Source organism: Bufo gargarizans, chromosome 9, assembly GCF_014858855.1.
Source record: "Bufo gargarizans isolate SCDJY-AF-19 chromosome 9, ASM1485885v1, whole genome shotgun sequence".
NCBI lineage: Eukaryota > Metazoa > Chordata > Amphibia > Anura > Bufonidae > Bufo > Bufo gargarizans.
In genome coordinates this window covers 192538939-192799436 of record NC_058088.1, presented here as the reverse complement: position 1 = coordinate 192799436, position 260498 = coordinate 192538939, and the positions used below count along the sequence as shown (strand labels likewise).

Genomic DNA, 260498 nt, shown 5'->3' with positions numbered 1-260498 from the left:
TCTGTCACATTTGATGTCTCATGTTGTACAACATGTGTTGCACTGACAAGCAATTGTGGTCATGTCCATGGACGATTTGTGGTTATGCCTTCCCATTAATGCTACGATGGTATGTGATCAAATGATATGCCTATAATACTATGTACAAGAATATAACTACTATAATACTGCTCCTATGTACAAGAATATAACTACTATAATACTGCTCCTATGTACAAGAATAAACTACTATAATACTGCCTCCTATGTACAAGAATATAACTACTATAATACTGCTCCTATGTACAAGAATATAACTACTATAATACTGCTCCTATGTACAAGAATATAACTACTATAATACTGCTCCTATGTACAAGAATATAACTACTATAATACTGCTCCTATGTACAAGATATAACTACTATAATACTGCTCCTATGTACAAGAATATAACTACTATAATACTGCTCCTATGTACAAGAATATAACTACTATATACTGCTCCTATGTACAAGAATATAACTACTATAATACTGCTCCTATGTACAAGAATATAACTACTATAATACTGCTCCTATGTACAAGAATATAACTATAATACTGCTCCTATGTACAAGAATATAACTACTATAATACTGCTCCTATGTACAAGAATATAACTACTATAATACTGCTCCTATGTACAAGAATATAACTACTATAATACTGCTCCTATGTACAAGAATATAACTACTATAATACTGCTCCTATGTACAAGAATATAACTACTATAATACTGCTCCTATGTACAAGAATATAACTACTATAATACTGCTCCTATGTACAAGAATATAACTACTATAATACTGCCTTATGTACAAGAATATAACTACTATAATACTGCTCCTATGTACAAGAATAAACTACTATAATACTGCTCCTATGTACAAGAATATAACTACTATAATACTGCTCCTATGTACAAGAATATAACTACTATAATACTGCTCCTATGTACAAGAATATAACTACTATAATACTGCTCCTATGTACAAGAATATAACTACTATAATACTGCTCCTATGTACAAGAATATAACTACTATAATACTGCTCCTATGTACAAGAATATAACTACTATAATACTGCTCCTATGTACAAGAATATAACTACTATAATACTGCTCCTATGTACAAGAATATAACTACTATAATACTGCTCCTATGTACAAGAATATAACTACTATAATACTGCTCCTATGTACAAGAATATAACTACTATAATACTGCTCCTATGTACAAGAATATAACTACTATAATACTGCTCCTATGTACAAGAATATAACTATAATACTGCTCCTATGTACAAGAATATACTATAATACTGCTCCTATGTACAAGAATATAACTACTATAATACTGCTCCTATGTACAAGAATATAACTACTATAATACTGCTCCTATGTACAAGAATATAACTACTATAATACTGCTCCTATGTACAAGAATATAACTACTATAATACTGCTCCTATGTACAAGAATATAACTACTATAATACTGCCTCCCTATGTACAAGAATATAACTACTATAATACTGCCTCCTATGTACAAGAATATAACTACTATAATACTGCCTCCTTGTACAAGAATATAACTACTATAATACTGCTCCTATGTACACGGAATATACTACTATAATACTGCTCTATGTACAAGAATATAAACTACTATATACTGCCTCCTATGTACAAGAATATACTACTATAATACTGCTCCTATTGTACAAGAATATAACTACTATAATACTGGCCTCCTATGTACAAGAATATAACTACTATAATACTGCCTCCTATGTACAAGAATATAACTACTATAATACTGCTCCTATGTACAAGAATATAACTACTATAATACTGCATCCTATGTCAAGAATATAACTACTATAATACTGCTCACTATGTACAAGAATATAACGACTATAATACTGCTCCTATGTACAAGAATATAACTACTATAATACTGCCTCCTATGTACAAGAATATAACTACTATAATACTGCTCCTATGTACAAGAATATAACTACTATAATACTGCCTCCTATGTACAGGAATATAACTACTATAATACTGCTCCTTATGTACAAGAATATAACTACTATAATACTGCCTCCTATGTACAAGAATATAACTACTATAATACTGCTTCCTATGTACAAGAATATAACTACTATATACTGCTTCTATGTACAAGAATATAACTACTATAATACTTGCTCCTATGTACAAGAATATAATACTATATACTGCTCCTATGTACCAAGAATATAACTACTATAATACTGCCTCCTATGTACAAGAATATAACTACTATAATACTGCCTCTATGTACAAGAATATAACTACTATAATACTGCCTCCTATGTACAAGAATATAACTACTATAATACTGCCTCCTATGTACAAGGAATATAACTACTATAATACTGCCTCCTATGTACAAGAATATAACTACTATAATACTGCCTCCTATGTACAAGAATATAACTACTATAATACTGCTCCTATGTACAAGAATATAACTACTATAATACTGCCTCTATGTACAAGAATATAACTACTATAATACTGCCTCCTATGTACAAGAATATAACTACTATAATACTGCTCCTATGTACAAGAATATAACTACTATAATACTGCTCCTATGTACAAGAATATAACTACTATAATACTGCTCCTATGTACAAGAATATAACTACTATAATACTGCTCCTATGTACAAGAATATAACTACTATAATACTGCTCCTATGTACAAGAATATAACTACTATAATACTGCCTCCTATGTACAAGAATATAACTACTATAATACTGCTCCTATGTACAAGATATAACTACTATAATACTGCCTCCTATGTACAAGAATATAACTACTATAATACTGCTCCTATGTACAAGAATATAACTACTATAATACCGCTCCTATGTACAAGAAAATAACTACTATAATACTGCTCCTATGTACAAGAATATAACTAATATAACTACTATAATACTGACTCCTATGTACAAGAATATAACTACTATAATACTGCTCCTATGTACAAGAATATAACTACTATAATACTGCCTCCTATGTACAAGAATATAACTACTATAATACTGCTCCTATGTACAAGAATATAACTACTATAATACTGCTCCTATGTACAAGAATATAACTACTATAATACTGCTCCTATGTACAAGAATATAACTACTATAATACTGCTCCCTATGTACAAGAATATAACTACTATAATACTGCTCCTATGTACAAGAATATAACTACTATAATACTGCTCCTATGTACAAGAATATAACTACTATAATACTGCTCCTATGTACAAGAATATAACTACTATAATACTGCTCCTATGTACAAGAATATAACTACTATAATACTGCTCCTATGTACAAGAATATAACTACTATAATACTGCTCCTATGTACAAGAATATAACTACTATAATACTGCTCCTATGTACAAGAATATAACTACTATAATACTGCTCCTATGTACAAGAATATAACTACTATAATACTGCTCCTATGTACAAGAATATAACTACTATAATACTGCTCCTATGTACAAGAATATAACTACTATAATACTGCTCTCCTATGTACAAGAATATAACTACTATAATACTGCTTCCTATGTACAAGAATATAACTACTATAATACTGCTCCTATGTACAAGAATATAACTACTATAATACTGCTCCTATGTACAAGAATATAACTACTATAATACTGCTCCTATGTACAAGAATATAACTACTAATACTGCTCCTATGTACAAGAATATAACTACTATAATACTGCTCCTATGTACAAGAATATAACTACTATAATACTGCTCCTATGTACAAGAATATAACTACTATAATACTGCTCCTATGTACAAGAATATAACTACTATAATACTGCTCCTATGTACAAGAATATAACTACTATAATACTGCTCCTATGTACAAGAATATAACTACTATAATACTGCTCCTATGTACAAGAATATAACTACTATAATACTGCCTCCTATGTACAAGAATATAACTACTATAATACTGCTCCTATGTACAAGAATAAACTACTATAATACTGCTCCTATGTACAAGAATATAACTACTATAATACTGCTCCTATGTACAAGAATATAACTACTATAATACTGCTCCTATGTACAAGAATATAACTACTATAATACTGCTCCTATGTACAAGAATATAACTACTATGATACTGCTCCTATGTACAAGAATAACTACTATAATACTGCTCCTATGTACAAAATATAAATACTATAATACTGCCTCCTATGTACAAGAATATAACTACTATAATACTGCCTCCTATGTACAAGAATATAACTACTATAATACTGCTCATATGTACAAGAATATAACTACTATAATACGCTCCTATGTACAAGAATATAACTACTATAATACTGCTCCTATTTACCAGAATATAACTACTATAATACTGCTCCTATGTACAAGAATATAACTACTATAATACTGCTCCTATGTACAAAGAAATATAACTACTATAATACTGCCTCCTACTGTACAAGAATATAACATACTATAATACTGCCTCCTATGTACAAGAAATATAACTACTATAATACTGCCTCCTATGTCAGAATATAACTACTATAATACTGCTCCTATGTACAGAATATAACTACTATAATACTGCTCCTATGTAGCAAGATATAACTACGATAATACTGCCCCCTATAGTACAAGAATATAACTCTATATACTGCCTCCTATGTGCAAGAATATAACTACTATAATACTGCTCCTATGTACAAGATATAACTACTATAATACTGCTCCTATGTACAGAATATAACTACTATAATACTGCCTCCTATGTACAAGAATATAACTCCTCTATAATATGCTCCTATGTACAAGAATATAACTACTATAATACTGCCCCCTATATACAAGAATATAACTACTATAATACTGCCTCCTATGTACAAGAATATAACTACTATAATACTGCTCCTATGTACAGGGATATAACTACTATAATACTGCTCCTATGTACAAGAATATAACTACTATAATACTGCCTCCTATGTACAAGAATATAACTACTATAATACTGCTCCTATGTACAAGAATATAACTACTATAATACTGCTCCTATGTACAAGAATATAACTACTATAATACTGCCTCCTATGTACAAGAATATAACTACTATAATACTGCCTCCTATGTACAAGAATATAACTACTATAATACTGCCTCCTATGTACAGGAATATAACTACTATAATACTGCTCCTATGTACAAGAATATAACTGCTATAATACTGCCCCTATGTACAAGAATATAACTACTATAATACTGCTCCTATATACAAGAATATAAATACTATAATACTGCTCCTATATACAAGAATATAACTACTATAATACTACTCCTATGTACAAGAATATAACTATTATAATACTGCCTCCTATGTACAAGAATATAACTACTATAATACTGCCTCCTATGTACAAGAATATAACTACTATAATACTGCCTCCTATGTACAAGAATATAACTACTATAATACTGCCTCCTATGTACAAGAATATAACTACTATAATACTGCCCCCTATATACAAGAATATAACTACTATAATACTGCCTCCTATGTACAAGAATATAACTACTATAATACTGCTCCTATGTACAGGGATATAACTACTATAATACTGCTCCTATGTACAAGAATATAACTACTATAATACTGCCTCCTATGTACAAGAATATAACTACTATAATACTGCTCCTATGTACAAGAATATAACTACTATAATACTGCTCCTATGTACAAGAATATAACTACTATAATACTGCCTCCTATGTACAAGAATATAACTACTATAATACTGCCTCCTATGTACAAGAATATAGCTACTATAATACTGCCTCCTATGTACAGGAATATAACTACTATAATACTGCTCCTATGTACAAGAATATAACTGCTATAATACTGCCCCTATGTACAAGAATATAACTACTATAATACTGCTCCTATGTACAAGGATATAACTACTATAATACTGCCTCCTATGTACAAGAATATAACTACTATAATACTGCCTCCTATGTACAAGAATATAACTACTATAATACTGCTCCTATGTACAAGAATATAACTACTATAATACTGCTCCTATGTACAAGAATATAACTACTATAATACTTCCTCCTATGTACAAGAATATAACTACTATAATACTGCTCCTATATACAAGAATATAACTACTATAATACTGCTCCTATATACAAGAATATAACTACTATAATACTGCCTCCTATGTACAAGAATATATCTACTATAATACTGCCTCCTATGTACAAGAATATAACTACTATAATACTGCTCCTATGTACAAGAATATAACTACTATAATACTGCTATGTACAAAATATAACTACTATAATACTGCTCCTATGTACAAGAATATAACTACTATAATACTGCCTCCTATGTACAAGAATATAACTACTATAATACTGCTCCTATGTACAAGAATATAACTACTATAATACTGCCTCCTATGTACAAGAATATAACTACTATAATACTGCCTCCTATGTACAAGAATATAACTACTATAATACTGCCTCCTATGTACAAGAATATAACTACTATAATACTGCTCCTATGTACAAGAATATAACTACTATAATACTGCTCCTATGTACAAGAATATAACTACTATAATACTGCTCCTATGTACAAGAATATAACTACTATAATACTGCTATGTACAAAAATATAACTACTATAATACTGCTCCTATGTACAAGAATATAACTACTATAATACTGCCTCCTATGTACAAGAATATAACTACTATAATACTGCTCCTATGTACAAGAATATAACTACTATAATACTGCCTCCTATGTACAAGAATATAACTACTATAATACTGCCTCCTATGTACAAGAATATAACTACTATAATACTGCCTCCTATGTACAAGAATATAACTACTATAATACTGCTCCTATGTACAAGAATATAACTACTATAATACTGCTCCTATGTACAAGAATATAACTACTATAATACTGCTCCTATGTACAAGAATATAACTACTATAATACTTCCTCCTATGTACAAGAATATAACTACTATAATACTGCTCCTATATACAAGAATATAACTACTATAATACTGCTCCTATATACAAGAATATAACTACTATAATACTGCCTCCTATGTACAAGAATATATCTACTATAATACTGCCTCCTATGTACAAGAATATAACTACTATAATACTGCTCCTATGTACAAGAATATAACTACTATAATACTGCTATGTACAAAAATATAACTACTATAATACTGCTCCTATGTACAAGAATATAACTACTATAATACTGCCTCCTATGTACAAGAATATAACTACTATAATACTGCTCCTATGTACAAGAATATAACTACTATAATACTGCCTCCTATGTACAAGAATATAACTACTATAATACTGCCTCCTATGTACAAGAATATAACTACTATAATACTGCCTCCTATGTACAAGAATATAACTACTATAATACTGCTCCTATGTACAAGAATATAACTACTATAATACTGCCTTATATGTACAAGAATATAACTACTATAATACTGCTCCTATGTACAAGAATATAACTACTATAATACTGCTCCTATGTACAAGAACATAACTACTATAATACTGCCTCCTATGTACAAGAATATAACTACTATAATACTGCTCCTAAGTACAGGAATATAACTACTATACTATTGGTGCGGTGCTGCGTTATAGGCTGTGATCATCTGTACTGCATTTGGGATAGCGGGATTATAATACTGTATATAAGTGACTTGCAGGTTGATCTGTTACAATTTCTTCATGATACAGTTTTCTTGCTGTTGTGATTCTAGTGTGAGGTGCAGATACAATGTGAACCAGGACCTGTGCTGCGCACTGGTGATCAGGGGTGACCGTAGTGATGGCGGAAGTAGCTAACTTCTCCTCCAGTGACTGAGCCCCATTGTGGGTGCTGTGTTCTGCTCCTCATTGAATGGTTTCCTCCATGATACCGCCTGTGTCTCGTCGCTGCTGACACCCACTCAAATCTCTGCCGCCTTCACACCTCCGATGAGTGAAAAAGAGACGGCGGCTGACAAAGCGGGCAGGCGGACGCCGGGGGGGCAGGATGAATCAGACAGGGCGGACGAGGAAGCATCAGCTATAACAAAAAAATCAAAAAAGACTAAAAGGCAAAAATAATGAAATGAATGTGAACAGGTGGAGTTGCCCTTTAATAAATAGATACATTGTTACAGGTTGGAACTTGACAACCTCAAATTGCAGTGGGCGGGGCTGTGACTACCAACCTTATTCATGTGATTTAATAAGCAACGGAATGTAAAAAATGTAAAAGTAACAAGAAATCAAAAAATAATTGTCTTATTTTCTTTTTAAACAATCCGAAAAGCAGAAAAAAGAGAGAAGTCGCCACTTCCCTTCAAAATATGACATTTAGAAAATAAATGTGCACTTTTTTTTGTTTTGCACGGGAACTCTCGCAAACTCGCTGCAGTGACTGGGTGCACGGGTTCCACATTCTATATATATTCATGTGCGGTTGTATCTGACGTGAAGTTGCGTAACCTTTCCCCTTGTTGCGAGACTCGCCCTGAATTTCCTTTTTTTCGCTCTGTTCTTCATAATGACCGCACAAGTCCTAGGGTCCATTCAAACGTCTGCACAGGTGCGAACCCATTCATTTTTAATGGGGCAGGCATGTGCTGTCCGCATCCGCACCTCTGTTCTGCAAAAAAAAAAAAGAACATGTCCTATTCTTATCTGCAATTGCGGACAAGTAAAAGCATTTTCTATGATAGTGCCGACGATGTGCGGTCCGCACATTGCCGGTGTCCGTGTTTTGCGGATCCAAGTGACTGGACCCTATATATGGACCCTATATGTATATACATATATATACATAGCTCTGTGAGCGAGGTTCACAGGTTGTCGCTGTGTAGATGAAAATCGCAAAAACCACAAATTCTTCCTGCCAACCCCCCCCCCCCCTCCCCACAGACCAAGGTGGAAAACAGATACTGTCACACCCCTCACCCTGTGCCATCTTCTCATAGAAATACATCCAAATGTTCCATATAGAAGTATCATACTGAAAACACTCTGCACACCACAATAGTAGCATCACATACCCTCCTGTATATAGTAGTATAACATATCCTCCTCTATATAGTAGTATCACATATCCTCCTCTATATAGTAATATCACATATCCTCCTCTATATAGTAGTATCACATATCCTCCTCTATATAGTAATATCACATATCCTCCTCTATATAGTAGTATCACATATCCTCCTCTATATAGTAGTATCACATATCCTCTCCATATAGTAATATCACATATCCTCCTCTATATAGTAGTATCACATAACCTCCTCTATATAGTAGTATCACATATCCTCCTCTATATAGTAGTATCACATACCCTCCTCTATATAGTAGTATCACATACCCTCCTCTATATAGTAGTATCACATACCCTCCTCTATATAGTAGTATCATATGTCCTCCTCTATATAGTAGTATCACATATCCTCCTCTATATAGTAACATCACATATCGTCCTCTATATAGTAGTATCACATATCCTCCTCTATATAGTAATATCACATATCCTCCTCTATATAGTAGTATCACATATCCTCCTCTATATAGTAACATCACATATCGTCCTCTATATAGTAGTATCACATATCCTCCTCTATATAGTAATATCACATATCCTCCTCTATATAGTAGTATCACATATCCTCCTCTATATAGTAACATCACATATCCTCCTCTATATAGTAGTATCATATGTCCTCCTCTATATAGTAGTATCACATATCCTCCTCTATATAGTAGTATCACATATCCTCCTCTATATAGTAATATCACATATCCTCCTCTATATAGTAGTATCACATACCCTCCTCTATATAGTAACATCACATATCCTCCTCTATATAGTAGTATCACATACCCTCCTCTATATAGTAACATCACATATCCTCCTCTATATAGTAGTATCATATGTCCTCCTCTATATAGTAACATCACATATCCTCCTCTATATAGTAGTATCACATATCCTCCTCTATATAGTAACATCACATATCCTCCTCTATAAAGTAGTATCACATACCCTCCTCTATATAGTAACATCACATATCCTCCTCTATATAGTAGTATCACATATCCTCCTCTATATAGTAACATCACATATCCTCCTCTATATAGTAGTATCACATACCCTCCTCTATATAGTAACATCACATATCCTCCTCTATATAGTAGTATCATATGTCCTCCTCTATATAGTAACATCACATATCCTCCTCTATAAAGTAGTATCACATACCCTCCTCTATATAGTAGTATCACACATAACCTCTTGTATATATCAGTATCACACATATCCTCCTCTATATAGTAGTATCACATATCCTCCTGTATATAGTAATATCACATATCCTCCTCTATATAGTAATATCACATATCCTCCTGTATATAGTAGTATCACACATAACCTCTTGTATATATCACTATCACACAGATCCTGGTAGAACCTTCCTTGATTGCATCTTGTTCTCGTGTCGCTGACGCTGCAGATGTTGAGCTTTTCTAACCACTTCACTAGATATGACAACCCCTGATGAGCAGCAGAAATGGTGGGCTGCAGCGAGAAGGGGCATCCTGTGTTACCAAGGGGGCAGAGGCCGATTAGCATCTAGATCATCAACGTGTGTCTGAAGATTTCTTTCTCAAAGACGTTTAAAGAGCATCCTCCCAATTTCAAAGTGACAGGTTGCGTTTATTATAAATACAAATAATACAAAAGTATTGTTGTCAATAAATACAGCGCCCCCTACCTCTTACATCCAGGGTAATACAGCGCCCCCTACCTCTTACATCCAGGGTAATACAGCGCCCCGTACCTCTTACATCCAGGGTAATACAGCGCCCCCTACCTCTTACATCCAGGGTAATACAGCGCCCCGTACCTCTTACATCCAGGGTAATACAGCGCCTCGTACCTCTTACATCCAGAGTAATACAGAGCCCCATACCTCTTACATCCAGGGTAATACAGCGCCTTATACCTCTTACATCCAGGGTAATACAGCGCCCCTACCTCTTACATCCAGGGTAATACAGCGCCCCATACCTCTTACATCCAGGGTAATACAGCGCACATGCCTCTTACATCCAGAGTAATACAGAGCCCCATACCTCTTACATCCAGGGTAATACAGCGCCCCATACCTCTTACATCCAGGGTAATACAGCGCCCCCTACCTCTTACATCCAGGGTAATACAGCGCCCCCTACCTCTTACATCCAGTGTAATACAGCGCCCCGTACCTCTTACATCCAGGGTAATACAGCGCCCCCTACCTCTTACATCCAGGGTAATACAGCGCCCCCTACCTCTTACATCCAGTGTAATACAGCGCCCCTTACCTCTTACATCCAGGGTAATACAGCGCCCCCTACCTCTTACATCCAGGGTAATACAGCGCCCCCTACCTCTTACATCCAGGGTAATACAGCCCCCCCTACCTCTTACATCCAGGGTAATACAGCGCCCCCCCCTACCTCTTACATCCAGGGTAATACAGCGCCCCCTACCTCTTACATCCAGGGTAATACAGCGCCCCCTACCTCTTACATCCAGGGTAATACAGCGCCCCGTACCTCTTACATCCAGGGTAATACAGCGCCCCTACCTCTTACATCCAGGGTAATACAGCGCCCCTACCTCTTACATCCAGTGTAATACAGCGCCCCCTACCTCTTACATCCAGGGTAATACAGCGCCCCCCTACCTCTTACATCCAGGGTAATACAGCGCCCCCTACCTCTTACATCCAGGGTAATACAGCGCCCCTACCTCTTACATCCAGTGTAATACAGCGCCCCTACCTCTTACATCCAGTGTAATACAGCGCCCCCTACCTCTTACATCCAGGGTAATACAGCGCCCCGGACCTCTTACATCCAGGGTAATACAGCGCCCCTACCTCTTACATCCAGGGTAATACAGCGCCCCCTACCTCTTACATCCAGGGTAATACAGCGCCCCCTACCTCTTACATCCAGGGTAATACAGCGCCCCTACCTCTTACATCCAGTGTAATACAGCGCCCCCTACCTCTTACATCCAGTGTAATACAGCGCCCCCTACCTCTTACATCCAGGGTAATACAGCGCCCCCCCCTACCTCTTACATCCAGGGTAATACAGCGCCCCCTACCTCTTACATCCAGGGTAATACAGCGCCCCCTACCTCTTACATACAGAGTAATACAGCGCCTTATACCTCTTACATCCAGGGTAATACAGCGCCCCGGACCTCTTACATCCAGGGTAATACAGCGCCCCCTACCTCTTACATCCAGGGTAATACAGCGCCCCGTACCTCTTACATCCAGGGTAATACAGCGCCCCTACCTCTTACATCCAGTGTAATACAGCACCCCATACCTCGTACATCCAGGGTAATACAGCGCCCCCTACCTCTTACATCCAGGGTAATACAGCGCCCCCTACCTCTTACATCCAGGGTAATACAGCGCCCCCTACCTCTTACATCCAGGGTAATACAGCGCCTCATACCTCTTACATCCAGTGTAATACAGCACCCCATACCTCGTACATCCAGGGTAATACAGCGCCCCCTACCTCTTACATCCAGGGTAATACAGCGCCCCCTACCTCTTACATCCAGGGTAATACAGCGCCCCCTACCTCTTACATCCAGGGTAATACAGCGCCCCCTACCTCTTACATCCAGGGTAATACAGCACCCCATACCTCTTACATCCAGTGTAATACAGCACCCCATACCTCGTACATCCAGGGTAATACAGCGCCCCCTACCTCTTACATCCAGGGTAATACAGCGCCCCCTACCTCTTACATCCAGGGTAATACAGCGCCCCCTACCTCTTACATCCAGCGATGTCTCCTCTGCTGCAGACGTTCTCTGTCCTCATCTTCTCCATTCATACCAGACCACCATGACAACTGCATTCAAGCGTCTCTTGTCTCTGCAGGGTTTGCCAGACAGAAATCTTTGGTTCCTCACTTTCTTATCATCCTCCTATTGCTGCTGCTGCTACCCAATGCCCCCAAATACTATACTATACTGCCATACAGAAAGCCCCACCATAGTAATAGTGCTACCAGACTACCCTCAATAGTTAGTACCCAATAGTGATAATCCTCCCCAAAGTGTGCCCCCATTAGTATCAATGCCCTCTATATTGTACAGAGGTGGTCATGATGTCATAGCATGCTCCTGCTCCAGTCTACTGTCTCCGAGGCTTCAGGCTTGCGCCCCATGAGGCTGGACGGTGGGTACAACCAGTATGTATTTATAAATCTTCCTAATCCACCGGCCACTCCGCATGGTTTCCATAGGATCCGGTGATACTCCTTATTGTTGCATTGATGTCCTGGAAGCAAATTATTTTTTATTTTTCTTAACATAAAAATACATTTTGCCAACAGGTTTGAAGGCACCAGTGTTAAGCGCTGTGCCCCGGAGCCGTTACTCAGTTCCTGCTTACATAACCACATTGCACACCGCCTACACTCGCCGTGCTGTTTGTTGTATAGGAGAAAAGAGGCTTCATACAACATACTGTAGTCCTTATGTTGGCTCATGTACAGCCCAGCAGCCAACATGGCACACCTTTTCACTTTGGCTGTTACCAGAAGCCACTAGTGGTGGTTGTATAATCTGTATGTAGTGAGCTCCCTCTAGTGGTGACTGTATAATCAGATGATTTTCCTATTTCATGACGTAAAGTCATGATTTTATTAAAGACACGGAGGCGAGTATTGCTATTCTCCTTCTTTACTCTGACCAATAGCAGCAAAGAAAAACTTGAACATGTGACCAAACCCCTCCCATAGTCCTAGTATAATAGGTCACTCCTCCATCAGAACCTCCTCTTTCTTTGTAACCAGAGTCCAAACAGTCCCAACAAAACTGGAAACCGAACATCCGACCTCCTGGGAAGGAACCGCCAGTCATCCGGAAACGAATCAGGAACCAAACCGGAACGACAGCTTGATAAGTAATTCTCGTCTCTTCCACCACAACGATCGGCTGGAACCAAAACTGCCGACCCTCCAAACCATCATGCAGAACCACGACGACTGCCCAACACGTCAGTCTCAACCTAAAAATGGAAAAAAAAACAGAGAGTGATAGGAGACGAATTGATACATAGTATCCAAACTAAATGGTTGCGCAAAACCTACTCAGGAAAAACTCACAGAGCTAAAACCTAATGCTCAAAACAAAGCAATCCATAATAAAACGTAACATAAATACTTACATAGGGAGGGAAAATAGGGAGGGCAATACTCGCCTCCGTGTCTTTAATAAAATCATGACTTTACGTCATGAAATAGGAAAATCATCTGATTTTATTACAAGACCCGGAGGCTCCTATTGCAAGTTCAAAGTCTCAGACACGTTATCAATGATGGAAGAAAACACATGAGGACTTGGCCTAAAATAAAACTCCCTAAACGTGGAGACACTGGACCAATCTGCCAACTTCAAAATGTCCTCAAGTCTGGCCCCAGACACCGCCAGCGAAGTAGCAGATGCCCCTCTGGCGGAATGTGCCGAAAACAGAGAGACGTCCACGCCAGCCAACTCCATGATCCACTTCATCCACCTTGCCAACGTGGGAGTTGTCACCGGAGCAAAAGGCCGAACCGTAGAAAGGAAGAGCTGCGGAAGCTGTCTGGATCTATAAGGTGAAGTGCGAGCTTCATATTCCTTAAGGCACGCCACCGGACAAAGCGAAGGCGAAGCAGGAAAAGCCGGATAGGAGACCGAGCGTATGTGGGTCTTAGTCCTCCTAGAAATGTCAAACGTGACCCCCTCCGGGGTATACGAGCGGGCATCATGGTTTAGAGCCCTGACATCGGACACCCGCTTGCAGGAAATCAGGCAGAGAAGCGTGACCAGCTTCGCAGACAACTGCCGAATGGAGAGTTCAGAATTCTGAGGCCAAGCAGACAAAAAGGAAAGAACACAAGACACGTCCCACGTGGTGGTGAACCTTGGTCTTGGTGGCCGAGACATACGCGAGCCGCGCATCAGCCGGCAGACCAACGGGTGTTGACCCGCAGGAGTACCGTCAAAGCCTTGATGCGATGCCGAGATGGCGGATCTGAACAGGCCGATGGTGCGATACGCCTTGCCCTGGTCGAAGAGGGAAGACAGGAAGTGTAAAATCTCCGTCACAGGTGCCGAAATGGGATCCAAGTCCCTAGCCAAGCACCAGTCAGCCCAAGACCCCCAGGCTGATCTATAAGATCTTCTGGTTCCTGGGGCCCATGCGTTCTCCAGAAGGACTTTAGTAGTACCTGAAACTCCCGGGACCTCCCAGGGTCCCCTGAAATCCGACACGCCAGCAGGCGCAGAGTCCCGTCCAGGAGCAGAGGATGCGGTTGGTGGTGAGGGCCGCGGAGGAGAGTCAGCGACGTCGGGAGAAGGCGAGGGATCTCTGTCATCATCTCCAGCAGGTGGGGAAAACCACGACTGGGAGCTCCAGAACGGGACCAGCAGGGTCAGGTCCGCGACACTCCGGCGTACCTGAATCAAGGTCCGTGGAATCCGTTGGAACGGCGGGAACGCGTAGAGGATCCCCCTGGACCAATCCTGGAGAAACGCATCCACGGCCTCGGCTTCCGGATCCGGGGGCCAGCTGTAAAAACGTGGTAGTTGCGTGTTCAGGATCTAACTGCCAGTCGCTGGAATCCGATAGATGACGAGAACTCCAGTCCGCGTGGATGTTCAGAACCCCCGGAAGGTATTCCGCCAAAACCACCAATTCCTCAGATAGGCAATAATCCCAGAAGTCCTTTGCCAAACGTGACAAAATGGTGGACCGAGTTCCACCCATGCCGTTGATGTAACGTACAGCTGACACGTTGTCCATACGCAATTGAATGCAGGATCTGGCCGTGTCCCTCGTGAAGCTCTTGATAGCGAAAGAGCCCGCCAACAGTTCCAACGCATTGATGTGGAACCCAGTCTCTATGTCTGACCAGCCGCCCGTCGTGATGCCCTCGCAGTGAGCCCCCCAGCCTGACAGGCTGGCGTCCGAGTCCACCACGAAATCGGGGCGCTGACCAAAAATCGCCTTGCCGTTCCAGGCGTGCAAGTTGAGGATCCACCAGGACAGCTCCTCCCTGGTTTCCTCGTCCAAGGGAATCCAATCCGCATAGGAAGCTCCCGTCCGCAAATGAGATATTTTCAGGCGTTGGAGGGCCCGGTAATGAAGCGGGGCTGGGAACACCGCCTGGATAGAGGAGGCAAGTAGGCCTATTATCCTCGCCAGTTGACGTAGCTGGATTCGGGGAGACGACCTGGCTCTGAGCAATTCCTTCCGAATTGACCGAATCTTGGCCGATGGTAAGCTGAGGGTCCCCACTGTGGAATCCACCATGAACCCGAAGAACTCCATCCTTCGGGACGGAGAGAGACAGGACTTCTCCCGGTTGAGCAGGAACCCCAGATCTGAGAGCAGGTCCATGGTCCAGCGAAGGTGATCTAGTAACACCGACCGGTCCTGAGCCATGATCAGGATATCGTCCAGATAAACGATGAGGCGAACTCCCCGACCGCGAAGCCAGGCCATAGCTGGGCGCATCAGTTTGGTGAAACACCATGGAGCTGACGAGAGGCCGAATGGGAGGCACGTAAAACGCCAAACGCTGTCCTGCCAAGAGAAACAGAGGAGATCTCTGGACGCGTCCTCTACCGGGACCGTAAGATAAGCGTCTTTTAGGTCCAATTTGACCATCCAATCGCCCATCTGCAGTAAATCTCGCAGTAAGTGGATCCCCTCCATTTTGAAATGGCGGTAAACGACAAACGCGTTGAGAGCGCGTAAATTGATGACGGGTCTCATTTGACCCCCCTTCTTTGCAACCAGAAAGATGTTGCTGATTACCCCGTAAGGGGGTCCCGGGGCTGGCTCTATGGCCCCCTTGCGGACCAGGTCCGACAACTCTGAGTCCACCAGAACGCGGTTCTCTGCTGACAACACCACCGGGTGTGGGAGAGAAAAGGACAGAGGGAAAGACGTGAGTTCTATGTGAAAACCCCTGACCGTGGAAAGGACCCATTGGTCTGAGGTGATGCGGGACCAGGCATGAGAAAAGAGACGTCGTCTGCCCCCTACACAAGCATTTGAAGAATTGAAATGGGGCAGCGTTCTTACCATAGGGGCGTCTGGAACCGGGTTGTCCTCTATACCCTCTGGATCTCCAAGGATTTCCTCTGGATGGGAAGAAAGGAGCTGGATCCCGCCTGTGCTCCTGGAAAGCCGGTCTCTGTGAGAAGGAGCCTCGACCCGAACCACGGGACTGGTACTGGGCTCGGCCGGACAGACGGCCCCTGAAACTGCCGGCCCTGGTAGAGACCCTACCCTGGAAAACCCTCTTCATTGAGCTCTGGGCTTTATCGAGGGCGGTGAAAGCGCCGACATAGCGGCCTAGGTCCTTGATGAAGGACTCTCCAAATAGTAGGCCTTGAGCCTCCTTTCCTGTCTGTCAGTGCCAGATTCGAGAGTTTCGGTTCAATTTTGAACAGAATGGCCTTACGCCGTTCCATGGATAGGGACGTATTCACGTTACCCCCAATGCAAATGGCGCGCTGCACCCACTCGCGCAATTCTACTGGGTCTACCTGACCGCCCTCAGCCTTAGCTGACTCTGCCAGATCAAAAATCTTGGCTAGAGGGCCAAATATGTCCAGGAGTTTGTCCTGGCAGGAGCGTAGGGCTGACTCCAGGCCCTTACGCGGGTTCCAACCCGCTTTAGAAAGGAATTGGATCATTTTCGGATCCACAGACGGGGTATCGCAGACCTTGTTGGGGATAATCGGTCTGGGGCATTCCGCCCTGAGCTTATTGCGGGCCTCTCTGGATAGAGGGCATCGCACCCGCGCCTTCAAATATTTGGACACATGGTCCAAAGGTAGCCATTCCGCGGATCGCGGGTGATGGAGCGAGTCAGGGTTAAATAACAGGTCCCCAGAGGGGTCCACCAAATCTGCAGGTAGTGCGTCTGCAGACGATCTGTGAGTACTACACCCGGGTAGGGGGTTAGATTCCATGACCCCGGAGGGATCCTGCTCTGCCTCATCAAAGGCGTCATCTATAGCCTCCTCCTCAGAACCGACCTCAGAGTCGGTAGCCCAATCCTGTTGTGCTGTAGCCCATTTCCATTCTCGCGTGCGTTCTGCCTGACGCGGACAGGCTCTCTTGCGCGAACCAAGCGCGCCAACATTGGTGGCAACATCATCACCAGTCAAGGTTGTTCTGGAGGCATGCGGCCCAGGCCCGGCCAGTTTAGAAACCGTAGCGGGTTGCGGCATATTAGCCGGATGGGTAGCTAGGGCCTGTGCAATGGACTGGGATATGACAGATGTCATGGATCCCATAGCTGCTGCAATAGCATTAGAGACAGACATCTGAAAAGCCTGTGATTGCTCTGTCTGCAGTCTGTCCTGATCCGTGTGCACTGAAGGGGTTAAGTCAGCCAGAGGGAATTCCTCCTCTGCTGAGCCCTGATCACTATTGTGGGACCTAGGCATCTTCTGGCCTTAGTATTGCCCCAACTTCTTAATAAGTGAATATAAATATATGAGGGATGCCCCTAGGGAGAGATGGTGACTGGCAGGAGGATTTGCCCCAAGCCAAGATGGAAAAAGGACACAGCGCTGAAGATACAACCTGTGAGGGAGCAGGAAACGCTGGGAATGAGGTCCTGAGCGCACGTAGCCGGAAGCGCCCGAAATCTCGCGAGATCTCGGGCGCCGCGCTCAGAAGCAGAGAGCCGGAGGCGGGAAATCCCCCGACAGGAGAAAGATCAAAGGAGAAGCCGCGCCAAGCGCAGCTATGGAAATCCCCCGCTCTAGAGACTAGAAACAGGCGGGGGAAGAAGCAGTAAGTACACGGTACAGGAGTACAGGGGAGCCAGGAAATATATATAAACCCTAAGGAGGGGCAGAATAAATCCCCCAGAGCTTATGGGCAACCTGTAGAGGAAAAAATCAACCACAATAAAGCCAGCAGGCTCCCCTAAACGCTGGTTAAAAACCCACAAACAGCCTATATCAATATAAGTATATATAAATATACCCAAACACAGTATAGTCACACAGTATAGTCACAGTAATGCCTTGAATGTACTTATCTCTGCGGTCAGCAGCAAAGAAAGAGGAGGTTCTGATGGAGGAGTGACCTATTATACTAGGACTATGGGAGGGGTTTGGTCACATGTTCAAGTTTTTCTTTGCTGCTATTGGTCAGAGTAAAGAAGGAGAATAGCAATAGGAGCCTCCGGGTCTTGTAATAAAATCTGTATGTAGTGAGCTCCCTCTAGTGGTGACTGTACAATCTGTATGTAGTGAGCTTCCCCCTAGTGGTGGCTGTATAATCTGTATGTAGTGAGCTCCCTCTAGTGGTGACTGTATAATCTGTATGTAGTGAGCTCCCTCTAGTGGTGACTGTATAATCTGTATGTAGTGAGCTCCCTCTAGTGGTGGCTGTATAATCTGTATGTAGTGAGCTCTCTCTAGTGGTGGCTGTATAATCTGTATGTAGTGAGCTCTCTCTAGTGGTGGCTGTATAATCTGTATGTGAGGAGCTCCCCCTAGAGGTGGCTGTACAATCTGTATGTAGTGAGCTCCCTCTAGTGGTGGCTGTACAATCTGTATGTAGTGAGCTCCCTCTAGTGGTGGCTGTACAATCTGTATGTAGTGAGCTCCCTCTAGTGGTGGCTGTACAATCTGTATGTAGTGAGCTCCCTCTAGTGGTGGCTGTACAATCTGTATGTAGTGAGCTCCCTCTAGTGGTGGCTGTACAATCTGTATGTAGTGAGCTCCCTCTAGTGGTGGCTGTATAAATCAGTATGTGGCGAGCTCCCCTAGTGGTGGCTGTACAATCTGTATATAGTGAGCTCCCCCTAGTGGTGGCTGTACAATCTGTATGTAGTGAGCTCCCTCTAGTGGTGGCTGTATAATCTGTATGTAGTGAGCTCCCCCTAGTGGTGGCTGTATAATCTGTATGTAGTGAGCTCCCTCTAGTGGTGGCTCACATGCCTTCCACAGCTTGTGCTGCATCAACCAGAGAGGGAAGAAACCTATTAGATACGATTTATCCCAATTTTTTTTTTAAAGCCAAATAGAATTAGAAAGACATGGCCGATTCCCTCCATAAACCACGCTACACTCAATTCATTCTGGCTAGAACAGGGATCTGCAACCTCCAGCTGTTGTGAAACTACAACTCTCATCATGCACACTTGCTCAGCTCTTTAACCTCTTGCGGACACAGGGTGTACAGGTATGCCCTGTGTATTTCAGAATAGAGAGTGCCTGCTGAAATCACTGTGACATAGCAGCGATCGCAGAAAACCACAGGTCAATTCTGACCTGTGGTTTGCTGTGTTTCCGGTGACCCGATAACACGGAATAGGATGGTGATCGGTGGTGTGATAATACACCACCCATCACCATCCTTAGATCCTGAGAGGTGGTGGTGTTTTTTTTAAATTTAGGTTTAAAAAAAAGAATCTGCTCTCTAAAATAACATGACCTAACCCCTCAAATCAACAGTCCAAAAGAGTTTTGCCAAATTCAATTTTTATCCATTTTCTGTTAAAGCAAGGGTTAACATTCAAACAAAACTGTTTATGACCCTGATTCTGTAGTTTACAGAAACACCCCATATGTGGTTGTAAACTGCTGTACAGGCACACGGCAGGGCGCAGAAGGAAAGGAACGCCATATGGTTTTTGGAAGGCAGATTGTGCTGGACTGGTTTTTGACGCCATGTCCCATTTGAAGCCCCCCCTGATGCACCCCTAGAGTAGAAACTCCATAAAAGGGACCCCATCTAAGAAACTACACCCCTCAAGGTATTCAAAACGGATTTTACAAACTTTGTTAACCCTTTAGGTGTTCCACAAGAGTTATTGGCAAATCGAGATGACATTCAGAATACATTTTTTTGGAAACCTGGCCTCACAAAAATGTAATAGAGCAACCAAAAATCATATGTACCCTAAACAGTCCCAACAAAACTGCCACCTTAGCCTGTAGTTTCTAAAAGTTTTCTACTCTAGTTTCTACTCTAGGGGGTGCATCAGGGGGGCTTCAAATGGGAAATTATGTAGATCAGGCATCCTCAAACTGCAGCCCTCCAGCTGTTGCAAGACTACTACTACTCCCAGCATGCCTGAACAGCCTACAGCAAGGCATTGTGGGAGTTGTAGTTTTACAACAGCTGGAGGGCCGCAGTTTGAGGATGCCTGATGTAAACAAGCCAGTCCAGCAAAACCTGCCTTCCAGAAACCATATGGCGTTCCTTTCCTTCTGTGCCCGTACAGCAATTTACTATTACACATGGGGGGGGGGGGGGTTTCTATAAACTACAAGATCAGGGCCATATTGAGTTTACTTTGGCTGTTAACCTTTGCTACTGGGGCAAAAATATATATATATATATATATATATATATATATATATATATATATATATATATATATATATATATATATATATATATATAGTAGAAAATTTGCAAAAAAAAAATCTAATTCAGAATTTATCTCCATTTGCCAATAATTCTTGTGGAACACCTAAAGGGTTAACAAAGCTTGTAAAATCAGTTTTGAATACCTTGAGGGGTGTAGTTTCCAAAATAGGGTAATTCTTTGGGGGTGGTTTCCATTATGTAAGCCTCACAAAGTGGATTTTGGAAAATTTTTAAAGATTTGCTTCTAAGCCTTGTAACGTCCCAAAAAATAAAATGACATTCACAAAATGATCCAAACATGAAGTAGACACATGGGGAACGTAAAGTAATAACCATTTTATTCACACAAAGTGACACTGGTCAGATTTGAAAAAAAAATGTCCTGGTCCTTAAGGGGTTAAGGAGCACGCTGGAGGTCGCCAGCCTCTAGTCTGGGAGGCTCCACTGAAGGAGATGGGGCTGGGATGCAATACCACAGCCAACCTGAGCACGAGGGGGGGGCACTGTGCACATCCTTTACACCCAGAAGGCGGTAGCCCCAATCTAGTAATAGAACCGCACACCTGACACACGGTAAGTTTACTGTAAAGTTTTAATAATGCATCATCCAATCAGATCTTACATACAATATCTTCATCAGGAAGCGGTATAATGGAGCATGCTCGGTGGCTGCCCCACAGGGCACCAGGGACTTCACCATCTGAGCTCTGCCACCCCACCTGCCCAGGCAGCACGTGTCTAATCTATGCTTATGAAATGCAGCCTGCAGAAGGATAAAAACCCAAATATTCTATACAAATCCTGGAGCAGAGCGTTTCAGTTAACCCACATAAGATCTGTGCTTGCTTTAATTGAATAGACCCATCTAGAAGCTGAAAACTTGTACATACACCACACATCTCCTGTCACAGGTTCAGCGACTAGAGGAATGTTTGCATTCCCTGACAGCAAGCATGTTGAAAATAAAAGCAAGTTAGAACGTCGCAGAACAATTCATTTTACAGTCACAAATAAACCTCAACTCTAGTAAATAGGCAGTATACTCCAGTTACATCCAGAGCTGCATTCACATTCCTGGACACTTGAAGTCATGGTTTTTAGACTACTGCTTTTTGGGATATTAAATGCCACAGCAGGAGTGGAAAATGTTCACGACCTCAAGAACAGGAAGTCAGCTTTGGATGTGACTGGAGCAGAATACATTCCACTTTTGCAGAAGCAAAAAAATAAAAAAATTTGCACAATTCCCTACATCTAGGTAGAATAAGTTAGGGCCATTATCTTGTATATATGGATTTATATCAGGGTTTTAACTCTAGTCACACCCAAGGCTGCATTCTGCCAGAGCTACACATCAATGCAGTTGTACCCCTTTTGTCACCTTATAGCCATAACCATAATAATGCTTTTGTCACTGTAGATAACAAGCAAAAGAAGAGACTTCATGCAGCTCTGGATGTGACTGGAGCAAATAAAAGATCAATAGAGCAAGGTATAAATAAACTGATACACACCATAGTGGGGCTCATGCACAATTTGACTCCTGATACAAGGTTATTAAAAACTTCACACAAGGCTAAAAGAAAAAAAAAAAAGTTACTGTATCTACTCCTGTCACCAAAGCAGCACAAGAACAATCTGGATTCCTTTAAAGGGACTACAGGACAATTAGTGCAATTCAAAGTAAAGTGGCTTTGGCTTAGTCTCTAGGAGACAAGTTATCTTAAAAACTAAACCCTAAAGGGTCTGAACAAGCAAGACAAGAATCCACTAAAAATCGGCTAAACCAAAAAGATTAAGGCAGAACCCTTCCAAAAAGCTGAGCTGCAATACCCAATACAACCAGGGGTGGCACTGTAGAGAAAGCAGCCATGTTTTTCGATTCCTGGCCAACCCCTTTGGATTAACCCTCTCCAATCCCACTTGTAGTCAGGTCCATTGAGTTACTTTAGCCAGATGTAAAGAGTCTTCAGGGTTTAAGATTAGGCCTCATTTTATTATGAATTCAAAAGAGGCAAAAAATAAAAAATAAAAATAAGTCTTAAAACCGAGTCCGTTAAATAAAAACAGTCTTCCCAAGGGAGCGAGATGAGTGGAGGCCCTTGAACCCGTACCACGGTTGGAAAGGCCGACAGTCCCAGTCTATTCCCGACAGATCTGGTTTCCGAGTGGCATCCCATGGGGCATGGGCTGTGAGAACATATCGTTCTTGTGACTGAATGCGGGATTGGAGTAGAGCGATGCTGTGGATCCCATATAACCCTGGGGCGTCATATCCTGGGGCAGAGCGAAGGCTCCCATGTGAGGGTGGACCATGTGCTGCACGTCATACACTTCTCCATTGTGGCCCTTGCCCGGGATCTGCCTCTTGTCTTTTTGTCGGCGGTTGCAGAACCAAACCCGAACGACCTGCAGAAGAGGAGCGAGATGTGAAGAACTGCACCAAAATACAGAAGCTCGCAGGCAGCAGACTGACACCAAATATGAGGATTCCTTACAGAATCAGCAATTGGCCAAGGATGCAGCTACTTGCCCAGTTTCTGTAGGACTTACTAGTAACATATCCTATTATACTCCACAGCTGCACTCACTATTCTGCTGGTGCAGTCACTGTGTACATACATTACTTATCCTGTACTGATCCTGAGTTACATCCTGTATTATACTCCACAGCTGCACTCACTATTCTGCTGGTGCAGTCACTGTGTACATACATTACTTATCCTGTACTGATCCTGAGTTACATCCTGTATTATACTCCACAGCTGCACTCACTATTCTGCTGGTGCAGTCACTGTGTACATACAATACTGATCCTGTACTGATCCTGAGTTACATCCTGTATTATACTCCACAGCTGCACTCACTATTCTGCTGGTGCAGTCACTGTGTACATACATTACTGATCCTGTACTGATCCTGAGTTACATCCTGTATTATACTCCACAGCTGCACTCACTATTCTGCTGGTGCAGTCACTGTGTACATACATTACTGATCCTGTACTGATCCTGAGTTACATCCTGTATTATACTCCAGAGCTGCACTCCCTATTCTGCTGGTGCAGTCACTGTGCACATACATTACTTATCCTGTACTGATCCTGAGTTACATCCTGTATTATACTCCAGAGCTGCACTCACTATTCTGCTGGTGCAGTCACTGTGCACATTCATCATTCAAGCACTGGAGTCTGCAGAATAGGTGAGCGCAGGCTCTGAAGTCTCCCAGCATGGCGCTTGCTCTGGTACTCTGCATGCGGTGACCCTCTTGCTGACTGTTTCCAGTCTTGTGACTGCAGCTCTGGAGTATAACACAGGCTGTAGTGCGGTACACACATTAGGCTGGGAATCGGCCCCTTACGTCTTTCTCCATGTGCAGCTCTCGTGCTATCTGCGCCATCTCCTGAGCGCCAGGCTTGGGGTTCTTCATGAAGTAGGTCTCCAGGCTGTCCTTCACCATGTTCTCAATATTTGTTCTCCGCTTCCTCTTTCTGGACTGGGCCAAGACCTGCTCCCGATTGATCATCTGGAATTCAAAGTCAAGACTTTTAAAAAGGACTGAAAAACCTAAAACAAAGCGTTACGAGAGCACCTAGCGCTGCACAAGATCTGAAAACAAATCAAAAGCTCGGCAATTTTAATATACTTTGTTTCCATTCACTGACTGCAAGCTGATATTGCATTGAGACATTCTTGCTTTCTTCCAGAAGTATTTCAGAAAGCATGCTACACCCAAGTCCATTACAGCACCACTGCTGCAGTCATGTTTTTTCTAAATTCTGGACAACCCCTTTAAGTGCTTCAAAAGAGAAACTTAAAGGGACAGTACGCCATAATAAAAAAAATCCAGAAACAGGTTAACACCGCTTGCAGTACCACCCATCACACCTAGGTGGAGTCATGTTCACTCACTAGAATTGAACAGAAAGCTGATGTCTCCTTTAAGACCACCTCAGGTGCGACCCGTGCCACCCACTACTTACCTCCTGAAGGTTGTCATTGTTCTCGGCCTCGTCCAGCCACCGTTGCAGCAGGGGCTTCAGCTGGCACATGTTCTTGAAGCTCAGCTGGAGGGACTCAAACCTACAGATGGTCGTCTGACTGAACATCTTCCCTGCAAGACAGAAGGCGACATTAGGGTCCAGGAAACCAGAGACAAAGCATGCACCGACTGCCTGGTCCATGCTGGGAGTTGTAGTTCCATACCAGCTGGGCAACTCACCGTACAAGACGCCCAGGGCGTAGCCGACGTCCGCCTGCGTGAAGCCCATGGACACTCGCTTCTGCTTCATGTCTCGGGCAAACTGCTCCATCTCCATCTCGCTGGGCATCTCCTGCAAGAGGTCATCACTTGGTCACATCATGCACACAGCCGTATCAATAGAGCTTCATCAATGCACAAGGAAACATTCCAAGCTTCAATATCTTTGTTTGCCGTCAGTGAATGGGCACAATCTGGTTTACATTCAGAGACTGCAAACCTGTACAGGCTTAAAGGGGTATTCCAGTTGTTACAAGTTATCCCCTAGTCACAGGATATGGGATAACTCCTCACCGATGGGACCCCAACTGATCACAAAACAATGACCCACCCCCAAATAAACAGAGCGGCCGGTCGAGCATACACACCGCAGTGCCATTCATCTCTATGGGAGTTCTGGAGACAGCACCCTCATAGAAAAGAATGGCGAAGCTGTGTGCATGCTCGACCAGCCGCCCCGTTTATTTTTTTGGGGGGGTCCCAAGGGATATGGGGTCCCTGTTCTCGTCGTGACCAGTTGGGATAGTTCCATATTCTGTGAATAGGGGATAATTAGTAACACTCGGAATACCCCTTTAAGACATCTCCTGGCTGAGGGAGTGTCACACTTTAGCTAAAGCGATACATTGTATCAAACTAACAAAGCTCGTGCCTCTCAGCCTGGATACAATTGTAACAAAGGCAGACTGGGTCAGTTCAAGCTTTCATTGTCTGGACTGACAAAGAATCCCTTCCATTCACCGACAGCATGCACAGATCTTGAAAATAGGAGATAAACAGAGTATAATAGTAAGCTGCAGAACATTTCATTCTATAAGCTTTAGTTAGGTTAACACACCCTTAGATGTTAGGGTCCTTTAAGAACAATTGGGGGGGGTTTAAAGTGACCCGACACCAAGTCACATGAATAGCAATTGCTTCTCATCACCCCTACGGTTCTGAGCAGGAGACCCCCGACCACAGGAGCAGAGAAGCTACCAAAATTAAAAGGACCCCAAAGTACATGAAGGAAAGCCCTGTTTAAGAAACTTAACACCACGGCCCATACATAGACTACATGATGGGGGATTGTTTTCTTGAAGGGTCTGCCTATTTTGAAGGAAATAGCGCCATTCACATCTATAGGCCATGCCTGGTATTGCAGAATATAAGAACTGTCCAAAAACATCCTAAATCTTACTGTGCATGTCCCTTTAAGAGCCAGCATGTGGCCCCTAATTCTAATCAGCCCCAACCTTCTATGCACTAATCAGAGCACTTTAGGAGGTTTATAGCTTAGCAAAAGACAAGGGTTCTGCAACTACAACAAATTGAGGGTACTTGCTGGGGTTTGTAGTGCCATGGGTTTATTAGATAAAAGGCATCACTCACCAGCACGTCCTCCCCATCACTGGACAGCATTTCATCCCGAGGCCCGGGGCTGGACACCGTCAGGTTCACCGCTGCTTCACCCTCCTTGGCCACCTCCTGGGTGGAGGCGCTGCTGCACCGGCTACTCTCCATGTTGGAAGCCGCAGGTTCTCCTGGGGTGTTGGGGCTCTGGCTGGCCGCAGCCGGGTACACACTGGAGCCAGGGACGCTGACGCTCTTCTGGGGGTTGTTGGTGGGGTTAGGATTCCCTGCCCAAAAGGAGTTACTCCAGTAATGGGGGTAGTACTGCGCAGCGGGCAGAAGGCTGGGGCATTTGTTCTCAGCATTCTCCTCCTCTTCCTCCTTCACTTTAACCTTCTCCACATTACAGGGGGTCTCCTCCCTTAGGTGATGTGGGTGTCCATGAAGAGCCAGGTGACTGGGGGTCTCCAGCTGAGGGGGGTTCCATGCCATGACTTGAGCTGGATGATGATCCCCCAGATCTCCATTGTCAGACTTGGCTGCAGAAAAAAAGAAAGCTTGAGAATGGTGAGGGTAACCCCCAAACCCTTCCTGCATCAGGCCAAAGGTGGGGTAAGCCTGCTGGCTGTACATGACCAAGAGTGGAGTCCTGGGGATGGAGCAAGGAAGTCCTTCAGAGGAGCAAGCAGAAGGTTCTCCAAAAAAATCTAATCTTCTAGACCCCAAACTTCAATAGATCACCCCCAAAAGATGTCCTCCAGCACCAGATCTCAGGTGCCTCATGTCCAGCCAAACCTGCAAAGTGAAGACTCCAACTCCAAGGCTAAGCCATTAAAGGGCCTATTTACACCCCCTGCCCCTCCCCCTTCATCATCATGTTAATTGATCTTATCAGCCATTGGCTCCTTTGCTCACCCCCCACCCCCACTCCCCTTGCACCTTTCTTGGTTTTAATTATCATTTTTTAACCCTTTTTGGATTTAATTCATTTGCAACTCCCCCAGTAAAAATGTTTGCAAAAGCATCCAACTGCTTAAGAATTGTATTAGCCCAATTTAACCCCTTAATGGGAGGCCTGATGGCAGCTAATGAGCCCCGTGTGCATGCATAATCACCATACCAAACGCCCAGCAGGCCTCCCCTTGTGGACACTGATTGGGCCCCTTCCTGGCTTTTGCTTACATCAGTGGAATCCATTTCCCCAACTATTAGATGCAATAAAACCATCAGTTCCAGGGTCTTTTATTGAGGGTCCCTGCCTATGAATGACCCGCAGTGGCTTCGGGACTGGACTCCTTCTATCGGGGTGTATTCACAGGTTGCACTTTTGGAGAAAAAACCCCCAGAAACCGCAATATTGTATTTTACTGGTGCAATATGACCGCATGCTGTTGCTCTAAAGCAGGGATGCCCAACCTACAGCCCTCCAGCTGTTGCAAAACTACAACTCCCAGCATGCTTGGACAGCTATTAGGGCATGCTGAGAGTTGTAGTTTTGCAACAGCTGTAGGGCCTCAGGGTGAGCATCCCTGCTCTAGAGGAACTACAAGACGCAGCATTCCCGCAGCAGCAGTATTGCACCTGTTGGCTGTGCTGCTTGGGAGCAAACAGCGCCACCTTGTGGCCAGGGCTGTGTGGTGATATTACACAGCATTTGCATTAGCCATAGGTTCAATCTGTTTCATGCCTCTATGCATTTTCCAAACAAGCATGCACATAGGCGATTTCATGCACCCCCCATGTCAGGGGCAACTCTTTTAGGAACAGCGCCACTCTAGTCTGAGGCTGTGACTGGTATTGCAGCTCAGCCCCATTGGAGTGAGTGCAGCACACAATCCTAGCGGCTGTTTCCAAATTTCCATATAGCCCTCTATAAGAGGAGATATTGCAGAACTGACCAAAGAGAACAGCGCCACCTAAAGGAAGAATTTTCATGAGCATTAAAATGCTTGCTGCAATACTGCAATGATCTCTAACCTGCAATAACGAAAGAGCAGTGCAGTTAACAGCAGCGTACATAATACCGTGCCGCAATAAGGCGCCCACATAGCAGTAAGCGCGTTATAGTACCGCACAGTGCCCAAAACATCAGATATAGTACTGCCATGGGGCAGAGCCATACAGTGCCCATGTAACACCATGTGGCAGGGATGAATGGTGGGACGTGGTGAAGGTAGATCAGTGATGGCTAACCTCCGCCACTCCAGCTGTGGTGAGACTACGACTCCCAGCATGCTCCGTTCATCTTGGGAGCTGTAGTTTTACCAGCCGGAGGTTAGCCATCACAGCTCTAGTAGATGATGTCGGCATCCATAGTTCAGGACTGGGTGTGAATGGTAAAGCGTGTGCTGGTGTCAGGAAGCTGCTGCAAAGGGCCTCTAATTGTATCCTGTTTATACACCTAGGAGCCCGAACAAAAGTCATCATCCTACATGGAAATAGTACATTAATACAGGGGTCAACCCTTCCTAAAAAACCGCCATATAGTGATGTCTGTGGGACAAATGTTGCCATCACCATATACACAAGGCAAGAGGTGTCTCCTGGCCCCTCACCACATACTCATTACTTTAGAGTTACGGGTGTGTAGTTTCACATAAGGCCCTACGGGAGGCGCTAGAGATATTATTTAGGCTGTATTTTCCCTGTGATACTCAGTCAATAATGGACCCTTCCTGGGCGCATTACCATATGAGACACACGTTCCACAAGTGATACTCCTAAAGCTGGACATTACCATAAGAAAGGGCCTTCACCTGGTGCCTGAGGGGCAGCCCTGATCTTCTCAATGGCCTGTACATATCATCTATCTATCCTTCTATCTATCTATCTATCTATCTATCTATCTATCTATCTATCTATCACTGTATATAGCTTGTAGTGTCTTCTATGGGAAGGAACAGGGGGGTGAGACCTCAGACACTTGGTGGGGTGGATTCAGACCCCATTACTGTACTCTTTGTTTAGTACATTTGAGCATGGATTTGCACTTTACATTTTTGTCCCCCAGATTACCCTAAAGAGCGTATATTCACACGTTATACCTAATTGCCCCTATTACTGATTGCACTTCGCAGCAAGCTGGAAAGTGAGGCTGCTCAGGATCAGTTTTCATCTGTTGTGCAATGACATCTAGTGGTCAATATGGGGTTTATATCACGTGTAGTGTTTTCTATGGGATTCCACTACTAGGACCCCCTGACTGAGGCCTCATGCACACGACCGTTGTGTGCATCCGCGGCCGCTGTTCCGTTTTCCGTTTTCCGTTTTTTTCCAAGGACCCATTGACTTTAAATGGGTCAGTGGAAAAATCGGAAAATGCACCGTTTGGCATCCGTGATCCGTGTTTCCAGTCCTTGAAAAAAATAGGACCTGTCCTATTTTTTTCACGGACAACGGTTCACGGACCCATTCAAGTCAATGGGTCCGTGAAAAATCACGGCTGCACACAAGATTGTCATCCGCGTCCGTGTCCGTTTTTTCCTATAATTTCAAAGTCAAACTTGACTTAGATTATTTTTTCATTTTTCATGTCCGTGGATCCTCCAAAAATCAAAGAAAGGAAAAACGGACACGGATCACGGAATAACGGAACCCCGTTTTGCGGACCGTGAAAAAATACTGTCGTGTGCATGAGGCCTGACTCTGGCATTACAAGGGATGCTCTTTGCAGAATCACTCCACTCTGGCTAATAAAGGGTGCTCCTGGGACCCCCCCCCCCCCCTCACATGAAGAGGGGTAGACCCTTTGAAAGGAAATACTGATCTGAAAACGTAGAACTTGGTTGCACTTGGATCAGTGAAGGACTTGGGTAAATAGGTCAATATCAAGCTAAGCATTATCGCTCAATGTCAAGCAGCAGCTGCGAAAGCCTCTCAAAAGGTGAGAAAGAAGTTGTGCTATTAACTCTGATTTACTTTTGAGGCTCCATCTTGACTAGGGGGGGCAGGTATACACTTTGAGGTACCTGTCCCAAACATTCTCCCCTCCCCCGAAACATTCCCTATATGTGTATTGCATATAATTCACACCTTCTGTCCGGACGGGTGGGTCCTAGGGTTACAATAGGGTGCCTATCTTCCTGTGTTTTCTTTTCATCGAGGGTCGGGGTGTGTTTGTTTTTGTATTTTTGGCTGCCATTGTTATATGTGACCACTGTATACACGCACCCCCCTCAGACACCAGGTGGGGTAGATGTAGACCCCATTACGGTACTGGTCTGGTAGGTTGGGGCTCAACATTGGAAGCCTCAACTATTGGGTGAATAGGGGTCCACTGACTCCTGTTCTACCAAGCCAGGTTGCCGGGAGGGGTGCCATCCATCGGCAGACTCTACAGGGGGCGCACACGTGTTACGGCAGGAGCTCTCGTTTTAGTCTGCAGCTGCCTCACCTGATGGGTCAGGGGACACCATAAATGTCTAAAATGTGATGACCCCTTAATTAGAAGAGGGGAACACCATGTAGACAGCACTTCTCTATACATAATAGTCCATTCTAGAGGGGAAAAAAGCCGTCTGGTTTGAGAGCTGCATTTATACAAGCAGGCAAATAACGCGAGTTTGTGAGCGTCCGCGTGTTTGTATTAAGTGCGTGACTTCAGATTCAGGGACTTTAGGAGGAGACGCCAGTAAGTTACATTCTTCTCACTGCACTGTATTGTATTGTATTTTTTCTCTTTTCTTGCTTATCCCCATTTAGTATGTGTCCATCACTGACAGCGCCGTCCAGCGCACGTCTTGTCTGATGTCTGCAGTCCTGGAACAGCCGTTTTCATATCTTTGTTCAAAATGTGAGCAAATTGCCCGTCTGGAATCGCACATCGAGTACCTAACCGGGCGAGTTCCTACACTGAGAAGCGATGACAATGTGGAAAAGAGTTTGCAGGCGCTCTATGGGGGTAGATGTGGGGGAGGGTGGTAGCGAGGAGGCTGAGGTAGGTAGCTGGGTAACAGAAAGCGGGGTAGAGGGAAGAGTGCCGGGAGGCTAGCCCTGATCTGTCACAAGGTTGTCAGATGAGGGGGATGTCAGTCCAGGGACGGCACTGCCGCAGCCGGACACGTCCTCTGCCAGTCAGGGGAATGTCGGCTCCAGTAAGCAGGGGCCCAGGAGAGCCGGGCAGACGGGTGCTGGTAGTGGGAGACTCCATTATTAGGGGGACAGATAGGGCGATCAGTCAATAAGACCGGGATCGTCCAACGCGGATCGGGGCGACAGATTACTGGGGGGGGCTGGAGAAGACCCAGCGGTCATGGTCCATATCGGAACCAATGACAAAGTTAGAGGAAGGTGGAGGGGCCTTAAAAATGATTTTAGAGATTTAGGTCACAAGCTCAGGGCAAGGACCTCAGAGGTAGTGTATTCCGAAATACTGCAGGTACCACGGGCCACACTCGATGTGCCATGGGGGAGGGGAGAAACGTGACACAATAGGGGGCAATGATGTGATCATGATGTGACACGAAGGGGGTGATGTAAACTAAAAAAGAGGGAGAGAAATGTGACATTATGACATTGAGGGATTGATAAGAAAAGGGGGTGTTGTAAAGAGGGGGGTGTGGACATGAAATTGGGGAATTTCACCATTTTTCATTATATCGCAATCGCAATATTTACCTCCCAATTGCATTTGCACATTTCCCCCAAATTGTGCAGCCCTAGTATATATGAGGGCACTGTATATATTTGGGCACTATATGGGGGCTGGGGCACTGTATATATGGGGGCACTGTATATATTGAGCACTATATGGGGGCTGGGGGCACTGTATATATTGAGCACTATATGGGGGCTGGGGGCACTGTATATATGGGGGCACAGGATGTATAATATATGGGGGGCAAAGAATATAATATATGGTGACACAGATCTGATAAATATAATTTTGCTTCAGGCTCGGCTGGGGACTGCACTGCAGACTGAGGAGCAGCAGAGGAGAGAGGCGCGTGTGGGTCCGCGGCTGCATCGTGGTGCATGGTGACTCACTGTCCAGCCCCTGCTTACTGTAAGGTTATACACATGGGTAGGAAACTAAATGGTAAAACACTGACATGGAAAAGGACCTAGGAATTTTAGTGAACAGCAAACTAAGCTGTAGAAACCAGTGTCAGGCAGCTGCTGCCAAGGCCAATAGGATAATGGGTTGCATCAGAAGGGGCATAGATGGCGGTGATGAGAACATAGTCCTGCCACTTTACACATCACTGGTGAGACCACACATGGAGGACTGTGTACATTTCTGGGCTCCTGTGAACAAGGCAGACATAGCAGAGCGGGAGAGGGTCCAGAGGAGGGCAACTAAAGTAATAACTGGAATGGGGCAACTACAGTACCCTGAAAGATTATCAGCATTAGGGTTATTCACTTTAGAAAAAAAAGACGACTGAGAGGAGATCTAATAACTATGTATAAATATATCAGGGGTCAGTACAGAGATCACTCCCATCATCTGTTTATCCCCAGGACTGTGACGAGGGGACATCCTCTGCGTCTGGAGGAAAGAAGGTTTGTACACAAACATAGAAGAGGATTCTTTACTGTAAGAGCAGTGAGACTGTGGACTCTATACTGTAAGAGCAGTGAGACTATGGACTCTTTACTGTAAGAGCAGTGAGACTATGGACTCTTTACTGTAAGAGCAGTGAGACTATGGACTCTTTACTGTAAGAGCAGTGAGACTATGGACTCTTTACTGTAAGAGCAGTGAGACTATGGACTCTTTACTGTAAGAGCAGTGAGACTATGGACTCTTTACTGTAAGAGCGGTGAGACTATGGACTCTATACTGTAAGAGCAGTGAGACTATGGACTCTTTACTGTAAGAGCAGTGAGACTATGGACTCTTTACTGTAAGAGCAGTGAGACTATGGACTCTTTACTGTAAGAGCAGTGAGACTATGGACTCTATACTGTAAGAGCAGTGAGACTATGGACTCTTTACTGTAAGAGCAGTGAGACTATGGACTCTTTACTGTAAGAGCAGTGAGACTATGGACTCTTTACTGTAAGAGCAGTGAGACTATGGACTCTATACTGTAAGAGCAGTGAGACTATGGACTCTATACTGTAAGAGCAGTGAGACTATGGACTCTTTACTGTAAGAGCAGTGAGACTACGGACTCTTTACTGTAAGAGCAGTGAGACTATGGACTCTATACTGTAAGAGCAGTGAGACTATGGACTCTTTACTGTAAGAGCAGTGAGACTATGGACTCTATACTGTAAGAGCAGTGAGACTATGGACTCTTTACTGTAAGAGCAGTGAGACTATGGACTCTTTACTGTAAGAGCAGTGAGACTATGGACTCTATACTGTAAGAGCAGTGAGACTATGGACTCTATACTGTAAGAGCAGTGAGACTATGGACTCTTTACTGTAAGAGCAGTGAGACTATGGACTCTGTACTGTAAGAGCAGTGAGACTATGGACTCTGTACTGTAAGAGCAGTGAGACTATGGACTCTTTACTGTAAGAGCAGTGAGACTATGGACTCTATACTGTAAGAGCAGTGAGACTATGGACTCTATACTGTAAGAGCAGTGAGACTATGGACTCTATACTGTAAGAGCAGTGAGACTATGGACTCTATACTGTAAGAGCAGTGAGACTATGGACTCTATACTGTAAGAGCAGTGAGACTATGGACTCTTTACTGTAAGAGCAGGTGAGACTATGGACTCTATACTGTAAGAGCAGTGAGACTATGGACTCTTTACTGTAAGAGCAGTGAGACTATGGACTCTATACTGTAAGAGCAGTGAGACTATGGACTCTATACTGTAAGAGCAGTGAGACTATGGACTCTGTACTGTAAGAGCAGTGAGACTGTGGACTCTATACTGTAAGAGCAGTGAGACTATGGACTCTTTACTGTAAGAGCAGTGAGTCTATGGACTCTATACTGTAAGAGCAGTGAGACTATGGACTCTTTACTGTAAGAGCAGTGAGACTATGGACTCTATACTGTAAGAGCAGTGAGACTGTGGACTCTATACTGTAAGAGCAGTGAGACTATGGACTCTATACTGTAAGAGCAGTGAGACTATGGACTCTTTACTGTAAGAGCAGTGAGACTATGGACTCTATACTGTAAGAGCAGTGAGACTATGGACTCTATACTGTAAGAGCAGTGAGACTATGGGACTCTATACTGTAAGAGCAGTGAGACTATGGACTCTATACTGTAAGAGCAGTGAGACTATGGGACTCTATACTGTAAGAGCAGTGAGACTATGGACTCTTTACTGTAAGAGCGGTGAGACTATGGACTCTATACTGTAAGAGCAGTGAGACTATGGACTCTTTACTGTAAGAGCAGTGAGACTATGGACTCTTTACTGTAAGAGCAGTGAGACTATGGACTCTATACTGTAAGAGCAGTGAGACTATGGACTCTTTACTGTAAGAGCAGTGAGACTATGGACTCTATACTGTAAGAGCAGTGAGACTATGGACTCTATACTGTAAGAGCAGTGAGACTATGGACTCTTTACTGTAAGAGCGGTGAGACTATGGACTCTTTACTGTAAGAGCAGTGAGACTATGGGACTCTATACTGTAAGAGCAGTGAGACTATGGACTCTATACTGTAAGAGCAGTGAGACTGTGGACTCTTTACTGTAAGAGCAGAGAGACTATGGACTCTTTACTGTAAGAGCAGTGAGACTGTGGACTCTGTACTGTAAGAGCAGTGAGACTATGGACTCTTTACTGTAAGAGCAGTGAGACTATGGACTCTATACTGTAAGAGCAGTGAGACTGTGGACTCTTTACTGTAAGAGCAGAGAGACTATGGACTCTTTACTGTAAGAGCAGTGAGACTATGGACTCTACTGTAAGAGCAGTGAGACTGTGGACTCTTTACTGTAAGAGCAGTGAGACTATGGACTCTTTACTGTAAGAGCAGTGAGACTATGGACTCTATACTGTAAGAGCAGTGAGACTATGGACTCTATACTGTAAGAGCAGTGAGACTATGGACTCTTTACTGTAAGAGCGGTGAGACTGTGGACTCTTTACTGTAAGAGCAGTGAGACTATGGACTCTATACTGTAAGAGCAGTGAGACTGTGGACTCTTTACTGTAAGAGCAGTGAGACTATGGACTCTATACAGTAAGAGCAGTGAGACTATGGACTCTACTGTAAGAGCAGTGAGACTATGGACTCTACTGTAAGAGCAGTGAGACTATGGACTCTATACTGTAAGAGCAGTGAGACTATGGATTTCTCTGCCTGAGGAGGTGGTGATGGTGAGTACAATAAAGGAATTCAGGAGGGGCCTGGATGTATTTCTGGAGCGTAATAATATTACAGGCTATAGCTACTAGAGAGGGGTCGCTGATCCAGGGAGTTATTCTGATGCCTGATTGGAGTCGGGAAGGAATTTTTTATTTCCGTAAAGTGAGGAAAATTTGCTTCTACCTCACAGTTGTTTTTTTTTGCCTTCCTCTGGATCAACTTGCAGGATGACGGGCCGAACTGGATGGACAGGGGGCTTTTTTTTCGGCCTTATAAACTATGTTACTATGTATATATTTAAAGGGGTCATCACTAGGGATGAGCGAATCGACTTCGGATGAAACATCTGAAGTCGATTTGCATAAAACTTCATTTCAATACTGTACGGAACAAGCGCTCCATACAGTATTAGAATGTATTGGCTCTGATGAGCCGAAGTTATTACTTCACATAGTAACTTTAAAAATTGATTTATACTGTAAAAAAACATTTCCCGAGTTCGTATAGTTTAGTATTGAAACTAAGTTTTATGTGAATCGGCTTCGAATGTTTCATCCGAAGTCGATTCGCTCATCCCTAGTCATCACGTTTCAGTACCCTTAGAGACCATAGCTGCAGCTATCATTTTTTTTGTGTTAAACTTTACTTAAAATTACCCCCCCAGTGTGTATCTTCATCTTCACATATCATGCTTCATATTTTCCCCATTAATCTTTGCAGCAGGCTGGAAAGTAAGACGGGTCAGGCTCAGGTTTCACCTGCTGTGCTGACATCTAGTGGCCAATTTGTAAACTGCAATGAATTAATATTTATTTGCGCAGGACCCAATGTAAAACACCTAACTCAAAAAAAAAAAAATATATATATATTTTTTTTTCCCCACAAGCAACCCATTCCCCCCCCCCCCAAAAAAAAACAAGAAGCTCGCAGGATATCATTTTTTTTCTCCAATTTTATTTAAATCAGTGTTTAGAACAAAAAATATATTTGTGTCTGAGGAGGAAAAAAACACTGGCAAGTTCTTAATTTAGGGGTGTGTGAAATATTACAAAACCATGCTGCCCCTTCCCAAAGTTTCCCCTTCCCCGAACCCTCCCCCACCCGCCCGATCCCCAACACACACAAAATGCAACGTATATATTTTTATTTCTGTGTTCAGTTTATGGCATGAAAATTGGAAAATTTGTGAGAGAGTGAACGGATCACATCCGAACCGAGACAAATGCATAGACTGTAGCGCTGTTCACTAGGCAAGTGTGCACAGCTGGCGATGCGTTTTAGTGTCCCAGTACAGGAAAGAGGCTGAATATAGGAGCCTTCCATGAAACGTTATGCTAATTTCCCAACAAATTGCATCACTTTGACCGGGGTGCTGCGGGGGTGTGAAGGGCACATATGAAACGTGGTGCACAGGAGTAAACCCCAGCAACCTATGGGCTGCGCTCTGGTGTCAGGTTGGTCCCTGTAAGTCGTCTGTGCACAATATTTCATGAATGCCCCCCACAAATCCAATACCTTAGAATAAATAAAAGTGTCACCCCCAGGTTAGAACAGCCTTTATCCCTCGGATTCCAGGTGACGCAATCGGTGATGTCATGGCCGGGTAGAAGGAACAATTTAGTGCAAATAGTAATAAAGTGACTCAGGGACATAAATGATCATCTCTTGGAGACAGATCGGGGAAGAAAAGGCAGTTTTACATATAAAAAGAAATACAAAAGTAACTACTATTGACTTCTGGTCAAATAATTTAACGTATGATCTACAGATAAGAATGGAAACATAATACACAGAGATATCGTATAAGAAAGATGGGGCATGGTATGTAAACTTGGAGAGATGAACTTGAAAACGTATTAATGCCAGGCAGCTGGAGGTAAAGCTGGGAATAAGGCTCATTCAGACGGCCGTATGCTGTCCGCAAAAATACTGAAAGCTATCCCGATCCGCCAAAAAACGGATAGCATTCAGTATTTTTGCGGACCCATAGACTTCAATAGGGCCATATCCTGATTTTCACGGACAAGTATAGGACATGTTTCATTTGTTTTGCGGAACCGTGGAATAGAAAAGGGCCCCATAGAAGTGAATGGGTCAGCACCTAATCCGCAAAAAAACAGATCCGCATTTTTTGCGGATAGCATACGCCCGTCTGAATGAGCCCTAAGCCAAGTCTTGACTGTGAAGTGGAGAGCTTATTAATGCCAGGCAGCTGGAGGCAAAGCTGAGTATGTTATGGTTAAGGGTACTTTCACACTAACGTTACTCTTTTCCGGTATTGAAATCCGGTAAAGGGTCTCAATACCGCAAAAAAAACGCAACAGTTTTGTCCTAATACATTCTGAATGGAAAGCAATCCGTTCAGTATGCATCAGGATGTCCCTTGTACGGTAGTTGACTGGATAAGATACTGCAGCTTGCTGCGGTATTTTTTCTAGCCCAAATCCTGGAATAATACCGCACTTGCCGGATCCGGCATTAATTTCCATAGAGATGTCTTAATGCCGAGTGTCTGCTCAATAGAAGAAGACCAAGATCTAAAACCAAGATGGAGGCATCTCAATGGAGCAAGACCAAATGTTCAAAAAGAGCACCAGTTGGGTACCATATAGGGCAGTGTTTCCCAACCAGTGTGCCTCCAGCTGTTGCAAAACTACAACTCCCAGCATGCCTGGACAGCCTTTGGCTGTCTAGGCATGCTGGGAGTTGTAGTTTTGTAACAGCTGGAGGCACACTGGTTGGGAAACACTGATATAGGGTAACCTCAATATAACCAAGTGTTCCGGAAATTGCCGCATTGCTGGATCTGGGTTTCTAGTCTGCGCATGCGCCAGCATATAGGAGGAACTATCTTCTCTTCTGATCTTTGAAAAAATGTTAATACTGGATCCGTTATTCCGGATGATACGGATCCGTCTAACGGATCCAGAAAAACAAAAGCTATCCGTCTGTATACGGCTTGCCGGAACGCCAGTGTGAAAGTATCCTTAGCCAAACCTTGAAAGATGAACTTGAGAATGTATTGGAAAGATGGGGATTGTACCTTGGCTGGTGAGGTGGAGAGTTTCCTAATGCCAGACAGCTGGAGGTAAAGCTGGGTATAATAGGGTTAAGCCAAGCCTTGACTGGTAAAGTCAAAAACATACTAATGCCAGGAAGCTAGAGGTAAAGCTGTGGAATGTAGGGTTAAGCCAAGCCTTGACTGGTAAAGTGGAGGACGTGTTAATGGCAGGAAGATCAGTAAACTGGAGAACTTAATAATGCCAGGCAGATGGAGGTAAATCTGGATATTGTAGGGTTAAATCAAGCCTTGACTGGTGGAGTGGAGAGCTTATTAATGCCAGGCTGCTAGAGGTAAAGCTGGGTATAATATGGCTGATGTGGAGAACCCATAAATGCCAGGCAGCAGAAGGTAAAGCTGGTTATGACCAAGCCTTGATCGGCAGTGTTTACTAATGCCAGGCAGCAGACGGTAAAGTTAGGTGTTGTACAAGTAAGCCTGACTGGTGAAGTGGTAAGATATTACTTTTTGGAGGAGATTGACTACTGATGGCAGGCAGAAGGTAAAGGTAGTCGTCTAAGTGAGAGACGTAAATATATAAGAAAAGCGCAGATGTGAGGTGGAGCAACAAGCTCTTCACACAAGTCACAGAAATAAGAAAACAACGTCCCGGAGCTGAAAAGTCAACCATCATTTTTCAATATGGTAGCTCCATATTGTCCTCAGTATGTCCACACTTCTCCTCCTCTTCCCGTATTAGGTCTCCATAGACAGGACCCCTAAACATAATATGGTAGGAGGAGATATTGTGGACAATCTGGAGGTACCATATTGAAAAATGACGGGTGACTTTTCAGCCCTGGGTCAGTGTTTTTTTTTCTGACAACTATAATTATGACCACAAATTAGTAGAAGATGAAACTTTATCAGATCAACAGGTTTTTCTTATCCTCAAAGTTACAACACTGAATGGAGAAACAAAAATATGAACACAAGTGACACCAGCAACAAATTCTCTGTGCCCCCCCCCCCCTCCCCAACCCTGCCCCATACATAAAAAATAATACCTAAAATTATATTCTGAAGCTATAAAGGTTTTACATGTCATGACCATGGAGGGGACAACTTCAGCCCGAGTGGTTGGCCATGGGCATTCCATGAGGCACGGTGTGCGGGAATACCTCGCTCTTATGGAAGGCAGGCACATAAAGTGCAGGGTTAGAACCCAGGGAGTTTGGGGCAAAGCCCTGTGAGGTCACCACCTGCTGCAGGGAGAAGGGCCCCACGTTAGGAGGTGAAAGGGACTGAACGACTTCATAGGTTTCACCTCCATTTTCCCTCAGGTAGGGGTGCACCTGCCGTTTTCCTTTCTGTCGACGATTGCAGAACCAAACTCTGACCACCTGTTGGGAAATAGACAAAAACTGTGAAAAAAATGGGCAAAAAAATCTATCCGTCCATTCATCCAATCTTCAGAACCACTTACGTCTTTGTCCATGTTCAGTTCTCTGGCGATCTGGGTGATCTCCTGTGGTCCCGGCTTTGAGCAATGCAAAAAATAGTTCTCTAGACTCCGTTTCACATTATTCTCGATGCTGGTTCTGTGTTTTCTCTTCTGGGCTTGTGGCAGGACCTGCCCCCGACTAATGATCTTTTGGGTAAAAAAAAAACCAGACAATAAATTTTTTGTACATATCAATTACTCAGGTTTCCTGACTCCATCCTTGGACCCCTAACCCGTGAACAAAGGACCACTTTTTGATGTTGGTGCTAAAGTCCTCATAGTTTAATGACCTAGCCACCAATTCTTTGCAGGTGAGAACTATATGACCCTCATGATGGCTTCCATCGCCCTAAGTTGTGGTGCCCACTTATAAGGGTGCTCTGAATAGGTTCACGTCATCCATTGGGGGGCAAATAGGGTCTGGAGACCAACATGAACCTACTAGGTAAGTTTTAGCCACCACAAGAGTCAGTGGTAACCCTACTGGATCTCAACTTTCCCAAAGTCTACTAACCTCTTGCAGATTCTCATTATTCTCCACCTCATGCAGCCAGCTCCGCAGTAATGGCTTCAGCTTGCACATGTTCTTGAAGCTCAACTGTAAGGACTCAAAGCGACAGATGGTCGTCTGACTGAAGGTTTTGCCTGAAAGACGAAAGAGAAGATTTCAAATTCTCAAGATCTTAAACAATGATCTCCAGCCAGGTCTCCCAAGACATAGCTCGACATGGGACCTTACCAAAAAGGATTCCTAGAGCATAGCCAACATCTGCTTGTGTGTACCCCAGGGTGATTCTCTTGTGTTTCAGATCTTTAGCAAACTGTTCCATCTCGGAAGATGTTGGAGCTTCCTGCAAGAGGTAATGCAAGCAATATTGGGTATAACTCATTTCTCAATTGATTGATTACCAGCCTGGCAGAAAAGGGCAACTCAGTTATTTGTAGGTCTACAGATCTAGATGTTCATCACTAATGTAGACATCGTGAGCGCATGTAGGCTGAGAGAAGGTGAAAACGTTTTTGGAAGTCATTAGTTCTGGAGTTGTAGAGCTCCACATAAAACATATGGTCCCACACACATTAGAGTCCTTCAGTCTAATATTTAAAGCTAAACATGGAGTGTGCTCCATGATGAGGAACTGTCTGGAACAGGGCTCTGATGTGTGTGCCTCCAGCTGTTGCTAAATTAAAACTTCCAGCATTCCCAGAAAGCCAGGGAGAGACACAGGTGGAGACCAGGTCTAGATCAGGGATGGCCAACCTGAGGCTCTACAGCTGTTGCAAAACTACAACTCCCAGCATGCTCAGACTGCCTACAGCTATCAGCCTACAGCAGGGCATGGTGGGAGTTGTAGTTTTACAACAGCTGGAGAGCCACAGGTTGGCCATCCCTGGTCTAGATTATCAAGCTCTGGCACCCAACAAGTTCTGGAGCTCGAGAACTTAATTTAACAGTATAGCTAGGTTATAAATACGGCAGTATATAGCAAGTTCAGGAGCTCGGCCAAGGTGGAACACAATCATTGTTACAAGATCAAGAGTTAGGTTGAAGGTGGAGTTACCCTAATAGAACAATAGACGGGCGTAGTACAAGATGGAGTCTGTTCAATAGAAGACGACCAAGATCTAAAACCAAGATGGAGATATCTCAATGCAACAAGACCAAAAGTTCAAAAAGAGCACCAGTTAGGTACTATATAGGGTAACCTCAATATAACAATACCAAGGTTTTCAGTACTATATAGGGTGACTGATATAACAACACCAAAAGTTCAGTGTTGTACAGGGTGACAAGAATATAAAAAGACCAAGAGTTCAGAGCTATATGGGCCTCCTTAATATAACAAGACCAAAACTTTATTGCTATATAAGGGATCAGTACAACAAAACCCACAAATTCATCAACTACAACAGTCTCCTTGACATTTCAACAACCAAGAGTCCAACATCATACAGGGTCAATTTGGTTTAATCTTTAAAAATACTTACAAATGCCCTCAAATATCATTAAAAAAACCTCTAGGTTGATTAACGAAGGAATCTTATTACAACCTACAGGAACCTCATGATCAGGTGCAAACCAAACATAATATTCTATATCTTCTTGGGTAGCCACTGGAGTCAGATAATGGGAATAGTGGTAGAGTTGGCATGAGATGGCCACAGTAGACTTACCTCTTCGTTGTCGCTGCAGATACCCTCACTACCCCCACTGGACATGCTCCTCGGGGTGCTGTTGTTGTGGCCACTGGACACTGAGCTGGTGGCACTGCTACATCTGCTGTTCTCCATACTGGAGAGACCACTCTCTAAGGCTGCATTAGGGCTTTGGTTAGAAGGGAATTGATGAACAGGGTCGGTGCCTTGCGCCTTGCCATTGTCTTCAGGCTTGATGGGAGCTGTTGTACTGCCACCATTTGGGGTAGAAGGCCAGAAGGTTTCAGCACCCCATGGCTGGTTATAGAAAGATGCAGTGGGGGCATTGGGGGTTGGGGGGCTACACTTGGCTGTTGGAGAAGGTGCTTTGATTTCTGATGTCTCCTCTCTTTCTCTCTTGGGGTTCCTCTTGTTGTCTACTTGGTTGGACATCTGCTCTCTTGGTTGCAACTGCCCGCCATGGATGCCTAGGGTCTGGCTGGCAGGGTCCAATTGTGGCAGGTTGTTCCAGGGCATGACCTGAGCTGAGCAATCTCCCACAGCTTGCACGCTGAGTTCACCATAGTCTGATTTCATGGCAGAGAAAGGGAAGAAAGGCTGGTGATGGTGGTGGCTGATGCCAGGGTATCCGGTCATGTTGTATTGGCAGTTGGCGTCTTGCATCAGTCCAGAGCTGTGGGTGAAGGGTTGGAAGGTCTGTTGGTTGTACATGGTGAGAGGAACTTAAAATGTCCAACACTGTACTCAGGCCTGTGGAGTTACTTAACAAGTTGAGTTGACCTTGGAGATCCTCTCATCATCTTCTTCTAATCCTTGGATTTGCAATTAACCGAGTAGTCGGTCAATGTTGTCTTACCTAAAGCCCCATGCAAAAAGTTCTCTTTGGTCCCTAGGGAGGACAAGGTGGAGGAGATGATCACCTGCAAATCAGTGAAAGTTCCATAAAGCTCTTGGTTGTAGAAGCAAAAGCAGTCTGATCTTAAAAATGTCTTCTTCCTGCAGGTCCCCAGTGGACCTCTACTCTGAGAAAGGAGACCTCCTTGCTGGAAGGTGTTTGTCTTACAGTTGTCTTAGCATTAATCTAATTCAATAAGATAGGAGCCAGAGACCCCTCCTCCCCCCGGGTATGGTAATTGACCTCCTAGGCGATTGGCCCTCTTACAAACAAATGACTCCCCTTCCAGAGACCATGAATAGGGGTAAAGAAAGAGTAAACAGATTGGAAATGGGGGATTGTGGTCCAGTAATGTGATCTTCTTGGGGTTAAACCTCCCTGTGTTCTGGGACCCCAAACCTTTGGTCAACAGGTTACCTCGGTAAACATCTACTGTAAAATGTCTCACTGGTCCACGAATGTACACACACAGGCAAATGAATATTCAGTCAGTCATTCAGGACTACAACCCCAAACTTCAGCGACAAATCACCAATGAGAGTCATTTCCTAAACATTAGATGTAATAAAGCCATTTACTGCCAGCAGGTAGAGAGCTGTGACCTGTGCCCGGAGAGGCTTCACATGTGTGTGCTAATGATAGATACACAGATAGATACATAGATAGATGGAGGAGAGATAGATAGATACAAGATAGATGAGAGATAGATAGATAGATAGATAGATAGATAGATGAGAGATAGATAGATACAAGATATATAGATAGATAGATAGATACAAGATATATAGGATACAAGATATATAGGAGATAGATACACAGATAGATAGATATTAGGTAGACAGAAAGATGAGAGATAGATACAAGATATATAGGAGATAGATACATAGATAGATAGATAGATACAAGATATATAGGAGATAGATAGATACGAGATAGATAGATAGATAGATAGATAGATACAAGATATATAGGAGATAGATAGATACAAGAAAGATAAAAGATAGATGAGAGAGAGAGAGATACAAGATAGATAGATGAGAGATAGATAAGAGATAGATACAAGATAGATACAAGATAGATACAAGATAGATACATAAGAGATATATAGATAGATACAAGATAGATAGATGAGAGATAGATAACAGATAGATAGATAGATACAAGATAGATATATAGATACAAGATAGATGAGAGATATATGAGATAGATACAGATATGAATAGATAGATGATACAAATGAGCAAGATGATAGAGAAATAGATATTTTATACGTAGATATGATGTTTTGTTTATATCACAATGTGTTTTGTAAATTGTTACAATATGAAAGCTGGTGGAGCTGTATAGACATGGAAGGTAGGTAGGTAGGTAGATATTCTATGATCCATGCAGCATTCAGACGTATCGCTGGGGGGTATTTAGACATGGGATGGGGCAGTGATCAGACCCTCAGGTGAAGGAGAACCCGGCCGCTTCCTGCGTTATTGGATCCAACATGAAAAACCTTCCCCTATGAGTAAAGGGGGTCATGTACGGACCCCACCAAGTGCTGGACCCAGACCTGGGAATCTTGTTATGGGCTGATAGAAGCCCCCGGGCCCATGTTTACTCTTCTCTGGGGTCAGACAGGCCGGGCTGAGATAAGAGGGGGGGCTATAACTGGCTTTATAAAGTTTGGCGTAGTTGTTGACGATGATGACTTTCTGCTCTGCCAGCCATGAGGGGGTTAAATAGATTAATTAAAGGTTGTCTTTGTTGATTGTGATCCAGTAACCTTATTAGGACCTGAAGCCTCCTAATCACATTACCTCAGGTCAGATCTCCCCAGTCCGGTCTAATCCCGTCTCCTGCAGCCGCTTGTGAAAATAATACCGCACTCTAGAGGGGTGTGAAGACTTTTCCAGTGTTACAGTAAGAGGTCGAGTAGAGCTCATAGGGTCACAGTGCCCACTGGGCGGCCATTTTTTTGGAAATATCTGCTATGTTGGGTGTTGTTAACTCCCCCAAGGGATGAACACCAATTAATTAGTCACGGTTTTTCAACCTTAAAAAAATATTGATCCGCCACCGGATAGCTGGATGTTATGTTGGAGCAGCCATAGGGGTGTGTTTATTTTTGCATCTGGGTATGGTACATGTTATGGTCTCACATGAGCCACCATCTGAGGACTTGCCGATTGTCTTGAGAAGGATGGCGCCCTGTGGACAGCCCCTGCTCCGCTCACCACAGGGGGGCACAAAACCTCCAGGACTTTGATTCATTGTTAGCAGGCACAGGTCCATCCCCCGTCCCGCTGACCCCCTCCCCAGGACCCAAAACAGCTTTAAACTAGATTCTCCGCATTCCAGGAGCTCCGTCCATTCAGGGCTGAAGGCAAGACCCTAAACCTGTGACTTTGAACCTGCTGGGCCATTGACGCTTCATCCATGTACTGTATCCCCAATTCTGGAGCTCCCCAAAAAATCCTCCACTTTGTATTGTGAGGTGGGGTATGCCTGCACCCCACTGTTTGTTCTATCTGGGGATGGGCAATTTTTGACTTTTCCCACCAGTCTTTAGGAGAAGCACCAGCTCAAGGGCCTGACCAGTCTAGACTCCCCCAGACAGAACATTACCCATCCCGCCCGACGGCCACTTATCTATATACTCAATTGAATTATTTGGATTTGACTAAATTTTCTTCAAATGAAAAAAGTTTTTGGGCATTTTTTACAATCTACCTTTACAATTTGCATTTTTAAAACTATACTGTTAAAATGTGCACATTTTGACAAATTTATTTAAAAAATGTGCACATTTTGACAAATGTATTTAAAAAATGTGCACATTTTGACAAATGTATTTAAAAAATGTGCACATTTTGACAAATTTATTTAAAAAATGTGCACATTTTGACAAATTTATTTAAAAAATGTGCACATTTTGACAAATTTATTTAAAAAATGTGCACATTTTGACAAATTTATTTAAAAAATGTGCACATTTTGACAAATTTATTTAAAAAATGTGCACATTTTGACAAATTTATTTAAAAAATGTGCACATTTTGACAAATTTATTTAAAAAATGTGCACATTTTGACACATTTGCTTTTAAAATGTGTAAATTTTGACACATTTGCTTTTAAAATGTGTAAATTTTGACACATTTGCTTTTAAAACTGCAAATTTTGACAAATTTCCTTTTAAAAAGTGTAAATTTTGACAAATTTACTCTTAAAATGTGCAAATTTTCGTTTAAAATTAGCAAAATTTTACTAACTTACTTTTAAAATGTGCAATTTTTTTTACTAATTTACTTTTAAAATTTGCAATTTTTTTTTTTACACATTTACTTTCAAAATGTGCAAATTTGCTAATTTACCTCAACAGGGGTTTTCTGAGACTTTACTACTGATGACTTATGCTCAAGATAGGTGATCAGTATGTGATCTGTGGGGGTCGGACACCTGGGACCCCCGCCGATCAGCTCTGCGGCTTTTCCTAGACCAGTGACGTTCATCAGTCGTGTGGTCTACGAGCAGCTCAGCTCCGAGCGCGATATGAAGCACGGCGCCGACGGGAGCACCAATGCCTTCTCAAACAGCTGATCGGCGGGGATCCCAGAGGATAGGTCATCAGTTATAAAATCTTGGAATACCTTTTTAAAATTGCATTTATAAAAAAAAAAATTGGGCAACTTATTAAAAAATAAAAATGAATTTTTTTTAAAAACAAAAACGATGCACAACGCAGTGTAGTTTGCCCCCAGGACGCCCTCTCTCGGGTTGGTGCCGGTTTCACCACATTTGTACATCGGGACGATCTGTTGTGGGTAGTTGGGTTCCCACCCAAAACACATAATTGAAAGGGCACAATAGACGGGGGGGTGACTGCATTCAGTCATTTCCCCAGCACAGGCCCCAGTGTTTTGGGTCCAGTTTTCCTCGCCCCACCCTCGGACCCCTGTGGGTCTCGTGTACAGACTTACTGGGGATTACCACATTACTGCCAAAAACAGTGAAAGTAGGTGTTCACTTATTATAATGAAGAAGGGCCATTTCCATAAAAACTTATCAGTGTCTGGGAAAGATGGGTGATGGCCAATATGGCCTCCGACACGTCCACCTAAGGGCACTGCTCATTCATGGAGCAGAGAACAGGTCATTCGGGGGCTTTACTTGATTCCTGTGTCATGCTCCGCCCCTTTAGTGCATTCATTTTGCCTGGATTGTCCCTATAAGGAATTAAAGGGATTCTCCAGGACAATATAATATGCATTCTTCAATAAGCTTTATTTACACTGACAGAGGATCCCTTTAAAGGTACATGTCTATTTGGGGTGTCTGGGCCTAACAGCATGCACTTGTTTAGTCGGTGTGTCCCTCTAAGGCAGGGGTGCACAACGTTTCCCGGTTGGGGGCCACATTGCCAGACTGAACCAATGACGAGGGCCGAAATTAAAATTTAAAGGTGTATTAACTGAAATATTGTACTTATGGCAGATTGAACACACATTATATACCATTAATGTCTAGTTTCACTTCCAGGACTCCCATCTAATGGGAGAATTACATGAAAAATGCATGTGAGCAGCCACAAGACATAGGCATAAATGTGTGTTACCAGATGGTTGGGGGCCGCACAGAATGGTATCAAGGGCCGCATGTGGCCCCCGGGCCGCAGGTTGTGCACCCCTGCTCTAAGGGAATCTGCAGGACTGTATGCGTTCTACAATAAACTTTATTTATACAGTCAGAGGATGCCTTTAAGTTATAGGTTCATTTAGAGTGTCCCGTGTCATGCCCCACCCCTTTAGGCTCTGCTCTAGACCTAAAACAGTGTATCCGTTTTGCTTGGAGTATCCCTTTAAGGAATTAAAGGGATTCTCCAGAGCCGTATGCGCTTTTCAATACACTTTACTTAGGACGAGGATCCCTTTAAGGTATATAGGGACAGTGTGGCAAATATAAGATCTATTTATCTGATCCCAGAGTCGGATTCCTCCACAGTCCTCCCAAGGAATGCTTTAAAGGTCTCATCAAAAAGATCGGGGTATGAAGATCAAGGCGAGTGCGTTGGGAGTTTGGGGAGGGGAAAGAGATTTCAGCATGTGAAAGAAGACTCACCGGGGACTTAAAAAAAAAAAAAGACCCCCAGGGCGCGAGAGGAGAGGGGGGTCCAGGTGGAAACACATGCAGATGCCACTGATCACAGGTGTAATTGGTTTCCTCTTCCTAGAATTTGGGGACAAAAACAAAAAGAAACAAAGTTTCAAAATAAAAACACAAAAAAACTTTAATTAACTTTAACAGAACGGGACTGAATGGAGTCTCCATAGGATGCTCAGTGCTGGGGACTTGAAGAGGGGGATGGTGAGGGTTGTAGTCTGCTATCCATACACAGAGACAATTAGGGTGGTCATGTCCGTCCCGACCCTTTTACATCCATGCATTGCTCCCCCCTCCCAATACTCTGGCATTATGGATTATCAGATATTCTGGATTATCGGACGGCCATTCACTGATAAGCACAGAGAACTTCAGAGGCCCAAAATCCGCAGCTCCATGGCGGCTGTGGGTCATGTGACTTCAATGCGCTCCTATAGCGGAAGCGTGGTCAGCACTCTTGTAGTTGTCAGAGGCAATCGGAAATCAGAAGCATTTCCCCATCCCAGATTATCAGACGCCGGATTAGAGGAAACCATCAACTCCGATGGACAATCCCTCAAATTGTTTGGGAAGTAAAATTTATTTAATGTCCGGTGACACTCTATCCTCTCTGGCATGGACTGAATAAAAATCTGTTCATGAACAGAATGCCAGAAGGACAGTTAGTGACTGACACAGACAGTGCAGATTATGCTTCTATGTGCAAATCGAGGGCTGGAGAAATCTGGGGAACCATCCTACTCTTTGGCCTGATTCACAGTACCAGGCTCGGTCTGGGAGACACAACGTGTGCGTCGGCCACATCCCCGGACCGACCGCGGCTCCCCGAACTGACGGCATGATAGTGATTTATGATGCAGAGAGTTCCTATCCGATCGTGGGGCTATTGTACTGTACTCACAGGTTTGAGCTGAGACCCTAAATTGAAGGTGGGATACCCAAAACTAGTGTAACACCCATCGGAGGGTTGGAGGCGGACGTCAGGGGTTGTCACCCGTCGGACCCAGCTTTTCCCAAGAAATGAGACCAATGCACCGAAATAAATAAAACGTCTAATTATATTGGTAAGGAAACAGGAGCGGAACAGCATCTGCAAGAGGAAGGACACGGACGCACACGGAATAATTCTCTGATATTTTACAATTTGTGCAAAGAAAAAAAAAAGAAATAATAATAACAATAATAATAGTCACCGTTCTCAGCTGTGATTGGTGGAATCTACAAGTAGTGCAATACGGATAAGAAACAGCGCCCCCTGCTGAGCAACCTTATATTCAGATACAAAACCTCGTCACCAGCGCTAGATTTGGTCAACGCCCACGCGTATGGCGGAGAACACATGGGACTGATCCGGGATCGGGGTGACAGGCTACAGAGGTCTATGGTCTTAAAGGGGGCCTCCAATTTTAATATCTTTCATCACCCCCAATCTACATGTGGCAGCACAAACTTGGTCACCTCTGGTACAACAGATGCAATCTGTATGATGACACCAGATGTGATCACCAGGGACGGGGCTAAAAATGAGCTGCCGCCACTAGCGGGTGCAGGATTGGCTTTAATCCTATATATATGCTTGTAGGGTTGCACGATGGTCATATAGATTGGAAATGATCCAAAAGGTGACAATGAGGACCCAGTGCCCCCCTATTAGGGCATATAGCGGTAGACAGGGTGTTCTCCAACTGGGATTGCCCTCCATTAGTCTAAGCCAGGCATGCTCAACCTGCGGCCCTCCAGCTGTTGCAAAACTACAACTCCCATCATTCCCAGACAGCCTACAGCATGGCATGGTGGGAGTTGTAGTTTTACAACAGCTGGAGGGGCCGTAGGTTGAGCATCCCTGGTCTAAGCAAAGAGTACGCAGACCCTGTGCATCCACATAGGAATGGGATGCATAGGACTGCTATGATGGGACAGTAATCTAGCGCTCGCTATCTACTGCAGTGTCCGATAGGTGGCCATGCACCTTAGATAGGTACGTCAGGCTCAGCCAAGCATGCATGTGAGAGGAGGATAGGCCTCTGCTAGAAATATCTGGCCGCAGCTCATCTCCCATGAAAATGAAAAAGTTGGGCATCCCCCGGACACTGGGAGAGTCACGGCACCCCCATACACATTAGAGAACCGGCCCATCTAAGCAAAAATGGCCACTTTCGTCTAATGTTTATGGCCAGAGCCTCTGTAGCCTGACACACTGAACCGTAAAGGGGCAGCGAAACTGCTTCTACTCGAATGTCCCCTAGTACATGCCCCACACAGATGTGCGCACGCGTATGTGGGGTCAGGCGTTTCCACATTGCTATATTCTGACATAACTGCACAGGTCGTATCCAAGGGACCTGCCAGTCAGAAGAGAGCGGAGCTACCCCTTTAAAGCAGATTACACTATTAAGGCCTAGAATTATCTTATCATCCTGCTACCAAATATATCAAGAATATATCATTTTTTTTCTTCTTCCCGTAAAGGCCTATTTTCTGGACAAAATAGACAGCGACGTAAACCATGAAGGGAGTATGGCTTTAAAGGCCAGGCGAGTAACGGATACAAGGTATATATCTATAGGGTTACATAACATTATGCTTATAAAAGTGCAAATGTCAATTAGAGAAGTAACAATCATCTTCTTGAGCTCCGGACAAGAGAACTGGTATGAATGAGAAGCTGCCGAGCTGCAGACTGGCTCTGTGCACCTACAGGAACAACCAGTTCTAGTCCGAAGTGGCCTCGCTGCCGTGACCATCCCACGTTCCTCAGGGAAGATTGAAATAAAAGCTGAAAAATAGACAGTGGTCGGAGTATCCGGACGATGTGTCGTCGCTGGCTTAACAGTCTTGCTTTCGTCCCCGTGAGTGGAGAAGGAAGGCGGAAAATTGTCTTTTTGCAAAAAAAAAAAAAAAAAAAGAACGGTTGATCACACTCAGTAAAATCTCTGGGTTTGGTTCACGTCTTGAGAGCAATTTTTTCCGGAACTGGGTTTGGTTTGGATACGAGTCTGCAGGAGGAGGTGTCTAATGCGGGCCGTTGGTCGCGTGGTGCAGGGAGGAGTCGTCAAAGAGCGGGTTTTTTACCTCCATTTCGCCTGTCTGAAAAAGAAAGCCAAGTCAGGGGCCATCAGGTATCACCTAGGACAGGCATGCTCAACCTGCGGCACTCCAGCTGTTGCAAAACTACAACTCCCAGCATGCCTGAACAGCCTACAGCAGGGCATTGTAGGAGTTGTAGTTTTACAACAGCTGGAGGGCCGCAGGTTAAGCATGACAGAAAACGGGCCAAAACAAGTAAGCGGGGATACCGAAGTAAGCGAGGCCTGCAATACCATAGTGCAGCATAGAATAAGAACCAAATACCGCAGGACAGCACAAAATACCACTGCCCCAGCCACAGTATTCAACTGTATCACTGTCATGAGGACGGTAGTACAGTTGAGTTCAGGAGGGCACCTGGGACCGTTGAGCATCAGATTATTATATACCTGGCCTGCGGCCTTTAAGAGGGCTTGAGTAGCCCCCTGGGCATCGGTCAATCCGCCCCTGACTGTATGAGGGCATGTGGATGTGACAGACGGGGGAGCTCTCACTCTGTGAATAAGACAGGATCTGGATGCCTCTGGGACCTCTATTGCTAGGCCACTGGCACCGTCCGCTTGTGGCACTTCTATTCTCTGTTGGTCTGAGTCTGGGCCCTTCTGCATCCTTTGCACCAACTATGCCCCCACCTGTAACTACGGGCTTCTCATGGCATGGCGCTCAGTTCTTACTGCTCCCTCCGCAGCTCTGCCTCCTGTAGTGGGGCCTATGAGGTTAGAGGTTCTGCACCCCATATAGGATTTCCCCCTGGCAGCACCCTCCTTAAAGGGTCGGGGTGCCAATCCCTGTTGCACTTCTATGGCTACCCCACGATTCTGCTGGAGACGGTGCAGACAAACAGAGCATATGTTAAACAGAGGGGTAAGAACAGGAACTGGTAGCTAATCCCGAGGACAAAAACAGCAAAGAGCCTCTGACAGGCTTCATCTGAGCCCCGGCCGTCATAGCCGCACATTGAAAGCTTTCACTGGGAGCCCCCCGTGGAGCCCTTGTGTCTGTAACACTTTACCTTGTAACAAGGCTCATCAATGGCGGCATTGTTTCCTGAAAGGATCTATCATACTGGGGCAGCTTGCAAACAAGCAGCGGTGATGGCAAAGCTTTTATCCCGTAATGTTATATGATGAAGGTTGTTTAATATCGCACGCTACGCCCACTGGCAAATGGTATAATTATACAGCGACTGTAGGACTACGCCACCGAACTAATAGGCAGCGCAGGGGATTCTACAACATATAGGAGCGGTGATAATGGACGGGTAATGGAGTGTGAGCCATTCATAACGTCCTTCACGTCTACTACACAGGGCTTTCCGCTGGGACGGATGTAAAGGATACAACCTACAGAAGAAGCTTGCTGCATTTTAAAATGTTTTACTTCTACCCATTTAGTATGTATGTAGATAGACCCTTCATGATAAAAAGACTCCAGGGGCTGCCACCTGATCTCTTGGAGGAAGGGATTACATATACGTGTCCTGGCAGAGTATGACCCCCTACGTGAAGTCATGTGCTTCCATCACACCCAGTCCCGGAGGACCGCTGCTGTCAAACAGGATTACAACCCCTATTAACAAGCCTTCCCTGCCGGGGTCCCTGTACTACATAGCTGAATCCTATACATACAGCCGGCGTCTCGCTGGACACAAGCCCTTGCATAGTGCTTAAAAGGGGTCATCTGGGATTGATGGCCTTTCCTAACAGCCGACCAGATCGTGGGGGTCCGACTTTCTGCACCTTAACTGATTGAAGAAGCCGCTGTGCTCACTTAAAGGGGTTGTGTCGCTTCAGCAAGTGGCATTTATCATGTAGAGAAAGTGGATACAAACCGCTTACTAATGTATTGTGATTATCCATATTGCTTCCTTTGCTGGCTGGATTCATTTTTCCATCACATTATACACTGCTCGTTTTCATGGTTACGACCACCCTGCAATCCATCAGTGGTGGTCGTGCTTGCACACTATAGGAAAAAGCATCGGCCTCTCTGGTGGCCGGGACCGTGGGAGCTCACATAGGCTGGTGCTTTATCCTATAGTGTGCAAGCACGACCACCCCTGATGGATTGCAGGGTGGTCATAACCATGGAAACAAGCAGTGTATAATGTGACGGACAAATGAATCCAGCCAGCAAAGGAGGCAATATGGACAATTACTATATATTAGTAAGTGCCTTGTATTAACTTCCTCTACATAATAAATGCTATTTGCTGAAGTGACACAACCCATTTAAGCTTCAGTGACAGCTGCAGCCTCCTTAGCACATTTTCGTCCAATGGATAGCGGCTGTGCTTGGTATTGCGCTGCGCCTAGGTCATGTGACTGAAGTACGGCGACGTCACATGCCTAGGCACCCAGGGAGTGTAGCGGTCTCTTCAAACAGCTGATCGGTGTTGGGGCCGGTGTTCCGTGATATTTCCCTACCCATGACATTTTCCTACCCTTGTCACTTCCTGTTGTGACGCGGCCGCACCGGACATGACGTTCCCAGCTTTGGAAGGAGGTGTGCCGCGCCGCACAGGCGCACAACGACGGGGTAGGGAAATTTCACAGCAGAGTTGGGGAGAAGGGGCCACCGAATACGCTTGCGCCTTACCTCTCAGCTGGACACCAGCCGACACTGCGCATGCGCCGGGAGCCTCAGCAGCTGTTAGAGGGTAGGGAAAAATTACGGGCCAGTGCGCAAGCGCGGCTAACCACTCCCGTTGGGATACACCGTGCGCGCGCACCAGCGGACAGGAAGATCTCCTATACCGAACATCCATCCGATCACCGCGCCTGCGCAGTGTGGGAGTAGTGAGATCTGAAGGCCATTTGTTCTGTTAAATCTCCCTACCACTTACTGCGCACGCGCGGTGTCTGATCATCTGGAGCCGCCTGAGGTAAGGCGCAAGCGTATTAGGTGGCCCCTTCTCCCAAACCCTGGTGTGAAATTTCCCTACCCCATCGTTGTGCGCCTGCGCGGCACGGCACACCTCCTTTCAAAGCTGGGAACGTCATATCCAGTGCGGCCGTGTCACAACAGGAAATTACGACGGTAGGGCAATTTCACGGGTAGGGAGATAACACAGACATGTAGTTCATGTCAAAGCTGCCGCAGAACAGACGATCAGCTGGGGTGCAGGGTGTTGGACCCCCCACCGATCAGTCAGTAATGGCCTATCTTTAGGATAAGCCATCACTGATAAAGAAGTGGACAACCCCTTTGAATATGGGTGAAGATAAGTCAATGGCAAAGTAGGATCATGTGCATCACTAGACTTGCCATTCAGAATTGTGCTAAGCAATGTACGACCAGCAAATGTACTTACTGGGGCTAATCCTGGGCACTCGTATACTGTGAAGTCTCCATCCTCGTTCTCCTCGTCTGATGTGACGGCAGAATCCGGGTGTTTCAGCTCATCTTTATTTCTTTAAAAAAAATATATAATAATAATAATTTATGGGTCACATGACTACAGGCCACACCCACAGTGTCCACATTATTACAGTAGAACTCACTTCTCCATCGAGATCATCTGCTGCTTTTGGTGTTGGTAGTGATACATTTGGGCATTTTGTGCCAATTTTTTATCACCGGGCTGAAAGCAAGAACAAAAATGAATTAGAAAAAGAAAAGCAAATGGCAACCAGTCGTCCGTCTGTCCAGAGCAGTCCCATACCCAGCTTTCCTGAATGGCAGATCTGCCTTGATAAATGGCGACATAGAAGATGCCAGATGTGACGACATGTTTGGAAGCTGCAATAGCAGCCATAATGTCACCCAGCTTTCCCAGAAACAGATATAACATGACAGAAGAGGGCGAGTTTTATGTTCTGTGACATACCGACGACTTCTCATATGGCGGGGGAGGAGACTGCTTGTATGCGGGGTAGTCTGTCCGTTCTGCCAACTTTATATCCTTTCGCATCCTAGAGAGGAATAAGTACAAAGAATTAGCACTGGAGTACAGGTTCCTGTGCGCAACATCAGCCCGACACCCTGTAACTCAGAACAGGGCTCATAGATGCCCAACCAGTTTTTGGCGGCCAGGTCAGGCGGACAGAAGGACCTTTCACATGGGCCGACGGAAGGAAATGCAAGCGTTGTCCTTGCCTTACGATAATCAGTACATGATGTGCAGGAATGACCAGGTAAGGACTATAGAAAGGTGGTCACATAGTAAATGCCCTTTTACACCAGCTGCACCTGATCAATGCCCCATGTATAGATGACCAGCGATCACCTGACCCATGAGCAAACGCATCTCTATGAGGGTATTGCTCGTTCGTCGGGTGATCTGCGGCACCTGGAGACGGGCACATTACAGGAACATTGGGCCGTGTAAACCCAGCTTTACCTTTAGCTTCGAAAAAATTATTTCACTGAATAATCAAGAACGGTCGCACTGACTGCTAAATCTAAGGTCTGCTGCTCCCCCTGCCCGCCCCAGCAACGTATAGATTACCTGCACCAGCATGCGCCAGCGACAATCAAAGCCACGAGACCGGCAACCGCACAGGCCACCACCACACCTGTAAGGATACGGAGAGTAAAAGGTTAATACCCACACCAGCAATAGTCCTGTAATTGCCAGTAACCAACTATAATTCCTGCTGCTCCCTCTGGGCAGATATGACATTCTAGACTCCGGGGAAGCTGGACGTGACGGCAGCCATATTGGATGCCGGATCACTCGTCACGTGTGGTGTAAATTGAGCCGTCATTAGATAATGTTGTCGGGTGGCTTCTATTGTAGAACTAAAGGTGAGGACAAGGGGAGAGGGAGTGAGGCCCCGCAGTGACCGGGCGATGGGCTCTCCTCTGGGGCTATTGTTCTCCGCTCAGGCGGCCATCCTGGCTCTTCCCAGACTTAATTGCTCTATTGTCCCTCTCATCCTCTCCTGGGGTCTCTGCCTTTGACTGGAAACTTGAACAAAACAGGCAAGGTTATGCAGAGGGGACACAATGGCTGTTTGAAGATGGATTAACAAGGCCTTTATAATGAGCCATGAAAAGCGCACTGAACACTTCCCGGGTCCTTCATCCAGCAAGTTCAACGCGTGTTGTGGGGAATGGGGGGGGGGGGGGGGTCTCTGAACGGAAACTTACCGCGACCAGTGGAAATTCCTTCATTTGTAAATTAAGTATATATATATTTATATTTCTCAGGAGTTTGGCAAAGCTGGATGACAACCTATCTGGGAGTGGCAATGGCAGCCATATTGTTTGCCACCCAGCTTTCCTGAAAACTCAGTTAAGATGAGACCCGTACCTAGCAGCACGGCATCATTGGGAGGTCGTGCCGTTGTTCTAGGCGCCCCCGGTATGTGACTTCGTCCTGATGGTCCCTTTTCCACCGGTAGATTGGGAGGCGGTGGAGCCTGGGATGGTGTGCTGTTCACTGAGGAGATTAAAGAGAAAAGATGTAAAGAGATTTGGAGACATGGCTGCTCACCTTCTTCTTATAATTATCCCCTAAATGTGCCTGATCGATGGGACCCCCTGCAATCACAAAAACAGTGGTCCGGGAAGTCCCTATGAGAATTGAGTCGTGATGCGCACGATGACCACCGCTAACGCCACCTCTGGTAGTCCCATAGAAGGGAATGGAGTGGCGGTGGTTAGGCATTCTAGTAGGGATCTCCATTTTCGTGATGACTGGGGGTTCCAGCAGTCGAACCCCCATCGATCAGACCGTGTTCCCTATCCTGTGGACAGCCAGTAAGTGTGGTTAGTGGGAACACCTCTTAAAGGTTAAGTCCACATAGGTCAGATATGCAGCAGAATATTTCCCCACTGAATCCTGTGAATTTTGGGGCAGAGTTTCTTAAAAACTGGGACTGACTGCAGCATAAGAGACCTAGAAACAGTCTTAAGCAGCTGCAGCAAAAACAATAAAAAGGGATATTCCAAGTCTGTAAACGACTTCTCCCCCTTCATTTAACCTTTTTCTGAAAAGTTATTTTTCATTATGAAAATGGATTAGATGGAGGCGGCCGAGCAAAAAAACAGAAGACTTAGTCCCAGTGTGGGGTAAATGCACTGCCTGGCTTCCCCGAGTGAGTCACTCTAAACTGCATTCATGATGGGACCAGGAACTGAGGAGTGCTCCTCCAATCTCTGCCTCTTGACTTTATAACTAATTGTCCTGATGTTCCTCATCCTTCTTCTGCAAAATTAATTAATCTGGCGCCCACAGGTAACGGGTGCCCTGAGACTCAATAGGGCTACAGGGTTGTTCAGCCAATCACCATCTCTTGGGCACACTAGGCCTGGATAATAGTGAACCAGTCAACGTTATAGGGGTTGTGCAAGCTTAAAATGCATCCCCTATCCACAGGCTAGAAGAAAACTAGCTGTTCGTGGGGGTCCAAGCACTGGAGCCCCCACCAATGCCAAGAACGTGGGGTCCCATCACCCCATCAGACTGGGGTATTAGCACTGTTGCCCCATCCATCTCTATAATACAGCGTTCTGAAGCTGTCCCATAGAGATGAATGGTGTCACTAACCCTAAAGGCCATCAGTATTGGGGTCCATTCACACGTCCGCAAAATGGGTCCTCATCCGTTCCGCAATTTTGAGGAACAGGTGCGGACCCGTTCATTTTCAATGGGGCCGGAATTTTTTCTATGACCACACGTCACTGACCTTGTGCAAAGTCTGCATGTGGCGGGTTCTGCTTCACCATCATGGAGGCCAGGTAGTCGATGACGGCTTCTTCTGGGCCGCTCACCTTCACTGAAACACAAAGGAAAAAGAAAGAAAAAAGTGAATATATAATAATCTAAAAAGAAAAACGTAACGATCCAGCAGTAAACAAGATTAACACGTCTATAGGATCCCGTCATAAACTGGTAAATCCGTGCGCTGGATGACGCGGTTCCTCGTAGCTTTCGCCTCTGTGACCGGTCTTCTTCAATGTAGGCATTGATGAGGTCACTGAGGCAGGAGGGAGGACGTGCCTCATGCCTCCGTTATACCAACAGCTACTACTGCTAATGTCTTTCTCAAAGGGGCCTTGACATCGGGCAGGTTAGTTACATTTTAGACAGGTGATAGCAGAGGAATGCCCCCCGATAATGAAAAATAGCATGACTACCCTACGACGTCCGTCACGCCTCGTTGACCCGCAGGCGCAGCCACCATTCCTGAGCTTTCAGATTAGGCGTCAGGCTGCTCAAGAGCCGTCAGATGAAAGGGTTAAAAGTCACCGTGTGTCCCTGTCAATGGTGAATGGCCTCATTGTAGAAGAAAACGAAGGGACCATCTCCAGCAGAGACAACCACAAAAGGCCTGGGCAGGTGGTGCCTGCATGTCAGGATGTATTGGTCTAGATCATAGAAGACAAGGATAAAAGATGGCGAAGGGCCTGCCCCGTCCGCACCCCACAACCCCCCCAATGATTAAAGCATGCAACCCATTACTGGCAGGGATGATAACAGAATCAGAAACGGGGGTCCTACAATGAGCCGGTCATGGAAAGGAGGTTCTTCAGCCGCACACCCAACCTGCTGCAAAACTACAATTCCCATTATGCTCTGGCAGTTGCAACGATGGGAAGTGGCAGCCATCTTGCCCTCTCTAAAGTGCACTGGAAACAACACTGGAGCACAGACATGTCGATGAGTTACCAGCACCTCCGCTGCTGAGCTCGGGCCTGCTCACTGGAGCTCCCCTTTAAGTGACAACTGCTGCTATGGACATGATATAAGCATAGAGTAGTTGTCGCTTCCCTGCCCCCGCCATGTGAGAACCCTGCTGCCAAGCATCTTTGCAGGATGCTGTCCGGGATCAGAGCAGGTGGAGAGCACAAGTTATAGAGACTCTGAGCAGAGGAAGTGGAAGGTAATAAAACTGAGAGGAGCAGTGAATGGAGTTCGCTGGCAGTAAAGCATCTGTGATTAGGAAGAGCTCAGCAAGCAGCCATAAAACATTATATAGCTTGTTCTGACCACCCCGTCACAAGATGCTGGCACATAGCTCTGAGCGTGCGGGGGCACCTATGGCGACGGGGGCTGGGCCGGTAATGTAAGCGAGGCATGAGGCGTCTCCTGTCTCAGTGAATTCAGAAAGGAATTCGCTATTGGCTGGTGTGTTCAAGACCTGAGTACAGTACCCTGTGCCTCGATGTCCTCAGTAAAGTGGTGCACCCCATGTAAAAGCGTAGACTAAATACAGACCCCTTCTCCCAAGTATCACCCTGCACCCCCCAATGCTCCCCCAACTAAAGACCCCATAGCAGGCATCGTCCTGATACCCCAATTATACGTCTGTCCCTGCAAAGACCCCTGTGCAAGTATTGCCCCAAGTATAGCCCTGACCCCACAGTGAAAGATCACCTGACAATTATAGCCCCCCTGCCCCATGCCGTGCCCTGCTTCCCCAAGCCGTGCCCTCCACGCCCCACGTAGTGCCCCCCTGCCCCAAGCCGTACTCCCCTCGCCCACGTAGTGCCCTCCTGCCCCAAGTAGTGCCCCTCGCCCCACGTAGTGCCCCAACCCCACGTAGTGCCCCACACCCTCCCCACGTAGTGCCCCCCTGCCCTAAGCCGTACTCCCCTCGCCCACGTAGTGCCCTCCTGCCCCAAGTAGTGCCCCTCGCCCCACGTAGTGCCCCACACCCTCCCCACGTAGTGCCCCCCTGCCCTAAGCCGTACTCCCCTCGCCCACGTAGTGCCCTCCTGCCCCAAGTAGTGCCCCCCACCCCACGTAGTGCCCCCCACCCCACGTAGTGCCCCCCCGCCCCAAGCCATGCTCCCCTCACCCCACATAGTGCCCCCCTGCCCCAAGCCATGCTCCCCTCACCCCACATAGTGCCCCCTGCCCCACGTTGTGCCCCCCTGCCCCAAGCCATGCTCCCCTCGCCCCCACATAGTGCCCCCCCCACCCCACCCCACATAGTGCCCCCCCGCCCGGCAGTGTCGGCTCGGCTGACATGGCTGCCGCCTCTCGCTGATTGCACTCAGATGTTAATGCGCTCGCTGAAGACTCGGGAACACAATATTGGTGCCATGAAGCAATTAGTTTTGTATATTTGGGACGATGGGTATATCTGGCTGGAGAAGCTGCGGGGGTCCGGCCTTCGTTAACACATCACACCTCCATCCCCAAAACTGAGCAAACAAGCCTCTTTCCTCCGGCTCAATAGGTGGACATGGAGCCTGTACAGATGGTAATGAGGCCAGGGACAGGTTCTCTGAAACAGGGCAGATGGCTGGAGGAACAGGCTGCCCCCCATAGACGGGGGCAGGGAGGGGGCGTCAGGGCTGTGTTTTGTAAACATGTCAAACCAAAAGGGTCCGGCCCGGCAGTGGTTAAATGTCAGCTCTGTGCTTTTCACTGGGACACAATAGCGAAAGAGCCCAGGAGGCGGCGGAGGCCTCGTAATCAGGGTCCAGAATGGTACGAGTGCTGCCTCTAGTGGCCAAATTATGTAGAGAAACATCCCTCACCGCTCTATAGTGATACATCTATTACCGCTCTATAGTGATACATCTATTACCGCTACATAGTGATACATCTATTACCGCTACATAGTGATACATCTATTACCGCTCTATAGTGATACATCTATTACCGCTACATAGTGATACATCTATTACCGCTCTATAGTGAAACATCTATTACCGCTCTATAGTGATACATCTATTACCGCCACATAGTGATACATCTATTACCGCTACATAGTGATACATCTATTACCGCTACATAGTGATACATCTATTACCGCCACATAGTGAAACATCTATTACCGCTACATAGTGAAACATCTATTACCGCTCTATAGTGAAACATCTATTACCGCTCTATAGTGATACATCTATTACCGCTCTATAGTGATACATCTATTACCGCTCTATAGTGAAACATCTATTACCGCTCTATAGTGATACATCTATTACCGCCACATAGTGATACATCTATTACCGCTACATAGTGAAACATCTATTACCGCTCTATAGTGAAACATCTATTACCGCTCTATAGTGATACATCTATTACCGCTCTATAGTGATACATCTATTACCGCTACATAGTGATACATCTATTACCGCTCTATAGTGAAACATCTATTACCGCTCCATAGTGATACATCTATTACCGCCACATAGTGATACATCTATTACCGCTACATAGTGAAACATCTATTACCGCTCTATAGTGAAACATCTATTACCGCTCTATAGTGATACATCTATTACCGCTCTATAGTGATACATCTATTACCGCTACATAGTGATACATCTATTACCGCTACATAGTGATACATCTATTACCGCTCTATAGTGATACATCTATTACCGCTCTATAGTGATACATCTATTACCGCTCTATAGTGATACATCTATTACCGCTACATAGTGATACATCTATTACCGCTACATAGTGAAACATCTATTACCGCTACATAGTGAAACATCTATTACCGCTCTATAGTGATACATCTATTACCGCTCTATAGTGAAACATCTATTACCGCTCTATAGTGAAACATCTATTACCGCTCTATAGTGAAACATCTATTACCGCCACATAGTGATACATCTATTACCGCCACATAGTGATACATCTATTACCGCCACATAGTGATACATCTATTACCGCCACATAGTGATACATCTATTACCGCCACATAGTGATACATCTATTACCGCTCTATAGTGATACATCTATTACCGCCACATAGTGATACATCTATTACCGCCACATAGTGAAACATCTATTACCGCTCTATAGTGATACATCTATTACCGCTCTATAGTGATACATCTATTACCGCTCTATAGCGATACATCTATTACCGCTCTATAGCGATACATCTATTACCGCTCTATAGCGATACATCTATTACCGCTCTATAGCGATACATCTATTACCGCTCTATAGCGATACATCTATTACCGCTCTATAGCGATACATCTATTACCGCTCTATAGCGATACATCTATTACCGCTCTATAGCGATACATCTATTACCGCTCTATAGCGATACATCTATTACCGCTCTATAGCGATACATCTCTTACCGCTCTATAGCGATACATCTCTTACCGCTCTATAGTGATACATCTCTTACCGCTCTATAGTGATACATCTATTGCTGTTACATAGATGAGTAAATGCTCCACTCTGGACTCCAGGAAAGCTGAATGGAAAGCATGGCCTCTATTTCAGCGCGGCACTCAGCTTTCCTGGAGTCCTGAGCGCGGTGGACCAAGCACTGTATCATCTTACGGTATGCGCGGTAGCTTTTTACATCTATTACAGCCACAGGACACTACAGGACCCGCCATCCACTCCTCAGAAATGCTAATGCTATTCACCCAGCTTTCCCAGGAGCAGATATAACAGGGGCGTCCACACAGGGGACGATCAGTGGGACGTTTCCATGAGTGGCCTCCTACAGAGCCCGGCCCCTCGCCCAGAGGTCTTCTCCAGATAACGGAGGAGGACACAATGGACGCGGCCTCAGGTGAGGTGTTTGTCTGATCAAAGGATAAGCATTTGTCACCTCTGTCCAGACGCCTAATACACAATCCGTATTTACCGACCCCGCGCAGACGGCCCCGACCTACGGGGGGGGGGCCATGCACACCAGGTACACTGTATGGGCGAGGACCCCAAAAATGCATTTAAAATTTACAGTTTTTAACAACTTTTGGCAAAAATATTTTCCTTTAATTAAAAAAAAAAAAAAAGGTGTCAAAACCTGATGTAAAGATGACGGTAAGAACGGGAGGGTGCGGTGCGGTGCCCCCCTCTGTGCTTCAGGTCTCCCCCACCGACCTCTCATAAAATATGCCCAAAATTATACAGATATGTATAAAAATAGAATAAACGTTACATACGCTTTCTGCAAAAATCGTGGAAAAAAAAAAAAAATGAACAGTTATGTCCGACAAACAAAATAGTGATGTCATTAAGGGGTTAATATGCACCACAGGGACCAAAATTAAGTGCCAACTGCATTAAATTAAAGGGGTTGTCCAGCTGATGCATCAACATCAGATCGGTGGGAGTCCGGTGCCCGTCACCCGCACTGGTGACCTTACATCGTTTCTGGGACCTGAGCTGCAGTACCTACCGCGGCCACTACAACACATGGCGCCGTCTGCCTCCAGCGCTGCCCAGTACAGCTGATCGGCAGGGGGATCCCAGGTGTCGGACCCCCACCGATCTGATGACCCATCCAGAGGATATCTGCAGCCCAGAGAACCCCTTTAACTATCAGGACGTTTTTGTTTCTCAATTTTATGCAACTATTAGGGGGTCTTAAAGGGATCTCCCAGTTTATACTCTTTGCAGCTGAGGTTTTGTCACAGTGTCACAGTTTGAGCAGCAGTCTTCCTAACCTGTCGGCAGCCCCAAATCTGAGGGGGGTAAGGAACCATTGTCCGAGGGTCTGGTGTCTGGACAGGAAATAGTGTAGCAAATATTAGATTGCCGGCAAATGGAAAAAGGAGAAAAAAAAAAAAAGAAAGGAGGGGGGGGTAGGGGAGAGAGGCAACGTTTCCATTCACTGACAGCAAGCAGCGATCCTAAAAAGGGAAAAAGACGAGGAACTAAAAGCTGCACAGTGGTTTATCACAGCATGATTTAGTGGGGCTACCAATGAGGCGCCCCCTAGTGGTCAACAGAGGAAACTACAATCAATAGAAAGACATGCAAGGGGCAGAGGATCAGATCAGATGGGCAGCAATCACCAATGTAGACGACGTCCGCCGGGTTATTGTTCTCTGGTATCGGCTCTTTCGCGCAGGATCCTGTAGGACGCGGGGAGCGCAGCGCGTCTTTTAATTGGAGATTTACAGAAAACACAGATGTATGAGAACCACAAATCATGTGGGGGGGGGGGGTTTGTATATATGGAGCCTATGGAGGTCAAAGCAGGCAAGTGACAGCACAACACGTGTGAATGCAAACAGTGCGCGCAGCCGGGGGGCCACCACAAAACCCCCGCATCCAGGGGTAGGACCCCCCACACTGGAAAGTAAAGACATATCCTCGTCACTGGCTAGGCTCACGTTCACACTGGCGTTCTTGCTTCCACCGTCCTGCTCTGGTGGATGGCTCATACGGTGGGCTTTCGTCATGTGACAACAGCGCAGATATCGGGGGTCCCTACTAGCACTCAAGGAGCAGACAGACTACATAAGGCAGAAACCAAAAGCGCAAAGCATAACAGCAGCCTATAAAACAAATGCCCCCCGTACGCCGCAGCATGTCCGCACGCACTCACCTCCGTGGTGCCGATGCTCCGGGCCCCTGTGGTGCAGGTGGTAGCCGCTGCCCAGGGACCACAGGGCGCACAGCCACTCTGTAAACACGAGGTAATTGGCTTTCATATTGCCTGGAGGAGCAGCTCCGGTGACAGAAGACAGCGACGAGCGCTCGATGTGAGCTCAGACTGTGCGGGGAGAAGCAGGGAAGCCTCCTCTCATCCCACGCACACTGCAACTGGGCGGCAGCCAATCCCAGCGCGCAGCATCTCCGTGGGCAGCCATTAATATATCAATAGGCTAGGTGTTCCCGGTGCAGAACCAGGCAACTGCATGAGTAGCAACTCCCCAGTGCACACCCCTCAATGGAACAGCTGTCTGCAAAACCCGTCTACAGCGCAGACAAACACGTACCGTTGTAGCATCGTACACATTATCGCAGCAGGTAAAGCCGCCCTGTGAGGACTGACAGAAAGCGGGCGAGCGCGGGGAGCCATTTCCAGTTCACGTCCCCCCTGACCGTGCACCAGTCCATACCACAGGTCTATCTTATCCCCGGCTTATTTCCTACATTGCAATAATGCAAAATTAAAATCAACAAAAAAAATTTACGTAACGTCCACGACCGCCGTGTTTACCGCTTTGAATCCTGGAGCCGTTCCATTGTACCCAGGTGCGCCCTGACAAATCGAGGCCCCGTCGTCACGTTCCTGGAATCGACTCATCCCCTGCCCTCGACGGCGCACGCACAGAATGTAGGCTCCGAAGGATTAGTCACTGCACAGATTGCGGATCGCAATGCCCACGGCGGGCACCGTGAGACACCGCCGCCCGCAGGCTCTGTCATAACAGAACGAGGCGGCATCTCTCCAGATGCACATGAGACTCGCTCGACGCGTCACCGGCAGAAGGGGAATCCAAGATCGGAGATAAGACCCTGGAGGGAAGAACGTTCACGTCTGCGCGAGACAGACGTGAACGTTTAGCCCCACGGGAGCGCTTTACTGCCGAGGACGTCACAGGCACGAGAGAGGCAAACGGTGCAAACCACTAGGACCAGAGCACAGCACTTTACTGCACTGCCAGAAAACGAGGCAGCAAAAGGATGGCCCCCGGGTCTAATATGAGCTCCCTGTTACAGCTCCCTCTAGTGGAAGGCTGTATGTGTATATACCCTGTACCAGCAGACCTCGTGCCCTGATGACGTCTGCTTGCAAATAGAAATCTAAAGCAAATTCTGATAAGGAAATTGTCATTTAGGCAATTACCCAAATACTGTGTACAGCACAGGGAGTGGGGCGCCATGATGTATTGTGGGAGATGTCGTTTTCAGCTTAATCCCAGTGGACAGAGGGGATTCCGTGCCGCGGCCCCTGCACGGCGGCGCCCGGCTCCATACAAGTGGACGGGGCTGCACAGTCGATGACCGGGAGCGCTGCTGTGGAGGGAGAACGTAGAGAAGGATGCAGCACAACACCAGGATTTCACCCTTTTCAGTCTCAGGACTGGTGGGGACCCAGAGGTGGAACACCTACCAATCATCCAAGGGGTTTTCCAGTCTCCTGATACTGATGACCTACCCGATCAGCGTCAGACCGGATAGGTCATCAATATTAGTAACCAGTAAAGCCCCATTAAAGGAGATGTCGAGGATCGGAAAAATATGGCTGCTCCTTCCAAAAACAGCAACTCCTCTGCACGCAGGCTATGTGTGGTACTGCAGCTCAGCCCCCTCCACTTGAAAGGAGCTGAGCAGTAATACCAGATGTGATGCTGCCAAAGCAGCCATGTTTTTCTGATCCTGGACAACCCCTTTAATAAAATAAGAGTACCCCTTTAAGCTAGCAAGGGTGCCTGAAAAAAAGGCACCCATTTGCACCGGTATGCAGCACAATATGGAACCTCACCTGATCTATCTGAAAGCGCACTGTTGTCCATGGGGATCACAGCTTTGCAGCTTTGAATGTGACTGGAGTATAAACCACGATGCAAATCAGCAGAAGTAAAGCAAGCGCCGCTCGCCACAATCTATCACTATTTCTAGTGATTTACGCCAGGGATGCTCAACTCCCTTCAGCTGTTGTAAAACTACAACTCCCATCATGCTCAGCTGTAGGCTGATAGCTGTAGGCTTTCCAGGCATGCTGGGAGTTGTAGTTTTGCAACAGCTGGAGTGCCGCAGGTTGTGCATCCCTGATTTACGCCATAGTGTGGATAATTGTCAGCACAGAGGGCCTGTTAGGAGCGAGACATCGTCGTCAACGAGATCTGTCTACACTATTGGATGGAAGCAATTAACGCTGGCACGGACCCCCGGGCGCGGGAGAGAACGAGCACAATAAAGGAGCTCTGCATGAATCTTTAATGCGCCGCAGCCGCGTCCCCCGAGCCGGGTACCACTACAATCACATTAACCATAATGTATCGCATAGAGTCTTCCACATCTAGAAAATTATAGCCGGGGGCAGTTCCATCCATTAAAGCGGGTTTAGGTAATTTACGGCCCACCATCTGTTGTGGGGCACGCACGGGGTACGCTGGGACTTCTACTTCTCCGTTCGCTTGGAAAAACAACAGCTTTTGCTAGTGAAGAGTTACAGGAATGGCAATTGAGTGTGTATGGCGGTACATTTTCCGCTCGCTGCGAGCGCACCTGCCCTGCAATCAGACGTCTAAATAATTAATATGATCTGCCAATTCTGAATACATGGCGCACTGGCACAAGGAGTCGTACCAAGCCGCAGGGAGCCGTATCTGCCACAAGGTGGCACTGCAGGAGCCCGAGTGGGAACCGCATTATAACATCGTTTTTCGATGGAGGAGGTATATACTTCTGGCAGGGGGCAGTCAGACTCTCCCCGGACCGAGCCGCCTGATAACAGGGAGCGACGGCAGGTGTAATGTTCCTTTAATATCATAGGGAAGGTTTAATCTAGGATTCAGGGCGGCAGGGACACTTTCACATAATCCGTCCTTGTCTATTTTAGTACATGCGTGTGTCACCAAAACGGTCAGGTCCTTGAAAGCATTGGCTGCGAAAGCCGTCTGGCCTTGTCTAAGGGAGTCCTTTTAATTCTTGTGTCATCCAAGGACGGTCAGAACCCATGCATTATGTAACTAAGCCGGTGCAGTCAGAGAGGTAATGTGAGGTACCTGGCGTCCGCTGTATACGGGCGGGGGGGGGGGGGGGGGGGGGGGAACCCTCTAAGGAACGGTGCACTGAATACACAAGGCCGTAATGAACAAAATATGGACATGGCACAATCTGCTCCCTACACCAAGGCCGGAGAGGACTGCGAGCGCTCGTCTGGACGGCCGCCCACGACCAGTGACTCATCCTCCGCGAGATGTAGACACATGATCTGTCCGCAAAGGGAGAGAACAGGACGAGACCTGAACCGATAGATCAACAGAATCATCAGCGCTGGACAGAGGAAACTAATGTGGGGCCCGAGCCCGACTTTTGGATTCATAGAAGAAACTGCTTAAATAGCAATTCCAACTCTGCACTTCAAATGGCCGCCTGGTCCTGCCAAAATCCTCTAATGTGTATGGGCACCTTACAGGGTCAGTGAAAACATTTGATATGTCATAGAAATTTATCAGGTCTGAGCGCTGAGACCTCCACGATCCCTAGAAGACGAGAGAAGCGCTCGCTTAGCGCTCTCTCTCCTCGCTGCAGAGGACGGGATCGGAGCGAGCCCATAGACTTCTACATAGCCCGTCTCCTGCAGCAAGGAGAGAGCGCGCGCTATAAGAACACTTCTCTCGTCTCGGCGTCCACCAATCAAAACTTTTGATATGTCTCTATGACGTATCAAAAGCTTTTTGAAAACTTGGTGACCCTTTAAAAAGTTTCAAGGAGATAGGATTGGGGACGGGCTCCAAACTCTCGGGTGGGGGCCTCGTGGCAAAGACCAATAGACCCCTCCATTATGCTGCCAGGTTTTGACACCCAGGACAGAAGGGTCTGGTGTTTGCTTCCCCCTCCCCCACCTACTTATTTGCCAACTATACGGGAGGGTACTGTAGAGGTAGCTGCCCAAAAGGGATGGGGTAAACAAGGGCAGCGTCCCCTTTTTCCAAGGGCCCCTGCTGGCAGCTTCGATGGTATACCCGCCACCACGCCATAGGAATCGTAAGGCCAGTGAGCAGCACCCACCGGTCGGACGGGCATCATCAGGACACGACAGGCTGATAAATGTTCCTTTCCTAGGTCGGCAGGTGTGAATGATGCCAATAACAGAACAACAATGCCTATTGAACAGCCGGCAGGTAGGAAGGTTTATCATATTCATTATGGATGACAGCAGAAGAAAATAAACCACGATGCTGGCAGAGAATGCCACGTGTGTACAGATGCAGCAGAGCTAAGTGCTGCAATGTCCAGCGGCTCCAGCACTATACTGTACATACGGCCAGAGAGCCATAGGTCATACTCAAAGTGTCTGCTCCATTGGCACACAACCCTCATCATCTATGCCACCATTTGCACACGTTTACCTGGTTTTGCCTTCTCGCATTTTCCTTCACTGTCTTCCTTGTATCCGTGAATACAGGGGCCACACTCCGTAGAGCCCGGAGGACAAACCTCCCTCTTGTGCAGGGGACAGTCTAAACTGTTACGGCAATGAGAAGCTGAAATACAAAAACAGAAGGTGCAGTCAGGTTAAAGGGGAACCCAGAAGACAATCTGCAAGCTAAGCCAATATCGCTGGTCTCAGGAAGCTAGAGGTACCGCTGACAGACAACAAGGGGTTACTCCAAGCCCCTATAAAGGGAGATGGGCCGTATTAAGACACCAGGTCTCCGGATTCTGCATCGTTCTGGGCAATCTAGCACAAATCAGTTCCTGACGCCATTTTCCCACCCACGCCTGCGGCAATATTTTGCTGTATGCAGACACACAGCCGCTCAATAACATTAGCCCCTGATACGCAGCGAACGTCTGTCTTGTGTCTCGGTGATGGCTCTCTATCAGAGGCGGCCTAAGGAGCAAGCGCCGCCACTGGGTGGGTTCAGTGGTCTGTTAACCCTTCCCTGGAAGTCCACTTCTGACAATCTAGAGATGCTGAATCCAGTAATATACAGCTGACACTCTGGGTACAGGACAATGACACGCTGACACTCGGGGTACAGGACAATGACACGCTGACACTCGGGGTACATCAATGGCCTCTCATTGACAGATAAACCTACTACCCCAGTAATGCAGTACTCATCATCATGTAATGTCACGCTATGGCCACTAGAGGGCGGTAAGCATCAGGGCACACGATGACAAACCTCTTGTTTATGAGATGGAAGATGAACATTGCGAGAAATAAGACACACGGAGCGAGAAGACAAAGCGAGTTGGAGAAAAGATCCAGGAAATCTCCGGAGACGATGAGGACGGACAGAAATACGGAACAACTTACCTATGCCTAGGTATCACATCACCTACCATGTGAAAAACATAGGAGGTGGGGGGATGGGACATCGCGGCTGCACTGTCCTATCAGGACATGAAACACTAAACTTCTCTCATGTCCTGACAGTTTGCTACAATGTATCACTTCAGGTAAAATGTATCTGTAGTCCAAAAGGATTGTACTAGACTGGATGCAATTGTAACAAACTGAGAAGTAACACCTCTGTACAGGCTCTCAGTGTTTGACTATAATCTAAAAGGCTTCCATTCACTGACAGCAAGCAAACAATTTGGAAGTGATGGAGAACTGACACGCTGCAGAGCTTTCCATTACCAAACCACCCCTTAAAGGGGTCTTCCAGTTATTCTCTATCCCAGGATAGGGGATAAATATTAGATTGATGGGGGTGCTACCTCTGGGCCCCTCATGATCACAAGAATGGGGACCCTGCACCTCTATGAAACCTCCAAAATGAACGGAGCGGCAGGTCGGGCAGAGCACTACAGCTCCATTCATCTCAGTTGTCTCCGGGACGCTCATAGAGATGAATGGAGTGGCACTGCACATGCTCGACCGTTCATTTTGGGGGCTCCGAGGGGTAGAGTCCTCATTCTCATGATCAGTAGGGGTCCCAGCGGTTGGACCCCCAAGATCTAATAGTTACCCCCTATCCTGTAAGTAAGTCCATGGGCAGAGGGAGCATCGAAATGGGCTTTTACTGTCCTTACTAAACAATGAAAAGCCTCCGAGAACGGAGCGCCACGTCATGTAATATCGAGATTACAGCGTTATATTTGTGCGCACGTCTCTCATGGAAACCATTAAGTAAGAGGCGCTGGCGCCCCCGCTGCAGTAACGAGAGGCCTCCCCAGACATTGAATTAACACATTAGCGGAGCTGTCCGGGTCCTGCACTGCCCGAATGCTGCATTCATCGCAATGTATTCTTGTCATGTCCACAAGGACACGTGACATCACGCTCTACAAGACTGAGACACGTGCGGAGCGCGTCATACATGTGCTGCACACGGTTACAGAGGCTATCACAGCTGCGGGTCTGCTCCTCTGTACTAGGAGATGGATAGGGATTGTGGAGGCTGATGAGGGCATGAGGATTCGGACTGGTTCTGTGATACTGGATGCAGGTCTCAGAACCACAGAGACAAGAGGCAGGGAGGTCTGTGCCGGCTGGTGGCCTCGGGGGCGTCTAGTCACATATCCTAATGGAAAGAGAGGGGGAGACGGAGGGAGAGCAAGACATCGGGCGAGAGAGAGACATGGGGACGTGAAGAACTACAAGGTGCAAGAGGAGAGAGAGACAGCGAGAACTATGGGGAGGAGGAGAGGATGAGAAAGAGAGAGGAGGGAGAAAGAGACAGAGGGGGGGGAGAAAGAGTGAGGAGAAAGAGAGAGGAAGAAAGTGGGAGAAAGAGAGAGCAGGAGGAAGAAAGTGGGAGAAAGAGAGAGCAGGGGGGAGAAAGTGGGAGAAAGAGAGAGCAGGGGGGAGAAAGGTGAAGGAAAAAAGAGGGAGGAAATGAGAGAAAGAGGAAAAAAGAGGGAAAAAGAGGGAGGAAGAGAGAAAGACAGAGGGAGGGAAAAAAAGGGTGGAAGAAAAACAGAGAGAGGGTTGGAGGAAAAAAATAGAGAACGGGAGGAGAGGTGGAGAGCTGACAGACAAAGGAAAAATACAAGAGGAAGACAGTGAGAACTATGGGGAGAGAGAAAGCAGGAGGAGAAATATAACTGCAAGGTGCAAGAGAAGAGAGGTGGAGGACTGACTGACAGGAAAAGTACAGGAGGAAGAAGACAGAGGGGGGGGGAAGGAAGGAAGAAAGGAGACAGAGGGGGGGGGAGGAGACAGAGGGGGGGAAGGAAGGAAGAAAGGAGACAGAGGGGGGGAAGGAAGGAAGAAAGGAGACAGAGGGGGGGAAGGAAGGAAGAAAGGAGACAGAGGGGGGGAAGGAAGGAAGGAAGGAAGGAAGGAAGGAAGGAAGGAAGAAGACAGAGGGGGAAGGAAGGAAGGAAGGAAGGAAGAAGACAGAGGGGGGGGGGGAGGAAGGAAGAAGACAGAGGGGGGGGGAGGAAGGAAGAAGACAGAGGGGGGGGGGAAAGGAAGAAGAGACAGAGGGAGGGACGGAAGGAAGAAAGGAGACAGAGGGGGGGGGGAAGGAAGGAGACAGAGGGGGGGAAGGAAGGAAGAAAGGAGACAGAGGGGGGGGGGAAGGAAGGAGGACAGAGGGGGAGGAAGGAAGGAAGAAAGGAGACAGAGGGGGGGAAGGAAGGAAGAAAAGGAGACAGAGGGGGGAAGGAAGGAAGAAAGGAGACAGAGGGGGGGGGAGGAAGGAAGGAAGAAGACAGAGGGGGAAGGAAGGAAGGAAGGAAGGAAGGAAGAAGACAGAGGGGGGGGGGGAGGAAGGAAGAAGACAGGGGGGGGGGAAGGAAGAAGACAGAGGGAGGGACGGAAGGAAGGAAGGAAGAAAGAAGACAGAAGGGGGGGGAAGGAAGGAAGAAAGGAGACAGAAGGAAGGAAGAAAGGAAGAAAGGAAGGAAGGAAGGAAGGAAGGAAGGAAGGAAGAAGACAGAGGGGGGGAAGGAAGGAAGGAAGGAAGAAGACAGAGGGGGGAGAAAGAAGGAGAAAGAGGAGAGAAGAGAGAGGTATGGTGAGAAAATGGGGAGAAAGATATGACACAGAGAAAGAAGGGAGAAGAGAGAGAGACACGGATGAAGAAAGGGAGAGCTATGGGGTAGAGACAAGGCACTGTGAGAGAGATAAAGGAACAGATGGAGGACGAGATGGCGACAGACAGGGGCAAAGGAGTGCAGAGAAAGAGGGGGTACACAGGCAAAAAGATCAATCTACAAATAGAGAGGAGCAGGGTGATATAGGGGACCACAGGTGGCAAGAAGACAAAAAAAAGAGACCGTGGAGGAAGTGAGAGCAGAACCGTATGGAGAAGCAGGGGAAGCAAAAGGGACCAAAAGAATGGAGGAGAAGAGACGGGGAAACAGAAGATGGTGAGAAAGACCTGTGAAGGGGAGAAGGAGCGCTACTCATGGGTGACAAACTAGTGACGGACCCCCCTAGCAAAACTCTGGGTCACTTGCTTTAGCTAAACAGCAATACACGGGGCGAGCAGACGAGCCCGTGCAATACACGGGGCGAGCGGACGAGCCCGTGCAATACACGGGGCGAGCGGACGAGCCCGTGCAATACACGGGGCGAGCGGACGAGCCCGTGCAATACACGGGGCGAGCGGACGAGTCCTCATTATCATGAGGAGCCAGCCAAAAACCAGTGACAGAAAGGGGAGAAGAAGGGAGACACACTGATCGCTGCAGGCGGAAAATCCCAGGGAGCAGCCATAGGGCCGTGACATCCATCCCTGGCCGCTGTGTACCTGTGTCCTACAACGTGTACAAGGACTGCAACATTTACAAGGTGAATCACAGGGCGCACTGTGAATGTCAGCGGCATGTAAAGCCAAGCCCCGCAGCAACAGAAGGTCTCTCCTCTAAACCACTGTATGTGAATGATCTATGCAAGGAATTCCCAGCATCACCGGCTCTCCCAGTCCACGCGGCCATCTCTGCTCTGTAAATGCGTAATTAGGGTCATAAAACCACAACTTCCAGTACTTCCAGTATATAAACCTTTACTGCAATAATATAAGAAAGAGCAGTGCTAAAGCAACGCGCTCCACTGCCAGAGCAGGTGACGACAAGGCAGGTATACACAAGCACTAGTGCTATATGCATACATGTGCACCGAAGGGGGCGCTATTGAGTTACAGCTCGTGATACCCATCTTCAGCCCTCAATAACGCCAAGAATCAATGAAACCATGGAAACGCCGGATGGATATGCTGGTTGCTATCCATAAAGTGTTGCACTGCATTATCCTGGTGTTGGCGTGCAGGGTTAACCCTATGCCACCCACGGCTAAGAGCAATCCTTACTAAGGCCAGAATAGATTGCAAGCTTTAAAGGGGCTGTACAAGACTAAAAATCATGGCTGCCTTCTACCCCCTCATAAAATGTGGAACCCCGCTATACTGAAGTGAATGGGGCTGAGATTAAATATCACACGTGACTTGCGGAGCAGAATTTATTATAAGGCAGGCTGCTTTCTCTAATCCTGTGCAACCCCTTTAAGGCTTGGGGTTAGATATGAAGATTTACGTCACACAGGGGCGCAGCTGCTGTAGGACCATAAGTCTCAGCATAACCCGATGAGCAATGCCCAGCCAGCCGCTACACAAAAGTCTCAGCTGGTCAAGTAAAGGTCTGTGTGTCCCTGCAACAGCCGTGGTACTACAACCCCCAGCAGATATGAGGGAGTGGGACACCTCAAGCCTGGTTGAATGAGAGGTCCTTGGTCTATCTGACACTGGACTCTCTAAGGCCTTGTTCACATTTCCACGTCCGTGTTTCATCAGTGAAGGATCCGTGTTGGGTCAGTGAGTCCGTTTTTTTGCCCTCCGTGTGTCATCCATATTCCATGGACGCTGCACAGCAGAAAAAATAATTTCCAGAGAGTGTCCTACCAATGGTCCATGAAAATCACTGACCAAACAAGGATGGCATCCGTGTTGTGTCAGCGGTTTTTCACGGAACCATCGATTTCAATGGGCGTGCTCAGTCTGCAGCATGGACCAAAGTGGTGCGAGTCTCCAGGATTTTTCGTGGGTCAGTGGAAAACCACAGATGTGTGTACAAAAGCCTTAAAGGGGTTTTCTGGGATTTTAATTTCGATGACCTATCTGCTCGCCATCGACATTGCAGCCATGAGCAGTGTAATCACAAAAAGCCGCCCCATTCCAGTGTATTGGAAGGAGCCGTCCAATAGAAGTGAATGGGGCGGCTTGTAATTACGCCTGCTCGCCGCTGCGCTGTCGATGTATGAACACCGTGGGTGGCATATGTCAGGGATGCTCAACCTGCAGCCCTCCAGCTGTTGTAAAACTACAACTCTCATCATGCCCTGCTGTAAGATGTCTGGGCATGCTGGGAGCTGTAGTTTCGCAACAGCTGGAGGGCCGCAGGTTGGGCATCCCTGGCATAAGTGAAACAGGTCCATTAACTTTCCTGTACTTGTGGGGAACAGAGTAATTGCAGTAATTGCTAGCCATGCAATTCTCCAGCACCTCACAGCAGTCAGCTGCTCTGGGAGTCGCCGGCGCTGCAGGGAGGCCGCGCAGGTATCGGCAGTGTTTGCGCAGGGCGGTCCAGGAGATTTGCCGACGTGGCCGCAGGTCCCTGTGTGATCTCCACAGCTGTGCACAAAAGGCTAATCTTGCATTAACCTGTAGGAGTCCACCAGGAATTTCAGGATCTAGTAAAGGCATGGAAATCGTAGAAATAGCGGTTCCATTACACATTCCCAGGATCTGATCAAAAATGTTTGAAAACGTCCGGGTAGCAGCACATGGGGGACATTTATCCCCCCTGTACACCAGAGAATGGGCTTCAAAAATTGGTTGTGCAGTGGTTGTGCATAATTTTGAAACTTTTTGGGGTAGTTTAGAGCCCCAAAATGTGGGCAGAGCGTGGGATGAGGCACCGCAGGCGCAAATACGCCAGGAAACTGCAGCAGATTATAGTGGGAATCCAGACCAGTCCACACCAGTTCCCTTGCTGGTGTAGGTTTCTCTTTTGCTTCTCTTACTAAGGCTCCATTCACACGTCCGTAGTGCATTACGGATTCGCAGTACACCCGGCCGACACCCCCATAGAACTTCCTATTGTTGTCCGCAATTGCGGACAAGAATAGGACATGTTCTATGTTTTCCGAAGCCGCGGACCGAAAGATCGGGGCCCACTACAGAAATGCGGATAGCACATAGTGTGCTCTTCGCATCCATTCCGTCCCCATAGAGAATGAATGGGTCCGCACCCGTTCCACAGAATTACGGAACGGGTGCGGACATATTCACGGACGTGTGAATGAAGGGATAGAGGCGAGCGTGCAAGACTCCAACCACCATTTTTTACTCTATATATGTATAAATAAATGATAACCACCTTCTGACGAAATGCAGAACACACCTTTTTTAGGCCTCTTTCACACGAGCTTGACGGATTGGCTCCGGATGCGTTCAGTAAAACTCGCACCATTTTGCAAGCAAGTTCAGTCAGTTTTGTCTGCGATTGCGTTCATTTTTTTCCACGTGGGTGCAATGCGTTTTGATGTGTTTTTCACAGGCGTGATAAAAACCTGAAGCTTTACAAACATCACCATCGGTGAAAAACAATTTTTTTTTTTCCACTGAAGCCTCATTCACTTCTATGGGGCCAGGGCTGCGTGAAAAACGCTGAATATAGAACATGCTGCGATTTTCACGTAACGCAGAACTGTGCACAGACCCATTAAAATGAATGGGTCAGGATTCAGTGTGGGTGCAAAGCGTTTACGTCACGCATCGCACCCGCGCGGAAAACTCGCTCATGTGAAAGAGGCCTTACAGTACTGTTTTTTTTTTCATTGCGCTGCATTTTTTGTGTTTTTGCATGATGCGGCTTGTAATGCGTTTGTTCACGGACACATGCACCACTTTGCCCATGATGTGGACTAAGCACGTCCAATGAGGTCTATGGGTCCGTGAAAAATCACTGACACAACACGGACAGCATCTGAAAATTCATTTTCACTAGAGCAGCATCCGTGGAATACAGATGACATACAGCGGACGGCGAAAAATGGACACACGGACCAAATACGGACAAAACATTGACTGATTTTCTAAGGCCTGAACTGGATTTTCAGCTTCTTAGGAAGTTAATTTTACTTTGCTGGCGCCTGAAACTGCACATCCACAACCACCGCCACACAGCGCGCAGTAATTGTGGTGCTTAATGGTACCAGTAATACGATCGCTTCCAATAATAAGCGTATCACTGCAACCTATTAGAGCTTATTTACAGCTTGTGCTATTCGGGAAAATCACGTCAAAAACCGCGACCTGTGACTAATCTCTAAAGTCTGTGTTCACACAGCTAATATCTGCCCCGTATAAAGCGTATACAGAGCGTTTCGGGCGGTGGAAATACTTCCAAATATGCGCATATACCGCTAAATATTTTACAACTTTCCCATTTATCCACATCAGACAAGTAACACGCCAGGACTGAAGTGCATGTGAAATCAGCGAAGGAGAAAGACGCCAAGGTGCGCCCATGGTAGCGGTTCTCCCATGGAAGACAATGGGGAGCCGACGGTGGCGTTCCGGTAGCAGATCTTAGCTGTGTGAACAGACCCTTAGGCTACCTGCACATGATGTGGATTACGGGCGTTTTCTCTGGTTAGATTATCATACGGAAAAACCACAGCGCCATACAGTACCAACAAAGTGCTTGAATCCCGCGTACACGTTATTTTGTTCTTCTGTGCCGCGAGGATTCTGAATACCGCTTACGCTTCCCTCGCAGATTTCAATGGGGTTGTTAACATAAACAGAAAATGCGCCACTAAAGCTGCATAAGAACCACACAAAAAAAAAACAACACAATAAATAGTGCGGATTTATATGTTTTTTTGTGTGCATATAGAGGACAGCAAAGCAGCTGTGCGCTCGCCATTTGCGGATGCAAACCTATTTACTTGAATGGGTCTGCGATCCGCAAGATTCAGTCCGCACTGCAAAAAAAATTAGAACACGTTCTCTTTTTTTGTGGTGCAGAGGCACGGACAGAAAACGCAGGGAAGCGCTTTGTAGTGCCTCCGCACTGCTCCGTATCTTGTGGACCCATTCAACGAAGCGCACATGGCCAGTGCCCATAGATGGCAGACCCGCTGTTTACAGGCTACAATACGGGCACGAGCCACGCACCTTTGTGGATCTCCTACACAAAAAAAATTAAAATAAAATCGGTACCACGCGCCAGTACATTAAGGCGACCTGCACAGGTGTACGGACTGTCTGGCAGAATTTCCACACCAAAACCTGCATGTGTAAGGGTGCATTCACACGACCGTATGTGTTTAGCCGTCCGCAAATTGCAGATCCGCAAAAAAGAAAACGGATGACATCCGCATACCATCCATTATTTTTTTTGCGGATCCTTTGTAACAATGCCTAAAACGGACAAGAAAAGGACATGTACAATTTTTGCAGGGCTACAGAACGGACATACTGATGCGGACAGCACATTTTTTGCGGACCCATTGAAATTAATGGGTCCGCATCCTTTCCGCAAATAAAAACGGAACGGACACCGAAACAAAACCACGTTCGTGTGCATGGAGCCTTACACTGCGGTTTCTCCGCTCAGGAATCCACACTGAAATACCGCGTGTAATCCGCCCTGTGTGCAGCCTTTACATTTTCTGCAACTGAACATCTGCTCCATTCACCAGAGAGGGGATGATTTAGCGCGTGGATTGCGGCAAACCCCTTTCAGATGAACGGAACCGATTTTTCAGTCGCAGAGATTTCCGCAAAAACATCTGCTGCGTGCGAAGCTTTCCTTAGAGTCAGCTGCACATATTCTTGTGATGTTTGGCAATTCCTGAAGGTTTATCCACTAGATCCTGTCACACGGCTGCTAGATCCTCTTCCTGCTGCACATGTATCACCCATAGGGGGCGCTGCAAGGGATCCCGCTCGTATGATGTCACACTGCTACGAGGAAATAAACACAGTAAAATACCGATGATCAGCGTGCATGTACTTATCTGCCTCACTCAATCCGTGTCCTTGCATTGTGGGCACCGATTACATTCATGCCAGCGGAGCCGGCTCTTTGGCATCAGCATTTCATCTACGTAGGAAGGCACTGTGGACTGGACCATCAGGTGAGCGCCTGCTAAACTGGCGCGGGCCTACGTCTGCTGCTTGCTGGATTTCTGTGCCGTCATATGAAATACATTTTACTGCACGTGACGTTTCCAGAACTTATAGACCACGTGCCACGGACCTGGCTCTGCGGTGAAAGTCTCCAGCGCGGGTCACCCCTCCAGGCCCGGTCTGACACAATACAATAGATATGGGTGTGAGCCCACGACATGCAGGGTGTAGTCCTCGAATATAGAGAGGGCGAGGCCGGCACAGCGACAGGGAAATCACAGGAACGAGAACATCTGGGGGAGAGCAGAAAGGGGTATGCGCTGCAGAGGGCAGGCGCTGCATCAGATGGTGAGCGGGTACATCCCCAGCCGTCCAGGGCATCAGCGCCAGGACTCCATGATGACCTCTGGGACAAGACGGTCAGTGGTTCATATGGGAAGATGTCCATGTGTCGTCAGTATTCTACACAGACTCATCGGCCTCATGCACACGGCCGTGTTTTACAGTCCGCAAATCCTGGATCCCGGCTGTGAGCATGCCGTCTAGAGGAAAGTCCTATACTTTCGCAAACGGAGAAGAATAGGACATGTTCAATTTTTTTGCGGGGCTGCAGAACAGACTTATGGACCTGCACTTTTTGTGGCCCTGTCGAGGTGAACGGGTCTGCATCCGATCCGCAAAAAAAAAAAAGCAGATCGGATGGGAACCGAAACCGCGGCTGTGTGCATGCTGAAAATTAATTTCCAGAGGCTCTCCTACCAATGGTCCGTGAAAACCACTGACTGAACACTGGTTTCCACAGAACCACAGGTTTCAATGGGCGTGTTTGGTCCACATCAAGGACCAACTTATTGGATGTCTCTGGAGAACATGGACAGCACACATCCATGTGAGAGGCCTGGTTACTACACTGCCCCAAAATAACAATGGCCGGTTGGCTATACGGGCAAACACCGCCGCACCCAATTCAATGTATTCCCTACCAATAACATACTGCAAGGTGGATCACATAAAACACCAGGAAAATCCCTTAAGAACCGAAAAATTACTGGATGAAGGGCATGAAGCAGAGGAACCAAAGGACGAGGACCCCTCACCCCCAAACAAAAGAACAATACCCGAGTGTTCCCAAGAAAGTGAGAGATCAGGACGGTGATCGATGTAAAATACTAATACTGTGATGCCCGGTGTGTAGAGGATGGGAAATAAAAGGGCAAATAAGCTGCTGGTACCCAGTAAAAGCACCAGAGGTAACCAAAAAAAAACACGCACATGGGCATTTTTACACTGGCTGCTGTTTCCCCCCTCTGCGCTGCCGGAGGATTGACGCGCACCTAGTCATTAATTAGGCGCGCTCTCGACAGTCCGTGTGCGCGGGGCTGGAGTAGTTTTACTCCTCTTTACGTCTTAAGGCTCCATTCACACGTCTGTGATGTGTTGCGGACCCGCAAATTGCGGGTCCGCAACACACCAGCCTGGCACCCCCATAGAAATGCCTATTCTTGCCCGCAAACTGCGGACAAGAATAGGACATGTTCTATCTTTTGCGGAGCTGCGGACCCGAAGATCGGGGCCGTGCTCCGCAATTGCGGATGCAGACAGCACACTGTGTGCTGTCCGCATCCATTCCGTCCCCATAGAGAATGAATGGGTCCGCACCCGTTCCGCAAAATTGCGGAATGGATGCGGACCCATTTGCGGACGTGTGAATGGAGCCTAAATGATGGTAAATTTGCCCCCAGGCCGCCCCTCGACAACTCAAAGTTGTAAAAAGCGGACTTGCAACTCTTTTTACACCAAAAACTGGCATAAAATTTTTTGTAAATGACCCCCATACAGATCAGTTATGCCTAGTATGCTAATAAGATAATAGTAAGGCCCCTTTCACACGAGGTCCGGGTGCGTTCAGGAAAACTCGCACCATTTCGCAAGCAAGTTTAGTCAGTTTTGTTTGCGATTGCGTTCAGTTGTTTAGTTTTTTTTACGCATTGGCGCATTTTTTCACGTGCGTGATAAAAAAAACCTGAAGGTTTACAAACAACATCTCCTAGCAACCATCAGTGAAAAACACATTGCAACCGCACTTGCTTCCGGATGCGATGCGTTTTTCACTAAAGCCCCATTCACTTCTATGGGGCCAGGACTGCGTGAAAAACGCAGAATATAGAACATGCTGCGATTTTCATGCAACGCACAAGTAATGTGTGAAAAACAACGCTCATGTACACAGACCCTATGAAATAAATGGGCCCGGATTTAGTGCGGGCGCCATGCGTTCGCATCACGCATTGCACCCGCGCGGGAAAACTCGTGTGAAAGAGGCCTAAAGTGCCAAGTGCAAAATAAAGAGCAATGCATATGAAGTGTTACCAAGGAGGGGTCCAGCGTCACCCCCACATGCGTTTCGGCTGAAGGCCATCATCAGTGGGTCCCCCTGCGATTTATGTCCTGAATCCAGCAAACTTTAGATTTATCATCATGTTTGTGACTGGTTTTCCTGGAGTTGTGTGATCCACGCCGCACTTTTGGGTCGGTGCAGCAACTCAAGTCTGCAACGTCCAGGGCACGCCCAGGGAGCGATAGAAATAATATGCAGGAGCTGCTGACCCCGTCCCCGGCCTTGGGATGGTGGCCAGGCGTATGGCAGAGTGCTCCACTTATCCTGGCGGTTTACTAAAGCAAATGCTCTTGAGAAACTCTGGATCCTCTTGAGTAAAACGTTAAACATCGCAGACACAGAAGACAGCACTTGAGGAGACGGTAAGTACCTGGCCGCTTAAAAATCACATCTCACGCGGCGAAGAGGGAGGCGCCAGCAACGTGCAATCCAAGTGCAATCTATGCCAACGGCTGGAAGAGCAAAACCGTTCACAACCGCTGTCCGTCCAGGCGTGTGTCACAGGGCAGCGGACGGGTGCTGTCCGTGGTGTCCACCCTCCACTGACTTTAAGGGGTGTAGTCACACATCAGTGGTTTTCCACGGACTAGGGCCACACCGCACGCCCTGCTTTTGTCCACGATTGCACATACGGGTCTGTGACACCATCCATGTTTGGTCCACGATTTCCCATCGTTGGTAGGAGATGCTCTGGAAACAAATTTTCAGCCTTGCAGCGTCTGTGGAATACAGGTTATACACGGAGGGCAAAAAACGGACACGACTGTGCAGTGTTTTGCGATCCGCAAATTCCAGATCCGCAAAACACGGATGCCGCCCATGTGTGTTCTGCAATTTTCAGAACGGAAGACGAGGCCCATTATAGAAATGCTGGACAAGAAGAAAAGGGCATGCTGTATATTTTTTGCGGGGCCACGTAACAGAACTACGGATGCGGCGAAGCGCAGGATTCATCATAGCTCCCAGCAGGATCGCTGACTCGGTGACAGCGCTGACCGGCTGCAGATCCTCTGTCACTGTCTGGGGACTATTCGGCTCCGATAAGCCTGGACTGAAGTCATCGACTGCAATATCCAGGGAATACCCCCCCCTCCTGACAGAGTAATGAAGCAGATCCTGGGACTGCAAACCGACGCCGAGCAATTAGCAAAAACGTGGCGTGTTAATTGCCTGACGAGCGTCTTTCTGCGCACAAATAAACCATAAGCTGGAGGCTGCCATCCCATCTGGGTGAGAGAGACGGTGCACTCAATGCTCACTGCTAAGCATGCAAATGAATGGGGAAAACCGCAGCAACAAACGCCAAGGCGCCTGGGACTACACGGCGCCCTGCGTGCACGGACAGGACCGCACCACCTCACAAATGCCTCCCGCCCCTACAGGGTCATTCATGGATATCGGTAACATTTGGCTGAGGCAGGAAGAGCACGAGGTGGGAGCCTTCTCGGGAGGTTTAATGTCTCGTTAAGACTGCGACAAAGCCCTCATGCACTCGACCATATTTTTTGGCGGATCAAATGCAGAACCAGTCATTTCAATGGAGCAGGGAAAAAATGCGGACGGCGCATCGCAAAAAATAAATAAAAAAAATCTTATCCTGTTCTTGTCCCTTTTGCAAGGATTGGACATTTCTCTGCAGAGAAAATGGTGGCATGCACATGCCTTGAGACGCAGTTATTCCCATGAAATGCGGACGCTATGCGACGGCTGCGGCATACGCATCACTTGGGTACGGGACAGACGAACTCACTGCAGTGAACTCAGCACATTTCAGGGGCCGCACACCGCAGCCCAGCCCTCATCTCGCACACAGCGCTTTGACGATTCCCGTATTTTTTTCACGCCCTTTTTGTTAGTACGAAGGCTATAGTGCAATAAAAACGACGCGTTTTGTGCTATTTTCATGGACCATGCTCTGGATATGGCACCTACTTTCCCCCACAGGCTTAAGTATAGGACTTTGGTGTGAGAAGATAGGGAGGGGAGTCAGTACTTGGCCGTCCATCGTGGCAGAGCCCACATCCAGTCCTGGTGGTCACGCGAGTCGGAATCGGCGGCGAGACAGAGGGGTAAATATTGAGCAGCTCAGCCCACTAGAGCCCGAAGAACCCCTTTAAAAGAATGGCAAGAATAACACAAAAAAATGACACAATAAAAAATGCCACCAAAAAATTCTAGGGTTGTAAAAGGGATTTTTTTGTGCTACAGGCTCACAATGGTTTCCCGTTCCAGGCTCCGGACCAGCGACGCGTTTCACCCACAGCTCAGAGGAAACATATTTCCGCAAAAACGCTGCCTGCAACAGACAACCCCCTGCAGCCCTGGGGCTCTCAAGGGCCACACCTTGTGTCCATGCTGCATGTGGGACGCAGCCGTTAAAGGGGTTCTCTGGGACCGGCTCGCTTCCCTGTCCATAAGTTGCGTGCGTCATTACAGCTCAGCCCCAGTCACTTCAATAGCAGACACAAGCCATAGGTGTGGTGCTCGTTATGGGATAAAGCAGCCATATTTTTATAATCCTGGAGAACCCCTTTAATGGTACAGGATGAAGGATTATGCATCTAATTGGTTAATAGTAACCTGCGCCACAGAGAAGAGGACGGCAGAGCAGATGGACGGGGTGAGAGTAACGTCTTAAAGGATTTAGTCAGACCAGAGAGGATAAGAGACGACACAATCTCACTCCGCCTGCCCTACAGCGAGAGCGCGCAGGCCAAACACCAGGCGGCGTACCCCATAAAACCAAGTAGTCCCATGTAAATAGAAGAGGCCGCCATCCCAGCGCTCCTTTAACAGAGGAAACCCAGACTAAAGCCTCATGCACAAGACCGTATTGTGCATCCGTGTCACAGACGCATTTTTTTTTGCAGATTGCGCACAGACCGTTCGCGGGTCCCAAAAAAGAAAAAGAAAAAACCCAGCAGACTGACGTCATCCCCGTACTGTCCGCACCCGCGCGTCCACTCTGCAAATTATAGATCACTAGCTGAAGGATCCGCTCGGGTATATTTCATCTAAGGTTCGTGTGCGTCGTTAAAAGATATCTACACTATCAACAGTGACATCTAAAGCCCCCCCTGCCCCTCAACACTGCCCCGTCCCTTAAAATTGGACCACCGCAGCCCACCCCCTTAACTTTGACCTTTACAGCAGCCTTCCCCTTTAACAGTGAGTTTCACAGCACACCACCCCCTTGACAGTGACCTTTACAGCAATCTGCCCCTTAACACTGACCTCCATAGCGGACCATCCCCTTAACCTACACAGCAGCCTGCCCCTAGGGTGGCCAGAGGTCCAGTTTTAGGCCGGACAGTCCGGCTTTCAGACTCCCTGTCCTCCGTCTGGCGCAGGGCCTGGACGGACACAGGGATGTCCTTTTGAACAGCTCACTCTTAGACAGCAGCACAGTGCCAAGTGTGAGCTGCAGGAAGAAAGTCACCGTCCCTTCCACCCCTGCAGCTGACACTAGGTGATTTTTAATCCCTCTTGGCTGAGTGGGAGGGCGTGGCCAAACCAGATAGGGGCGTGGCTTAGCGGGACCTAGAAGTCTATTTTTAACTTCATTTTTTCAATCCTTGTCGGCTGAGTAGTGGGAGGGGGCTCGCATAACCGGATCGGGGGCATGTCCTTTTGAACAGCTCACTCTAAGACAGCAGCACTGTGCTGTCTAAGTGTGAGCTGCAGAGAGAAAGTCACCGTCCCTTCACCCCCTGCAACTGACAGAAGTTGATTTTTACCTTTGTTTTTTCAATCCCTGTCAGCTGAGGAGTGGACGTGGCCTAACGGGATCAGGGGAGTGGCTTAGCCAACCTGGGGGCGTGGTTATAAGTTTGTCTTTTAATAGTGGACACATTGTGGCAGGGGGCGTGTCTGGGCTCCTTCCTGCAAGAGTGACGCCCCTCTGGGCACCTTACGGGCTCATTTGCATGCCAAATAAACTGGATTTTCCGAGGATAAAAACATCTATTGCTGGAACAAAGACACATCTGGAAATAAGGTGCTGAGTGCTATTAGGCCAGGGCTTTACTGCAATATCGATTATCCTGGTGACAGATTTCCTTCAAAGCTCTCTTACAGCAGTGAAGATAATTGGCTGGGTTGGTATGGAAACCTGGAATAAAACTGTGTATGTGGAGGCTGGAGGACCTCAGGGCTCCAGACTAAAAAAAAATAATATCCATAAATAACCATAAAAATTTAGTCGCCAAATTTAAATTTTTAGTCGCCAAATTTTAAATACATATAATTACGATATAATAAAAAAAAACAAAAACACATGCCTTACCTAGGATTGTCAAGATACCAAAATTTAGACTTGATTTTGATACCATAAAAAAGTATTGCAATACTTGATACTACGTGAAAAAAAAAAAAAAAAAAAAAAAAAAAAAACACCAAAAAAGCTGCGTGCATTCCACATTTTATGGAACATCTGGACCATAATAGAACAGTCCGATCCTAATTTTTGTCGGGACAAGGTGATGAAAAAATGATACTACTTTGGGGATAGGGGCGCACTGCACCACCAATGATAACACTTGGGGGGGGCGTACCTGAGGGGTTGATGGCGGTGGCTCGCAGCGAGCAGTCATAGAGGCTGGGTGTGTCCGGCACCCGCATCCTGTGTATGTATTCGGTATAAACGATATATTCATTGGTGGCGCAGTGGCCACAGCCCCTCCCCCCCTCCTCACACACTCAGCTTTATATATTAGATGTCCTACTCCTGTCCACAGTGAGGAGGAGAACAGTCATTTCTAGTGCACATGGGAGAAATCTGTATTTTGGTCTATAATACGGACGCGGTCGTGTCCATGAGGCCTAAGGTTGGCTATATACCTGAGCAGTGGGCAGATACATGCACATTCCAAAACTGGACGACGACGCAGAAGAGCTCACAGCACCGACACCCCTTTCATGTCAGAATCTGCGAGTGTCCAACAAACCATCCCCTCAATAAAATGGAAGCTAAATGTAGCAGAGCCGGCCGGGCACACAGACGGCTGCGCTGACCTCAGGCCCCCGGGGCATTTAGTAATCTTATGTCATCACTTCAGGTTTGTCACATGGATCAGGACGTTGGTGACATCACTGGTGGAGGCTTCCTAAACCTCCAGGCACAAAACACAGGTGTAAGGTCCGCTTGTGAGAAAAGTCACAAGGGGAGGACGACCCCAGCGACCCGACAACTGACAACATCATATGGGATCGTTAATAACCTCAACAGACACAGTGCACCAGAATCAGGGAACTGGAACTAATGAGAAGATGTATCTAATCCCATCCTGTGTGATACTGTCTGCTGAGCTGTGTATCTAATCCTATCCTGTGTGATACTGTCTGCTGAGCTGTGTATCTAATCCTCTCCTGTGTGATACTGTCTGCTGAGCTGTGTATCTAATCCTATCCTGTGTGATACTGCCTGCTGAGCTGTGTATCTAATCCTATCCTGTGTGATACTGTCTGCTGAGCTGTGTATCTAATCCCATCCTGTGTGATACTGTCTGCTGAGCTGTGTATCTAATCCTATCCTGTGTGATACTGTCTGCTGAGCTGTGTATCTAATCCTATCCTGTGTGATACTGTCTGCTGAGCTGTGTATCTAATCCTATCCTGTGTGATACTGTCTGCTGAGCTGTGTATCTAATCCTATCCTGTGCGATACTGCCTGCTGGGCTGTGTATCTAATCCTATCCTGTGCGATACTGTCTGCTGGGCTGTGTATCTAATCCTATCCTGTGTGATACTGTCTGCTGGGCTGTGTATCTAATCCTATCCTGTGTGATACTGTCTGCTGAGCTGTGTATCTAATCCTATCCTGTGTGATACCGTCTGCTGAGCTGTGTATCTAATCCTATCCTGTGTGATACTATCTGCTGAGCTGTGTATCTAATCCTATCCTGTGTGATACTGTCTGCTGAGCTGTGTATCTAATCCTATCATGTGTGATACCATCTGCTGAGCTGTGTATCTAATCCTATCCTGTGTGATACTGTCTGCTGAGCTGTGTATCTAATCCTATCCTGTGTGATACTGCCTGCTGAGCTGTGTATCTAATCCTATCCTGTGTGATACTGCCTGCTGAGCTGTGTATCTAATCCTATCCTGTGTGATACTGTCTGCTGAGCTGTGTATCTAATCCTATCCTGTGTGATACTGTCTGCTGAGCTGTGTATCTAATCCTATCCTGTGTGATACTGCCTGCTGGGCTGTGTATCTAATCCTATCCTGTGTGATACTGTCTGCTGAGCTGTGTATCTAATCCTATCCTGTGTGATACTGTCTGCTGAGCTGTGTATCTAATCCTATCCTGTGTGATACTGTCTGCTGAGCTGTGTATCTAATCCTATCATGTGTGATACCATCTGCTGAGCTGTGTATCTAATCCTATTCTGTGTGATACTGTCTGCTGAGCTGTGTATCTAATCCTATCCTGTGTGATACTGTCTGCTGAGCTGTGTATCTAATCCTATCCTGTGTGATACTGTCTGCTGAGCTGTGTATCTAATCCTATCCTGTGTGATACTGTCTGCTGAGCTGTGTATCTAATCCTATCCTGTGTGATACTGCCTGCTGAGCTGTGTATCTAATCCTATTCTGTGTGATACTGTCTGCTGAGCTGTGTATCTAATCCTCTCCTGTGTGATACTGTCTGCTGAGCTATGTATCTAATCCTGTCCTGTGTGATACTGTATGCTGAGCTGTGTATCTAATCCTATCCTGTGTGATAGTCTGCTGAGCTATGTATCTAATCCTACCCTGTGTGATACTGTCTGCTGAGCTGTGTATCTAATCCTGTCCTGTGTGATACTGTCTGCTGAGCTGTGTATCTAATCCTATCATGTGTGATACTGCCTGCTGAGCCGTGTATCTAATCCTATCATGTGTGATACTGCCTGCTGAGCCGTGTATCTAATCCTGTCCTGTGTGATACTGTATGCTGAGCTGTGTATCTAATCCTATCCTGTGTGATACTGTCTGCTGAGCTGTGTATCTAATCCTATCCTGTGTGATACTGCCTGCTGAGCTGTGTATCTAATCCTATTCTGTGTGATACTGTCTGCTGAGCTATGTATCTAATCCTATCCTGTGTGATACTGTCTGCTGAGCTGTGTATCTAATCCTGTCCTGTGTGATACTGTCTGCTATATCTAAGCCTATCGAGTGGTACAGTCTCAGAGAAGCGCTCAGTACTACAGTCCTCATCGTCACCCCAGCGGCTGTAGCTCCTCCTTCATCCTCGTCGGTGCACATCTATAAGCGGATTATTATGCTCGGATACGCGCAGTACATTTTAGCACTATCTGCTTTCTGGCACCAGACGGAAGCAGGGGTCAGCAACCACCGACCTGCCGGCTGTGAAACTACAACTCTCAGCATGCACACTGTCCCAGGCTGTTCTCGGAAGCATGCTGAGAGTCGCCTCCCCCTCTCAGTGGTGACATTACACTAATTATTCCCCAATTCTCCCTCGGTAATGCCGCCTCCTCCGCCCAGAATCCTCCTGATCCTCTGCTTGCTCATGGAAGATGAGCTCGTAATCAGATAATAAACCTTCCGTGCTGAACCCTACAATTAGCGGCTGCGCGCCGTCATTAGCGCATCAGACATTGTTCCGGAAGAATAAGCTGCAGCCGGCAGCGCACGTTCCTTTGATTACAGGAGACAATGGAGCGACAGGTGGCGGGCGGCCTCTGCAGCCACATACCCACCTGCCTAATACTGTGCAGGTCCTCACGCCCCCCGCAGTCCGTCTGATGGAGGACCTGACTCACCAGACCAGGCCGCCGCCTTCTATTGCTTTGTGGTGATCACGTGTGTATAAAGTGCTACATGAACGTAAAAATTATACCCAAAGAGCTTGCAATCAATAGCCTTAGGACTCATGCACACAAACGTATTTTTGGTCCGTTCCGTTTTTTTGGTTTTTTTTTGTGGTCCATATGCAGAACCATTCATTTCCAACGGAAAGGACTTCGTGTGCATTCCATATGTCAGCAAAAAATAGAATGTTCTGCGGACAGGCAACGTTACAATGGACACAAAAAAAACGAACAAACAAAAAAACGAAAGTCATATGTTGTTTTTTTTGCGTATCCGTGTTTACATGAGCCCTCTGTCTCTGGTTAGCAGAACCACATCTCCCATTTTCCAATGGCATGGACTACTGCAGTACCAGTTATGGACACTGGGCGGAGCGCTAATTTATGAGCCACTTGGCTAAAGGAAATATATATATATATATACACATTGTATGTGTGCAGAGACGTTAACCCCTTACATAAACCACTGCGCCCCCGCTATATCCGCCATCAGGATCCACGTGCCTGTCTCCATAGGGAAGCGTGCCGAGGGGGCTGGCACACATTAATGGGATAGTGTAATGCAACCCCCCTGCCCCGCCACTTTCTCTCCTAATTGTATCTGGGTCTGGGAAAGCTGGGTGACAAGCCGAGTCTACCAGCTTTCCTACAGCTTTGCATTTCAAATCCTCCCCATTTACAAGATCCCTGCTTGCTGTCAGTGAACAGGAAGATTCTTGTTTACATCCAAAGGCTGACTGTGTCCTGCTCGTCACAGCGTATCGGAGCGGAAGAACGATATATATATATAACCATAAAATGTCAGCCTGACAGGCGGCGGGCTCCAGCAGTCTATAATGTAGATAATAGACAGATAACGGCCTCACCGACGCAGTAATAAATATGTGGGACAATAAGGATCTGGTGACATAAAGCCATTATCAGGACTATTCACTGAGGAGCCTCTTCCAAGACTAAATGGCTGATAACCGTGAGCAATAGACCTGGGCTTAGCAAGTGCGGGGTCTGCGGTTCTGACAATAAAGGGGAGGGTCTTCAGCTGTGTAAGGAGTCCCTGCTCTGCTCTATAGAGTCCTGGGGGTCGGCACTGTGACAATGAAGGGGGAGGGGGATCTTCTGCTGTGTAAGGAGTCCCTGCTCTACCCTATAGAGTCCTGGGGGTCGGCACTGTGACAATGAAGGGGGGGGGGGGGGTCTTCTGCTGTGTAAGGAGTCCCTGCTCTGCTCTATAGAGTCCTGGGGGTCGGCACTGTGACAATGAAGGAGGAGGGGGGGGGGGGGGGGATCTTCTGCTGTGTAAGGAGTCCCTGCTCTGCTCTATAGAGTCCTGGAGGTCGGCACTGTAACAATGAAGGAGGAGGGGGGGGGGGGGGTCTTCTGCTGTGTAAGGAGTCCCTGCTCTGCTCTATAGAGTCCTGGGGGTCGGCACTGTGACAATGAAGGGGGAGGGGGTCTTCTGCTGTGTAAGGAGTCCCTGCTCTGCTCTATAGAGTCCTGGGGGTCGGCACTGTGACATTGAAGGGGGAGGGGGGGGGGGGATCTTCTGCTGTGTAAGGAGTCCCTGCTCTACCCTATAGAGTCCTGGGGGTCAGCACTGTGACAATGAAGGGGGGGGGGGGGGGGGTCTTCTGCTGTGTAAGGAGTCCCTGCTCTGCTCTATAGAGTCCTGGGGGTCGGCACTGTGACAATGAAGAGGGGGGGGGGGGGGGGGTTCTTCTGCTGTGTAAGGAGTCCCTGCTCTGCTCTATAGAGTCCTGGGGGTCGGCACTGTGACAATGAAGGGGGGGGGGTCTTCTGCTGTGTAAGGAGTCCCTGCTCTACCCTATAGAACAGTGTTTCCCAACCAGTGTGCCTCCAGCTGTTGCAAAACTACAACTCCCAGCATGCCCGGACAGTCTTTGGTTGTGCGGGCATGCTGGGAGTGGTAGTTTTGCAACAGCTGGAGGCACACTGGTTGGGAAACACTGCTATAGAGTCCTGGGGGTCGGCACTGTGACAATGAAGAGGGGTGGGTGGGGCGGGGGAGGGGTGTTCTGCTGTGCAAGGAGTCCCTGCTCTGCTCTATAGAGTCCTGGGGGTCGGCACTGTGACAATGAAGGGGGGGGGGGGGTATCTGCTGTGTAAGGAGTCCCTGCTCTGCCCTATAGAGTCCTGGGGGTCGGCACTGTGACAATGAAGAGAGGGGGGGGGGGGGTCTTCTGCTGTGTAAGGAGTCCCTGCTCTGCTCTAAAGAGTCCTGGGGGTCGGCACATGACAGTGAAGGGGTGGGGGATCTTCTTCTCCATGAGGAGTCCCTGCTCTGCCCTATAGAGTCCTGGGGGTCGGCACTGTGACAATGAAGGGGGAGGGGGTCTTCTACTATGTCACACCCGGCTGTAAGCATTCCATCTCCTATATAGTGCACTATACATTTCCCTCTATTGAAGGGCGGTACTCCCAGCTCCCTTACACTGCATTATCTCCTCCAATGACAGGTGGTCCTCCATTTAAAAGAACCTCAAGCTGATGGATGTCTTTCTACCACAACCAGGGTACGACATTAACATCTATACTGCCCTTACCACTGACAGGCGGTACTCCCAGTGCACTCTGAATCGTGTTCTCTTGGGGCAAATGGCAGTCCCATTAAAAGGCACAGATACTTCGGGGGGGGGGGGGGGGGGCGCTGCTGGGTCTAAGTCTTGTTGGTTCTCAGGAAGCACAGTATATACGCGCACTCTCCAGCGCACCGCCACCTCCTTTTGGAAGAAGGCAGCCATGTTTTTCTAATCTTGGACAACCCCATTAAGGCTACTTTCACACTTGCGTTCGGAGCGGATCTGTTTGGTATCTGCACAGACGGATCCGCTCCTATAATGCAGACGATGGGATCCGTTCAGAACGGATCCGTCTGCATTATCTTTAAGAAAAAATTCTAAGTCTGAAAGTAAGTCAGACGGATCCGTCCAGACTTTGCATTGAAAGTCAATGGGGGACGGAGCCGTTTGAAATTGCACCATATTGTGTCAACTTCAAACGGATCTGTCCCCATTGACTTACATTGTAACTCTAGACGGATCCGTTTGGCTCCGCACGGCCAGGTGGACACCCGAACGCTGCAAGCTGCGTTCAGGTGTCCGCCTGCTGAGCGGAGGCTGAACGCTGCCAGACTGATGCATTCTGAGCGGATCCGCATCCACTCAGAATGCATTGGGGCCGTACGGATCCGTTCGGGGCCGCTTGTGAGAGCCTTCAAACGGAACTCGCAAGCGGAACCCCGAACTCAAGTGTGAAAGTAGCCTAAGAGCGGTGCAGAAAGCAGACTCCCATGACGACACGACATTTCTATTCTGCTCGAAAGCGGAAAGCGACCGTGCAGGAACGTCAAGAATGTCACCCGACAACAAAGCCTTTAAAAAAAAAAAAGAAAAAAGAAAAAGTATCCTTAGAGATTGTGTGTAAACAACATACAGAGCTCAGTGATCGGACTCAGGGGACGGACAGGTTGGACTGGTTGGGAGGTATGACAAGGAGGGGGCCCGGCTGGGAGAGGCCAGTACCGTGCTGTTACTACAGCCCCCAAAGCTAAGGGTCCGTCCATTCGGCATGAACCCACCAGAGAATGCTGGAGGCGGCATCCAAAATAAATGCACGTACAAGCGGAGGAGGATGAAAGAGCTGGAGGCGGCGTCCGGCACACAGGAAAATTTCTGTTAATCCGCCATCAATGGGCCTGGCGCAGAATTACTGGTCACTTGTAAAAAAGTCTCTCTCATGGTTACAAAGCGCGGTGTGTTTACGAGACCAATAGGGCGAAACCATCCAGAATTCTGGATATTGGCCGGAATCTGAGAGAAGAATAAGCTGTAGGTGGGGGGGGGGGGGGTCATTTACTAAAACTGGGTGTTCCACATGCCAGTCTCAGTAAAAACCCCGCCGGAGGACAATCTGGCCAATTTATGAAGAGACTCTTCCTTTTAAAAGGGGTTTTTCAAGACTTTTATACTGATGACCTATTCTCTGGATGGGTCCGACACCCGGGACCTCAGGTGTCCGAGAAGTCACCGACGCTCACAGTAGCGCCACGGCCTCTGCATTTACATCTATGGGGATGAGTGGCGCTTGGGCCCTGTAACCGATGAACGCGCCTAGGGAAGGCTGCGAGTAGGCCGACGAGCTACTGCGAACGCCGGTGCCTTCTCAAACAGCCGATAGGTGGGGGTCCTGGGTGTCAGACCCCCACCGATCAGATACTGATGATCTATCTTGGAAAACCCCTTTAATAAATGACTTGCTTCTTCTGCTGCAGTAGATTTTTGGAAAAGTGGCAAAAAGTCACAAATTTCGTAGTAAACCAGCACTCTGAACAAAATTTTAGACTTTTCTAGGCCAATAAAACTAACAGACGGCTATAGTAAATGACCCCCATGTCACAAGGGGTAGATAGTAGCTGGTGCGGGCACGGGCAGCTGAATACTTCCAGGGCTCGCTTATCAGAAAGCAAAGAGAGAAGTCCTAGGGCTGGATCCGGCCAACGTGGACGACTGCAAACACCGCCGAGCTTTTCCTGCCGTCACAAGGACAGAACAGACCTCATTATAGGTCAATGGGGTCCTGCAGCTGCCAGGATCAGTACAACACCAGGTCTGCGATATTCCCCGATTCTCGGAGCAGACAGAAGTGCGGCAGCGTTCACACCTGCATTTCCATCACATATAACGTCAATAATAGCGCAGTACCCGACCATATTCTTGCTGTCAAAAGTGCGAGAAACCATGGGAGAACCCATTAAAAGCCGATGTAAGATCTGACCCCGCGTATCACCTACATTATGAACAAAGCACAAGGCCTCATCCACATGACCGCGTCCGTATCGTTAAACCACTAAAATACCAGTAGCTTCCGTGTGCAATCCACATCCACTCCCATCACTAGAAATTGCTGTTATAATTCTTAATATGGACAAGAATAGGGCACAATCTATCATTTGCGGAATGGACATACGGACGCGGACCCGTGTGTGGTCGTTTTTTTTTCCTGCGGACCCACAGAAATGAATGGTTCTGTGTGCAATCCAGATCGGACACGGACACAAAATACGGTGTCGTGGACAAAGCCTAAGATGAGCGCAGGATCAGACTACACAGGGATTTGTTTGTAGTCTGTAACCATGGAAACACACAGGACTGTAAAGGAACTGAATGCACAAAGCGGTAAGAGTTTGTCAGCCTAGTTTCTTCATTTTCTATTTTTCAAAAATGTTGAGACGGCTGGAAAAGCTGGGCGACGACCGATAGGACATCCGTGCGCGGTCCATGTTTTTTGTTTGCTGAAATAAATAGGTCCGTGTGCAATCCGCAAAAAAAAAAAAGCAGACCAGACGCGGATACAAAATATGGCCCAAGGCTTTAAACCCCCGTTTATCTAGCAGAAAGATTTTCGAGCTGATTTCTTGGAAAATATGAGCGGACTCATCCTTCCACTAAGGCCTCCTGCACACGACCGTTGTGTGCACCCGTGGCCGTTGTGCCGTTTTCCGTTTTTTTTGCGGACCCATTGACTTTCAATGGGTCCGTGGAAAAATCGGAAACTGCACCGTTTGGCAGCCGCATCTGTGAGCCGTGTTTCCTGGCCGTGAAAAAAATATGACCTGTCCTATTTTTTTCACGGCCAACGGTTCACGGGCCCATTCAAGTCAATGGGTCCGTGAAAATCACGGATGCACACAAGATTGTCATCCGTGTCCGTGATCCGTGTCCGTTTTTTCCTATCATTTCAATGGCAAACTTGACTTAGATTTTTTTTTCATTTTTCATGTCCGTGGATCCTCCAAAAATCACGGAAGACCCACGGAAGAAAAAACGGGCACGGATCACGGACCTACGGACCCCGTTTTTGCGGACTGTGTAAAAAAACGTTCGTGTGCAGGAGGCCTAAGACGGACGCTGCCAGCATCGAGAACATCATGGAACGGGGGAAAACGCCAATTTATGCTGAGACAATGGGCTGATGTTAAACAGGAAGGACCGCGGAGACTGTGAGAACACGGCGCTGGTTTATAAAGAGAAATCCCTCAAAGCTGACGGCCTGTGACTAATGGTTCAGCTGCGGGCCGGACCGTGGGAGAATAACAGACCAACGCCATTGAAGTGAATGGGTCCGCATCCGTGATGCGGAATGCACACGGAACTGTGGCCGTGTATTGCGGCCCGCAATTTGCACACGGATCACACTTACCCTCATCCATTGGTGACGGGCCGCTGCCATCTTGATTGAGGATCCAGCGCAAAATCTCACGTGGCCCATGGTGACGGCAGACGTCACTGCACGCGGGATTTTGTGCAGTAAGTATGATTTATTTTTTTATGCTAGTCGATTCATTACCATGACGCACGAGGAAATTCGGCTTCAGGGCGAATAAAATTACCTGAAATTCGGATCGAAGTCCACACTAACTGCATCATTAGGTTGCACAGAGTAACCCAAGCGGATAGAAGAGATTGCTACTGCTAGGCGCCACTCGCCAATTTGCGCCATCGGTAGCCCATGTCTGTGAAGACGACGGTCGCGGCTTCATCTGTGGCCATTTTTCATCCATATTCCACGGACGCTGCTAGGCTGAAAATTCGGTCTCCAGAGCATCTCCTACCAAAACGGTCTGTGAAAATCACAGCCCAAACACGGACGGCATCACAGACCCATAGACTATAATGTGCGCGAGGGAGCCGTAATCACGGACAGAACAGGGCGTGCTTCCGTGGCGTCTGCCATCCGTGCAGAGTCACGACACATGAAAGAGGCTTTATTCCGTGTCTGTGAAAAAAGTCTATTTTCATCCTTTTTTTCTTCTTCTTACAAACATGCTTCCTGTGCATGTTCTCCACGGAATACCATACATCTATGGACCAAAACACGAACACGCACTTTGCGGACTGCATGCACCCATTCAATTTAAAGGGGCCCTCTCACTTCAGCAGAGACCGTTAGTACAAGGCACTTACTAATGTATTGTGATTCTCCATATTGCCTCCTTTGCTGGATTGATTCATTTCCCCATCACATTAGACACTGCTGGTTTCTATGGTTACGACCACCCTGCAATCCGGCAGCAGTGGTCGTGGTTGCACACTATAGGGAAAAAGCAGCCCGTCCACCTCATATCTGCGCTGCAGCAGTGGTCGTGACCCCTGGATAAGCAGCGGTGTATAATGCAATGGAAAAATGAATCCAATACATTAGTCAGTGCCTCGAAGTAACTGTGTCTACGTGAGAGGACCCCTTTAAGGTATCCGTGCAGGGTCCGTTAGCTCTATGTGCTCTTTTAGGACATACAAAAAGGGGTTAACCAAAGCGCACAAGGGTATGCCCGCTATTATAATCCGTAGAACAAAAGCAGCGGGGTCCGTAGGGGGCGGCAGCAGGAAATAACAATGCTTTCCTGCCCAGAAAATGAGCCGGGACGGAGGGAAACCCAGAGCCACATATCTGCACTGGCTAAATACACAGACGGGCACGCGGGTTATAAGAACACGCCAAGAACAGGTTCTGCTCCTTCGCCTATGACTCACTCCAAATACAACGCTCATTTCTGAAGCAATTGTTGCCTCCCCGGACGAACATGGCGGACGGAAAGATGTCAAGGGGGACCCTAAAAGAGGACGGGGACCCCAGTCTGCAATGGAAATGCAGATTCTCATTCAGATAGTCAATAATGACCTGACAGCAGCGCACAAGTTCACCCCAAATTTTGTCCCTCAGAACCCGTTTGGGAGGTGACCAGGCCGCGGCCCAATATGATCTGCACATCGGACACGGATGCCGTGTATAAGGGCAGCTTCACGCGGGAGCGTGATCCTCTGGACGCTGCTCGTCTTGCAGGAGCGCAGGGCATTATACTGACTTATAATGCTGTGTGCTGCTATGTCGTGAGAATGAGCCGCTGAGGCCAGTGACTGGCTGCAGTGGTATATGTGACGTCATCGTAGCAGCCTGGCGCGGTGGCAGTGCGGCACTGCTGGATCGGAGGGCGGTCGGGAAGCAAATTTTTTTTATTTTTTAAAAATTATTTTACCGATTTCACTGTATTCCAGGACTCGTTCAGATCTCATATACTTGCTGGGAAGCATCACTGTTTACCTTGGGGAGGAGTCTTGGAAAGCTGGGTGACAACCCCACAGGGATCTGTGAGGGCGGCCATGGGGGTTGTCACCCAGCTTTCCCACAGTCTGTAACCAATTACATAACACTTGTATTATTATAAGAATATAGTCCAGATTTCTCCGCCTTGTCTATTTATAACTGACTACATGACAACTGCATCATTATAACAATATAATGCACAGGGGAGTATTATACAGTCATGGAATGCAGCCGTTTGACAACTTGTAAGCGTCCAATGGTAACTACAACTCCCAGCATGCACAGCTAAGAGTGGTCATTTCCTGGCGGTTGGATGCCCACAGGTTGCAAACTACTGCATTGGATAATGGTATAATGCTCGCCCATGCATTATACTCTTATAATAATACAGTTATGTAGTCGATTATAAACAGACAAGGCGAGGAGAGCTGGGTGACCACCAATGTGGCGGCTAGATTGTCTGCGCATGATGGGAGTTGTAGTTTGCAACCTGTGGGCTTCCAGCAAAGCAACCGTGTAACATGATATAACGCTCCCCCGTGCATAATACTGTTATAATAATACAGTCCTTATGTAATCAGTTATACACAGACGAGGCAGATCTATTTCACGGACAGCTGGGTGACAACCAGTAAGACCAGCTAGACTGTCAGTGCATGATGGGAGTTGTAGCTTCCTAACAACAGGAAGCCCACTAGCAAAATCATTCCCCTCAACATCAGGAACTGGAGAGGGGGAAGCATTTCCCGGGGGATCAGATGTCATCTCACCGCGATTCCTCAATTTAGATTCCAAGCGGACTACAACTCCAATTAATACAACTTCCCATTAATATGATGGATTATAATCTCCAGATTTATGACATCACGACCGATTATAATCTCCGGATTTATGACATCACGACCGATTATAATCCCCGGATTTGTGACATCACGACCGATTATAATCCCTGGATTTATGACATCACGACCGATTATAATCCCCGGATTTGTGACATCACGACGGATTATAATCCCCGGATTTGTGACATCACGACGGATTATAATCCCCGGATTTGTGACATCACGACGGATTATAATCCCCGGATTTGTGACATCACGACCGATTATAATCCCCGGATCGCCCCCTCCCCATTATTATGACATCATTCAAGGACGCAGAACGCTACATAGAAACCATCCGTCTGTCAGACTCATAACATATGTCAGGAGCCGAGGAGGGCATATATATCCGCAGGTAGAGGCGTATACATATAGATGTATGCAGATACACATATGGACAGACTCATACATATACATATGTGCACACAGAACACATGCACACACATACACATCATACATACAGCCATATACATCACAATATAATATAACCGCCCTCCATATTACACATCAGCGCATATACCCACCACACCTGTGCTCCCCCCTCCATGACACCTGCCTTCTCCAGCTCCCCACCTTGTGCCTCTTACCTGGGCTCCCAGTGCACATAACCAGCAGCAGCAGGCAGCTGCACACGGTGACCCCCGCTCCGCGGAATCCCCCCATGTCTCAGGCTGATCCGGGGAGAGGCTGCATCGCGTTGCGTTCCCCGGCCGAAGCGATCACTGACAGAAGAAGCGGGAGCGCGCAGACAGCGTGACTGAGGGAGCAGCCGCGCATGCCCAGTGTGCTCGGCCGCGGGGGCGCGCCTTTACCTCAGGAGCCGGAGATGGCCGCCTCCTGAGGTAAATTACGCGGAAGATAAGATTATAGTCCTGTGGAAACGTGAATGTAATGTTATCACGCTGTGCAGTAAAGGTTGAAAAATGTGATAAGAAATGGCTCATATAGGAGAAGACGATTTACTTGTGTACATGTCAGTCAATGGTAACTGACAGAAGCCATATCCCAAGTCGGAAGAAATGCTTCGATATTTACCTCAGTCGTGACGCTTAGAGACAGCGTAATATCGCTTGCGGTTTTCGGGAAGGAAGATGCTGGAACGTTGTCTTTCCAGAGGTAAAAAATTGTATGTAAAGCGGTTTTACGATATTATAACTATGGAATATCGATTGGATGAGAAGTCGCCTTTTTTGCGGGGTCCCAAATGTCGTAACCCCCCAAAAGGCAATACTGTGCTCCCCAATACTATACTGAAGAAAGCAGCTCCCCTGAAAAAACAGCTCCCCCTTCAATAACTATTGGCACACAGTGCCCCCCAAAAAACTGCGCCCAGAAAATAATGGCCCTGACAGTAATAGTGCCGTAAGGGTACTTTCGCACTAGCGTTATTCTTTTCCAGTATTGAAATCCGCTAAAGGGTTTCAATACCGGAAAAAAAACGCATAAGTTTTGTCCTAATGCATTCTGAATGGAAAGCGATCCGTTCAGTATGCATCAGGATGTCTTCCGTGCCGTCCAATACCGCCAAAATACAATGCTGCACTTGCATAAATTTCCATTGAGATGTATTAATGCCGGATCAGGAAATTGCCGCACTGCCCGATCCGGTTTTCCGACCTGCGCCTGGATATAGGAGGAACTGGTTTTGCAGCTTCCTGTTTGCGTCTTTGCTCCAGTCTGCGATGGAGAAGAAAGCAGCACGCCATTGAAGGGGAGTATAAATGATTATTTTATATAAGCAGCTCCTATGTACTTATACATAGGAGCTGTATGTTATAAGTAAATAGGGGATACTAGGAGGAGTAGTACCTAGGACTGCAACTCCCAGCATCCCCTATGTACAGTGACCAAAAATGTGGGTGAGCGGTTTGCTGACGTCAGCGTTGTGGATCGAGTGGCCCATGGTGGGGTTATGGCATGGGCAGGCGTATGTTATGGACAACGAACACAGGTGCATTTTATTGATGGCATTCTGAATGCACAGAGATCCCGTGACGAGATCCTGAGGCCCATTGTTGTGCCGTTCATCCGTGGCCATCACCTCATGTGCAGCATGATTTTGGGTTTATATTTTTGGTCAGTGTACATATACTACCTGCAGTCTCTATACAATAGTAAATAGGAACTGCTGGTAGTATAACTACATAGTGGATGGTAGGAGTACCTAGGACTACAACTCCTAGCATCCACTATGTACTTATACTACCAGCAGTCCCTATGGATTATACTACCAGCAGTCCCTATGGATTAGTACATACGGACTGCTGGTAGTATAAGGGGGATAGGGGATGCTAGGAGTAGTAGTCATAGGTACAATAATATAACTACCACTCCTCATATTAATTTTTTAGAAACAAAAAAAAACTGCCACATAGCCTGCAAGACAGGAAAAAAGTTCCATAAATGGTAAGTATTTACGTGGGTCTGCTTGTCGTGTGTAAAGTTAAAACATTATTTTTTTTTAAATATTTTTATTTTTTTTAATAGACATATCTTCTTCAAGTGAGGCCAGGAGCACTCCTCCTCAACAATGTCTCTGACATGATACGGTATGTTAAGTTGGATTATAGCAAGCCCCTCTGTAATATTTTTGCCATTATTCTAACTATGTTTTTTATGTTTTCTCGCAGTCATCGTCTGTGGAGGAGTGGCATCCCTGCCAAGAAGAAATTGCAGAGGGGGAAAGTGGGGGTGGAGGACAGCAAATGGTAGGTGTTTAGCTTTCTATTTTTAATTATATTTTTTTTCCCAAAAAAATACATGTTCAACGTTCCGAAGTATATATATATTTTTCAATTTCACAACCACCTTGTCCCATTGCCTCTCCGAGAGGACCTCAAGCCTATCGCCAGAGGAAGTCTGGGAGCGGTCGGAGTCATATGAGTATTTGCAATCAGTCTTTTAAATTTAAAAAGTTTCAAATATATATATATATACAGTTCTGCCCATAATTATTTATACCCCAGGCAAATTTTGACTTAAAGTTACTTTTATTCAACCAGCAAGTAATTTTTTGAAGGGAAATGACATCGGTGTCTCCCAAAAGATAATAAGACGATGTACAAGAGGCATTATTGTGGGGGAAAAAAACAATTTCTCAGCTTTTATTTGCATTTGAGCAAAAAGTGTCCAGTCCAAAATTATTCATACCCTTTTAAATAATCAGTAGAAAAGCCTTTCTTGGCTATTACAGCGATCAGACGCTTCCTATAATTGCAGACCAGCTTTTTGCAGGTCTACAGGTATTTTTGCCTATTCATCTTTAGCAATGAGCTCCACATCTTTCAGGTTGGAGGGTCTTCTTGCCATCACCCTGATCTTTAGCTTCCTCCACAGATTCTCCATTGGATTCCAGTCTGGACTCTGGCTGGGCCGCTCCAAAACGTTCATGTTGTTGTCCGCTAACCATTTCTTCACCACTTTTGCTGTGTGTTTTGGGTCATTGTCCTGCTGAAATGTCCACTGGTGCCCAAGGCCACGTTTCTCTGCAGACGCCTGATGTTGTCGGTGAGAATCCTCATGTATTGCTCTTTTTCATGGTGCCGTTTACTGTGATTAGGTTCCCTGGTCCATTGGCTGAAAAACACCCCCAAAGCATTAGGTTCCCACCACCATGTTTGACAGTGGGGATGGTGTTCTTTGGGTTGAAGGTTTCTCCTTTTTTACGCCAAATGAAGGAAACATCATTGCGACCAAACAATTCAATTTTTGTTTCATTTGACCATAACACAGAAGACCAGAAGACCATTACATGCTCAAATGCTTTCCTTTGTTCTGTGGTCATTCTCATAGGGCAAAGGAATTTTTTGGGAAATCCAGTTATGGAACGGGCTCTCCATGGAGAACGATAGGCGTATGCTTCTGGCTAGCATTGCTCACAGTGAAGTCAACGTCTCTAATAGTTCGAGATAGGGGTAAAGCCTGACCATAGGAGCCGGTGAAGTCACAGTGAACAATACTAATGCAGAGCCTCCTAAGCATTATCCGTTCTGCAGGTGAAATACTTTGACGGAAAATGGTGTCCTGTCTTTCGATGCAATGAGACACCCTTTGTAGCAGATTGTCAAAACTGGAGACGCTCATCCGTAAATAGTTGAGAAAACTTGTCCGGATAATTCTGCAGTTCGGGAAATAGAACTTCGAATGCTCCCCTTCTCATTCGGGCAGAAGTGATTGGATGCACCCAATAGGGACGGCACAGTCTGGCTGGAAGACGTCTCCTCCAGCGGGAAACAAGGATTAGAGCCTGAAATCCAAACTGAATGTGGTCCGCAATCATCTTTGCTCTCGTCTGAGGGGGATGTGACCTTCGGTTGTCTTCTATAGCCACTGTACAATTTGCATCTGAAATAGGTTCTTTTGATCTTTGAAAAATTTAAATACCAGATCCGTTATTCCGTTTGAAACGGATGAGATGTATCCTTTATTTCACTGGATCCGTCTAATGGATCCGGAAAAAAAGATATCAGTTTGCATACGGTTTGCCGGATCCGGCAGGCAGTTACGGCAACGAACTGCCTGCCGGATTCTAACAACGCTAGTGTGAAAGTACCCTAACATAGTGTCCTCCAAAAATAATTGGGCTAAGCTGATACCGTGCCAGGTGCCTTCCACAACTAGTAGTGCTCCCAAAAGTCCCACCAATGGTAATAAATATCTGCCAGAGCGCATAGTGCCCCTAATAATGCCCCATTGTGCCCATACTAGTAATCATGTTCCCCATAGCCCCCCACTACTAATACGTCTCCTTATAATGTAAGGCAGTAGAAAAATGCCCCCTTATGTGTACCAGTACAAAAATATCTCCTTATAATGTGTACCAGTACAAAAATATCTCCTTATAATGTGTACCAGTACAAAAATATCTCCTTATAATGTGTACCAGTGCAAAAATACCCCCTTATAATGTGTGCCAGTGCAAAAAATGCACCCTTAAAATGGGTGCCAGTACAACAATGTCCCTATTTAGTGCCCCCATAGTGGCCCAACAGCATGATGCCAGATAAAAAACAATAAACCCAAATACTTACCTCCATGCGGCTGTCAGCAGTGTCCTGTGTGGCCTGTGTCCGGAGCTGTATGCTGCCCGGCTCGGGCGGCACCATGATGATTCCGTTATCGCGCCGCCTGCGCCAGCCTCTTATAGGCTTTATGTATAGTGCCTGCAGCCTATCAGAGGAAATGGAGCAGGGAGACATCGCTCCCATGCCCCCCTCCCCCCAGCATCTAACTGTACCACGGTCCTGAGGACGACGATACAGTGCGTCTTATGGGGGCGAATACTAACGAGCGCTTCCATTTTGTGCGTGAGCCTTAAAACAGAGGCAGAAAAGTACGCCAGACCTGGAGGGCAGTAGAAATTAGACTGTTTTTACAACTAAATCAGCTGCAAAATAAGGCACACCGACATAAATAGGTCATAAAAAAGGTACAAAAGTTAGAAAACTTCAGAATTAGTATAACAAAATCAAAATAGATAAATTAGGCTGCTTTCACACTAGCGTTCGCTGGTCCGCTCGTGAGCTCCGTTTGAAGGAGCTCACGAGCGGACCCGAACGCAGCCGTCGAGCCCTGATGCAGTCTGAATGGAGGCGGATCCGCTCAGACTGCATCAGTCTGGCGGCGTTCAGCCTCCGCTCCGCTCGCCTCCGCACGGACAGGCGGACAGCTGAACGCTGCTTGCAGCGTTCGGGTGTCCGCCTGGCCGTTCGGAGGCGTGCGGATCCGTCCAGACTTTCAATGTAAGTCAATGGGGACGGATCCGTTTGATGATGCCACAATGTGGCTCAATCTTCAAGCGGATCCGTCCCCCATTGACTTTACATTGAAAGTCTGGACGGATCCGTACTAGGCTATTTTCACACTTAGCTGTTCTATGCTAAAAATAATGCAGACGGATCCGTTCTGAACGGAGCCTCCGTCTGCATTATTATGAGCGGATCCGTTCAGAACGGATCCGCCCGAACGCTAGTGTGAAAGTAGCCTAAAGCTGAAGAGACTCAAAAACAGGTGCACTTTCAGTAGTAAATGAAACTAAAAAAAGTGTAAATTTTTGTGTCTAAAACAGCATTTTTACGCCTAACGGGCACAGACACTATAGTAAATGTGCCACCTGGTGTCTGCTGTGTAAAACAGCAGATGCCCACTCAGTTCCTGTAACGGTGGATGTCGGGAAGGGGTTAAAGGGATTGAATGGTTGCAGGAGGAAATGGGACGATACAATGGATCCACCTGCAATGAAGCAGTGATCCGGCGGCACCTCCCCAGTTCTCCCAGCTGAGATCTGTTTACCTGGCTGCAGCAGTCACTGGCCTCAGCCTCGTCATTAGGTGCCCAGGCACAGGAGATAAGTACACCTCTTTGGTGGCTTAGGCCTCTGTCCGTGGCAAGACAGTCAGTGGTTCATCTGTGAAGATGTCCATGTGCTAGGCCTGAAAATTTTCAGAGCATCTCCTACCAATATGCAGTGGAAAACCATGGACCAAACACGGATGGCATCACGTATAGACCATACAGGTCCTTCTCAAAAAATTAGCATATTGTGATAAAGTTCATTATTTTCTGTAATGTACTGATAAACATTAGACTTTCATATATTTTGGATTCATTACACACCAACTGAAGTAGTTCAAGCCTTTTATTGTTTTAATATTGATGATTTTGGCATACAGCTCATGAAAACCCAAATTTCCTATCTCGAAAAATTAGCATATTTCATCCGACCAATAAAAGAAAAGTGTTTTTAATACAAAAAAAGTCAACCTTCAAATAATTATGTTCAGTTCTGCACTCAATACTTGGTCGGGAATCCTTTTGCAGAAATGACTGCTTCAATGCGGCGTGGCATGGAGGCAATCGGCCTGTGGCACTGCTGAGGTGTTATGGAGGCCCAGGAGGCTTCAATGCGGCGTGGCATGGAGGCAATCAGCCTGTGGCACTGCTGAGGTGTTATGGAGGCCCAGGATGCTTCGATAGCGGCCTTAAGCTCATCCAGAGTGTTGGGTCTTGCGTCTCTCAACTTTCTCTTCCCAATATCCCACAGATTCTCTATGGGGTTCAGGCCAGGAGAGTTGGCAGGCCAATTGAGCACAGTAATACCATGGTCAGTAAACCATTTACCAGTGGTTTTGGCACTGTGAGCAGGTGCCAGGTTGTGCTGAAAAATGAAATCTTCATCTCCATAAAGCTTTTCAGCAGATGGAAGCATGAAGTGCTCCAAAATCTCCTGAGAGCAGCTGCATTGACCCTGCCCTTGATAAAACAGTGGACCAACACCAGCAGCTGACATGGCACCCCAGACCATCACTGACTGTGGGTACTTGACACTGGACTTCAGGCATTTTGGCATTTCCCTCTCCCCAGTCTTCCTCCAGACCCTGGCACCTTGATTTCCGAATGACATGCAACAGTCCAGTGCTGCTTCTCTGTAGCCCAGGTCAGGCGCTTCTGCCGCTGTTTCTGGTTCAAAAGTGGCTTGACCTGGGGAATGCGGCACCTGTAGCCCATTTCCTGCACACGCCTGTACACGGTGGCTCTGGATGTTTCTACTCCAGACTCAGTCCACTGCTTCCGCAGGTCCCCCAAGGTCTGGAATCGGTCCTTCTCCACAATCTTCCTCAGGGTCCGGTCACCTCTTCTCGTTGTGCAGCATTTTCTGCCACACTTTTTCCTTCCCACAGACTTCCCACTGAGGTGCCTTGATACAGCACTCTGGGAACAGCCTATTCGTTCAGAAATTTCTTTCTGTGTCTTACCCTCTTGCTTGAGGGTGTCAATGATGGCCTTCTGGACAGCAGTCAGGTCGGCAGTCTTACCCATGATTGCGGTTTTGAGTAATGAACCAGGCTGGGAGTTTTTAAAAGCCTCAGGAATCTTTTGCAGGTGTTTAGAGTTAATTAGTTGATTCAGATGATTAGGTTAATAGCTCGTTTAGAGAACCTTTTCATGATATGCTAATTTTTTGAGATAGGAATTTTGGGTTTTCATGAGCTGTGGCCAAAATCATCAATATTAAAACAATAAAAGGCTTGAACTACTTCAGTTGGTGTGTAATGAATCTAAAATATATGAAAGTCTAATGTTTATCAGTACATTACAGAAAATAATGAACTTTATCACAATATGCTAATTTTTTGAGAAGGACCTGTAATGTGTGTGAGGGATCCATAATCACGGACAAAAATGGGGCCTGTTTCCATGGTGTCACCATGGTCCTTGGAAAACCACTGATGTGTGAATACACACATTAAAGTCAATGGATACCTGAGCTGTCCAAGAGGACCACAGGCAGCACACATTGACGTGTGAAAAAGGCCATAAACTATATATTAATAGTTTTTCACTGACTACAATCTGAAATGCACCCTTCCCAATTCTGCGTCTTTTCGGTAGCACTTATATTTAAAGTGGTTTTGCCATCTCAGACAATGGGGGCATATCGCTAGGATATCCCCCCATTGTCTGATACTTGCAGGCCCCATCTCTGGGACCTGCACCTACAATGAGAACGGAGCAGGGAAATGAACAGAGGGTGCACTGTGCATGCGCAGCCGCCCTCCATTCATTTCTATGGGGCTGCCAAAAATAGCTGGCTCGGCTATTTCCGTCTGCCCCATAGAAATGAATGGGAGCAGCGCTTGGTGGTGGATGGACCCCGACCTTCTGGCCACAGCTTTCCCCGCTCCGTTCACGTTGTAGGTGCGGGTCCCCGAGGTGGGACCCGCACCTATCAGACAATGGGGGTATATCCTAGCGATATGCCCCCCATTGTCTGAGATAGGAATACCCCTTTAATGTTAACATTCTTCTATATTGATTTAAAACCAAAAAGATCAACATAAGAAGTGCAAATAGGAGTTATAGAAAACGCATAAGTATAGAGCAGCTGTAGTAGTAAGGTATACAAACACTGGGAGCGCGGGGGGGTTATTGTATGACTAGACCTGATGGACGACTCTGTGCCTGAGCTGATAAAGGGTGTGAATGAAGGCTCTTATTAGCGGATGCCGTGCGTGTAATCCGCTGTGTGAAAGAGCCAAGCCCCGTTCCGGACAGCAGAGACACAGAGCATTAACATGATTGATGATGCTCCGTGCCTCTCTGTGATCTTTTTACTACAAAATCACAGTGAGATAAAGTTGTCATTGTGATTTTGTAGTAAAAAGGTCACAGAGAGGCGCAGAGCATCATCAATCATGTTAATGCTCCGTGTCTCTGCTGTCCGGAACGGGGCTTGGCTCTCTTTCATGCAGCGGATTACCCGCACGGCATCCGTGTTAAGGAGCCCAAACACTTTCTGTATAAATGAGGTATTTCCCTGAAATCATCGCCCAAGGTTTCATTGCCAGGATGAAGCCGCGGTGGATGGTTCTGCCATTCCAGTGGGCCGTCTATTGCTCCACTGTGTAGATTTGATCAAATATATTAATCCAATGTGATTTATCGAGGGGTCCAGTTATTTCCAAGAGGAGGAGATAAGGATCCTAGTAAAGTTAAAGGAGTTGGCCCTTCTGGGACATTGATGGCATATGATATGCTGTCCGTGTGAGACGGGCGTAGGTCTCACCCCTGGGAAGGCAGGCATGCTGCTGAATGGAGGGCGCATCGAGCAAGCGCTGCCCTGTCTCCACTCACCTGTACGGGACTGCCGCAAATAGCGAAGCTAGCACTCCGCTAGATTCAGAACTCCCATAGCAGCTCTCCGTTCACCTCTGACGCTGGTGGCATATCCTAGCAATAGGCCATCAATTTCTGAGATGGGTCAACCACATTTAATATAATTTTTTGCTTGTACATTCCGTTTACATTAGGACTAGTGATGAGCGAAGCAAGCTTTGGAAGTTGCATCCGAAGTCGCTTCGTCCATTACTTCAGATTAATACTTTGGCTCATACATTATTAGAATGTATGAGCCAAAGTTAGTTATTCGCAAAGTCGCGTGTGACTTCGTTAAATAACTTCGGTAGTGGAAAACCACTTCAGAACTTGGAACCGAACTTGAGGTACCACTCGACACTAAAGCAGAGTTCGTTTTCAAATTTCAAAGGGGTTTTCCACTACTGAAGTTAGTCAACGATTCACGTGCGACTTCACGAATAACTAACTTAGACTCATCAGAGCCCATACATTTTAATACTCTACGGAAACTGATCTCTGTACAGTATTAATCTGAAGTTATAAACAAAGTGTCTTCGGATGTAACCTCCAAAGTTCGCTTCGCTCATCACTGGTCCTTGGAGAATTAGTGAGACTCTTTAAGATTTAAAAGACCTTGGTCCAGAAGGACAAGGACCGCCATGTGTGTGTAAAGGAACCAGTTTGTTGCTGCGACAAGTCACAATGCTCGGCCATGACATGTAGATATAAGATTACCAGTAACTTTTTGTTTCACCAGTTATGTAATTCATGTAATTCAAAAAATTATAATAGCTCAAGCTGCTGTGATAAACACTGACCTATTGTAAGGTAAGACTCCGCTGCCATACGGTTGAGTGCAAAAAGAATGCTGGGGGTATTTGAGAGGCAAATTTAGACTCCTTCTGGGGTCCCAAGTCCAGCTGGCTCATTAGCCCAATTTTACATATGTTAGGCTTAGGCCTCATGCACACGACCGTTGTTTTATTCCGTGTCTGTTGTTCCGTTTTTCGTGATTTTCTGCGGACCCATTGACTTTCAATGGGTCCGTTGAAAACTCGGCTAATGCACCGTTTGTCATCCGCGTCCGTGATCCGTGGTTTCAGTCCGTCCAAAAAATATAACCTGTCCTATTATTTTTCGTGGAAAACGGTTTTTCGCTAAAAAAAAAGGAGGCACACAAGATTGTCATTTGCGTCTGCGCGTCCGTGTCCGTTTTTTTCCTATCATTTGCATGGCAGACTTGACTTAGACTTTTTTTACCTTTTCTTTATGTCTGGTGGTCCTCCGAAAATAAAGGAAGACACACGGAAACAAAAACGGATCACGGAACAACGGAACCCCATTTTGCGGAACGGAACACAACAACGGTCGTGTGCATGAGGCCTTAATGCATTGTTTTAGTAGACTGTGTCACACAGGATAGGCTAAGGCTGCTTTCACACTAGTGGCAGCCTTCTCCGGCAGGCTGTCCGGCGGGTGAACAGCCTGCCGGATCCGTGCTGCCGCTAGTGCACGCATGCCGCCGGAGCTCCGCTTCAGCCCCATTGACTATAATGGGCGCGGGCTGGAGTTCCGGCGGCAGCACGGCAAACTGCCGGAATAAAACTACGACGACCTGGTCTGACACGCAGAGCAGCCCTGTGATAACGTAACAGACTAATGTGAACGGCGCTAGTAAAATATGACGTTTAATTAATAACGAGCTCAAATTCAGCAAAGCTTAAAAGGTTTTTTTGACAGGATCCAAACCCAGAAGAGACTTTAAGGGTTAAAACATTTATCAGATCTATTGGCAGTCAGAAGGGGTTGTCCTCTTCCCTGATCATATGTGGTTCCAGAATTGCCTCCTAGTAGATGTGAAGGTACCACCTGGCAGTAGAAGCAGAGGCTGCGCTTATAGCCCTGCAGTGGGGGACACGCGCTGTACTGCAGAGACAGTTCTGCTGACGTTTCCGTCTGGTGATCACAGATTGTCCCTGCAGATACCAGGATAATTGTGCTGATAATAGGGAGAGCAATTACTGCAAGAGCGGATGAGGTGAGGCAGGGTCAGCCGAGAATGAGCCCAGAGTAATGTCATAATCACTCAGTGACAACTGTCACCTAAGACTCTTCTCTTTCTGACAACTCTTTAACCTAAACACTCCTCCTGACTTGTAGGAACAAGGCCTCATTTGCATTGCCGTGTCCGTTTGATGTCCGTGAAGAATCTGTGTTTGCTCCAGGCATCCGTTTTTTTGCCCTCCGTATTTCAACAAAAACAAATTTCCAGAGCATCTCCTACCAATGGTCCATGAAGAACCGCATTAAGAATCATCAGGTACGTGTGCCATCCATGACTCACTGAAGTGTGAGGGAGGCCTATGTCCACACTATCCCAATCCACGGAAAAATACATTTTTTTACCATCAAATTTGCTGCAGATTTTACCCCTGCTACACCGAAAGGGATGAAATCTGCGTGAAAATCGACAAACCCATCTCTGGTGGCTCCTGGGCCGTCCCTGGATCGGCTGAAATGTCTTCATCCTGATGCGTAGGCCTCATGCACACGGCCGTTGGGCGTCTGTGGCCGTATTGTGGCCCGCAAACGGCGGGTCGGCAATCCACTGCAGCCGGCAGTGTGCACCCCGCATCACGGATGCAGACTTATTCACTTGAATGGGTCCGCAATTCCGGAGATGCGGAATGGGGTCACGGAACACCGGAAGCACTAAGGAGTGCTTAGGTGGTGTTTCTTTCCGTTGTTCCGCACCGCAAATAAATATGACATGTCATATTTTTTTGCATTGCGGACAGACCACAGAACCAATCAAATTGAATGGGTCCGGCCCGCTGCACGGATGTTGCTCGTGCATTGGAGACCGCAGTTGCGGTCCCTAATGCACGGAATGGCCGCACAACGGCCGTGTGCATGCGGCCTTATTCGGCTATTTTCAGAACTCCCATAACAGTGAATGGCTAGAGCTGGGGGCCACAATTCGGGGCCCATTCTTTAGATAGGTAGACGGTCCTGCAACTATCAAACATTTATGGCATATCCTGTGAGTATGCTAGAAATGTCCAGATTGGAGTAACCCTTTAATCACTGAACAATGAAAAGGTCTGCAACTTTTTTTTCCTTTTTTACTTTCTGCTTGCTGTCAATAAATGGCAACATCCTTGCTTACACCCAGAGAAGCTGACAGACAGGGTTGCTGAACCCGATTCTTTTAAAAATTTTGCTAAGAATATGGGCTCCGTCCTACTGTAAAATGTATGGCTTTCGCGGAGGTCTTTGTCTCGCCTCTATCACGTGTCAGCTTATTTATTCCTATAAATTACTGTATCGGCTTCGTGCCTCATTAATGAAGCCGAGTTCAGCTTCGCATTTTGATACAGTAATTTATGTGAAAAAACAAACTGACTTGATAGAAGCGAGTCGAAGTCTCGCGATAATTGCTGAAACTTCAGAAAGGCCTCCGCTGAGGCCATACGTTTTACAGTAGTACGGAGCCCATATTCTTAACAAAGTTTTTTTTAAAGAATAGTGTTCAGAAACAGCAATTCCAATCCAATTCGCTCAACCCTACTGACAGAGGACTGTTTAGACTGTATATGTTGAAGCAAACTTACAGCGAGCAAACCCGATGATGACGCGGGGAGAACAGAGACCAGCGGCGCCCAAAGGGAAGCAATAGAGCTGGAGCCCAGCAGCAGGGATCGGATAAGTATGATTGCCACTGCTGGTCTGCAGAAAAGGTCCAGGGGCGCCTTTCATGCACGGCCCCCTTAATTCAAACTCTATACAAAGTGAATGGGAAATGTTACTAGACTGCAAAGTCTTCTATTGGGTGCAGCTGTCATGGGGCTGCTCATAACTGACTGAATCTTCTTTCAGGTCTTCATCACTTCCCTGAGGGTCTATCAAAGATTCAGTGCGACTGTGCAGTGTTACCGTTACTGGATTGACTCATGATGCCCCCTAGTGTCAGCTCTGCATCTGGATACTCTACACAATGTTGTTCACACGACTGTATGTCTTTTTCAGTGTTTTGCAGGCCATTTTTCCTGGATCCGTTTTTGTTTATCAGTAGTGTTTCCTTTCCCTTTTTCCGTTTGGCATATACAGTATACAGTAATTACATAGAAAAAATTGGGCTGGGCATAAAATTTTCAATAGAAAAACTGAACGGATACGGAATACATTCTTTTTTTTTTTTCCGAACCCATTGACTTGAATGGAGTCACGGAACGTGATTTGTGGGCAATAATAGGACATGTTCTATCTTTCAACGGTACAGAAAAATGTAAATACAGAAACTGAATGCATAAGAAGAACATTTTTTTTGCGGAACCATTGAAATAAATGGTTCTGTATACAGAACGCAAAAAAAAAATGGTCTCTTGCACACAACCTTTTTCAGTATTTTGCGGTCCGCAAAAAATACGGATGACGTCCGTGTACATTCCATTTTTGGCGAAACAAAACAGCTGGCCCCTGATAGAACAGTACTATCGTTGTCTGTTATGAGAACAATAATTGGACATGTTCTATCTTTGAACGGAAATATGGAAACGGAAGGCATACGGGGTACCATTGAAATGAATGGTTCCGTATACGGAACGCAAAAAAGGAACGGAAACGGAAAAAAAAAAATGTCCGTGTGCGCTGCATGGCCGTGCTGCGGCCCGTAAAATGTGGGCCGCAATGCACGAACACCGTCCGTGGGGCAGCCACAGCGAATCGCGGACCCATTCACTTTTGTGGGTCCGCGATCCAGCCGTTCCGCAAAAATATGGGACATGTTCTGTCTTTTTGCGGAACAGAAGTACGGGACGAAACCCCACGGAAGCACTCCGTAGTGTTTCTGTAGGGTTCCATTCCGTGCTTCCGTTCCGCACCATTCCACATCTCTGGATTTGCTGACCCACTGAAGTTGAATGGGTCCGCATCTGTGATGCAGAATGCACACGGAACGGTGCCTGTGTATTGCGGGTCCACAATATGGCAACGGGACACCTACGGTCGTGTGCAGGAGGCCTAAGGCTGGTTTCACACGGGCGTTGCGGAAAAATGTGCGGGTGCGTTGCGGAAACACCCGCGATTTTTCCGCGCGAGTGCAAAACATTGTAATGCGCTTTGCACTCGCGTGAGAAAAATCGCGCATGTTTGGTACCCAAACCCGAACTTCTTCACAGAAGTTCGGGCTTGGGATTGATGTTCTGAAGATTGTATTATTTTCCCTTATAACATGGTTATAAGGGAAAATAATAGCATTCTGAATACAGAATGCTTAGTATAATAGCGCTGGAAGGGTCAAAAAAAATAAAAAAGTTAACTCACCTTATCCCCATGATCGTGTAGATCCCGGTCTGTTCTTTAGCTGTGGGCTGAATGACCTTTGGTGATGTCAGATCACATGCTCCAATCACATGGTCCATCACCATGGTGATGGAGCATGTGATCTGACATCACCACAGGTCCTTTAGCCACAGCTAAAGAACAGACCGACCGGGAACTAGGCGATCATGGGGATAAGGTGAGTTAACTTTTTTTATTTTTTTTAACCCTCCCAGCACTATTATACTAAGCATTCTGTAGTCAGAATGCTATTATTTTCCCTTATAACCATGTTATAAGGGAAAATAATACAGTGAATAGACTGTCACCTAGAACCCATGCGTGGAAATCGCACCGCATCCGCACTTGCTTGCGGATGCTTGCGATTTTCACGCAACCCCATTCATTTCTATGGGGCCTGCGTTACGTGAAAAACGCTGAATATAGAACATGCTGCGATTTTCACGCAACGCATAAGTGATGCGTGAAAATCACCGCTCATGTGAACAGCCCCATAGAAATGAATGGGTCAGGATTCAGTGCGGATGCAATGCGTTCAACTCACGCATCGCACCCGCGCGGAAATCTCGCCCGTGTGAAAGGGGCCTAAGGTTTTTTGTTGTTTTGTTTTTGCCGTTTGCAGGCTATTTTTTGCGTTCCATATACGGAACCATTAATTTTTATGGTTCCACCAAAAAAACTGAATGTACTGCTTATGCATTCCGTTTTCGTATTTCCGTTTTTCCGTTCCGTTGACAGATAGAACATGTCCTGTTATTGCCCGCAAATCACGTTCCGTGGCTCCATGCAAGTCAATGGGTCCGGGAAAAAAAACTGAACACATACGGAATGTACTCTATATGTCTTCCGTATCCATTCTGTTTTTGCCGAATCATCTATTGAAAATTTTATGCCCAGCCCAATTCTTTTCTATGTGTATAGTGTATATGCCATACGGAAAAATGGAACAGAAACGGAAACAAAAAAATAGAAAAACGGATCTGGGAAAAATGGACCGCAAAACACTGAAAAAGCCATACGGTCGTGTGAAAGAGGCCTAACCTCTATGTATCTTGCAGTGAGGTTCATAGGACTCTGTGCCAAAGGATAAATTAACACATTAAATAAATGTTGCCCCATCCCCCGGTATCTTCACATCTGGATTAAACATGAGGCTTTCTGCACATTCACATTAAATTTTAAGTAGCAGTCTGCTGTGGCAAGATGACCTCATTCAGAGAGGAAGCTCGAATCTGGAACAGCATGAGGCCTGCTGCACACGAAAGTGTGCGCCCCATGGCCGTGCTGCGGCCCTCAAAATGCTAGAGAAGCGTGCCGTCAGGGGGATAAAGGAACATTTTCTGAGCTTAGCCGCATCAGCCTTCAGGAAGAAAATTATCGTCGGAAACACGCTGCTGGCTACTGTCAGGTACTGCTGGCGGCTTGGGATGGTTTTTGGGGGTGACGGGTTCCCTTTAACAGAGATGCACACAGGTCACGCGCACACATCAATGTATATTATGCAGATTTTCAGAGTGCATTTGCATGCATATCTTGAGGCGTTTCTGCAAACAATCTGCGCAAAATCTGTACGTGTTACATATGAAGATAGTTGAGCGCTGTACTTTCCCAAACCATCTCTTAGCAACCATCAGTGAAAAACGCATCGCATCCTCACTTGCTTGCGGGTGCGATGCGATTTTCACGCAGCCCCATTCACTTCTGTGGGTCTAGCGTTGAGTAAAATTCGCTGAATATAGAACATGCTGCGATTTTCACGCAACAAACAAGTGATGCGTGAAAACCACAGCTCAGGTACACAGACCCATTGAAATGAATACAGATTTATTGCAAATGGAAATCTAGGGTTGTGCCAGCGGCAAGCACATGGACTTCTGCAGGCAACATTCAGATAAATGCTATTTTTCGACAAATCTGCCACATGTGAACTCGCCCTTTCACACTCCCTTGACAAGACCATCAGTGGGCCGCTGTTGGTCCATGTGGCTGTTTTTTGCCTGCAGTGGGCCATCCGTATACCAAGTGCCCTGCTCGGCTGAAAAGGAATTTCCAAAGCATTTCCTACTAACACCCCTTGCACACAATCCGAGTTTTATTCTGCATCCAATCTGCATTTTTTGTGGATCCGATTCAGAACCATTCATGTTCCGTCTGCATCCGGATGTCCATTCCGCTGGCCTGGAAAAGAGCTAGAACATATCTTATTCGTGTCTGCTTTGCGGACAAGGATAGGACATTTCTAGTGTTGAGCGAACTTGTGTTTTAAGTTCGGTGTCTAAAGTTCGGGTTCGGGTTATCGAAGTATCCCGTTATGGATTCTAAATTCCGTTATGGTCCATGGTAGCAGAATCCATAACAGGATACTTCAATATCCCGAACCCAAACTTTAGACACCGAACTTAAAACAATTAGCAAGCTATCCGAATAACCGCCTGTTACATGTGGGCGGCTTTCGGTTGCATTCAGCAACTACTCCGTCTGTTCTTGCCCTCAGAATCAGTGCCATCTCGTAATGAGCTGTGACGCAGTGCACGAGATGGAGAGAAGCAGAGATCTTGAAAACAGTAAAGAGTAGATACAAAGCTGGCGAAGTTTTCCTTTCTTTCCAATTGAAAGTGAAAATAAATAATCAGTCATTAGGATACACTGTTTTATGAACTTTAATGACATTCATTAACAACCAGTAATTATAGCACTGCTCGTGCCCTTCTGTTATAACACTCAGCTTGTAGGAAGACCTGAAATAAAAGTCCTTGTCAGCAACCCTGGTTATGTTAAGCCTCATTCACACGTCAGTGTTTGGTCAGTGATTTCTGAGCCAAAACCAGGATCGGAGCCTCCACAGACATAAGGTATAAGGGAAAGATCCGCACTTGTCCTGTCTGTAGAGCCGCACCTCATTTTGGCTCAGGATCACTGATGGAAATCACTGACCAAACACTGACGTGTGAATGAGGCATTACACTGCCCACCGCCAAAAGGAGGAGTCTTGTGGGCTAAACTGAAACCACTGTTTGGCAGGTTGCGTCATTCAAAACCTATGCACAGATTGGGATGTAGTTCTGCTATATCACTGCTGGGGGCAGTGTTGCACCGGAGCGTAACTAAAACCTTCTGTGTGTATAAGTACAGCGTATAATGTTATAATCCCTTAATAATAGGCAGTTAAAGGGGTTTTTCCGACATTTTACTACTGATGGCCTATCCTCTGGTCATCAGCATCTGATCGGTGGGGGTCTGAAAGCTGGGACCCCTTTGAGAAGGCTGCGGCCTTTCCTAGGCCGAGTGATGACACGTTCATTGATCTCATGGCCTAGGAGCAGCTCAGACCAATGCTATACCAGGCACAACGACTAGACAATGTATGGCCGCATCCTTCTCAAACAGCTCATTGGTGGGGGTCCCGGGTGTCAGACCACCACCAATCACATACTGATGACCTAGCCCGAGGATAGGTCACCAGTAGTAAAATGTTGGGATACCCTTTTAACCTCTTGCTACATGAATTGCATTTATATTAAGTCCATATATAGCCTAGATTTCACAGTTACCTCCATAAATAGTCACTAAGTCTTGGGTCACTTTACATTAACTAGTATATCCATAGCTGAACAACCAGGACTGCAGAGGAGTCATCTGCCGGGCATTAGGTTCCAGGATTAACCCTTAGCATACCTCTCACCCACTTTTATGGCCAGATCCTTAATAATTATCCCTATGACTAGCTCAAGTGTACTTGACCAACAGTAAAACTATAACAGCACCTATAGACAATAAAAGGGATCGTAGACTGCTTTCACATCTGCGGCATTGCCATTCGGCCGCCAGCGTGCACCGGTTTCTGTCCCCCCCAACTTCTCTGCATGTTTGCTGGATCTCCGGTGGAAATTCCGGTTGCATCCGGCAGGCTGTTCTCTGTCGAAATAGCTACCGCAGATGAGAAAGTAGCCTTAGGCCTCTTGCCCACAAACATATTTTCTTTTCGTGTCCGTTCCGTTTTTTTTTTTTTTTTGAGGACCGCATGCGGAACCATTCATTTCAATGGGTCCGCAAAAAAAACTGAAGTTACTCTGTGTGCATTCCGTTTCCGTGTGTCCGTATTTCCGTTCCGCATCTCATTGACAAGGACAGGACTGTTCTACTAGGGGCCGACTGTTCCGTTCCGCAGACCTGTAAATGGACAATTAAAATGCTTCACGTAAAAACCTCTTTCCTTATCTCGCCTCAGTCCACCACAGGCACCCTGTGGCCATGACGTGATGATAAAGCAAGTCCCTTCATCTTTTTAAGGGCTCTTGCACACGACCGCATGTCGTGTGCAAAAAATACGGAATGCACACGGACGTCACCCGTATTTTTTTGCGGACCGCTAAATACATACGGTCGTGTGCAAGAGGCCTTTAAAAGATGAAGGGACTTGCTTTATCATCACGTCATGGCCACAGGGTGCAGGTGGTGGACTGAGGCGAGATAAGGGAAGAGGTTTTTACATGAAGCATCTTAATTGTCCATTTACAGGTCTGTGATCGCAGCAGGTGGAAGTAGAAGCCTCCAGCTGCTGCCGCCCATTCCTCCTTTTATCTGATTTATAACCTTTTTTTCTCATTTATTCCTTCCCATCCAGAGGGAACATGAACCACAGATATAAAGAATCCCATATTCTAAAGAAAGTGAATGTGTGAACCTCTACATGGACAGCTATATCAGCCCTCACATGTAAGTAGCCATATAAAACACTATGGATTTATTGGTGCCACAAATAAAAAAAAATCACATTCCTAAGTGAATATTGGAGATTATAGGCTAGCATTTGACCAGTTGCCATCGCCAACCATATATCGGTTTTAACTTACATACATTATGGGGTACAGTGGTTTGACGCCATATACATTTCACATTTAGCAGAGTAGAAAACGTGTGACCATTTGGGGAAAAAAAAAATATTTTAAAAAATAAAATATCAAGGTGTCCTTTAAAAAATAAAACTTGTTTCCTTCACAATAATACAAGTCATCAGGGATCTTCCATGTAGGCGCGGTATAGACATCCAGTCCGTTGTTAGGTTTCATGCCCAAGCTTCAGCAACCATATATGAAGATGTCACAGACCCCCCCGCATTAGGATTATGGGGGACCTAGATAAGTTGTACAATCCTCTCTACTGGGCAGAGGGACACTATGGCTTGACCCATTCGCGGCCGTCTCGCATCATATGGTTTCAGCCTGTTTATTGGACCTAAAGGTGGTGAAGGAAATAATCAGACCGAGAAGAATGATTATCACGAAGAGGAAGATGAGGGCGGCCCAGGAGCTAAAGTCAGTGGCTTTGAGAATGGAAGCTTGTTCTGCAGGTATCATGTTGGTGAGGTTCAGCATGTATCCAAGAGCCCAGCCAATGGAGGTGTCACCAGCCTGGTAGAAAAACAACATCAGTGTATGAAACTCTCATATTAAAAGGGGAACTCCACCCGCAAAGGGGGTTCAATAACATTACAGAGTAATATGGATAACGGTGCCAACCTCTGAGCCCCTGCTACCAATAACTAACAGAATACCCACCTTCTTCTGGAACGCGATGTTGGGGAAGGTGTCATTGTCAAACTTGTACCCTTTGCTGGTCAGCAGGTAGATGAAGTTAGCAGTGGCGCAATAGCCGTTCAGATGTTTTTTCAGACCCGGAGCTACTTTGCTGGAAAGCTGCAGAAAAACCAGAGGAAACCGCCAGTCATCATCAGGCAAAAATGTAGCAGAAATCTTGAATATTGGTAAGAACAGTGTGTGGCAGAGGTAGTGTTGCAAGTTCGGCAGACAAGGTTTGGGTCATCTATGAATTCCATTATGGATTCCGCTACTACGGACTATAAGTTATGTTCCATGATAGCGGAATCCATACAAGAATTCTTAGATAACCTGAAACTTGTACGCCGAGCGTGAAACACAGGTTCGCTCAACACTAGTAGTGTATCTAAGCCATGTGTGATACTGTGTCCTGAGATGCCGTAAGTCCCATCGTGTGTGATGAGCTGATGTATCCGAGCGTATCCTGTGTGATACTGTCTGCTGAGCTGAAATATCTAATTCTATCATGTGTGATGAGCTGATGTATCCGAGTTTATCCTGTGTGATACTGTGTGCTGAGCTGCCATATCTTATTCTACCATGTGTGATGAGCTGATGTATCCGAGCTTATCCTGTGTGATACTGTGTGCTGAGCTGCCATATCTAATTCTACCATGTGTCTTACTGTCTTCCGACTCTCCCCCAACAGGGTAGACAAGGCTCGGCCGCAATGTATATTTTCGCCCGATCCTTTTGTTCTCCGGGGAGATAAGCCGCCATCAGTGATGTCTGGTAGCAGCTTTCTCCGCTCTCCCCACAGTTTACATATGCATGTTCGGCGTTCACCACGGGAGGACCTCCCGGGCCTAAGGGACGCGTGGGTCGTATGCCCTCCGCCGCTCCCCAGTCAACCGATTCTTTTCGGGTCTAAGGGACGGGTGGGTCGTATGCCCTCCGCTGCTCCCCAGTCACCCGATTATTTTCGGGTCTAAGGGACGCGTGGGGTGTCTGCCCTCTGCCACTCCCCAGTAACCCGAGTCAATCCATCCCCGTGGCATTCCCCAGTGCGGCGGTGGCACATCTTCTCTGCTGTCGAGTTCCTCGCCGGCAGGCCGGTGCGGCCGTGCGATCCACTTGTGGATGCCGGGAGGGAGCTGAAAGAGAGAGAGCGGTCGGCCGAACACCCCTTGTATGCTAGATTTAAAGGGTTTATCCAGGATTTTGATTTTGAAAGCTTATCCTAAGGATAGGTCAAACAATTGTCAGACTGGCTGGGGTCCAAGTCCCGGCACCCCCGGCAATCAACTGTTCGAAGGGGCCGCTGCGGACCAACAGCACTGGGGCTTCTTCATTTGGCACTCCAGCTGCTGTGAAACTACAACTCCCAGCATGCCTACTTAATCGGCTATTCTTGTAACTGCCACCGAAGTGATAGGAGGATTCTGGGAGTTGTAGTTTTAGATTAGAACAGCTAGAGTGCCAGAGGTCATTGATGTCACCGTACATTGGTCAAGTGGCCTAGGCGCGCTCAGTCCTATTCAAGTGAATGATGCTGAGCTGCAGTACCAAGGACAGCCACTATCCAGTGGATGGCGTTGTGCTTGGTGAGCCGCGAGGAGGTGGCAGTGCTCACTCAAACTCTGGTGAGTGCTTCCTGAGGATATCCATCCATCTCAAAATCCCGTAAACCCCTTTAAGTGTAAGCAGAGAAAATAATTTCTGCAGTTACAGTGAATGCAACTTCTTGTATATCAGAATATTCCACAGGGGCATTGAATTACTGCGCTGAGCGGGTTTACAGTGACTCACCTCATCGAAACTGGAGGTGCAGATGGCATCGGTTGCCATCCGCAGATCGACTAGTGAGTCAACTGGCATCTTCATCACAGATTTCATGAAGTCTACGGTGTAAAAATAAGCTGCAAAAGCCTGGAAAAAAAAATAAAGACATTATTGCACCGACGAGTCAGTTCACAGAAAGGACTTTTAATCGTCATATTTGACATGCACCGTATTACACTCTACGGAGACCTGGAGCCTGTGCCCGTGCGTTTCCATGACGACAGCAGGCAGCTCTGGCACTTGCTAATTAATAGCACGTGGGACGAGCATAAAGCATATGGTAAACTGCGGACGCAGTCTTGTAAATGCTAATTTTCTGAAACTGACATACAGTAAAAAACACATTTTGGCTTTTCCTGAATCCTGAATGGCAAAGCTGCCTCATAGAACTAATAACTAGATTTCCGTAATTTTGTACCACTGGCTTTACTTTGTACTCGGGGGGCCTTGAAACGATGGGCAGCGACCTCAGCGCGGTGGCACCGACATTGATTGTTACCCAGCTTTTCTATGAGCAGATATAACCAAACTGACAGAAGAGAGCGATGGCTTGTTATACAGTTTATACAACTTACAATGAATTTTCCAGTCACTTTGGGTTGGAAGATTTTATCAAAGGAACACGAGGAGTATGAACAGTCCGTAAACTGGAAGATGCCATCTACAATTCTCCGGCACTGGACTCCGTCTCCACTGCCGCTCATCTGGACGGACTGTGAAGAGTCATAGTTAGGAGGCCTCTCACTCTGTGTGCACGGACTCTCATACACATCCCCAAGTGTTAGAGAACTGTCATAATTCTTGGGCCAGCATGGATTCTGAACATTCGAACTGTAACCTTGTTCCTGCAAGACAAAAAGGAAAAAAATAAAATAAAATCAGAATACTGGTTATTACATACTATAGTAAAGCAACCAATATAAGGATATATTACTGTCCACAAGGCTACGTATAACTTATACCAGCTGTACATATATAATTATATAAAGGAGATACCCAGGTTATACCAGCTGTACATATATAATTATATACAGGAGATACCCAGGTTATACCAGCTGTACATGTATAATTATATACAGGAGATACCCAGGTTATGCCACCATGCTCTATATGACTATATACAAGAAGATGTATAACTTATACCAGCTGTACATATATAATTATATACAGGAGATGCCCAGGTTATACCAGCTGTACATATATAATTATATACAGGAGATGCCCAGGCTATACCAGCTGTACATATATCATTATATACAGGGGATGCCCAGGTTATACCAGCATGGTCTATATCACTATATACAAGAAGATGTATAACTTATACCAGCTGTACATATATCATTATATACAGGGGATGCCCAGGTTATACCAGCTGTACATATATAATTATATACAGGAGATGCCCAGGCTATACCAGCTGTACATATATAATTATATACAGGAGATGCCCGGGTTATACCAGCTGTACATATATAATTATATACAGGAGATGCCCAGGCTATACCAGCTGTACATATATAATTATATACAGGAGATGCCCAGGCTATACCAGCTGTACATATATAATTATATACAGGAGATGCCCAGGCTATACCAGCTGTACATATATAATTATATATAACCGATTATAAGGAGTGAGATGAGTATAATACAATTGATTCAAATAATACTACAATAGTCCAAAAGTCACATAATTTATTTGAAAATCACAAAAAAGACACATGATCAGCACTGGTCACAATAGAACAATAGACACAGGTTACAATACACATTAAAAACCAAGGGGACCGATGGTGAACTGCCGATATATATATATATATATATATATATATATATATATATATAGATATAAAGTGCAAGTGCATAGATATTACCAATTGGTCATCAATTAGAGGACATATAGTATCCAAAGGCTATGGCTCATAACTACCACAAGAATATCTACATGCATTGTATATCAGAATTTGTCACAAAGTTAGTGTGATAATACACACCACATTTGTCAAAACTGAGGCAGTAGAGATAATTGGAGTTAAATTTAACACATAATGAAAAAATACTGACCACTTGATTTAAATATATCGTACAGCAACACCACCGGTCCACTCCCCAACGCACGTTTCGCGTACAGCTTTTTCAAGGGGTACTGGTTGGCAGAAGGAAAGGCTATCCTAAATAGGTCAGGTGGATGCATCTCATTGGTTCTTGGACTCATATTCAATTAATGTGTATTGTAACCTGTGTCTATTGTTCTATTGTGACCAGTGCTGATCATGTGTCTTTTTTTGTGATTTTCAAATAAATTATGTGACTTTTGGACTATTGTAGTATTATTTGAATCAATTGTATTATACTCATCTCACTCCTTATAATCGGTTATATATATATGAGCCCTTAATTTTGTTAGGGCTATATATAGGTTTTTCATATATAATTATATACAAGGGATGCCCAGGTTATACCAGCTGTACATATATAATTATATACAGGAGATGCCCAGGCTATACCAGCATGGTCCATATCACTATATAGAAGAAGATGTATAACTTATACCAGCTGTACATATTGTGACACACTAAGGGGTTTTCCTCCCAGCATGTGTGGCTGGGCTAGTTTCCAGCCAGGTTAGGTCAAATATCGGACCGGAGTTTAAGTTCCCGTCCGGGTTTTGGCAGCACCTGGCTGTCCTTAAATAGGCAGCTGGGCTCAGCAGAGAGGTCTCCGTTTTTTGGGGTTCTGAGGCTTTGTGCCGTGCTGGAGGGCTGAGAGCCGCACATTGGGGAAACAGGCCCCCTAAAGCCTGCTGTGGACTACTGGACGCAGAACTGCCAGCAAGGTGACTTGTGTTATATGAACTTCCCATTGTGTGTGATATCACTATATACAGGAGATGCCCAGGTTATACCAGCTGTACATATATAATTATAAACAGGAGATGCCCAGGTTATACCAGCTGTACATATATAATTGTATACAGGAGATGCCCAGGTTATACCAGCTGTACATATATAATTATATACAGGAGATGCCCAGGTTATACCAGCTGTACATATATAATTATATACAGGAGATGCCCAGGTTATACCAGCTGTACATTTATAATTATAAACAGGAGATGCCCAGGTTATACCAGCTGTACATATATAATTGTATACAGGAGATGCCCAGGTTATACCAGCTGTACATATATAATTATATACAGGAGATGCCCAGGTTATACCAGCTGTACATATATAATTATATACAGGAGATGCCCAGGTTATACCAGCTGTACATTTATAATTATAAACAGGAGATGCCCAGGTTATACCAGCATGCTCCATATCACTGTATACAGTCATGGCCAAAAGTTTTGAGAATGACACAAATATTAGTTTTCACAAAGTTTGCTGCTAAACTGCTTTTAGATCTTTGTTTCAGTTGTTTCTGTGATGTAGTGAAATATAATTACTCGCACTTCATAAGTTTCAGAGGCTTTTAGCGACAATTACATGACGTTTATGCAGAGTCAGTATTTGCAGTGTTGGCCCTTCTTTTTCAGGACCTCTGCAATCCGACTGCGCATGCTCTAAATCACCTTCTGGGCCAATTCCTGACTGACAACCCATTCTTTCATCATCACTTCTTGGAGTTTGTCAGAATTAGTGGGTTTTTGTTTGTCCACCCGCCTCGAGGATTGACCACAAGTTCTCAATGGGATTAAGATCTGGTGAGTTTCCAGGCCATGGACCCAAAATGTCAACGTTTTGGTCCCCGAGCCACTTAGTTATCACTTTTGCCTTATGGCACGGTGCTCCATCGTGCTGGAAAACGCATTGTTCTTCACCAAACTGTTGTTGGATTGTTGGAAGAAGTTGCTGTTGGAGGGTGTTTTGGTGCCATTCTTTATTCATGGCTGTGTTTTTGGGCAGAATTGTGAGTGAGCCCACTCCCTTGGATGAGAAGCAACCCCACACATGAATGGTCTCAGGATGCTTTACTGTTGGCATGACACAGGACTGATGGTAGTGCTCACCTTTTCTTCTCCGGACAAGCCTTTTTCCTGATGCCCCAAACAATCGGAAAGAAGCTTCATCGGAGAATATGACTTTGCCCCAGTCCTCAGCAGTCCATTCACCATATTTTCTGCAGAAGATCAATCTGTCCCTGATGTTTTTTTTAGAGAGAAGTGGCTTCTTTGCTGCCCTTCTTGACACCAGGCCATCTTCCAAAAGTCTTGGCCTCACTGTGCGTGCAGATGCGCTCACACCTGCCTGCTGCCATTCCTGAGCAAGCGCTGCACTGGTGGCACTCTGATCCCGCAGCTGAATCCTCTTTAGGAGACGATCCTGGCGCTTGCTGGACTTTCTTGGACGCCCTGAAGCCTTCTTAACAAGAATTGAACCTCTTTCCTTGAAGTTCTTGATGATCCTATAAATTGTTGATTGAGGTGCAATCTTAGTAGCCACAATATCCTTGCCTGTGAAGCCATTTTATGCAACGCAATGATGGCTGCATGCGTTTCTTTGCAGGTCACCATGGTTAACAATGGAAGAACAATGATTTCAAGCATCACCCTCCTAACAGGTCAAGTCTGCCATTTTAACCCAATCAGCCTGACATAATGATCTCCAGCCTTGTGCTCGTCAACATTCTCACCTGAGTTAACAAGACGATTACTGAAATGATCTCAGCAGGTCCTTTAATGACAGCAATGAAATGCAGTGGAAAGGTTTTTTTGGGATTAAGTTAATTTTCATGGCAAAGAAGGACGATGCAATTCATCTGATCACTCTTCATAACATTCTGGAGGATATGCAAATTGCTATTAGAAAAACTTAAGCAGCAACTTTTCCAATTTCCAATATTTATGTAATTCTCAAGCTTTTGGCCACGACTGTACACTACTCACAAAAAGTTAGGGATATTTGGCTTTCGGGGTGAAATTTAAGGAAAACGTAAGAAGTTCCGGCTCTGGTGATATTATATCATGAAGTCGGGCAGTAAGTAGAAGCAGCAATGGTGATTATTGAGACAAAAACCGACCCCAGTGGTGGGTATACCGCCACAAAATGTCAACTTCTCAGTAACTTGCTATGTGGCCTTGAGCTTCAATTCCAGCTTGACAACGATGTCTCCTGCTGTTCACAAGTCGCCTTAGGCTCCATTCACACGTCCGCAATTTCGTTCCGCATTTTGCAGAACGGAATTGTGGACCCGTTCATTTCTATGGGCAGCACTTCCGGGTCCGCATTTCCGTTCCCGAAAAAAATAGACCATGTCCTATTCTTGTCCGCAATCGGACAAGAATAGGCATATTCTATTAGTGCCGATGCCTGTGTTTTGCGGATCCGCAAAACACGCTACTGACGTGTGAATGGACCCTTATTGTCTGCTGAGGAATGGCATCCAACTATTCTTGAAGGGCGGCCTTTGGGCCATTGAGGTTCTGAGGTACAGAGTTACGAGCCTCTACATGGCGACTCAGCTGATCCCATAGGTTTTCAATGGGATTCAGGTCTGGAGAAAGTGCAGGCCGCTCCATGTGAGGTCCCCCAGTCTCCAGCAGCCGTTCCCTAATGATGTGACCTCGATGAGCTGGAGCATTGTCCTTCATGAAGATGACATTAGGCCTGTGATGGTCATACAGAGGCTCAATGACTGGATTAACGATGTTCTTCTAGTAGTATGGACCATTCACAGAGTGTAAGGCAGTTCTGTAATGAACGCAACTGCAGGGCATGCTAAAAACTAAACAAAAAACCTTTACTGAGAAATGATCGCTCAAATAAACAATGCTGCTGCTGCTAATTAAAAAGGTAACTTGTCCTGCTCTAAGACGCTACATATCGAGGCATATCAGGCTCGACACGTTTCTGCGTAAGAAATTGCCTCATCAGGAGCTTGGTGAAAGTATGAGCAGAAAGAGCGCGCTACCCCTCTCACATAGGGGCAGCGCTCCGGCGCTAGAATGGCCTCATCAGGGGTACAGGGCGAGCTCCGGATGAGGCTGATGTCTCCAATCGTTGGCGGCCATCATTTCTGCTCAGCGTGAATCTTCTTTCATCAGTGAACAGCACTGGTCCCTTGTCCAGCGTAGATCCTCCCTGGCCCATACAAGACGATGACGCCTGTGCCTGGTGGTGCGGTCAGGTACCCTTGCAGGTCGTCTAGCATGCAGACCACACTGATGTAAACGGTTTCCAATGGTCTGAGGTGACACTTGGGTGCTTCTCACCTCCCTTAAATATGCCCGTGTGGCATTCATCATCCGGTTCCTCAGGGCATTGTTCACAATGAAGCGGTGATCAGTGTGGGATGTGGCCAAAGGATGTCCACTTCTCTGCCTGTGACTCTTCCAGTCTCTGTATCTCTGATACAACCTGCTGAGGACACTCTGTGACACTCTAAACTCAGGGGCCACTTCCGTCTGAGAACATCCTGCTTGAAGCTTCGCAATGGCGAGGTCGTGTTTATAAATTCTTAGGCGTCGTCTTGGTCTCATGATGTCCAAAATGTGAGCAGCATGATGAGGAGCACTGTTTAATACCAATTCTCATTGAACCTGGAAATGTATTGGGTGATTCATGGATCAAACTCCTGTTGTGAATTTTGCCGTTAAGCTCCTTGTTGGAGAACAGCAAGTTGTGCAAAAAGTCCTGAAATATTGAACAGTTGGACGTGTGCATTCAGAAGGTTAGAGAAGGTCACATTAAGTTCTCTTGTAAAGGTTAGAGGGGATTTTAGGTTTATCCTGAAATCTCTCCCACAACCTAAATATCCCTGACTTTTTGTGAGTAGTGTATATAATTATATACAGGAGATGCCCAGGTTATACCGGCCTGCTCTATATCACTTTATCTACAGTCTCCAGATATTTGCAGCTTGATTTGATGACATCTATGGGAAAGATTAGTGTGCTGTATTTACCACTAGTTACCACTAGATGGTGCTGTAATCTTAGAATGAGTAGTTGCTTGCAATAAACATCATACTACTATGTGCCCTATAGGCATGCTAGCTTTATTAGTTCTAATAATAACCCCTTTAAGGCTACTTTCACACCGGGGTTTTTGCTGGATCCGGCGGGGTTCAGCAAAAAGGCTTCCGTTACTGATAATACAACCATCTGCATCCGTTCAGAACGGATCCGGTTGTATTATCTTTAACATACCCAAGACGGATCCGTCATGAACACCATTGAAAGTCAATGGGGGACAGATCCATTTTCTATTGTGTCAGAGAAAACGGATCCGTCCCCATTGACTTGCATTGTGGGTCAAGACGCATCCCATGACGGAAAGCAAACCGCAGCATGCTGCTATCCGGTATGAGAACGGAACGGATGCATTTTGGAGCGCTCCGTTCTGTTCAGTTCTGTTTTTTCCCTATTGACAATGGATAGGGACAAAACTGAAGCCTTTTTTTCCGGTATTGAGACCCTATGACATATCTTAATAACAGAAAATATTAACGCTAGTGTGAAAGTAGCCTTACTGGTACATGTTCGGAATCCCCCTCTATAAGCTGAACCCCAAAAAAACGTATTCTTAACTTTCAAGATGTTTGCTTGCTGTCAGTGAACGGAAACATTCCTGACAGGGGCGTAACTACCATAGCGGCAGACCATGCGACTGCTATGGGGCCCAGGGCAAGAGGGGGGCCAGTCTTAGTTGGGATTATCCCCTCTTCTACTGGAGGTATAAACTTGGTCAGGACTCTACTCTCTAAAGCAGGCATGTCCAAACTGCGGCCCTCCAGCTGTTGCAAAACTACAACTCCCAGCATGCCCTAATAGCTGTAAGCTATCCAGGCATGCTGGGAGTTGTAGTTTTGCAACAGCTGGAGGACCGCAGTGTGAGGATCCCTGCTCTAAAGTAACAACTTTTAGCAAACGAGACAGGGGAAAATGGCCTAGGGGTCATTGAGAAAGGTTTAGGCAGAAACCCTTCTGTCCTCTGTGGGGGGCCTGGTTTGATCCTTGCTATGGGGCCCTTAATTCTCTACGTACACCACCGATCCCTGATCATGTTCAGCTGGCACCGGTGCAGGGTTCATTATATCGTGTGAGATCGCTCTCTTTTTTGCAGGGTCCCTCCCCGGGGCTTTATCAGGATGGATGTTAGGGGTGTATTTACAAAGGTAGTTATTTTGGGTCCCTTTTTTTTTTGCAAAAAAAATAAATCCGTGCTCATGTAGTGGGGCTTCTACAATGTTATCGTAAACTGGTTGCTATATAAAACAATTGGATTGGTCTGAACCCCCCATCTCCCATATTATTTTGTACAGATACCCCCCTCTGTGGAGGATGCTGTCAGCTTACCTTCAGCACTTTGGACAGGACCCTCTTGAGGACCTGGTCTCGCCCGTAGCACAGGAAGCTGTGGGTGTATACCCGATAGGACTGGCCGTACAGCCGCAGGTTCATTTCATTCTCAGGGTTGTCAATCTTGTCCGAGGTTTCGAAAGTAATTTGTGTGGATGCTCCACCGAGATCCAGGGCTCCCAGAGTCCCTTTCCTGGGCTGGAACCAGCGTCCCACCCAACTGTACTGCAGGACAGAGAGGAGAAGAGACATGCATCACATACACAGTACAGAGCCGATATAAACCAGGGGCCACACCATGACCACAGGGCTCCTTCCCTCCAGTCAACCTTCAGATTCCAAAGTCAGAATGTAGTGAAGGGGTCCGGATCTCTCAAAGATTTCTGGGGTTGGGAGGAATCTGAGATGGCTATGGCCCACTACCAGATGGAGAAGGATCCCAGTCTTAGGCCATTCAATTCCAGTATAAAACAGATATGTTATGGCCAGATTACCTCTGCTGCGTCAGTGCTCACAAATCCATACCCTATAAATCTTCTACCCTATCATCACCAACAACAGACTATCTACAGGTGTGCATAAGAGGAAACAGATAATGACAGTGTCCTGGGATCTCATTCATCGCCCATGGAACACATACACGACCTTATCCTCCGACAGAACACCCCCCTCCCCGGGTCAAACAGTCACATTCATCACCCAGAAAGGAAGCAAAACAGAGTCTGCCGTTTCAGGTCATCTTTAGTTTTTACACGCGGTTTATGTGCCAAGGGTAACATGCAGGTTCCAACCCATTGGCCAAGTTCCTTCAGTTTTTCACATTCCAGATTAGAAATTCTACACTGGCAAATAAATGGTATAAGCGAGAGCTTATATAGCTTGTAAAAGAGCAGCTCAGAGGTTGCGTAAACGCCAAAAACATGTCACGTTTCCATCCACGTGCAGCATCAGTAAGGAGCCAAAATGGTAGAAAACTGCTTAAAGGGGTGGTGTTGAGTATTTAATACTGATGAGCTATTCACTGGATATGTCATCAGTATGTGATCGGTGGGGGTCTGACGCCTGGCACCCCCTCTAATCGGGTGTAAGAAGAAGCTGCAGTGCACCGGTGATCCCTGCAGCCTCCTCACACCATACTCATCCATGACTTTGTATTATCGCTCAGGCCAATTCACTTAAATGGGACGGAACTGTGCCTAAGCCATGTGACCGATGAACGAGATGTCATTGGTCTAGAAAGTCTCTCAGACATGTGACCAATAAAAGAGATGTCATTGGTTTAGAAAGAGTCTCAGACGTGTGACCAATAAACGAGATGTCATTGGTCTAGAAAGTCTCTCAGACATGCGACAGATGAACGAGATGTCATTGGTCTAGAAAGTCTCTCAGACGTGTGACCCATGAACGAGATGTCATTGGTCTAGAAAGTCTCTCAGACGTGTGACCCATGAACGAGATGTCATTGGTCTAGAAAGTCTCTCAGACATGCGACAGATGAACGAGATGTCATTGGTCTAGAAAGTCTCTCAGACGTGTGACCCATGAACGAGATGTCATTGGTCTAGAAAGTCTCTCAGACATGTGACCAATAAAAGAGATGTCATTGGTTTAGAAAGAGTCTCAGACGTGTGACCAATAAACGAGATGTCATTGGTCTAGAAAGTCTCTCAGACATGCGACAGATGAACGAGATGTCATTGGTCTAGAAAGTCTCTCAGACGTGTGACCCATGAACGAGATGTCATTGGTCTAGAAAGTCTCTCAGACGTGTGACCGATGAACGAGATGTCATTGGTCTAGAAAGTCTCTCAGACGTGCGACCGATGAACGAGATGTCATTGGTCTAGAAAGTCTCTCAGACATGTGATCGATGAACGAGATGTCATTGGTCTAGAAAGTCTCTCAGACATGTGACCAATAAAAGAGATGTCATTGGTCTAGAAAGTCTCTCAGACGTGTGACCCATGAACGAGATGTCATTGGTCTAGAAAGTCTCTCAGACATGTGACCAATAAAAGAGATGTCATTGGTTTAGAAAGAGTCTCAGACGTGTGACCAATAAACGAGATGTCATTGGTCTAGAAAGTCTCTCAGACATGCGACAGATGAACGAGATGTCATTGGTCTAGAAAGTCTCTCAGACGTGTGACCCATGAACGAGATGTCATTGGTCTAGAAAGTCTCTCAGACGTGTGACCCATGAACGAGATGTCATTGGTCTAGAAAGTCTCTCAGACGTGCGACCGATGAACGAGATGTCATTGGTCTAGAAAGTCTCTCAGACATGTGATCGATGAACGAGATGTCATTGGTCTAGAAAGTCTCTCAGACATGTGACCAATAAAAGAGATGTCATTGGTCTAGAAAGTCTCTCAGACGTGTGACCCATGAACGAGATGTCATTGGTCTAGAAAGTCTCTCAGACGTGTGACCCATGAACGAGATGTCATTGGTCTAGAAAGTCTCTCAGACGTGCGACCGATGAACGAGATGTCATTGGTCTAGAAAGTCTCTCAGACATGTGATCGATGAACGAGATGTCATTGGTCTAGAAAGTCTCTCAGACGTGTGACCCATGAACGAGATGTCATTGGTCTAGAAAGTCTCTCAGACGTGTGACCGATAAACGAGATGTCATTGGTCTAGAAAGTCTCTCAGACGTGTGACCGATAAACGAGATGTCATTGGTCTAGAAAGTCTCTCAGACATGTGATCGATGAACGAGATGTCATTGGTCTAGAAAGTCTCTAAGACGTGCGACCGATGAACGAGATGTCATTGGTCTAGAAAGTCTCTAAGACGTGCGACCGATGAACGAGATGTCATTGGTCTAGAAAGTCTCTCAGACATGTGATCGATGAACGAGATGTCATTGGTCTAGAAAGTCTCTAAGACGTGCGACCGATGAACGAGATGTCATTGGTCTAGAAAGTCTCTCAGACATGTGATCGATGAACGAGATGTCATTGGTTTAGAAAGTCTCTCAGACGTGTGACCCATGAACGAGATGTCATTGGTCTAGAAAGTCTCTCAGACATGTGATCGATGAACGAGATGTCATTGGTCTAGAAAGTCTCTCAGACATGCGACAGATGAACGAGATGTCATTGGTCTAGAAAGTCTCTCAGACGTTCGACCGATGAACGAGATGTCATTGGTCTAGAAAGTCTCTCAGACGTGCGACAGATGAACAAGATGTCATTGGTCTAGAAAGTCTCTCAGACATGCGACAGATGAACGAGATGTCATTGGTCTAGAAAGTCTCTCAGACATGTGATGTCATTGGCTTAGGATGGAAGCTGATCGGCGGGGGTGCTGGGAGTTGGACCCCGACCGACCAGATGTGGATCATCTATCCTGAGGATAGATCATCAGTATTAAAGAAGCACTCCCCAAAAATGTTTATTCTCTGACTGTATTTGTCATAACCTCCCTTCTGATCCTCAGCCGTGTCATGTGACCAACACTCAGAAGTCAGTTACTTCTCTCTTCATTCTAATGAGACTGACATTGAGGCTCCCATAGGAATACATAGAGAAACTGGCTTCCTGTCCCCGCATAAGATGCTATGTTATTTGGAGAGTCACATGACACAGCTGAGGATAAGAAGGGAGGTTATAACTCACAAATACAGTCCCTGGTAAGAAGATTACCTTTACTGCATCAAGTACCTTTCTAACAGGTCAGAGCTTTTTTCAACATTTAAAGAACCAACCCCTTTAACTAGCAACTATGGGGGGGATCTGCTGATCTGGTTACAGACAGTCGTTTGCAACTATCTTTTATCTGAATGGGGCTTGGAGAAATCCACCCGTTGCTCCCTTCTGTGGCAAAACATAAAATAGAACATGTCCAATTTGCAGACCGCAAAACACGGAGTGGTCGTGTGCATCCGCCCTGACACGTATTTTGTGCTTGCAGTTTTGTAATCATAATGTACCAAGTGTACCATAAGCCTTCAGCACCCACAGCTATGGAGCCACCGTTTAGTCACCCAGACTTTCATAGCACCTGCCTTATGGCTAGCCATACACTGTTTTCTCCCTTTCCTTTAGCCGAGCATGCATGTGTTGTGGAAGGGAGAAAGCCGCTGTCAGTCGCCTCTGGTGGTGGCTTAGCGTCTGTCCTCAGGGTAGAGTCAGTAGGTCCCCATACACATTAGATCAGGCATGGCCAACCTGCGGCTCTCTAGCTGTTGTAAAACTACAACTCCCATAATGCCCTGCTGTAAGCTGATAGCTGTTGCCAGTTTGGGCATGATGGGAGCTGTAGTTTTGCAACAGCTGGAGAGCCTCAGGTTTGGCCATCCCTGCATTAGATGGTCAGTCAAAATTGTCTGGTTGACCAATATACAACTAATGTGTTTGGCCAGCTGGTTGTCCACTGCTTTGGGCCTCATCAATATCTGATCGTCGGGGGTCCAACTCCCTGCACCCCTGACGATCAGCCGATTCAGAATAGATCCGCTGCTGAAACTACACCGCTCCATCCATTGAGCAGTGCTGCACCCAGTGGACAACCCCTTTAAGGTTCATACAGTATATAGTTTTATGCCCAAGAGGAGAAAAATTGGGAGGCGGCTGTGGCTTCCTCTGGATCAGCATTGCAGGATAATAGGCAGAACTGGAAGTTACTATGTTGATAACCTACAGAAAAGTGTGTGTGTTGTATCAGAGTCTGCCACTAGAGGGCACTTCTGAGTGCAGGATTTCAGACAGAACACCGGGCTTGCCTCCTATAACCTTCCACCCGGCATTCACTCCTGACAGAACAATGAAACCCAGTGCAAACAAACCAGCTCAATGGAACGTGACCAACCCAGAGATCTTTTGGCTGGATCATCAAACCCCCCGTGGATAGACAGTTGTGCAGATGAATGGAGAGGGGGCATCTCACCCGCTCATGACTGTTTACATCTTGGCGTCGCACAAGGAACCTGCCCAGATGTCTCATCTCTTTTCATGCCCTGCTAATTCCTCCATAATGCCCAATCTTCTGTCCCGCAGATCTGCACAAAGCAGAAGATCCCACATCTAGATGCCAAAAGCCCAAAGGCAACGAATTGTCATCCTTATCAAACTGGCACTGAGGCTCGGGGAAAGTTCAAAGCCACCTATGTGTAGGCGAGCTTTCAGACTAATATCCTACATGTGTACATCTAGATTCATGAACAGAATGGTAGTTGGACATTTAAGACTGACACATACTCAGGCACCGAGTTTGGGTTCGCACTTAAGCGTACCACCACTGGTGCCTCCAGAAGGTCAGATGGGCTTCTATTCCGAGAGACTACCGTTACATACCTTGATGAAGCTCTCCATGAGGTAGTTGGCTGTGACCCAGCCGAACACTCCCTCATCCTGACCGGACAGAATCTTGGCCCCTCGGAACTCAAAGGGATACGACTTCAGTGTGCTGCTCACAGCTTCCAGAACATTGTCCGAGGCTTTCGGATTAGTCCAGCTGCGGAGAGCAAAGAACAAGATGATGTACAGGGAAGACACAGCGTTAGCTTCTGTCCACATGCAGATCCAGTCATCTCAATGGGGCTGCGAAACATGCGGGACATCCGTATGTCCATCCGCGGCACCGCAAAAAAACAGAACATGCCTTATTCTGGTCCGTTTTGCAGACAAGTATTGGACTTTTCTACAGAAGAAAAAAAAAATAATAGTGGCAATGTCCTATCCTTGTCTGCAAAACAGACAAAAATAGGACATGTTCTTTTTTTTTTTTTTTTGCAGGACTGCGGAATAGACGCGCGGAAATGAAATGAATGGGTCCGTATCTGATTCGTTAAAAAATGTGGATTGGATGCAGATGAAAACTATGGTAGTGCGCATGAGGCCTTACTCTGCTCTACATAGCCTCAAGTTATTAGGAGGCAATTAATGGGTGAAGTGTGACTTATCTACAGGGGGCAGTGTTATAGTAGTTATATTCTGGTACATAGGAGCAGTATTATAGTAGTTATATTCTTGTACATAGGAGCAGTATTATAGCAGTTATATTCTTGTACATAGGAGCAGTATTATAGTAGTTATATTCTTGTACATAGGAGCAGTATTATAGCAGTTATATTCTTGTACATAGGAGCAGTATTATAGTAGTTATATTCTTGTACATAGGAGCAGTATTATAGTAGTTATATTCTGGTACATAGGAGCAGTATTATAGTAGTTATATTCTTGTACATAGGAGCAGTATTATAGTAGGTATATTCTTGTACATAGGAGCAGTATTATAGTAGTTATATCCTTGTACATAGGAGGCGGTATTATAGTAGTTATATCCTTGTACATAGGAGGCAGTATTATAGTAGTTATATTCTTGTACATAGCAGCAGTATTATAGTAGTTATATTGTTGTACATAGGAGGCAGTATTATAGTAGTTATATTCTTGTACATAGGAGGCAGTATTATAGTAGTTATATTCTTGTACACAGGAGGCAGTATTATAGTAGTTATATTACTGTACATAGGAGGCGGTATTATAGTAGTTATATTCTTGTACATAGAAGGCAGTATTATAGTAGTTATATTCTTGTACATAGGAGCAGTATTATGGTAGTTATATTCCTGTACATAGAGCAGTATTATAGTAGTTATATTCTTGTACATAGAAGGCAGTATTATAATAGTTATATTCTTGTACATAGGGGGAGTATTATAGTAGTTATATTCTTGTACGTAGGAGCACTATTATAGTAGTTATATTCTTGTACATAGGAGGCAGTATTATAGTAGTTATATTCTTGTACATAGGAGCAGTATTATAGTAGTTATATTCCTGTACATAGGAGCAGTATTATAGTAGTTATATTCTTGTACATAGAAGGCAGTATTATAATAGTTATATTCTTGTACATAGGGGGAGTATTATAGTAGTTATATTCTTGTACGTAGGAGCACTATTATAGTAGTTATATTCTTGTACATAGGAGCAGTATTATAGTAGTTATATTCTTGTACATAGGAGCAGTATTATAGTAGATATATTGTTGTACATAGGAGCAGTATTATAGTAGTTATATCTTGTACATAGGAGCAGTATTATAGTAGTTATATTCTTGTACATAGGAGCAGTATTATAGTAGTTATATTCTTGTACATAGGAGGCAGTATTATAGTAGTTATATTCTTTGTACATAGGAGGCAGTATTATAGTAGTTATATTCTTGTACATAGGAGGCAGTATTATAGTAGTTATATTCTTGTACATAGGAGGCAGTATTATAGTAGTTATATTCTTGTACATAGGAGGCAGTATTATAGTAGTTATATTCTGTACATAGAAGGCAGTATTATAGTAGTTATATTCTTGTACATAGGAGCAGTATTATAGCAGTTTATATTCTTGTACATAGGAGGCAGTATTATAGTAGTTATATTCTTGTACATAGGAGCAGTATTATAGTATTTATTCTTGTACATAGGAGCAGTATTATAGTAGTTATTCTTGTACATAGGAGCAGTATTATAGTAGTTATATTCTTGTACATAGGAGCAGTATTATAGGAGTTATATTCTTGTACATAGGAGCAGTATTATAGTAGTTATATTCTTGTACATAGGAGCAGTATTATAGTAGTATATTCTTGTACATAGGAGCAGTATTATAGTTATATTCTTGTACATAGGAGCAGTATTATAGTAGTTATTTCTTGTACATAGGAGCAGTATTATAGTAGTTATATTCTTGTACATAGGAGGCAGTATTATAGAGTTATATTCTTGTACATAGGAGGCAGTATTATAGTAGTTATATTCTTGTACATAGGAGCAGTATTAGTAGTTTATTCTTGTACATAGGAGCAGTATTATAGTAGTTATATTCTTGTACATAGGAGCAGTATTATAGTAGTTATGTTCTTGTACATAGGAGCAGTATTATAGTAGTTATATTCTTGTACATAGGAGCAGTATTATAGCAGTTATATTCTTGTACATAGGAGGCAGTATTATAGTAGTTATATTCCTGTACATAGGAGCAGTATTATAGTAGTTATATTCTTGTATATAGGAGGCAGTATTATAGTAGTTATATTCCTGTACATAGGAGCAGTATTATAGTAGGTATATTCTTGTACATATGAGCAGTATTATAGTAGTTATACTCTTGTACATAGGAGCAGTATTATAGTAGTTCTATTCCTGTACATAGGGGCAGTATTATAGTAGTTATATTCTTGCACATAGGAGCAGTATTATAGTAGTTATATTCTTGCACATAGGAGCAGTATTATAGTAGTTATATTCTTGTACATAGGAGGCAGTATTATAGGAGTTATATTCTTGTACATAGGAGGCAGTATTATAGTAGTTATATTCCTGTACATAGGAGCAGTATTATAGTAGTTATGTTCTTGTACATAGGAGCAGTATTATAGTAGTTATGTTCTTGTACATAGGAGCAGTATTATAGTAGTTATGTTCTTGTACATAGGAGACAGTATTATAGTAGTTATATTCTTGTACATAGGAGCAGTATTATAGTAGTTATATTCCTGTACATAGGAGCAGTATTATAGTAGTTATATTCTTGTACATAGGAGCAGTATTATAGTAGTTATGTTCTTGTACATAGGAGCAGTATTATAGTAGTTATATTATTCAGCTGTATACACTAGCATGTCCTTCCCTCTCTTCCTGCCCCGGTGATGTGAATATCCGTGTTGGCCGGACTTGTTTGATAAGCCCAGATTTGGCCGGTGGAGCTCGAGGAGTCAGGAGAGTTATGCGATTATTTGGCATTTTCTTCCAATGTAACCTAATACTGGGCCGTGTCAGGCACAACATAGTACCCAGTATGCAGCTCGGGAGGAGGGAGAGCTTATAAAAACTTAACTTACAATCTATACAACAGAATATTTTCGGAGCGGTTGGGACATAACTCAGCATTGCAGGCCTGGAGTCTCCAGGATATCAGTATGGGTGGTCTCCGCAGCAGATGTCTCCCTGCACTGAGCGGAATCTCACTAGATGGGCCATGAACCTAGTATTCAGTGTAAAAGCTTATTAATGAATATTGGTGTAGTGTTCATATTAAGGGTCATTAATAAAATATCAGGATATGGGCGACTCTCCTAAACCTGCTGCAACGGAGCCTGAGAGACGCGAGCCCACTTATTAATCTGTGGGCGTAATTTCCCCCGGTAGTTCATCTTAAAGGGGCAACGTAGAAACAGGACAGTAAACAGTAATCCTTGAGTTGCTCTTCTCTGTCATTTACACATTACATCTGTTTTATGTGAAAGCTGGGGGGCCGCCAATCTGGCTGGCGTTAGAGCTCCCCTTCAGCTTCAAGATGATCCTGAAAACCTCAGATGATTTGCAAGGATTCGGGGGGGGGGGGGGGGGGGACATATTCCTGCGTCAGTGGACCGTTCTTCCTTTCAGGAAGTATTAAGACCTCTGTGTTTCTTGGCTTTCACCCCGTACATACTTGAGCAGTCTCATCCCAGCGGTGGCTCCTAGGTAGAGGGGAGTGATGGAATGCCGACTGGAGGGAATATCGCTTACAGCCTGCTGCAGACACGTCTCCAGGCTCTTTCCAGCTTCAGGTGGATTCTCCCAATAGCTGGATATCCCGGGACCTAAGGACAGATGACAGATAAATCCACGGCCACTTTACGGGGTTCACGTTCTTGTTCAATGAAAGCATGACGGCGGAAAAGTGGGAAATGTATGAACCATCAACATGCGTTTCCTACAAGGCAGCGTTCACACCGCGCATTTTTCTTCTGGAAAGAACTGCATAAATTTATTTATTTTTTACAATAAATTTTTCAGATGCATTTTTTTCCCCTCAGGATAGGTCATTAGTATCTCTTGGGGGTCCGACTGCCGCACCCCTGTTGATCAACTGTTTGAGGAGGCCGCGGTGTGCGGTTTTTCCCCTCAGGATAGGTCATTAGTATCTCTTGGGGGTCCGACTGCCGCACCCCCGTTGATCAACTGTTTGAGGAGGCCGCGGTGTGCGGCCTAGGCTGCTTTAACATAGCCGGCAGACTGCCAATATTGTCCAGATGCGGAACTTCCGGACGGGGTCTGTCGGAGATCGGCCGGACAGAAACCGTTGTGTGCTTCGGTTTGTGTCCCGCCGATTCCTGGCATTCTCTGGAGGCTATAGTATATCGCACTGCTGCACATGTGAAAGCAGAGTTACCAAGCACAGCGCCGTCCATTGGATAGTGGCTATGCTTGGTATTGCAGCCCAGCTCCATTCTCTTGAATAGGACTGAGCTACAACTAGATCATGTGACCGACGCGCAACGTCACCGGCCCAAGAAGAGGTCATGGCGCTCATCGGAGATCCACGGCCTCTTCAAACAGCGGATCGGCGAGAGTGCCCCGAGTACATATCATACGGCATATATCAGCATACATCATAATACATTCGATGGGCTCAGTGTCCCCCATGTGTTATTCCTATACTTGGAATCCTGTGTGCATATGGAAGCATGGAGGGGTGAAGAACTGCAGAAAGATTCCATGGTCGAACAGACTGATATAATAAGGAGGTTTCTGTGGAAGAAAGATTCAGGGTTAAGATGAGTTCTCTACCTGCGTGGTGGGTAGCGGAAATGCGATCCCCTCAGACGATTTAAACCGCGGCAGAACATGGGTCAGATCTGCATCCAGCGCCCCCAGAATACCGCTACCCACCACTCAGGTAGAGAACTCATCTTAACCCTGAATCTTTCTTCCACAGAAACCTCCTTATTATATCTGTCTATTCGACCATGGAAACTTTCTGCAGTTCTTCACCCCTCCATGCTTCCATATGCACACAGGATTCCAAGTATAGGAATAACACATGGGGGACACTGAGCCCATCGAATGTATTATGATGTATGCTGATATATGCCGTATGATATGTACCATTATTGTATCTATGATTATATGTATCAAAATGCTGTGGTATATGCAAACGACATACGATATGCCGCCTGTGCCCTCATACATATGCGAATGATATATGCTATACGGCCTGAGTACTCTGCAATATGCAACACAGAGGGTTAATGTATTCATACAAATGCTAAACTATGAAACCAACGGTATAACCATGCAGCGATTCCTCTATACCGGACTAACGCCATAAGCAGCCCTTGATCCGGCATACACCAGCAGTACTCGGCGGCACACATGTGTGGACCGCAGTATATAGTATACAGTGTATAATCATGCTCTAAATTAAACCCTGCCATAACAATATAATCATGTGCATTATGTCCGCATACACTCCTATTACCATTATATTGTCACTTTACCATTATTAACTTTGTAAACCGTATGCCACGGACCCGTCGTATTTGCACTCATTTGCACCTATATGTATTTTTAAAAAATTATCGCTGGACACCATTTTTTGCTTTGCTGCTATGACTATATCAAATCTGGCTTGTACATTATTTAATATTTATAAAAAAAATTATGATTATGTTATGCCATCTCTGCCATCCGAACAACCCATTTGAACATGTATCCAATATTATTCCAGATAACATGACCACTGATGAAGGTCCACGGTGACCGAAACGTCTGGTCAGAAATATTCTGTTGTTGACGCTTATATATACCACGGGGGCGAATGGATGATGCAGAGATTATGAAATAAACCAACCTGAGTGCCTCAATACTTTATTACTTTGATAAACGGCATAACAAGCCCTTGATTGGCACCGGTGACACCCTTGAACAGAGTGCGGTTCCTCACTTTACTACAAGACATCCTGAGGATAGGTCATCAATATCACAATCTCGGACTGCCCCTTTAAAACACAAAAACGCACAGTGTGAACCCAGCCTTAGAGCTGTATACTATTTCTAATAATACGTTCATTGTGATTTTCAGGCTGAAATTAATGGGCACGTGGGCCGTTATGTTGGCATTACCACACCGTTATGTAGCGGTGCCCTCGGGGGCACAGATATGATCTGAATATGCAGGAAATGGAGAAAAAAGGAGAAAGTGCGATCGGTCCATGTATTTTTGTATGTGGGCGGATGGCCAAAAACTGTCTGACTACGGGGGCCTCTCCCTGGCTGCAGCAGGATGAGCAGCTCTGGTGAACAAACTGCTGTGTAAAGTAGTCGTAGTCGGGTGGGAGGAGCTTTTACTCACCATGGACATCACACATGCTGTGCTCGCTCACAATGCCCGTGTCATTTTCTTTGTCTGCAGGCCACTTGTAGATAAACAGTGCGGTGTGAGAGGAGCCCGCGTCCAGTACTATACCATACTGTGGAAGAAAGGAAAGGTAATTACTGAGAAAATACAGGAGCAGGATTACAGCACAGGAGGCGGTATTATACTAGTTCCAGCAGGGAGAAATACCAAGTGTGTGTGAGGCAGACGTAGGGAGTCGTAGGAATATTTTTAATATAAACACTAGGGGGCGGTGTGTTGGATGACTGCACAGTTTCATACAATTAATAACACTAGGGGGCGGTGTGTTGGATGACTGGGCAATGTAAAAAAATTTATAACACTAGGTGGCGGTGTGTTGGATGACTGCGCAGTGTAATACAATTTATAACACTAGGTGGCGGTGTGTTGGATGACTGCGCAGTGTAATACAATTTATAACACTAGGGGGCAGTGTGTTGGATGACTGCGCAGTGTAATACAATTCATAACACTAGGGGGCAGTGTGTTGGATGACTGCGCAGTGTAATACAATTTATAACACTAGGGGGCGGTGTGTTGGATGACTGAGCAGTGTAATACAACTTATAACACTAGGGGGCAGTGTGTTGGATGACTGAGCAGTGTAATACAACTTATAACACTAGGGGGCAGGGTGTTGGATGACTGCACAGTTTCATACAATTAATAACACTAGGGGGCAGTGTGTTGGATGACTGCGCAGTGTAATACAATTAATAACACTAGGGGGCAGTGTGTTGGATGACTGCGCAGTGTAATACAATTTATAACACTAGGGGGCGGTGTGTTGGATGACTGCACAGTTTCATACAATTAATAACACTAGGGGGCAGTGTGTTGGATGACTGCGCAGTGTAATACAATTTATAACACTAGGGGGCAGTGTGTTGGATGACTGTGCAGTGTAATACAATTTATAACACTAGGGGGCGGTGTGTTGGATGACTGATCAGTGTAATACAATTTATAACACTAGGGGGCGGTGTGTTGGATGACTGATCAGTGTAATACAACTTATAACACTAGGGGGCAGTGTGTTGGATGACTGCGCAGTGTAATACAATTTATAACACTAGGGGGCGGTGTGTTGGATGACTGAGCAGTGTAATACAACTTATAACACTAGAGGGCAGTGTGTTGGATGACTGAGCAGTGTAATACAACTTATAACACTAGGGGGCAGGGTGTTGGATGACTGCACAGTTTCATACAATTAATAACACTAGGGGGCAGTGTGTTGGATGACTGCGCAGTGTAATACAATTAATAACACTAGGGGGCAGTGTGTTGGATGACTGAGCAGTGTAATACAACTTATAACACTAGGGGGCAGTGTGTTGGATGACTGCGCAGTGTAATACAATTTATAACACTAGGGGGCGGTGTGTTGGATGACTGAGCAGTGTAATACAACTTATAACACTAGGGGGCGGTGTGTTGGATGACTGAGCAGTGTAATACAATTAATAACACTAGGGGGCAGTGTGTTGGATGACTGCGCAGTGTAATACAATTAATAACACTAGGGGGCAGTGTGTTGGATGACTGCGCAGTGTAATACAATTTATAACACTAGGGGGCGGTGTGTTGGATGACTGAGCAGTGTAATACAACTTATAACACTAGGGGGCAGTGTGTTGGATGACTGAGCAGTGTAATACAACTTATAACACTAGGGGGCGGTGTGTTGGATGACTGAGCAGTGTAATACAATTAATAACACTAGGGGGCAGTGTGTTGGATGACTGCACAGTTTCATACAATTAATAACACTAGGGGGCAGTGTGTTGGATGACTGCGCAGTGTAATACAATTAATAACACTAGGGGGCAGTGTGTTGGATGACTGCGCAGTGTAATACAATTAATAACACTAGGGGGCAGTGTGTTGGATGACTGCACAGTTTCATACAATTAATAACACTAGGGGGCAGTGTGTTGGATGACTGCGCAGTGTAATACAATTTATAACACTAGGGGGCAGTGTGTTGGATGACTGCGCAGTGTAATACAATTTATAACACTAGGGGGCGGTGTGTTGGATGACTGCGCAGTGTAATACAATTTATAACACTAGGGGGCAGTGTGTTGGATGACTGAGCAACGTAATACAATTTATAACACTAGGGGGCGGTGTGTTGGATGACTGCACAGTGTAATACAATTTATAACACTAGGGAGCGGTGTGTTGGATGACTGCGCAGTGTAATACAATTTATAACACTAGGGGGCAGTGTGTTGGATGACTGAGCAACGTAATACAATTTATAACACTAGGGGGCGGTGTGTTGGATGACTGAGCAGTGTAATACAACTTATAACACTAAGGGGCGGTGTGTTGGATGACTGCACAGTGTAATACAATTTATAACACTAGGGGCAGTGTGTTGGATGACTGCGCAGTGTAATACAATTTATAACACTAGGGGGCAGTGTGTTGGATGACTGCGCAGTGTAATACAATTTATAACACTAGGGGGCAGTGTGTTGGATGACTGCACAGTGTAATATAATTTATAACACTAGGGGGCGGTGTGTTGGATGACTGCACAGTGTAATACAATTTATAACACTAGGGGGCAGTGTGTTGGATGACTGCGCAGTGTAATACAATTTATAACACTAGGGGGCAGTGTGTTGGATGACTGCACAGTGTAATATAATTTATAACACTAGGGGGCGGTGTGTTGGATGACTGCACAGTGTAATACAATTTATAACACTAGGGGGCAGTGTGTTGGATGACTGCGCAGTGTAATACAATTTATAACACTAGGTGGCGGTGTGTTGGATGACTGCACAGTGTAATATAATTTATAACACTAGGGGGCAGTGTGTTGGATGACTGCACAGTGTAATACAATTTATAACACTAGGGGGCAGTGTGTTGGATGACTGCGCAGTGTAATACAATTTATAACACTAGGGGGCGGTGTTTGGGTAGATTTTACAATCATTCATAAAATATTCCCATATACATAACTGATCCGATAGTTTCTAGCTTTCGTTTCTGGCATCTGGAGGATCAGTTTTACAACCGCAGATGATTTCCAGCTCCAGACAGAAATATATAACATGTAGCTGTTTTTTTGCTCGGTGCTTTTAGGCTATGGATGCCGGACAGTTGTAAAAGGGCCACACAGATCTCGTCAGATGTGTCCAAGTCCCGCATAAGGGTTTTCCCTAGGACCCCTATATTGATAACCTGTCCTCAAAATAGGTCATGAGTATGTGATTGGTGGGGTCAGACACCCAGCCGCCTCGCCAATCAACTGTTTGAAGAGTCCGCAATGCACGGAGAACGTTCGTGAGGCCTCCGGGACGGATCCCGACCCATTCAACTTGAATGGGTCCTCATCCCTCCATTCCGCAAAAAGATAGGACATGTTCTATCTTTGTGCGGAACGTAAGTTTGGGACGGAACCCCTCAGAAGTACTCCGTAGTGCTTCTGTGAGTTTCCGTTCCGTGCTTCCCTTCCGCATCTCCGGATTTGCAGATCCATTCAAGTGAATGGGTCCGCCTCCGTGATGCAGAATGCACACGGAACGGTGTCCGTTTATTGCGGGTCCGCAATACGGCAACGGCACCCATACGTTCATGTGAACAAGCCCTTAGTAGACAAGGAATAGTGAGGCACATTTACTAAAGTGTCTGCACCTGTTTTTAGTCTAAAAACCTCGTTTCGCCTACTTTGATTTTTTTTTTAGACTAATTCAGAAGTTGTCGGACTTTTTTCTGACCTACTTCTGTAGGTGCGCCTTTTTAGGCTCCTGACTTTGTCAGAAAAACAGTAAAATTTGTACTCCACTTCTGGACTGGCGTACTTTTCTTAATCTGTTTGCAGTGGGGAAGTGCAATTTTTTTATTTTTGCATTTCCCGGAGAGTGTGACTTTTTTCATGCGTAAATAAATTAGACCAGTGTAAGTGAATATAAACCGGTCCTACTGAAAAACAACCACCAGAGGTCAGGCTAGGGCTGGGCGATTCATTAGTCTTTGAGGCATCTGATAATTCAGTTTTTTTTTACAGAAACGTCAAATCAGTTTTGCCCGCCTCGCGGCGGCACTCACCCGGATGACTTGCCTACCCGCGTCGCCTTGCCTGCCCGCCCGGATCGCTCTCCTGGCCCATCCCACCGCATCACTTGCCTGGCCCACCAGCCCGGATCACTCTCCTGGCCCATCCCACCGCATCACTTGCCTGCCCGCCTGGCCTGCCACGTGGCTTTCCTGACCTGCCCCGCCACGTCACTCGCCTGTCCAGCCCCGTCTTTTGCCTTACTGCTGCCTTGGTATTTTTTTTTCAGTTTTATTAACAAAAATAAGAAAACTTTAATTGATCGTCCATAGGATTTTTACATTTTTTTGCAAAATCGCCCAGCCCTAGGTCAGACTAATAAATATACGCCTAGTCTTTATCATCGTCTGTGCAACTTTTAATAAAATACTCGGCAAAAGAAAGACAGCTGAATAAAATATGCTAAAAACAAATGTGGCCCAGCGAGGGAGAACCCGCCCGAGAGCTGTGCGGGCCGTCGCCCTGCTTTCTCAGAATAAGGGGGGAATGAGAACCATCTGGATAGTTTAATAGGAAAGAAAATCAGAAAATCGTAAAAAAAAAAGTTTAAGTTGTAAAAAAAATTATAATAATGTAATTGGTTGCAGGATGTCAAATGTTCTACTTGAACTTTCCAAAAATGTTCTGGGCCACCGGGGAAAGAACATGAGACTTCTGAGCAGCTCTTTCCATACATTTGTGTCCGCTCCGCCCTGATTTGCTCATCCAAACAGCTGCAGGTCAGTCATCTCTGCTGCGGGGTTTCTGGCCCCACTGACATCCCCATGGAGATCGGGCCAGAGATCCAGAAATTCTGTAGATAGTGACGAAGACAAATGCGACCCTACAGAACTGGAATGTCAAGAGCCCCCCGATCCGTAAAAGACCTTGTTGTTTGGAATATGGCGGGGGGAAAAAAGTCCTGGAATGTGTGAAACGAGTGATTACCACAATCACACACTGCACGGCTTATTATAAACCGCCAGAAATAGACGGCGTGGAATGGGCCGGTTATCAGAGGGCGATGTAGTGGTGAGCGGACAGTTCCCCATTTATTCTATCCTGCTCATTGCAGATGTATCATCATCATCATACAGCTGCCCTTACAGGATGCACATAGGTGAGCGGATTACACTAGCAGGGTCTTTAAAGTAAGGGGGTTTCCAAAGTTATGCATATGAAGTTTTAGGGGGTATTCCAGTAAAAACAAGTTACCCCCTATCCACTGGGAATCCACCTGCAGAATAGTGAGTGCAGCTCTGGAGTATAATACAGGATGTAACTCAGGATCAGTAATGTATGTACACAGTGACTCCACCAGCAGAATAGCGAGTGCAGCTCTGGAGTATAATATAGGATGTAACTCAGGATCAGTACAGGATAAGGCCTCATGCACACGACCGTTGTTTGGGTCCGCATCCGAGCCGCCGTTTTTGCGGCTCGGATGTGGACCCATTCACTTCAATGGGGCCACAAAAGATGCGGACAGCACTCCGTGTGCTGTCCGCATCCGTGGCTCCATTCCACGGGCCCGTTAAAAAAATATAACATGTCCTATTCTTGTCCGCGCTTTGCGGGCAAGAATAGGCATTTATATTGCCGGCTTCCGTTCCGCAAATTGCGGAAAGCAACACTGGCAGCTTAAGTTTTTTGCCGACCGAAAAAAACGTCACGGCCGTGTGCATGAGTCCTAAGGCCTCATGCACACGACGGTTGCTTTTCTCGGCCTCCGTTCTGTTTTTTTTTTGCGGATAGAATGGGGACCCATTAATTTCAATGGGTTAGCAAAAAAATGCTGATAGTTCATCCGTTTGTGTTCCGCGTCTGTTGTCCGTGTTTCCCTTCAGCAAAAAAAAATAGTGCATGTCCTACTTTTTCACATTTGCGGACAAGCATAGGCATTTATTACAAGGGATCTGTGGAAAAAAACTGATCCTCCCAAAAAAAAACTGATGCTGCATCTGTTTTTTTTTAGTGGACGCTAAAAAACTTTTTTTTTGTAGATTCATTATATGTAGTGATTGTAAAATGGTTGACATTTGCTTTGTAATAAAGCAAAATAAATTGGTATAATTGAGCCCTAAGGTCCGCAATGCACGGGCACCGACTGTGCCCCAGCCGCATGGGGATCGTGGACCCATTCATTTGAATGGGTTCGCGATCCCTCCGTTCCGCAAAAAGATAGAGCATGTTCTATCTTTTTGCGGTGCAGAGGCACGGAACGGAACGCCAGAAAGCACTCCGTAGTGTTCCGTTTCGTATCTCCGGACCCATTGAAGTGAATGGGTTCGCATCCGTGATGTGAAATGCACACGGAACGGTGCCTGCGTACTGTGGATCTGCAAATGTGGTCTGCGATACGGCAACGGGCAGCACACGGCCCTAAGGGTGCCCGTAGACATAGCGTTTTTTGCTGCGTGTCTGGGATCTGTGTGGCAATTACAGGAGAAGCACATGTGGGGTCATTTATTAAGACCTCCGTTTTAGATGCCAGTCTTAATACCCCTGCACTGGCGCTTGATGCGCCCGGCCGCTACATAACTTAGGTGCATCCACTGCTGGCCTAACTCTGCGCTAGCTACCTTTAGATAATTTTGTACAGGTGTAGGAAATGATAAATGAGATGGGCTGGTCCGCCCCCGCCACGTGCTGTGGCTTCATTCTCTGCACTAAATGAGGGAGAGCTGGAAAGACAGGTGCAGCAATCCGGGCACGTTAAAACATCATTTGCAGTAGATCTTCAAGGTGCAGAACATTACAGGCTCATAATTTGGTCAAAGTTCATCAGGTCAAACAAGGCCCCTATGAAAATGATGCCTGGGAACAGCCCATAGACGTTATAACAACGTGTCTGACAACCAGCTCCAGGGGCTCCGACAACCAGCTCCATCATTCGTGGTGAACTTCACCGTGGCATCAGCTTCTCTAGAAACTCTAGTCCCATGATGCGTTGACTATATGGCAGTCTTATTTGATAATGTAAGGCGTTTTTATCTGGAATCCGTATAGCAGATATACTCACTATATGGCGCAATCCTGTGCACACTATGGAAGCATTATGTCTGGCTTAGCAGTGCTATGTGGGCGCTGCACAGTGGTACCATTTCTACACTGCATTGAGCAGTCTGTGGCATTATTATGTGGCACTGTATGGATATGGATTTCCAGGGAATCTGACCATTTAGGCTTTAGAGATTTTACAAGGGATGGTCTATTCTCAGGATTATCCGATTGGCATGGGTGCAATTCCCTGCACGCCACTGACCAGCTGTAACTCGGGTGCCAACTTCCATACCATGCACTACACGTCGGATGAAGCTGGTCATTGAAATGAACGGTGAGCAGCTTCATGCACCACACAACGGATGGATCTGCGCTGGGGGACCAGGACTAGGGATGAGCGAACTTGGGTTTCAAGTTCGGCGTACAAGGTTCGGGTTATCTAAGAATTCCGTTATGGATTCCACTACCACGGTCCGTAATTTATGATCTGTGGTAGCGGAATCCATCATGGAATTCTTAGATAACCTGAATCCGAACCTTGTACGCCGAACTTGAAACCCAAGTTCGCTCATCCCTAACCCGGCCACGTCAGAATGGGGGCAGCAGGGGATTGGTGACATACTGATTCTTTTAGGTTTTGGCCTAAAAGTCATATTACTGTAATCCGAAAGCTGCAGCCATCTTCAGGGCGTGATTTGTAGGATAGCAGCGAGGACAATCTTAATACACAGCCGTCCACGCAAGACGAAGAACTGGCGGCCTGGAAACTTGGCGTCCGCCAATACAATAACAGTCCGAACGTACTCCAATTATTATTACACAATGCAGAGTGGAGGGGCCCGGCCTGGCAATGCTGCCATCGAGGCGGAAAGTAGCGAGAATTATTACAATGCTGCGGGGCACAGACAAGAATCATTAGCGATCCTGGCATGGAACATAACATAGAATTCCGTTGCTCAGTAACAAACATTGGAAATCAGCACAGAAACTCCAAACTTATATAAACTTTGCATATCCTGCTCGTTGTGAACAGACTGAACGCAATGTTTTGAGGTCATGTTTCCCTCCGTAGCTGTTTTCAGTGTTCTGCTGGTTATCCTCACAGACCTTTAACTCTGCCACTTTGTCAAACGCATAATCTGACAACCCGAAACCTAGCTTTAGACACTAACGGAGAACAAAACATTATGGGGGACATTTACAAAGAGCAATGTATTACACGTTGGTCTGTCCCCCTCCCCCCTGGCGTCAGACACCGCACTATTACTAAGCACATGCCTCTTAATAGCTGTGCATCTATGCAGGTCCACGTGCCAAAACAGCAGGCTACACCCCCCGGCTGATGGAGATTTCCACTAAAATTCATCACAGTTTCCTGGCATAGATAATAACAAACGCGAAGGGACAGGTACGCCAGCCCCGCCCCACACACTTTTTGGGAAAGTGGCAAGTAAGTCACCAAACCCCCAAAAAGTGCAAAATGTTGTGCCCCAAACCTTTATGACTTTTTTCTGCCAGTTTTTTGGCGGTACAAGGAATAATACATCACCCTAAGTTTTTTTAAGGGAATCTGTCAGCACATACAGTACCTCAGTCTTAGGCCCGGCCGTGGCCGTATTGCGGTCACGGACCCATACTTGAATAGGTCTGCAATCCGGAGGCACGGAACGCATGGTGTTTCAGTCCGTGCCTCCGCACCGCAAAAAAATAGAACATGTTCAATTTTTTTGCAGTGCAGACGGATCACTGACCCATTCAAGATCCATCCTAGCCGCTGCATGGATGTTGCCCGTCCATTGGGGACTGCAAATTGCGGTCCCCAATGCACGGAACGGCCGTGTGCATGAAGCCTTAGGCCTCATGCACATGACCGTGGTTTGGTTCCACATCCGAGCTGCATTTTTTTTGCGGGTCGGGCCCATTCACTTCAATGGGGCCGCAAGAGATGCAGACAGCACACGGAGTGCTGTCCGCATCCGCACGTCCGTTCTGCAGCCCCACCAAAAAAAAAAAATAGAACATGCCCTGAACATGATTGCTCTATTGAGGGCTGGACGTTTCGTTCCGCAAAAAGGCGGCCGGCATCTGTGTTTCGCAAATCCGCAATTTGCGGACTACAAAATGGACGCGGTCATGTGCATGAGGCCTTAAAGGGAACCTGTCACCGGGATTTTGTGTATAGAGCTGAGGACATGGGTTGTTAGATGGACGCTAGCACATCCGCAATATCCAGTCCCCATAGCTCTGTGTGCTTTTATTGTGTAAGAAAACAGATTTGATACATATGCAAATTACCCTGAGATGAGTCAGTGCTTGAAAATATGACTCTTCGCTGGTCACACAAGTAAGAGATGACTCTTTTATGTTAATTTGCATATGTATCAAATCGTTTTTTATACACAATAAAAGCACACAGAGCTATGGGGACTGGGTATTGCGGATGTGCTAGCGGCCATCTAGCAACCCATGTCCTCAGCTCTATACAAAAAATCCCGGTGACAGGTTCCTTTTAAACAAAGAGCACCGTTAGATTCCTTCTGTTCTGCTGATTCAAACATTTCTGCCCCCATCCAGATCTATGCCTCAGTTGCAGCTTTGCTGTGTAGACTATGTGAAGCTCAGCGGAGTCCTCTCAATATCCGTAGAAGCGTACACGAGGATCAGCAATCATAGGCCCCCTCCCCGTACACTAGCTCACACAGAATATGTTAAGAATAGGAAAAGTGAACTAAGCCACTTCTAGACATATTTAGCAGCATCTTATCTCCCCTGAGAACAAAAGGATCGGCCATGTTGAAAATCAAACTGCCTACAGCCTCTCTCCACAAACATCAGGAGGGGGGGGTCAGAAGGCCCCCAATACCCATTGAACGACTGACCGGTCGTTCAACCAGCATAAATATAATGTGTATGGGCAGCTTTTTAGTCTATAGACACTTAAATTCCATTTATTGCAGTTGCCATAAAGCACAGACTCTGCTGCGATGTCTGTACCCTGCAGAGTCTGGGTAGGTATATACAGTATGTCCGAGTTTTCACACCCATCCCCAAATGGAGACGATACTAAGTAATCCTATAACTGCGCCATATTGTACTTATACACACACCACCGGTGAAGGCGTCTGTTAAGTGATCCCGTCTTTATGAATGGGGGAAGACTCCGGCTCCAACCCAATTAGTCACTTCTGTATGGATTTTCTGTACACTTAATGTCATTCCAGTTATTTCCAACATCAGCCTCAACGTTTCCCGAAACACTTTGGAAAGGTTCAAATGGCCGAGTTATTTCCTGGATGGTCCACGGTGGAGAGGTGTGATGAGATTTTACAGTCTCACAAGGATTCCCAGGACTACTTATGGAATCAATTATTGAACAAGGTTGATGGAAAAAAAGCTATCCGTTACACTCCCCTCCATTGTACGCGCCGCCACTACAAATCCTCAGGAAACTCTTCGCTGCTCATGGAACTTCAGATGTATACAAATAGCACAAAAATATCCATCTTTTAATATTTAATTCTTGTCTATATATTTTATTATTTTTCATGTAAAATATTTCACAAATACACTTTGTTACTGTACGCTATTTACATCTCCGTCACCCACTATACATCACAACAGAAAATTATGAATTTTTCTTTTGCACGGGGCCTTTTATTCCTTTTTATTCCTAAAGTGTTTTTTAAACTTAAAACTAACCTGTCATTTCAGGTGACTTTCTAGGAGAGCAGACCACACCAGGGTCCTCCTCTGTAGACTCCATCTCCAACTGCCATTTTTCCCTTAGCTCTGCTCCAGTAGGGGCTGAGACCAGCTGCCATGTTGTCTCCCATGCACAGAAGAGGAGACACTACTCTCCTGTGTCTCTTTATTACACCCTAGGAAGCAGCAGCATAGAGGACATTATAGAGCAGTGTAGCTGTGAATCCAGCACAGGGGTGAGGAAACAGAGCTCATGCACACAGCCGTATGTATTTTGCAGTCTGCAAAACACTTATCCACAAAAAATACGGATGACATCCGTGTGCATTCTGTATTTTGCAAAACGGCACAGCTGTCCCCTAATAGACCAGTCCTATCCTTGTCCGTAATGCGGACAATAATAGGACATGTTCTATTTTTTGCAGGACAGACATCCGGAAAAGGAATGCACGCAGAGTAATTTCCGTTTTTTTTGCGGCCCCATTGAAGTGAATGGTTCCGCATACGGGTCGCAAAAAAAAACTTAACTGATACAGAAACAAAATATGTTTGTGTGCATGAGCCCTTAAGATCTCTGTCAGACTGGTCATCTGAAACTTGTCCATTTACTGGCTGCAAAAAAATGGACATCTTTTAAACAGACTGCACATGGATGGCATCTGTGTGCTGTCCATTTTTCTATTGTGCCCACTTATGAACATTTTAACGCCCGTTTTTGCTATAAAAATGTTGCAGGACCCCCTTTTTGCGACTTTTTAAACAGCCGTGCAGCAATATTTTGTTGCACTGGTGTTTTTGTGCCGCATTCAACACTTGGTAGAGGCCGGGCCATCACGTACATGTTGGCGAAGAACTACCCCAGCCAGAGGCTGGAATCGTTTTTCTACTGCTGAAGGTGCACCTAATTAATGACTAGGCGCACACCCCGTCATAACATATACGCATCTTCTGGCAGCCAAAGGAGAATAAAAGACGACGTAAATTTAACAAATTTTTTAAAAGTGACCTCTATTTACCTAAAAAAGACCTGAATAGTGCATGCTGTGATTTTCTGCACATGTGATTTGGCCCACTGACTATAATGGGTTATGGTTCTTGCTGTCCGATCGTAGGATGGATGAGAGCGTCTGAATGCAGCAGCCGCCTCTCTACAGTTGCTGCCTCCCCTCTCTCCATAGACTTGTATTGGCAGCAGCTGTAACCTGATCCCTCAGTGAGTTCTGCTTCACAAAATACACATTTTACCAGTGAATTGAGAGTGTGTCAGAGGCGGAGATGAGCCTGATAGATGGAGAAAGAGGCATTTTCTGTAATAATCTGTATTACAAGGTTTCTTGGCACCACATATACCATTAAAAAGGTTGTCCGGGCTTTTAATATTGATGACCTATCCTAAGGATAGGTAATCAATATCAGAATGGGTGGGGGGGAGGTGTGACATGTTTGAGGAGACAGCGCGCAGTGCACACGTTTCGTCTCCTTTCTCTCTATAGAACAGCAGCAGCAAACAGGAAGAGAGAAGCGAGACGGCACGCGCGCCGTGCACAGCCTGCGCCATCTCCTCAAACAGCTGATGTGCCAGGTGTCGGCCCCCGCCGATCTGATATTGATAACCTATCCTGAGTATAGAAATATAAACCTCCTGGCACTCTGGAAGTAATCACTTGGAGTCATCAATAGAAAAACCCCCGGACAACCCCTTTAAGGCTACAAGACGACATGTCACGTGCCAAGAAATTCGCACAGCATTTGATATAATTTTCAATGGTGTAGTAATGTGACACGTCATATACTGCGCTAAAAATCCAGACCTGATGGTTCCTGTGTTGCAAGTCACATGCAGCTTTTACAGCATTGACTTTTATGTAAGTTCGAAATGCGTCTCGCCTGTGACTTGGCCGTGTTTTCACAGCTCTAAAATAGCCGTGCGATGACAAGTTGCACGTATTTTTTTTGTCGTGCAACTTTTCTCCAAATCACGTGACATTTGTAGCCCTAGATAAATGGGACAAAATTGAAACAGTTAAAAAAAGGAGAGGAAAGGGAAAACAAAAAATAAATAAAAATAACTAAATAAACCAAAACACAAGTTCTTGAATGAGTGTCTTGTGTGTTTTTTTTTTTTTTTATGACATTTTGTGTACTTTTCAACTGTAAAGATAATGGCCGTCCTTGTTGGATTTCCTTACGTTGCATTGGATTCACCTTAATCTGAACCCAACGGGAGATCAGAACATCTAGTACAAATACACAGAAGGCTGCGTTGTCGTATTAATCACAGGCGAATGTGGGACTTGTAGAAAACGAGGGAAAAAAATAACTGTGGAGGGATTCTTGGCCCCACATATTCTAAAGACTGGAGGAAAGCCATAGAATAACACCTCGGACAGCGGGGAGGAAAGCAGCTGAATCTGGCAAAAATAGCCCGGCGTGAACGTAGAGCTGTGACCTTAGGTTCCCTCAGCAGCGGTTAGAGGAAAGGGGGAGAGGGTGGGATAGTAGCCCCCGTCCAATGCGTAGACAGTAGTGTAGAGGGCTGGAAGATTTCAAAACGAATAGAATGCTAGGGTTACAGTAAAAACTGTACTCAACATTGCCCTTCATGGCAATCCTGTGAGCAGTGTAATGGTGGTCGTTAGTGGTTTATATTGGGGGGCTGATGAAATGCTTGTAGTCAACGGCGTCTCTCGGGCTGGCGAGGAGACAATCCGAACAATCCCCAAGTGTTTATTTCCGACCTTGTGTAAAGATGTCAGACTGTTTATAGACGATCCAAACCCTGATATGGAACCGTGCACAGTGCTGCCTTATTACCACTGGGGCCCACGGTGGGGGAGCCGCCCCAAGTGCAATGTGGAGGGGGCATGTGTGCAAATAGCAGAGCGTGCCGGATTTTATTCTGGAATAATTATATCTGGTGGCCAATAGCTTCTTAGGAGATGTTTAATGGGAGCAGGTGACTGGAGAAGATCCTCGCATACACTTGTCTACACAACATAGCCCGGGTGTCTTAGAAAAAGGGATCACAGGCAGCGAGCAAAGTAACCACCCCCCTTCCCTTTTCATAATATTTCAGCCAGCATAATAGTACGATGGCATTCAAATTATAGTCCCACTCTATTGACTCTCATTACAAAAAAATATTGCGCGACAAATGTCATCGTGTAGCCCTAGCCTAACAATAGTTTTGTACCAAAGTAACACCACCATGTACCTCTAAATAACACTCCTGACCTCATTCCCCACTAAGAAATGGGCCCAGTTTTCCAACCTCCTAAGGCTACATTCACACAAACGTATTTTGTTTCCTTGTCCGTTCTGTTTTGTTTTTGCGGATTGGACGATTTAAATTTAAATGAGTCCCCAAAAAATGTGGACAGCACACCGTGTTCTGTCCGCATCAGTATGTCCGTTCCGTAGCCCTGCAATAAATATAGAGCATGTCCAATTATTGTCCGTTTTGCGGACAAGGATAGGCATTGTTACAATTGATCCGCAAGAAAACTGTATTTTTTAAAGATCTGCATTTTGCGGACTGCAAAATACATACAGTTAAGTGAATGTATCCTAAAACCGGGTGACTCGTGGGAAAACGGAAGAGCTTCCTGCTCACCTTTTAAAGGGCATCTGTCAGTAGTTTTGTACATATGACCTGTTACATGTGCGCTCGGCAGCTGAAGGCATCTGTGTTGGTCCCATGTTCATATGTGCCCGCACTGCTGAGAAAAATGATGCTTTAATATATGCAAATGAGCCTCTAGGAGCAACGGGGGCGTTACCATTACACCTAGCTCTCTGCAACTGCCACGCCCTCTGCACTTCGATTAACAAGACGTGGCGTGATTACATTTTTTACTGTCTGGTCCTGTTAAAGTGCAGAGGACGCGGCATTTGCAGAGAGAGCAGAGTGTAATTGTAACGCCCCCGTTGCTCCTCAGCAGTGCGGGCACATAGGAACATGGGACCAACACAGATGTCTTCAGCTGCCGAGCGCACATGTAACAGGTCAGCCGGTGTCATAGGGAGAAAACTGCTGACAGACGCCCTTTAAAAAACTGTGTGCGCCAGTTGGAGCCTTTGACACCAGGAATCTACAACTGTTCTGAGCCCTGTTTTGTTCATTTAACCCCCCCCCCCAAAAAAAAATTCTAGAATTATCTTCTGCCCTGATGGCTAGTTCCCATGTATGACAGATCCTATTTCAAAAATAACATTACCCTTAGGGAATTATGTAATTCTCCAAACTATTCAACCTCCAAATACACAGCGCTAGCACGGCGCCATGTAGAGAGCTTCATCCTATGTGGCGGAATACCACTCGAGCCTTTAAGAAGTTGGAAGTGGACCAACAGGGGGTAGCACAACTTGTTAGTATGTAGGAATCTCATTTGAAATGACGCACATTGCTGCACCAGCTAAGAACGGCTACTATCAAATGTCCGTCATCCTACCAGTGTCTCGAGTGGTGTTCAGCCACATAAGGTGGGATCTCTGTACATAGTGTTCTGCCGACATCATGGAGCTTATGTCAGCAGACGGGTACTCCAGCGAGCGCTGCACTAAAGGGACTATTTATTTGATAATAAAGCTAAAAATTACATATAAAATGATAAAAACTAAGAGATAAAAAGGGGGAAATGTTGATTTATTTATTTTATTTTATGCACTGATATAGCGCTACTATATTCCGCAGCGCTTTACAGACATTAGCATCACACTGTCCCCAATGGGGCTCACAATCTAAGGTATCAGCCCAAAACGCGTTACAGCCTGATCAACATTTCCCATAGTTTTATCATTTTATATGTAATTATTAGCTTTACTATTGCACAAATAGTCCCTGTTGTGCAGCGCTCGTTTCAGTACCCTTCTTCTACTGACATGAGCAGCGTCTCTAGAGACATCCTTTGGTTTGAGCAGCCGTTTGGTGTCACGGCGTTGTGCACGTTCCTGTGGTAAGCCCCTCCAATCTGTGGAGATTATGCACTAGGGGAGCGCCCCCTCTTCTCTACGTCTGACATAATGGGGCAGATACACTACAACAGGTGCTTCCTACGCCGCTGGAGCGATATGCACACGGGTGCATTTCTGGCAGTCCATAGAGATTTGTGCTATAATTTAGGCCAGCTTCTGGCATAAACAATAAATCTCTTGGTCCGTGGTCAGCCCTGTCCTTCCCGCTACGCCCTGCCCCCCTTTGTGGTGTGAAGTCTTTAATAAATTGATGCTGGGTGTGTGGTGGTTGGCTGTTACTGCGCATGTGGTGCTAGTAATATATCGTTGACTTGTCCTTGTTACATACCGCATTTATCGCGTGACCTATGCGGGGGTCGGCCTCTTCAGACAGCGATTATTGTTTCCTAATATTTGCCCTAGATTGCCCCTAAAACTCCACCCCTACGGAGAACTAGCCCGACTTAATACATGGTCTTTGCTGATTCATTATGTATTCAGGACATGGTGTACTAGGGTGTTGCAGGGCTAGGTTCCTGTGGGGCCACCTGTTCCCAGAGTTCTGTGGGCAAGCTAATGCCTTTCTGCCCTACACCCATATATGTTGTTTTGTACTAGAAGGGAGTTGCCCCGATTTCTGCATATATAATATCCCCCCACCAAACATCTTGGTTGCCTGGGGCAAGGGGCACTTGTGGTTTTACCCGAATATATTTGCAAATATAATATGCTTTAAAGGATAGCCTTTTCTGACTTCTTTTAGGCGGGGTTGATATTCTGTAGATTCCCTTGGGTGCAGGATAGGATGAATATTCCTATATTTGGCTGACTTGACTGATGTTCACCTCTACATCCTGGGCAGCCACTATTGTAGACCCTGACCACCATGGCCCCAGATGTTGAATTGCTAAACAGTCAGTGAATAGATTGCCGGCCTCCATTTCCTGCCATTGTGAGAGCTTAATAAACTGTAGTGTTCAAGGGTCCCAAGGACAGAGGAGACTTATAAAGGGACTCCGTGGTGCAGCGATCCAGCACTTCTCCTCCTCCACTTCACTGTTGACTCAGATTTCCCTCGTTCATGGCATTCCAGCAGAAATAAACCACTACAAGCGAGATCATGTTTACCGTGCACTCAACATCCAAGGGCTTTCACCAAGACCTTGGACCCTTGTCCTCAAGAACCCCTGATCCACAAACGTCAATTTTTAAACGTTTTTTTGCTGGTGCAGGCTTTAGTACAACAGGATCGTACAGCTCTAGAAGTATTGTAGATAAAAGGGGGATAGGCGGGAAACAACTTATGGGAGATCCCAGAAACTGAGGAAGTACCTTCAAGATTCAAAATCATCTTCCAAGGAATTTATTTTATGCACTTATATAGCGCTACTATATTCCGCAGCGCTTTACAGACATTAAGCATCCAACTGTCCCAAATGGGGCTCTCAATCTAAGGTCCCTATCAGTATGTCTTCGGAGGAAACCGGAGAACCCAGAAGAAACCCACGCAAACACGGGGAGAACATACAAACTCCATGCAGATGTAGGACCCCCAGCGCTGCTAGGCACCAGTGCTAACCACAGAGCCACTGTGCTGCCCAAGGAAGGGAAGGAACCAGGTCACAGAGGGCACCCGATGCCGCCTAATGCTAGCATTAGCTAACCAGCAGCAACCAACTGGGATTCGTCCAATGCCAGAAGAAGCAGCTTATAGGGGGCCTCCAACAACTAGAAGTAAACTAGCTTATAACGGTCATCCAATTTCTAGAGAAACACCAATTAAGTGCAATTAGTTTGAGAACCAGCAATGTTTATGATCAACCAGAGTACAAGGGATCTTCAATATCTAGAGCATAAGTAGAACAAAAAACTACAAATTTATGACGGAGCTGTGAGGCTGAGCAATGGGGCAGCCAGGATCCAAGTAATCAACTCGAGAAGAACATCATCTAACTAGTTAATGGTGGACCTGGTAAATGATTCACTCAATGGGAGACCTTTATTAACCAGCCGACCTTATACTAACCTATGAGGGATATGCCCTTCATGAGGAATCTCTGATGACTAGGGGACCACCAAGTAGAGTTTCCAGTCTTATCAGTGACCTCCTATGACTAGAAGTAAACAGTTTAAGACAGTAATGGGAGCCTTCAGCGCAGGACCTGGCACAAAAGGAAGAAATACTGATGCATGCAGCAGACACCCAACGGACCCGGTTATAGTTAATGAGATCCATCAGGCGTTGATGTGAGCTGGATCTGCAGTTCTAGTATTCTGTTCCTCTGCCTAGCCAGGGTGGCCACCCTGTCAGATGAAATGTGGTCTGTTGGTCATATAGGATAATGTGGTCACCACAGAAGTGGAGATTATCAACACCCTGGTTATCAGTCTTATTGGGCACATTCTACCATGGCCACCTATAAAACTGCACAGGTCAGATAAAGGCAGCTAACCGACGACCCTGATAATGGAGGGAGTCCTGTAGGCTTCACGTTACCTTGCTAAAGATGCCCATACATATGGGATAAAAGTTAGACTAAACTACTTCTGCTAAGAATGACGTGGACCAGGTTGGAAAGCTTCACCCATGGTCTTCTGAAATCTTCCTGTCTACGGCATGATCGTCCTACTTTGGCCAATCATTTGCTCCCGCCACAGTTGTTTTTTTTTTTGTTTTTTTTTTAACTGACTCCCTGATCGTCCAGTTTTGTCTCTGGCGAGATTGTTCTTACAATTGACCACATTTCGGTCAATCATTATCTTATATGTTTGGCTGACTTTAGGACTTTTAAAGGACCAGGAGGGAACTCCTGTTGTTATGAATGACCCTAGTAAAGGCTTCCTTGAGTATGTTTACAGGATAGCCTCCATCCCGGAGCCGTGTCTCGTTGTATGCAAATGAAGAGCTTAAAGTCAAGGGGGCAGCGGCCTTGATACTTTAAGTCAAGCTTGCCACGCCCCTTTACTGCACGTTCATATTTGATGGCCTGCGCCATATGGGTCTAGTCTTTGGCGCCTGCGCAGTGAGCCCCGCTGTGGTGTACTTGGCTTGGCTCACGCCCATCAGTTGGTGCCTGCTGAAGCCAAATACACGACAGCGGGGCTCACTGTGCAGGCGCTGAAAGCAAGATTTTATGGTGCATGAAAAATAAAAAAGTCCATTGATCACACGCCAAGGTGACATCAGCTGTGAGGTATTGCTGGGGGTTTAGAGAGGATTTTGACAAGTTCCCTTTAAATGTCTTAACATTTTGGACAGTTCCTCCTGAGGCGCATTTATTAATCGTTTAGAAGGTGTAAACTTTAGATGTCCTGTCTAGACGTGCCCACACTCGGTGCATCGATGGACACTTTTGTCTGTCTTTATACCAACTATTGGTTGGTTCCATTTGCAACATAATTTCACAGAATCGAGGTACAATTTTAGTGCAAAATGTTACATTGTAGGCCACACCCTTTTCCAATTAAGCCACCCCCATTTCTAGTGTACCACGCCCCACGAGCAGTGGATTTCTCTAAAATAATATATGCCAAATTGTGAGGCAAAGTCCACGTGCGCTGACGTTAGTAAACGTGGGACATTAACCCTTAGGAGGTAAACAGCAGCAGCCCAAACCGCTTTCCTGTTCTGATGGTTTGATACAATGTATCAGTGCAAATTAAATTGTATCAGTCTGGAGTCCAAAAGGCGGCTGGGTCTTCATGTAGCGGCTGCTGCACATGGCTGAAACCGCGCCCACGTGCGTCAGCCAATGCCTGCACAAATTCGCAGGTTGGCGGAAGTATTACAGCATCATTGGACGGGCGAGGTTTTGGCCGCATCACACCCGTTATGTGAAATTCCTGCCAAACTGTTCAGCTCACAGGGAATGGTCTAGACTGGATACAACTGTAACAAACCCTCAGCTGTGGGATGTAAACAATATAGATGGGCGGTGGGGGATCTGAATGAATTTCTACACCTGATGGAAGAAAGCTGAAGTTACACAACTGGCGGATCAGTTCTACTCTCCTCCAAGTCATACATAGGTTGTTGGTTGCTGTTAGGGATGAGCGAATTTCATATTTTGGAATTCGTTTTCGGTTCTGTTGTGGTATTTACTGAATTGCGTTATGGATTCCAGCTTAACGTAAACCGGACAGATCCGTTTTGCAGAACATAAACTCTAAAGGCATTCCGTTATGGAATAGCGTTATGGTCCGTGGTAACAGAATCCATAACGCAATTCAGTAAATACCACAAAACAAACCGAAAAAAAAATTCTAAATATGAAATTTGCTTATCCCTAGTTGCTGTATATCAGCTACAACTAAATGCATTCCTACAGTATGACGGCATGCTATTATTTCCTGATTGCAGCTCATTATCAGCACATGCTTGAATCTGTAGTCCCCATGAGCTTGGTTTAGACATATGACCACAGTCCGGACATACGCTGTCACATAGGCGAGTATAGCTGTGGTGAAACCTCCCATATGTTGTGCTGTGTGTCACATGTTGCCTCCTGAAAATCAGCACCAAGAAGGTACATGTAATGCCAAGTCCATGCATGCAGTGCACTCACCTTATATTTGGGGGGCTCATTGACGTCCCTTGCAGGCAGAGCCAGCAGCAGGATCCCTATCACCCCGATGAGGCAGAGGAGAATGGGCAGGAGCACAGCTACCAGCTTCTTGGCCATCTCTAGCAGCTGTGAGCTCTGGCTGGTCCCTGCAGCTCTTACAAGGAGCAGAAGGTGGGAGGAGGAGGCGGCAGCAGCAGCAGATGGGCTGGAGCTCACAGGCTATTGGGTAGGAAGGTGAACAAAGGTGGAAGGAGACTAAGAGCAGGGTGTAACGCAAGACAATGAATGCATAACAATGAAACATGAAAAATGTACGAACAGCATGCACAAAGTAGTGCACAAAACCAATACAGTATACACAGTGCACACATCACGTGCAACAGTGTTAACCAACCCTGCTAAGCCTAGTGCCCCCTAATCACAGACACTTCAACCAAGAACCTCCAAAGCTTCCGTCCATTGCAAACTTAGGCCTCATGCACACGACCGTATGTATTTTGAGGTCCGCAAAAAACGGATCCACAAAAAATATGGATGACGTCCGTGTGCATTCCTTTTTTTGCAGAACGGAACAGCTGGCCCTTCATAGAAGAGTACAATTCTTGTCCGTAATGCGGACAATAATAGGACATGTTCTATTTTTTTTGTGGAACGGAAAAACATACATACGGAAACGGCATGCACACGGAGTAACTTCGTTTTTTTTTTTTTTTTTTCTGACCCATTGAAGTGAATGGTTCCTCATACGGTCCGCCAAAAAAAACGGAACGGACACGGAAAGAAAATACGTTCGTGTGCATGAGCCCTTACGCAGATGTACTCAGCCGGCAGCGTATTACTCTGCAAGGATTGCAAATTAATTAATAAAGCAATCAAACAATGAAATGCAATAGGCGTAAAAAGCAGCACAAGAGAAAGTTAAACATCACTCATGGTTTTCCCAAATTTAGGCTAGGTCTACAAGACGACATTTGTCGCGCGACATTTTGTTGCACTAATGTCGCGCGACAATTTTTATAATGGCAGTCTATGGTGTCGCACTGCAACATGCTGCGACTGCGACGCAACAGTCGCAGAAAATCCATTCGAGATGGATTTTTCTGCGACTGTTGCGTCGCAGTCGCAGCATGTTGCATGTTGCAGTGCAACATCATAGACTGCCATTATAAAAACTGTCATGCAACAAAATGTTGCGCTACAGATGTTGCAGTGTTGTTGTGCCCTATCTGTCGCGCGACAAATGTCGTCGTGTAGACCTAGCCTTATACCGCCATATAATGCCTACTTTGTACCCCATCACAGCGCTCAAGCAATTCTGTTCAGAAAATCATTAATCAATAAATGGGTTATCCGGCTTAGAAGCCAACCAAAGCAATCCTGGGGACCCACGTCCAATGAAAAAAAATTGCATAAAAATACTCACCTGTCCAGAGTCCTGGTGTTCTCACACCGCAGCCTTGTTTCTGACAACTTCGGGGGCCAGAAGTGGCTTGGTTCCATGACCGCTGCAGCCAGTCACTGGCCTCAGCTGTCAGATATGCTGTGCTAGTGTTTTTAATAGGGCACAGGTTCAGAGGACTGGGTGGGTCGGCTCTTGGGCAGGACGGCCCCTTTAATGCTGCCGTTTAGTGTCCAATATAGGGCTCATTCACACAACCGTATTTCTGGGTCCGCATCCGTTCTGCAATTTTGCAGAATGGGTGCGGACCCGTTAATTTCAATGGGGCTGCAAAACATGCAGACAGTCCGCATCTGTAGTTTTATTCCGCAGCCCTGTAAAAAAGATAGAGCATGTTGTATTGTTGTCTGCAGTTGCGGAAAAAGATAGAGCATGTTGTATACTTGTCTGCAGTTGCGGAAAAAGATAGAGCATGTTGTATACTTGTCTGCAGTCGCGGAAAAAGATAGAGCATGTCGTATTCTTGTCTGCAGTCGCGGAAAAAGATAGAGCATGTCGTATTCTTGTCTGCAGTCGCGGAAAAAGATAGAGCATGTCGTATCCTTGTCTGCAGTCGCGGAAAAAGATAGAGCATGTCGTATTCTTGTCTGCAGTCGCGGACAAGAATAGGCATTTCTATCATAGAGCAGGCCATTTGCATTCCGCAAAATGTGGAATGCACACTGCCAATACCCGTGTTTTGCGGATCCACATTTTGTGGAGTGCAAGACACCTGCGGTTGTGTAATACTGCATGCTGCCAGGTTATGCCACTGTCCACAGTACAGTTGTGACTATTTACTTGTCTATTAACCCATAGGAACAGGGTCTGAAATCAGGAGCTGCTCCCGCCTGATCAGTTGCAGGGGTCCGGCAGTCACTGATAGCCGGACCCCTGCTCTATGCGCCGCCATCGGTGTTTTCCTTAACATTAACCATTAACCCTCGCACTTCCGCGGTCAGCGCTGATCGCGGCACATGCAGTATCCTGACGGGTCCCGATGTAACAAAATCGTACCCGGCAGTAGAGGAGTTTAAACATTCCCCCATGATCTGTTATAAGCGAGCGGGGAATATACGTGACAGAATTATAAGGGCAGACATTGGCAGCAATAAAACGACATCTAGACAGACATATCTTTCTACAGTCAAGAAAGGCGCTTTCCCTGGTCTCAGTTGCATACATTATTCCAGCATTATAAAGGGTCCATATATATGTCTCATCCACACACAGGTGAACGGATCCCAATACGTGGCTATTTTACATGTGATAGCAAGTTTGTTATCTATATTCTCGTGCCCGTGTGGCCTTGCCTACGTGGGAGAAAGATCTATGCGCATGAAGATCGCTTTAGCAAGCACAAATCCACTATACGAAAGGGTAATACACTTTATACCGTTTTCACGTAGAGAAACACAATATTGCACAATTACGCAAATACCATTGCCTCGTCGTGGAGGATTGAAATGTTGAAGAGAAGGGAAGCATACTAGATTTAGCGGAGTATGCGCTCAATAGCTTCTTGCTCGTTATGCTATTAAACATGTCTTTACAGTGCAATTGAAGTGCGGCGAACAATTTCCAAGATATTTACATTTGGCAACAGCTGATCCTTACTTTGCATAACCCGCCCCGTGAGTTCTCTGGTGAATGCATAGTTAAACATGACGTCAGAACCACGTGATACCGGGCGGGCTATTTAAATGCGTTCGTTATTTTGTATGTTATTGCCACTTGTTCACCGTTTGAGAAAGGCACTACAGGTGCCGAAACGCGTCACTGACTGATGTTTGAAAAGTGACCAATAAAGTTCAACCCACCAGCAACTTGGGAGTGCCGGTCCTCTACCTTCTTCAGATTTATGACGGTCATGAAGTACAATGTGTCACGAGAAAATATTCTCAAAATGGCTTGGATAAGTAAATGCGTTCCAAAGCAGTGATAGTCAGTTCGCAGTGTTCGCCAGCGGGCTGCCATCTTTAGTAAGGTGAGCCCTTACCTGTGTCGGGAGCCGGTCTGAAATCAAATGCAGTCACCGGGAGCAGGCAGTTCCGAGAACAGCCGTCGGGGGCCTTTATCAGGATCTGCCTGCTCCCGGTGACTGTATTTGGTTTCAGACCGGCTCCCGGCATAGGTAAGGGCTTACCTGTGCATCGCCGGACGGGTGAGTCTACCATACTAAAGATGGCAGCCCGCTGGCGAACACTGCGGACTGACCATCACTGTTCCAAAGTTATTACCACATAAAGTGACACGCGTCAGATTTGCAAAAATCGGCCTGGAATTTAAGGTGAAAAGTGGTTCAGTACTGAAGGGGTTAATGCCACAAACCAACGGATAGCTATCACAATATTATCGTGGAGTTTTCAGCGATTTTACCAAAGCTCTGCCTTTTCGTCCAGCGATGTGGGCCGGGCGCCAGGTGCAGGAATTGCCTTCTGTACCGAGATCCCTCCGGGTGCTGCTGTGTATGCGGGTGCTGCTGCTGTGTATGGAACATGTGTGTCTTCTGTAGGGGCGATGCGGTCGCGTCATGGCTGTGCCGCAGTCAAGTACCACACTGCCGTACGGACTCTGACTAACCTAAGGAAGTCTGCACTGTCTGGTCGGTCTGCATTGTGCAAAAATGTGGTAAAAGCCATGATAAAACAGCAGCATGTGAATAGGCCCTGGCACTGATATGTAGGAGACAGATGGGAAACTGTCAGAAGGGGGATCCATTATTTCACTTGCATGAATGGGGAGTGACTGTTGAGGAAGGGTTGAGACGTATGCATATATATCCATGCATGCCTGCAAACACGTGCGTGCATGTATGGTATATATGTGCATACATTAACCACAGCATCATGGGACGATGTGGGCAGATGTGCCCAGCATCTGCGCACGCCTGCCCATGGTGATCCCCAGGGGCTCATGGTGGCCCATGTGGGAAATATGTGCCCCCTTACAGTATATGTATATATATTTATATAGGGCTGTGCCCCCTTGTAATGTAGGGGCCGTGCCCCCTTATAATATAAGGGCTGTGCCCCCTTATAATATATGTGTCCCTTTATGAGATCCCCCTTATAATAATATACATGCCCCCATATCCATAGGCCCCAATATCTGCAGCCAGGTGCATCAGTGTGAATGTGCCCCAAGCATTCACACCAATACAATCTGGTTGATTGCATCAGAATGACCGGACAAAGGTCCGGTCATCCTGATGACTACAAAGAACTCAGGTTCAACAGAATCGGAGTCCTTTGTTCTAATCATCTCCAGCGCCGTTAGAGATAACTATCCATGATAGAAGAAGGGGAGAAGCCCCCCCCTCCCCTCCTTCTATTATGCGCATTCCGGCAGCGAAATTAACATCTCTGTACCTGATTTCCCCTAGTCTCTGCCTTGTTTGTGTCCCTGATCTATGCTGCTTACACCCTTGTAGATCATAGTTAACCCTCGTCGTACCCTATAGGGATAGTAAATAGAACCAGGTGGGTGGGCTGTGAATATTACTTGTATGTGTGAACTGTATAGTTAGTTTATGGGTGGAATTTGGGAACGTGTAGTGTAGTTTAGGCTGTGTATTTACTGTATATCGTGTGCGTCAGGTGTTAATAAATACTGTTATATTTGTACCCTTTGTGTAGCGGTAGTGAGTTAGTTAGGCGCATGCAGCTAGCGTAGTGATTAGTGTAAAGTATAGCGAAAGTATTATTGTTACTGTTATATAAAGGTATAAATAGGCGGAGTCATCACTAGACGGCTCCTCCTATTTATGAATATTAATTATCGATATTTGCATAAATATAGGTGATTAATATTCTCCCTTTACAGTGACAAAAACAGCTTTTTGTTTCCATCACTTCTCACTGACTTCAATGCAGGTGTCTGACAAAAGGGTCAGTAACAACGATGGGGATCCCAGTGTCCGACTGATGTCATTCCCTGTAGCTTTATTGTACTGAGAGAAGATTATTGAACTCTATGTAGATGTCGGCATTTTATACTATGGGTGGCATTGGGAATTGTGATGTATCAGTAAATTAATTTGACAACATTAAAGGAGTACGGTAGTGCTGACGTCTCCTCAATATAGGTCATGAGTATCTGATCAGTGGGGGTCCGACTCCCATCAGGCTGCGGAGCTCCGATAAGCATGTGGCCTCTTCCTAGGCCCCTGACATCACATTCGTTTGTCAGTGGCCTAGAAAGTGAATGAGCCTGAGCTGCAATACCAAGCACAACCACTATACGATGTGCGGCGCTGTGCTTGGTGAGCAGAGAGGAGACCAGAGAGCCACATCCTCTCAAACAGCTAATTGATGGAGGTGCGGGCTGTGCATTGACCCTTCGCGCACAGTGTGAGGTCACAGAGCGCGCCCATATCCTCACGCTGGGCGCAGTCACAGCACAACGAGCGCCCGAGGACCAGAAGTGGTCAGTACAGAGTCCGGAAAGCACTGCATACACTGCTTCACAGTCCTATTGTACTAATGATGGAAGCTCTCATTGGTATTCACCCCATAAGAAGACTTTTTGGGGAAACAAAAGTGCGTCTTATAGGACGAAAAAAATACTGTACGATAGACTTTGCAATCAGGTTTACATCCTCTGTTTCTCCCACTGACAGGTCTTGTCTGAGCTGCTCCTCTGATAACGTTCCTGCCCTACAATGTCTGTACTATCCCGGTGTCAAATATTCAGCGGTACTGAGGTGTGAAGTGCCTGATCGGTGACGTCTGCTTGCAAGTCGGGTGACTCATGAGAATTGTTTATTGGGGGTCGGAAAATGGTCAACGTTAACAGCGTCTCCAGATCAGCAGGTAATGGCATTATGAGCTTCTTCTTTTTTTTGTATATATCATATACATATATATATTATATTATATGCAAAAACTAAGACCAGTGAGCGTGGTTTACTGGGAGGACCGTGGTCTAACCTTTTTATCCAGGGATTGTCTAGGATTAGAAAAACATGGCTGCTTTCTTCCAAAAACAGCACCACCCCTGTCAGCAGGTTGTGTGCGGTATTGCAGCCCTGCCAGAAAATAGTGCACATTTTGACACAAAACTATGCCGACTCACAACAGGCGTCAGTATTGGGGCAGATTTATTAAGTTTGGCCAGTTAAAAAAAAAAAAGAAAGATCATTAGTGTGAGTGAATTGCACCAATCTTTTTAAAGGGCCCACGCCACTTATTAAATGTAGGGCATTTTGGACAGTGATAGAGTCATATAACAAAACCTTATATTTTTACTACAATGAGTGCCATTTTCTGGCTTTTCTATAGTATACGCAGTCACAGAGCACCTGCACCAGTGTAAAACATAACCTTTACTGATGATATTTAAAATTAACCCAAAAAGTGCCAATATTTTTTTTTTATCTAGTAGGCTGGGTATACTGATCTTTTGCCAACTGTAATACCGAGGGTGTGGTATATTTATGTAAATGTACGTGTAATCTGATGTATGTAGGCAAAAGATGCCGTGAGAAATAAACGTGATAAACCCATCTCCGGACAGGTGACATCTAAACATGGTGGCGATATTCGGGTTCTGTCCTTTTCCGTGATTGAGACAATTAAGATAAGGCATAAAAGGTGGAGATTTGGACATAATTTTGAAACAAAAAGAGGCGAGATGGATATATAGGTTAAATACCATAACCCCTTTTGGTTTAAATGACTATATCGATTTGCATGTTTTATCTGATGAAAAATTAGGCGTTAGCGTTTCTATTCTATATTTCATCTGTGGGTGAGGAGTGATGCAGTTAACAAGTTACTGCACCAATTAAATCAACTTAGATAGATGGGATAGTGACCTTCCCTGACATTAAAGAGGACCTCTCCCCTCTCCTGACATGTCTGATTTAATAACTTCATGCATTCCCCACATACTAACAATTCTGTAGCCTCTATTCTTATGTCTGTATGTTGTGCCGTTCCTCTGTTATTTCTACTAGAAGTTATGAATGAATTGCTAGCAGTCTGCAGTAAGGGTACAGAGGGGGGTAGCCAGTTGGGGGGTGTCCCTGCACAGTAACACAAGCAGCACTGATTGGATAGAGTCAGACAGTGCAGGTACACCCTCCCAACTGGTTACCCCCCTCTGTACCCTTACTGCAGACTGCTAGCAATTATTCATAACTTCTAGTAAAAATAACAGAGGAAAGGCACAACATACAGACATAAGAATAGAGGCTCCAGAATTGTTATTTCATGGGAAATGCGTGGAGCAATTTAAACAGACATGTCAGGAGAGGGGAGAGGTCCTCTTTAAGCTCCCCCTTACCTATGTGAGCCGATAATAGTTTATATCTATGACTGATAAATGTGGCTGCATTAGCATTTAAGTCTTTATCTAATACGCTTATGAGACAGTGGTCAACTAATTTTATAATTGGTTATATGCCCAGTTATTTTTCTGTCCTTTGCTGTATCAATCAGTAACCACCGATGTGGATACTGTAATCTGTGGCAACCACTGCACCTCCTATGCGGATACTGTAATCTGCGGCAACCACTGCACCACCGATGCGGATACTGTAATCTGCGGCAACCACTGCACCGCCAATGCGGATACTGTAATCTGCGGCAACCACTGCACCGCCAATGCGGATACTGTAATCTGCGGCAACCACTGCACCGCCTATGCGGATACTGTAATCTGCGGCAACCACTGCACCACCGATGCGGATACTGTAATCTGCGGCAACCACTGCACCACCGATGCTGATACTGTAATCTGCGGCAACCACTGCACCACTAATGCTGATACTGTAATCTGCGGCAACCACTGCACCACTAATGCTGATACTGTAATCTGCGGCAACCACTGCACCACCAATGCTGATACTGTAATCTGCGGCAACCACTGCACCTCCTATGCTGATACTGTAATCTGCGGCAACCACTGCACCACCGATGCTGATACTGTAATGTGCAGCAACCACTGCACCACCAATGCTGATACTGTAATCTGCGGCAACCACTGCACCACTAATGCTGATACTGTAATCTGCAGCAACCACTGCACCACCGATGCTGATACTGTAATCTGCAGCAACCACTGCACCACTAATGCTGATACTGTAATCTGCGGCAACCACTGCACCACCGATGCTGATACTGTAATCTGCAGCAACCACTGCACCACCGATGCTGATACTGTAATCTGCAGCAACCACTGCACCACTAATGCTGATACTGTAATCTGCAGCAACCACTGCACCACTAACGCTGATACTGTAATCTGCGGCAACCACCAATGCGGATACTGTAATCTGCGGCAACCACTGCACCACCGATGCTGATACTGTAATCTGCGGCAACCACTGCACCACCGATGCGGATACTGTAATCTGCGGCAACCACTGCACCACCGATGCTGATACTGTAATCTGCGGCAACCACTGCACCACCGATGCGGATACTGTAATCTGCGGCAACCACTGCACCACCAATGCGGATACTGTAATCTGCGGCAACCACTGCACCACCAATGCTGATACTGTAATCTGCGGCAACCACTGCACCACCAATGCGGATACTGTAATCTGCGGCAACCACTGCACCACCGATGCTGATACTGTAATCTGCAGCAACCACTGCACCACCGATGCTGATACTGTAATCTGCGGCAACCACCGATGCTGATACTGTAATCTGCGGCAACCACTGCACCACCGATGCTGATACTGTAATCTGCGGCAACCACTGCACCACCGATGCGGATACTGTAATCTGCGGCAACCACTGCACCACCGATGCGGATACTGTAATCTGCGGCAACCACTGCACCACCAATGCGGATACTGTAATCTGCGGCAACCACTGCACCGCCAATGCGGATACTGTAATCTGCGGCAACCACTGCACCACCGATGCTGATAAGGTAATCTGCGGCAACCACTGCACCACCGATGCTGATACTGTAATCTGCTGCAACCACTGCACCGCCTATGCGGATACTGTAATCTGCGGCAACCACTGCACCACCGATGCGGATACTGTAATCTGCGGCAACCACTGCACCACCGATGCTGATACTGTAATCTGCGGCAACCACTGCACCACTAATGCTGATACTGTAATCTGCGGCAACCACTGCACCACTAATGCTGATACTGTAATCTGCGGCAACCACTGCACCACCAATGCTGATACTGTAATCTGCGGCAACCACTGCACCACCGATGCTGATACTGTAATCTGCGGCAACCACTGCACCACCGATGCTGATACTGTAATGTGCAGCAACCACTGCACCACCAATGCTGATACTGTAATCTGCGGCAACCACTGCACCACTAATGCTGATACTGTAATCTGCAGCAACCACTGCACCACCGATGCTGATACTGTAATCTGCAGCAACCACTGCACCACCGATGCGGATACTGTAATCTGCGGCAACCACTGCACCACCGATGCGGATACTGTAATCTGCGGCAACCACTGCACCACCAATGCGGATACTGTAATCTGCGGCAACCACTGCACCGCCAATGCGGATACTGTAATCTGCGGCAACCACTGCACCACCGATGCTGATATGGTAATCTGCGGCAACCACTGCACCACCGATGCTGATACTGTAATCTGCTGCAACCACTGCACCGCCTATGCGGATACTGTAATCTGCGGCAACCACTGCACCACCGATGCGGATACTGTAATCTGCGGCAACCACTGCACCACCGATGCTGATACTGTAATCTGCGGCAACCACTGCACCACTAATGCTGATACTGTAATCTGCGGCAACCACTGCACCACTAATGCTGATACTGTAATCTGCGGCAACCACTGCACCACCAATGCTGATACTGTAATCTGCGGCAACCACTGCACCACCGATGCTGATACTGTAATCTGCGGCAACCACTGCACCACCGATGCTGATACTGTAATGTGCAGCAACCACTGCACCACCAATGCTGATACTGTAATCTGCGGCAACCACTGCACCACTAATGCTGATACTGTAATCTGCAGCAACCACTGCACCACCGATGCTGATACTGTAATCTGCAGCAACCACTGCACCACTAATGCTGATACTGTAATCTGCGGCAACCACTGCACCACCGATGCTGATACTGTAATCTGCAGCAACCACTGCACCACCGATGCTGATACTGTAATCTGCAGCAACCACTGCACCACTAATGCTGATACTGTAATCTGCAGCAACCACTGCACCACTAACGCTGATACTGTAATCTGCGGCAACCACCAATGCGGATACTGTAATCTGCGGCAACCACTGCACCACCGATGCTGATACTGTAATCTGCGGCAACCACTGCACCACCGATGCGGATACTGTAATCTGCGGCAACCACTGCACCACCGATGCTGATACTGTAATCTGCGGCAACCACTGCACCACCGATGCGGATACTGTAATCTGCGGCAACCACTGCACCACCAATGCGGATACTGTAATCTGCGGCAACCACTGCACCACCAATGCTGATACTGTAATCTGCGGCAACCACTGCACCACCAATGCGGATACTGTAATCTGCGGCAACCACTGCACCACCGATGCTGATACTGTAATCTGCAGCAACCACTGCACCACCGATGCTGATACTGTAATCTGCGGCAACCACCGATGCTGATACTGTAATCTGCGGCAACCACTGCACCACCGATGCTGATACTGTAATCTGCGGCAACCACTGCACCACCGATGCGGATACTGTAATCTGCGGCAACCACTGCACCACCGATGCGGATACTGTAATCTGCGGCAACCACTGCACCACCAATGCGGATACTGTAATCTGCGGCAACCACTGCACCGCCAATGCGGATACTGTAATCTGCGGCAACCACTGCACCACCGATGCTGATATGGTAATCTGCGGCAACCACTGCACCACCGATGCTGATACTGTAATCTGCTGCAACCACTGTACCACTAATGCTGATACTGTAATCTGCGGCAACCACTGCACCACCAATGCGGATACTGTAATCTGCGGCAACCACTGCACCGCCAATGCGGATACTGTAATCTGCGGCAACCACTGCACCGCCAATGCGGATACTGTAATCTGCGGCAACCACTGCACCACCGATGCTGATACTGTAATCTGCTGCAACCACTGTACCACCAATGCTCCAGTGCTCCTATACCCTATTGGTAATCATTATACCTTGATGCTATTGGAGGTTCAGCTGCATACAGAATAGGTGTGAGTTCACCAGTGATTTATTTTGTTTTTTTGACATATGTTTTGACCACTGACAATTAATACTGGACAGTAATTACAGTAGGTCTCTCTTTGGGTGGTGGTATCCATCCCTTGTCAGGGACATATAGGGCTATTAGGAGGTTCCTGACACGGGATCGCCCCTATCGGGGCGGCCATTCAGTTTTTGTAGGCAGGGACATCAGTCTATAGGGCAAGCGTGAGGGTTAAGTCATTTCTCTTATCCTCAGTATACCCAGCCTACTGGATAAAGAAATTTTATTGGCACTCTTTGGGTTAATTTTAAATATTATCAGTAAAGGTTACGTTTTACACTGGTGAAGGTGCTCTGTGACTACGTATATTATTAAATTACACTAGTGACTGACTTGGATTTATGACGTCATTTATTTTGTATTAATAAATCTGTTGATAAGTTTTAGGCCACACCCTCCCAGTAAACCACGCCCACTTTTAATAATTTTCAAAAAGTGAGATGCAAAAAAAGTGTTTGCTTTTTTTATTATTTCTTTAGTTTTGCAATTTTTTTTTTTTTTTTGTTCTTGTTGCATTATTTTGGGGCCCAAGTAGTGCCAAGAATTGATGTGCACTAACAATGGAAGAACTTCTGGAGAAAACCTTGCCACCTATGCTCCTCCCCTGTGAGCCTTCCTAGCCATTCACGTGCGCTGAGAGGTGTCACATGACTCACTTCCCTGCAGTTCGGAGTAGTCTCTGAGATGACGTCTGCTTCTTTCGATTCTCTGATCACAACTTTAAGAGGCCATTTGGGTTGAAACAACTGTCGACTATCTCAGCTATGATAACACATTGCACAGATGGCGGAGGAAGAGGAGGTCGGCATGGGTGGTCCGCTCCTTTTAATTTTATAAAGTGAACATTTTAACTTTGATCTAAATATACGATTAATTATAAATTTTTCATCATTTAAAAATGCTCATTTCGGTTACTTGTACTGTGCGAGTTTGCGTCCCCCGCTGCCCAGTATTGTCGGCAGTCATCTGGGTCTAGTCTTTCTAGTGGTTTGTAATAAGTGCAGTTGCACAGTAAAGGAACGTCATTGTAGCTAATAGAGGGGATTAATACAAGAAGCGTCTTGTTCTGTTATACAGAGAGCGGCTTTGTGATGGAGATGAGGCAGACCTTTTATCTCGACGTCTCTGAGTATGATTGTACATAGCGCCAGGATCACTCCAAGGAGTCTCAGACCCAGAGCGGACTGAGTGTTCTACTGTAATAATATGTATGTATATATCTACAACAATTAAGAGATTCACTTAAAGGGTTTCTGTCATCAGAAAAAACGTTATGTAGCTGACTGACATTAGCGATGTGCTGATGTCAGCAGTACATAACCGTATGCTTTATAACTCCCTGCCGGCCGCCGTTCTCTTAAAATAAAGACTTTGAGCCTCTAGGTGCTACTGGGGCATTGCTTCAGCACCTAGAGGCTCGGTCTACGCACCCTTTTGCACGCCCAGGTCCAGTTGATTGACTTTTGAGTTCTCCTAATAGCCCCTCCTATGTACAAGAATATAACTACTATAATACCGCCTACTATGTACAAGAATATAACTACTATAATACTGCTCCTATGTACAAGAATATAACTACTATAATACTGCTCCTATGTACAAGAATATAACTACTATAATACTGCCTCCTATGTACAAGAATATAACTACTATAATACTGCCTCCTATGTACAAGAATAGGACTACTATAATACTGCCTCCTATGTACAAGAATATAACTACTATAATACCGCCTACTATGTACAAGAATATAACTACTATAATACTGCTCCTATGTACAAGAATATAACTACTATAATACTGCTCCTATGTACAAGAATATAACTACTATAATACTGCTCCTATGTACAAGAATATAACTACTATAATACTGATCCTATGTACAAGAATATAACTACTATAATACTGCCCCCTATGTACAAGAATATAACTACTATAATACTGCTCCTATGTACAAGAATATAACTACTATAATACAGCTCCTATGTACAGGAATATAACTACTATAATACAGCTCCTATGTACAAGAATATAACTGCTATAATACTGCTCCTATGTACAGGAATATAACTACTATAATACTGCCTCCTATGTACAAGAATATAACTACTATAATACTGCCTCCTATGTACAAGAATATAACTACTATAATACTGATCCTATGTACAAGAATATAACTGCTATAATACTGCTCCTATGTACAGGAATATAACTACTATAATACTGCTCCTTTGTACAAGAATATAACTACTATAATACAGCTTCTATGTACAGGAATATAACTCCTATAATACTACCTCCTATGTACAAGAATATAACTACTATAATACTGCTCCTATGTACAAGAATATAACTACTATAATACTGCTCCTATGTACAAGAATATAACTACTATAATACTGCTCCTATGTACAAGAATATAACTACTATAATACTGCCTCCTATGTACAAGAATATAACTACTATAATACTGCTCCTATATACAAGAATATAACTACTATAATACTGCTCCTATGTACAGGAATATAACTACTATAATACCGCCTACTATGTACAAGAATATAACTACTATAATACTGCTCCCATGTACAAGAATATAACTACTATAATACTGCCTCCTATGTACAAGAATATAACTACTATAATACTGCTCCCATGTACAAGAATATAACTACTATAATACTTCTCCTATGTACAAGAATATAACACTCCAGGCTACATGTCTCATGCTATTGTGAGCAAATATGCTAGCATCGCCTGAAACTTCTCTGGACTTGTTTCCCATCGAGCAGATGTGAGACGTCATTGGTCGGCAATTGGAAAGGGAGCTGCCAGCAGCAGATCTTTATGATTGGCGTGCCCACATGTATTCAGTGCGGCAGAACATTCTTCATACAACCATTAATAACCTCACTGATCTCATGCCAAGTGCGTGGATTTCCCCATATTGAATAAATCGAGATGTTTTTGAATATTTTGTTTCCAGTTTTTCATCATTTGCATATCATTACCGCGTCCATCGATCCTGTAATTTCCGGAATCCCACTATTTTTCTTTCTTGGCGGTGCACTTTCGATGTTGGGGAGTGCATCTTCCTGGATTCGTTCTATAATCTGCACGTATATTGAGTTTCACGGCTTGAGAACTGATCTGCCGTATTATTTGGACCATCTGTCTCCTCCGGGGACGTTCCATCATCTTCTATACATATGTCTAAAAATACTATGTTATTCAGCACCTCCGAAACACAGTGAGGTCAATAGACAGCTGCACATCCGCTGCGACTGCAAACCAACAAAACACAAAGTGACCGCAGCACTGTGCAGGCGCTAACGTGCACACTGCTGTAAAAAATGGGTTAAAAATGATATAAAGACAATAAACTACAGAGAAAATAAATCGCAAGTCACACATACCAGTACTGCACCCTAAAAGCTCTGCCCATCTCTCGTGTTATAACATATGAAGCAGCTAACCTCATAATCTCAGAAGAACTGAGAGTACCACGAGTATCAGGGCTCCAGTTATGGCTGTATCCTGAAGGCTCTCCATGGACTCCAGATCTTCAGGAAGTGATCATAGTTCCTCTCTGTTCAGCTGGGAAGTTCCTCAAAGTTTCATATCTAGTCAACCTTAGTGCACCGCTCTTCTAGAGTTGGAGGTAGTGGTTGAAACTAAAGATGAGCGAAGCGACTTCAGATGCTACTGTCACCGCCAGTTCTCTGAGAAGGTCTGTCAGACGTTCTTCTCTACCTCTTGCATGACGTTCTTTGTTTTGGTTTCACTTTGTCATCTCCTTTCCTTCTCCCAGCTGTCACCTATTTACACTAATTGCCTCCCTTTATATTCCCTCCCATACTGCCTCACTTTGCGGTTTATACTACTTCCTGGATTGTGTTCACTGCTGGAGGCTGCTGCTGCTGATTCCTCAGATAAGTCTTTTTCCTTGATTCTAGGTGACCCTGATTCCGTCCGTATTAGGTGCAGGGAGCCGGTGGTCGTGTCCCCTCACTATTATAGGGTTTTCAGGTGTCACACAGTATTAGGTACGTGGGCATGCAATCGTCTACCATAAAGATCTTTGCATGGGCATAGCAGTCAGGGAGAGCTCTAGGGGTTTTGTAGGGCTCACCCATATGCTCCTTAGTTTGGGATCAAGCCAGTCGGATGTTTATTTATAAGTTCCAGCTTTCTGCAATACCATCCGTGACAGCTACATCCGAAATTGCTTTGCTAAAAAATTAGTTGTGATGCTGTACAGAGATCCTTCTCCGTACAGCATTAGAATGTACTGCCTCCGATGAGGCAAAGTCCATTATGAATAACTTCGGTAATTGATTATTACAGTGAAAAACCTTAGAACCAAACTCTGCTTCGGTTCCACGGTACCACTCAGGTCCAAAGCCGAGTTCGGTTCCAAGTTTTAAAGTGGTTTTCACTGTAATAATCAATTACCGAATTCTCGTGAGACTTTGTGAATAACGTACTTCGGCTCATCGGAGCCCATGCAAATCTCCGTACTGTATTATGCCGAAGTTTTGAACAAAGCGACTTCGGATCAAGCATCCGAAACTCGCTTCGCTTAACTCTAGTTGTAGCCAATGGAAAGGCACCAGCGCTCTTGCTGTCGCTATGAGCTGCTCAAAGACCGTGAGGTCTCTCTCAGGGGAGTGTAGAGCCAAAAAGTGTACATAATAAAAAGGTCATATTGGGTAGACATGTAGGGAGATGTCCACCAAAGTCCTCCAAGGTAGGGTTGACTTTATTAATGAAAGCCATAAGCCTTCCTTGGGACAGAATGAAGGGCACAAATCTGCAACTTTTTAACGCCTTTATTGTGGCCTAAAAGTTCCCCTTTGAGTTATTTCATATCTTCTCCAGTCACTTTCACATTTCTTCTGGTTGCCCCTGGAAACAGACAACAAACAACCCCTCTGCCAGTCATGTGACCGCATAGCGCACCTATAACTAAGAAGCTTCACGGCTCAGCTCTAACTGAATCTGTCACCTGGGCTCCCACAATGCAATGCGGTCTGGCAACTGGATGTAAATGGAGAGGAAAACATCATATAACGCAAGAAGAATATTAAAGCAAAGGATTAACAGAGTTACTAGGTTTTAAGTCTTAGGTTTTACTTGAAATATCCCCTTAAAATTTTTAATGAAGCTGAGATACAATGTGGATGTTCTCTCTAGTTTTTGTCTAAGGATCCACAGGGTTTTTGAGCCCCCGCAGTTCCCCTCCCTCCCCCTTATTGTGGCACTCTCACTGGGCCCCGTGCCCGGAGCCTGGTTCACTTCATGCGTTACCATGACACAAAATACCTTGTTAGGCAGCGAATGGGACAGGGCAAGAATGTCAAAGCAATAAGAAATTCCAGGACCTACCGCTTCATCTGGTGCACAACCCTGAGAACCATGGATTATAGTAATACGTGTGCATCGTACAGTACTATTATATATCACACCGATACTAGGCGGTGTAAGATGATGAAAAACAACTACATATCCATATTACTCGAAGAATACCGATAACACACAGGCTGCACTTGTAACTGAAGCTACAGCTGATTCTCCTACAGGACTAAGAATGGGGTTTCCACTCAAAACACGTCACAGGCAAACTATACTGTCACTGTGTGTACTATTTAGATACCTTCAAGATGAAATAAAGTTACTCCATGTGTTATACCCTGTGTCTGGATTCTGCTTTTTCCTGCTGTTACTTGTACTAGTAGTTATATTCTCGTACATGGGAGGCAGTATTATAGTAGTTATATTCTTGTACATAGGAGCAGTATTATAGTAGTTATATTCTTGTACATAGGAGCAGTATTATAGTAGTTATATTCTTGTACATAGGAGCAGTATTATAGTAGTTATATTCTTGTACATAGGAGCAGTATTATAGTAGTTATATTCTTGTACATGGGAGGCAGTATTATAGTAGTTATATTCTTGTACATAGGAGCAGTATTATAGCAGTTATATTCTCGTACATGGGAGCAGTATTATAGTAGTTATATTCTTGTACATAGGAGGCAGTATTATAGTAGTTATATTCTTGTACATACTAGGCAGTATTATAGTAGTTATATTCTTGTACATAGGAGCAGTATTATAGTAGTTATATTCTTGTACATAGGAGCAGTATTATAGCAGTTATATTCTTGTACATAGGAGCAGTATTATAGTAGTTATATTCTTGTACATAGGAGCAGTATTATAGTAGTTATATTCTTGTACATAAGAGTAGTATTATAGTAGTTATATTCTTGTACATAGGAGGCAGTATTATAGTAGTTATATTCTTGTACATAGGAGCAGTATTATAGCAGTTATATTCTTGTACATAGGAGCAGTATTATAGTAGTTATATCCTTGTACATAGGAGTAGTATTATAGTAGTTATATTCTCGTACATGGGAGCAGTATTATAGTAGTTATATTCTTGTACATAGGAGGCAGTATTATAGTAGTTATATTCTTGTACATAGGAGGCAGTATTATAGTAGTTATATTCTTGTACATAGGAGCAGTATTATAGTAGTTATATTCTTGTACATAGGAGCAGTATTATAGTAGTTATATTCTTGTACATAGGAACAGTATTATAGTAGTTATATTCCTGTACATAGGAGGCAGTATTATAGTAGTTATATTCTTGTACATAGGAGGCAGTATTATAGTAGTTATATTCTTGTACATAGGAGCAGTATTATAGTAGTTATATTCTTGTACATAGGAGCAGTATTATAGTAGTTATATTCTTGTACATAGGAGTAGTATTATAGTAGTTATATTCTTGTACATAGGAGTAGTATTATAGTAGTTATATTCTCGTACATAGGAGGCAGTATTATAGTAGTTATATTCTTGTACATTGGAGCAGTATTATAGTAGTTATATTCTTGTACATAGGAGCAGTATTATAGTAGTTATATTCTTGTACATAGGAGCAGTATTATAGTAGTTATATTCTTGTACATAGGAGTAGTATTATAGCAGTTATATTCTTGTACATAAGAATAGTATTATAGTAGTTATATTCTTCTGAAAATTTGCACTTATGTGCCCGACCTCACCGCACAGATTGCACTTGACCACAGTGCACACACTCGCGACATGACCGGCTCTGCCACACTTAACACTTCCTGGGCTGACCTGGGTAGAAGCAGACGCCTTTCTCTCTCCCAATGAAGAAGGAGTTTGGTAGATGCCACGTGACATTATTATGCTGGCGCAGCTTCACCAAAACCTTCCACCTTCCAGTCCAGACACCATCATCATCTCTGTTCTTGGTGAGATCAGAGACCATGTCACAGTGCCTCCTGAGCCACACCACTATATTCTGGGGAGGGACGGCTTCATTCCAGAAGATGATATTAACCGTGACGGTATCTGGCCTGGATATTGGAATAAAAATAAATTTACTCCAGTCGTCAGTGTTTCTGAACCTGGGAAAATTAGCCCAAAATCTATCCATATTAGACATGAGCTTGAAGCTGACGTCATAGCCCTGTCTATCTGGTAGATTAATGACTGCCAAGATGTCAGCTGGCATAAACCCCATCTGGCGACACAGGAGTTCTCGGACCACAAGCCTCCGATCTGGGAGGTCTTCTTTGGCGCCTCAATATTTGAATCTCACTACATTCCTCCTTTTAAAGGCCTGACCTGTATAGTGAGCGCCGGAGGAAAAAGATGGAGCACCACGGCTCCAGGCATTACTGGGGGGGGGGGGGACCTGGCGGGGTTCAGGGCCCTGACTTATTGGGGGGGTGTCTCCACTAGGGGGGCCACTCACACCTTCTGTGCTTGAGTGTAAAGGTGGAAAATCATTACCGTCCACCTCTATGCCATCCTCAGATATCTCCCATACAGACTGTACATTCCCCCAGACACTGACCCCTCAGGTACATGTCCACCATCACCCCCAGTCTCTGCCCCAGCAGTAAAGATCTTCTCTGCCACCCCATCACCTGGATGTACGGATAGATGTCCATTGTCCTTCTGCACTGTGCCTCCTGGGACTTGTAGTGCTGGTGTCTGAGGTCCATGTGTCTCCTCAGGGACATCTGCAGATTCTTGTAGCCGCTGTTGTACACTGTCCTGTTTATGGATCTCTCCTCTTTGAAAATAAAACTTTGCGGCTTGCAGCACAGGTCTTGTCGCCCGCTGGGCCTCCTCAGAAGCAACAATGGAGTCCAGTTCAGCATGAGAAAAAACAGTTTCAAAGTTCAAACTATGGCTGGCAAAACACTCCTGGTTCCTATAGGACTCGGCAAGTGGTCCCATCCTGTCCAGGACAATGTCCATCTGCTTCACCAGGTCACCAAGTTCCAAGCTGAGTGAGTGTAGCTTACGGTCGTACACGGCTGCACAGTTTGGGTTCGCAGTCTTCAGCTTGTATACACAGTCAATCTCCATTTGCAGCATCTGTTTGTGTTTTTTCAGCTCCTCCATGTTCCTCACCAGGGCAGGGATCTCCTCTGCTAGCTGCAGCTCAGGTGCTCTCGTTTGGTGTCCAGTCTTGGGCAGCTTCTCAAGCTTTTTTTTATTTGGTTTTCCAACCATTTCAAGGATCAGAAGCAATGATAAAATGCAATGAAAAGAAATGGCGACAATGCCAACAGGGTGACTTTGAATTACAATGAGATAACATCCAATGATAGCAGTTACAGATCATTACAGGAATGAGAAATTGCAGGGTACAAGTCAGCAATACAAGACATATCACACAAAGAGACGAACTGCCGTAGCAAATGTGCAAGAGAGTAAATATAGCAATGAACAATGACCAGCAGAATTATACATGAGTTCCGTTATTCCTATTGTTTGCCCTTAAAATGTGTACCATGGTGAAGTAGTTAAAGAGGAAGCAAATAAAGCTGGATAAGGTAAGTGTGCATTAGTGGAATCCTTTTTCCTGTCAATCCATAAAGACCAAGGAGACCACATTTTTAGAAACTTATCGTGCATAAGTGTCTCCTAGCTGGAGAGCTCCTCTAGCCTATACATCTCCTAAACCTTCCTTATCCAATCTCCCAGAGTGGGTACATTAGTGCTTAGCCAGTGTAGCGGTATGAGAAGTTTAGCTGCCACCAGGAGGACCAATGTAGGGGAAAGTATGATCTCACAGTTACATATCTGGTTAATGGCCTCACCTATCTCCACCCAGTATAAAGTTATTAGTGGACGTTGCCACCATATATGCAGTATCGAACCCAATTCAGAGTGGCATCTCCAGCAATCTCCCTTGGGTCTACCACATAAGAGAGTAGGGAGGTTGGCATGAATAGCGAGGGGTCATGCCACAAGTCCATGATGGAGCTTAAAGATTGCCAGTTTAGGAACACACCTCTCTCCACCCAGTAGGAAGTTATTAGTGGACATTGCCACCATATTTGCAGTTTCGAGTGGCATCTCCAGCAATCTGCAGGGCTGGTGGGATTTAATCTGTGCAATACATCAGGTGTTCTGTACCGCCTAGTTATTAGTTTATAACAGTTTTCTTGTATGTGAATACACCTGGAAGGGCTATGAGAGTGGTTTAATATCTGGGATGTCTCAGATTCTGAAAAGGACCTATTGAGGTTTTTTTCCGATTTCAAGATGTATACGGGCTTTAATGGGGCTTTTTTTCTCCAACACTTTCTTATATATGTGAGCTATTTTTCATTTCCATGGGAGGTCTGTCATGGCCATGGTTTCAAACCATGTAGGGACTTGTTTACCCGGTATCTTTAGTGAGAACAGCCCACTCAGTCTATTGAAGTGAGAGTAGTGTAATGGTGTCCAGCGTTTAGCTAAATGAGCCATGTGTAGTTCAGAGAGAGTAGGAATCTTTCTACCCTTCAAGAGATCTCCCACTGGTATGTCTCCCAATTCCCATGTCATCTACATAATTTGGGTCTACCACATAAGGGAGTAGGGAGGTTGGCATGAATAGCGAGGGGTCATGCCACAAATCCATGGTGGAGCTTAAGGTTTGCCAGTTTAGGAACACACCTCTCAAGGACTTAGGAATGGAATTGGAGGCTGCATATGTGGGGCTAGAGGCCTGCCACAATCTGGCCTGGTCCGGGGCAGAGATAAGGGCTGACGCTATGGGACAACCTAGTTTCTTATTCTTATGGAATAATACTTCTGTGTGAAGTCTAAGTTGTATGGCTTTATAGTAACTCTTCATGTCTGGGAGGCCAAAGCCTCCTGCATGTTTAGGTTGGCAATTCTGGGGCTTGCTTGTTTCCAAATAAATTTGGAAAATAATCTGCGTATAGCTAGGACAAAACTATCAGGTAGGAATATAGGCACTGTTTGAAATGTATATAGCAATTTAGGGGCTAAGTAGGTTTTTATTAAGTTTTTTATGCCTATCCATGTCATGAACGGTAATTCCAAGGATGACACTTGAGACTTGATATCAGACAGTAATGGCGGTTAATTTAGCTGAAACAATAGATTAAGAACACTGGGGACATGTATCCCTAGATATTTTATCGAGGTCGACTGAAGGGAAATAAGTGAGCCAAGGTCGATATTTCAGCAGTAAAGATATTTATGCTCAATGAATTCCCCTCCATAGGTTAATTTTGAAGTTGGACATTTGACCAAACTTGTCCAGTAGGGAAATTAGTGCAGGGAAGGCTTTACTGGGATCAGTTAGAAAGAGGATCATCCGCAAATGCTGCTACGTGAAGTGTGACCTTATTAACAGTTAGGCCTTTGATGGAGATGTCCTGTTGGATGGCCTCAATGAGAGCTTCCAAACAGAGAATGAAAAGGGTAGGCGAGAGGGGGCAGCCGTGTCTGGTTCCATTACGAATTTCAAAGCACGGGGAGAATATTCTGTTAACCTTAACTCTAGCATAAGGGGATGAGTATAATGACATTATTGTGAAGGGAAACCAAATTTGTGGAGCGTGGATTCCATTAATCCCCAATCGACTCTGTCAAAAGCCTTCTCAGCATCGGTGCTGAGCAAGGCTAATTTGAAATTGCTTTCGACAGAGTGTTCTACTGCTTGGATAACTCTGAAGGTGCTGTCCCTACATTCTCTCCCTCCCACAAAGCCCGTTTGTTCTGGGGATATCAAAGAGATAAGCAATGGTGATATCCTAGCAGCTAAAATCTTGGCCCATCATTTTGTATCTGAGTTTAATAGAGATATAGGTCTGTAGCTTGATGTTAGCTCTTGATCTTTTCACAATTTGGAAAGGACTACTAGATGTGCTTCCAGTGCTTGCTTAGCCATGGGCTGTCCGGCAAGCAAGTGGTTAAAATATAGTACCAGTCTTGGTCCTAGTACGTGAAATAATTTCTTATAGTACACTATTGGGAAGCCATCTGGTCCCGGGCATTTACCTAGCGGGATGCTCTTTATTAATTGCTTTATTTCCTGTAAAGAGACAGGGGCTGTGGCAGGCGCAGCACTACGAAGTGCTTTTGTGCTGTGGCATTAGAAGAATTTTGATATCTCTGACTTTTTAGTCTAACCAGACTGTCTATTACTCTGTAATTCCTCTAGCGCCGTTCTATGGAAACAGCAGGCTTAAAGAGCACACCAAATGCTTGAAATAACTTCTTCTTTATTAGATAGCACAACTTTGTTAGGGTGGCTCACCTGATTGTAACCATGTATCGGGTGCTTAAAATGATTCACCCAATAAGCAAATTTAGGATCCATGATGTATTGTATAGACGAGCACTCCTCACCTGGTCTTATGCAGAATTTGGTATTTATTGGTTAAAAAATCTTTATTTTAAAAAATTATTAAAAAAAATACACATTGTATATATATGATTATACAAATGAAATAATCAAATGGTGTGTACAGTTGCTCATTAGGATTCACACATGGACGCGGACATGTATTCAATACAAACTCAATTGCAAATTGTGCAAATAATAGTGCAAAAAGTGCAAGTGCAATAGAAAAATGGGTAGTTAAAAATTGTAAAATATAGTATAAATGAGGGAAGGTAGTGTCCAGTCTGTTTGGTGGACAGATTGGTCCTAGTGAAGTTGGATTAGTTCTGGAGTAGGTAATTCTTGGTGAAAAATATAAAAAAAATAGGTAAAAAATATATATCTGAAATATATGTAAAATATATAGGAAGTCCAGTGTCTTCTCCTATAGTGGTCTTGTAGTCGCTGTTCCCCTGTTGGACAATTGTAGTGTCCTTCTATGATTGTTGGTGTTGCCAACAGTACATCAATAGATTGCTGGAGGTTATGTTGTACAACGTCCCAATAGATAGTTAGTAAAACTTGATAACAATATATTCACACTTGTTAGGTGAGTACGTATAACATTTGGGCAGTGGGTTGTCGGGCCAGCCGTGGCGTCCCACATGGCCGCCAATAGCAACCTCAACTGCCGTTACCTGTCTGGTGTCTTCGCGGCTGTCTGGCTTGTAGCCGCTCTTACAGGTCCGGCTCTCCTTCTCTGGTCTCGCGGTAGGACAGGCACGCAAGCGAGACGTCAGTCTTTCAGCGACCCACGTGTACAGTGACGATCCTGTTTTGACCCATCCGCGGACAGGGTTTGTCGTGATGACTGGAAGCGCTTCCAGGAAGAAACAAAAGGAGTTACGTGCGATTATTCATATGTAGAATGCGGGTATAGTCCTTATTCACAGTCTGAAGCTGACTCCTTCTTCAGTGGCTAACCCGCATTTGCCCATGGGGCTTCTATATATATCATCTTGGGATGTGCATAAAATGTGGAATGGATTAAGTCCATATATGGATTCTTCTCATCAGCCAAAGTCCAAGTGTTCATATTTACACTCTAGGTTATCTTGTATCCTTCTATGGATGGAGGTTCATATTCTCTTGTATCACAAGATATGGTTAGTAAACGTAAAAAACTTGAAGAATGACAGGTTGCGTTTTCATTGCGGTAACGCTGCGTTTTTATTTCTTTTTAATTTGGAAGAAAAGAAATTCGGGCCATGTCTATTGTGTTGGGAATTCACATTGTATATATGGAACGCCATTTGATATATAAAGACATATAAAATCATATAAAAACATATAAGGTTGTATCTTATTAGTGTAGAAATCAGTTTCGCCGATATATACTATCTACCCTCACAGGATATAATTCATAAGCTTAAAAGTAACCGTAGCGTTTTTGTCGAATTTCTTTCTTTTCTTCTTTTTTTCTTTTTTAATTTAGTGGGGGTTGGGATACATGTTGTGTGTGTGTGTGTGTGTATATATATATAGATGCCAGTATCAGCGTATCAAAAGTAGAAATGTAAAAACTACAGATAAAACATGTGTGGTGTTATGTTCATATACAGTCAGGTCCATAAATATTGGGACATGGACACAATGTAACATTTGTGGCTCTATACACCACCACAATGGATGTGAAAAGAAACAGACAAGATGTGCTTTACCCGCAGACTGTCAGCTTTACCTGCAGACTGTCGGCTTTACCTGCAGACTGTCAGCTTTACCTGCAGACTGTCAGCTTTACCTGCAGACTGTCAGCTTTACCTGCAGACTGTCAAATTTGAGGTATTTACATCCAAATCAGGTGAATGGTGCAGGAATTACAGCAGTTTGCATATCTGCCTCCCACTTGTTAAGGGACCACAAGTAATGGGACAATTGTCTTCTCGGCTGTTCCATGGCCGGTGTGTGTTATTCCCTCATTATCCCAATTACAATGAGCAGATACAAGGTCCAGAGGTCATTTCCAGTCTGCTATTTGCATTTGTTGCTGTCAACTCTCAAGATGAGATCCAAAGAGCTGTCACTATCCGTGAAGCCATCATTAGGCTGAAAAAACACAACAAACCCATCAGAGAGATAGCAAAAACATTAGGCCTGGCCAAAACAACTGTCTGGAACATTCTTATAAAGAAAGAACGCACCAGTGAGCTCAGCAACACCAAAAGACCCCGAAGACCACGGAAAACAACTGTGGTGGATGACCGAAGAATTCTTTCCCTGGTGAAGAAAACACCCTTCACAACAGTTGGCCAGATCAAGAACACTCTCCAGGAGGTAGGTGTATGTGTGTCAAAGTCAACAATCAGGAGAAGACTTCACCAGAGTGCAGTGGCGTAGCGTGGGTTGCCAGCACCCGGGGCAAGCCAAAAATTGCGCCCCCCCCCCCCCCGCGCCTACCCCAGGCACGCCACTTTTAACAGATACTATAGTAGATCACTAGCAGTCCTATGTAACACCTCAGATAACACAGAGATAACTCTCTGAGTACAGATAATGTAGTAGATGGGTGTGAGGCCCCAGAATTCAGAACACGTACAGTGTGACCTGAAGTCTGGGGCCGAATGCGGCAGTGTGGGCCAAATTCTCAATCTTCTCCCTCAACCCTACCATGAAACAGATATGTGGATGGACATTATTATTACAGTAGAATACCGCACCATACCTGTTACATCCAGTGACGTCTCCTGTGATGTAGACTCTCCTCGACGTCTTCATTCAGAGATAAGACCGCCATGACACCTTCTTTCAGCCGCTTCTCGTCTCTGCAGAGTTTCACCGAAAATTTTTTAGGTTCCTCACTTTACTATCATGCTCACTGTCATCCTGCTGCCCCCCAATACTGAGCTAGAGCCAGACAGATAGTCCCCCATTCCCCATAATATTATTCCCCCTGTATATTATAATGGCCCCCTCTTTATTATTAATGTACTGGCCCCCTCTTTAATAACAAAGAGGGGGCCATTATATTAGCAAAGAGGGGGTCATTACATTAATAATAAAGAGGGGGCCATTATATTAATAACAACGAGGGGCCATTACATTAATAAAAAGAGGGGGACATTATATTAGCAAAGAGGGGCCATTACATTAATAACAAAGAGGGGGACATTACATTAATAATAAAGAGGGGGTCATGACATTAATAACAAAGAGGGGCAATTACATTAATAATAAAGAGGGGCCATTACATTAATAATAAAGAGGGGGTCATTATATTAATAATAAAGAGGGGGTCATGACATTAATAACAAAGAGGGGCAATTACATTAATAACAAAGAGGGGGTCATTATATTAGCAAAGAGGGGGTCATTACATTAATAATAAAGAGGGGGCCATTATATTAATAACAACGAGGGGCCATTACATTAATAAAAAGAGGGGGACATTATATTAGCAAAGAGGGGCCATTACATTAATAACAAAGAGGGGGACATTATATTAATAATAAAGAGGGGGCCATTACATTAATAATAAAGAGGGGGTCATTATATTAATAATAAAGAGGGGGTCATGACATTAATAACAAAGAGGGGCAATTACATTAATAACAAAGAGGGGGTCATTATATTAATAATAAAGAGGGGGTCATTATATTAATAATAAAGAGGGGGTCATGACATTAATAACAAAGAGGGGCAATTACATTAATAACAAGAGGGGGTCATTACATTAATAATAAAGAGGGGGGTCATTACATTAATAACAAAGAGGGGGTCATTATATTAATAATAAAGAGGGGGCCATTACATTAATAATAAAGAGGGGGCCATTATATTAATAATAAAGAGGGGGCCATTATATTAATAACAAAGAGGGGGTCATTACATTAATAATAAAGAGGGGGGTCATTACATTAATAACAAAGAGGGGGTCATTATATTAATAATAAAGAGGGGGCATTACATTAATAATAAAGAGGGGCCATTATATTAATAACAAAGAGGGGGTCATTACATTAATAACAAAGAGGGGGACATTACATTAATAACAAAGAGGGGGTCATTACATTAATAACAAAGAGGGGGCATTACATTAATAACAAAGAGGGGGTCATTACATTAATAACAAAGAGGGGCCATTACATTAATAACAAAGAGGGGGACATTACATTAATAACAAAGAGGGGGACATTACATTAATAACAAAGAGGGGGACATTACATTAATAATAAAGAGGGGGTCATTACATTAATAACAAAGAGGGGCCATTACATTAATAACAAAGAGGGGGACATTACATTAATAACAAAGAGGGGGACATTACATTAATAACAAAGAGGGGGACATTACATTAATAATAAAGAGGGGGTCATTACATTAATAACAAAGAGGGGGACATTACATTAATAATAAAGAGGGGGTCATTACATTAATAACAAAGAGGGGGTCATTACATTAATAATAAAGAGGGGGTCATTACATTAATAACAAAGAGGGGGACATTACATTAATAATAAAGAGGGGACATTACATTAATAATAAAGAGGGGGTCATTACATTAATAACAAAGAGGGGCCATTACATTAATAATAAAGAGGGGGTCATTACATTAATAACAAAGAGGGGGCATTACATTAATAACAAAGAGGGGGTCATTACATTAATAACAAAGAGGGGGCATTACATTAATAACAAAGAGGGGGTCATTACATTAATAACAAAGAGGGGGTCATTACATTAATAACAAAGAGGGGGACATTACATTAATAATAAAGAGGGGACATTACATTAATAACAAAGAGGGGGTCATTACATTAATAATAAAGAGGGGGTCATTACATTAATAATGAAGAGGGGGTCATTACATTAATAGTAATGTACTGGCCCCCTCTTTATTATTAATATAATGCCCCCCTTTTTATTAATATAATGCCCCCCTTTTTATTAATAATGTACTGGCCCCCTCTTTGTTATTAATGTAATGTCCCCCTCTTTGTTATTAATGTAATGTCCCCCTCTTTGTTATTAATGTACTGGCCCCCCTCTTTGCTAATGTAATGTCCCCCTCTTTGTTATTAATGTACTGGCACCCTCTTTGCTAATATAATGTCCCCCTCTTATTACTATGCCAATGCCATAGCCTTTCTGCTCCAGGACTCTCCCACCCCCCATACTGCCCCCAGAGCCTCTGCACTGCAATTAGGAAAGGTAACATAAAAAAAAATACTTACCCATCTCCATCCCTGCTTGTTCCCGCCGCAGGCGGTCACGAACGCCTCACTGTGCCTTCCTGCGCCGCGTCATCGCGTCATCTCGCGAGACCCGACGCAGGAGGTCACAGTGAGATTATCGTGACCGAGTCCTGCATCGCTCTACTGCCTTATAGGCTTCAGGCCACTAGGCCTGAAGCCTATGGGGCATAACGGAGGGGACGGGAGCCATAGGCTCCCGTAGCCCTCATTGAAATTTCGGCTGCCTGGCGCCCCCTGCAATTTGGCGCCCGGGGCAACGGCCCCTCCGGCCCCCCCCCACGCTACGCCCCTGCCAGAGTGAATACAGAGGGTTCACCACAAGATGTAAACCATTGGCGAGCCTCAAAAACAGGAAGGCCAGATTAGAGTTTGCCAAACGACATCTAAAAAAGCTTTCACAGTTCTGGAACAACATCCTATGGACGGATGAGACCAAGATCAACTTGTACCAGAGTGATGGGAAGAGAAGAGTATGGAGAAGGAAAGGAGCTGCTCATGATCCTAAGCTTACCACCTCATCAGTGAAGCCTGGTGGTGGTAGTGTCATGGCGTGGGCATGTATGGCTGCCAATGGAACTGGTTCTCTTGTATTTATTGATGATGTGACTGCTGACAAAAGCAGCAGGATGAATTCTGAAGTGTTTCGGGCAATATTATCTGCTCATATTCACCAAATGCTTCAGAACTCATTGGACGGCGCTTCACAGAGCAGATGGACAATGACCCAAAGCATACTGCAAAAGCAACCAAAGAGTTTTTTAAGGGAAAGAAGTGGAATGTTCTGCAATGGCCGAGTCAATCCCCGGACCTGAATCCGATTGAGCATTTCACTTGCTGAAGACAAAACTGAAGGGAAAATGCCCCAAGAACAAGCAGGAACTGGAGACAGTTGCAGTAGAGGCCGGGCAGAGCATCACCAGGGATGAGACCAGCGTCTGGTGATGTCTATGCGTTCCAGACTTCAGGCTGTAATTGACTGCAAAGGATTTGCAACCAAGTATTAAAAAGTGAAAGTTTGAGTTATGATTATTATTCTGTCCCATTACTTCTGGTCCCTTAACGAGTGGGAGGCACAGATGTAACTGCTGTAATTCCTGCACCGGTCACCTGATTTGGATGTAAATACCTCAAATTACAGCTGACAGTCTGCAGGTAAAGCTGACAGTCTGCGGGTAAAGCTGACAGTCTGCGGGTAAAGCTGACAGTCTGCAGGTACAGCTGACAGTCTGCAGGTACAGCTGACAGTCTGCAGGTAAAGCCGACAGTCTGCAGGTAAAGCCGACAGTCTGCGGGTAAAGCTGACAGTCTGCGGGTAAAGCTGACAGTCTGCAGGTAAATCTGACAGTCTGCAGGTAGAGCTGACAGTCTGCAGGTAAAGCTGACAGTCTGCAGGTAGAGCTGACAGTCTGCAGGTAAAGCCGACAGTCTGCAGGTAAAGCCGACAGTCTGCAGGTAAAGCCGACAGTCTGCAGGTAAAGCTGACAGTCTGCAGGTACAGCTGACAGTCTGCAGGTACAGCTGACAGTCTGCAGGTAAAGCCGACAGTCTGCAGGTAAAGCCGACAGTCTGCAGGTAAAGCTGACAGTCTGCAGGTAAGGCACATCTTGTCCGTTTCTTTTCACATCCATTGTGGTGGTGTATAGAGCCAAACATGTTAGAATTGTGTCCATGTCCCAATATTTATGGACCTGACTGTATAACATTACAAAGGTCTGTTCAGATGACTAAGGCTACTTTACACTTGCGGCAGTGTGATCCGCTGATCTGGATGTGACTGAAAGCATTTGTGAGACGCATTCGGATGCGGATCTGTCTCACAAATGCATTGCGAGAACGGATCCGTCTCTTCGCTTGTCATGCGGACAGACGGATCTGTCTTATATATTTTTTCACATTTTTACTGGTCTGCGCATCCGGCATTCCAGTAATTTGAATGCACTAATACACTCCTATGGGGAAAAATGCCAGATCCAGCATTCAGGCAAGTCTTCCGTTTTTTTCGCCGGAGATAAAACCGTAGCATGCTACGGTTTTATCTTTTGCCTGATCAGTCAAAATGACTGAACTGAAGACGTCCTGATGCATCCTGAACGGATTACTCTCCATTCAGAATGCATAGGGATAAAAGTGATCAGTTCTTTTCCGGTATAGAGCCCCTGTGTACACACCATTTGATTACTTCATTTGTATAATGATATATATACAATGTGCATTTTTTTTATAAAATAATAAAAGACAATAAATACTAAGTTCTGCATAAGACCAGGTGAGGAGTGCTTGTCTATACAATACATCATAGATCCTAACTTCTTTATTAGCTTCAACTTTTCTTCATATATAACACTGCCGCCTCCGCAGCAGATAGTCCATGTACAAACACGTGTTGAATAAAGTATCATAAAATGTCGGTATGCATAAGATAGTGGTTCAACTGTTCAGTCTTGTCATTCAACATACAATGGTGAATACATTTCTCTCTTCAGCATCTGTACTCTCACTTTAAGTTATTTCAGCATTTTATGATCTCTCTGAGAGGTATATCTGAGGTCTAACTAATAGTTCACTTGCTGAATTTGGTTACAATTTTCAGTATGCAGTTAGCAGTAACTATTTGCAAAAAGGTTGAGTATGATCTGCTATGGTTGTATGCAATTTGGATTGCAATATGGAATTTGAATTGTGAACTTTGTAGTTTGCAATTGAATTTGGTGGAACTGTAAGTAAACACACATATAACTGGTTCAGTATACAGTTCTAATCACTATATTAACAGTAGGAACATTATATAACTGTTTTAAATACCTATTTTGGCCTCTCTGCTTCCATAAAACACAGCTCTTAGTGGAGTGAGTGTCTGTTCAGCTTCTCTCTCTGGTGAATAATAATTTCTAGCAGCTCCTGCTAGGGAATTTCCCACACAGACTGTGTGTGAGGCTGGCTGTGATTGGTCAAAACCCCTGCTGTGTGTGAGGCTGGCTGTGATTGGTCTAGACTCCTGCCCGGCAACAACAGTTTACCTCTATACTTTCTGTTGTTTCTGCTGTGTCATTGAGCTTACCTTGCATTATATAATGAATCTTAAAGGCATATTATCTTTTTCTGCTTCTGTGGACACAATATATAACAGTTATATGACATCCAAAACATGAAGTCACTGCAAATAACTCTGCTTTTGTCTTTAACACACAAACGTAGGAACTGTATTAAGGTTATTGGCAGGTCTAGCAGTATAAATACACAAGCTATAATAGCAACCTAGGACAGGTCTTAGCTGGCCAGCTACATGGGCTATGAGTTAGGACAAGTGCTCCTTCTTCAGTGTAGGCAAATTTAAGGAGGACAAGAATGGTTTAGTCATATTATGTTTTTCTTCTAAAGTATTTGGAGTTTCATCTGGGTGTAGATTATAGAGCTCCTGATAGAAGGCTGAAAAGGCTTTAGCTATATCAAGGGAATTCTTTATAAGTGTGCCCTCCACAGATCTGATATGTGTGATATGAGATTGATTGTAGCGTTTTTTAACCAAGGCAGACATTATCTTGTTGCCCGTTCCCCATGGGCATAATGTTTATGTTTAATCCTAAGGTAATTGTGTGCTGCTTTAATGTTCAGGAGGTCTCGGAGGGAGGATCTAACTTTGGATAAGTCTTCAAGGTCACTAGAGGCTAGGGACTTTTTATGTTTGTATTCAAATTGAGTGATCTGATTACTATTATAGTAGTTATATTATTGTACATAGGAGCAGTATTATAGTAGTTATATTATTGTACATAGGAGGCAGTATTATAGTAGTTATATTATTGTACATAGGAGCAGTATTATAGTAGTTATATGCCTGTACATAGGAGGCAGTATTATAGTAGTTATATGCCTGTACATAGGAGCAGTATTATAGTAGTTATATTCTTGTACATAGGAGCAGTATTATAGTAGTTATATTCTTGTACATAAGAGCAGTATTATAGTAGTTATATTCTTGTACATAGGAGGCAGTATTATAGTAGTTATATTCTTGTACATAGGAGCAGTATTATAGCAGTTATATTCTTGTATATATGTGCAGTATTATAGTAGTTATATTCTTGTACATAGGATCAGTATTATAGTAGTTATATTCTTGTACATAGGAGGCAGTATTATAGTAGTTATATTCTTGTACATAGGATCAGTATTATAGTAGTTATATTCTTGTACATAGGAGGCAGTATTATAGTAGTTATATTCCTGTACATAGGAGGCAGTATTATAGCAGTTATATTCTTGTATATATGTGCAGTATTATAGGAGGTATATTCTTGTACATAGGAGCAGTAAGATAAAAGGAGCTAGATATCAACTAATGCGTACAGTCACCTAACCATCTCTGATTCACACAAATGAATCCCTCATAATCTATAAAATATAATGCATATATTATTTTGAAAACCTGTATTTTTTTTTACAGATTCCCCCACTAGAGGACAAAAAACTCGCAGAGCAATGAGCCCTCTAAATCTTTATATATATAAAGAAGGACATATATATGTATGTTCCGCAATCACTCAAAAAGGCAACCATTGATTTTACCGACACTTGGGATACACATCTCTTGCTACCTGAAAAGAAATCTTGTGGGGTCTCAGCTCTCTAGACCGTACTCTCTTGACCTGCATAAGCCAATAAAAGCCTGCAAGTCTTTCTCTTCAAATCCCAACTGCCATACACACGGTCACATGTCCCTTCTCATCCAATAGAAGCTCGCATGCCGTTAGTCTCCACATACACACAGTTTTACTTCAGGTTTCCATAACAACTCAGCCATTTTTATTCACTTCTGTAGGTCAGCTTTAGGCTAGGGCTGCACGATACATAGGGCACAACTACACTGCTACATGTGTCGCACGACAATTCTTATAATGATAGTCTATGGTGTTGCACAGCGACATAGCACATGCGGCGACGTGACAGTCGCAGAAAAATCCATCTTGGGTGGATTTGTTGCAACCGTCGTGTCGTAGTCTCAGCATGTCACATGTCGCAGTGCGACACCATAGCCTATCATTATAAAAATTGTTGACAAAATGTTGCGCGACACATGTCGTCTTGTAGCCCTAGCATTAAAGGGGAGGGCACTGTGGAGGTCACTGTTATGGGGGATACTGTCGATATATTTTAGCGACACACAGAAACATTAAATAAAATAGATGAAATCTACCTGTGAGAAGCCGGGTCCTTCTGCTAGTATATAATATAAATAAATCCATAATGAGAACTTGAGATGAGCGTTTGTTGTAATGGGGGTTGCACTGATATTTGGGGGATTGGGCTGATACCTTTACTGTTGGAAGTGATAAGAATTACCGAGACAGACAACCTGACAACCACCAATATATCATGTTCTGTGAAGTTAAAGGGGTTATCCGAGTTATGGAAAAAAAAAAAAACGTATAAAACTCATCAGGACATACAGTATACATTAGTTAAGCTTGATTTCTTAAGAGAAAACCCCCATACTTACACCTTTGCATGGTTCTGTTATTATTGCTTTGTTTACATGCTGCAGCAAAGCTGTGGGGGCGTGTACCAATGACTGAGCCCGCCCTCATGAATATTTGTGGGTGTGAATAATCTGCCCTTCCCCGCCCCCTACACTGCACATCCTAACCTTGCATACAGAGTCACATGATCATCTCCTAGCTCATATATATATATATAGAGAGAGAGTTGTAGATATATCATATATGTATGTAGAGATATAGATCAGTAAATATCATCTATATATATGTATATAGTTACTGATCTATCTCTCTGTGTACATATATGATATATCTACATCTCTCTCTCTATATATATATATATATATATATAGATGGTATATATAGATATATATGTATTGTGGGGATTTGCTCTTGTAGACAGGCTTGCGGACGCAGTACAGAGGCAATGACAACGTCTTTAAGTTAAACAGTGCAGTGTTTTATTCACACATACGTAAAGTGACAACAAAAAAAGCAGTTTCAGGGAAAAACAGTCACCTTGTGTCTGGTGTTTGTTCACACCAGGCTGCAGCACATAAGTCCTTGGGTGAAGCCGAGGTCCACATGCTTTTTCACAAACAATATAGCAGGCCTTAGTCCCGGCCCAAACTCTCAGGCTCCAACACCCAGACTGACAAAGCTCCACGGTCAGATGGAGGATAATGGACTGCTGGCTGGGTTTTTATCCCAAACCAAAACCCGGCCTGGAACGTGGGGAGAGGCCACCCACCCTGCACTTTGGCTGCTCCCAGTAAGAGCCGGCCTGGGTCGGCTTTACAGCCACACTAAATAATCAATAGTGTCAGTCAGCACTAGCTGCCGCTGACACCTAAAATTACCGGCTCTTACCTCACCGAGGCCAGGAACCTCGGTGACACATATCTTCCGTCAATGACGGCCCCTTGCTCTTTCCTACAGTATATAGAGATATCGATCAGTAAATATATATCTCCATATACTTTTATATATAGATTGTGTGTATATATATATATATATATATATTTACTGATCTATATCTCTATATACATATATAGATGAAGTATATAGATGTATATGTATATAGAGATATAGATCAATATATATATATATTCCCACATACATATATATAGATGATATATTTTAGTAGTTGTCATTACGTTCGCTGGTTAAATAATATTCCCAAGGGACAGATAAAAAGAATTTACCTTAATTGTACCGATGTGAATGACTTTAGGGAACAAAGTCAGATCATACAAGAGAGATTCATAGAAAAAGGGTATTCGAGGGAAGAATTAGTAACTTGTAGCCGCAATATAGAGGAGTCTGAAAAAATAGAGAAGAGTAAAAGGGTTAAGAAAAATAACGATTTTCGGTTTGCGTTCCTCACACAGTACACTACACGTGCTGGCCTTATAAAAAATGCTATTAGAAAAAATTGGGTGGTTTTTAAAAAATAATCCCGTCCTGGGGAAAGCGATTTCCTAACCATCCAGACATTACTTTAAAAAAAAAGCCTCCAAAACCATTTGGTACATAGTGCCCTCACTACAGATATGGGAAAGAAAGGAGGGGACAGATTCTCATGGTGTGGATCCTGCCCTCCATGTAAAAATAGGACTAAGGAGAACAGGCCGCGGAGGGGGTCTATCATCCACTCTAACATTTCAAAATTAAAGGGGAAATTACCTGTGAGAGTTCTGGGGTGGTCTCCAGTATGTGGGTCGTACAACGAGGAAACTTAAAATACGGATACAGGAACACATTAGGAATATCAAGAAAGGTTTAGAGACGCATGGAGTCTCCTCACATTTTAAAATCACTCATCATAAAAATCTGAGAGGACTTATCTTCGTTGGAATACAGTACATGTGCATGCGAATACTGGAGATAGTACTTCACTATTGGTGCAACCTTTGATATTTCACAGGACCCTCCGTTAGAGGAAGATATCGGTGGAACTCGATGTTTTTCCCATATGTGTACAAGTGGATGGTTCTGATTTAAAGAGGTTACCTCCTTAACCATTGGAATCGTGCGGTCCCCGAAAACGCACTCAACTTTATGTAGAATTGCATTTCGCTCCTTTAGCTTTGAATACTGTTCTGCAAAAACAAGAGCACATTTACATTCCGACTTTGTGAACTTCTTGACAGAAATTGCATCGGTCACAAAACTTTTGGCTTGTGCCCACGAGTCTCTAGAAGCCACCATTACATTTACAATCGTTTTGGTATCCTTGACCTTTGCAATGTTGGGTGTGATAAAGGCCGTTTTCTCTTTGGCAGCCTCCGTTAAGGGCACTTGCCAGTACCCTTTTGTGAGGTCCAAGACAGAAAAATACTGCGCCTGCCCTAATCACTTGATTAACTCATCCGACCGGGGCATAGTATACACATCAAACCTAGAGACCTCATTCAGTTTATGGAAATCGTTACAGAACTGCAACGTCCCATCCGGCTTGGGTATCAGGACTATTGGGCTGGCCCACTGACTCTTGGACTCCTCAATGATATCTAGCCACAGCATCAGCTGTACTTCCTCCGAGATGGCTTGTCACCGAGCCTCGGGCACCCGGTATGGCTTTAACCGGACTTTCGCCTGGGGCTTTGTAACAATGTCATGTTGGATTATGGAAGTGTGTCCAAGGAGGTCTGAGAACACATCCGTGTTCCTGATCCTGCTTAGAGGAAAGGCTGTCAGCAATACGTACTGTGGCACCGCTCCACCTGGAACAGACAGAGGTGCCGGAATCTCTTCGATCTAATACCAGCTTACGATATGTCTGGGGCACCAGCAACTGTTCAAGATTCTCACCCTGTAGTTGGGAGACCCTATACAACATATCGTGGTGAACCACAAAACGCAGAAAAAAAATCTTGGTTCCGGGTTGTGGTTCTCCATCAACTATTAACACATTCTCCCAGAGTCTGATCTCTGTGTTGTGCCGTGCCGAAATTGTCACCGGAGACATTCAGGTCTACCAATTCAGGGCCCAACGGCAAGTCCTCCACCTCCCCAACTATCACATTCAGCTGGGTTGTCTCCCCCTCATCCACCACAGTGGCGGTCACCCCTACCGCTGGGCCCTCTGTCTCAGGTTCTGGCACACCCTCTAAGCAAGGCCAATCCACTGGGGCTATCCCTGACTCTTGGGGATCGGGATATCTAACTGCTGGCCACAGGGCCGGGAACAGCAGGAAGTCTCTTCCTAGTATTAACTCATAGTGCAGGTTCATGGCCACTGCCACCTCATGGATCTGCCTGCCAGCAACCATGTTTAGAGACACCAGAGCGGTGGGGTGGTCTTTTAAGTCTCTATGTATACATAACACACCGACTTTCCGGACAGTAAACTCAGTGGGTCGCACCAGGGCAGCCCTCCCAAGGGTCACCAGACTCCCCGAGTCCAGCGGAGCCACCGCAGGAGTGACTCCTACTTCCACCTGACACAAATGTTTGCTATCGAGAGTCTCTGGGGTGCCTGTCGCACACACCTTTCTGGCATACAGCGACTGTCGGTATCCAAAGTTTGTGTCCATGGGCTCAGCTAGGTGGGACAGTCAGCCCTTTCATGGCCTGGCTCATGACACCACCAACAGATTGTCGGAGCCAGATCCACAGTGGGTACGTTCCGAGCGGTCTTTTCCAGGCTCTGGCTGCCGGTTTGGGTATTTTCTGGGTTTTATTGATCTCCTCTCCAGAGAGCACCCCTGTAGGTTCTTGGTAGCCTCATACTGCTCTACCAGGTCCACTATCTCAAGGGCACTAGCAGGAGACACCTGGCCGACCCATTGCTGGAGGGGGTATGGCAAAGTCCTCCAGAACTTGTCAGCCACAATACAGTATTATACTCCAGAGTTGCCTCTAACATTTGAAGTGATTAAAAGATCAACCTTTATTTCAATAATATTAAAAACACTGCGATCATGAAAGCGCGTTCAGATTAAAAATCGCCAGGCTAGATGCATTTCCTACACTGAGTGCAGCTAGGACTATCAGGTGTGCACCACCTGTACAAACCCTATTCTGCTGCATATATTACTTGCTAGCTCAATAATCAGTTCACTTTGACTGACTGGGTAAATATATAACTAGCATCAGCGTGGCACCTAAAACCTAACCACTGCCCCCCCAACATGTTTCGCCAGCTACACTGGCTTCATCAGGGGTAACGGGCAGAAATGGTAAGGACGTCGGGAGACTAACTTAAAAAGTCTTCTATTCTCCTCCCTATTTACTACTTAGCCTATAGGAATAGGGTAACGTCATCTGGTTGGCAAAAGAGACCTCCCAAATATTGTGTTTATCCAATACAAACTCATGTATCCCCACCTCAGCTGCTGATGCAGTGGGGAGGTGCATAGTGACAGCGTGCGCAGAGAGTGCCTGCGCTTTAACCTAGAGTGGTAAGCGAAGTTCCTCCATAGTGCGGCTGCGCTGGGACTTGGATATAATAGTACCACTTACTTGAAAAAGTGCGGCTGCGCAGGGACTTAGAAACTAAAGTCCCGCTTGTTGGAATGAATGCGACTGCGCAAACACTTAGAATTTAGAGTCAAGCTTGTTATATACAATGCGGCTGAGCAGGAACTTAAAAAAAAATTAAGACATTTGATCATATGGGTAAAACGACTGCGCTGTAAATTAGAAAGGATTAGAATATAGAACCGCTTAATGATACCATTCATAATAATAACGGCACAATAATTGCAGTGATCTGACCACCACTATTCAAGAACTAATGCAATCTGAGAAGTTCCACTTCGTTACCTAGGATAATCGATAAATAAATGTTACAAAACATTCACTCATTTGTAAATCAATAGACAAATGTGGCAAAGCAAGTGTTTGCCCCAGCCTACATATTTCCTGTGTTAGGGTGCATTCACACGACCGTTGTTTTCTTCCGCGTCCGTTCCACAATTTTTGCGGATAATGCACGGACCCATTCATTTTTATGGGTCCGCAAAAATCAAGAGGAAATTGACAGTCCTACACTGAGGAGAAAAAATACCTCTACAAAAATATAAATAACTTAATAACACATGAGAATAAACCCATAGATTAATTACGGTAATCATAATTGCAGATGACAGAATTACCAGTGATCGATACTGGGAGGAGTATAAATATTGAAGGCTTATAGGTCACAGTGTCCAACACACGTAGTGATATCCATGTAAAGAAGTCAACATCTATGAATGTGAAATATCAAGTGAAAAAAGAAAAGATGCATACGTAAAACCTTCATTCAGTCCTCTAGGACTAATATCCATTACATATTTTTTGTTATCCACCGGATTATTGCCTCTCCTGTAAGTAATACTGGGTTGCGTAGTTATATATTTACCCAGTCAGTGCAAGTAATATATGCAGCAGAATAGGGTTTGTACAGGTGGTGCCCACCTGATAGTCCTAGCTGCACTCACTGTAGGAAATGCATCTAGCCTGGCGATTTTAATCTGAACGCGCTTTCATGATCGCAGTTTTTTAATATTATTGAAATAGAGGGTTGATCTTTTAATTACTTCAAATGTTAGGGGCAAGCTGGGCAGGATAGCTGAATGGCAAGTTTTCAGCAATATCTCTAATGAGCATTGCCCTCCCCTGACAGGGTCTGTCCATACTGCTCATACTCCAGAGCTGCACTCACTATTCTGCTGGTGCAGTCACTGTGTACATACATTACTTATCCTGTACTGATCCTGAGTTACATCCTGTATTATACTCCAGAGCTGCACTCACTATTCTGCTGGTGCAGTCACTGTGTACATACATTACGTATCCTGTACTGATCCTGAGTTACATCCTGTATTATACTCCAGAGCTGCACTCACTATTCTGCTGGTGCAGTCACTGTGTACATGCATTACTTATCCTGTACTGATCCTGAGTTACATCCTGTATTATACTCCAGAGCTGCACTCACTATTCTGCTGGTGGAGTCACTGTGTACATACATTACTTATCCTGTACTGATCCTGAGTTACATCCTGTATTATACTCCAGAGCTGCACTCACTATTCTGCTGGTGCAGTCACTGTGTAAATACATTACTTATCCTGTACTGATCCTAAGTTACATCCTGTATTATACTCCAGAGCTGCACTCACTATTCTGCTGGTGCAGTCACTGTGTACATACATTACTTATCCTGTACTGATCCTGAGTTACATCCTGTATTATACTCCAGAGCTGCACTCACTATTCTGCTGGTGCAGTCATTGTGTACATACATTACTTATCCTGTACTGATCCTGAGTTACATCCTGTATTATACTCCAGAGCTGCACTCACTATTCTGCTGGTGCAGTCACTGTGTACATACATTACTTATCCTGTACTGATCCTGAGTTACATCCTGTATTATACTCCAGAGCTGCACTCACTATTCTGCTGGTGCACACACTGTGTACATACATTACTTATCCTGTAGCAGTGGACTGTACAGGGTGTGGTGTAATATGACACATCTCAGCTCAATAAGCAGGGAACAGATTTAAACTGTGAAGCCACAGAAATGTGAGCGCAGCTCTGGATTATAACACGGACTGTACTTTATCATCAGTTAAAGCTTCCAGTTTATTTCTAGATGTAAACCATTCAGGGGTGAGCGAATCCTTTAATTTCTTCTTAATGCTTCATGTAAATAATTATTTTGGCCTCTGTCCTCACTCCTGCGGCTGAAGTTACACAGGTGATTCTCTCCTTTATCCCGGATCGTTACTAAACTCATCGACTGATGTCTGGCATTGAATTTCTTCTGCCGGCATTTATAGAATAACTAGCAGAAGGCCTCGGCTTCGCACGGGGATATTTCATCTATTTCACGTAATGTTTCTGTGTGTCGTTAAAAGATATTGACAGTATCCCCCATAACAGTGACCTCCACAGTACCCGCCCCTTTAACAGTGACCTCCACAGTACCCGCCCCTTTAACAGTGACCTCCACAGCAGCTGCCCCTTCAATAGTGGCCCCTGCCCCCTTAACAGCAAACTCCACAGTGCCCGCCCTTTTAATAGTGGCCCCTGCCCCCTTAACAGTGACTTTCACAGCGCCCTGCCCCTTTAAGGCTACATGACGACATGTGTAGCGCAACAATTTTTGTAATGATAGGCTATGGTGTTGCGCTGCGACACGACAGTTGCAATAAATCCATCCAAGATGGATGCATGTAGCAGTGTAGTTGTGCCTTATGTATCATGCAGCCCTAACCTAAAGCTGACCTACAGCAGTGAAGAAAAATGGCTGGGTTGTTATGGAAACCTGGAGTAAAACTGTGTGTATGTGAAGACTAAGGGCCTGCAAGCTTCTATTGGCTGATAAGGGTCATGTGACCGTGTGTATGGTAGTTCGGGGCTTGTATTGGCTAATGCAGGTAATTTTTGGGGGAATATCTAAGGAACGGTACGTCCTAGAGAGCTGAGACCCCACAAGATTTCTTCCCAGGTAGCAAGCAATGTGTATACCAAGTGTCGTTGAAATTGATGGTCCTTTATATATAGATATAGGGGATGGGACTCGAGAATCCTTTTCTCTGGTGGGCTCCAGTCCGACTCTGTATATATATATAGATTGTTTCTTAGCGGGGCAGCGCACCCTTACACGTGTCCGCTCCTGCGCTGTGGCTCATCGCGTCGTTAACAGGAAATTAATGCATTTGGGGATTTGTAGTTGAGGACAACTCCTCTTCACAGCTGTGCGTCCTCCATCTATGTGTGAGCCAACACGGCCGGGTCACTGGAAGGGGGGGATAGAGCAGCGCTGGAATACTGAGGGACAGCAAGGGGGTTTGCTTGATATTGGTGGCCGGGAGGTGGGGGGCTACTAATGTCAGAGTTTCACGACGATTACATGGCAGCAACAAGGGTTACAATCCATGCCACATGAGAGGACATGTATGGTGGCAGGTGACATTAGGAGGGTGGGCAGCACAGCAAAATGCTGCCTCTGATAATTTTAAAGTGAAGCTCCAACTTTAAGGTTTCATAGGGCCCAATGTCTTGCGATGTGAGAATACAAGTGTAGATTTTAATGTTATGTGCTGGGGGTGAGCGCGGCCGTTCATCATTTGCTACAGTAGTTTATTCATCTCCATGGAGGAAGTGCCGCCATATAGAAATTATCACACACGGGCTGTTTCATAGCCGCGGTACATGACCTCCCCAGTAACCGCGAGCCCAAGCAGAATAGGCCTCCTGATTCGACCTCATGCACAGCACCTCATCTGTTCTGTGGTCTGCAAACAACGGATCCCATCCGTGCGCACACCGCAATTTACGTATAGAAATGGCTATTCTCATCTGCAATACGGAAGAGAGTAGGACACGTTCTATAGGTTGAGGAACAGCCACAGGAATGCAGACAGCACAAGGATGAAATCCGTATGCCGTCCATGTTCTTGGCGTACCAACTGAAAGGAGGACGCCAAAAGGAACAGTCATGTGCATGAGGCCATATACTGATCGCAACTGAGCTCCAGCGTATTACATACAGTTAGGGTCCATTCACACGAACGTATGTGTTTTGCGGCTCCACAAAACACGGACACCACACATCGCTGGCCCTCTCATAGAAAATGCCTTTTCTTGTCCGCAATTGCAGACAAGAATAGGACATGTTCTATTTTTTTCAGGAACGGAATTGCGGGTCCGCAATGAACGAGTCCGCAATTCCTTTCCGCAAAATGGCGAACAAAATTGCAGACGTGTGAATGGGGCCTCAGACGCAGTTTCATTTTTTGCATTGGAAATAGTGAAATCTGCGATATAAGTTGACATGCTGCAGATATAAATTCCACGCCCCAGGTCAGTTTCTGATGTAGATTTTTTTCTGCCACGTGTGAATTGCTAAAACGCATTCAGTTTGCTGGTACTGTACAACACTGCAGACAGTCCGCGACCGCAAATCTGCAGCCAATCAGACTTGTGAACACAGCCTAATGTTACAGGAGCCCAAGCTTCACTTTATGTCAGAAGGATAATCTGTGGGAAGAGGGGACCCGGGACTACGACACTCAGGGTGCGGGACCATGACATGCCAGCACTTGGTTGGGGGGACCGTGACACGCTGACACTGGGGGTACAGGATAATGACACACTGACACTCGGGGTACAAGGTAATGACACGCTGACACTCGGGGTACAGGATAATGGCGCTGACACTCGGGGTACAGGACAATGACACTGACACTCGGGGGAACAGGATAATGACACTGACACTCGGGGTACAGGATAATGACACTGACACTCGGGGTACAGGATAATGACACGCTGACACTCGGGGTACAGGATGATGACGCTGACACTCGGGGTACAGGATAATGACGCTGACACTCGGGGTACAGGATAATGACGCTGACACTCGGGGTACAGGATAATGACGCTGACACTCGGGGTACAGGATAATGACGCTGACACTCGGGGTACAGGATAATGACGCTGACACTCGGGGTACAGGACAATGGCGCTGACACTCGGGGGAACAGGATAATGACACTGACACTCGGGGTACAGGATAATGACGCTGACACTCGGGGTACAGGATAATGACGCTGACACTCGGAGTACAGGATAATGACGCTGACACTCGGGGTACAGGATAATGACACTGATACTCGGGGTACAGGATAATGACGCTGACACTCGGGGTACAGGATAATGACACGCTGACACTCGGGGTACAGGATAATGACACGCTGACACTCGGGGTACAGGATAATGACACTGACACTCGGGGTACAGGATAATGAGACGCTGACACTCGGGGTGCAGGATAATGACACTGACACTCGGGGTACAGGATAATGACACGCTGACACTCGGGGTGCAGGATAATGACACTGACACTCGGGGTACAGGATAATGACACACTGACACTCGGGGTACAGGATAATGACACGCTGACACTCGGGGTGCAGGATAATGACGCTGACACTCGGGGTACAGGATAATGACGCTGACACTCGGGGTACAGGATAATGACGCTGACACTCGGGGTACAGGATAATGACGCTGACACTCGGGGTACAGGATAATGACACGCTGACACTCGGGGTACAGGATAATGACACGCTGACACTCGGGGTACAGGATAATGACACGCTGACACTCGGGGTACAGGATAATGACACGCTGACACTCGGGGTGCAGGATAATGACACGCTGACACTCGGGGTACAGGATAATGACACGCTGACACTCGGGGTACAGGATAATGACACGCTGACACTCGGGGTACAGGATAATGACACGCTGACACTCGGGGTACAGGATAATGACACTGACACTCGGGGTACAGGATAATGACACGCTGACACTCGGGGTACAGGATAATGACGCTGACACTCGGGGTACAGGATAATGACACGCTGACACTCGGAGTGCAGGATAATGACACGCTGACACTCGGAGTGCAGGATAATGACACGCTGACACTCGGGGTGCAGGATAATGACGCTGACACTCGGGGTACAGGATAATGACACGCTGACACTCGGGGTACAGGATAATGACACGCTGACACTCGGGGTACAGGATAATGACACGCTGACACTCGGGGTACAGGATAATGACGCTGACACTCGGGGTGCAGGATAATGACGCTGACACTCGGGGTGCAGGATAATGACACTGACACTGGGGGTACAGGATAATGACACTGACACTCGGGGTACAGGATAATGACACTGACACTCGGGGTGCAGGATAATGACGCTGACACTCGGGGTGCAGGATAATGACGCTGACACTCGGGGTACAGGATAATGACGCTGACACTCGGGGTGCAGGATAATGACACGCTGACACTCGGGGTGCAGGATAATGACACGCTGACACTGGGGGTACAGGATAATGACACGCTGACACTCGGGGTACAGGATAATGACACATCGATATGAGATGCTTATCTGGCACATACAGTAAATGTTCTGGCTCAGCACTGGGGGGATGATGGGAGTTACTACTACACTCAGCAAGAAGTGTACAGAAAGAGGAAGCAGTCACCCCCGCCGCAGATGTCATTGTGCTTGAGCTGTTCAGTAACACTTCTGCCTTTGAGACCATTGTTGTCATGGAATCTCCCAGAAACAAACACTGCCGAGGTTGTCAGAACATGGAGTTGGCACTTTTGCTGCAGTGACTGCCACATTTGGGGTACGGGTTATTTTGGGGGCATCAGAAGCAATAGTCTTTCCAGAGTATTGGATTCTACTGCGATGGAAATTATTTTGCAATCTTTGTACTTGTTCTGCATAATAAAAGAGGATCTGACATGACAAGTTTTTATATTATACACAAAATGAATTCAATCTTTTTATAACGGCCCTTCCCAGAAAGTGGTGTATTTTGCAGATGTCCTTGATGTGGTGGATCCTGGCATCTCACTAATGAAATAAGACTCTTCAAAGCACCTTGAGACAATGGCTTGATGGGTGTTCACAGAGGATCCTCAGTGACCAGCATGCACCCAACAAACATAGTGCACCTGGTGTCTAACAGGAGGCGGCCAGGAGAGGAGAGGCTAGTCTGATAGAGGGCAACTCCAGGTTCTAACAGCAGCAGACAAATTAGTGGCAGTGGACTCTGAGGAGGTTAAAAAAAAATCTCAGTGATCCATCCCCTCTAGATCCACTGCTGCTCTCTACATTCCAGCCTCTCGGTTTCACTTTGCAGTGTTGTTGTTGGTATGACCACACCTCTTGTTTCAGGTGCACCTTGTGGTCATTACTGCTCCTCTATTTAGTCTAGATTCACACTTCTTACCATGCGGTTGATATTATCTGCCTGGAGTTGGAAGATCTGGGAAGGAACCAGTGGACTCAGACCCTTTCACTACGCCTAGGGATTTTCAGGGTATTTAGGGCCTAGGTATTCGGTGTATGAATATTCTCACCTTTAGGGTCTATTCATACTGACAGGAGTCAGGGCTAGGTTTAGGGTTTTCCTAGGTGGTGACCTTTTCCTTTCCCTAGCCAAGAGGCCTAGTTTTGGGTCATTTTCCTTCTGGTGTTCCTCACCTCCCCCTACATTGTGACACCGATGCCCATTAAGCAAGGTATTCCCAAGGGGCAATAACTGAGACTGCATCGAAATTGTTCCGAGATATCAGACTACCGTGTGGCAGCCAGACACCTGCAAAATAGATTTTAAAATAGAGGATATCCCCAACATGTCTTAGCCAGAGCTTACCAACATTCTCTGGCAGAGAATCGAGACACTCTACTGGAGCCTCAAATCGGCACATCGCCAAAAAAAAAAACACAACCCGCACTATTGGAACCTTTGATGCAGCTCATAAGACCATACACGAGGTATTGGGGAATCTTGAAGTCAGATCCCGATGTGGGGCACCTCATTGAGGACAGACCGGCGATTACATACCGCCGCGGATGCAACCTTAGGGATAGACTGCTTCACAGATTTCAGCAATCCCCTCCCATAACCACCTGGCTTAGCACTAACCGCAATGGCACTTTTCGATGCGGCACTTGGTGAATTTCACCGCTCATTACAGTATTGATGCCATGGTCCACCATATGTTTAACCGCTGATATTATCACTTATGATATTTGATATTATATTTGACACTCCCTACTATGATCGCCTCGTATAGCGAGCTGGAGTAGTGGGCGTTTGTGCGTGGCGACCTGGCTGCACCTCCATCTCTCCCGTACGCCGGTTCAGGGTCTGGATCAGTCAGATGGGAGGGGGTTTCCTCCATATAATCCGTATTACGGCCATCCTAGCACCGGCACCGCCGCCTCACGAGGCGTCTATGTGTAGAACACCAGCTACTCCTGATGAGCATATTTACAAAGCGAAACGCGTAGAGTAGACTTTAGGGTAAAGCTAGTTTTTGCATAGAAAGCTAGGTAGATGTATTTTTCAGCAATGCTGCGCAAGTGTAAATAGAAGGAACGGGGACTTGGAATCATGGGCGGAACTGCCCGGAGATGAGATGAAACCAAGTCTCCTTAATAGCTTCACTACCTGCAACATTGTAGCAATCTCCTCTGCTGTACAGCGGCTGAGTATCTGTTGTCTACAGCAGACACTTGGAAACATTGTTTTCTACAGCCGACTGCTTTATATAGTTTGATCAGCGGATCACAGTCATTTACCTGGTTACTTGAATGAGGGGATATATTTCCTCTAGTAACTGCAGGTATTCACATACATTTGATATTTTTGGAATTACACTATTATTTAATAAAATTTGATGTTTTAGTGCTCAATGTTCCAAATAGCAGTGATTGGCCGACTATTAAGCTTCCTTCTGGCTCAGTCGTTTTAGGACAGTGTTCATTCCGAAGACGCAGGAAGACAATGTCACATTGTAACATAAGGAACATCTACATTGCACTCTAGCCAACTTGCCTTTAGGGATGGGAGCAAACAAATGCACAAGTGAGAGACATATTTCCTGCTTCCCCATACACCCAAAATGTTTTAATTACCAGTGTCTACGCTGGGAAATAAAGGCCTTCCCAGCAGTAATGAGCTAGTCATTTGGGCCGCACGTCCAGCTAACAAGTGTCCTCTTCTTGGCTCCTACTTCAGCCTTTAATCATTTTCGCACCATGTTCTCAAGCTGCCAAAACTTCACAAGTTACCCGGCCAGTGTGGCATTTAGATAATGAGACAGCTGGACGGAATTCAGGAAAAAAGATTACACGAGATAGACGCCATTATGTTCTGAGCTCAAGGAAGAAAGAGAACATTATGGAACACAGATTCATGACAAAATATAGGAAGACAACAAGAATATAACTGCTATAATACTGCCTCCTGTGTACAAGAATATAACTGCTATAATACTGCTCCTATATACAAGAATATAACTACTATAATACTGCTCCTATGTACAAGAATATAACTACTATAATACTGCTTCCTATGTACAAGAATATAACTACTATAATACTGCTCCTATGTACAAGAATATAACTACTATAATACTGCCTCCTATGTACAGGAATATAACTACTATAATACTGCCTCCTATGTACAGGAATATAACTACTATAATACCGCTCCTATGTACAGGAATATAACTACTATAATACCGCTTCTATGTACAAGAATATAACTACTATAATACTGCCTCCTATGTACAGGAATATAACTACTATAATACTGCTCCTATGTACAGGAATATAACTGCTATAATACTGCTCCTATGTACAAGAATATAACTACTATAATAATGCCTCCTGTGTACAAGAATATAACTGCTATAATTCTGCTCCTATGTACAAGAATATAACTGCTATAATATTGCCTCCTATGTACAAGAATATAACTGCTATAATACTGCTCCTATGTACAGGAATATAACTACTATAATACCGCTTCTATGTACAGGAATATAACTACTATAATACCGCTTCTATGTACAAGAATATAACTACTATAATACTGCCTCCTATGTACAAGAATATAACTACTATAATACTGCTCCTATGTACAAGAATATAACTACTATAATACTGCCTCCTATGTACAGGATTTTTATGGCTATAGCACTGGGTTAGAGTTTTCAGTTGCCACAACAGGTGCGGTATAATTATGTATGCTCGCCCCAGGGTTCTTTGCTGGATAGTTTACATATGGAGCTGCTGTGCTCCACCCTGTACATGGATCTGGTGCCGTCACTTCTGCAGCAGTTTACATTGGATAGGATATATGTTTGGCTCACAGTTCTCAGTATTATATGCTGGATTCCAGAAGTGTTATCAGATTTTTACAGCTGTGTTTTGTTGTTAAGCAAAAGCTCATCCTGGAGCTCATGGACTGTACATACCATGAAGAGGAGAATAAATCACATGCTAAAAGGAGGAGCCCCAACTTTAAAGCCATAATAAACTGAGTATCACGTCAGCTGCAGATCGCTGTTCTGGAGGATCACCATCCTAATGAGCACTCTACAGCCCTGGGGATTTCTGTGTGGTCATCTCCAGTATTAACTATCACAATATCACATCTGTCAGATTTACAGTCATCATCTAATCTGCCGAAGAAAGTCAAAATGTACCTCAACCACAGGCGCTAATTTATAGACCGCGAATCACCAAGAATAATCTGTGAAAGCGTAATGTACCGGTACCTCCTAATTAACTTCTGCACGACTGAGGCATCTCTATGATGCATAATAGTTATATTCTTGCACATAGGAGCAGTATTATAGTAGTTATATCCCTGTACATAGGAGGCAGTATTATAGTAGTTATATTCTTGTACATAGGAGCAGTATTATAGTAGTTATATTCCTGTACATAGGAGCAGTATTATAGTAGTTATATTCTTGTACATAGGAGCAGTATTATAGTAGTTATAGTCTTGTACATAGGAGGCAGTATTATAGCAGTTATATTCTTGTACACAGGAGCAGTATTATAGTAGTTATATTCTTGTACATAGGAGCAGTATTATAGTAGTTATATTCTTGTACATAGGAGCAGTATTATAGTAGTTATATTCCTGTACATAGGAGGCAGTATTATAGTAGTTATATTCCTGTACATAGGAGGCAGTATTATAGTAGTTATATTCTTGTACATAGGAGCAGTATTATAGTAGTTATATTCCTGTACATAGGAGGCAGTATTATAGTAGTTATATTCTTGTACATAGGAGCAGTATTATAGTAGTTATATTCCTGTACATAGGAGGCAGTATTATAGTAGTTATATTCTTGTACATAGGAGCAGTATTATAGTAGTTATATTCTTGTACATAGTAGGCAGTATTATAGTAGTTATATTCTTGTACATAGGAGGCAGTATTATAGTAATTATATTCTTGTACATAGGGGGCAGTATTATAGTAGTTATATTCTTGTACATAGGAGGCAGTATTATAGTAGTTATATTCTTGTACATAGGAGCAGTATTATAGTAGTTATATTCTTGTCCATAGGAGCAGTATTATAGTAGTTATATTCTTGTACACAGGAGCAGTATTATAGTAGTTATATTCTTGTACATGGGAGCAGTATTATAGTAGTTATATTCTCGTACATAGGAGGCAGTATTATAGTAGTTATATTCTTGTACATAGGAGGCAGTATTATTGTAGTTATATTCTTGTACATAGGAGGCAGTGTTATACACTAACACGCAAAAGGGTAACAATGTTTTGACTTTCAGGCTAGGTTCACACACCTGAGCGTTTTACACCGCGTTCCTACGCGCTGTAAAACGCTCAACAGACAAGAACCAATCATTTCCTACGGGCATGGTTCTCACCTGAGTGTTTTACAGCGCATAAAACACCCTACGCCCTAAGAAGTACAGGAGCTTCTTTGGGGCGTATTGTCGCGCGTTCCCACACATAGACTTCCGGGAACACGCGACAATGGGCGTTTGCTTGTTTCCTGAGCTGCGTATGTAAACACCCGATGCAATCGCGCATACAGAGCGCAACAGTACGCCTAGGTGTGAACCCAGCTCAGGCTCCATATCTCACCATCCACTACAGCTTGGAACGCGAGACTCCCATCATTTTATAGACCATCATCCCGGCTATCTCATACATACATTGGACTTGCAGCTACTTAGCATCTGATTAGTTCTGCAGAGTCTTCTCATGTAACTGCATTGTTACCGTTTTGCTCCTAAAATTCTAAATATAAATTTTTTATTATTTTGTAAATCCACCTTTGTCTTTCAGCGCGGCCTGAATCCTTCTGGGCATGCTCTCGATCAGATTCAAGCATGTCTCGCCCGAAATCTGTCCCTAGGTCTCTTGTACACATTTCCAATGTTGGTGCATACCGGTCGACTCTTTCGGGTACAAATACATCCTTTTCTTCATCTCTACCCACAAGTGTTGGATTGGGTTGAGGTCTGGGGACTGATCCAGCCCCTCTACTTCATTGTCACTCAACCATTGCTTCGTGTCATTGTCCTGCTGGAACACGGCTGTCCTTCTCAGACCCATAGTACTCCAGTGTAGGGAGTAACTCGTCTTGTAGGACACTAGCATACAGCTCAGCACTGAGACCACCATCGATCCTGGTCAAGTATCCAACGCCTTTGGCTGTGAAACAAGCCTACATCAGGCTTCCTCCTCCGAACTTGACAATTCCTTCATATTCTCGATCCGTTAGTCCCCTTTTGGCCAAAATACCGCCATCGATGAGCTGGATGATGCCTCTTTTTCGTGGAAAATCTTCTTCATTGCGGCTCCTGGATCTGAACCAGTGACACTTGGGAATCAACCTAATAACACTCTGAGCTATGCGGGAATGTGAGGACAGGTTGTAATTTGTAGTATCCAAGAAAAAAAGATTGTTCCACCACCGGGAGCAAAACAGTAACCAAGACTCTGCAGAACTAATCAGATGCCAAGTAGCTGCAAGTCCCATGTATGTATGAGATAGCCGGGATGATGGTCTATAAAATGATGGGAGTCTCACGTTCCAAGCTGTAGTGGATGGTGAGATATGGAGCCTGAACCTTGTCAGTGTCTGTCAGTAGGGAATGCCTGCTGTGCACTTGGATTTCCAGCAGATCGGCCCTCACACCCCTTGGACCTCTCCCTGTCAGAGTCCACCCGGGTTATTTGAGAAGGGTGGAGGTTGTGATAACATTAATACCTGGGGCAGGGATAGGATCGATTACCTTTCTGTTATCAATAACGTTCCGGTCTTCGTGTCCGATCCTTCCGCAGAGTTCACTATATTATTAGAAACCACCGATTTACCCCCCTGACAAAATACAGGATTATAAAAAAAAACATTTCCGAACATTTCCAGAAATAGGGTAAAAAGGAGCAAACTATGAAAACAACATAAAAATAAAAACAAAAGAATAAAATAGGAGAGAAGATTGAAATCTACTCAAAGGTGATTGATTGCTTTCAACTTCTAGGCCGTCGTGATTGGAAAATTAAGCGAGGAGTCCTGTAATGTGTTTAACAGATGCCAATCTGGGTTCAGGTCCTGGATGTGACTCCTAGATAGGTCCTGACTAATAGTGGTCCCTGACAGAATGGGAGCTTCATTATTACTGAACTATCCCTCAATGTGACATTCAATAATCCTCAACGCTGATGTTCCATCTTTCCAAGAGAGAATTGGAGACTGAGAACAGAGCGACCTCTAGTGGTCAACCCCTGGTTCTGTATAAAAATCAGAGCGACCTCTAGTGGTCAGCAGTGGAAGGACTTTTTCTACCAGTTTTACCTACAATCAGTGGGGCAGCAAGATCTTTGGGACCCCAGCTTTCACCTCTTGTAACGTGCCAGTGTCGCCCATGGCCTTGCTGTATGCTTGGGCCACCACCCATCAAGGTACACACTGTACAATGAGACCAGTACTATTAGAAGCTCTGCAGTGCAGGGTTAGTGGCTCCTTAAAGGGGTTCTGCATTTTGTTTAAACTGATGATCTATCCTCTGGATAGATCATCAGCATCTGATCGCGGGGATCTGACAACCAGGACCCCCGCTGATCAGCTGTTTGAGAAGGCAGTAGCGCCACGGCCTTCTCGCTGTTTACCGCAGCTCAGTGAGGTCACGACTTATCAATGGCCTGGGCCCCCTCCATTCAAGGGAACAGAGCTTAGCCAGTTGATACCAGTCGTGACGTCACTGGGCCTGTGGTAAACAGCGAGAAGGCCGCGGCACTACTGCCTTCTCAAAAAGCTGATCAGCGGGGGTCCCGGGTGTCGGAGCCCCGCCGATCAGATGCTGATGATCTATCCAGAGGATAGATCATCAGTTTAAACAAACTGCAGAACCCCTTTAAGTGACTACAATGCGTTCAGCATTAACTTAAATACTCTGTGCTGCTTTTTGAAATGGCACGTGATTGGGTGAACTACAAATTTAGTACAATAAGTACAAATTACACTGAAAATTTACGATATATATATTTTTTTTCCTTTTTAATCGCTGAGAAAACAAAAATCTAGAAAAATTCACAATTACAGAATTCTGATTTTCTGAGGTGACAGACCGTTGTGACTTCTCTGCTTCTTGTAGCGCTGGCGCAGAGATATTCACAACAGGTGCTGACATCTAACAGTCCCCCCCCAAGCATAGGAGTGATAATGGAGAGAAGATCTGAAACATAATCAGACAATAGCCTTCAATAAAAAATAAAGCAGTGTAAGGGTCCATTCACACGTCCGTTTTTTCTTTCCTGATCTGTTCCGTTTTTTGCTGAACAGATCTGGACCAGATCTGGACCCATTCATTTTCAATGGGTCCTGAAAAAAAAAAATCAGACATTGTGCTGTCCGTTTTTTTCAGGACCCATTGAAAATGAATGGGTCCAGATCTGGTCCAGATCTGTTCAGCAAAAAACGGAACAGATCAGGAAAGAAAAAACGGACGTGTAAATAGACCCTAAATTTGTGCAACTCATCGTCAAGAGTACCGTCATCAGGGAAAGAAACGCAGAAACGTGCAGATACCCCGGCGGGAGGCCGTAGAATCATCCCATACACTGTGCTGGTGTGGACTCTGATGCCACCATGTGGAGAATGTGTGTTACTGCGACGCCAACTTTCGTGATTGTGTTTTGCCTTGACGACTTAAAGGAAGAAGATACCTTTAAGAAACAGTTAGCGTCCGTCCTGGAGCAGACTGCGAGCTGTAAACATTAGCAAAAATCTCTTTAGCAGCGAGGAGTGAATCTGGAGTGTTTCATCAGATATCAAAGTTTAAAAAGTTTTCTTTTTGTGCATAAAATACCAAGTCCTTGAAATCAGTCTCACATGTACCGCAAGAGGCAGAACCGTCTATACTGATGCCGTATCCGCCACCGTCGTGCCCGCTGCAGGGAATCCGTCTACATAAAGGTGGAGTCCATGGGGTTGGTTTCCTGATGACTTCGGGCCCTCGCCTCAAACAACTGCTTGATTAGAGCCGACTTCTCCTGCTCCAGCTGGGTGATGCGGTCACTCTTATCCGACACTTCCTGCAAATGCCCAAAAGCAGACACTAATATCTGGAATCCTAATAGTTAAATTCCGATAATCCGTCATGTTTGTGACTGGGATGCCAGATTATTGGATAATACGCACACAATATGACTCACGGATAAACCCATGTTGTGAAACTACAACTCCCAGCATGTTGCAGACCGCTGCTGTAGATACTCACCTTTGTGAGCAGCCGATTCTGATCCTTCAGCATATTCAGCGCTTGCTGCTGCCCAGGGACGAGGTTTGCGGCAGGCGCAGAGGAGGAGGAGGATGATGAGGAGTGTACAGCCGCCTGATGGGGGATACATAACGTTATACAACAGCCTCCAGGGGCGACACAGATCATCCGCTATGGCAGAAGTCCACACCCCACCTAGAATACTCTTTCGCCTTGGTCTCACCTTGCATGGAGTCATCAGTTCGCTCAGACATCGATTCACATCCTGTAGTTTGGGGAGCAGATGGTTGAGGGGCCCCTGGTGACCCTCGCTGCAGGGGTCCTGGAAGAAAAAAAAACACTGCTTCTGAAAAATATCTGACGTCACCTCCTCGGTGGAGTGATAGCAGCGCAATAGGAGACGTGCGGGTGACTAGTGCATTCAGACTGCAAAGAAACGGAACGTACCGCCATACTGCAAAGCATCATGGGCCAGAGTACTGGCCACGTCAGGTTCAGGAACAATTAAATGTGCCGCCATCTGCCGCAGAACCGTGTATTACCAGACACATAAATCTCTGGCTGGCCAAGCAGAATTAGAGCGCCTCCTGTCTGGTATCTAGAGAACTGCAGGCACAGGACAGCAGCACTTACCGTTTTTGCCAGGTTCCTCTGCTGTTCCTGCACATTATGGATCTGCTGTAGGTACCAGTCCCGTGCCCGCTCCACCAGCTCCAGTCCCTGCAGCAGAAGATCCTTCTCATGTTCCATCTCCTTCATCCTCTTCAGCTGTAGAGAGACAGATCCGTCATCAGCAGGGGAGAGCGCTCGGCTCCGGGACCCTGTATGCACCTCAGTGGGACAAGCAGATATACTGCCCCCATCTGACCCCTCGGAGCCCAGACAGTGGGGGCTCCGATAGCTAGGAGAAGGTTGTATTTCCATCTTAAAGTGATGTGATAATTGCTAGAATATGCCATGAGAGCGTCACAGTACTGGTCCAGCGCAGAGTCTTCTCCTGCACCGTGGCGTCCTGGTCACCCGCTGTGCAGGAACAGTAGATCTGTCCCTATGACACCGGCTGACCTGTTACATGTGCGCTTGGCAGCTGAAGGCATCTGCGCCGGTCCCATGTTCATACGTGCCCGCATTGCTGAGAAAAATTAAGTTTTAATATATGCAAATGAGCCTCTAGGAGCAATGGGGGCGTGGCTGTTACACCTAAAGGCTCTGCTCTTTGCACTTCGATTGACAGGAACAGGCAGTGTAAAGGTCATCACACCTGGTCCTGTCAATGTAAGTGCAGAGGGCGCGGCAGCTGCACAGAGAGCAGAGCCTCTAGGTGTAATGTAAACGCCCCCGTTGCTCCTAGAGGCTCATTTGCATATATTAAAACACATATGAACATGGGACCAACACAGACCCCTTAGGTGAGTGAATGGGGCCGGCTGCAGGTCTCAGGTCTAGGCTTCATAGGAGCATGTGGCGCCTCGTTCTGGAGGGGGCGAGGAGTGCATGGCACCATCTAAACTGCCAACCCAACAGCTCTCCGACAACCCTGCGCCTTAACTTTAACGGCATGGGAAAAAGGTTGTCAGCTGCTGGTTCAAATAACGACGGGATCATATAGGGCCACTGCGGGATCATATAGGGCCACACACACAAAACATAGGATTCGTTCCAGAGGCAGTCATTGAGGTGTGACATCCCTGCGCCCACCCCCCTGGAGGTGACAAGGACATCATCTGGGCAAAGCGATTCCGTCAATTCCAAATAGGGCCCCGGCGAGGGAACTACTGCCGATTACCCTGATGGGGAGGGGGCGCCACCCAGCTTTCCTAGACTCCTGACCAGTAAATCGCACCGTCTTCCCATCTCAGACACTGATGTTGCTAGGATAGACCAATGTCAGAAGGTGCGAGTCCCAGAGGTGGGGCCCCGAAACCTGTCTCCAGAGCGGGCCCCTGAAGTGAAGGAGGGAACTCTGCACATGCCATTCACTGCTACGGGAGTGCGCTTGGCTACCTTCAGAACTGGAGCGGGAGCTCGGCTTCTCCTCGGGGGGCCGTTCTGGAGATCGGTGCAGGTCCCACCTCTAGAATCAGCAACTTTCTGACACCGACGGTATATCCTAGCGATATGCCGTCAATGTCCGAGATGGGGATACCCCTTTAAAAGCAAGAAGCGTGGATATGACCGTCCTCCTCCTCCCCACCGGCAGAGCGCATTCGTGCAAGGAACCGATTTCAGGCTCCGTGACCCAGCTCCTATTTTTACTGCATCCCCAAAATCCAAAGGGAGAAGCAACTGCCAGGAATATCTCGTGTGCACCGATGAGTCATGTGCATGCAAAATTTTATTTTTTAAACGGCCCCCAGGGGCCCACCTTGGCAGGGTACTAGTCAGACTTAAAGGGCACGTTACAGCGATGCATCACCTGGGGCTATGGCTACACAGCGACTTGTGGACGAGGAATGTGGTTGTGTTTCGACCCACAAGTTACTGCGATGCATCAGATGTTAAAGGAGTTCTCCAACAGTTTTATACCCATGGCCTATTCTTGGGACCGGTCATCGGTATCTGATCGGTGGGGCTCCGACACCCGGGATCAGCAGTTTGAGGAGGCCAGTGGGCGCGGTGGCCTCCTCACAACTTTCCAAGCACAGCGCCATCCATTGTACAGTGGCCGTGCTTGGTATTGCAGCTCAGCCCCATTCATTTGAATGTGACAGATGAATGTGACAGTCATCCGTGTGAATCAGTCGGAACAAATCTGCTGCGTTCACCATCATTTTACCAGCCCGACACTGCGATCGCATGCCGTGCGGGCAGAAGTCGCCATATAGCATGAAGGTGCATCCCCCAGTCGTCCTGACCCTTACCAGGGTGTAGTCCACTCCATTAGTAATGGTGTGTCGTCGGTGCTCGCCGCGGCTGCGCTGGTGCCGGCACTTGTCCGCCAGGCCTTGGCTCGTCGATTCGCTGTGCGACCTGCACATCGGCTTCGCTCCTTCTCCTGCTGGGAACACAAACGAGAAGTCAGCGACCTCAAGGAGCAGACCCCCCGAGGTTACCATCACTCCTACTGCATATAACGGGGGGCACACAGCAAAAACCCCTGGATGGCAACCAATCAGATGGCTGTCATGGCACGCTGAGAGTTGTAGTCACAGCTCTATATATCATATGGGGGAGGGGAGGCTCCTACTTCTCTAGACATCTGCTCCCATTTAATATTTCATTACAATTCCCCGGACCCAGAGGCAGGATTTTAATCAAATATTAAATGATGGTCATGTGACGTCTGAGAATCTTCTCCCTGCTCTTAAAGGGCCGGTCCCCTCTGAAAACGGCTCCAGCTTTCTAATGGACTGTGTCAGCTGCTCACCATTGTCAAGATTCTGGCTTGCCGACAGTGAATGGAACCACTCCAGCTACCATTCAGAGGCCGAGATGAGAAGGCCGCGTGACACAGGCCGCCATAATCCGTGTCCTGCAGCGAGCCGTCCCACGTTAGGGAATAGCCAGTTCTGTAATTGACCATTGGAATCAAGAGAACAGATCCAAACCAGAGCAGCAGAGAGAAAAAAAAACTGAAGTGTCGGCAGTCGGAGGGCGGCTTTTCACCCTCACATGGAAGCGATTATAGGCTCAGATTAATCGCACGTTCACATTCCCAGCTGGAAAAGCAATCCTGGGGTCACCCCCCCCCCCCCCCAAATACCGGCAGAGATATGTATGGTGGTCCGGCTACAGTCAATCGTTTTCTTGTACTACAGTCACATCCAAAGCTGCATTGGCTATGCTGCCCATTGCTATAGAAAACTGTCCACTACAAATCAATCGAAGTAACCTGCAGGATGGAGAATGCAGCTCTGGAGGTGACTGGAGTACATAAACAAGTAAACGACTGGGGGATGGAGATCCTGGGACAGGCCGGCGGTCACCTGGAGAGGGGGCAGGGTGGGGCGGCTTCTCAGAGCCAGTATTTGCTTTACGAGGGTAGAAGGACAAGTGGCGAGGACTGCGGCCCTGACGGGGCGTGACCCTAAGGAGTATAGGGGCCCTTGCGAATGACCAGTAGTGACGTCCTGGGGCCAAGGTCACACTGGGACAGCGAGTGCCACACGGGCGTTACAAGTGGCACAGTTCCTTTATAAAAACACAGAGCGAGGGAGGGGCGACAACCATAGAGCAACCAAAGATGGCGGTGTAGACTCAGCTGTGTAGTCAGAGACGTCCAGGGAAGTGGGGCGACCATGGCTGCCATTAGTAACCTCTATAAGGGGTTGTTACCCAGCTTTCTGAGATTGAATAGAATGCAAGCGCTCCAGTGAGGACCGACACACGTGTATAATGTGCAAAGGGAACTTTGCTCAATTTTGCAGGGTTTGTGAAAAGCTGGTCACTGTACTACCATAGACGCAGCAGAGCAGAGTGTGTCATTTGGGGACTTTACTTAGGACTGCAGGTAACTGTGCACAAATAATTACTTGTTATGTAAGTTTCTTGGAAAGCTGGGTGACCACCACCTGGACTCCCTCTGTCACCCAGCATTCCTACCCCACGGAATGGTAAAGACGGTCACACGAGAGGGAGAGGGTGAAATCAGTACAGCGGAGACTGCCCCGTGTCACCCAGAAATGCAGGTGGCAGGAAACCCTGCAGCACCCTGTTGTCACTCAGCTTTCCCAGGAACGGACAGAAGTGACCGGTCCTAGACTGGATACAATGAAGGTCCTAGTGCCCCCATTCTGCACCCCAGGAGGACATAAGAAGCAGGGTCCTAGTGCCCCCATTCTGCACCCCAGGAGAACAGAAGGAGCGGGGTCCTAGTGCCCCCATTCTGCACCCCAGGAGAACAGAAGGAGCGGGGTCCTAGTGCCCCCATTCTGCACCCCAGGAGGACATAAGAAGCAGGGTCCTAGCGCCCCCATTTTGCACCCCAGGAGGGACAGAAGGAGCGGGGTCCTAGCGCCCCCATTCTGCACCCCAGGAGGGACAGAAGGAGCGGGGTCCTAGTGCCCCCATTCTGCACCCCAGGAGGGACAGAAGGAGCGGGGTCCTAGTGCCCCCATTCTGCACCCCAGGAGGGACAGAAGGAGCGGGGTCCTAGTGCCCCCATTCTGCACCCCAGGAGGGACAGAAGGAGCGGGGTCCTAGTGCCCCCATTCTGCACCCCAGGAGGGACAGAAGGAGCGGGGTCCTAGTGCCCCCATTCTGCACCCCAGGAGGGACAGAAGGAGCGGGGTCCTAGTGCCCCCATTCTGCACCCCAGGAGGGACAGAAGGAGCGGGGTCCTAGTGCCCCCATTCTGCACCCCAGGAGGGACAGAAGGAGCGGGGTCCTAGTGCCCCCATTCTGCACCCCAGGAGGGACAGAAGGAGCGGGGTCCTAGTGCCCCCATTCTGCACCCCAGGAGGACAGAAGGAGCGGGGTCCTAGTGCCCCCATTCTGCACCCCAGGAGGGACAGAAGGAGCGGGGTCCTAGTGCCCCCATTCTGCACCCCAGGAGGGACAGAAGGAGCGGGGTCCTAGTGCCCCCATTCTGCACCCCAGGAGGACAGAAGGAGCGGGGTCCTAGTGCCCCCATTCTGCACCCCAGGAGGACATAAGAAGCGGGGTCCCAGTGCCCCCCATATTACCTGTCCTGCCGGTGGTCCCGTCCCCCTCAGCACTGCGGCCGGGGTGGGTGCCGTTGACGTAGCGCACCCCCAGAGGTTGGGGCTTGCAGGTGTACCCCACTTTCCCAGGTGCTTTGGCCGGAGCTCCGGGCGCCCCCACCTGGTAGTTCTCCCTGTTCTGAGAGTTCAGCATTGAAGTCCGGAGACCCAGAACGAATCGGTCGAAAGTGAGGTATCCGTCGGGGGGCGCCACCTTCCTGAGGCACAGCAGCACCCCGGGGGGCAGCTCGCGGGTGTCCGCCCCCCTCCAGCGGCTCTCGATCTCCTGGATGTGCACGTAGCCCCGGCGCTCATCGTCCAGGATGTCGAACAGGGTGCGCAGGCTGTGGAGGAAGGCGCGGGGTAACCCCTGGGTGCTGGGCGCCGCCTCCATGAGCCCCGAACCTGGGAGACCGAGCCGGACACGGCGAGCGCAGAGTGCGGAGAGCCGGCCGTGACGTCACAATGCGCTCCTCCTGCCGGCACCTCTGCTCGGCGCTGATTGGTCAGAACACACCTCAGCTCGGCGCTGATTGGTCAGGACGCGGCGGACGTTCAGTTTGATTTTAGAATAGAGTTCTGGAGATGAAACAGGAGAGGCGAGAGCGCAGGAGCAATCACTGACAACTGCCTGAGTCTCAGCGCTGACAACTGGAATCACACAACTAGACGTACACCCCTGACTAGTGACTACACCTTGTGTTCACTGCATACAGGTTATACAGCCACCACTAGAGGGAGCTCACTACATACAGGTTATACAGCCACCACTAGGGGGAGCTCACTACATACAGATTATACAGCCACCACTAGAGGGAGCTCACTACATACAGATTATACAGTCACCGCTAGAGGGAGCTCACTACATACAGGTTATACAGCCACCACTAGAGGGAGCTCACTACATACAGATTATACAGCCACCACTAGAGGGAGCTCACTACATACAGATTATACAGCCACCACTAGAGGGTGCTCACTGCATACAGATTATACAGCCACCACTAGAGGGAGCTCACTACATACAGATTATACAGTCACCACTAGAGTGAGCTCACTACATACAGATTATACAGCCACCACTAGAGGGAGCTCACTACATACAGATGATACAGCCACCACTAGAGGGAGCTCACTACATACAGATTATACAGCCACCACTAGGGGGAGCTCACTACATACAGATTATACAGCCACCACTAGAGGGAGCTCACTACATACAGATTATACAGCCACCACTAGAGGGAGCTCACTACATACAGATTATACAGCCACCACTAGAGGGAGCTCACTACATACAGATTATACAGCCACCACTAGAGGGAGCTCACTACATACAGATTATACAGCCACCACTAGAGGGAGCTCACTACATGCAGATTATACAATCACCACTAGAGGGAGCTCACTACATGCAGATTATACAGTCACCACTAGAGGGATCTCACTACATACAGATTATACAGCCACCACTAGAGGGAGCTCACTACATACAGAATATACAGCCACCACTAGGGGGAGCTCACTACATACAGATTATACAGCCACCACTAGAGGGAGCTCACTACATACAGATTTTATTACAAGACCCGGAGGCTCATATTGCTATTCTCCTTCTTTACTCTGACCAATAGCAGCAAAGATAAAAATAAATATTGAACATTTGAACAGCCCCTCCCCATAGTCCCAGTATAACAGGCCACTCCGCCTGCAAATCCTTCTCTTTCTTTGCTGCTGACCGCAGAGATAAGTACCTGTGATATTTGTCTGATTACTATTACTGTTTCTCTTATTGTAGTTTTTTCCCTTTTGGGTTTTATGTGATACTCTATTGTTTGCAGGTTGTTTTATGGGATCTCCCATTGACTTTTGCTGTGTGATTCCTTAGCACAGCTCTGGTGACCTGTGTTCAGGGGTACCCTGTGTGTCCGATTATCCCTTTGGGGGTTATCATCCCCTTCTGTCTGTGCCTCTCCCTATCAGGGTTTGTTACTTCTGTCATCTGACTGAGTTTTTTCTCTCTCCCCGGCTTGCCGTTCGCACTGCGCACCTCCCCTCGCTCTCCCTCCCCCATCCGCTTATCTTTCGCGCCGCGGCTCACCTTTGATCTGGCCGCCGGCGCTCCTGCTTGCCGCGCTTCGCTCCGCCCGAGATCTCGGGCGCTTCCGCTTCCGGGTTCAGTGCGGCGCTCCGTAGTCTCGGCGCGCACTGTCCTGCATCTGCTCCGGCGCTCGGCGGCCTCCCTGCTTACCGGTTCCCGCTTCTTTCTATCAGGTTTCTCCCCCACTCTAGTTCCTCTCCCTGGCTGGGGAAAATCCTCACCAGCGGAGTTCTTAGGGTAGGATTAGTGTTCAGTTTAACCCCTTTCACTACAGATATAGAGGCGGGCTGTGTGATAATGCCCCATACAGATCTCAGTGGGCAGGGCCCTATGGAAGAGGATATGCCTCAGGCTGATTTAACCCCTTCTGGGGATGATTGTGAGATTGGGACACCCTCTGCGGATCCTTCCCTGGTTTTTCAAACTACCTTATCTAATGTGATTGCTGCGGCCATGGGATCAATGACTTCGGTCATTTCCCAGTCTATTGCCCAAGCCCTTGCAACCCATCCAGCTGCCTCTCCCACCCCACAGCCCGCTACGGTATCTAAACCTACCGGGCCAGGGCCTGCCTCCAGAACAAGCTTGACTGGTGACGTTGTCTCCACCAATGTTGGCGCGCTGGGTTCGCGCAAGAGAGCCTGTACGCGTCAGGCAGAACATACGCGCAGTTGGAAAAGTGCTAGAGCACTACAGGATGTAGCGTCCGGCTCTGAAGTCGGTTCGGATGAGGAGGCTTTAGGTGACGCCTTTGAGGAGGCAGAGGACGACCCTTCTGGGGTCATAGATTCAAACCCTTTACCCGGGTGCAGCTCCATGCTTTCGGCAGCAGACGCGTCTTTGACGGACCCGTCAGGGCAACCTCTCTTTGACCCGGATTCCCTACACCACCCTCGGTCTGCGGAATGGTTGCCGTTGGAGCATGTCTCCAAATATTTGGAGGCCCGAGTGCGTTGCCCCCTCTCCAAAGAGGCGCGCAACAAGCTTAGGGCGGAATGCCCCAGACCCGTAATTCCCAACAGGGTGTGCGAGACTCCGGCGGTAGACCCTAAAATGACCCAATTCCTCACCAAATCTGGGTGGAATCCGAGGAAGGGTCTGGAGTCGGCCCTGCGTGCCTGTCAGGACAAGCTCCTGGACATATTTGGCCCCCTGGCAGAGATTTTTGATCTGGCCGAGGCTGCCAAGGCCGAGGGTAAACAGGTAGACCCTCTAGAGCTGCGCGAGTGGGTGCAGCGCGCGATTTGCGTGGCAGGAAACGTCAACACGTCCCTGGCCATTGAACGGCGCAAGGCCATTCTTTTCAAGATTGAGCCTAAACTCTCCAACTTGGCGCTCACGGAAGCCGGTAAGGAGGCCCAGGGCTTGCTGTTTGGCGAGTCCTTTATTAAGGACTTAGGCCGTTTTGTTGGTGCCTTTACAGCACTCGATAAGGCCCAGAGTTCAATGAAACGGGTGTTTCACGGTAGGGTCTCTACCAGGGCCGGCAGTTTCAGGGGCCGTCTGTCCGGCCGTGCCCACTTCCAATCCCGTGCTACGGGCAGAGGCTCCTTCTCCCAGAGACCTGCATTCCAGGAGCAGAGGCGGGAGACATCATCTTTCTTCCCTTCCCGGGGAGGATCCTGGAGACCTAGAGGATACAGAGGAAACCCTGGTTCCAGACGTCCTTATGGTAAGACCGATGCCTCATTTCAATTCTTCAACTGTTTGTGTAGGGGGCAGACTCCAGCTCTTTTCTCGAGCTTGGTCGCGCATCACCTCGGACCAATGGATTCTCTCCACGGTCAGGGGTTTCCACATAGAGTTGACATCTCCTCACCTATCCATCCCGCCCCCACATCCGGCAGTGCTGTCAGTAGAGAGCCGCATACTTGTGGACTCAGAGCTATCCGAGCTCTTCCGCAAAGGGGCCATAGAGCCGGCTCCGGCATCCACTGGTGCGATAATCAGCAACATTTTCTTGGTGGCGAAAAAAGGGGGCCAGCTTCGGCCCGTCATCAATTTACGCGCTCTCAACGCGTTCGTCAGGTACCGCCATTTCAAGATGGAGGGCATCCATCTCCTGCGGGACCTGCTTCAGGTGGGCGATTGGATGGTCAAGTTGGACCTGAAGGACGCGTATCTTACCGTCCCTGTCGAGGACGCGTCCAGGAACCTTCTATGTTTCCTTTGGAAGGACAGGATTTGGCGGTTTACATGCCTCCCTTTCGGCCTCTCTTCTGCTCCGTGGTGCTTCACCAAGCTGATGCGCCCTGCTATGGCCTGGCTGCGCAGTCGGGGAGTTCGTCTCATCGTCTATCTGGACGACATCCTGATCATGGCACAGGATCATGCAGTATTACTGAATCACCTTCGCTGGACAATGGATCTCCTGTCGGATCTGGGTTTCCTTCTCAATCAGGAGAAGTCCTGTCTCACCCCGGCTCGCGAGATGGAGTTCCTGGGGTTTCTGGTGGATTCCACGGCAGGGACTCTCAGCCTACCGCCGACCAAGGTCCGGTCCATTCGGAAGGAGTTGTGCAGAGCCAGGTCGTCTTCCCAGATCCCGTTGCGTCAACTAGCCAGGATCATAGGCCTTCTGGCTTCTTCCATCCAGGCGGTCTTCCCAGCCCCACTACACTACCGGGCCCTCCAGCGACTGAAGATTTTCCACCTCCGGAGGGGGGCTTCCTATGCGGATTGGATTTCCCTGGAAGAGGAAACCAAGGAGGAGCTATCCTGGTGGATCCACAATTTACAGGCTTGGAACGGCAAGGCTATTTTCGGTCATCGCCCGGACTTCATGGTGGATTCGGATGCCAGCCTGTCGGGCTGGGGAGCTCACTGCGAGGGGATCTCAACCGGAGGCGGCTGGTCAGCGGACGAAGCGGGATTCCATATCAATGCGCTGGAACTGTTGGTAGGTTCGTTCGCAATCAAGAGTTTCACGAGAGACACGGCCAGGGCTTGCATTCAACTTCGCATGGACAACGTGTCGGCAGTGCGTTACATCAACGGCATGGGCGGTACACGTTCCACCATCCTATCTCGGTTGGCGAAGGATTTCTGGGACTACTGTCTGGACAAGGAGTTGATCGTCTTGGCGGAATATCTTCCGGGCGTCCAGAACATTCGGGCAGATTGGAGCTCTCGATATCTCTCCGACTCCAGCGACTGGCAGTTAGATCCGGCAGTGTTCCGTTCCTTAACGTCTCTTTGGGGGCCTTGCTGTATCGACCTGTTTGCCTCCCGCCTGAACACGCAGCTGCCACGTTTCTACAGTTGGCGCCCGGACCCGGAGGCCGAGGCTGTGGACGCATTCCTACAGGATTGGTCGCGGGGTCTGCTTTACGCATTCCCCCCCTTTCAGCTGATCCCCAGGACCCTGATTCACGTACGCCGTCATTCAGCGGATCTGGTTCTGCTGGTCCCGTTTTGGACTTCCCAGTCGTGGTTTCCTCACCTTCTGGAAATGATGATGGAGACCCCGTACTTGCTCCCGACATCTCAGACTCTCCTCCGAGGTCCGAATCACCAGCTACATCCTCTCCTCCTGGACGGTTCTCTGCGCCTGTTGGCGTGTCGCATTTCAGGGGTCCCTGGGAGGTCCCGGGAGTTTCGGGAACAGCTAGAGTCCTGTTGGAGAACGCTTGGGCCCCAGGGACCAGAAGATCTTACAGATCTGCCTGGGGATCTTGGGATCGCTGGTGCGTGGCTAGGGACTTGGATCCCGTTTCGGCTCCTGTGACGGAGATCTTAGATTTCCTATCTTCTCTTTTCGACCAGGGCAAGGCATATCGCACGATCAGCCTTTTCAGGTCGGCCATTTCTGCGTCCCACCAGGGGTTTGACGGTACTCCTGCGGGGCAACATCCTTTGGTGTGCCGTCTATTGCGTGGCTCTCGGATGTCTCGGCCTCCTAGACCTAGATTTTCGGCTACTTGGGACGTGTCTTGTGTCCTCTCGTTTCTAACTTCTTGGCCTCAGAATTCAGACCTGTCCTTAAGGCAACTGTCGGCGAAGCTGGTCACTCTTTTCTGTCTAATTTCCTGCAAGCGGGTGTCTGACGTCCGGGCTTTGGATTATGATGCCCGCTCGTATACTCCGGAGGGGGTCTCCTTTGACATCTCTAGGAGGACCAAGTCTCACATACGCTCAGTCGCTTATCCGGCTTTCCCGGCCTCGCCTTCTCTCTGTCCGGTGGAATGTCTCAAGGAGTATGAAGCTCGCACTTCCATTCATCGATCACGGGAGTTTTCTCATCTTTTCCTCTCTACCATTCGTCCGTTTGCCCCGGTGACCACTCCCACGCTGGCCAGGTGGATGAAGTGGATCATGGAATTGGCGGGCGTGGACACTTCCATTTTTTCGGCGCATTCTGCTAGGGGGGCATCCGCTACCTCTTTGGCGGTGTCTGGCGCCAGGTTGGAGGACATTTTGAAGTTGGCGGACTGGTCCAGAGTGTCCACGTTCAGAGAATTTTACTTTCGGCCAGGTCCTCACGTTTTCTCATCAATCATTGAGAATTTGTCTTAACTTTGAACTCGCAATATGAGCCTCCGGGTCTTGTAATAAAATCAGGTGATTTTCCTATTTCATGACGTAAAGTCATGATTTTATTAAAGACACGGAGGCGAGTATTGCCCACCCTGAGTTCCCTCCCTATAGGTATGTTTATTATTCTGAATGATGTTTATTCTGCAGATAGTATTGATTTGTGTCATACACATGTTGTTCTTAACTCTATGAGTTTTTTTCCTGAGTAGGTTTGTTCGCAACCAGTTGATTTTGGATGCCATGTCCCAATTTTGTTACTGTCATTTTTCTGTTTTTTTCACCTTTTCAGGTTGAGACCGGCCCGGTGTGCGGTGTCTGTTGGTCTACGTCGTCGGCAGTTCGGTTCCGGCCGTTTGGTTGATGTGGACAAATCAAGGAGCATCCTTCGGCGCTGTTTCCGGCTCTTCCCGTTTCGCTTCCGGATGGAAGGCGGTTGTTGTTCCATGATGTTCTGGGACTCTTGGTTTTTCCGGTTCTGTTGGATGTTCGGTCTTGCGTTACAAAGAAAGAGGAGGATTTGCAGGCGGAGTGGCCTGTTATACTGGGACTATGGGGAGGGGCTGTTCAAATGTTCAATATTTATTTTTATCTTTGCTGCTATTGGTCAGAGTAAAGAAGGAGAATAGCAATACTCGCCTCCGTGTCTTTAATAAAATCATGACTTTACGTCATGAAATAGGAAAATCACCTGATTATACAGCCACCACTAGAGGGAGCTCACTACATACAGATTATACAGTCACCACTAGGAGATGCTCACTGTATGTAGTGAGCTCTCTCTGGTGGTGACTGTATAATCTCAGGGTGATACGTGGAGATGCTGAGTGTTTCTCCTTTCTGGCACATACATAGAGGGTGGGATCCCGTGGGGGTCATTGGGGGTGAATCAGGCTCCTATGGGTGAAGGAAGTACTTGGGCAGCGATACCCATAGGTAATGGTTAGAACAATCTGACTGATTTCATAGAGCAGTAACTTCATTACAGTAGTTCCATTTACTGACAGCAATCAGAGTGTTGGAGGCTTTTCAGTCCTCCATTTCTGACAGAGTGGGCACCCTCATTCTCAGGACTGACACCCAGCAGACGGGACCTCTGAGCACCTTCGTATTGATCCCCAGCTCTCGGCTTTCCCAGGAACGAGGTCAGGACGAGGATTATCCTCATTTATTCATCGGCTGCAGATCGTTAAAAGGGACTTAAGAAATATCTTTATAATGAAGACAAGAAGGAGATCGCGGCTCTGTTGCTGCTGAGAGGGGGGGGGGGGGGGGCGCAGTATGAGGCCAATGTACAAATATTCTGCTTCAATTTAGACTAGAAATGAGACCCCATGAACAGGGGCCCCTATTAAACTCAACCAGTGACCGCTCCCCCCCCCTCCCAATAGCCCTACATTACCCATACATCTCATAGACTACATAGAGAGCGACTGCGCATGAGCGAGCGCTTCTCTGCTGGGAACGGGCACCTTCATTGTCCCAATCAGTAGGGGCTGCGTTTACAATGCTTTAGGCCTCCTGCACACGGCCGTATGGGTTTGCGGTCCGTTTTAAATGGATCCGTTTTTTTGTTTCAGTAGTGTTTCCGTTCCGTTTGGTTTCCATTTGTGATCCGTTTTTTGTGTATTGCATACAATAATGTTTAAACAGTAATTTTCGCAAAAAACGGAACGGATACGGAAGACATACGGATGAATTCTGCATGCATTCCGTTTTTTTTTTTGCGGAACCATTGACTTGAATGGAGCCATTGAACGTGATTTGCGTGCAATAATAGGACATGTTCTATCCTTGAACGGAAATACGAAAACGGAAGGCATACGGAGTACCTTCTGTTTTTTTTTTTAAGATCCATTAAAACTAATGGTTTCCGTATACGGAGCGCAAAAAAAACAGAACAGAAATGGAAAAAAAAATGTTCGTGTGCAGGAGGCCTTAGAGCTGCATTTGCAATACTTCAGAGCTGCATTCACAATTCTCCAGAGCTGCAATTACAATACCTCAGAGCTGAATTTGCAGTGCTTCAGAGCTGTATTTACTATTCACCAGAGCTACATTCACAATGCTTCAGAGCTGTATTTACATTATCTCCAAGCTGAATTCACAGAGCTTCAGAGCTGCATTCACAATTCTGTAAAGTTGCAGTTACAATAGCTGAGAACTGCATTTACACTACTTCAGCGCTACATGCAGAAGGACACGACCACATCCGTCCTGCAAATCTCAGATCCACAAAAAATAGAGATGTAGTCCTGGCGCCATCAGCATTTTATCTACGGACCCGCTGTTGTCAAGGGGTCTGTGGTCTGTGTTTTGCAGACATGTTCTACCTTTTTGGGGAACGGACATACGGATGTAGAAAACACATGGATGATCCCTATCCGTATGTCCGTTCCACAAAAAGATAGAACATGTCCTATACTTTTCTGGAAAATGCAGTCTGCGGACCCGTTCAAGTCAATGGCTCTGCAAAAAATGTGAATGCAACACGGACCGCAAAACGGATACAGCTGTGTGCATGGGGCCTAATTCTGCAGAAGTCTCCCAGCATTCCCTTCTTGTTCAGTGTCTGCATATAGATTTCTGGGAGGTGCAGTGACCTGATGCAGGTAAATGACCCCCTGTATATAGGCGATCAGACAATCTGTTGGGGCGCTGTCTGTCCACAAGCTTGCTGACTATTTTCAAGAACAACCAGCAGAATTGTGAGTGCAGCTCTGGAGACGACACTTGGGCTGCTTGCAGAGGTTGGTCTTAAAAGCAACATGTACATGTATGTCTGCGGCAGAAATCGGATGTGTTGCATAAGGATAAGCCCCATCGTCCACCTACCTCTCTCTACAGCTGATTTTTATGCAGAGAAATATTTGTAACATGTGAACAGTATCCCAGAAACCCCATTCGTCCGGCACCTGCGAATGGACATCAATTATAGCTCTCCTCGGGGTTGTCACCCAGCTTTCCGAGCTTCCTGAATGTCCAGTGCCCCCACATTATTACATATCTGGGTGGCAGCCCTCCTGGGGTGGTAGGTGTCAAATCAATGCCTTGTCCTGGTAGAATATGAGGAGCCATCATTTGTCGTGGCTTCTCGGAGGTGACACGGGGGTATAATGAGATCATTACTGGAGATGTCACTAAGGTAACGGGCTCGACGGATTAGAGGACCTTGGGGCATTGCAGCTCCGGCCTTTTTAAGAGCCTCTGAGGGGGCTGACATGAGGCAGAGAGGCACCGGTCGAAGCCGAGAATGGGCAACCCGGAGATGAAGGCTTTGGCGTCCTCGTCCTACGATGCCAAGACTTTGCGGAAGCTGGGCCAGACCGTCCTGCAGCACACCTCGGCCCACGGGATTCCCAACATCTTCCGCTCCCGCCACTGGTTCCGCCGCCTGGTCTGGCTGTTCTTTGTGAGCTTCGCCCTGTGCTGCGCCCTCTGGCAGTGCACCGAGATGGTCATGAACTACTACACCTACCCGTCCCACGAGAAGATCATGCTCATCTCCAGCGCCAAGCTCAAGTTCCCGGCCGTCACCATCTGCAACCTGAACAGCGTGAAGCTCTCCTCCATCAACAGGAGCTTCACCATGTCCACCTCCCTGCAGGTGCGAACGGCGCCCCCAAACGGGTCACACATGAGAGTACCGACTGTGGGTCTGTCCGCGTGCAACTGGAAAACATGGCGGTCAGAACGGACGTCCTATTTACCCCATGACATTTTACGAGGGGCGCTGTATGGCAGCACTGGTTACCTACATGTGGTATGGCGCCATACTGCGCAGCGTTACCCGTGACAATTTTAGGAAAAGTCACTGCCATGTTGATGCTGGAAACTATCTGAAAACCTGTCCTGGCCTAATTCTTCTCACAGCTGAGGGTTTGTTACAACTGTATCCAGTGTAGATAATCCTCTGATACAAATTACCTGCACTGATACATTGTAACAAGTCAGAATAGGCCGCTGATGCGTTTTGCTCACAGAGGACTGTCTAGACTGGATACACTTGTAACAAACCCTCAGCTGTGAGAAAGGAATTGGAGAGGATGTTGCTATTCGCTGACAGCAAGCAGTGACCGTCCATGTTTTTTTTTTTCCCCCCCAGGACTCCGGCTTGGAACTGATGCACCGCAGAAACCGCTCGTACGTTAACGTGTCGTCCGAATATCAAGATGAGAGTGTCCAGTACGCCAGCGCCTTCAACAGGTTCGCCTCGGAGTTTAACCAGCTGATGGAGGAGCAGAAGGTGGAGATGGGGCACCAGCTGGACGACATGCTGATCTTCTGTAACTTCCACGGGCAGGAGTGCAACGCCAGGTACAGCCGGGGGGAGAGGAGCCCTGCACGTCGTATGATGTGCTCAGGGGGCCCTGGGTTCCCGGGATTGGGGGCCCCATTGCTGGATGACTCCCATTGGGATGGAGGGGGGCATGTGGGCATCCTCTGCTGCCCAATTGCCCATCTGACCACATGGTTATAGAGCGGGGTGAGCATGAGGATAGCCTGTCCAAATCCGCACCCTGCAGAGCCCTGGTCCGAGTCAGATCTGTTCCTGGGAAAGTTGTGTGACGACTCCTGTGGGAAGTGAAATGTTGGCCCTATTGGCAGAGCAGTAGCCGATTCTACGTGATCCACTCCCTGCGCCCAGGTCACCGCGCAGGACTGCGGGAAAGCTGGGTGGGGGCTGTAATACTGTAATACTGAAGGTATAATGCTCCACCCATTCTGCCTGTGTCAGCGATTCCTTCTCATGGGTGTCAGACCTACGCCGGCCGCTCCCGCTTCCCTTCGCGAGTGACTCCGTCCGCTTCCCCTCTGATCTTTTACAGCGCTCCTTTAATCACCTGACACTTCAGAAGTCGCCGCCGATGGCGTCATTATAGAACGTACGCCGCTACCGGTCGTAATAATGGGATTAAAGGGCTTCTGCTGAGATGGTGGAGGGGTGACACCTGCTAGGTTGGTGGGGGTCCGACCGCTGGCCGTCCCATAGAGCGTAATAGAGTGGGGCACACAGGACCCTCGTCCTCTGCAGGACAGGAGGAATCATTGTATAATGGAACCTTCTCATATACCTTCAATTCTCGGCATTTGCAAGATCTCTGCTTGCTGTCAGTGAAAAGTAACATTATTGTCTACAATGCAGAGGTTCAAGAAACTATATAAGGCCTCCTGCACACAAACTTATTTTTTTCCCGTTTACGGGCCGTTTTTTGCGTTCCAAATACGGTCCGTATACAGAACCACTCATTTCAATGGTTCCAGAAAAAAAATAACGGAATGTCCTCTGCATGCATTCCGTTTCTGTATTTCCTTTCCGTTGAAAGATAGAACATGTCCTATTATTGCCCGCAAATCACGATCCGTAGCTCCATTCAAGTCAATGGGTCTGCAAAAAAAAGGAACACATACGGAAATGCATCCGTATCTGTTCCGTTTTTTGCGGAACCATCTATTGAAAATGTTATGCCCAGACAAATTTTTTCTATGTAATTACTGTATACTGTATATGCCATACGGAAAAACAGAACGGAAACACAACAGAAACAAAAAACGGAACAACGGATCAGTTTAAAACAGACCGCAAAACACTGAAAAAGCTATACGGTCCTGTACAGGAGGCGTTAGGCCGTACCGTTTTTTGCGGTCCGCAAACCGCGGTGCCGCAAAAAACGGAAGCCGCCATTGTTGCCTTCCGCAATTTGCGGAATGGGCGCCGGCAATATAAATGCCTATTCTTGTCCGCAAAGCACGGACAATTTAGGACATGTAATATTTTTTTTGCGGGGCCGTGGAACGGAGTAATGGCTGCGGACAGCACACGGAGCGCTGTACGCATCTTTTGCGGCCCCATTAAAGTGAATAGGTCCGCTTCCGAGCTGCCAAAACGGCGACTCAGATGCGGACCCAAACAACGGTCGTATGCAGGAGGCCTTAAGCTGATAATTCTCACAGCTGAGGGTTTGTAACAGTTGTATCCGGTCTACACAATCAGCTGCAAACAAAACATCTCAGGACTCCAGACTGATACATTGTAACAAAGCAATGCGCATGTATTCAGCTTTGGCAGAAGTGTCTAGACCGGATACAACTGTAGCAAAATAGGGTAAATAGAAATGTTTCCATAAGGCTAGTTTCACACTAGCGTTCGTCGGTCCGCTCGTGAGCTCCGTTTGAAGGGGCTCACGAGCGGACCCGAACGCCTCCGTCCAGCCCTGATGCAGTCTGAATGGATGCGGATCCGCTCAGACTGCATCAGTCTGGCGGCGTTCAGCCTCCGCTCCGCTCGCCCCGGCATGGACAGGCGGACAGCTGAACGCTGCTTGCAGCGTTCGGGTGTCCGCCTGGCCGTGCGGAGGCGTGCGGATCCGTCCAGACTTACAATGTAAGTCAATGGGAACGGATCCGCTTGAAGAGGTCACCATATGGCTCAATCTTCAAGCGGATCCGTCCGCCATTGACTTTACATTGAAAGTCTGAACGGATCCGCTCAGGCATCTTGCGCACTTAGAAAATTTTCTAAGTTATTAATGCAGACGGATCCGTACTGAACGGAGCCTCCGTCTGCATTATTACGATCGGATCCGTTCAGAACTAGTGTGAAAGTAGCGGAATCCATAACGCGAATCTTCGATAACCAGAACTTTAGACGCCGAACACAAGTTCGCTCAACACTAGACATGTCTGATAGTTTGTTACAATGTATCAGCCTGGAGCTCGCAGACGATATACATATTCGGGTGTCCCCACTATTGGGGCGCTCGGGTCTCGTTTTGTGACTTCTCCTCTTTTCTTCCAGTTTTTTCTCCAGTTTCATTAACTATAAATTCGGGAACTGCTACACGTTCAACTCCCAGAAGCCGACAGATTACCGCGGGAACCCGACGAGCACGCAGCCGCTCAACATCACCAAAGCGGGGTTCATGTACGGTGAGTGGCGGGGATCTACCCCAGGGGAGCAGAGGACACAGGGTAGCAGTACGTCTGCTTCTGGGAAAGCTGGGTTACACAGGTGACAACCACAGAAGGACCTGAAATAGCGTATTGGTTGTCGTTCCCAGAAACGGATAAGACTAAGAAATGGCGGAACAGTAAAGCTGGGATGCTTGGCTGTCCCTGACTTTAGGTGACTACCCTTTGGGAGCTGCTGTGGCGGCCATTGTGGGTGTCAATCACGAGTCATTATCACCACTAACGAGGGGGCCGAGGGCTGTAAATCCAGAAGTCCCTAATGAGCAGGAGATGGCGGTGTCATTAGCAGTAATGAGCTGTGCAGCTCCATCACACCGAGCCGACGCGCAGTTCTAGAAGGTTCTGGAGCATCTCACTGTCCAGAACATACACCAACATGTAAAGTGCCCACATCTGTACAAAAAAAGGGCTGTGGCTGGTACTGTAAGGGGCATTGTGGCTGGTACTGTCAGGGGCACTGTGGCTGAAACTGTAAGGGGCATTGTGGCTGGTACTGTGAGGAGCACTATGGTTGGTGCTGTCAGGAGCACTGTGGCTGAAACTGTAAGGGGCATTGTGGCTGGTACTAAAAGGGGCACTATGGTTGGTGCTGTCAGGAGCACTGTGGCTGAAACTGTAAGGGGCATTGTGGCTGGTACTAAAAGGGGCACTATGGTTGGTGCTGTCAGGAGCACTGTGGCTGAAACTGTAAGGGGCATTGTGGCTGGTACTAAAAGGGGCACTATGGTTGGTGCTGTCAGGAGCACTGTGGCTGAAACTGTAAGGGGCATTGTGGCTGGTACTAAAAGGGGCACTATGCTTGGTACTGTAAGGGACGTTGTAGCCAGTTCTGTAGCGGGCACTATGGTTGGTACTGTAAGGAGCACTATGGCTGGTACTGTAAGGGGCATTGTGGCTGGTACTGTAAGCGGCATTGTGGCTGGTACTGTGAGGAGCACTATGGTTGGTGCTGTCAGGAGCACTGTGGCTGAAACTGTAAGGGGCATTGTGGCTGGTACTAAAAGGGGCACTATGGTTGGTGCTGTCAGGAGCACTGTGGCTGAAACTGTAAGGGGCATTGTGGCTGGTACTAAAAGGGGCACTATGCTTGGTACTGTAAGGGACGTTGTAGCCAGTTCTGTAGCGGGCACTATGGTTGGTACTGTAAGGAGCACTATGGCTGGTACTGTAAGGGGCATTGTGGCTGGTACTGTCAGGGGCACTGTGGCTGAAACTGTAAGCGGCATTGTGGCTGGTACTGTGAGGAGCACTATGGTTGGTGCTGTCAGGAGCACTGTGGCTGAAACTGTAAGCGGCATTGTGGCTGGTACTAAAAGGGGCACTATGGTTGGTACTGTAAGGAAATATAGTTGGTGCTATAAAGGGCATTGTTGCTGAAACTCTAATGGGAATTGTGGTTTGTACTAAAAGGGGCATTATGGTTGGTACTGTAAGGGTACTATGCTTGGTGCTGTACGGGGGTACTGTAAGGGGGATTCTGGCTCGTACTGTGTGGGGGCACTGTGGCTGGTACTGGGTCACTATGGTTGGTGCTGTAAGGGGCACTATGGCTTATACTGTATGGGGGATACTGGTAGTTACTGTATGGGGGCACTAAGTTCTGTATAAAGGGACACTGGCTGGTACTGTATGAGGGATTCTAGCTGGTACTGTATGGGGGCACTGTGACTGGTACTGTAGGGATTCTGGCTGGTACTGTATGGGGGCACTATGGCTGTTACTATATGGGGGTACTGTGACTAGTATTGTATAGGGGCACTGTGACTGGTACTGTTTGGGGGCACTATTGCTGGTACTCTATGGGGCACTGTGGCTAGTACTGTATGGGGGCACTGTGGCTAGTACTGTATGGGGCACAATGGTTGGTGCTGTATGAGTGACACTGGCTGGTACTGTAAGGGGTACTGTGACTGGTACTGTATGGGGGATTCTGACTGGTACTGTAAGGGGTACTGTGACTGGTACTGTATGGGGGATTCTGGCTGGTACTGTATGGGGCACTGTGACTGGTACTGTATGGGGGATTCTGACTGGTACTGTAAGGGGTACTGTGACTGGTACTGTATGGGGGATTCTGACTGGTACTGTAAGGGGTACTGTGACTGGTACTGTATGGGGGATTCTGGCTGGTACTGTAAGGGGTACTGTGACTGGTACTGTATGGGGGATTCTGGCTGGTACTCTATGGGGCACTGTGGCTAGTACTGTATGGGGGCACTGTGGCTAGTACTGTATGGGGCACAATGGTTGGTGCTGTATGAGTGACACTGGCTGGTACTGTAAGGGGTACTGTGACTGGTACTGTATGGGGGATTCTGACTGGTACTGTAAGGGGTACTGTGACTGGTACTGTATGGGGGATTCTGACTGGTACTGTAAGGGGTACTGTGACTGGTACTGTATGGGGGATTCTGGCTGGTACTGTAAGGGGTACTGTGACTGGTACTGTATGGGGGATTCTGGCTGGTACTGTATGGGGCACTGTGACTGGTACTGTATGGGGGATTCTGGCTGGTGCTGTAAGGGGCACTGTGACTGCTACTGTATGGGAGATTCTGGCTGGTACTGTATGGGGGCACTTTGGCTGGTACTGTATGGGGGATTCTGACTGGTACTGTATGGGGGATTCTGGCTGGTACTGTATGGGGGATTCTGGCTGATACTATGTGGGGGCCTTGTGACTGGTACTTTAAGGGGTAGGGCTAGGCACAGAAGAAATGGGTAAGTGGGTATATGATAGACATGGGGCAGGCTCTGTTGTCCACATTTTGGATGTTGGCACTGACCCGCCTGTGTGCCCGGCAGGTCTGCACCTGGAGCTGTTCATTCAGCAGATGGAATATGTGAGGGACATAACGCACTCCGCGGGCATCCGCCTCCTCATCCACGACCAGGCCCAGATGCCATTCCCTGAGGATGAAGGTGTCAATGTGCCACCTGGATTTGAGACTGATATCGGCATGATGAAGGTAACAGAGGGCCTTAAAGGGCCAGCGTCACACAAGAAATCAGCACCATGGTGATTTATAGTACTGTATCCTCTGGGGCAGAAGAGACTTAAGGGCCCCCTCTGACACAAGGGCCCGGATGTACGCCCTCTAGTTACACTACCCTTACAGGACTGATGGGTAAAGCCAGAAGCTTTAGATCCTGGTCTTTATAAACAATAAGATGTGATTCTCACTACTGACCACTAGACGGCGCCCTAGCAGCACGCACCCACATTATACACTGTATGATGGCGATTATATTATTATTACGGACGGTTTGTTTTTGCAGATTCACATTGACAGGCTGAAATCACCGTACATAAGTCGGTGCACAGACGGGGAGGACATCAAGAACTTCTATAAGGACGTGTACGGATCTGGGTACACTCGAGAGGTCAGCTTGTCCTGCAAGACGTGGCAGTCAGGAGGGAGTGACAGCATGGTAGACTGTGTTACAGCGCCCAACCAGTAATGCATAGCCTGCATGGCTCCACACCTGTCCATAGGTTGTGTCTGGTACTGCAGCGCAGCTTCATAGACGTAAAAGAAGATGAGCTGCAATACCAGGCGCAGACTGTGGGCAGGGGTGGGGCTGTTTTTGGAACTACAGAGAGACCCTAGAACCCGGGTGGGTACAACAAGGGACCGTCCGCTCATGTCCCCAAATACTGGCCAAGAAACTCCTCAGGGTGGGGGAGGCTAAACACAAGGAGAGTGATGGGTGCCATGAAAGAGCATCGGCGGGACGCCGGGGAGGAGTGCGGGCGAGTGACTGTCACACAGAGTGATTACACAAACGCTGGCTGTGCCACCTGGCACTGCATACTGCCCACTGCACACCTGGTCCTGCTGTGCCGTCCTCCACAGAGGCAGCGCTGTACTGCCCTCTGCAGGTGACACCCTGCTGCACCTACCGTGGAGCGGTGCCACAGAGAGGACTAGGACAGGGTGACCCACTCAGGAGCAGCTCGCGCTCCTGCCCTCTGCCCTCCTCCATTGTGTCACCGTCTGCAGCTGCCATCTGATCACAGGTCAGCCACATGTTAGTCACCCCCCCTCCCTATACTGGTCTTGTTGGTCACCCTCCCTCCCTATACTGGTCATGTTGGTCACCCCCCTCCCTATACTGGTCATGTTGGTCACCCCCCTCCCTATACTGGTCATGTTGGTCACCCCCCCTCCCTATACTGGTCATGTTGGTCACCCTCCCTCCCTATACTGGTCATGTTGGTCACCCCCCTCCCTATACTGGTCATGTTGGTCACCCCCCTCCCTATACTGGTCTTGTTGGTCACCCTCCCTCCCTATACTGGTCATGTTGGTCACCCCCCTCCCTATACTGGTCATGTTGGTCACCCCCCCTCCCTATACTGGTCATGTTGGTCACCCTCCCTCCCTATACTGGTCATGTTGGTCACCCCCCTCCCTATACTGGTCATGTTGGTCACCCCCCCTCCCTATACTGGTCATGTTAGTCACCCCCCTCCCTATACTGGTCATGTTGGTCACCCTCCCTCCCTATACTGGTCATGTTGGTCACCCTCCCTCCCTATACTGGTCATGTTGGTCACCCCCCCTCCCTATACTGGTCATGTTGGTCACCCTCCCTCCCTATACTGGTCATGTTGGTCACCCCCCTCCCTATACTGGTCATGTTGGTCACCCTCCCTCCCTATACTGGTCATGTTGGTCACCCCCCCCCCTATACTGGTCAAGTTGGTCACCCTCCACCCTATACTGGTCATGTTGGTCACCCCCCTCCCTATACTGGTCATGTTAGTCACCGCCCTCCCTATACTGGTCATGTTGGTCACCCTCCCTCCCTATACTGGTCATGTTGGTCACCCCCTCCCTATACAGGTCATGTTGGTCACCCTCCCTCCCTATACTGGTCATGTTGGTTACCCCCCTCCCTATACTGGTCATGTTGGTCACCCTCCCTCCCTATACTGGTCATGTTGGTCACCCCCCTCCCTATACTGGTTGTGTTAGTCACCCCCCTCCCTATACTGGTCATGTTGGTCACCCTCCTCCCTATACTGGTCATGTTGGTCACGCTCCCTCCCTATACCTGTCGTGTTGGTCACCACCCTCCCTATACTGGTCGTGTTAGTCACCCCCATCCCTATACTGGCCTTGTTGGTCACCCTCCCTCCCTATACTGGTCATGTTGGTCACGCTCCCTCCCTATACCCATCGTGTTGGTCACCACCCTCCCTATACTGGTCTTGTTGGTCACCCCTCTCCCTATACTGGTCATGTTGTTCACCCCCCTCCCTATACAGGTCATGTTGGTCACCCCTCTCCCTATACTGGTCATGTTGGTCACCCTCCCTCCCTATACTGGGCATGTTGGTCACCCTCCCTTCCTATACTGGTCATGTTGTTCACCCCCCTCCCTAAACTGGTCATGTTGGTCACCGCCCTCCCTATACCCGTCGTGTTTGTCACCCCCCTCCCTATACTGGTCATGTTGGTCACCCCTCTCCCTATACTGGTAACTGGTCATGTTGTTCACCCCCCCTCCCTATACTGGTCATGTTGGTCACCCCTCTCCCTATACTGGTCATGTTGGTCACCCTCCCTCCCTATACTGGTCATGTTGGTCATCCTCCCTTTCTATACTGGTCATGTTGTTCACCCCCCTCCCTAAACTGGTCATGTGGGTAACCCCCCCTCCCTATACTGGTCATGTTGGTCACCCTCCCTTCCTATACTGGTCATGTTGGTTACCCCCTCCCTATACTGGTCATGTTGGTCACCCCCCCTCCCTATACTGGTCATGTTGGTCACCCTCCCTTCCTATACTGGTCATGTTGGTCACCCCCTCCCTATACTGGTCATGTTGGTCACCCCCCCTCTCTATACTGGTCATGTTGGTCACCCCCCCTCCCTATACTGGTCACCCTCCCTTCCTATACTGGTCATGTTGGTCACCCCCCTCCCTATACTGGTCATGTAGGTCACCCTCCCTCCCTATACTGGTCATGTTGGTCACCCCCCACCATATACTTGATGTGTTGGTCACCCCCCCTCGTTAAGTGAGTGCCCGCTGGCGTTGACCTTGCTGTCCATGTTTTTCAGGCCTGCAAACGGACATGTGCCCAGCAGAACATCATTGACAACTGTGGCTGCATTCACTGGGAGTTTGCTCATCCCAAGAATTCGGAGCACCCCAAGTGCAATCTCAGCAACGTCGTCGCCCGTGAGTCCCTTTTACTTTTCATTCAGTTATGGTCTCTGTTGCTCTCTGTTATCAGCCAGTCTGATCGCTCCTCCATTCTACGCACTTTGATGGTTGCGTCTTCTGCCTCCAGGTGACTGCGTGAAGCTCTACGAATTTAAATTTGCGCACGACGAATTGAACTGCCACTGCCCCCTACAGTGCAAGTAAGTGAACGTCACCCGTCAAATTCATTGGTACAGTGGTCTCCAGCCTGTGGTTCTCCAACTGTTGCGAAACTACAGCTCCTAGTATGTGGGGCTGCTGGGAATTGTAGTTTAAAAACAGCTGGACAGAGCCAGGGGTCAGCGGGAGCTCTCATAGGGGTTATCATCCAGCTTTTCCAGAGCCCTAAAAGGCAATTGAGGTGGTTTTACCATGTCTTTGCTTCTTGCAGACCCTTCATCACAAGTATCACACTTCTCCACTGTGCTCATGTGTCGGTCTTTACTGTCATCCTAGCATTCAGTTCATGAAACAGGAGAGCGATAGGTCACATCCGGACACCTTCAGCCTTGTCAGCGCAGCCACAGAGCACATGACACGTTTCCTGTCTCTTTCCTGCTGATGCAGCTTTTTTGCCATTTCTGCTTTTCGGATTCACATGACGGCCCCGTCTAGAATTATACACGAGACCGAGTCATCTGTCTAATCATTCAGCTCATGCTACCAGACAGATTCGCCGTTCAGGAGTCTAGGAAAGCTGTATGATTACTGTAATTTATCCCTTATGGTTTTTCTGAAAAAAAATACATTTCCCAAAAATGTTTTTTCCCGCCGTCCACTTCTGTTTTTATTTTTTTTCTATTATTGGGAAAGTTGGGTGACAACCAACATGGCCACCATTATAGCTCCCACCAAGGATTGCTATCTGGCATTACTTCCGAGGCAGATTCCCAGTGCCTCTCTGTCCAGTGCCGATTTGCCAAAGTCCGTACTTATCCTCATGAATTCAGGTGCAAAATTAGTTCAGACCTAAAATTAAATCAGACCCAAAGATGGATCCAAAATTAAAGACCCCAGACCTAAAATTAACTCAGTCCTCAGACTAAACCCCAAATGAATTCAGACCCCAGCGTAGACCCCAAAGTTATTTCAAACCCGACTGAAAATTGATTCAGTGTTTAGACCAGACCCAAAATGAATTAAGACCCCAGACCGGACCCAAAAATAATCCAGGCCCAAAACCAGAACCAACATGAATGTAGACCACAGTCTAGACCCAAAAATTATTTCAGACCCTACCCAAAATCAGTTCAGCCCCTAGACCAGACCCAAATTCAGACTCCAGACCAGATCCAAATTCAGACCCCGGACCAGACCCAAATTCAGACCCCAGACCAGATTGAATAGTTAATTCAGACAAAAAAACAGAACAAATTCTGACTCCAGTCTAGACCGCAACATTATTTCAGACCCCAGACTAGACCCAAATATTATTCAGACTTAAACCTAGCCACAACATTATTTTGGACCCAAAATTAATTCAGTCCCCAGACCAAAACCTAACTGAATTCAGACCCCAGACCGGACCCAAAATAATCCAGGCCCGAAACCAGAACCAACATGAATTTAGACCACAGTCTAGACCCAAAAATTATTTCAGACCCTACCCAAAATCAGTTCAGCCCCCAGACCAGACCCAAATTCAGACCCCCAGACCAGACCCAAATTCAGACTCGAGACCAGATCCAAATTCAGACCCCAGACCAGACCAAAATTCAGACCCCAGACCAGACCCAAATTCAGACCCCAGACCAGACCTAAATTCAGACTCCAGACCAGACCCAAATTCAGACCCCAGACCAGACCCAAATTCAGACCCCAGACCAGACCCAAATTGAGACTCCAGACCAGACCAAAATTCAAACTCCAGACCAGACCCAAATTCAGACCCCAGACCAGACCCAAATTCAGACCCCAGACCAGACCCAAATTCAGACCCCAGACCAGATTGAAAAGTTAATTCAGACAAAAAAACAGAACAAATTCTGACTCCAGTCTAGACCCCAACATTATTTCAGACCCCAGACTAGACCCCAAATTGATTCAGACCTAAACCTAGGCACAACATTATTTTGGACCCAAAATTAATTCAGTCCCCAGACCAAACCCAAACTGAATTCAGACCCCAGACCGGACCCAAAATTAATCCAGGCCCAAAACCAGAACCAACATGAATTTAGACCACAGTTTAGACCCAAAATTTATTTCAGACCCTACTCAAAATCTGTTCAGCCCCAGACCAGACCCCAATTCAGACCCCAGACCAGACTAAAAAATTGATTCAGACAAAAAAAAACTGAACAAATTCAGACTGCAGTCTTGACTCCAACATTATTTCAGACCCCAGACTAGACCCAAAATTGATTCAGACCTAAACCTAGGCACAACATTATTTTGGTCCCAAAATTAATTCAGTCCTCAGACGAAACCCAAACTGAATTCAGACCCCAAACCAGACCTATAATTAATTAAGACCGCCCCCCCCAGACCAGACCCAAAATGAATACAAACCTAAAACCGGAGTCAAAATGAATTCAGACCCCAGACCAGACCTACTGTATAATGTAGTCGGAGCACGCACTACATCCTGATGCTGGCTGGTGTTAGGACCCAGTGCAGTGGTGCACGGGGCAGACTGGACCGCGGAGCGAGGAGTGGTGAGGACTGTCATGATGCACCGCTAACCTGTTTGTCCTTGTAACAGAGAGGAGATCTACGAGCTGACCGTGTCTGGATCCCAGTGGCCGTCCAGCGCTTTTATCGTAAGTGTCGTGTATTACCGGCGGGTACAGAGCGTGGCACATTGCATATCTCAGCTTCCTCGTGGCACCTGGCTGGGGAGCAGGAGGAGATCCGCCTGTAGGAACTGATGGGAGTATTTCTGTTTATAGGAGAACTTTGCCAAGGACCTTAAAGAGTGGGGAGGACAAATGAAAGACATAGCGGACAACCCGGCGCTGATCAGGTAGCTATCGCCCTCTGGACAGATTGACTGTGTTGGGATGAGCGACAGGAAGTGCAGAATTTGATTTGAGGGCCCGGCCCTTTAAGAATGTCGGCTTTGTCTTTCTCTTCTCCAGGGATAATTTTGTGAAGGTCGTGGTTTACTTCAAACAACTCAATTTCGAGATGATAGAAGAGGAGCCATCCATGACGGTGAGGACCAAGATAGACGCCATGGGTGGACGCGGGGCCCGGGGCTCCCAGTGGCTTGGCTATAAGGCTTGCACTTGTACAGACAGCAGTCACAACCGGGGCCCCAACATCAACATCATACTCAGGGGTGCACCTAGCCCTTACACTGCCCCTTCTTACCCCTACCTGGTGCCTCACCTCGCCTCATTGGCGGTGCACCCCCCCCTGCTCATACTCCACCTAGTGGCGCAATGGTGCAACAATGCAATTCTGCAAAAACTTTGCAGCTTTGGATGTGACTGTAGTATGGGCAAAATGGCTCAGCCTTCTATGTAGATACACACTGTGGTCTTAACTATCAGATCGAGGAGATCTGATTCCCGGACCGTGGTTGTCAAGAGTCCTGGGAAATGGACAGGACTGGGGTGGGGTTCGTGCAAATTTACCCAAAAGCAGGCACAGCGCCATCCACCGTATAGTGGCTGTGCTTGGTATTGCAGCTCAGTCCCATTCCCTGAAAGGTCATGTGACCGATCAATGTGACAACCAAAGAAGAGGCTGCAGTGCCCCCCAAACATCCGACTGGCGGGGGGCTGGGAGTCGGACCTCCGCCAATCAGGTAGATTATGAGTAGTTAAGTACCGGAAAGATCCCTTTAACCCTTTTTCGGATTTCTCTTTTTCGTTGCAGGAAATTAACCTCATCTCTAACATGGGGGGCTTGGTCGGCCTGTGGGTGGGCTTCTCGGTTTGCACCTTGGCTGAGTTCTTTGAGTTGCTGTTGGACGTCATTCTGCTCTTTATTCAGAGGTGCATCGGGACGGCGAACAAGAGGGGCTACTCCAACCCCTACATGCAGAAGCAGAGCCCCATCTACCTAAAGAAGACCACCAAGCTTTAAAGGGGGGGGGGACAATGAATGCAATGGATCTGATCCCACCCAGAACGCACAAGTGTACGCAGCCCAACCGCTGGCCAATGTCCAGTATAATAAGTGCACCCCGTATCCCCAATATCTCAAACTGAGGGGAATATTGACTGAGGATTGTGGTTTTGTTGCACATGCAAAACTACAGCTCCCATTCGGCTGTCAGGGCATGATGGGGGTTGTAGTTTTGCAACAACTGGAGAAGGGGAGAGAATATTAATCCACGTCTTTGAATTGAATCTCAAACTGTGCCTTCCTGCGACTTTGCCCTGACAGGGCCTGTGATGAGGTCGCACGGCGGCGCGCTCTTTATGCATTCTCATGGGCGCGCTTCGCACAGGACTCCGATGGCGCCCCAATGTCAATGCGGTAAAATGGCTAGATCCACCCGTTTTGTGTTCGTAGCGATGTCCTAGTGACCCTGACGGTAGCGCCTCCACGTTTGTCCACAGGACCGGATGATTGAGAGTTTAGTGTCATGCTGCGTATATTGTGAACCGAAATAAAGTCATTTATATACGTGGCCCCCGGGTGTGAGTGATATTAATCTTGGGGCCCTGTAATAACAGTAAAAATGGGGACCCTGCTATACCAAGACCACAAGTCATGGAAGGGTTAAAACGCTATTCTTTATCCTCACCTCCCTCATCCAGATCCCTCCGCTTTTCCAGGGGTGGTCGCTCACTCGGTGAAGGCGGGCCCCTCAGCTGCAGGGCCCCACAACGTTTAACATGCCTGTTACTCTAATTCCACAAGAATCTACACAAAAAAAAAAAAAAGTGTATGAACTTATTTTATGTCTTTTCTCCATTCCCATCCAAAGCTGCATTCAAAAATTCTGCTGGTTGCCCTTGGAAACAGTCAGCTGTTTGGCTCCACCCCTTTGACAGACAAGTGACCTAACAGTCTATGTCACCCGAGCTCCCACAATGCACTTCTGTTTGGTAACGGGAAACCAGCAGGATTCTGGATTTAGCTTTAGAGGTGAATAGAGCAGAAAACGCAGAGGATTTATATGGTGGACTTCCCCTTTAAACCCCTTCCCCCTGTACATTTCTCATGTGCTTAGATTATCTGCAAAACATGTTTTGGGAGAGGCGGGTTAGTCCTGCGCCCCCCGGGCACACAGCGGCCGCTCTCAGAGGTGGTGTTTGCACAGTCTGGATGTTGGCAGCCGCCCGCCCACCGCACACAGAGACCCCTGTATTCACTGCACAGCAAGAAGAAAAACACCTTCATCAGCGGCGTCAAAATCCTGAAAACACGAGACGCCGCCCCCTGCTGTCCGGGTGGTACTTCGCAATAAGGTCTTAGGGCTCGTGCTGCCGCACATACAACGGTCAGGGCCGACGCAAAGCTGGGGGGCAACCAATGTATTACAGGGGGCTCTGTGACTGGTACCTGGTGTCATGGGGCACTATGGCTGACTAGCATTATTATAGGGTCACTGTGGCTGACACTGTTATGGGGTCACTGTGTCTGACATTGTTATGGGGGTCACTGTGGATGATATTGTTATGGGGGTCCCTGTGGATGACACTGTTATGGGGGTCCCTGTGGCTGACACTGTTATGGGGGGTCCCTGTGGCTGACACTGTTATGGGGGGTCCCTGTGGCTGACACTGTTATGGGGGGTCCCTGTGGCTGACACTGTTATGGGGGGTCCCTGTGGCTGACACTGTTATGGGGGGTCCCTGTGGCTGACACTGTTATGGGGGGTCCCTGTGGCTGACACTGTTATGGGGGGTCCCTGTGGCTGACACTGTTATGGGGGTCCCTGTGGCTGACACGGTTATGGGGTCCCTGTGGCTGACACGGTTATGGGGTCCCTGTGGCTGACACGGTTATGGGGGTCACTGTGGCTGACACTGTTAGGGGGTCACTGTGGCTGACACTGTTATGGGGTCCCTGTGGCTGACACTGTTATGGGGGTCCCTGTGGATGATATTGTTATGGGGGTCCCTGTGGATGACACTGTTATGGGGGTCCCTGTGGCTGACACTGTTATGGGTCCCTGTGGCTGGCACTGTTATGGGGGGTCCCTGTGGCTGACACTGTTATGGGGGGTCCCTGTGGCTGACACTGTTATGGGGGGTCCCTGTGGCTGACACTGTTATGGGGGGTCCCTGTGGCTGACACTGTTATGGGGGTCCCTGTGGCTGACACGGTTATGGGGTCCCTGTGGCTGACACGGTTATGGGGTCCCTGTGGCTGACACGGTTATGGGGGTCACTGTGGCTGACACTGTTAGGGGGTCACTGTGGCTGACACTGTTATGGGGTCCCTGTGGCTGACACTGTTATGGGGGTCCCTGTGGCTGACACTGTTATGGGGGGGTCCCTGTGGCTGACACTGTTATGGGGGGGTCCCTGTGGCTGACACTGTTATGGGGGGGTCCCTGTGGCTGACACTGTTATGGGGGGGTCCCTGTGGCTGACACTGTTATGGGGGGGTCCCTGTGGCTGATATTGTTATGGGGTCCCTGTGGCTGACACCGTCCTGAGGCGCTCTAGTCTCCGGGTTGTCAGCCTCCTCCTCTCCGCCGCCTGACACCACATCTGCCTCACGTGAATCCCGCCGCCCATTTATATACCGCACACGTGACTGGTCAACGCCCGCCCCCTGCTCGAGGTCCCTCAGGTGGTAACGGCACTTCTGGTCTCCATAGTTACCGGGAGCGGAGGCTCCGAACTGACAGTCGGCTGGTTCCTATAGTAACGGACCGGCGTCTGGTTCGGTTCGGATTTGGTTCTGGCGGTGACAGTCCCGGTCCGCTTCATGGAGTGTGAGGCGGAGATCCGGCGGAGGCTGCAGGAGGCCGGGCAGGAGCAGCTGCTGCGGTTCTGGGACGAGCTGGGCTCCGGGCAGCGGGAGGCTTTACTGGCGGAGCTGAAGCTGCTGGATGGCCGGGAGCTGCGGGAGCACTGCGGCCGGGCGCGGGCAGCCTACGTGCGGGAGAGCGGCTCACCTCAGCGGCTGGACGAGCGGATGCGCCCGGTCCCCCCGGAGTTCCTGGGGAGCGTGAGGAAGAGCCGCCCCGCGGAGCTGGCGGCCTGGGAGGAGGAAGGTGGGTCCCGGGGAGCCCCAGGAGGGCCCCCAAAAGTGCCGGGAGAGCGCCCCCCAAAAGTGCCGGGATAAGCGAGTGCCCCCCCAAAAGTGCCGGGATAAGAGAGCACCCCCAATACTGTCGGGAGAGCGCCCCCCCCAAAAGTGCCGGGATAAGAGAGCGCCCCCCCAAAAGTGCCGGGATAAGAGAGCGCCCCCCCAAAAGTGCTGGGATAAGAGAGCGCCCCCAAAAGTGCTGGGATAAGAGAGCGCCCCCCCAAAAGTGCTGGGATAAGAGAGCGCCCCCTAAAAGTGCCGGGATAAGAGAGCGCCCCCCCAAAAGTGCCGGGATAAGAGAGCGCCCCCCCCAAAAGTGCCGGGATAAGAGAGCGCCCCCCCAAAAGTGCCGGGATAAGAGAGCGCCCCCCCAAAAGTGCTGGTATAAGAGAGCCCCCCCAAAAGTGCCGGTATAAGAGAGCGCCCCCCCCCCCCAAAAGTGCCGGTATAAGAGAGCGCCCCCCCAAAAGTGCTGGGATAAGAGAGCGCCCCCCCCAAAGTGCCGGGATAAGAGAGCGCCCCCCCCAAAGTGCCGGGATAAGAGAGCGCCCCCCCCCAAAGTGCCGGGATAAGAGAGTGCCCCCCCCCAAAGTGCCGGGATAAGAGAGCGCCCCCCCAAAAGTGCCGGGATAAGAGAGCGCCCCCCCCAAAAGTGCCGGGATAAGAGAGCGCCCCCCCCCCAAAAGTGCCGGGATAAGAGAGCGCCCCCCAAAAGTGCTGGTATAAGAGAGTGCCCCCCCAAAAGTTCCGGGATAAGAGCGCCCCCCCCCAAAAGTGCCGTGATGAGAGCGCTCCCCCAAAAGTGTCGTGATGAGAGCGCTCCCCCAAAAGTGCCGGAATAAGAGAGCACCCCCCAAAAGTGCCGGTATAAGAGAGCCCCCCCCCCAAAAGTGCCGGGATAAGAGAGCACCCCCCCAAAAGTGCCGTGATGAGAGCGCTCCCCCAAAAGTGCCGGGATAAGAGAGCACCCCCCCCCCAAAAGTGGCGGGATAAGAGAGCGCCCCCCCCAAAAGTGCCGGTATAAGAGAGCGCCCCCCCCCAAAAAGTGCCGGGATAAGAGAGTGCCCCCCAAAAGTGTCGGGATAAGAGGGCGCCCCCCGGAACTGTCGGGATAAGAGAGCGCCCCCCCCCCCCCAGAACTGTCGGGATAAGAGAGCGCCCCCCGGAACTGCCGGGATAAGAGAGCGCCCCCAAAAGTGCTGGGATAAGCCCCCCTGAACTGCCGGGATAAGAGAGCGCCCCCCTGAACTGCCGGGATAAGAGAGCGCCCCCCTGAACTGCCGGGATAAGAGAGCGCCCCCCAGAACTGCCGGGATAAGAGAGCGCCCCCCCCCAGAACTGCCGGGATAAGAGAGCGCCCCTCCAGAACTGCCGGGATAAGAGAGCGCCCCCCCAGAACTGCCGGGATAAGAGAGCGCCCCCCCAGAACTGCTGGGATAAGAGAGTGCCCCCCAGAACTGCCCCGGGATAAGAGAGCGCCCCCCCCCCCCCAAAAAGTGCCGGTATAAGAGAGTGCCCCTCCAAAAGTGCCAGGATAAGAGAGTGCCCCTCCAAAAGTGCCGGGATAAGAGAGTGCCCCTCCAAAAGTGCCGGGATAAGAGAGTGCCCCTCCAAAAGTGCCGGGATAAGAGAGTGCCCCTCCAAAAGTGCCGGGATAAGAGAGTGCCCCTCCAAAAGTGCCGGGATAAGAGAGTGCCCCTCCAAAAGTGCCGGGATAAGAGAGTGCCCCTCCAAAAGTGCCGGGATAAGAGAGTGCCCCTCCAAAAGTGCCGGGATAAGAGAGTGCCCCTCCAAAAGTGCCGGGATAAGAGAGTGCCCCTCCAAAAGTGCCGGGATAAGAGAGTGCCCCTCCAAAAGTGCCGGGATAAGAGAGTGCCCCTCCAAAAGTGCCGGGATAAGAGAGTGCCCCTCCAAAAGTGCCGGGATAAGAGAGTGCCCCTCCAAAAGTGCCGGGATAAGAGAGTGCCCCTCCAAAAGTGCCGGGATAAGAGAGTGCCCCCTCCAAAAGTGCCGGGATAAGAGAGTGCCCCCCCCCAAAAGTGCCAGGATAAAAGAGCGCCCCCGGGAACTGTCGGGATAACAGAGCGCCCCCCAGAACTGTCGGGATAAGAGAGCACCCCCCCAGAAGTGCCAGTATAAGAGAGCGCCCCCCAGAACTGCCGGGATAAGAGAGCGCCCCCCAGAACTGCCGGGATAAGAGAGCGCCCCCCAGAACTGCCGGGATAAGAGAGCGCCCCCCACAACTGCCGGGATAAGAGAGCGCCCCCCACAACTGCCGGGATAAGAGAGCGCCCCCCCAGAACTGCCGGGATAAGAGAGCGCCCCCCCAGAACTGCCGGGATAAGAGAGCGCCCCCCAGAACTGCCGGGATAAGAGAGCACCCCCCAGAACTGCCGGGATAAGAGAGCGCCCCCCAGAACTGCCGGGATAAGAGAGCACCCCCCAAAAGTGCCGGGATAAGAGAGCGCCCCCCAGAACTGTCGGGATAAGAGAGCACCCCCCAGAACTGTCGGGATAAGAGAGCGCCCCCCAGAACTGTCGGGATAAGAGAGCACCCCCAAAAGTGCCAGTATAAGAGAGCGCCCCCCCAGAACTGCTGGGATAAAAGAGCGCCCCCAGAACTGCCGGGATAAGAGAGCGCCCCCCAGAGTCATTGTGCCCCAATATTGGAAGCATTAACTCAAACTAGTACTTGGGGGGCAGTTCTCTGTACCCCGATTATGTCCATTGTGCCCCCTGGTCATACCCGCTGTGTACCCCGTTATTGCCCAGGTCACATTTTATCAGTTATCTGCAGTTCTCGGACCTTGTACCCGGGTGTGCCAGCCTCACAGGACATATAATGCCGCCATTCCCTCGGCTCCTCAGTTGGAGAACTTTGTACCCGGTAAAATATATTAAACTCTGCAGCCTGCTGTGCCCCAGTGCCACCCAGTGTGACCATTATATACACTGTGCCACCCAGTGTGACCATTATATACACTGTGCCACCCGGTGTTACCATTATATACACTGTGCCACCCGGTGGGACCATTATATACACTGTGCCGCCCGGTACGGCCATTATATACACTGTGCCGCCCGGTACGGCCATTATATACACTGTGCCGCCCGGTACGGCCATTATATACACTGTGCCGCCCGGTACGGCCATTATATACACTGTGCCGACCGGTACGGCCATTATATACACTGTGCCGCCCGGTACGGCCATTATATACACTGTGCCGCCCGGTACGGCCATTATATACACTGTGCCGCCCGGTCCGGCCATTATATACACTGTGCCGCCCGGTCCGGCCATTATATACACTGTGCCGCCCGGTCCGGCCATTATATACACTGTGCCGCCCGGTCCGGCCATTATATACACTGTGCCGCCCGGTCCGGCCATTATATACACTGTGCCGCCCGGTCCGGCCATTATATACACTGTGCCGCCCGGTCCGGCCATTATATACACTGTGCCGCCCGGTACGGCCATTATATACACTGTGCCGCCCGGTACGGCCATTATATACACTGTGCCGCCCGGTACGGCCATTATATACACTGTGCCGCCCGGTCCGGCCATTATATACACTGTGCCGCCCGGTCCGGCCATTATATACACTGTGCCGCCCTGTGTTTTTAATGTCCGGCCATTATATACACTGTGCCGCCCGGTCCGGCCATTATATACACTGTGCCGCCCGGTCCGGCCATTATATACACTGTGCCGCCCGGTACGGCCATTATATACACTGTGCCGCCCGGTACGGCCATTATATACACTGTGCCGCCCGGTCCGGCCATTATATACACTGTGCCGCCCGGTCCGGCCATTATATACACTGTGCCGCCCGGTCGGCCATTATATACACTGTGCCGCCCGGTCCGGCCATTATATACACTGTGCCGCCCGGTCCGGCCATTATATACACTGTGCCGCCCGGTCCGGCCATTATATACACTGTGCCGCCCGGTCCGGCCATTATATACACTGTGCCGCCCGGTCCGGCCATTATATACACTGTGCCGCCCGGTCCGGCCATTATATACACTGTGCCGCCCGGTCCGGCCATTATATACACTGTGCCGCCCGGTCCGGCCATTATATACACTGTGCCGCCCGGTCCGGCCATTATATACACTGTGCCGCCCGGTACGGCCATTATATACACTGTGCCGCCCGGTACGGCCATTATATACACTGTGCCGCCCGGTACGGCCATTATATACACTGTGCCGCCCGGTACGGCCATTATATACACTGTGCCGCCCGGTACGGCCATTATATACACTGTGCCGCCCGGTACGGCCATTATAATCAATGTGCCACACTGTGCCGCCCGGTACGGCCATTATATACACTGTGCCGCCCGGTACGGCCATTATATACACTGTGCCGCCCGGTACGGCCATTATATACACTGTGCCGCCCGGTACGGCCATTATATACACTGTGCCGCCCGGTACGGCCATTATATACACTGTGCCGCCCGGTACGGCCATTATATACACTGTGCCGCCCGGTACGGCCATTATATACACTGTGCCGCCCGGTACGGCCATTATATACACTGTGCCGCCCGGTGTGACCTTTATATACACTTTCCCGCCCGGTGTGACCTTTTATATACACTGTGCCGCCCGGTGTGCCCAGGGATAGATGAGCTGTGATCTGGCGGCACAGAGACATAAGGGAGCAGCGCCACTCTCCTCCACAAGTCGGGTCTGGTATTGCCCCGATCGTCTCACGTGAGCTGCTTCTTTCCTCCCTAGTATTGTTCTCCCGGTCGGCACGTATAGGGCGAGTGACTAAACCTGCAGTAGGCGGCACGCGGACGGACGAGGTGGCGGCGCTCTTCATGGCTTACAGTTTTCAATGTTTTCCAGGTTACCACCAGATCTCACAGAACAGGGTGGCCGTCCTGCTGCTGGCTGGCGGTCAGGGCACACGTCTGGGGGTGACCTACCCCAAAGGGATGTACAGCGTGGGGCTGCCCAGCGGAAAGACTCTGTACCAGGTCCAGGCGGAGCGCATCCTGCGTCTGCAGCAGTTGGCCGGAGAGAAATACTCCACGCGGTGCATCGTGCCATGGTGAGAGCGCCTCCTCTGACCCCACAATGCTCTGCCACTCTGCACATACCCATCATCAGGGAGCTACCCACGGCAGGGGCATCAGTCTAATACATGGATGCCCTGTGTAGTGCCCCCCCTCTTTTACTGCGGGCCTAATAGTCTCAGCAGCCAATCAGATTGCATCTTTCATTTTGCAGACTACAATATAGCAGCAAGCATGTGATTGGCTCCCGCGGGTGCTACGTGGTATATAGAGGTCTCTTCATTCTTGCCCCCCTCCCCCCCCCCCCCCCCCAGGTACATCATGACCAGCGAGTTCACCCTGAACCCCACGCAGGAGTTTTTCGAGGAGCACAACTTCTTTGGCATCGATCGGGCGGACGTCGTCATGTTCGAGCAGAGAATGCTGCCCGCGGTCGGGTTCGACGGAAAGGCCATTTTGGAGAGGAAGGACAAGGTCGCAATGGCTCCAGGTAAATGATAAAGGAGCTTACGCTCTCCATTATTAAAGGGGTTCTCCGGGCTTTTAATATTGACCTTTGCTCAGGATCGGCGGGGGTCCGACACCCTCCTTCCCTTCATACCGGGTGTCAGACCTCCGCCAATCTGATATTAGTGACCTATCCTGAGGACAGGTCACCAATATGAAAAGCCTGGAGAACCCCTTTAACATTATAGAATACGGAGGGCAATCGCTTACAGTGCAATTACCCAGAACCGCTTCCCTGGCAGCAAGTGGTCGCCCGTCGTCCCCCTGGACTTGCTGTAACTCAGTGCACCGTCCCAAGGAATTGCCTTTTTAGCAGTTTCCTTCCGTTTGTGTCCTTCCAGATGGTAACGGCGGCCTGTACAGAGCCCTGGCTGACCACCGTGTACTGGAGGACATGGAGGCGCGAGGCATCTCGTCTGTCCACGTCTACTGCGTGGACAACATACTGGTGAAGATGGCCGACCCTGTGTTCGTGGGGTTCTGTGTTTCCAAAGGAGCCGACTGCGGCGCCAAGGTAAGTGAGCTCATTGTAGGCTCACCCTTAAAGGGGTTGTCCAGGCCTACTCTCCTCATCTGACATTGGGCATGGAGAGACTTGCGAGGGTCAAGTTGCCAGTCATCTGATGCCAGGTCCTAGCGTGCATGTCACGTCTGGCGGGAGACCATGCCTGCACCTCCCCTTTAAAGGCCTCCTCTTAGATTACCAAGCACAGCGCCGTCCATTGTGTGGTGGCTGTGCTTGGTATTGCAGCCATGTGACCGATGAACATGACATCACTGGTCGTGTTGCTCGGTGGGGCACCCCAGCCTCTTCAAACAGCTGATCCGATGACCTAAGGAGAGGCCATCAATAGGAAAATCCCAGGAGACCCCTTTAAAGGGGGATTCCTATCATAGACATATGGAGAGATTATCTTAGACATGTCTGATGGCTAGGACCAGTTCCCCGATTCCCAGTGGTCACTGGCGTGTTCCATCATTCAGTATAAAGAGCGACCTTTCACGTTGCCCTTTTATATGGCTCCCTGTGTACGTAGATGTTGGGGGTGATTGCCCGAGCAGTTGTATCAGGTATTAACGTGACCATTGTTTTCCCCTGGATTGCTCAGGTGGTGGAGAAGTCGTACCCGTCAGAGCCTGTCGGGGTCGTGTGCCAGGTGGACAGCATCTACCAGGTTGTGGAGTACAGCGAGATCAGCCCACAGACGGCGGAGAAGCGCAACCCGGACGGCAGCCTGACCTACAACGCCGGCAGCATCTGCAATCACTTCTTCACCCTGGACTTCCTGAAGAACATGGCCGGGTCAGTGGCAGGTGCCCTTTAAATAGGGGCATCCACACACAGCACTGATTGGAGGAGCCCTCCAAACAGCGCCCTCTATGGGGATCCCCGGGCAGCACCTATAATATAGATAGTTTATGTATAGTGCTGTCCCCTTTAAGGGATTTTAAAGGGGTCCTCTCACTTCAGTAAGTGGCATTTATCATGTAGAGGAAGTTGATACAAGCCACTTACTAATGTATTGTGAGTCTCCATATTGCCTCCTTTGCTGGCTGGATTCATTTTTCCATCACGTTATACATTGCTCGTTTCCATGGTTACAGACCACCCTGCAATCCATCAGGGGTGGTCGTGCTTGCACCCTATAGGATAAAGCACCAGCCTATGTGGCTCCCATGGTCCCGGCCTCCAGAGAGGTTGACGCTTATTCCTTTACTGTGCAAGCACGACGACCACTGATGGATTGCAGGGTGGTCTGTAACCATGGAAACGAGCAATGTATAATGTGATGGAAAAATGAATCCAGCCAGCAAAGGAAGCAATATGGATAATCACAATACATTAGTAAGCGGTTTGTATTAAAGGGAACCTGTCACCGGGATTTTGTGTATAGAGCTGAGGCCATGGGTTGCTGGATGGTCGCTAGCACATCCGCAATACCCAGTCCCCATAGCTCTGTGTGCTTTTATTGTGTAAAAAAACCCTATTTTATACATATGCAAATTACCCTGAGATGAGTCCTGTCCCCGACTCATCTCATGTACAGGACTCATCTCAGGTTAATTTGCATATGTATCAAATCGGTTTTTTTTACACAATAAAAGCACACAGAGCTATGGGGACTGGGTATTGCGGATCTGCTAGCGGCCATCTAGCAACCCATGTCCTCAGCTCTATACACAAAATCCTGGTGACAGGTTCCCTTTAACTTCCTCTACATGATAAATGCCACTTACTGAAGTGAGAGGACCCCTTTAAGCATAAGAAATTCAGCCGTTTTCTAAATTTCTTGCCATTTTTAAGATCTCTGTTTGCTGTTAGTGAATGGGATAATTTATTGTGCCCATCTGCTCTCATAGGAATCTCTGCACCTGCTTCATGTTTTCACTGACAGCAAGCAGAGATAATGAAATCTCAGGAGGTTGTTATCCAGTTGTTACAGTTAAGGTCTCATTGCAGGACGCTAGAGCAGCGGCTGGGGTACCATGTGGCCATCAAGAAAGTCCCCTACGTAGATGAAGAGGGCAACTTGGTGAAGCCCACACGACCCAACGGCATCAAGATGGAGAAGTTTGTGTTTGACGTCTTCCAGTTTGCCAGGTGAGTGGCATTCCCTGCGCCGGGCACCACCGCAGCCCTCTGTGCCCGTGCGGATGACGCCAGCTTTGTCTCTCTTGGTTTGCAGGAACTTTGTGGCATTTGAAGTTGAGAGGGAAGAAGAATTCTCCCCTCTAAAAAACGCAGACACAGCCGATAAGGACACGCCGACCACGGTCCGGCGCTCGCTTCTGTGGCAGCACTACCGCTGGGCTCTGAAGGCTGGGGCGAAGTTCACTGATGCCAATGGCCGTGCCATAGCTGAGAAGTCCGGGTTGGTATCCAGTGTATCGCACAGTGCCCGTCACCGCAGCCTCTCCGCTTACACATCTTGCTTCTCTTTGTAGTGATCCAGAAGCGGAAGACCCCCCTGCCGTCTGTGAGATCTCCCCTTTAATCTCCTATTTTGGGGAGGTGAGTAAAGATGAGCACTCTCTGCGTTAAAGGGATAGTCCATGATTTACCCATCAGTTCTAAAGGCTTGGAAAACCCCTTTAAGACCCTCATGCCAAGACATATAAAGCTGTGTGGCAGTAGGCTCTTAAAGGGGATTTCCGAGCCTTTAGAACTGATGACCTCTTCTCTGGATAGGTCATCAGTAATTGATCGTGGGGGTCCGACCCCTGTCGATCAGCTTTTCGAGAAGGCAGCAGCGCTCGCAGTAGTTCCTCTGCCTTCTCTCAGCTTTTCCAAGGCCACGTCACATTTAGAGAGGAGCGAATTTCATGTTATGAAATTCGTTCACGCTTCGTTTGGCGGTAAAGGCAGAATTGCGTTACGGCTTCCGTTACCACGGACCATAACGCATTTCTATAACAGAATGCCTTTAGAAAAGTCTACGGGCTGCAAAACGGATCCGTCCCGTTTCCATTATGCAGGGGAGGCCTCCAAAGGCATTCCGTCATAGAATTATGTTATGGTCCGTGGTAACGGAATCCGTAACGCAATTCTGCTTTTACCACCAAATGAAGCGTGAACGAATTTCATAACATGAACGTGACGTGACGTGGCCTTCGCATCACTGCTCCATTCGTATGGTGGATACAGGACCCCTGAAGAGAAGCCAAGTGTGAGAGCTGGACACTCTGTGACAGTCTGCACATGCTCGACCACCACTCCACTCATGCGATGGACACAGGACCCCTGCTCTCAGCAGAGGTGCATGGGCGCCGCTGATCCATTCATTTCTATGGGACGGCTTTGTACAAGCGCTGGAGACGCTCTGACAGTCTCGTAGAAGAATAGAGCAGCAGTGCTCGACCGCCGCCCCATTCATAGGGTGGATACAGGACCCCCTTCTCATGATTGGTGCGGTGGTGGCGCATGTGCACTGCTATTCCATTAAGGCCCCATTCATACCACCGTATTTTTTGGGTCCGCGTCCGATCCGCAGTTTTACTTTTCCATGTGCCTGTTCCACAGTCCTACAAAATAGATGGAACATGTCCCATACAGAAATAGGCATTGCTATAATGGATCCGCAACAAAAAATGGATGCAGCATGCACGTCATCCGTATTTTTTGCGGACCGCACTTGAATGCACCATCTCTATGTGATACTTCCTTCTTATCCTGTAGATAGGGAATACTTTGAGATTTTGGGACCACCCCTTTTAAGGTCTATTGTATTTAGGGGCCCTGTGGCCCCATAGAGTAGAATGTGAACAGTAGATTACATTTTCCTAGTTTTTTGGGGGGGGATTCGGCTGTATAAGGGTCTGATCGTTCCCCTCCCCCGTATTATCTGACCCCTGCAGGGCTTAGACGCGCGTCTGAATAACCAGGACATCTCGTCCCCCTTCATACTGGACGTTCCGAGGGTGTAGGAGGAAATGAAGACCTGAGGGCGGAAGGGCCCCAGCGCCGCGCAGGAGCCGGTGTGCCTTTATAATCCGTCGCTTCCGCTGTGAATCACTGCCGTGGGCCTCGGCAGTTTACTGTAAAAGCTGAAACCAAAAATGGAGGACGCTGGACATCAGCCCCATGAGGACCACAGGGTATACATTTAAGGACCACCAATGGGTCCTCTCCGTACTGTAGTGTTGTCCTGACGTCACCTGAGCGACCAGATGTGGTTTCTTCCTGATGTTTTAATTGGTTGAAGTCTGTCCCTCGCCCCATCCCTCTACACACTGTTCTCCAGTTGCATCCAGCATGAACATGCCAAGCTGCAGTGTAAAGCATGGGGGAGAGACAGCAGCAGCCTAAGCCTTTGATGAAGTTGACACAGATAATTTTGACTCCGACATACTAGAGGCTTCATGTAAAATGCCCATTAAAGTCTCTTTTCTAATCACAGGGTCCCTTTAACTACCACGCCTATTAATTTGCAGCCACGTACAATACGGAATCAAACGCTGCGTCAGCAGATCAGGGGAGATTCGGCAGCAGAGCTTTGCCCCTTCACAATCCTCGCAGTCGGCTAGACGCTCAGTAAGAGTTTTGGTGCGTAGCCTTAAGGGCTCATGCACACGACCGTATGTATTTTGCAATCCGCGAAAAATACGGATGACGTCCGTGTGCATTCTGAATTTTGTGGATCAGCCGGCCCCTAATAGAAGCTATCCTTGTCCGTAATGCGGACATTAATAGCAAAACGGAATGCACACAGAGTAACTTCCGTTTTTTTTGCAGACCCCTTGCAATGAATGGTTCTGCATACGGTCCGCAAAAAAACGGAACGGACACGGAAAGAAAATACATTCGTGTGCATGAGCCCTAAGAGTGACCCTTAAAAACAATGACCTATGGATGGAGTGGAAGTCGCCAACACCCCTCCGTCCAGAAAGAGGGAGCTGTAAAAGGTAGCGGGTGCCGTATGTAGAGCAGCGTGCGCCACATCACCCGCACACGTCCCGGGGCATGTCCGCACATGCCAAAAACAACACAACAAAACCGGAGTGTGTGAATGCGCCATAGCTCTGGTCAGGTGACCCCTCCGACACGGCGACGACTCCCTAGGACAAGGATCATCAACCTTCAGCACTCCAGACGTTCTGAAAAACTACAACTCCCAGAATCCTCCTTTCACTTTTATGGTAGTTACAAGAACAGCATGCTGGGAGTTGTAGTTCCACAACAGCTGGAGTGCCGAAAGTTGCTGATCCCTGCCCTAGGAGGCCAATGGCTGAGATATTGGCGCTCGACCCCCAACACACGCTAGGGTCAATTTAAATACGAAGCGAATGGGGGTATGTGATGAAACGCGCAGGACCCCAGCGCTGACCACCGCGCTGTTTTCAGACTTTATCTCCTAGCCCCTCCTCATCAGAACACTAAAATCTCTGCTTGCTGTTGGTGAATGGAAATGTTTTTGTTTCACAGCTGAGGGTTTGCTACAGGTGTATCCAGTCTAGGCTGTGTGTACGCACTTCAGGCCGATCTATATAAG

The 260498-nt window shown here is 46.6% G+C and overlaps 8 protein-coding genes across 9 annotated transcripts; 2 read left to right on the top strand and 6 right to left on the bottom strand.

Moving 5' to 3' along the window:
- Positions 1 to 13951: 13951 nt before the first annotated feature.
- On the bottom strand, positions 13952 to 18737 carry LOC122946779. The gene is made up of 2 exons (XM_044306585.1): positions 17362 to 18737; positions 13952 to 14295 (listed from the first exon to the last, which is right to left on the bottom strand). Exon 1 carries the CDS (start codon positions 18735 to 18737, stop codon positions 17601 to 17603), a length of 1137 nt encoding a protein of 378 aa, XP_044162520.1. The 3' UTR covers positions 13952 to 14295; positions 17362 to 17600.
- A 5089-nt stretch (positions 18738 to 23826) lies between these two features.
- Positions 23827 to 27912, bottom strand: LOC122919886 (POU domain, class 5, transcription factor 1.1-like). Its single transcript, XM_044269070.1, has 5 exons — positions 27319 to 27912; positions 25909 to 26020; positions 25670 to 25800; positions 25048 to 25212; positions 23827 to 24093 (listed from the first exon to the last, which is right to left on the bottom strand). Exons 1-5 carry the CDS (start codon positions 27910 to 27912, stop codon positions 23827 to 23829), a joined length of 1269 nt encoding a protein of 422 aa, XP_044125005.1.
- Positions 27913 to 40646: 12734 nt separating this feature from the next.
- Positions 40647 to 43891, bottom strand: LOC122919344 (POU domain, class 5, transcription factor 1.2-like). The gene is made up of 5 exons (XM_044268308.1): positions 43199 to 43891; positions 41763 to 41874; positions 41538 to 41668; positions 41006 to 41170; positions 40647 to 40922 (listed from the first exon to the last, which is right to left on the bottom strand). Exons 1-5 carry the CDS (start codon positions 43889 to 43891, stop codon positions 40647 to 40649), a joined length of 1377 nt encoding a protein of 458 aa, XP_044124243.1.
- Positions 43892 to 52113: 8222 nt separating this feature from the next.
- NPDC1 (neural proliferation, differentiation and control 1) lies at positions 52114 to 99682 on the bottom strand. Its single transcript, XM_044305725.1, has 9 exons — positions 99522 to 99682; positions 70022 to 70156; positions 58948 to 59037; positions 57570 to 57698; positions 56763 to 56829; positions 56142 to 56226; positions 55816 to 55895; positions 55626 to 55725; positions 52114 to 52312 (listed from the first exon to the last, which is right to left on the bottom strand). The coding sequence occupies exons 1-9, from the start codon at positions 99595 to 99597 to the stop codon at positions 52238 to 52240; spliced, it is 837 nt and encodes a 278-aa protein (XP_044161660.1). The 5' UTR covers positions 99598 to 99682; the 3' UTR covers positions 52114 to 52237.
- Positions 99683 to 118866: 19184 nt separating this feature from the next.
- Positions 118867 to 162238, bottom strand: ENTPD2 (ectonucleoside triphosphate diphosphohydrolase 2). Its single transcript, XM_044268589.1, has 9 exons — positions 162075 to 162238; positions 141750 to 141867; positions 139065 to 139215; positions 134922 to 135081; positions 129616 to 129843; positions 121889 to 122158; positions 121281 to 121400; positions 119472 to 119609; positions 118867 to 119324 (listed from the first exon to the last, which is right to left on the bottom strand). The coding sequence occupies exons 1-9, from the start codon at positions 162189 to 162191 to the stop codon at positions 119121 to 119123; spliced, it is 1506 nt and encodes a 501-aa protein (XP_044124524.1). The 5' UTR covers positions 162192 to 162238; the 3' UTR covers positions 118867 to 119120.
- Positions 162239 to 168292: 6054 nt separating this feature from the next.
- LOC122919377 (degenerin unc-8-like) lies at positions 168293 to 246341 on the top strand. Its single transcript, XM_044268370.1, has 11 exons — positions 168293 to 168326; positions 232704 to 232915; positions 235398 to 235528; positions 238376 to 238539; positions 238850 to 238954; positions 241645 to 241765; positions 241878 to 241950; positions 244494 to 244551; positions 244681 to 244754; positions 244870 to 244945; positions 245615 to 246341. Exons 2-11 carry the CDS (start codon positions 232722 to 232724, stop codon positions 245822 to 245824), a joined length of 1206 nt encoding a protein of 401 aa, XP_044124305.1. The 5' UTR covers positions 168293 to 168326; positions 232704 to 232721; the 3' UTR covers positions 245825 to 246341.
- On the bottom strand, positions 215494 to 222413 carry SAPCD2 (suppressor APC domain containing 2). Of its 2 annotated transcripts, none has more exons than XM_044268371.1 (6): positions 221947 to 222413; positions 219184 to 219320; positions 216956 to 217090; positions 216546 to 216644; positions 216323 to 216436; positions 215494 to 216137 (listed from the first exon to the last, which is right to left on the bottom strand). In XM_044268371.1, exons 1-6 carry the CDS (start codon positions 222356 to 222358, stop codon positions 216009 to 216011), a joined length of 1026 nt encoding a protein of 341 aa, XP_044124306.1. In that variant the 5' UTR covers positions 222359 to 222413; the 3' UTR covers positions 215494 to 216008. The 2 variants fall into 2 exon arrangements, with proteins under 2 accessions (XP_044124306.1, XP_044124307.1); XM_044268372.1 differs by having other exon boundaries at positions 219184 to 219317.
- Positions 246342 to 248308: 1967 nt separating the features above from the next.
- On the top strand, positions 248309 to 259400 carry LOC122946324 (UDP-N-acetylhexosamine pyrophosphorylase-like protein 1). Its single transcript, XM_044305879.1, has 9 exons — positions 248309 to 248918; positions 253832 to 254036; positions 254316 to 254491; positions 254850 to 255022; positions 255618 to 255811; positions 256970 to 257110; positions 257196 to 257381; positions 257455 to 257521; positions 258865 to 259400. Exons 1-9 carry the CDS (start codon positions 248630 to 248632, stop codon positions 258931 to 258933), a joined length of 1500 nt encoding a protein of 499 aa, XP_044161814.1. The 5' UTR covers positions 248309 to 248629; the 3' UTR covers positions 258934 to 259400.
- The last annotated feature ends 1098 nt before the right edge of the window (positions 259401 to 260498 follow it).

Bases quoted from the DNA above. Each gene is read 5' to 3' on its own strand.
- LOC122919377 (XM_044268370.1), top strand. From the start codon at position 232,722: ATGCACCGCAGAAACCGCTCGTACGTTAACGTGTCGTCCGAATATCAA. The intron at 232,916-235,397 runs GTACAGCCGGGG...CTTTTCTTCCAG, and splicing joins GGGCAGGAGTGCAACGCCAG to TTTTTTCTCCAGTTTCATTA. The intron at 238,955-241,644 runs GTCAGCTTGTCC...CATGTTTTTCAG, and splicing joins GATCTGGGTACACTCGAGAG to GCCTGCAAACGGACATGTGC.
- LOC122919344 (XM_044268308.1), bottom strand. From the start codon at position 43,891: ATGTACAACCAACAGACCTTCCAACCCTTCACCCACAGCTCTGGACTG. The intron at 41,171-41,537 runs GTTAGTAGACTT...TTTACCCAAAAG, and splicing joins ATAATGAGAATCTGCAAGAG to ATCATTAGTCGGGGGCAGGT. The intron at 40,923-41,005 runs GTAAGTGGTTCT...ATTTCCCAACAG, and splicing joins AACTGAACATGGACAAAGAC to GTGGTCAGAGTTTGGTTCTG.
- SAPCD2 (XM_044268371.1), bottom strand. From the start codon at position 222,358: ATGGAGGCGGCGCCCAGCACCCAGGGGTTACCCCGCGCCTTCCTCCAC. The intron at 219,321-221,946 runs GTAATATGGGGG...TTGTGTTCCCAG, and splicing joins CGGGACCACCGGCAGGACAG to CAGGAGAAGGAGCGAAGCCG. The intron at 216,437-216,545 runs GTGAGACCAAGG...ATCCCCCATCAG, and splicing joins AACTGATGACTCCATGCAAG to GCGGCTGTACACTCCTCATC.
- LOC122946324 (XM_044305879.1), top strand. From the start codon at position 248,630: ATGGAGTGTGAGGCGGAGATCCGGCGGAGGCTGCAGGAGGCCGGGCAG. The intron at 254,037-254,315 runs GTGAGAGCGCCT...CCCCCCCCCCAG, and splicing joins ACGCGGTGCATCGTGCCATG to GTACATCATGACCAGCGAGT. The intron at 257,111-257,195 runs GTGAGTGGCATT...CTTGGTTTGCAG, and splicing joins GACGTCTTCCAGTTTGCCAG to GAACTTTGTGGCATTTGAAG.
- ENTPD2 (XM_044268589.1), bottom strand. From the start codon at position 162,191: ATGGCCAAGAAGCTGGTAGCTGTGCTCCTGCCCATTCTCCTCTGCCTC. The intron at 122,159-129,615 runs GTAAGCTGACAG...TTTGTCTTGCAG, and splicing joins TCCTGTCCAAAGTGCTGAAG to GAACAAGGTTACAGTTCGAA. The intron at 121,401-121,888 runs GTAAGTTGTATA...TTTTTTTTCCAG, and splicing joins AAGTGACTGGAAAATTCATT to GCTTTTGCAGCTTATTTTTA.
- LOC122946779 (XM_044306585.1), bottom strand. From the start codon at position 18,737: ATGCCTAGGTCCCACAATAGTGATCAGGGCTCAGCAGAGGAGGAATTC.
- LOC122919886 (XM_044269070.1), bottom strand. From the start codon at position 27,912: ATGTACAGCCAGCAGGCTTACCCCACCTTTGGCCTGATGCAGGAAGGG. The intron at 26,021-27,318 runs GTGAGTGATGCC...GACCTCTTGCAG, and splicing joins GTGATGGGGAGGACGTGCTG to GAGATGCCCAGCGAGATGGA. The intron at 25,213-25,669 runs GTAAGTAGTGGG...TTTGAATTCCAG, and splicing joins ACAATGACAACCTTCAGGAG to ATGATCAATCGGGAGCAGGT.
- NPDC1 (XM_044305725.1), bottom strand. From the start codon at position 99,597: ATGGGGGGATTCCGCGGAGCGGGGGTCACCGTGTGCAGCTGCCTGCTG. The intron at 57,699-58,947 runs GTCAGTGACGTG...TAATCTCCTCAG, and splicing joins ACATGCAGACTTTGCACAAG to TGAACAGCACACCATCCCAG. The intron at 55,726-55,815 runs GTGAGTTCTACT...TTTTTTTTAAAG, and splicing joins CAGATGATCTCGATGGAGAA to AAATAAAGATGAGCTGAAAC.